General features: G+C 44.1%; 22 protein-coding genes across 25 annotated transcripts; 11 read left to right on the top strand and 11 right to left on the bottom strand.

The window, feature by feature from the left end:
• Positions 1–79,175: 79,175 nt before the first annotated feature.
• LOC122625375 (frizzled-4) lies at positions 79,176–83,188 on the top strand. The gene is made up of 3 exons (XM_043805526.1): positions 79,176–80,897; positions 80,960–81,198; positions 81,261–83,188. The coding sequence occupies exons 1-3, from the start codon at positions 79,882–79,884 to the stop codon at positions 82,136–82,138; spliced, it is 2,133 nt and encodes a 710-aa protein (XP_043661461.1). The 5' UTR covers positions 79,176–79,881; the 3' UTR covers positions 82,139–83,188.
• Positions 83,143–84,667, bottom strand: LOC122625376. The gene is made up of 2 exons (XM_043805528.1): positions 84,093–84,667; positions 83,143–83,661 (listed from the first exon to the last, which is right to left on the bottom strand). The coding sequence occupies exons 1-2, from the start codon at positions 84,345–84,347 to the stop codon at positions 83,335–83,337; spliced, it is 582 nt and encodes a 193-aa protein (XP_043661463.1). The 5' UTR covers positions 84,348–84,667; the 3' UTR covers positions 83,143–83,334.
• Positions 84,668–85,015: 348 nt separating this feature from the next.
• LOC122624081 (FACT complex subunit SSRP1) lies at positions 85,016–86,982 on the top strand. The gene is made up of 3 exons (XM_043803516.1): positions 85,016–85,153; positions 85,210–85,722; positions 85,829–86,982. Exons 1-3 carry the CDS (start codon positions 85,120–85,122, stop codon positions 86,533–86,535), a joined length of 1,254 nt encoding a protein of 417 aa, XP_043659451.1. The 5' UTR covers positions 85,016–85,119; the 3' UTR covers positions 86,536–86,982.
• Positions 86,983–87,183: 201 nt separating this feature from the next.
• On the top strand, positions 87,184–91,176 carry LOC122623618 (monocyte to macrophage differentiation factor). Its single transcript, XM_043802874.1, has 5 exons — positions 87,184–87,554; positions 89,075–89,357; positions 89,451–89,641; positions 89,719–89,938; positions 90,008–91,176. The coding sequence occupies exons 2-5, from the start codon at positions 89,085–89,087 to the stop codon at positions 90,287–90,289; spliced, it is 966 nt and encodes a 321-aa protein (XP_043658809.1). The 5' UTR covers positions 87,184–87,554; positions 89,075–89,084; the 3' UTR covers positions 90,290–91,176.
• A 523-nt stretch (positions 91,177–91,699) lies between these two features.
• On the top strand, positions 91,700–116,009 carry LOC122624743 (ras guanine nucleotide exchange factor L). The gene is given in 9 exon segments (XM_043804431.1): positions 91,700–91,752; positions 97,848–98,377; positions 102,519–102,564; positions 104,251–104,586; positions 104,677–104,784; positions 104,859–105,040; positions 105,333–105,556; positions 109,200–109,265; positions 110,939–116,009. Coding segments are annotated over 8 exon segments (2,283 nt in total). The 5' UTR covers positions 91,700–91,752; positions 97,848–98,300; the 3' UTR covers positions 112,183–116,009.
• Positions 116,010–117,926: 1,917 nt separating this feature from the next.
• LOC122623973 (facilitated trehalose transporter Tret1) lies at positions 117,927–121,067 on the bottom strand. The gene is made up of 3 exons (XM_043803384.1): positions 120,218–121,067; positions 119,566–120,069; positions 117,927–118,891 (listed from the first exon to the last, which is right to left on the bottom strand). The coding sequence occupies exons 1-3, from the start codon at positions 120,489–120,491 to the stop codon at positions 118,089–118,091; spliced, it is 1,581 nt and encodes a 526-aa protein (XP_043659319.1). The 5' UTR covers positions 120,492–121,067; the 3' UTR covers positions 117,927–118,088.
• A 3,780-nt stretch (positions 121,068–124,847) lies between these two features.
• Positions 124,848–164,170, top strand: LOC122623974. Of its 3 annotated transcripts, none has more exons than XR_006326431.1 (7): positions 124,848–125,389; positions 159,327–159,383; positions 159,452–159,655; positions 160,486–160,679; positions 160,821–160,917; positions 162,562–162,778; positions 163,653–164,170. XR_006326431.1 is itself a non-coding variant. In XM_043803385.1 (6 exons), exons 1-6 carry the CDS (start codon positions 125,302–125,304, stop codon positions 162,717–162,719), a joined length of 798 nt encoding a protein of 265 aa, XP_043659320.1. In that variant the 5' UTR covers positions 124,848–125,301; the 3' UTR covers positions 162,720–164,170. The 3 variants fall into 3 exon arrangements, 1 of the variants encoding a protein (XP_043659320.1); XR_006326430.1 differs by having other exon boundaries at positions 163,107–164,170; XM_043803385.1 differs by having other exon boundaries at positions 162,562–164,170.
• LOC122623976 (protein nullo) lies at positions 141,530–142,228 on the bottom strand. Its single transcript, XM_043803387.1, has one exon. It carries the CDS (start codon positions 142,226–142,228, stop codon positions 141,530–141,532), a length of 699 nt encoding a protein of 232 aa, XP_043659322.1.
• Positions 150,497–151,258, bottom strand: LOC122623975. The gene has a single exon (XM_043803386.1). The coding sequence runs from the start codon at positions 151,256–151,258 to the stop codon at positions 150,497–150,499; it is 762 nt and encodes a 253-aa protein (XP_043659321.1).
• A 4,266-nt stretch (positions 164,171–168,436) lies between the features above and the next one.
• Positions 168,437–169,433, bottom strand: LOC122624381 (coiled-coil domain-containing protein 25). The gene is made up of 2 exons (XM_043803891.1): positions 169,359–169,433; positions 168,437–169,283 (listed from the first exon to the last, which is right to left on the bottom strand). Exon 2 carries the CDS (start codon positions 169,258–169,260, stop codon positions 168,631–168,633), a length of 630 nt encoding a protein of 209 aa, XP_043659826.1. The 5' UTR covers positions 169,261–169,283; positions 169,359–169,433; the 3' UTR covers positions 168,437–168,630.
• A 249-nt stretch (positions 169,434–169,682) lies between these two features.
• LOC122624393 (gastrula zinc finger protein XlCGF26.1) lies at positions 169,683–171,063 on the top strand. Its single transcript, XM_043803912.1, has one exon. The coding sequence runs from the start codon at positions 169,740–169,742 to the stop codon at positions 171,033–171,035; it is 1,296 nt and encodes a 431-aa protein (XP_043659847.1). The 5' UTR covers positions 169,683–169,739; the 3' UTR covers positions 171,036–171,063.
• Positions 171,064–171,182: 119 nt separating this feature from the next.
• Positions 171,183–171,415, bottom strand: LOC122625319 (protein brawnin). The gene has a single exon (XM_043805416.1). The coding sequence runs from the start codon at positions 171,413–171,415 to the stop codon at positions 171,230–171,232; it is 186 nt and encodes a 61-aa protein (XP_043661351.1). The 3' UTR covers positions 171,183–171,229.
• LOC122625317 (small integral membrane protein 4) lies at positions 171,183–171,983 on the bottom strand. Its single transcript, XM_043805415.1, has 3 exons — positions 171,921–171,983; positions 171,575–171,836; positions 171,183–171,506 (listed from the first exon to the last, which is right to left on the bottom strand). Exons 2-3 carry the CDS (start codon positions 171,726–171,728, stop codon positions 171,421–171,423), a joined length of 240 nt encoding a protein of 79 aa, XP_043661350.1. The 5' UTR covers positions 171,729–171,836; positions 171,921–171,983; the 3' UTR covers positions 171,183–171,420.
• A 198-nt stretch (positions 171,984–172,181) lies between these two features.
• Positions 172,182–174,022, top strand: LOC122625316 (AP-3 complex subunit mu-2). Its single transcript, XM_043805414.1, has 6 exons — positions 172,182–172,292; positions 172,356–172,443; positions 172,506–172,831; positions 172,900–173,059; positions 173,120–173,572; positions 173,677–174,022. Exons 1-6 carry the CDS (start codon positions 172,258–172,260, stop codon positions 173,860–173,862), a joined length of 1,248 nt encoding a protein of 415 aa, XP_043661349.1. The 5' UTR covers positions 172,182–172,257; the 3' UTR covers positions 173,863–174,022.
• Positions 174,023–179,319: 5,297 nt separating this feature from the next.
• On the bottom strand, positions 179,320–184,799 carry LOC122625374 (innexin inx2). Of its 2 annotated transcripts, XR_006326553.1 has the most exons (3): positions 183,197–184,799; positions 180,412–180,577; positions 179,320–180,354 (listed from the first exon to the last, which is right to left on the bottom strand). XR_006326553.1 is itself a non-coding variant. In XM_043805525.1 (2 exons), exon 1 carries the CDS (start codon positions 184,329–184,331, stop codon positions 183,228–183,230), a length of 1,104 nt encoding a protein of 367 aa, XP_043661460.1. In that variant the 5' UTR covers positions 184,332–184,799; the 3' UTR covers positions 179,320–180,577; positions 183,197–183,227. The 2 variants fall into 2 exon arrangements, 1 of the variants encoding a protein (XP_043661460.1); XM_043805525.1 differs by having other exon boundaries at positions 179,320–180,577.
• A 5,458-nt stretch (positions 184,800–190,257) lies between these two features.
• On the top strand, positions 190,258–192,298 carry LOC122623915 (innexin inx7). Its single transcript, XM_043803293.1, has 3 exons — positions 190,258–190,779; positions 191,030–191,739; positions 191,790–192,298. Exons 1-3 carry the CDS (start codon positions 190,546–190,548, stop codon positions 192,178–192,180), a joined length of 1,335 nt encoding a protein of 444 aa, XP_043659228.1. The 5' UTR covers positions 190,258–190,545; the 3' UTR covers positions 192,181–192,298.
• A 4,495-nt stretch (positions 192,299–196,793) lies between these two features.
• Positions 196,794–197,500, bottom strand: LOC122624552 (U-scoloptoxin(05)-Er1a). Its single transcript, XM_043804188.1, has one exon. The coding sequence runs from the start codon at positions 197,401–197,403 to the stop codon at positions 196,954–196,956; it is 450 nt and encodes a 149-aa protein (XP_043660123.1). The 5' UTR covers positions 197,404–197,500; the 3' UTR covers positions 196,794–196,953.
• A 4,820-nt stretch (positions 197,501–202,320) lies between these two features.
• LOC122623159 (innexin inx1) lies at positions 202,321–210,416 on the top strand. Its single transcript, XM_043802137.1, has 6 exons — positions 202,321–202,844; positions 206,503–206,950; positions 207,947–208,054; positions 208,867–209,022; positions 209,096–209,448; positions 209,517–210,416. Exons 2-6 carry the CDS (start codon positions 206,702–206,704, stop codon positions 209,737–209,739), a joined length of 1,089 nt encoding a protein of 362 aa, XP_043658072.1. The 5' UTR covers positions 202,321–202,844; positions 206,503–206,701; the 3' UTR covers positions 209,740–210,416.
• A 383-nt stretch (positions 210,417–210,799) lies between these two features.
• On the top strand, positions 210,800–211,870 carry LOC122623697 (leucine-rich repeat-containing protein 57). Its single transcript, XM_043802989.1, has one exon. It carries the CDS (start codon positions 211,020–211,022, stop codon positions 211,734–211,736), a length of 717 nt encoding a protein of 238 aa, XP_043658924.1. The 5' UTR covers positions 210,800–211,019; the 3' UTR covers positions 211,737–211,870.
• Positions 211,871–211,922: 52 nt separating this feature from the next.
• Positions 211,923–214,516, bottom strand: LOC122623696 (probable peroxisomal acyl-coenzyme A oxidase 1). Its single transcript, XM_043802988.1, has 2 exons — positions 213,268–214,516; positions 211,923–213,108 (listed from the first exon to the last, which is right to left on the bottom strand). The coding sequence occupies exons 1-2, from the start codon at positions 214,224–214,226 to the stop codon at positions 212,034–212,036; spliced, it is 2,034 nt and encodes a 677-aa protein (XP_043658923.1). The 5' UTR covers positions 214,227–214,516; the 3' UTR covers positions 211,923–212,033.
• A 939-nt stretch (positions 214,517–215,455) lies between these two features.
• On the top strand, positions 215,456–226,183 carry LOC122624559 (actin-histidine N-methyltransferase). Its single transcript, XM_043804197.1, has 3 exons — positions 215,456–216,494; positions 224,999–225,256; positions 225,313–226,183. The coding sequence occupies exons 1-3, from the start codon at positions 215,620–215,622 to the stop codon at positions 225,818–225,820; spliced, it is 1,641 nt and encodes a 546-aa protein (XP_043660132.1). The 5' UTR covers positions 215,456–215,619; the 3' UTR covers positions 225,821–226,183.
• On the bottom strand, positions 219,814–222,073 carry LOC122624558 (actin cytoskeleton-regulatory complex protein PAN1). The gene has a single exon (XM_043804196.1). The coding sequence runs from the start codon at positions 221,902–221,904 to the stop codon at positions 219,814–219,816; it is 2,091 nt and encodes a 696-aa protein (XP_043660131.1). The 5' UTR covers positions 221,905–222,073.
• Positions 226,184–246,315: the final 20,132 nt, after the last annotated feature.

The raw sequence follows: 246,315 nt of genomic DNA, 5'->3' as shown, positions 1-246,315 counted from the left end.
AGCTTGGTTTTTGGGGGCTTTTCAAGGGCTGCCATTTTCCAAAAAAAAAAAAGTAACTATTATTCGTACACTTGTCACTTGGTTTATATTTCTTGTATGACTCTTGTGATCTGTGATTTGAATTGTAGTATAGGAACCTTAAGCACGGGGGACTCTTTTAATTGCTTCCTTAAAGGCTTTTTTGTTTGTTTGGCAGTTTTGTTGTTGGTGTTGTTGTCACAAACGCACGCGGTTTCATTTGTATGGAAAAGAAGGGAAAACCAATTGGGTTTTCGCAGGCTGTATGTTTAACCAATTGGATTTTGTATTTTTTTTTTTGTTTTGTTGATAACACACGCCGGAGACACTTGAAAAAAATTGCACAAAGTGTGTATAGGTATACGTTTGATTTTGTGTTAAGTATATACCAAAATATATATATTTTGGTTTTAATTTGTATTATGATTTGTTTTTGTTTCCAAGTTAGTTGTAGTATTATGGATGACCGCGACGGTTAACGGTAAATCGGCGAAAAAGCGGTGTTTTATTTTTGTTATTTTTATTTTTTTTGTTTTCAGTATGTTTTGGCGGCGTAATGTAGTATAGCGGTTAGCAGCTCCGTTTTGTGTGTGGTGCTAACGGTAACGGCGGAAGTACGCGACTACTTGGGACGTTTTAGCGGCGAGCGCGTCTTCGCTGCCTCTGCTCTCGGCGGCTTCGCTGCAGCAGCGCGGCAGCTTTTGTCCAGCGGGCAACAACAACAACCAGAGTGCGACAAAGCACACACAGACACAGTCAGGCACACGGCTCAAGCACGCCGCACAGCCCACACTGGCGAGCGCGAACGAACACGAGCAAACACGAGCGAACGCGTTGCAAGCGAGACGAAAGCTTGCGAGCGGCGGTCGAAGAGAGAGCGCCACAGCTCAGCAAGAGAGAGAGGTAGTGAGAGTGTGTGGAGTATGCGAGTGTGTGTGTGTGTATGAGTGTGTGTTGAGAAGAGAGTGCCAACTCCAGACGCGAGCTTCTTAGGCGAACATGTCCGAACGCGACGATGTCCTGCGAGCGACTGCAGATAATTCAATTTTATTTCAGGCTTTTGCACTTTAATGCCAATCTGGCAATTTGATTTTCGGTCGACGTCAACGCCGACGCAACGCCGACGCCAACGCAGCCCTTTCCTAACGGTGTTTTTGGGTGGTGCGGCGGTGGTGGGTTGTTGGTTGGGTGGCAACCGGGCGTTTGTTTATTTGCCGCCGGTCATGTGTGCGAGTGTACGGTCCTGTTTGCGTGAGTTGGTGTGTGTGTTTGTGTGTGTGTGTGTGTGTGTGCGTATGTGGGGGTGGACATCCGACACCCGTTAACGCGCGAGAGCGAGACAACATGTGCAAGAATAGCGAAGGGGTGGTGCCGTTCTGCCGTTCAAACTGGTCACTCTGGTCAATCGACGGACGAGGACTCAGATTTACATACACACATACATACAGATATTTGGCTTTCGCTGCGGAAGCCAGCATTTGCAACCCTCTCGCCGGCAGGACATAAACAAGGACAACGGCATATAACCACAAGTCCGCCAGCGTTTAAGGCGCGCGCGCACCTTTCGCGCTAAAAACCAAAACAATGAACGGAACTCGGCAGAGGATCACGTAGGTGACGAATCGCGCCGAGGACGCAACTGAAAAGTTGAACAGTAAACTTGAAGAAAACTTAAATCAAGCTAGAAACCCTGATGACACCCATTTGTATAAAAGTTAGATATAAACTGCCTTAATAAAAGAAAGCTCTGGTTTGAAATATAAATCAGAATTCGATATAAGTTTAAGCTGAAATATTATCATATCTTATCTTATATCTCATCCTATATTAAAGAATTTTTTCTATAATTTAAAGCCTAAGTTTGTCAGAGTAACTCCAGAAACTCATTCCATTAACTTGGAGCACAACCTGCTCGCTCGGCTGCCGAAAAGCGTCTGATGGAGCCCGTTAGCCGCTCCGCACTTATCGCATGAGCCAACCGATGGGCCGACGAGCTTGCAACTTGCAACATGTTGTAAGCTCTCGGAGATCCTCAAAGGTCACGGTGGGTGGGGGGGGGGGGTGTCGTGTGATGGGGGTATTTTCTAGTGACAACCATGGGCTTAGCTGCATCCCTGAATGAACGATCTTCCCCCCTTTTTTTGTGGCCCCATCCTCATACTCCTTCAACCGCAACATCAAACATGTTGCCCACTGGACCGCCGCCACTCCCCCCTCACCCATATGCGCAAAAAAGAATCAAAGAAAACAAAAAACTGGACGCTCTCTGCCGGCGTCGCTGGCGCTGCCGCAGCCGCTGCCGACGTCGCTGTTGCCATTAATGTCAGGCTCTTTGATATGAGAATCAGCGCACTCTCACATATGAGAGCTCCAATTGTGCGCCAGTGTGCGTGCGTGTTTGTGTGCGTATGTGTAGTTTTTGTATGCGTGTTTGTGTGCGAATTGTTGTTGTTTTTTTGTTGTTTGTGGGATGCGGGTGTAGGGGTTATGTGGGGCCTAAACAATAGGGGTTGGGGATGATGTTGAGTCCGAGTTTTCCTTCAAGCTTTATTCCCCCATTTTCTTTGAATACTTTATTTTTAAAAGTAAATAACCTGTTTAAAGATCATATGATTTCAAATTCAAGTTAGCAGTTGTCATTAATGATTTTTGCACTCGTTAATGGCTTAGGCTACGATGTAAAGATAACTTTTGATCCCTCATTAGGTTCATGATGATCTCCTAGTTTTTCTATCTGCTATATATGTAGCATACATATTGCCGCTCTGTCCTCACACACACACAAACACACCAGCATACACACTCGCACGCATTTTCGCACACATATGTGGCGTCGCACACGCGCGTTCGTCATCGATTGGCTCTCGCACATTTGTTTGACACTCCCCCGCCACCCCCCGGGCCATAACCCATCCTACCCCCATCCCCCCACCACCCACCTGCCGCGCTCTCTCCGGCTGCACACAGGTAGCTGAGAGCAAGCGAGAGAGGGATAGCGGGCAAGGGAGAGAGCGACTTAAGCAGAGAGATTTTTCGCTGGGTAAGAGAGAGCCACCCCAAGGTGGGCTACAAATGGGGTGAGGGGTGGATGGAGGCAGGGGGGGGGGGGGGGGTTCTAACAATGTGTGCCACGAAGTTCCAAGGTGAGGGCTAGTGGGTGGACCAGGGAGAGGGGGTCGGCGGAATAGGGGTCGCCGGGCATCACCATAACTCTTATCAGTCGAACGGTAACCGCTCGCATGGAATAGTCGGTCGGCGGAATGAAATGGCATGTAAGGGGAATTCCAAGTTTGTTAGCTGGAAGAAACTATAATTTGGAGATATATTGCAAAATATATTGATATATTTAGGGAACATTTCGTATTTAGCTTAACAATTTATCTCACTTGCTTACTCTGCTTGTTTACTTTTAAATATTAAGCTTTTCGTTTAGAATTTTAACAGATTTTAGTACATAGAAGTTTTAACCCGATAATATAATATCTCGACTGACCTCATTCGGCATCTAAAGCCGCCAAAGGTAAAACCTTGTGGGGGTGGCTACCTCTGCCCCTTGAAAGGCAGTTATGCGGATGGGATTCCGATTCCAATTCCAATTCCGATTCGGCGAGATCAAAGGGAATCGGATCGAGATGCTGGAGAGGAGTGGAGAGGAGAGGAGGGGAGAGGGTTGGAGAGTCGCGCAATTACCCGCGAATCCGAAAGGCGAGTGCGAATTTGTCAGACTTGCGATTCGCGACTTGAGAGGAACCTTCGCAATTGCATATGTACGCAATCATCGGGGTTACACATATGTACATAACATATGCATGCACTGGGCAAAATTATGGGTTTTTTACTTTAATTTTATGGTAGAGATCTCAATTTTTGGTATGCGAACTTTAATGGTTTTTATAATAACAATGTTGTGGAATATTATTGAAAATAACTAATACGCTTTAGATAGATATGTTGAATAAAGGATTCTTTCAGTGCATATTCTTAACTTTAATATATGCAGATGGAGGCCCGGCTCCGTCAGCTATCGATGGACGCCTGCTCTAAACGATCCGATCCGATCCGAACCAAAACCAAACCAAAACCAAACAGATCCATTGTCGGCGAGATGTGAGATTTTCGCTTCCATTTTTGTTGTTTCTGGGCAAAAGCAAAACCGAAATCTGAAAATGAAAACAAAAACAAAAACATAAACGAAAACTGAGAAAAAAACACAAAAACCGCCATTAACAATAACGAAAATTGCAGAATTGCCGACAATTACAAGGGGGCGGCGATTTCGGTAGACAGGGGGGGCGGGGGGATTTTTTTCTCTCTCAAATTGCATGTGACATATGCGAGGAGGGAAAGTAAGGCAAGCAAAAATAAAAAAAAAATGGAAAAAAAAACGTAAACGTAGAGGAAGCGAGGCTTGAGATTTAGAGTGCACTCCGAAAGTGCAGTTGCAACTGGAAGTTGCAGCAGAAGCCCGCCAGCAACAACTGCTGCATCATTATGTCAGCTGGAGGTCCTGCGGCAGCCATCCTCACCACCAAAAACAAGAAGACCAGCACATCCGAGGACCCGAAGAGCATCGGAGCATCGCAGCATTGCAACATTGCAACATCGCAACATCAGGGCACCAAAACACCAGAAGTGTCGACAAATTGCCCCAGAGAGCTCCACTCAATCGGCGATCCATCCATCATCAACGTGGCCAGCACACTTGGCCAACGGCCAATGGCCACTTCTGAGTTCTGCGCTCGAAGTTCTGAGTTCTGAGTTCTTGGCCAGCTCCATTAGCTGCGTGATTGCCGCTCGGCTAAGTGGCCATCTAGCCAAGTGGCTAGCTACACTGAGAAACATCAGCTTATAGTTAATATGAAAAAATACAATAAGCGAAGTTGGTTTAACATGAATGTTAAGGCTTTGCTTAAGCTACCAAACTACTTGAATGCATTGGCAATATAATAGTTAGTTTCTCTCAGTGCATCAGCGATCGTTTGATGGCCATAAATTGTTTTGGCCAACGGCTGACTATTATCACAGCTACCGGTTTCTGGATTCCCCGCTATCTGCTATAATCCCTATGCTCCCACTTTTAGTATCTTATTCTTCCTTCTTCCTTCTTATTTTTTTGGTTTTTTTTTCTTTTGTGTTTGGGGTGCCACTCTCTCGATTATTATGCAACGATATCTCTTTCCCAATTTTCTTTTGGACTATTAATTGTCGCGTGAACAGCTTTGTTAGATCGATTTGGGGGTCAGGCACACCAGTTGGCTACCGCTATGTCAACCACTGGAACCAACAACCGCCCACCCACTCAAGGCGCTCACCCGCACCCCACACCCTCTCACCCTCTCACCCACTCACCCCACTGAGCCACCCGATTCGGTGGCACCGATTTCCCATTCGATTCTCAATGCCAGCGGCCATCCGTTGATCGATTAAACGACCTGCTGAAAGGTGGGCGGTGGGCGGTGGGAGGACCCTTTTGGATCCTTTTGGGTCTGCAATGAGTTAATGTCACACCAAGAAGCAGAAGAAGTCGCGGTCCGCTCGCCAAGTTGACAAATTGTTGATTGACGCAATCCAGGCAACAAAAAAAGTGAATAACTAAAGTAAGTGAAATAACCAAAGGAAGGCCGCGTATCCAAGGAACTGATGGCATTTTCGGGTGAGAGTTGCATGGTCTACTATATGCACAGACAAAAAATATTAAATATTACTAAAGAATAGATAGCTTCCTTAAAGGTTTTATAAGCCTTATAGCTTTCAAGCAACGTAAGATTAGATTTAAAGATATCTGCATACACAGCTGATGTCTTGCCAAACAATCTATAGTTTATTCTTAAATTGTTGCCAGTGATTTATGTGATGTAGCTATTTTAAAGCGTTATTGTTGAAATGTTTTCGAATGTTTTGATAAGAAGGGGTTTTTTTGCGAGTGCTTGGCTGTTTGAGGAGGAGTCGGTCTCCTTCGGTGGATTGTGGTTTTGGGACGGGGTCGCAATCACAATCACAATCGCCCGCTTGGCCGCACTTTCGACCGCCTGGCTGGCTGGCTGGCTGGCTGGCTGACTACTTCTTGTTGTTGCCGCGCACTAAACAAAGTTTATCGATTTAACAAATTTAACATCGGCCAGAGAAAGAGAGCGAGTGCCACATTTCGAGTCCCACCGTCCGCGTCTCAGAGTTCCTCTGCCCCAAAGGCCTCAGTCGGCTTTGTTTAGATGACCCAACAAACTCGGCTCGGCCTGTGTCCTGGCCACCCAAGTGATCGATTATACATTCGATGGCCATGAAGGCTAACAACAGGGCTGCCCTCGTCCTCGCGTCCCCACATCCTTTCGTCCTTTTGGGCCGCAAAACCACCGACTGTCCTCATTGGCTGCGGTGGTTGCCCCGGCGGACCTTGTTGTCGGCCCAATGAAGAAATGGAAGTGGGATTGGGACTAGGAGTAGGCCAACTAGGTGAAGGAACACCCGTGGAAATGAGGTTGTCTTTTATTCGAAACTGGGGAGCCTCCCAAGACTCAGCTAAGAAGAAAACAATCCGCATATCCTTCGGAACATTAGTTCCATTTATGAAAATTGCTTACCATTCCCCGATCTGAAAAACCCACAGTGACCAAGTACTTAACATCTCCAAGTACTTTAAATCGCTTATATTGAAATGATTTATACCTTATTTTAGGAGATGACTTTACATGGAGTTCGCATCTGGGTTTTTTCGGGCCTGGGAACCTAACTCGACTTTACCCCCTTCGAAGCGTCGGCACTTCTTTGGGGAAAATAGTTAATTGAAATTCCAGGACAAGTGCAATGAGCACTTGAGCCTACTTGAAAGTGTCCTGACGGGCCGCGATGTCCTGGAGTCCTGTCTGTAATCGGAGCTGCCACTCGAGACCCGAGGCCCTTTCAATCTCTCCAGAGTTTGAAATCATTCGCTGCTCGGTCTACATTCAGTTTCGATTTTCAGTGCGGTTAACCAAATCAGCCACTTCAACATTGGTGCCATAGATTTAGGGAAATATATCTATTGCCTATATCCAAGATTTTTGCATGTGAACAAAACTGTGTAAGGTAAATAAATACGTATATAATTCCCTATGAATACTACTATTTTGACCACAAGTGTATGTGAATCAGGGGCTTACTCCTTCCCCCTCTCGTTTTTCTCGCTGCCATGATGCGATCACTGGCCAAGTGACAACTTTTTGTTTGGGGTTGGGATTGGAAACAGTAGCGCGCTTGGCCATAAATAAAACCCAGTGACAACAACAGCACTTGATATGTGATGTAGTTTGATTTGCCTGCCTGCGCCCGCCTTCTTGAAATTTCCGACAAAATGAAAATATTTGGGAATTAATGGAATCTCAAGTGTGTCCACAAATGGAACATTGACAAAGGCAAGCCAGCAGCCATCTTGGGCAGCAGAGTGGGGGAGATGTTGGTGGAGATTCGGGGAGATGCTCACATCCAGCATACAGCCAGCATATATCCATATAGCCATATAACCATATAGCGATATAACATATAGTACAGCCCCACGGCCAGTCTGGCCGTTTGTCCCACGGACCAACATATGGCAGACACATGTGAGCAGCCGAACTCAACTCAGGCCAAACAACGGACCCGGGTCTCCGGTCTCCGGTCTCCGATCTCCGATCTGCGATCTGAAGACCCCGCACATTGTTATTTTAAGCCACGCCGCCGTGTAGATCACAGATCTCGGGGTTGGGGACTTGGGGGTTGGGATGCTGCTACTTGTACTTGTACCATATATGTATGTACTATATACTGGATATGCTGGATGGAACACTGTCAGTTGGCTTGACACCGACACCGAGACCGAGATCGACATTGGAATGGCAATGGAAACTGAAATGGTTTTCGGTTTCGTCTCGGTTTGGTTCGTTTCAGTTCGGTTCAGTTTGAGAGACACTCGCGCTCCACATTTGACCAGCCCCTCCAGAACGCAAGAATCCAGAATCCAGAATCCAGGCGGGGAGAAATCGGACAGATAGACGCATCGGGAACATCAGACAACAGACATCAGAACATATTCATAGCAGGGGGTGAACTTGAAAATCTCGCCGTTATGCGCCAGAGATATTATTATACATTTTCACATTTATTATTTATAGGTACAGGCTTGTAGCTACGGGAATAAGAACTTCTTTATAATCTGGACCTTCATGGCTGTTTAGAAAGATATATGCGAGAGCTGCAGGAAGCTAAGAAGATGTATCGCAAGGGTGTATCTTGCTACTTTAGCTTTGTTTAATGTCACTTTGGGGCCTAATCAGATGTGTTCCAGTCTGGCTGGTCAGTTCCGGAAGCTGGCTGCTCGTTGCGTGAGTTGGGAATGAGGATGCAGCTGGGGGACACCAAACTGTAGACTGTAGACTGCAGACTGGGGGACTGAAGACGGAAGACCGAAGACTGGGGGACTGAAGACTGGAGACGGCAGACAAACGCAGACACAGACACAGTCACAGTCACGAACGAAGGGGGAGCGGCTCTTTCGGCTCTTTCGGCCTGGTCTGCATTGGTTTGCTTTGGCTTTTTGGGCTGCTCTAGCCAAAAGCCGGCTTATCTTAATTGCAATATCGCTGGGCATATCTCCCGATGGCAATCTGCGTGCACACAATGCGACTTCATCGGGCGGCCGGGGGGAGGTTATGGTATATATATCTGGTATCTATGGATCTGTCGTCGTCGTCGGGTCACTGCGATCCCAGTTGTGGGTGTGGGTGTGTGTGTGTGTAGCCGCCTCCCAAATGATGATGGACAGATATGACAAATGAGCTGCGATCCCGCCAGGAGAGCAGGTTAGGGTATGCACAGTTCACCTGAAGCTTATTAGCTCGAAAATCTTTTGTTTCGCCTTGCTCTTTAGCTTTTAAGCGACGACAACCCACGCAGTCTGCGCTATGAATTCGAATGACTTGCCCCGACCAGATCTTCCACATAATGAATGAATCGCTGCCTGCTCTATACACAGCAACAAAAGAAGGACAAGTGTGTAAATAAATCAATAATATAATGTAACGAGGACTAGCTGTAACTTAATCAAAGTGGAGTAGTTCTACACTCTAAATGGCTGACTGCTTTGAAGGCAAATTGATTAGGAATGCAATTACCAGCTCAACGGGGTAGAATATTCCATGTTTGATTTATTTTTAATGTTTTATGGCACCAAGAGATATACCTCTTTTTTCGGTGTTTAATCTTTGGGCCTGCTATTTTATTACTATTTTTTGTACTGGCGGCCTAGCCCGACTCCAATGACAAATGGCTGGCTGACTGGCTGGCAAATGCTGTTAAGGTGGCGCATGACACCGCCGCACAACTACTGGGCCAAGTCCAACTATTTAGCCGGAGATGATTAAATATATATCCAGGGGTGGTGGTTGTTGGCTCCCCCAGCCTTTGGGCCCACTTCCTGCTGGATTGGATCCTACACACAGATCTCTCTTGGCCGTGCCCCACATCGATGAATATGAAATGAGTTTGCGGGCCTACTCGAATCGGTCTCGGGAATCGGGATACCAGGTCTTATGTCTTATGTGCCTTATGCCTTTTGCCTTATGTCTTGCTCCCATTTGGCCAGATATCGCAGCTGCTGCATCTGCACGCACTAGAGCGAGATATCCATAGGGAGATTGGGAGATATAGCCAAACAGAGATGGGGCTATATGGGGTGCCCAAAAGCGTAGGCTGCGACAATTTTGTACTTGTAAGCGATCGCACTTTTTGGTTTTTGGTTTTACTTCTTTTTTCTCTCTCTCTCTCTCTCTTTTTTGTTTTTTGGGTGCGCCTGCCCCTCTGCACCTCAGCAAGGGAAAGGAAAAGAAGAGGAAAAAACCCTGCCCAAGTTGGGCAATTGACGGGGCATGCCGGCCACGCCCAGCTTTCCTGGTCATCAATGGCACAAGCCCAAGTAAAAAAAAAAAAACACCGACGACGACGACGACGACGCTGATGATGATGATGATGTTATTTCGCTTGGTGGCAGGCCTGGGCCAAGATTTAGTCGGAATCGAGGAATCGGATCTGGTGTGGGTACACACATAGCCCATCGCCATCTGATGGATTGTCATGCATCGGCGACGCTCCGCTAATCATATGGCACCAATATGCGTGGACTCATCGCCGGCGACCCAAGTGGAGCTTCACTCGGAGAAATATGTACATCTCTTATAAATGATCTTTATATTTCTTTTTGTTCATTCACTGCCTCTTGCAGAATTAGTTTAGAGCGGCTTATTGTAATCTATGCGCTCATAGTTTGCTTGCCTGCAATTGTTAATAGGTTTTTCCCCATTTCCCACAAAAGTCGCCGCTCAAACTTATGATTCTGAGCACCTTGGCGATTTCAGCTGCCTGACTTTTATACATTTTTGTGGCAATTTCGCGCTTGAACGGCGTTGACAAACGAAATGCCAGCGGCCAGCGCCAAATCGATAGAGAATCCAGGGCCAAAATCAGCTGGACATTGAGATTGCAACCTACGAACTGCCGAACTGCCGAACTGACGAACTGCTGAACTGCCGAACTTTGGATGACGCGGCAGTTTGCATTGTGACTAGTGGAGAATTCTGGATTAGTCATGGCACAGAGGCACAGATTGGGCAACGGACAACAGAAATTGCCCAATGTGACAGCTGATCTCGGAGGAGGACCCGCGGAGATGGATCGATGCAAGCCATTCCAAGCCAACCCAGACCAGACCAAGTCGATCCAATCCGATCCGAACCGTTTCGATCCAAAACGAACCATTGATGACTTGCCCTGACAGTTGCGGAGGTGTGGGCATGTGGCTAGAAATAGAGAGATGATGATGTTGCCGGTTGGTGGCCTCGACCCATGGGGCTCATTATTTAAACGACGCTGCTTTGGCTTTAGCTGCCTTGGCTGCTAAAAGTCATCAATAAAGGCTAGCTGACCACCGGTCTGGGCTTGGCAATTGCCGCACATGCAAATGCGAGTGGGTGGCACTGAGTTCTCCACATCCAAAGCCAATGTGGGACCGCACCCACAAAATGCAGGCCACAGGCGGATGGGAGCAGTCACAGCTAAAGAAACTCAAAAATGAAAAGCAAAATAAAATCGAAACGAAAAATTCAAAAACCAAAAACCTTAAAGGAAGAGCCACACACACAGACACATACATAGATTGTCGCCGAGATTTCACTGTAAGAGATTGGCCATCTGGCGCAGCTTCTGTGCGGACTCACATCTTCCAAGGGGCACTCCATTAGCTAATGGACTCGATGTCCACTTGTTGTGCAAACTCAATTTTTGGGTTTTGTGGCTGGGAGTCGCCTGGCGATTGGACACCAAATGCCGCAGATAACCCACAATCGCCATGCACTGCGAGCAATTCTATGCAATTTAATTTATATATAAATTTTAAAGTTTCAACCATTTTGATGAACAACTTGCGGTCAGTTACACATGTTTCCCAAACTTGGTTGCATGGTCAAGTAAAACTGATAAAAATGATATGGCCAGAGTTTCCCCAGAGTTTCTTCTCTCTGTTGGCCATTGAAGAGGCCAACTTTTGGGGGCTTAGGGGGAGGATTTTTCCTGCTGGCCATTTGTGCGGGTCGCTGTACCTGACGCCGGGTTTTCATGTGGTTCACACTCGAGTGCCCACAATTAAAATACAGCCTGTCCAACTGATAAGCCTTCCTGCATTCTTTTCCTTTGTCAAGGCAAAAGCACAACAGGAATAAATAAATACAAAACAAAATAAAAAACACACACACACGCGGGAAAAGAATTGAAAAGTTTTTCCATGAAGCGAAAGGAAATTTAAAAGGGAGGACACGCACCACACACATGACCAGAACCACCCAACCACCCGAACCACCCAACCACCCAGCGGGGCATTTTAGCCCACATTCAAAGAGTCTTTGAAAAGTTATGCGAACGCAAACAAAACTTTTAATTTGGCCAGTTTGAAAAGGTGAAAAGAAAGCAGCGAGCTGGGGGCCAGATAACGATGACCTGGTGGTGGCCAAGACGACCTGGCCCCGTATGAAATATTAATGCCGGACTCATCTTCGCCACGATGAGATACGTTTTCAAGCCGAGTGGGTAATAAGGTGGGTGGTTGTGGGTGCGGGTGATGAGTGGGTGGGTGGTTTCCTCACCTTTTTATTTTTTTTTTTTTGGGCGGCTGTGGGGAGAATTTTTAATCACTCGAATGGACCGCGATCGAGGCGGGATTCGATGGCATCGCGTTTGTCTAGCTGCGATTGTTGTGTGGGCAGCAGAACATTGCAACTGCCACTGGTGGCAGCAACAATCGTTACACCGCAAAAAAATATGTGATGCATTTGGCAAATAAATATGATAAATAACACACAAAACAAAGGGTATTCATTATATGATATTATATTTAATATAACATTCGCCCTTTTTTTACATGTATATTTTAGAGATCCTTAGAATTTATACAGATTTCCAAACAAAAATCCGTGATTGCTCATTTGTAATTGCTATAGTTTCGCTGTGCATGGAACTGCATCGCTCTACATGCCACATAATGGGGCATCATCGCCGGCTGTCTGGATGTGTGCCAAAGTGCAGAGCGGAAGTCATGACTAGCCAAACACGAAGCGATGACGATGGGGATGGAGATGTAGAAGGGGTTGGAGTAGTATTTTGGATCAGCTAGGGCCTAATCGGGGGCCAGGGAATTATTTATTTACTTTTTGTGTCTTTTCGTTTTGTGGAGGGGGAGGGGGAGGGGGATTAGGCAACTGAAATAAGAAAGTTCGTACATTATTTCGGGCAGACACCAAAAATTGCGCGACCGTATAATTTGTGCGCGTGAAAGTGAGAAAGGTCCCAATTACTTAGAGAGGGGAGCGGATGGTAGATGGTAGATCGTAGTACAGTGAAGCACCCGCTATCGTCGCCGTCCGACTGACAAACTGACAAACTGACAGACTGACTGACTCCGCGGAGTGGTGCATTGAAATTAGTCATAACCACGATAATAATTTTTTTCCTTTTATTTCCTTTAGATGCTTTTTGTTTTTTTTTCTAGAGACACATACTATACATACATGTTTGGCCACCAGACGAAACTATCGAAAAGTCGGTGGTGCGACACGAGCATGCTGCACCACCAGCCACCATCTAAAATCGGAGAGCCTGTGAGCTTGTGAGCTTGTGTCCTAATCGTGCCGCAGATAGATTCGTGAGTTTAGCATACATATGTCGGATGTAAATCATTTGACAATTCCGCAGAGACGTTATGTGCCACGTCTCCCAGACCCCCTTTTTTTTCCTTTTTTTTTTTGTTTGTACTTTTCCTCCAGGTGCTACTGTTTTCAGGGGAGGGGGAGGGGTTAACACCTCCACATTTCCCAGAGTGAAAATCGTTGGGGAGCTGCCAGTGGGCGGCGGACAATGGCTGGCTAACGAGACCACGGGTTAGCATTCAATTAATTATCACAAAAGCTTCATAGGAAACAAACACACAGTTTTTTTTAACAAGCCTATTTCATAAACAAAAGCCTACATTTACTGGAAAAACAATCATAGAAAGATACATATATATATTTCCTATTCAATTGCACTTGAACTTTGGTGAAAACTGAACCCAATCTGGCCAGGATCAGGCGGCAATTGGGCTGGCCATTATTAATATGACTGGGCATTTTATTGTCGTGGTTTGTTCTGGCGTTCCTCGTGATTTATTTTTTAAGCAAATTGTCGCCAGTAATCCAACAATCCAGCAATACAGCAATCCAACGATCCAGCAGTTCAGTAGCTAGTGGAGCTCAGTGGAGCCCAGTGGAGCTGTCTCCAAATGGGTTGCCATGTAACGGGGCCCACAGGGCGGGTGGTTGATGCTGTGCCCAAAGGAGGAGGCAGAACGGAGGGAGCTTCTCTCTTTTTGGGGGCCCCCGGGGAATCGTGCTCGCCCAGCGGAGCATCTGTATCTGTATCTGCGCAAGATTGCCGGCTGCTGTCTGCTGCCTGCTGCCTGCTCCTCTTCCTGAGCAAATGTCGCATGTGATTTCCCAAAACTGTTTCCACGCTCGCTGCCCACCGAAAAGCCAAAAGCAAATGTTTGTTCAGTGGTGTTGGTGGTGTGTTTGGTGGGGTGGTGCAGGGGGGGGGGGGCTCAACTGGTGGTTACTCCATGGTGGCTGGCAGTTGGGGGACCTGAGGACAGCCGCTGATTATCATCAAAAGATCGGAACTGAGCGGAGAGACAAAAGCGAAGACGCTTCTCGTGTGAGTGGCTGCCTAGCCAGCTTTGTTGTTGCCCCATCGCTTCGCTGACGCTGTCGCCTCTCCAAGCCCGCCCCAAGTCGCCACTGCCACCACCACCCCCACCCTCTGCCCCTGGAAAGCAGAGCGTTATGCCCTGTACCCACACTCCTTACAACAAGAAGAAAACGCGAAGCGCTCGTGCAGTGAAAACAATTAGAATGCTTTTCCACACACGTCTATATACACATGTGTATTGGGGCACAATGAAAATGTATCATTTAACAACTTGCAACTTGCTTACAATGAATTTTTCTATGTGTGCCGTTGGCTTCTGCGGCAAATTAAAGTCCAAGTGCGAGTCAAATTATTTTTTTACAAGTGAGTTACTGTTTTCATTGCGGCTCTTAATGTAACTAACTGTTTAGAAATACGTATTTATATTGTGACTCTGTGTGTTGTGCTGCAGGTGACGCTGCCTCGTTTAATCGCTTCCAAAGCCTTGATGATGATGATGATGATGCGACGACGACGACAACGACGACGACCAAAGACGACGACTACGACGATTATTAAAAATCACTTGTAGGCAGGCTAAGCGCATCTAAGCGCTGACTGGAAATGCCCAGATGCCCATGGCCCGATAAAGTGGGCTCCAGTTTCTGCCCAGATTAATGGGGAATACGGAAAGTAAGGGGGCCATATGAGCCATATGAGGAATACGAGCCATACGAGGAGTACGTGGAGTACGACGGCCATCGAGCGAAAAGCGAGAAGCTCAAAGGGAAAGCCCCAGCGAAATGTCAGGTTAATATCTAGGTGATCTCTGGCCAAAAACCCCAGCCACACCACACACACTTGCCCAGTGTTGGCTTAATTATGCTGATTTCACTGCCATAACTGCCATGGCTTAGTAAAAATGGCAATTGAGTTTATGGCTCTCACATTTAGTCTCTCGATTTATAGAAGCCCTTTTAATAAGCTCGTGTTCTTATTTCTGGGTCAGTTGGAAGCACAAATATAATTGTTTTAAAATCACACAGACCACCAGCATGTGTGTAATTAGGGAAAATCAGAGCCACCCTCACGACACATCTTCAAAGTCAGTCGAGTATTATTTGGCCCACTCATCGGACTCTCCAGATTCCAGAGCGCGATTACTCGAAGTTTCAGTCATTTGATGACTGCACCGTCTAATTTTTTATTGGGGAACCAACTTTTAGAGGCGGGGGTGTGGGTGGGTAAGCTAGTAAGGGCTAATTGCAAGTGCAATGACTTCCGCGACTCCACTTAAATGCGACTAGGCACTCGCACTCGCACTTGAGTTTTGTCATATATGTATAGGTACAGTGGTACCTGGACAGTTGCCGCCAAGTTGTTTCTGGCCGGGCCGAGAGCAAACACACATGTTTAGATACCGAGACAGAGATAACACTAAATTGAGTAGTGAAGGAGGAGGAAAGGGAGGGGTGTAGCTTCGGTCTTGGCCTGGTCGGTTTGGGCTGACTGCCCCTTGTCGCTTTCGCGGCTCAGTTAATGTTAATGTGCTCCAAAGTATTCTCGGCTATCTGTTTTGTGGCTGTGCGTGCAATTGTGACCAGTGGGTTAAACCAATTTCACGCCGGTAAAGCGCCAAGAGCGTTGCAACCCCGACATCCACATGGTGTCATCTACCTTGTGCCATCCAGGAGAATCGAGAATCTAGAGCCCAGTTTAGATGGAGCTGGTCTGAGCTGGGCCGAGCTGGGCAAGGTGGTGGCCCTTTGCCTAGGAAATGTCTAAATGTGCATGACGTACACTTTTTGGACTCGCCGAATGGCGAATGTCGCCAATGCGCCGTGATCTCTGGCGGAATGGAACTGAAACTGCCACTACACTCAGCATATACCAATAGTTATATCAACTACGTGGTCTTTGTGCTTTGTGCAAGCGAACATAGACTTCTTTGTGCTTTGTGCAAGCGACCATAGACTTCTCTCAGTGCATGGCATAGACTTTGGAAGTGACAGTTGGACTGCGACAAAAAGCGAGCTCTTCGACTTTCTGGGTTCCCCGATCTCCGGGTCTTAGTTTTTTTCCCCGTCAGTCAGTGGAGCGCGAAGGAGTGCGACTTTCGTATGGTGAGCCATGGACTGGGTACCGAGAACCTAGGGTTAGGGCCTGGCCATTATCAACTGGCGCTGGCCACGGCGGCTCCACAATTGTCAATGTGTGTGTTAGTGTGTGTGTGGAACTCATATTAGGCCATTAAATGCAGGGCGATAAGAAAGTTCAGCGGAACTGAAGCGAGCAATTTCAGGCTTAGTTTAGTCTGCCATATGGCATATTTGAAGGGGGAGGGGAAGGGGGAGGGGAGTTGTTGGGGTCTAAACTGCAAGCAACGTGTGTCCACTACGAAAAGCATCACGATTTGGCCCAACATGCAGACATGTGTCGATACACGCTGGAATATATGTAGGTACATATATGAATATATATGTATATATAGTTTTTGACTTGGCCATGGGCTATACAAACATAAAGCTCACTCACGCCGAGTGCTCAGCGCCAAAACATAATTTTCGCCAGGCAAACATGCCATACAGCCCGAGGCAGTTCCCCACATCCCCACATCCATGGATGCATCCCAAGTATCCCATCTGTGTATTGGGCTGCATGGACATGCCCAAAAACCAGATACAGATGATCCTAGCGAGCGGCTCAAACAATTTTATTGATTAATGAACCATAATTAGAGACATTTACAATGAGCCACAATAATTCTTCATTACCAAAACGGCGAGCGGGCTGCAACAACCAACGAACGCGCCACACGCTCTGCTGCCAGTGGACGGTGAGCACCCGCTAAGGCGTCCAGCGTCGCCGCCGGCTGTGTCTGTTGTTGGCGCCAATCGCGGAACTTGAATTACTACTGTGCTCGCTTTTTGGCGACCCCGCCACGCAATTTATAAGCAGGTTACAGTTGCACGAAGCACTGAGAGAAATATATGGCTAGAGTAACAAGTCTAACTAGCATATTTGAGATATTTTTAACTAGCATATTTGAGATATTTTTAACTAGCATATTTGAGATATTTTTAACTATCATATTTGAGATATTTTTAACTAGCGTATTTGAGCTATTTTGCAATAATAATGTACATTAACGGCAATTCAAGGTGTGCTTATTATTTTGTAAAAAGAAGAAAAGGAAACCCATGTGTGTTGGTTATTTCTTGGAGTGTAACTACTCCCAGCGCCCCACTCTTGACCCATCTGCATCCGTGGAGCGATCGTGGCTCACGCGCACAACTCATTCAATTTCAGCGCAGACACGACTCCAGCGGATCGCTCTGCCCCACTCCGTTGCCCTGCACCACCACCAGCACCACCAGCACCACTGGCCTGCACTCTGCACCACTGCATCTCGACGAGGATCAGAGATCCACTTCAATGAATGAATTCGGCGTCTGCGCATTGCCGACATTCGCATCGCATTCGCAGTTCCATTCTGCGTGGTGTGTTAGCTTTTGGTTGGCGAATCGGGGGGGAAAGTCGTTGGGGAAATCGGGGAAAATCGGAGAAAAATAGGAAAATAGGAGGTAAATCGGTCTTGGAACGTGTCAATCGAACACGAAACAAACAGGACGGACAAACCGCAAGTCGAACTCGGACACACACTCTGACATTTGTGGGGAAATGGGGGTGGAAAAGGGGGGAAACTCTAATCACTTCCGACTACGAGTTCATAAATCCTCGTCGCCGTTTTCTCCACCTGCACCAGCATTCACCTGGAAATGCATTTGCCGATTTTCCGATTTTCCCAAGGTAAACTCCGCAGGCGACTGGTCATCGGTGGAATTGGTAATTGAATGCATTGGCACTCGATTGATTAATCGCGGAATGTAGGCGATTTACAACGACAAATGTGGCAGACTAAATTGTTGCAAATGACCAGTGATTAGGTTGTTTAGTTACTGTTACTAATATATATTCTACTAGCACTATCAACTTTAATGTAATGTAGTTAGCCTGGGACCAGAAAACACATATGCCGCAGGAACTTGGAGTATACTTAATTACCCCATCTTATCGCTGACTTGAATGTGGAAAATCTGCAATGCACTGGGTCTCTGAACTCACGCCCATTGCTTTTCAATTATTTATATGCGATTTGGTTTTAGTGTAGGCCGGCGATCGATTAACGATAACTCAGCCGGGCAGCAGCATCATCATGAATCCAGACTGAAGAAACCGAAACTCCGCAAGGGGACGGTAGTTTTAGCCACCGCTTTTTTTTGTGTGTGTTTTGTCTTCTATCTTGTCTTCGAGATGGCCGCTCGATAACCGCTGCCAACAAAAGGAAAACTATTGGAAAAACTAGGCACAACAAAACAAAACGAAACAAAACAGTGGAGAGCCTCAAATGAGTTTTGTGCACAAAACGACGAGGAGGCCAATTTACTATGCATATTTATTTGGGAAAATAAGTAATCAATGGCGGGAACGGCAATGGGAATCGGTTATTCGCTATTCGCTACTCGGTATTTGGTATTTGGTACTTGAAGGTATTGGCAACTGGCAACTGGGAGCTGAGAATGGGAAATAGTAATAGAAATGGCAACGGCAGGAAGCCAAAAACACGACACCCATTCCCAACCGCGTCTCTAAATAAATAAAAGCTGATTTATGTAATTTCACAAATTGCCCCGGCTTCTGGATTGCCATTGCTTACTGCCCATTGCTCCCATGATCCACATCCACATCCGAATCCGAATCCAAATCAATGGCAATTATTAGCGGCCAGATCGGCTGACCAGCGAACCATTCGCAACAAAAAAAAAAGCTAAAAAAAAGCAGAAACAAAAGCCTGACCCACCAACCAAGTCATGGCCAAGAGCCGCACAGAAAACAAAGCCAAAGCCAAAATCAAAATCAAAAGCAGAAACCAAACCAAAACAAAGAGCCGCTCGGTGCGAAATTTAAATTTTTCGCTCGAAACGCTTCTGGGGACATTGTCGCCCCGCGAAGGCAGCAGCGAGTGAGATGGTCCACGATGAGGAGATCCAGGGATGAGGAGGGTCAGGAGATGAGGAGGGTCAGGAGATGGAGCGGGAGCAGCAGAAGCGGGAGCAGGAGGAGGAGCTCCACTTGCCATGGAGCGGAGACGTGGGAACTTACTTACTTGTAGTCCAGGCCAGTCCGAGCCAAACTGCCCCCTTCCGGCCGCCCAGTCCGCCCGCTGGGCAACGGCAACTGCTGCCGCTGCTGCACGCTGCTGGGAGCCGGCTGCACTGAGAGAAACTTTGAAAATGGCAGAAGAAATAACCCCAAAGGTTACTCAGCACAATACCAATTGTTCAGTTGGACACAAAGTGATTTCATTATGATTTATTCTTTGATTTATTTTGATTTATTTCTTTGAATGTAGATAGCATAGCTATGAAGTTTCTGCCAGTGCATCGCTGGCCGTGGGCTGCTAGGCTTGCCGCAGAATATCGCGCACGAATTGCGGGGCAATGCAACACAATGAAGGCGAACCACGCGGGCCGTCCAACTTGTGCTCCCACTTTTCTGCAGCTCCTACTATTTGCAGCTCCTCCAGCGCCAAAAAGCCAAGTGCCGAGTGCCTACTGCCTAGTGCCTAGTGCCTAGTGCCGAATGCCCACTCCCAGTCTTGGCCAGAAAACAGAGCCGCATAGCCACATGGCCAAAAGAAACTGAGGCAAGTCAGGTAACGCGGGTAACGCTGTTGGCCAGCCAACAATGGTGCTATGGCAGCTATGTGCCTGTGTGGATCGATTAAATTGGTCGCTAAAGGTCGAAATTAAATCACGAAATAATTGTTACACCAAATAAGTTCTTCTATGTCTTCTTCTTCGCTGCTGCTGCTGCTGCGGCTGCTGCTTCTTCTTTGCTTCTGCTTCTTAAGCCAGACTTAGAGCCATCGTGCTGGCTCTGAACTGGCCCCTTGATCTATCTTCGGCCCTGATGACCGTTTCTGGCCCACTCGTTGCCCCCCTTCCCCCTCTTTTTGGGGGCCATCCCACTGCTGCATGGGACAGTGATGCTCGAATTGCTCGGACGCGGTACAATGCCCTTATCGAGTTGCAAGTTGCCAGTTGCAAGTTGCAAGCTGCTAACAGCTAGGGGCAGAAGCAGCAGCAGCAGCAGCAGCAGCAGCATTAGCAATATCTGCCCCAGGCAATTACCTCATGTCACAATAAATTGTTTCGTTTTGGCCTTTTTTCGGAGACCCAATCGCACCCATCAGCCCACTAAGTCACACAAAAAGAAATGGCCATATTTATGCAATCAATACAAGTGTCAACATTATCCGTTATTACAAGTTTATGTTTACAGTGTTTCCTCTAAATAAATAACTCTAGATAACTCTTAAGGCAATTCCTTATATGCAAAGAAGTATTCCAAAGTTCATGTAACCTACCTACTTTACCCTTACTTAATTAACAAACTATAATAGCAGACTAATTAGTGGGCAATTTCTTCAAGTGCAGCCGATGGACCGAACGGTCGACCACAAATCTTTTGCTTGTTTGACTCACCGTGTAATATGTAAATTGAAAATGCTAAACGCCAGACACTCGACCTAAACGCTGCACAGTCATAGATACAGATACGCGATGTCGATACAGATACAGATACAGCCAAAGATACGGCTTCGGATTCGGATTCGGATTGGGATTGGGATTTGTATTTGTATTTGGCTTTTCGATTTGGATTTGGATACAGATGCAATAACAATATCGGACAGGGAAACAAACAGAGGATCAGGTCCGAGGATCGCCTGGGGCATCCGAAACATAAAAGGCCGTGCGAATATCGATGGAATTAGTTCAGCTGCGGGGTCAAATCGAAGGGGGACACTGGCCACAGTGAACCAAGTAAGAAATTGACGTAAGCTAGGCACCTGATGATCACAGAAAATAAGAAATTTACTTGTATAACTTTTAATTGAAATTGTATGAAATATATAACACCATTTAATCTATTAGCTAAATAACAATAGGCAAATGAATCAATTCTCTAACTTCGCTGTGCAGAACTCACATTCATCTGTGCTGATTGATCAATCGCTTGGCCTACAGTCGGACCCCATTAAGTCAGACCATTCTCTTTGCCTTTCTCTTTGCTCGGCGCAGCTCTGCTCTGCGGCTAATTGAAAACGAAAACAGAGGCCCCAAAAAAATATTGAAAAAAACTCCCCAGTGTCGTAGAGCATTTTCCAGCTCTCCCCTCAGTTCAGTTTAGTTCAGTTTGGGGATCCCCCGGGAAATCCACTTGAAGAGCAAAAGAGCGGGACAACAATTGACAAACGATTGCCTGGCCGTACAAATTGAGTTATTGTAATTGCCCAAAACGTTCAAATCCATCTTCGGTCCTCTCTGTTTCTCGCTGTTTTTCTCTCTTTCTCCGTGCTGGAGAATGTGGGGGGATATCGTGGGGATGCGGGGTGGCAAAGGGGGGGCATAAGGGGGCTTATCCAGAGCCACGACTTCTTGAGTGGCATGTGAACGAGCGAGAAACGTCTTGCGAAATGCGACCAGGATTTCTGTGGATGTGGAACTGCGCATAGAGATGGCTCCCAGTCGCGTTTAGTGGGTGACTGATGCCCAGAATCAAGGTGCACTGCAACCGAAAGTCGCAACTGTTGCAACTGTTGCAACTGCAACGGCAACAGCAACTGCAACTTGGCCCTGCCGAGTGAGTGATTGTATTGGAGTCGAGCGGAGGTCAGGTGATGGACGACGGCTACGACTCCAAAAACCCACAAATACAATCACAAATGATCACAAATGCAACCACAACTACCAATGCAAAGCCACCGCAGAGCGCAAGCTCGAATTGAAAATCCGATTTAGACGGTGGCAACGTGCATCGCCATCCCATCCCATTCCATTCCATCCCATCCCCACATGTTTGTAAATTACACACGATCATTAAAAGATTGTATTCATGTCGAGATATTTCGCGCACCGCTGAAGTATCCATTATCTTAAGTAAAGTCGACGGGTATACAAGGCGAAAGTTCGGAGGACGATTGATCTACTTTTGCAATATATTTAATGTTTTTAAATCACAAAATGCTGAAAAATACATTCAATATAAAAGTAAACATAAAAAACGTATAATTAACTATGGTATCATACACTAAAGCATATTTCAGTTTTGTTAGCTTGTTATTTCATCAACAAGTACAGGGTATCATTGCAGAGATAGCCCTTGATTGTTGGCACAATTCTCACTTGTTGCCGCTTGTCGGTTCGGTTGCATGTCTGTGGGGCAGGCAGGCTGCGCCAGCGGCTGTCATAAGCGACAGGCTTTTTGGCTTTTTGGCTTTGGGCCGCGACTCGAGCTTCAGAATCCAGCCTCCACTTCGATTTTCGGCTTTGGCTTTGCTTTCCGGCCTTAATGGAGCAGCACAAGCTATCCATCCGAGTACGATTTGCAAGTAAGACCACATTAGCGCCACGAGAACCCAATGATGACAGGGGGGCGCAGGAGTCCAACATGCGAAACACGTACTCCGTACCACATAGAGCATATATCCCAAACTCACCCTCCATACACATGCACTCCAGCCGAGAGGCAACAAGGTTGTTTGTCCGACATGATGATGAGTGTTTTAGGCGGCTGGAGTCGATCAGCTGCACTGAGCGAAAGTATCAGCACATACCAAGTTTATTGCACTCTCAGTTTAATTCAAATGAAAAGTATTCAACGTTTCTATATTATATTTATATATTTTATATTTATATAATTTACTTTATATATATATTTAGAGGTCTGTGGAGTTTTGTGGCAGTGCCACATGTTCATGACTGCCCAAGCTGTTGCCGAACTTTCGGCCAAGTGGCTTTGGGCCCGGCTCAAAGCCAGCGAGTGCATGTAAATGCATTGCGAGCCAAGCTTGCATCTGAATCCGAATCTGAAGTTGCAACTGTCGAATGTTTCGATGATGATCGCCGATGACGCTGATGACTATAATGATGATGATGATAATGATGATGGTGGTGGTGGTGATGATGGCGACGTTATTGTGCCAAGGTAAGAGATCGTTGCCAAATTGTTTTCGGCAAAAATTCTTAAAATAGAAGGTACCGATGGCAAGGATTTTTTTCTGCCAGTCACTGCCAAAAATTACAACAAAAAGCGGCCCAAAGACGAACCTCTCGCCAAAATCGGTTTCACAACCTCGCTGCAGATCCACTGATCTAAGAGCATAGGGTACCGATGCACCGAGAGAAAATACAACTAAAATATACGCAATGAAACTGTAAGCTACAGTGTATTGGCATAGCTGCAGAGATGGATTTATCTTTTGCAGTGCATTGCACGAGCGATCTCCCCCGCTTGGCGGCAAAAGGTGAAGAATCCTTTGGATTGTCAAAATATTGTATGCCAAATACGGCTCACGAGTTGGCCGAACCGTCTGCCTGTCTGCCTATCCGACTATCTGTTTGATTTTTCCAGCTTTCGGCTGGCAGTCGAGGAGTCGCATAAATACCAAATAAATGTCCGGCTGAAGCAATTGACACATTTGCATTTGGCCGGCTGGCGAATGGTGTATCTGTATCTGGTATCTGGTATCTTGTATCTGGTAACTTGTAGTTTTTGAGCCGCACTTGCAATTTGTCCGCTTGTGAAAATCTGTGAACTTGATGGTTGTATTCGCTTTTGCCTTCTTTTCTTTTTTTCTTTTTTTTGTGGGCAGTTCCCGGCGAGAGATTTCGCACCAGCTGGGGGCCACAAGGGGGTCTCTTCAGACGGCTATTTTTTTCTATTTGTATTTTTTTTTTTTTTTTCATTTTTCTTGGGGGGGCGCAGCTGGAGCCAAGCCCGCAAAATGTTCATAATTCTCCAGTTGTCAACGGGAGCGGCTTCTGCACTCATCGGCGTCGGAGATACGGATACACGGCCCTCACCATCGCCATCGCCAGCCAATAAAAGCAATTGTGCCATTTGGCGGCTAATGTCTGAGGTCCATGTCGCAGACGCTCCTCAGTCACTCAGTCAGTTAGTCAGTTAGTCAGTCAGTCAGTTAGTCAGTCAGCCAGGCAGTCAGTCAGTTAGTCACTTGGTGGGTTAGCCACTTGAAGCACTTTACCAAGTCGGTGGCTAGCAAATGCCATCATGGGCTGCGCCACCAGAGGCCCAAAGAGTCATCGTCAGCGGTTGGGTTCCTACTGCATCACGTTTTCGTTGGCCAGCCAGCCACCAAAAAGATTTTGACTTTTGATTGCCGGCAGAAGCAGCCAGGCAAATTTCAGTCAACCCCAAAAAGTCTGACCGAAACGAAGCTGCAGCGAAAATCGCAAGGAAATACACTGAAAACTTAAGTTTCCTATAAAGTTCTACGTAAGTTCAACACAATGTTTAACTTATAGTTCTATAGGTATTGTAAACTATTATAAACGAAAATCAATTTGTTTATGGCCTTTTAAACTTACAACCCAATGCATACATATTTTTAAAGGACAGCGTTTCTTTTTTGTTCTGTGCAGTGAAAAATAGTAAAGCGCAGCAAAAAAAGAAAAGTCGCTAAACAGAAAAGCAAAATAGCAAAACCGAAACCGAACTGGCCATAGAACGATTCCAATTTCAATTGCGATTCATGACCGCTGGTCATGCTTGCATGCTCCACAGCCACAGCCACTGCCCCCTTGCCCCATCTGCCCCCTTGCCCCATCTGCCCCCTTGCCCCATTTGCCTCCTGCTCCTCCAGCAGAGGAAGGAAACCCCTTGGAATCTCGGGGTTGCTGGCCAAAAAAGGGACAACCCGGCAGGTTGCCCCCGTCCCGATACCGCTACCGATACCGATACCAATACCAATGGCAATGCCAGCCAATACCGAATTGGCCAGGTCCAGTCCTCTGGTCTATTTGGAACACCATAAAGTTCAAGCAATTTGAACTCTTCCCGCTCTCTGGCGTTCCCAAGTCTCGGCGGTAACAGTAACAGGCAGCTAACTGGCGAGTCGTGAAATTCACAGCAGTCACATTATGTGTTCCGGGCCAAAAAGAACTAAAACCGGCGGAGGAGGAGGGGTGGGGGCTATTCTGTTGGCCAAGAACGTTGTGAGCTGAAAGTGTTGGGCCCACTCAAACAAACAGGGCACAATGGCCAGCCATTTCTCACCGCGACACTTGTAAATGTTCTCTGCGCATTTTAAATGTATTCCTAAAGTTACTGACCAAATCAAAAACGTATTTTAGGTGTAGGAAAGTGCCCAACAAGTGTACATAAGCCGAATAACAGTTCATAATCCTTGTAGTTGACAACAAAATGTATTGTTGCACAGTTCCACATTTGACAATATAATTAGAAATGGAAATTTCGGAACTAAGCCGATTTACGAAGACTTTGCTGTTTACACATGTAAGCGATCGTGTCCGAGCCAAGTTAGCATGTAAATGGCGAAACATGATCGGACCCAGGATCTCGGCACCGGACGACTGGAATCTGAATTAGGGACGAAGATGAAGGAGGAGATGGCACCACCTCGCATCCGCCTCCACCTCCTCCATCCATCTGCCAACGATGATGATGATCATAATCCCATCGAAACGATCTAACGATCTAACAATCTCACATATCCAATGGATTTAGCACACATTGCAAATGGATTTTGGCAACAGATGCCGAAGGAGAGCGGAATGGCAAAGATGTCCCCAGATCTTATCCAGCATGTGTATTTTTTGGCAAATGCTATTACGTACGATGGGCATACCGCCTACAAACGAACGACGAAAGGAACCCCAATTAAAATGAATCACATTTTCTCCGGGCAACGGACCGAGCGGCCTCATAAACAGATAAGCCATCCTCATCATCATCATCATCGGGATCGTGGCGAGTTTCCTTTCTCTTCGCCGGCCCAATCCCATCTTGTCGGTATTTGCTATTATTTTTTCGTTTTTTTTTTATCGGGGTCCTCACAAAGAAGTCCCTCCGTTTTGGCGTGCGAAAAAATGTATGGGGCCAGGACTTTCGGAAACCCTAGATCATTGTATAATATTTGTTAAAAAAAAAAGAAGAAAAAGAATGAGAAAAAGAAAGAAGGAAAAAGTAGGGGGAAGAATAGAAGAATGGAGAAACCGCTAGGCATTTGTGTCTCAAGTACGCGTCCTGCGTCCGGCGATCCTTCGATGTTGCATCAGGATCAGGATGTTGGTACCGCTATAAAAACGATCCGTGCGTCTTAAGTTTCGCTTTTTGTGTTGTGCGTTTCGCTATTGAATTTTGCGGCCAATGAAAGGTCGTCGTCGTAGGTGGATCCCTCGAAGGAGGCATTGTGATCTGTTTTTTAATAATCCAAGAACTAACTGTATTTGGCAGGGAATGTCGAGGGTTTAGCGGGGTCAGAGGTCGTTCCAATACACCTCGCTGGTCATGGGAGAACAGTGAATAGATCGCGAAACATGGGAAAGTTGAGAGGTCCTCAAGTTTCTGAAACTAAAAGCAAATAGCTGGCAAAGAAGGAAATAGTTCTAAAGTTCTATTGAAAGTGGTTGAAGAAGTGTATTGATACGGTTTAGAAAATAAGATAAAAGAGAAGAAATCTTTTACACTTTCTTCACTGCTACGCCATTGTACCGATTTTACTTTCCCCTCGAATCGAATGATTTGCATCCATGTATAATTGGCTTCCCCACATCCTTCACCTTTCCCTCACCAAAGGTGCTAATCGATCAATCTGGAAACCGTCGTAGCCCATCTGGAAATCTCATCTAATAAGCCAGTGCTTGACCCTCGCGTGGGAATTATTCTAATCGAGCACTTTCACTGCTCGGAAAACACATTGGAAAAACTACAACTACAGAAACACCTGATGCTGCTGATGTTCCTGATGAGGAAACACCAGACGACGAGTGAATGAATGGAACATGTGTGTTACAAATTCAGAAATTGCTACGCTGTACCACATACAGGTTGTCTATATGGATGGCATGGGGAATTATGGACCCGGCGGCACGGACAACGATGATGATTTCCGGTGGTTCCCACAGTCGATCGCCAGTTGATGATTGCCGTGCACATGTACGCACCCGCATCACAAGTGCCAGGATCCACAGGATACCGGGGTCCTAGCTGTTCCTTTCTCTCACTCTCTGTATGCTGATCGCGTTTCTATGCTGGCACTGAGAAAAAATGTTATCATTTATATCACATATCATATATCAACGGAGTAGAAATTCGCCGTTTCCAGATGTTAATAACTATGTTGTGTGCTTATTAAGTATTTATTAATGGACAGTTTTATTTAGTTATAGATTTCTTCCTCAACGAATATGTACAAAATAAATAGTTCACACATATTTTTTCAGTGTTGCTGTATCTGGCTGTGATCTATTATCCCATTTTCAGCGTGTTTACAAACACATCACAGCTACACACAGAACTCGAAACTCTGAAAACCGTAAGGACAGCGCCAGGATGCTATTCTACCTGAGTTCTGTGATGCCGATGCCGAGTTTTGTGTTTTCTGGGCACATCTGGTACCGTTACCAGCTCGCTGGCCAAGAACTGGACCCAGCAGGTCATCGCAGGTCCCACCATACACATTATACACATTATAGACATTATACACGTTGCACTTGGCAGGCGATTCATTTTCGTGTCGACTGCGGTCAGTGGCAGGACTTCCTGCCAGGACATTGGCCCTAATCTCTGCTTCACAGCGACTGCTGTTGATGAGCGAAAATTGCTTAGCTCACCGAGTTTCCCTCTTTAATTATTAGACGGCAAAATCAAAAAAAAAATGCAGGAAAATAGGAAAAATAGAAGCGGAAAAAAACAAGGGAAACCACAGCGACCAAGTGTCCAACAATTGATCCTTTTGCGGATCTACACCTTAATTGCCTTAGCCAACTGAATTGGGAAACAGAAAAGCGAGGGAAATGCAATTTACAGACAGATCCCAACAATAAAAAGAAAAAACACGAGGGGAATCGAGCATTAACTAATGAAATAGATGGTGAGTCAAATGCTTTGGTCATTCCAAATCAATTGACCGGACAAAGGGGAAAAGTCGGCAAAAATGCATTGAACGGCAAAGAGTTGGCGGCAGGAACAGGAACAGGAACAGGAATTATCCTGGGGAGTGAGAAATCGAGGAAGTAACGAAAGTGTTTAGAACTGAGTAAATGGGAAATGGCTACACACGAAGGGAATGCGTTCTTAATGTTCAACTCTGGCTAAGATGAAATGGTATAAACTGACGATACTAGAATGTAATTAAATCATTTTCAGTATAATAAAGAAAATGTACATTTCATTGGGCGGGGGGGTTACCTTTTATTTGATCAGTCATCCCATTAATGAATAAACATATTCTGGTCAACAGCCAGCCAGCATAAAATGGGCAAAACTGTGATATGGAAATCGGAAATTAGAAATCAGAAATCTGAAATCTGAAATCAGAGTCCGCGACCTTATCGCCTCGCTCTTGTTTTTTTATGAAGTGTGTGTGACTGTGACCTGTGAACCCTAACCGGAACCAGGAAAAAATGAGAATGAGAATGGGGTGCGAAATTGGTTTGCTATTGACAATGCAAATGCGGAAGAGGATGCAGATTCTGATGGGATGGCATCATCGTATCGCATCGCATCGCATCGTTTCGTATCGTTTCGTATCAAATAAAGTGGCGGGTCAACGGAGGTCTGCCGACGGAGTTACCCCGAAGATGCGGTGACCCTACAGCTACCCCTCTCGGGGTCACCCTTACCCACACCCTTATGGGTCTGTATGCAGAGGACGCATGTAAATTAATAAATTATAGTCAACTAATGCGCCTCTCGCCCTTTTCCCGTGGCCCATAAAAAACTGTCTGCATAGTTTTTTTTTCTATTAGTTCCGGTTTTTCCAAAGGGGTAAACTCTTTTTCGCAGCCCTTGATCATTTATTTATTTTTTGTTTTTTTGGCAGGACATTGCACCACTTGGGACGAGGATACATATTAAAAAAAAATTCAAATTGTAAAAGAAGGAGGCGCAGAGACTTTGGGATATTCAATATTCGCGGGTACAGGAAGCGGCACATGGATTTCACCAGGCATCTGCTGCATTGTGTCGTGGGAATTGAAAAGCGCCCGAATAAATCAAAGTGCAGTGGCTACAGATACAGATACATATACAGATACAGATACAGATACAGATACAGATACAGATAGAGAGATACATATACAGATACATAAGCGGATGCAGATACAGATACACCACAGATACGAGTGCATCATTAGCGAGCGGATGCAGGCATCGCTGCTCCACTCGAATCCCCGAATGTAAGCCAAGTAACCAAGTCAAGATCCAAGGCGCCCGCAATCCACGAATCCAAGAAATGCCGAAGGGGGAGCCCAGAGCCCCGAACCCAGAGCCCAAATGGACACACATGTGTCACATGGTCCGACTCCAAGAGATTGTCGCCCGAACAGACCTCCCCCGAACACTTACTTAACATTATACTTAATGCAGCGAGTGGCAATGCCATCCCCATCTGCCGCATATCCTGCACCACCAGCATCAACGCTCCTTTCAGACTTTCCCCCGTCACTATTATTAGTTATTAGAGCCTAGGTCAATGTGTTCTGCATTTCGGGGAATTGGAATGGTAAAAAATGGGGACATTTCTTTAAAATAAGAAAAGCAGAAGTACAGTTGAAGCTGCGAGTTTTAAGGTAGATCTCTTTCTAAAAACGATTTGCAGTTTGCTTTGTGCAATATTGTAACATATATTTAATCCATTTATTATGATGTTCTTTTTCAATTAAATGTGCTAAAATTCTGATATTTCATACGCAATTCTTATACCCACAAAAGGTAGCTTTTCGCATCTTTTTAGCTGTGCCAATAAATATGATTACATATGCGGTTACATCAAGCTAGATTCAGACATATCGCGCGTCTGTGTCTCTGCGTCTGTGGCGGAAACTCGGGAAAATCGGGAAAAGCGGGAAAGCCTGCTGTGTACAGTAACACAAATCGAAGCGGACACTATAAATAGCCACCCTCCGCGACGACGAAGACGAAGAAGAAGACGCCGGCTGTGGCGCATCAATATCCATCCATCGTTTCGGTTTGAATCAGAGGAAGGAGCGCACGGACGCCGTCGAGGATGTGGATGTGGATGTGGATGTGTATATGTGTCCATGGATATGGACGCTGCTACTGGTACCACAAGTACAGAGCACGGAGTTACTATCCGGCGGAGTGGGAGGGGGAAGGGGGGAGGGGGGGCTGCCGGACGGCTGGCTAAATGAAACACATTCGAAGCGACATTAAGTAAACAGACTAGCAACCATGTCAATGTCAAACGCACTCGCCCGACGTCGACGTCGCTGTTACCGCCGCTGCCGCCGCCGCTGCCCCCGCCTCTGTCGCTGCCTCTGCCTCTGCCGGCGGCGCAGTCGACGTCAGGCACATGTGCGTGGCCATGTAACGGGAAAAAGAGGCCGTGTGGACACCGCTGGCAGGACCCCCATCCCCCTTCCCCCTGCCACGCAGCCCCACCTCCGCTCTTTGTGCGCCTCAGTGGCACGTCCATCGAACGGACATTCTTGTTTTATAGGCATATACCACTATGTAATATATATTAATAAATATAAATATATATATATATATATTAATAAATTTATTGAATGGATGGATTCCTTTAGCATAGAGAAATTCCACGTTTTACCTTAAATGAAAAGTGATACCATTTAAAATCTTCCCTGGCCACAATCGGTACGTTTTAGCGTGGCGCTACTGTGGCTCTGGAGCTCAGCTGCAGGAGTTGTCGCCTCAGTGGCATCCTCACGGTCATCAGCGCAGATGAAGAAGAAGAGGAAGAAGCGGCCGCGTCCGCCCATCCGCATCCATGATGCGGAAAAGAGACAGACAGATGGAGATGGAGATGAGAACTCCAGCTCGGCCGACGGATGCGCATGTTTATTTTAGTCGCTCCATGTGCGCTGCACTGCGTCCCACACCAGTCATAAGAATTTATCTATTTCGGTACCAAAATGTTTCGAGGGTCCCCCCGCCACTCCCCGCAACTCCCCGCCACTCCCCCGACCCCCGCCCATCGTCCATCGTGCCCCCCAACACTACACATTTTTCAGCCGCCCCGCATTTTCCAGCAATGCCAAAGTCAAGTTCAACGGCGATCGCGCCGCTCTGACAGTTTCCCGTTATAGAATTTTCTGAAAATGAAAACGCATCACCACATCCTTGGGCAATAAACGGAGAGATCGTTTCTTGGACATGATATCATTGAATAACTTTTAAATGAGTGTGGAAACTTAAAATACACAACTAATGAAAATGATTGGAAACTTAAAAGACACAACTAATGAAAATTATTGGAAACTTAAAATACACAGCTAATCGTACTTTATTTCAATTGTATAATAAAACAGAAGATATTTCTCAAAAATACGCTATTAAAGATACGTCTGCAACACGGCAATGTTGCTTGTTTCAAAACCAAGGCAAAAAATTACAAAATCACATCGATGAGCCGCGGGATGCTGCCTCCCTCGGGAAAACACTCAACAAACAAGGGCCCAAAAGCCATTTGCAGCCCTTCGAGGTTGTTGGCTAATTTCTGCTACTTTGTTTGCCGCATTTTTGTACTTTTTTTTCGCCTGTGCGCCGCATTTCAATAACATTTCACGTAAATCTCAACCGCAAACAAAGTGTTCGATTGAATGGACAATGGACAATGGACAGCGGCCGGCTGTCCGGTAGGATTTTGTACAAAACAGAAGATGAATTTGAATATGGATTAGGCAAATCGTGCGTGCAGCATTGCATATTCCATACACCAAAATACCATATACCTCACGCCCCTGGATTTGCATTTCGTCGGCGGAGTTCAGGAACTCGAAATTCTGGCCAACAATTTGCAACTCGGACCCTCGGACCAAAAGGTGGAGGAAAAAGAAGGGAATTTAGCGGGCGGCAAATTAATTTTATCGCCGTGCCAAATGCGTCAGATGCCAATAAAACAATTTGACGGTTCGTTCCTCGACCATTGTTCTTCCCCTCCTTCCAGTAATTTTCCTGTGGGTAAAAACAATGAGCCAAAGCCAAAGCCAAAGTCAGTGAAAAAGTCAGCCAAGTGACCGGCAAAAAATATTACGAGTATATGAATAGCAAACGAAAATCTCGAATGCGGTGTGCGCAGCTTTGATGTGCAGGCTTAAAGTTGTTGGAAATATATATATCAATTTATAGAGTTCTCTAGGGGCTACCAAAATATTCCAAAAACCATTTAAAAATGCTGCTTATAGATGCGCAGTTTGTAAGGTGTTCTTAAGCTTAGAAAGGCTGAATAAACTTGGTGAAAAACTTGGTGAATCTTGCGCAATAGTTGTTTGCCCCTAAATTTCTCTAGCTCGCCAGCTTAATCTGAATGGAATTTTCCCACCGTCCCAGCGTCGGAAAAAGGGAGGAAGTGCGGGCAGGACACCATTGACAGGGGCGTCATCATCCGTAGCGAAACGCCTGACAAGTGGCTGTGCCAATTGTTTTTATGATTCCGAGCAATTTGCATACGGCTGCGAGACAATAGAACCTGATTGTGTGTGACTGGCGTGTCGATATCAACAAACCTTCATGTCACTTCAGTCAGTACTAGTATTATTGCTATTGCCAATACATGTAAATGCCGCACATATCCCGCTGATGTGGGAGGTTTTTTTGGTGATGGTGGTGGTGGGGAGATATTGCGTTAATTAGCAGCCTGGTGCGAGCAAAACGAATTCTGGACGATTTGGGACAAAGGATCCAAGCTGATTGATTCCGATTTGATGGACAGATGAGGGCCACAGCCGCCAGCCAGGGGAACGTGTTGCCGCTGTCGAAAAGCATGGAAAACAAGGAGCAGGAGCAGCAAGGATCCAGAGGCAGCAGGACCACCCGGATCATGGGCCATTGAAACCAATACGTCAAACGTGAGATTACATAAAAACCGCAAAAAATTTTCAAAACAATGGGCAACCAGAGAGCAGAGAAAAAAGACGAAAAAACAACAACACACTACGCTGACCTTTCGCTCGGCTTTGTCCTGACGCAAATACTCGTAAAAAATGGAGACGACGACGACGAGGACGAAGAGCCAGCATGTTAAATATTAAATCGCCATATAAGTGTATGTATATATGGGGATTTCTTTTTTTTCGGCTTTTTGCACGTACCGCTCGCCGATTTCCTGACAGCCTCCGAAAGCGCACAATGGACTTGGTCCAAGGATCTGGTCTTCGTCTTCTGATTCCGATTCCGATTCTGATTCTGGCCACCCGGCAACAAAGGACCTTTTCCAGCAGGGCAATCGGTTGGCACAACACTTTGGGGTCGATGGTGTGCGAAAAAGGCAGCTGTGACAGCCAGCGCATTTCGGTGCTAAAAAAGAGGCACTTAACCCATTGATCAGCATTAGCAAGTGAGCAGAATTCCAAAGATCTAGAGCCAAAATTTCACTTAATGGGAATAACACGAATGAGTGAAGAGTGAAGAGTGACTTTTACAACATATACAACGCTTTTTTCCCCTAAAGCAGCATTTCCATGACTTTTGTTTCGCATTTCAAACTGAAAATGGTTTCGACTTTAAACTATGTACATCTTGAGGGCATAAATTACGAGCCACGGCTCATCGGCAACCCTTTTTTCGGTCCACACGTGCACCAGAGTTGCCATAAACCCAAACGACTTGCAATGTTCGTCGCGCTGAAAGACACTTGAGATGTTATGTCGTATGTGGGCTGGAGAGATCCCAAAGATCTGAGATGCGCGACGACAGGCTGCAACTGCAGGATGTTATGTTTATCATTGTCAATTGGATCTCGAGTTCTGCGTTCGCGTTGGCGTTCACTGCGGATTCCCGTTTTTATCGAGGAGCACATGTGCCACTGGGTGCCCGTTCAATAAACACGCTCCATCGTCTAACCCAACTAAAACCATGAAAAACAAAACAGCAGCAGAGCTCGAGCCGCTTATTTATGACATTTTCAGGCGCGACAAAAAAGGGATCTCGAATTCCTTGCCGTCCAAGTTGGAGAAATGTAGCGAAGTCGAGAAGTAGATGTACAGTTATGCAGATCCACTCGAAATACAATAACTGAATTACAGAACAGAAGAAAGAATTTCTAAAGAAAATGTATATTTGTTTATAATAATATAAGCCTGAACTAGATTACCTACATTTCCTTTTCAAGTAAACAACTCGTTTTTCCCGTTTGCAAATGAAAATTGAGTCAAGAAACTGCGACTGACTCGCTTCACCCTTCATGTCATTTTTTCACTTTCGCAATCTTGGGTCATCTTATAATGGGCAATTAGGAAATGTTCAACAAGAGTTCTCACCTCTCACCTCTGACCTCTGCTGCGACAATTGACCCCCGCGGATCATATCAAATTTCCACTTTTCCAAACAACTTCCAAGGAAATCGGGTTCCTTGACCAATTCTCGACCCTTTTCTCTTCCTTGCATTTTCCACTCCCGTATATGGTGTGTATATCCTGATTTGCATATGTGTACATATGCCCCGTATGTGTGTGAGTGTGGCACACTCACATGTGTGCACTGGTGTGCGATTGTCCATAAAACCACCCCAATGGCAACCAATTCGAGGCTTCCAATTGGCATTTACGTTTGCGCGTGTCCAATAAGCATGCTGTCGCCATCTGTTGGCCAACGGCTGAAACTGGCCCGGCCAACAGGTGGCGTTTGGTGGTCATTTGCTAAGAACGAATTTAAAGTCTTCCAAATCTTGAATATATGCATTTTTTAATGGTTGAAAATTAGGCATATCAAATGAATTGATTTGATATGCTATCAAATCAAAATCAAAATACGTACAAAAAAACCAAACTAAATACAGAAGTGCAGCTTATTTGATTCAGCAAAAAAGCAGATCAGCGAAGCCGTGGGAAAATTGCTATAATTTTACCATAATAAGTGAAGCGTAAGTGATCGAGCACCTAAAAGTAGGCAACGCAAGATCGTTGCTATAAAGGCATCCGATGGCTTGGTCGCGAAAACGCAGAGTACAGTTGCAAACCAAATCAAAAGCCGATCGATTTCTGGTCCATCAGCAGAAGTGAGTGGGTGGTTGGGTGGCTGGGTGCTCAAGTGAGCGGGCAGGTGGTGGGGCCATCGGGTATTGTTGTTGCCGTCAGACTTGCCGACCATCCCCTAAACGGGCGTCCAAATCACATGTACATAAGCCCACATATATGATGGGCCATGCCATCTACATAACACACACACACACAAACACACACAAGAGGACGAAACGGTTACAATCGAAACAAACACACACACACACACAGACAGGCACACAGGCAGGCAAACAGACACCTACACAGATATAAGCGAAAGGACCAAAAGGAGCCACCCTCGCTCGCCATTTACATATGTCCTGGGTTGGTTTTTTGGCAATGCCAATGCCCGGTGGATTTCAAAATTTTCGCAAGTGTTGGTGGTGGCGGGTGCCGGGTGCCGGGTGCCGGGTGGGTGTCCTTTTTGGGTGGTGGCGGTCGACTGGTCACACGGGCCAGTGGTGGGTTTGTTATTCATTTCGCAAACCACCCTTTCCGCCCCCTGCTCGAAAATCGCCAGGATAACCCCTGGATACCTTACTTTCTTTCTATCCATTTTTTACAACTCCCCCACATCCCCCTTCAGCCGGCCAAACAACAATGTTCGCGAAAAAAGGACATTTTATGTGTGCACCATAAAGGCATTAGCATTATCGCTCGTTATGTCCTGAATACCCCCGGCATTTCCCCCCCCCCCCCCCAAATCCCCCTGGCGACCAACTCGCTGTGTGTTTGTCCACCCTCCGCATCCTGGGCGGCATATGCAAATGAGCCTGTGAGTCTTGTGAGCCTGTGAGGCTGTGCGGCAAAAGCCATCAATATCCTGCGCGTCTGGCAGCGCAAATTCAAATCCAATAATGCTAGGCAAGCGGATCTGGATCTGAATCTGAATCTGGATCTGGACTAACGAGAGTGGCTGCACGACATGCATATAAGGACGGCTAGCCAAGGGTTACTGCGTCCCAGGACTCTCGATACTCCCGATACTCTCGATGTATGTATAGCAGATGTAATGGCCGCGTAGAAGAGGTATCCTTATCATCTCCACAGAGACATAATGTCCATCTCCTAACTATAAACAGTTTGATATTTAAACAGAACCTAAAAGATTTACATTTGCAAAAGGTATAAGATTATATAGTACAGCTAAGGCACAAATAAATCAGCAATTTAGTATATCGTTACAGTACATTTAAGTTAACATTCAACTTAATGTAGAGCATCCACGTTTCGACTTCAAGCTCATGATTACCCTCGATGGCCGCTTATGCTGGCCAGAGTTGCGCCCCTTCCCTTGATTTTCCCCCCTTTTCACCCGTCCTCTTCTGTCCTTCCACCGATATCTCCGTCTCTATTTGGACCAGAGTTCCGCGGGGAGAAATGGAGAAATGGAGAAAAGGGGCAAAGCCGAGGAACGTGTGCTCCCAGTTTTCCACCAAGCGAATGGGATCCGAAGTCTCCAGCGTGTATGTGTGTGTCTGTGCGCGATGTATGGCGATAGGGATACATACGTGTGTATGTAAGGACACTCGCGCATACACACGTACTCGTATTTCGGTGCTCATACATAGATTTTATGTACTGGCAAGTTGCCAAAGCGCATTAATCTAACGACCACATCCGGGCACACACAAAAGCGGATGAAAGAGGGGAATTTCCGTTGGGGGGGGGGCTTGAAAAGGACGACAAGGACGATGGGAAAAATGGGAAAAGTGGGGAAAATGGGAAAATGTGGGCGGCGGAAGACTACTCCTTATTCGACTGCTTATCCTGGGACTGTGCGAGTGTCCCTATGCCATTGCTTATGCTTATGTCCTTCGCATATTTGTCATTCGCCTCTTGCAAATTTTCCGATTTTCGCTAACGGTCGCTCGTCGTGCGCAAATACATATATTTCTGTCTATATATATACGGGTATATATGTACATACATAGCGAGTGTTCGATGTGGTGGGCTGGCGATGTATTTGCGAGTGTTTTGCATATCAGAAATATAAATCACTTGGCATCAGACCAAAGCCAAAGCCAACGGGAAACCCGCCGTCCAGGAAGACCGAATCCTGGCCAAACTCCTTCCAGCTGATCTGCAACCATTTCTTTTTCAGAGCACACCAGAAATAATATATTTGCAAACCAACATTTCATTTAAAACGTTGCAAAAGAATTAGCTCTAGTTACATTTTGATTTTAACTTTTGACAGGACATTGCTTTTCGCACATAAAATGGTACTGAGATGTTTAATTATGGTTAAACTATTCGTAGTAAACACCATTTTCATGCAAATTTTGTATCAAGAATCTGCTGAATGTTGTAGTGCATTCATTTTTCGCTGTGTACCATCCACTTGTGTGCCCAGCAGCCACTTGACTCCCCAGGGAAAATCACATTTCTGTGGAGGGGGGGCCATCGAATGGGAATTTACCGTGAACTGCAAACTTTTTGCGAATGCTAAAAATTTACCCAGATTATTTTTGCCAGGCCACAGAAAGAGCGTTTGGAAAGACAGATAGAGAGGCGGCCCAGAGCCACCCAAAAGGGCGCCCGAAACCACCCACCACCCAACCCACCCACTCAAACACCCACCCACCCAGCGAAACACTTTTGCCGCGAATGTTTCGGTTAGCAATTCGAATTCCGAAGCAGTACAGTTGAGTATGGAAAATGGAATTTTCCTCGCTACCAAGTGTGTGTGTGTGTTTGGTTGTGTATAAGCGACGCCATTGTGTATTGTACATGCGCGCACACACACACACAAACTCCCACACACATGTGTGAATCAACCACCCACACATCGATATGTACGAAGGGAAAACCGGTTAAGCAAAATGAAGAAGGAAAATTCCAAGCTGAAGAGGTCAACAAATCGAAGTTATTTAGGGGATAAAACGCCGAGAATTTATAGGGCAAACAAACCATGCACAGATGACTACCATTTTGTTATAGGATTTTAGGCTAAAAAGTGAAATAAAATCGCACGATTTTCCACCCCGAAAATCGTGATGACGATGACCACACCCTCCCCGATTTTCTGACAGCGGACACGAGCCTAATCCCACACACAACCCATACATATAGTGTGTGTATGTATGTATATATGTATGTATGTATGTATGCGGGTATATTTTCCAATGTGGGTAGTTTGCCAGGCGGGCGTTTGACCAATGTGCTGGCTGCATTTGCGAGGTGAAGAGATGCGATTTGAGGATTTGGACAGAGCACAGGGATTTGCGAAAAAGGATGCAGCATTCAACATCCTGGAGGCAACATCCTGCGGCCTGTCTCGGCGATGGCGTCGCCACGGCGCATTTGCCAAAGGAAACTCGACGCTGCTCCGTGCTGATGGAAATCAGTTTATGCCAGGATATTGCATTTAAATCGCTCCCCGACTTAAACAAGTGGCGCACTTGTATGCATGCATTGATTTTCAACCATTTGTTTGGGTAATCCTTTAAGGATTTCAGTAATGCAATTGCAGGATTGTAAAAAAATGTTTATAAAGCACGCACCTTTACTTAATTTTAATGCAATGCAACTTAGCTCGGGTTTAACTATTTTAAAATCAATTTGGCTTTCTTCATCTAAATAAATATTAAATATTAAATATTCCTGATATGTTTAAATCAAAATCTACGCAATTGATTGTTTCCAAATATGTTAACCCACTGAGCCGTGCGACTTTTAATTTGGGCCACGCTTTGTTTCGGCTTTCATCTGCTATCTGCTACTTTGCACTGCCTGCCGCTTTTCGACCAATTAAGTCCATCAAACGCTTAACCTTTGACCCTGAAAAGCGCGAAAGAGAAGACAGAAACACTTGAGAGAGACAGACAACAACGATTCTGAGGAATTTTTGCGCCGGAAAAGCGAGCGAAGTCAGCTGATAAATTATGCAGTGACCGGCGGGTGGGAGGCGCTCCCCAAATGGGTGGCGCCTTGGGTGGCTGTGCAATTTGGCGAGTTCATTTGCAACCCCCCACCTCACGTCCCCCGCCTCGCCAGGCACTTCATCACTTTCACTTTGTCTTGCCAAAGAGAAGTTGCCAACTTGTTGCTGAGACATTTTTCCACCCATTCACTACGTTTTCAGCTTTCTCCTTCCACTTTTTTCCCCATTTCTCCCTATTTTTTTGTACTCTATTCCTCTCCTTTTCTTCTCGATTTGCTGCCGTTTGTTTTCCTCCTTCTCTCTCGCTTCTTATCTCATTTGGAATTATTTGCTTAAATAGCAAGGAGAACAAGAGTCAGAGCATAAAAGCCACCCAACAACGCCACCCACCTTTCACTTTCCGCGCAGCCAAATAAAAAAGTTTTTCATTACATTTCCCACTTCCGGGCGGGCGACAGAGCAAAAAAAGAATAAAAAAAATGGGAAAAGAAAAAATTAAACTCTCAAACGCGACGACCTTGAAAAATGCCAAACAAAACAGAAATAATAATCGTAATAATAATAAAAATGGTTGAAAAGAGCCAGCAAAATAAATCAGTCTGCCAGTCGACTTTCACCCACCCACCCACTTTCTACACCCCCCCCCCACCCCCTCTGGCCCCTCCTTTTGCCCTCCTCCTGCTTAGCGTAATTTCTAACAACAACAAGGCGAGGGAAAAAAACTTCCGCAGACGTTGGATGGGCGGAAAAAAAGAAAATATGGTAACTGGTGGGTGGGTGGTTGGGTGGTTGCCTTTGGTGGCTGGTGGCTCAATGTCGTCAATTAGAGACTCATTACGCTTACATTGCAGACGGCGGGCAGACTTAATTTTTTCCCCCCCCCTTCGTATTTTTCTCGTCCTGCATTCTTTTATTGTTTCCTTTTTTTTTGTGCGCCTCTACTGTCGCGCTTTTCTTTTGCTTTTGCTTTTTATATTTTTATTTTTAGAAAAAGTGAAAGAGCAAAGGGAACAAAATGTGTTTCATTCATGAAAAGAAAAGCTTCGGGAACTTGAACAACTTTTGGTGTTTCCCCAAGAGTGTTTCTTTTTTTATTTTCCGCTCGTTGTTTTGTATAGTTACGTAAGCGTCTAAATTGTAGGGACTTAGGGCGCAGAACCATGGGATCAAGTGCTTTATGGCCATAAATGAATTCCAACCCTAAATAAACTGAAGAAACAAACATCAAGTTAAATTGTCAATAAAGCTATATTTTTAGTTAAGCTGTAGTTTGGAAATCAGTTAAATAATCTTTGCTAATTTTCAGTGATATAATCGCAAGCGGTTTCACTATTAATTTGCTACTGAAAAGCGCATTTAATTCCACTGTGCACAGCCGTTGCCGCCGACGCTGCCGCAGACTGTAAATAGACGGAAAATTGTGGCATTTAAAATTAAAATTCAAATTGAGACTTGACTTGGCAAGGACGTGCCAGACACCCCGCCACGCCCCCCGCCTGCCAGCCACCCGCCCAGACTCTCGCCTCTCCAGCCATTTTCTATTTGCATTTCGCTTTTCTTTTACACCCGCGTTTTTTTTTCAGCGCGTTTTTGTGTCGCATTTTTTATTTTATTTGTTTCTTTTTTGTGTTCTTGTGTTTTTTTTTTGTTTTTGTGCCGAGGTGGCAACGAGGGGGAGCATTAAAATGAGGCAACTTGTTGCGGCAGCAACAGTTGGGCCAACTTTAAGTGACCTTCAAACGGCAGACAAGCAGACAGAGCAGTCCCAAAAGGCTCAAAAAACTAGGAGCTGCGAAAAATAGAAAGAAAAAAAATAGAAAAAAAGATTGCATAATTTATGCCAAGCACCGTGCACTTTGAGTACTCTTAAAAACGCGACGGGGTCGCCAAAAATGTTTAAATAGTTCACCGGGACGAGAAAGGAGCACAAAATCGTTGAAATGGCGTGAAGACCACTTGAATAATTTACATTTTCTTTGGACGCTGATTGGTGGTGGTGGTGCTGATGGTGATGGTGCTGGTGGTGGTGGTGCAGAAATAGTGGTTGCCTATCTCAGCGGGCAGCGGTGCCAGCTGCCCGGATTCAGGACGAAGCTACAGGATACACTATCGATGATCCTGGCAGGCGACAGTGTGTGAAGAAGTTCCAACTCGGACTCGAGTGGCTGCTCGACACGCTGCGATCTGGAATCTAGAATGCGGATTCATCAGCGTCGAAATCGCGATAAGCAGCCACTGAATACATTAGCCCACAATTGGTCATCCAACAAGGAGTCGGCACTCAAGTGGTGCAACTGCTTTGGAACTAGACTCATGCCACTGATGTTTGCCCCGAACTGTGATCTTCAAACCATATTTTAGCAGCCTAATCATAGAAGCCGCTATCTCTAATTCTCAGACTTCTCAGCACAGTGTTTGTACTAACTTTTGTGGATTCTGTGCGCTCTTTTCAAATGCAAAAACACAAAATCCCAGCGCACATGTGTGTGATGTGCCAGTCGCATTCGCTGCGCTCCAGTTGGGATGATCGAATCGCGGAAATTAGATAAGGATAAGGATGGGACGTGGCCCTGATATGGGATACTCGCACGCGAATAATATCCTTCGCCAAGGAGGCCAAGGGCCAAAGGGGACAGGAGCCATAATTTCAGCGCCGTTTATGCGGCGTGTGTGTCGAGTTACATACACTTACCCTTCCTTCCTGCCATCCATCTGGCATTTATGTATATCCTGCCTGGTGGAAAAAAAAAAAGAAGCGGAGTACATTGCCGCCAATTTGCATGGGTAATAATTTTTCGGTGGAAGTTGGGAACTGTCGCGAACGGTTACCGTTACATTCTGTGTCGGCCGCCTGTCAATCGCTCGCAAAGGGAAATTTATACCTCTTTTTCGAATTTTAATTAAATGGTCGACACATCGCGCTTCTTGCCTCCGCTTCCATCTCCGTTTGCATATTTTGCGATTTTTCCAGCGAGGGGAGTAAATGTAAATGGAAATGTGCCTTCCTTCTAATTGCGGCACACACACGAGAAGGGTTACACACACACACACAGACACACATCTTGGCCGTAATCCTTTGGGCGATGCATCCGAGATAATTGACGGTGAGAAATTTACATGCACTTCCCGATTGACAGGCAACCCCTTTGCCGCCTGTGCCTGTCCCCTTGATTTTTCCTTGATTTTTCCTTGCAAGACAACCCCTCGTGTGGTTTTCCTTCGGCATTTTCGGGCATGTAATTTGATTACGTAACGCAGGAGGGCAATGCAGGTGAGAGGTCCTTCGAGTTTCCCATGCATCGTAGGCCAGGCGAGACATGCAAAAATTACATTTGGCGCCAAGGGTGAAGGCAAATTTTGTTCTTTGCGCAGATTTATTCCTTTCGCACGATCGGCGATCCCTTAAGGATTTTTGCATCGGCGATCCCTTAAGGATTTTTGCATGCCAGCGCAAAAAAGAAAAAAGGATTGCGGATTATTGAATGTGATTGACAGGCTTTGTGCGCCTTCAAGGTATGTAAATCGATTGCTGAATTAGAAAACTGAACCATGGGAGAGTTTTTCATTCATTAACAATCCTTTATTATGTTATAAGCAAGAAAACATGAAACCGTAACTTCTGAATTTAAATTGCATCATCTTTAAAGTGCAGGAAATATGTGTTTCTTGAACTGCATTGCGAAATTGGTTTGCAAATAAACTCCACACAATCCAAACAACACACAGCAAATAATTCCCCAACTTTCCCATAAGTATCTCGACAGCAAACACTCGATGAACTGCTATCGATTGCGTCTGGATTCCGCATTTGTCCCACATTTTGTCTAAGAGAAAATGCCAAATTGATTCATGGTAATAATATTGATTATAATCAATCTGCAAATTGCCAAACGCAAAGTAAAGTTGCAAACTCTTTGCCTTGCCACTTGCAAAACGAGAGAAAAAAGCAACCAAGGAATGTCGATGCTTGTCAAAGGATCCTGAACTCAACAGTCGTAATTGAAAACTGTACCTTCTCACTCACACCAACACTCAAACACACACAAACACACACACACACGTGCAGAAACAAGCGGGAGGTAGAAAGGTATATATGTATGTATAGAGGTACGCACGTCAACGAAAAGTATTGACTTTTAACTCGAACACCCAGAACCACCCAGCAAACACCCCCTCCATCTCAATTCCCTTAGCTTTTTGTTCTTGTTATTAGAAGCAAGTGTGTGTGTCCGTGAGAATGTGTATATACACACACACGCACACACACACTGGCATACATCATTTGTCGAGCCAGCGAATTTCACTTCATTTGCTCAAAGTTTGCGCCATTAACATATTGAAATCGATTTGCATGTGGCAAACTGAGCGAGTGCGACAGAGAGGGGCACACGAGGAGAGAGAGAAAGAGCAGGAGAATATGGACTTAATTAGGAGCCAACTCTCACACAAGCATGTGTGCATGTACATAAGCTTACGTACGAATGTATGTACATACATATGAATGTATGTATGCAAGGGCCCTCTGGTCAGAACGCCCTTTTCTGTATGCTACGAAAACTTCACTCGCCCCGCAGTGTGTTTGTGTTTGTGTGGGTGTGGGTGTGGGTGTACGTGTGCATGCATGTACTGCCTGTCAATACATATGTGCTTGCATCTGTGTGTGTGTGAGCACACATATGCTCGCATATTGGCAAGATGGCCGTTCGTTCAGCTAGCTGAAATCCCACGAACTGAAGCAAAAGGCACGAGAAAAACCTTCTCTTCATTTGCCAGCATCAAAACTAATTTATGCGAATGTCGGGCAGGTTCTCGAGGGCTCAAGGGGGGGAGTAAAATGCCACCGAAAGTGGGAGGGGGGAGGGGGGATGGCTCCATAAAGCTGCGGGCTTAATCACCTAGTTGCTTAGTCTCCGCCCGTGGGATACACAGATACGCACTCAGAGAAAGAAAAAGCTTCGTTTAAAATAATTTCAGCAGTTAAAACTAAACAAATGTGGTATATTTAATATATATAAATATAGAAAGACTAGATCTAGAATTTGGATCTATAAAGCTATCGGTAATACAATAAGAACGAAAGTATACAAGCTATGTAGCTAATACCATGATTAATTATTAGATTTAAACAGTTTTTTTCAGTGCCTTCTTGGGACCACATGTGAGTATGTATATGAACTGGTCGCCATCAAGGCAACGCATCAATTTTCCCTAAACGAAAAGGGGGCCCTAATGGGTGGCAGTGGGTGGCTAATGGGTGGCAGTGGGTGCTTAACGGGTGGCAGTGGGTGCTTAATGGGTGGTGCCGGGTGACAGTGGGGCATTTATGGGCGACCAAGTGGCCAACGGCGACGTCGGCCGGAGCAGCGCGTCCGCGTCCGCGGCAGCGACGTCGGCGCACCCTTTTAACCGAAAAACCTGCGCAGCGTTTTTGGGGTTTGCAAAAGAGGGGGGGAGGGAGTGGGCGGTGGGCGGTGCAGTGGGTGGGGGGAGGTCATTGAGTGGTTGTGGACCCCAAACGCTTGTGTGTGTGGGCCGAGATTCTGGCCCGAAGTCGTCTATCGCCGGAGTGACAGCAATGGCAGACGCACACTACGCCATGCGCTGCTGCTGTCTGTGTGTGTGTGCGAGGGGGGTGGAGAAGGTTTCTGCTATATACACACACATGTGGCGCCCATGTGTGCGACAGAGAGGGCCGCTTTTGGGGGGGGGGCTGAGGCTGAGGCGGTTAGAGGGAGAGAGCAGCAGCGTCGGCTTCGTTTTTAAGGGAAGCAAAATGTATTGCTCATCGAAGGCTATCGAATGTGGTCGTCGTTTTCGTTCGCCATGCTCTGCTCTGCCACCGGCGTCGCGGCCTCTGTCGACGTCGCTGCCGGCGCAGAACAATGGAGCTGGACGAACATGTTGCGTCGCATGTGTGGGTGTGAGTATGTTTGTATGCCTGTACATATGTCCTGTCCATTCGTGTGCGTACGTACACACACACACACACACACACGTATGTGAGCCACCCACATGCGCATCGTTGTTGCTGTCTATCCGCTGGCTCCCCACTTGCACCCACTAGTCCATTGTGGCACCACCCCCCTATGCCACCCCCTGTGCCACACAACCCCCCAACCATCCAATCACCCCCCCCCTCTTGCATCGCCTGTCAGTCCGTCTCGGCCAGTCGCTTCGTGTTTTATTACTCGCGACCTGCGTACACGAAGATGGCGGCTGCTCCAAACGCACACACGCTCACACGAACACACGCTCACACGCACACACACTCACACATGAGCATTGAATATTGGTAGCGGCAGCCGAAACGAAACCATCACCCACATATGAGTGTATGGGTATATACAGTCCAGCTCCCATAACCAGAACCACTTGCGAGCGGGAAAATCCTCAGGATGGTCACTGTATGCTGAGTGTTCTACACTTTACGAAATGTGGGAGTACATGCGATATAATTTCACAAGAAAATATTATATACCCTAATATCTATGGTATAAAGAAGCATTCACAGATATATTTCAATCAAATTTCGTTTTGCGAACAGTGGGGCTTATAGAAGTTGGACTGTACATGCATACGCTTATATCGTAGCACGCATTTGGGCGCATGTGTGTGTGTGTGTGTGTGTGGAGTTGTGCTTTCAGCTTTCCGTGCTCGCTTTTTGCACATTCTGAACTTTCGCTTGCTTTCGCAGCTTCATCTCCATCTCCACTTCACCATCTCCACTTCACCATCTCCAGCCCATCTCCACATCGCCATCTCGCTCGCCATCGTATCTTTAATTGAAGGACTTTTGCGCAGCTCACACACACGCACACATGGACACACACACACTCGCACGCTCACACATGCGGCTCCATCCTTTTTGCCTCTCTTTCTCTGTCTCGCATCTGCCGACTCGCTCTGGCCAACGGAGGATGGCATGGTCCATGCCAGTGGCTATGTGAAGAATGAAGCAAATGAATATCTCATGCTTATAATGGTCGCCAGGGCGACAACGCCAAAAAAGTGGGGATGCCTTCAATGCGAGGGTGTGGAATGTGGGGCGTGTGGAGTGGAGAGTGGCAAGGGGCGTGGGGCAAGGGGCGTGGGGCAAGGGGCGTGGGGCGAGGGGCAAGGGCATTGCGAGGGTGGGTGGTGGACGTTAAAAGGTGGCAAGTTGAAAGATGAGAGGTATACTGGTGGCAGCATGTGTGTTGCTCCAAGCAGCGAGTAGCCCTTTGAGCCACCCCCACAAACGCCCGCTCCCCTTCATTGTCTTGTCCCTCTCTGTATGTGTTTGTGTGTCTGTGTATTAGTATGTGTTTGTGTGTGGATGTGTCTGTGTTTTTGCGCACATGTGTGCGAGAGTTGGAAATGGATGTGGAGAGCACTTTGAAGCATATGCACATTTCGTGCTATCGAAAGAGAGACACAAATGAAGGCAAAAGGGTGTGTGTGTGTGAGTGTGTGTGTGTGTGTGTGTGTGAGTCGGTCTTTTGGGTGGTTCAAGAAGTGGCAAGGGGGTGGACTAACGGCCGGGAGGTGGGGTTGGCCAGGGGGTGGACCGTGCTGGGCAGAAACTGAAGCTTATGTAAGCCAATACATACACAATGCGCAATATTTATGTGAGCACTTCGCCCGTACATGTGATTTGAGAATGTGCATGTGTGGGCGATTCATTTGCTGCATATACCAAACACACATATGCAGCAACACATACATACGTACATATATGGACTCTCATGGGAATCACTTTTCATATTCGATTGCTGGGGATAGTAAAGCAAGTGGTTGAATAAAACATTTACCATTAATTAAAAATGGAGATTTGAATGATTGAAGCGCGCGTAGCTGGCACTTTGATGGGATGCTTTGCAAGTGCCTCAAATTAGAGAGCTGAATGTTAATTTTATTTAACAGTATAATGCAGATATGTATAGAATCAAACTCAGATTTTCTATACTGTGTATATATTAGGAATAATAGTCTTAAGCATTTAAAAGACAGAGAAATAGGCTTAGCACAAAACCTAGAAAAATGCTAATACTAGAAGGCCTTTCAGCTTGAGTTTTGTGGTCTGCAAAGGACATTGTATCGATACAATTGGTATAAAAAATATCTCAGCTAAATGCTAATACCAGGAAGCCCTAAAGCTTGAGTTCCTTGGTCTGCAAAAGGACATCCCACCTAGTTGGTATCGATACCCATCTCAGCCGCGATAAATTAGCCGAAGGAGTCGTGTCTTATCGCCATCGCAGCCAAATTGGAAGGACTTCACACCTCGCATGACCCGGCATCTCATCTCGAATGACTTAAATTGCCAAAAAGTGTATGCGCACCTCAGGACCTTTTTGGGATCAGAAAGGGGCACGTAGGGCCCAGATACGAAACCAAATGGAAAATTGGATTGCCAGCATTGCCAGAATAAGGGACGCGATTGGGTTAGGGGTTATGCAAAGTAGGTAGCCGCGACCGGATGTGCAATTTCAATGACTGTAATTTGAATATTCAAATTTCGGAGCGCGAATGTAAAAAAAAAGAACTAAGTATGTCGAACACAAATCAATTATTTGCGAAAATGATGGGTATTAGAATGCAAGCAAATGCAATGCATCTGCACGCGAATGGAAATTGGAAATGGTAGAAAAAAGAAAGGGAAGGGTGGGCTTTCAGCGATCCCAAAATCGCATATATTGTATTGTGTGCAATGTTGCAAAAGGATAACAGCGAATGCGAATTTGCATATTTATTGATTTGAGTTATTCCATTTATTTCGGAGGTAGCGGGCCAAAGGGAAAGGGGGGATTTAATGACAAGGCATTTTGCCGCTGTGAGTGTGACAACTGCCCGGGTTTTTTTTTCGTCCTTATTGGTCCTGCAGAGAAATGCAAATGCAAATTATAATGCCCGATCTCCTTCTCATCGCGCAGCTCTGCCTCATCATTATAATCTTTTATTCTTACTCTTTTTTCCCGGGGTGGGACATGTACAATATACATAGTTCGTAGAAAAGGGGCACTATTTAATCCCGACAGAAAAGCGAAGTGAAAACACAAGCCAAATATGCAAATTTCCATAAGGTTATTTTATTTTTTGTAGTGTGTTTGTGTGTTTCATTCACAGTGCGCTCTATTGATATTGAAAAACGTAAATTCGCATAACAGATGTCCTTCCCGTGTGAAGGATGTGCGTGCCTAACTTGCAAATGGAACCGAATCGAAATAATTCGGAGGGAATCCAAGGAGCAAAATCAGTCGTCACTCGCAACCAAAGGATAACACATCGTTAGGCGGCTCCTCTTAGGCTACATTTATAAACAAATAAGGTACGCAATAAGACAAACAAATATATTATTATTGATATTATTATTATTATATGATAAAAAGCATCATTGGCCAATATAAATATGCTTACGCTTAAGCAACACTATCATAAGCAAATACTTTCACGAAACTCCAGTCTTGGTTTGCATTTGGGAAGCTTCTCTGACTTTTGCCCGACTCAAAAGTTCCCGCACAATGGCTGTCAGGTTTGTTGAGGACCTCATGGGGCAGTCGAGGGAACCAAGATCGAGCTCCACAATTTCGGGAATAAGGGAATAAGGGAACAAAGGGGTTAAAGGGGTTAAAGGGTGCCGGACAGAGGGAGAGAAATCAAGGACGACACAATCTGAATTAATGAAATGTGTGACGCCGAAAGGAAGCGAAGGCAGCGCTTGATTGACACGTTGACAGACGCAGGACACAGGACGCAGAACGCAGGACACAGGACACAGGACACAGGACGCAGGACTTTCGTGGCGGAACGGGAAAAAGCACAGCCGGTTAGGAGAGACCAATCCGAGAATCCGAATCCAAATCCGAATCCGGATCCCGTTGCGTTAGCGATCCCGAACTGAGATTGTTTTCCAACTTCCTTTCGCACGAACCACCCGCTGTGGAATTGTTTTAATATTCTATTTAAATCGGGAGAAAACGCAAATGAATGTCCTGCGGCGATCTGATCAGCGCACGTTTGTTTGACAAACTTCAAAGTCAGCCAACAACTGCATGAACTTTCCTCGATTTTACAATCAAATATAGCACAATAAAAAATGTAAAATACTTGTTGTACTTCTCGTTGCCATTTAATAGAGAAATCAATGAAATTTATGAGCGTCACAAAGCGATCGGTTTTTAGCGCGTTTGTAAAACGCATTTAACAAATGCCTACTTTTTACTTGGCGACTAAAGCCGCGTCGCCTGCTCTGGTCCGTCGTTGTTTTAATAAATTAAATTCCGGAAAATCCACAGGAAGTCTGTCTGTGCATTTTTGCCCTCAGTTCAGGGGCGGCGGGCAAATGGAGGCGTGGGCACGGGACGGGAAATCGGGGAGCAAATGCAGTGGCAGCCATTCATTCTATCACTTCCTGGCTGCAGCAGCAAACGGAACGACAGCAGCGCATGCCGACACGGACTTAATTTCATTTAAGGACTCTTCCCGTTCTCGGTTTATCACACAGAAAGAAATCTATACAAGGCACATGCATCATTTTATTAAATGTTCCTTCTTAATAGCTTGTTAACTTTTCTTACAAATTATTCACATGAAAACCATACAAGTTTTCCCATCTTGCATTGAGGTGCACTTTTCTCTCAGTGCGCCACCATCAATGGCGGGGCATAAAATAACCGCTGCTCAACAAGTGTCGTAACCAGTGAACCGCCGAGCAGCGCCAATAATCCAATCGAAGGAAGTCAAGTCAGAAGGCAGGACCTCCGCTGCCATGGAAATCCCTCCTGATGACCAAACACGTGCCCTTCGCCAAAAAGGTCCTGCTGGTCCCACAGGAGGTCCTGCGTGTGTGTGTGTGTGTGTGTGTGTGCCCAAGTGCCAAGTGGCGAGTGGCGAAGGTCACTGCCCAGCCAATTTCTGGGTTAATTTCGTGAAAAATGAAAAATTAATTGAGAAATAATGTTGACAGGCGCTGACCAACAGCACCACCACCACCACCACCGAAGTTAGGGGGATAGAAGTAGGACCGGATCCGCAGACCCCCTGCCTGCAGTGTCAATGGGCTGTCTAATCCCGATTGCACTTGGCCGCTCCGGGAAACAGGCAATCAAATCGTCTTGAGGACGGACACGTGCTCTTGTGCGCTGCCGACCAATGGTCAAAAGTTAAGTCGCCGCCAAGGCAAAGTCGGCCATTTTGACCAGCTGACAAGCGGGCAAAACAGCCCAGAGGTCAGCCATCATCATTATCACGCTTATAAGCCGGCTTCCCCCCCAAAACAACCCAAGAGTATATATACATGTATATGTGCGTGTGTGCATATAGTTTTCCCACCCTGACTGAGCAAATCAGGGCGAGCAATTGGTATGCAAATTGAAGTAAACTTCTTCCCCGATCGTTGTGCGTTTAATGAATTTCTACCGGTTTTGAAGTAGAACGTAGACGTAGAGGTTGAGGTTCAGGTTCAGGTTCAGGATTCGGTATTTGGCATTTGGTAGTCAATGCAGGGGGTTGGTCAACATGGGTCATAGGGGTACGAGTGCGACTGGCCAGTGGTCAACTTGATTAGTGACCGGGCCCCGAGGTCGTCGAGGCAAATCGCAACCCCCCGGATAATGAAGCGTGCTAGCAGCGGCACGGGGAGTGATCTCTTTGGTAAAAACATTGCATTTTTCACATTAAACAGAACATAAATCACGAATTTAATGGGGCGCTCGGCGTGGAACATCATCCCTGGGATACGAATACAAATTGTGTGCAAACAGGGGCAAAATATACATCAACTGGACACTGGGATGAAGCGAAGTGGGCTGGGCACACGATCACAACATGGTTGCTTGCCATAATATGCTGAAAATATTTGACTTACTGCTTACTGCTTACATCCTTGTGCGGCATGAATTATGATTATCGAATTGGTCATCATCATCATCATCAGTGGGGTGGCTTGTTGTCCTCTAAATATTGTGCCCCCGGTGGTCATCGTATATCATCGGATTAAACTCGAGACTGGCCAAGCACATCTCTCCTGGGGTCAAGTGATTGGCAGTTATATGATGGGAGTAGGAATATTCTTTGCATTTAACTGACTTTCTATATATGTATTTATAAATTAGATACCATCATTAGCTGAAAGTCCGCAAGACATACACATGCGGTGGGAAAATGGTCTTATCAGCCAGCCATTTCCACCGTTCTGCCTGACAAATGCTGTTGACATTTGAACTAAAACCGTTTTCGTATAATATGGCAAATAATAATCCCTAGCCAGATGCTTAAACAAGAAAAAAAAAAGAAAACTGGCAAAACAAGGAAACTATGCCACTGACAGAGCTTATAGTATATGTACGTACGTCCTTTCCGCCTCAGCTGCTTGAACTGCTTGCGCCGGCGGCCACGCCCCCCTGGCCGCACCTACCGCCCAGCGCCCACATCACCCACGTGGATGGAAGCTTGAGCTCTTTTCATTTACAAAAGCGAATGGCAAACAAGGAATGGCTGAGGGGAAACGAGTAGGAACACACACAAAATGTAATCCCAACGAAAAGTAAATTGTATTTCAGAGCAGACTTGTTGATGTGCGTGTGTGTGTAATACCCTACAGTAGGGGCATATCATTTCGAAGCATTTTATGTATTCTATATTATGTAAATCAATAGGATGATTTGCACTCTATATATGTAGTAGCACATCTTAAATATTTCATCACATTACACAAAGGAAAATGTACAACTATCGAATAGGGTAATCCACATTCGGAAATGTCCTTAGCTTTATATGAATCCACCAAGTCTAGGACATCGTTGCTCACCCAAAGCCACTGGAAATCTGCTGTGGTCGCAGGGAATGGGAAATACCTAAAACTAAGTCCTCATCACGGATATGAGCAAGACAATGACAAGGAACGACTGAATTAGATGGGAATTACTTCTAAGCGAACACAGCGAAGACAGCAACAACATCCGTAAGTGCTTTCTAAGCAATCTCTGGGTTTAGATTTTCCAGGGCAATAAACTGCAATCCAGTCGAATAGTACTGAACAGTATAAGCCACGTTCAAACTCCAATACGCCGAATATCTATATTATATAATATATGTAATATTTATATTTATTATTACATTAAAAAACTTAAATGCCAGTTAGTCAAAACGGTCAGATTTTTATCGTTGCCAAATTTACAGCAAAATAACTTGGAATATCATTCCTCATTTAAATTGCATTGTAAAATTAAATTAAATGTCAAATCGAGCAATTTAATTTTATTGCCATTTCTTACAAATTGTAACTATGTAAGAAAAAATCCGAAAAATAGTCCGACTCTTTGCTGCTCGCCTTATTTCAACCAAGTTGCAGCTGTAAACGTAAATTGAATGACAAGTTATATTCGCATTAAAATGCTAAAAAATTCTTTAAAAAATGCTAACTAATGCTGAAGAATGCTAAAATTTGAAAAAGCCTTTTGTGAATCAGTACTATATTTCAGAAAACGTATGTACATATGTATAGTATTGGCATCACAATCATTCCTTCCATCAAACTGTGGAGAACGGTCCTTGGAATGGGGACAGTTGTGAACAAGTGCCCGCCGAAAGATCCCCTCCTTCTTCCCCCCTTCCGCACTCCGCCAGCCGACGAGTGTGCCGTTGTCGCATTTCCATATCAGGACTAATGGAACATTCCCGATGCTCTGCCATCCGTCCGCCGACTATGTGTGTCCGACAGTTTTCGCTGCCACTCAAACTCTCAGCCTCCACCTCCCCTTCCCCCGCCCCCTGCGCCAACCCCTCCCCCTGTGCCTTTCCCTGCGCCTTCATCTCTATTTTCCGTTCACTTGATGTTTTCCCGAGCTCACAAAGTCGATAAATATGTATACACATGTACACACACACACACACACTTGTAGCCTTATATAGGTATGTATATATGTATAGAGATGGGTGGACTTGGGTCCTGCTTTCCTTCACTTTCCCCCGCCGCAAACTCGCTGCGAATTTGCTTTCCTGCTCCACAGCTGCACATGTCAGAGACTCGAACTTTTAGCAAAAGACTGTTTCGTCTGCTTCCGCTGTGGGTCCCTCCCCTCTCCCCTCTCCTCTCTCCGCCCTCCGCCCCCTCCTTCCTCGTCCTTTACCCCGCGAAATATTCAAGGGGTCCTCAGGTTTTCAGTCACTATCCGCTGTTTCGCCTAACGACCCATTCCCATACCCATTCCCATTGCCGTAGCAAACCATCTAGCTCCAACTCGCAGGTCCTTTAACAGTCGCCGATTTCTCTGCTACCAATAACAATGTGTTCCCGTTTCTCTGCCCGCCGGTTTCCTCTGCTGATTCCACCATCTACAACTCCTATGGTCGAGTTAACATCTATTCAGCACATCCAAAGGATACTAGAGCACACTAGGCAAAATTCGCAATTACATGTTTGGGTTTTAGCAGCGATTTCTGCAATATCACATTATTCACCAGCAAAAAGTAGCCAAATTATCCAATTTAACATTTTTAAAAAGCCTAATAAAGTGCATCTTATATTATTTAAAAAACCAAGTATGCTTAATATAATCAAAATACAAGTATACATAATATAATCAAAATACCAAAAACCTGGCTTGACACACATCCAAATGATATTCTCAAAACGAAAGTACAGTAAAACTAATAAGTAATTAACTAGAAAGCGGAATACCAAAGCCCTTTGAAATCATTCCCAATAAATTGGGACTGGGGCTTTCCATTTAAGCATCAGTTTGATGGATGGATGATAACCTATCTACTGAAACCAAATGGAAACGGCTGAAAGCGCTAAAAACAAAGGACACAAAACGCTTTGAGCCATACGATGCAATGGGAAAGTCATCAAAGAAGCACAAAAACAGAGAAACTCAAAGGCATAATAAGACATTTTGGAAATTGTGGAAATTTACAAGTTAGTTAGAAATCTCCTCCGACTTCCGTTTCTTCACTCAGCCAGCACACAATTTGAATGTGTATGCAAAGCAGTTACTACAACATACTATATGGTGGAAAAGTGGGAGGGAGTTGGAAGGGGAGTTGGAAGGGGAGTGGGAGTGATGAGGTGGGCTCGAAAAGGATTTTAGATCCTATTTTCCCATGGAGTGTAAGAACGTCAGTCAGTCGGTTTGCCACCGCACGAATTTCGAAACTTTTCCCAGACACACACGCAAAACACACACAATCGCAGAAATTTTCATTTGTGTGCGGCGCATGTGTGTGTCTTTGTGATTTGAATTAAACTTTGCAACTCACTCACTGACACACACACACATGCACGCGCAGAAACACATCCTGTGTGTACACACACGTATGGAGAATTTTCCTGCAGACAACAAAAGGTTCCAAAAAAGGGGGCGGCGGGGGGAAAGCGGCAGATGATGAGGAAGTGGGTGGGTGGCTGGCGGTGGTAAAGGACATAGACTTGGATGGACGGCGCAATGGAACTTTTCTGGTGGCTCCTTTATATATGCGGTCGTGGGTTTTTCAGCGGGCTGCGGGGTAACATTTTCCACTTATGTCCTATGTCCTTTGTGCCACTCCCCCTTCCCCCGTCGCCCTTCGCCCCCACCCCACTCCGCGTTCAACCCTTTTTTTTGGGAAGTTTTGCTTCAAAGCTTTGTTGTCTTCGAGAAAAGCAAAGTACATACAATCACACACATATGTATGTATGTATGTATGTTCATATGTAAGTACGAGTATGTGTTTGGGCTTGCAAGTAAAACTCGAAGATATCCTGGAAAGGAGCCCTGTGACAGCTCTTGTGGTCTGCCAGCGACATTTGAACATTCATTTTATTTATTTGGGCACATGCTTCACTGTACTGCAAGTCGAGCAAGCTAACGATGGCCCAACCCCCAGAACAGCCTTAAATACCAGTAGCAGCCCTCCATTTCAATGTTTTCCACTTTCCAGTTTCCCCAACGAAATTCAAAAAGGTTCCCAAAATAAATCCACCTATTTATCTACCTTGATAGCACTAAAATCTGTGGTCAACTGCAGTCACTACTTTGCAAACAGTTCACTACAATCAGAGAACAACATTTTTAAATAACTTGAAAAATCCTTTTAAACAACGGACTGGTTATTACTGTTATATTTAGAAAAGCTTTTTAAGCAGCCTTGAAAGCGACCGAATTATTGCTGAGACCCCAGCTGTTTGTACACATAGCATCCAGGAACGCCAAATGCCAAGTGCCATCGCCATCGCCATTGCCATCGCCCTTTTGATGAAATCAATAATCCAGACGCACCTGACTCCCGGCGGCCAACAAAGGCCCGGCGATGGTCATTTTGGCCATAACTGTACATTAACCCCCATCAGCAGAGGGTTCCATTTGGGGGTAGGACCAGGAAAGGAAGCGAACCAGGGACCAGCCCAGACGCATAAACCACTCCAGACTCCAGAGCAGGAAATCAGCGGACTATTTTTGAGGTTTTCGAAACAGCGAAAGGATACTTGCCGTCCACATTTCACCCTTACCGATTTCAATTGGGGAAGTGGGCAAGTGGGCAAGTGGGGAACATGGGGACATCGATGGACTGTCGACGGGAAAGTGGCGAGCGGGGAGATAAGTAATAAATATATTTCACGTCAGCCCGGTCTGAAGACCAGGACTTTGTGCCCCCAAGGACCCAAAGTCCTGGCGTCCATCCACCAGCTCTCCTGCTCCCGATAAACAAAGTTCGGCGTGTCCAAGTTTTCGTGTGACGCGACCGCGAAAAGCGGTAACAATAAATACACGCCCTGTCATCCTTTGCCATCCCCCCCCCTCCCTTTCCCCCTCTATCGAAACTCTTCCTGTTGTGTCCTTCAGTCCCTGGCCCTTGGCCCTTGGCCCTTGGTCCTTGGTCCTTGGTCGTTGGTCCTTTTTAGAGGCAATGTCCTGCGCATGGACAGCAGACACTGGCCGCGAGTTAGCCCATGGACTTGCCTCCAAAAATAGCAAGGGAGCTTCATGCAGATTACTGAATACACTGGGGGAAAACCAGAGCTCCAAAGGACTTAAAATCTTTGATTTCTTTTTATTACACAAGCATTATTTGTAATTCCAACCTTTAATGAAGGAATGATTGGAAATCTTATGGGTTTCTTTGGAAAACCCAGGCGGCTTTCGCAGGAAATTGCGCTCAGTGTTGGGCAGCCAAGATGACGAACCCCATCTCGCGACGCGAACTCGCCCTTGAATCATTTCAATTTGAAGTAAATTGACATTACATTGCCGTGGGTGGCACTGGGCCCCTGTCGCAGGAATTTCATACCGGGGTGCGTTGAAAAACTCAATAACTATCGGCGTCGGAAGGATGGAAACTGAAGGGAAGCTGAAGCGAAACTGAAGGGAAGCTGAAGGGAAACTGATGGGAAACTGGGAGGCAAATAGAAAGCGAATCGATGGCGATGACTCTGCTCCCTGGCCACGGGGCAGCCACGCGTTGACTGACAGCCCCCATGGTAACAGTTCGGGGATCTGGGATCTGGGTTCTGGGTTCTAGGATTTGGTCAGGGGAAAATCGTGGGTATGGGAAGGTGGAAAGTGAGGGGGGCAGGAGAGGCCAGACAGCGGCAAGCAGCAAACAAAACCAAACACAGACAGCAGCGCCATGCAACTTCAGTCCAGACTTTCGACCACCATTATACATACATATAAATATATATATATATTTATATACTTATATATGTAGATATATGTACATATAAATAGCGGGTGGGAAATCCAAAATGGCCGTCCCGACTAGACCTTTGTCCAGCAGGAAAATCAAATTGAGAGTGAAAACTTTCCACCGACCAAAGCCGGAAAAATGTCGGAAAATTCGCCAGGATTCAACCAAACGATATAGAGACAATAAAAGCGCAAGAAAAAGGTTGTACCCCAAGGTCTTATAAGTACTTATCTAGCGAGATATTCCCAAAACGGAATTAAATCAAATTTCACATTATTTGATTGGTGTTCAGAAACCATCTGGTTGTTGACCTTTGGGAAATGGAAGCCACAAAAAAAGGGAACTATAACTACAAATAATTGCATCGTCTCTATAATTAAGCTTAGCAAATTAGAGAGCAACAATGATTAGCAATGGGCTATTTATATTTTGAATAGCCAACAAATCCCCTTTTGGAATCGAAATCCATTCAGTTATTAATGTGGCACATACAAAGTAATTAATATATCTTATTTATAGTTGAGCCCATTCTAAGGTTCTCTTAACTTAATCACAATCCCCCAGTGGGCCAACAAAGTGGATACAGTAATACGAAATCCTTGTTCCGGGGTTAGTAAGGACATCCCCCGAACCCCCGAATCTCCGAATCTGCGAGCCCCCATGATATTTCCCTACTGTGAAAATTTCAAAAGGGTTGCCAGCACACAGCGGCAATCTTTGGTTTCTTGATTAAAAAAGTAATTAGAAAACTAAATGAAAGTTTTACGCAATGAGCGTGGGGGGGGGAGTGCGGGGGAGTGTGAAATGGGGGGAAACAAAGTTTTTCGGGTAAAATGGGTAAATAATGTAAACCGAAATGACTGTACATGCGAGCAGTAGTTATTCACACCCCCACACACGCATGCCTTTTGTTCTCTCGAGGATGTGGCAAAGGATGCGAGTGGGATGGCTGCTCACCCCTTTCGCCTTTCGTTTTGGGTGAGCAATGAGTCCTGTTGGGTTCACTACATAGCCAAATGAACACATACGAGCACATATGTATGCATGTGTGTACGTATGTATGCATGTGCTTGTGTCGCGGAGGAGGGGGTGGTGGTTGGTTGGTCACATGGTGGGTGGTTGGGCGGTTGGGTGGTTGAGTGTTTTTTGGGTAGTTGGGCGTTTTGGGTGGTTCTTGCCCCGGCACATACGCTCGCGCAATAAATGTTTTCGAATGTCATTTGCTGCAAAGATGGCGACCATTAATATGGAACGAAAGGATTTGTTTTAATTTTGTTGCCCGTAGCAAAGTTGCGATATATGTATGTATGTGTGGTGTTTTTCAGGGGGTAGGGGAGAGGGTGTGAGGTCGGTGTGCTCCCCACCGCCGCCACACATGCGAAAATTACGAAATTCACAACAATATACACACACATAGATCTCTATGTGTGTGTAGCTTACATATGTAAGTAGGTGGAGTCGCTGCGCCTTAGATTGAGTAATTAAATGGCAAAAATGTTGAATTGCATTCACTTCCTGGGGATTGGTAATGGTCCCTTCGCCTGCTGCGGAATTCTGGTACATTAGGCGTGGCTTATTTTAATCTAAGCCATTACCAAATTGAAGCCATAGAATTAATCATGAATTAAACAACACATAGCAAATGCTTTGCAGGATATTATGAAAATCGTATGCTTCTGCGCAAAACGCTCTTCACGGTTTTTCGATTATAATTTGCTTATTTTCCGCGAAGCAAGGACCAATGACCAATTAATTTCAGGATACTCCGCAGTGGATATCATGTGTACTATATACATATGTATGTATGAATGTATGTATGTATGAATCCACTCATTAATTCCCCCGTCAGCGGTGTTTGCTTTTCCGTCAAGGATAAGGACGCATTATGTATGGCTATGTGGACGTTACCCCGGCAACATTTAAGCCCCCCTCCACCCCCCGCCCCCTTCCGAGGATTCACCCGCCCGGCGCTATAAAGACGGTGCGTGCCTGTTGTTGTCCCATAACGGATATTTGCGTTGTCATATCAAAAGTCCCATATGGCCCGTAAACGGCGGCGCAAAGTGTCATCAAAGCCTAGAGGCGAATCGCATATATAGTATATATGTATGTAAGTATATATGTATGTATTGAAAGGCGAATGGACATATGGAGGCTGGGGTACAAGCGAGATGTGATAATAAAATACAAAACCAATAAAGGAAAAAGCTCTTTACACTTCACTTGCTCACCAAGAGTCGTTTGGGTTACCGACTTCCCGAGTTCCTGGGATCCTGAGATCCTGATGGCGAGGATGGAGGATGAGGGTGAGGGTGGCGTTTTCCCCCGGCCATATAATACCATTCTTTGGATGGGTGCCGCGACTTCCGCCGCACGTCAAAAAACGAGAAAGGCCTACGGTTATTCCAATGAATTCGCAGGCCTGGCCAAAAAGAAAAACCCCCTTCTCTTATAGCCAACGGTGCGTTACTTTCCTCTTTGCTGGGCGGCCACGGGAGCGGGGGGGGTTATTGCCAGGGGACGGGGGCGGCGAGGGGGGTTGACTCATCTGGATCATCATTTTTTATTTTCCGCCTGAGCCCCGGCAGGCGAATGTGGAAAAGTACCCAACTCGACCAAATGCCAATGATGGCTGGCCCTTGCCGCCAAACATCCTGCGAAAGTGTATGCGTGTATGTGCCACTTTTATATTCGCTATCAGCCATTTAGCCGCACTCACACTCGCGCACAGCAAATAAAATACACTGAGCAAAAGTAGCAATCCAAATTGAAGTCATTTTAAAAGTATAAAATCATACATTCTAACGTATTTAACAATAATAAAACAAATAAATTGGAATAATATGAAATAGATTATGGTGTATGTTTCAATACCAATATATTTCTCGCAGTGCACCAACCCCCCGTCGCTGACAGTACACATTCATATGTCACCTCCGAACGAAACTCCACCGCCTCCGTCCGTTTTTTACGGCCGTACTTTCGTCCTTTGCTTCGTCCGCCACACCACTCCGCCACGCCCCGCCCCCGCCCTGCCATCAACTGTCAAGTTTAGTGATGCCTGGCTGGCTGTCAAGGATATACACACACATACAAATACGCTCCAGGATAATGCACGGCATCTGTTTTGGAAAAGGGGGAATGGGTAATGGGGCAACCATGCCCAACACGCCCCCCGCCTTCCGCCCTTTTCGGATGGCCTGCCAACCGATAACAATGGAATATATCGAAAATCAATACCAACCAACAGCGATCAGTTTATCTCTTTTTCCCCAACAACAATGGCAGCCCACGAAATGCAAGTGGGCGATGGGAAAATGGAAGACAGCAAATAAGTTGTATTTCCTATAACTTACCAGTAAACAAATGCACACCGTTTATTAGTTTAACTTCACGCGCACAAACCGTTATTTAATTATTGGCACTAATGAAACGCGCACGTGCACCAACATATTTATGTTCTTAATCACATTAAGAAAGAAAAGGACACCGAATTTCACAACTACCGTTTACCGTTATTCGTTTTAGCGAAAATTTGTGTGTATACCTGTGTATTTAGCGTAGAAGCGATCACTTGCGATAATCACGGCGCACTAATTGCAGCCATTTATTGAGAACCTGCGGCAAGCTTAAGTCGTAACGCTCTCTCTTGAAGGCAGAGAGAAGACGAATGTGAAGAAGTAGGAGAAGGAGAGCGAACAAGTTGATAACGGTAAACTCGCGCTCTGCAAGAGATCAATTTTATGCGATTCTCTTTTCTTAATCTCGTTTGCTCTTAAAACAGCGAAAAGTTGTGCAAAAATATATTTATAGCGCAATTTATTTAAATATCGATGGATTAATATTAAACTTAACGATTATCCTCACTATTAAAGTCGTAATATTAAATTTAACGATTATCCTCACTATTAAAGTCGTAATATTCTTGCATATGCATATGATTTTCCTCTATTTTGTTATATGTACTTACATGTATGTACATATGTATGTTTGTATGTACACAGAAACTTGATTACCTGAAAAGTGCTTACCAACCTGCTTACCCCATTTTGCCACCCATCTAGCCAACCAGCCACCCCCCTGCCCCCCCTCGCAAAATAAACCCCGTAAGCGTTTGTCAGTTGCCATTTGACCTGCGTTTTTGCACCACCTCCCCACAACACCCCCACCGCCCACGAACCCAAAGGGAAACCACTCACCTCTGCAACCCCCTGTAAAATTTTATCTGAAAGGGTGTTTACCTTTAACGCGTGGTATGCGCGATATGGTCGCTTGTGGGTGGATTGGGTGAACGGCGGAGGGGGGGAGGGTCCTGGACAGCTACTGGGTGAATTTTTGAATATATTATATATGCAAAGTATTCGTGAATTGGTTTTTTCGCTTATCCAACTGCCAATTTTCTATATAGAATGTGAGAGTGAGCCGCCTGTCGCAGTTATCTTATGGCAATTTCGCAAAGAGGGCTCACGGCCCATTTTGCACACAGAGAACCAAACCAAAAAAAAAAAAGAAAAGCGAAAAGAAAAAAAAACAACAACAACACACAAAATAAAACACCCACCCAGCACACCACCCATCAACTTTTAACCCCCCCAAGGTCTCAGCTTTTGACGTCAATATCGCCTGTTATTTAAAATGGGTTTCGTTGCTGTTGCTGTTGTTGTTGCTGTTGTTGTTGCTGTTGTTTGGGCTGTTATTGTTACGCTTACGCTTTGCAAAAAAAAAAAAAAAATTTTAAACGACAAAGGGGAGGGGCTGTAAATCCCAAAAAAAAAAACTAACTGAACTGAACTGAAGAAGACTTGGTGCGGAAGCCAAAGATAACATTTTTGCACAATTCTCTGGTGTCATTTCCATGCACATGCCAATTGATGTGTTTTTACTTTCACCGTTTTCCACACCCCCCGCCCAACGACCTCCACCTCCCCCCCCACAAATTGTCACCCTTGGCAACTGCCAAACGGAAGAAGCTGAAATTCGGAAGCTTAAGCTATCGCTCAATGTATTTATGGAATAACAAATGCCCTGAGGTACAAGCAGATATTTTAAAAATACTTTCCTCTTCACAAGATGTCAAAATAATACTAAGGATTTTGGAACCAGAAAAAGGGTCAGTTCTTAGGGGAATCAAATGACTATTTTGGTATTTAATTAATTAACTATAGATATGTTAGATTATATCATATCTGGCACCCCAAAAAATGCAATAGCAAACTAGTTACTGCAATAAACTTTATCACGTCGAAATGCACGCGTAACTGAAACTCCCAATCGCAATCACAATTACCAATCCAATCACAATTACCAATCCAAATCACATTGGAGCGTCCATTGCGGATTGCTTGAGTTCGATAAGAAGCATAAGCCAAGCGCTTGATAGGCCATGGATGAGATGGGGTCAAAGGTTGCGGGAAATAACGCAGTTCCCAATCGTCCATGGGCGCCAAGTGGCACTCCACATGTCCCACGAACTCACCGCGTAAAGTAAATGAAAACTCAATTGATTTATGATACATTTTCCAACGCCAACCACTCACTTCGTCTTCTTTTTTCCCCCTTTTCTTTTATTTTCTTTTCTTTGGTTTTTTTCTTTTTTTGGTTTTATTTTTTTGGCCACTTGCGAGTCACGTTTAGATTTATTACCTTTAACGTTTCTCGGCGCTAACAAGTTTATCCCGCCGATGAGGGGTTAAGGAAAGGGGTGCGGGAGGGGGTTGGGGCTGGGGGCTTGGGGATTGGGGGTGGTGTGCATACAAAGCGAGTGCATAAATGCTAACGAACTAACTAACCCACGACGACTCTCCATGACTGACTATCCATGTATCCGTGTATCTGGGGGATTCATGTGTGTGCCGGTCCGCAAGGGTGGACCCAAGTTGCTCAAGGCAGCTACCAGGACAGCTAAGGTTACTTTAAAGGATGTACAAATAAGTGGATTTTAATATTAAACAAAATATAAAGATTATGTTTAGGCAAGTGATTAATGATAGAAAATATTGCCATTATTGCCGGTAATAAATGTTAATCGCACTCTATGTTTTTTATCTCATTCGAAATCAATTCTAGATAAGATTACACCTCAAAGAATTTTCAGATTGAAGAAATGTGAATGAAGGTCCACCCTAGCGTAGATTTGTGCGAGTGTGTGTGTGTGTATCCACTATAAACGTCGTCCTCAATCACATGTCAGGCAACACGCTTTGCGGTGTTTCATTTTTGTGCGAGAACCTCGACGGGCAGAGGCGTGCTGAGAGGGGAAGGGGGGTGGGGGCTTGGGCGACCTCAGGGGATACTGTCGTGGGGACAGTCGAATACATATGAGATAGAGATAGAGACAGAGACAGCGTGCAGAGTGAAGAGGGAGAGCGAGCACTGACGCGAGCGAGAGGGAGCGAGGAAAGGAGTAGTAGGTATATGTATGTATGTGATGGCAATCCTTATGTGCCGCGCCTGCTATGTATGCCCCATGTGTGTGCGCGTGTGTTCGTGTGTGTGTGTGTGTCTGTGTGTGTGTGTGTGAATAGTATTGCTCTTTTGTCCTAGTTGGGTCCTTGCTAACCGCAACCACCGCCCACCCGACCACCAGAGCTCCCGACCACCGCCCAGGTCCTTTCTAGCCAGGACTCGAACTGAGGACAGCGCTGAGCATTGCTGTCGCTTCCACTCATGTAAGCAAAATAAGTGAAGGAGCAGAAACAACAAAAAGGAAAAGCAAACGAAAAAGGAGCAAAAACAAAGCGAAAAAGAAAAGCTAAAGGTAAAGGTAAAAGAAAGAGAAAGAGAAAAAAACCAGCGAAAGAAAGGGAAACAGGCGAATGGAGACCGCTGGCAAGGACCAGACACAGATGCCAGGTACCTGGACGGACTAACTGCCATTTCTTGCAAATATCCGAAGGATCCCGGCTTCCACTTCGATGTGGCAGTGCGATGTTTGCACTGCAAGAAAGTGCAGGCATTTCAACTGATTAATTAAGCATCCTTCTTGAATAGGAATAGTTGTATATACTTTTACTTTTTTTTATTAATATTTATTAAGTGAAGTGTACATCATAATATTGTAACTTAACATCACAGGGTGGGGAAATATTCTCAACAATTACCAAACACTATATACGAATTAGTTGATAGTTGATTGCCAAACAGCTGACGCTGGAAAGTAGGCAATGATTTTTGAAAGCCGCCTTCTTTTCTTCGAGTGTGGCGAGTTTCGTGCCCTGGCCATCGAACACGAGCTCTGTCCTCTAACTGTCCTACCAGCGCACACCCCCCACCCCCTTTCCTTTATATATATACATATGTATATGTATATGTATATATGGGTATATATGCAGATGGAGTCGCCTGCATGTGGGGACAACTTTTGAGTGCCAGACAGCGACCGGCAGAGCAACAATAAATGGAGGAGGTCCTGGTGCGGATCGGGAGCGGGAGCGGGAGCGGGGGTTGGGGAGGGTGAGCAAATTGAGTGGGCGAGGAATTAAAATTTCAACATGACTGCCGCCATGATGCTTCGCTGGCCACACACACACGCACACACACACACACACATGGGCCGAGAGAAAGGGATGGAGAAAGCAGCACACACATGTGCGCCTGGATTTGGCTTATACTATACGTACGTATGTATGTATGTATGTGTATTTGTGGGGGTGGACAGGACATTTGCAGGAGGCGGAGGTTTGACAGTTGCTGGCGGGTGGGTTTTGGCATTTGCTGTCACACACACACACTAACGCACATAATCCCCACGTATGACGGTGGCTGTGTGTGTGGGTGAGCTTGAATGGGTCTACTTTCACAGTAAGTATCCAGTGAAGCGTTAGGACTCGGCAGCCATGATGTCTTTTGTGGCCATCCGGCAGCGACATCCGCAACGGGGATGTTTCATGCGGGTGTATGCCTGTGTGTGTGTGCTTGTGTGTGTTTGTGTGAGAGGGCTCCACATCACCCACACTCACACCCACTGGCTGCTGGCTGCTGGCCGTGCTCCTTTGGGGAAGCTGCTACCAATGATGCTCCCCACGTCAATAGGTGGCTGAATCTGGAGAACACGGCGAGAAATGCTTGAGATTTGTTTACATTTACATATATTTTTATTTGTATTTATTTGTATTTATTTATATTTATTTATTCAGTTTTATGCCTTACAAAATAAACACTATGTAACTATTAGTAAAGAATTTTGTATTATAATTATGTCTTTATATGTATTATATTTTCTCTCAGTGTTTGTATGTGTTGGCCTCCCCATCGTTGCCATTTTACTAACTCTCCCGTGGGTAAAGTGGTATGCGAGTGGGTGTGTGCGTGTGTGTGTGTGTGTACGCCTCGATATGCCAAAAATGTAACTTTAAATTGATTGCATTTCTTTGTAGCTACTGCTCTTCGCATCTGGCGAATCCAAAGATAATGCTGACGGTGATGATCATCATGATGATGATGATGTTGATGATGATGATGATGACGATGTTGATGATGATGATGCGTGGCCAAGTTCATTTTATTTATTACCGCCGGGCCTCAACTGAGCCAAACATTTTCCGAATGCCTCCCCCAAGGATACCAACATCCTTTTCACATTGCAACCTTGTATCCCTATGAAAACCAAACTATTCGCACGCTTTGTGTTGGATCAAACACATTCCACGGATCCGGCGAACTTATCCGTGCACAAATTCAAGAATTTCCTACTCCCCAGATGGGTTAACTATGGGCTTATTTTTGGGGTAGCAAGTAATGCCTTCTTTGGGCCAAGAAAAATCTATTTAAATCTATTTCAACTAGCTAAACTAGCTAAGCACTGTTTAAAGCTTACCGCTCACTGTTGAATCAAAAATGTGAACAGGTTTCTGGTAAATAAATACATTAGCCACTGGCAGCCAAATGTAATTCCAAGTTTACGCGATAGGCAAATTAAGCAGCGACACCTTTTTCGGCAGCTCTTCACATTGATAGCCATGCCATATTATATCTGAAATCTGTTTTGCCAGACAGGCAAATCAATCATTAGCAGGCAGAAAGCAAAAAAAAATACAAAAAAAGGAAGGGTTGGCCAATCCACCGCAAATGAAGAGGATCTCGCTCGTTAGGATGCACCGAATGGAATGGAAAGTGCAGCCTGTGACCCTCGACCCTCGAGCATCCTGCGTAACCCCGATCCCCGTTGCCCGAAATCCTCCCTCCAACCATCCCATCCAACCATCCAACCATCCAGATGAACCACAACCGAGTGATGAGACCCTCAGCGCGCCGTGTTTGTTGTTTGCATATTAATGTTGGCTTTTGTATCTGTTCCACGGCAACCGGCAGCTCTCGAATTTTGATTGCGAATCTGCGGATTAAGGTATTTGCGCACGTATAATTAATTGGATGGCACGGATGCCACGGAGAACGGATGGCTACCGGTGCACGTGTCGCAGCCATAGGCAGATACATCCGGCGACATGCAGATAGACGAGTGTGTACTATGCCAAACTATATAGATGTATAGATGTATGGATGTATAGATGTATAGTAGATAGTGGATGGGCGGGGTCCTTTGTCGCAGCGCAGCGGGATATGCAGCCGCAAATGCAAGCGGAATTTGCATTGCGACCGAATCCTTATCGGATTACTCGGCGGTCCTTTGGCAAGGATATCCCCGTTCCTTGCTGGCCCTCCAATAAATTAATGTCCTGTTTGCCACAGATTGTGTAGACATAAATGAATCTCCTGTTTGCCAGAGTTTGTGTAGGCATAAGTGAATGTCCTGTTTGAAGGAGATTGTTTAGGAATCAGTGAATGTCCTGTTTGCAAAATATTGTGTAGGAATAAATGAATCTCCTGTTTGCAGGAGATTGTTTAGGAATCAATGAATGTCCTGTTTGCAAAATATTGTGTAGGAATTAATGAATCTCCTGTTTGCCAGAGATTGTATAGGAATCAATGAATCTTTTGTTTAGAAAATCAACTGAGTGAAGTTGCCTATTTCTAGGCATCTTTCTACTCATATACATACAATTCCGAACTATATTATTATATTATTTTATATAACCCACGTTATCTACGCACCTCTGGCGAAAACTATTATATTTTCAATTCTGCACGCTTTTAGATTTTCAGAATGTAAATTGCGCGCAGAGACAGTGACATATTTGCAAATGCAGTAAGAGAAAGGGATTCCAGATATGCCCATATTCAGATACACAGATACACAGATACACATTTACACAGATATACAGATATACAGATATACAGATATACAGATATACAGATATAAAGATACACATTTATACAGATATACAGATACACAAACATACAGATACACAGACATACAGCTACATGTGCGGATAACAAAGTGTGCAGAGCCAATTTCGATACGCAATCAATAATTCTAATCAAGTGCGATTGGCAATAGAGGCGGCTGGCTGCTGCATAAAAATAGCCTGCCAGCTTCCTTTTGTTGCCGCTGCCGCTGCCGCTGACTTTTGTCTATGCTCCGTTTTTTAGGTGCCCATAAATATCTATCACCTAACTCGCGGCAATTTTTATCTCAGGCGAGGCGACATGACCGTAAAAACACGATAGCAGCTCGTTTGTCCATGGGGGTGCCCCCGTAAGTGCACTGAAAAAAACGGGAAAATATTGCAAAACTTCCAATGTATCTACAAATTGAAATAATGCTGCTCTGTTATATTTAGTCTCTGAATTCTGTTGCTGCTAAGAATCTAAGCCTCTTTATTGATCATGCTGCTCGCTGGTTGGTCACTTTTCTCGCAGTGCAGCGCTCACTATCTCTGCGTGTCACACGGCGGAAAAAAAAGGGTACGCACCACATCAACTGCCATCGTTTCGGTATGTAAATCAACTTTCATTGTTCGACAGCCAGCCGCGACAGAATCACATTTGAATGCTTACAAAATAATAAATTATCGAACACAAAAAAAAAAAACGAAAAAAGGAAAACAAAAAATTCGCAGCATAAGGGCAGCGAAATTGCACTGGCGAAAAAGGATATTGTATTACCCCCTCCCAACCCCGTAGGGTTATAGGGTTATAGCCCATGGGTGGTGCAGGCACCCCAGCCGACAGCAGAACCTTAACCCATTGCCATCCAAATTTTCTTCTTTCCAATTTTTTTTTATTTTGCATTCACCCGGTAGCAATCAGCATTTGCATGCAAGGAAAGGGGTGGTGAGGGGTGGGGAGGGGAGGAAAGGGGTGGCTAATGGAAATTTGACACACAAATCTCATATAAAACAAAAAAGATGCAAAATGCGCATTTGTATCTATTGTGCGCTATTGTATCTCCATGCATCCATCTATCTATCTATCTATCTATCTATGGGATTGCTGTGCGATCCGCCCGTTTGACGTTCTGCGCGAATTTCTCGGGGCGAGCATCGAGCATTGAGCATAAATCGCAGTGTTGCCAAAATGGGATAACAACCTCGGATAAACATGACACCCAACTGTCAATAGATATTTCGCGGTTGTTTCCATTATGTTGCACACACGACTCTTTCACTCTTTCACTCATTCATTCGCTTACTCTTTCACTCCTTCACTCTTTGGCAGGCTCACAGGATAAATTCAAATGTGAACGAATGGATGAGCATGCAGCTATTTGATTTATGTCAAAATTCAAACGACCCAACGCACTCCAACCCTTCTACGACTTTTATTTTTATCTCTATCTCTCGGTTTTTTTTTTTTTTGTTGGTTTCGATTGGATTCAGCTTCTTCGTCTTGCTAGCAAGATTCTTATCATTAATCAGGGGCCTCGTCAATAAATGTCAGCATTGTGAAATTTCAATTTCACACCGAAACAACCTCGACATTGCCAATTGTCAGTGTTATCGTTATCACTTGGCTGCCATCGCCGCATTGACATCTTTATTAGGCCAAAGGAGCAGTCGTCCTGCGGAAATCGCTTTGCATAAAAGCATAAAAGAGGCAAGTCAATTTCAAGGGGCTCTTAACTCTTTTTTTGTATGTACTACTACTAACTACCATCTCAACACTTTATAGTTAATTTTCCCATATCTTTTTTTCATTTCTATGCCATAAATCATAAGTAACTTATTATTTATCCCAATATTTAATCAAATATGGTTTTTTAACTCATTGACTTGTTTAGTTGTTGATATTCGGCCAAATCGCGTAGTAATTAATCATGGCAAAAAGGCTGCAAATTGACGAGAAACCAGTTGAAAACGGGCCACACCCTTTGGCCAATACCAATGCACTTGCACACATACTTATACATACATACATACATACATATACACATGCGGACTCACACATGAAGCTCACATTATTGAACACACGCGAGACAAGGCGAAGCCAACAATTGCCCACCCACCGCCCCCCCAAAAGCCACCCTCTCCACCCCCCCAAAAGCCACCTTCTCCACCCCCCCTTCTCTGGCCCACTTGGTAGCCACAATTGCGAAACTGGCGAAACTGGCGAAACGGGCTGAGGCTTTGCAATTAGGAGGAGCCACGAAGTCCTCGTCGAGCCATCGTCCTCGTCATCGGTCGTCGTCTAAACAGCGAAAAGAGAACAGCAGCCAGAATGCACTGGCAGAAATTGCCACTCAAAAGTGCTGACATATCTTGCAAAGTGTACTAACTAACTAACTAAGTGTACTACTAACAAAGTGGAGTTACAGATTTGTAACATTTGTGCATATTTCAAAATATGCACTAGTTCTGCACTAGTTTTTTGTTGCAGTGCAAGTGGGGCAGTGAGCCCGGGAGTTTGGGGAATCTGAAAAGTGGGAACATGGCCATCGCCGGCGCTATATACTCGTACTTAGCCATAAACTTTGGTTGCTTGCAGTTAAATTACCACACATGCCACGCCCACCACTCACACACACACACAGCCGCCCACCAATATACGTAAATATATACGTGCACGTGCTGGTATCTATGCATGTGTGTGTGTGTGTGTGTGTGTGGGGCCGCCAATTAAAAGCGGCATTAGAGCAGCGCCAGGCGTAGCAGGAAAATGCCCAAGAAGATGTGCCGAAAATTCGCATCAGAAGTGGGCTGGGCGCAGAAAGGGTTTGCAGCCTGCTGCTGTGGTGCATGTGCGAGATCTTCTAACCATAAATTGCCGAACCGAAAACTTGAACAACACAAAAGTTGGGAAAAGCCACAGGAGGCGGCAGGAGCAGGAGCACATGGATTGGGGGGCAATCCACATCCACATCCGGCACATCCACAAGATGCGACATGCGCTAATGAATCCCAGGACTCCCCCCACAACCAGCAGCAGGGGGAAAGGGGGTGGTGGAGCCAGGTGGTCTGCCTAAACTAGTATTTGAACTTATAACCCCACTCGGCAGCCATAACAATGCGTCCAATCGAAGGCGAGATGTGAGCACGCCCCCAAAAATTTCGTGGCATTTTCTTTTGGGAGGGCGAAGGATTAAGGATATAAAGCACAAGTTATGGCAGAATGTACACATATCTTGGCTAATTTCAAAAGGAAAGGAAAGTGTAATTTCATTTAATTTTACATATCTAAATGGGTGGATCTAATGTTTAGATATTTATAAATGTAATGGATTTCGATGTTTTTTGCCAAAAATAAATGCCATTAAATTAATTGGAAAAACCGCGGAGTGTAAATCTTGGGGGGCTATCCGTTACCGTTTGCAAATCCCCAGTGATTTTGGCTGTCAAAGGCAGCATTTACATTCAAGAATGAATTATTTATAAGCATGCGTGTGTGTGTGTGGTACACACATACATGCATATATGTATGATGTCGGGTTATATGTACAACGTGATTGATATGGCCAGTGTCCGATTCGCGGAGCAGCGAAACAGAAGCCAGTAGATAAATAACCTGCAGGAGCAGCAGGACCAACCCTAATCCAAGTGCACACACATACATTAGCCCACATACACACAAACACACATGTATATGGGGGGGTTTCACACACATGTGGCACTCCAACCCCAAAAAGCACGAAATTGAAAAGATAAACTTTTGCAGCCCAAAAACAACTGACAGAACCCCAAAAAGGGGAGCTCACCTGCCACCACCCCCTCACTTTCCTCACTTGTATATGTGTATCTATGTATGCATGCACACATACATAAGCGCATGTGTGTGTGTGTGTGTGTATTGGCAATCGGTTCGAGTTGCGCGTGTGTTCCACTTGGTTTTGCAATGCCACTGATAACAATTCCCACCCACGCACACAGCTACAGTCACGTATGCCAGCATGTATGTATGGATGTATGTATGTATGTACAGCGCATGATAAATGACAATGTGAGGGGGGCGAAGGGGGTGGCTTCGGAAGGACCAAGGATATGTCGGCCCCAACTACGAGTTAGCTAAAGCAACAGCAACAGCGATGCGAGAGCAACCCCAGCCAGCGGAGGCGAAGCATTAATAAAACTTTGGCTGCCAGCGTCCAAGTTTTGCTACTGCCACACGTACCACACCTTCCCCCGAAACCCATCTACACTGCGAGAAAAGTGAGCACAGCACGGAGTTAATCTGAGAAGCAGCAATTACCCAATGCTTGTCCACAAATAATAATGTTAAAAACAATACGGTTAAATATATATATATTTGTATATATAATAGTTGCCAACTTGCATCCAGTTTTGGCCAGTGTAGGGCAGACACTAAACTGATACTCAATTATCCACACCCACACATGCAAACAGAGCGAGCGAGCGAGATGGCGGCATATGTACTCACGTATGTATGTATTGTCTCCTCCCCTGCATGTGCTCAAGTGTATGTGTGTGTGTGTGCGAGGGTGAGGATGAGGATGAGGGTGTTTTGCGGGTGTGCGTGTGTGTATCCTGGCAGCCATTGCCATTGCCATCGGTTGTCCTTAGGCTTCGTTGCCCGCTCAGTGGCCAAAACCGCCGTGCTAAACAATCTGAGCCCCGTTCGGCGCTGATTTCTGAGCGTTGGCCCACTTAAGAGTCCACCCACCCACACACACACTCTCACACACACACTCTCACACACACACACACACACATGTGAGACTCCTTCGAAGCCACGTACATGTGTGTGGGTGGGGTGAATGCCTGCGCATGTTCGCCGCCTTTGACGACACGTGACCAATGGAGTTGTTCGCTCCCAGGACATCCGCCGAGTAGCCAAGTTTATTTGCGTCCTAGTGAAATTGATTAAGTGCTAGCTGCCTTTGAAGCGATTTTATCGCAAGGCTCGCTTGGCAAACTTGGCTTAAAAGGGGCAAAATGGCTAATGGAAACACCGCTTTGTGCAGCCTATAATCTCAGCTTCGCTTTTTGGTTTGATGTTTTGCCGAAATAATTTGTTTCGGTAGTTTTGCATATTTTTTGTAAGAAATTACATGATTTTTTTAAAGATTTTTTAGCTGTGAATGTCGCTTAATAGGAAATTAAGAGGAAGTTATGGCATTCAAACATTAATTCTATTCAAACATTAATTAGCAAAGTTATAGTTAAAATACTGTCATTTAATTTAGCAAAAATCAGTTTAAAATCTTCTAAAATGTTTCTATTGATTTTTGTAGGTTTTTAGTTGTGACTTAATAAAACTTAAGACGCGCAGTTAGAATTGTTACTGTTTTGGGCATTTAATCATTATTTAAACATCATCATTTAGGTGATTTTATTTCAATTTTATTTATTTCTGATTTTTTATGTCATAAATTAACAAATAACAAGCAGGAAATTAAGCTTTTCAAGTTGGAAAAATTCCTTGCGATTGGGAATCCAACTTTTTCAAGCAATGAATTCAACGAAGCAAGACAACTCATATTCAGACATATTCATTCTTATTTTGTAACAAAAATCTGAATGTTTATGAAGGAAGTTTCAAGGTAATCCTTGATTTGGAGCCTAGTATCGAAAATGCTTCCTTTGAAATGTATGTATGTTATCTAAGGATATGCGAATGCGTTGTATCTTGCTTATAATTCTTAACTCTTAACCCTTGCCTCGTTGTCAATTATGCAACGCAGACAAGCACACACACACACACACACACTGGCAGGCTGTCCGATTTGGCGCACAGGACCTCGGCATTAGATGTCCTGGGGTCTCCTAGACGCGAGGTCCTTCGGTCTGGGGGTTATGGGTTACGGGTTTGCCGCCTTTGCCGGGTTAACGCCGCTCGCGGCGTGAGCGAAAACATCTGCCCCGGTTTTTCCTGCTGCTGCTGTTTCTGTTGCTGTTGCTGTTTCTGTTTCGGTTGCCTGCCCGCTACAAGAAATGAAAAAAAAAATGAGAAAAAAAAGACGAACAGGAGCGTTTTATAGAGTGGGAAAATCGGTTCGCTCGTCGCTGGCTATATGCAAATGAGATGGGCGCGCTTATATTTATGAAAAGTAAAATATGATGCGTACAATCAGTTGTGTTGCGTACGTACACAAAATATATATGTATATGTGTGTGTATATGTATGTAGCCCTCGTAATTGCGGCCAAAAATTGTGTGTAGAGCGCAGCTAGAGCGACTTGAGCTTAAGGAGCTGCAGGATATGCCAAGGATATGCCAAGGATATGCCGGCACAAGGAGGCACATGAGCCGCTTTCGGATCAACTCACAAGCCGAGCGAAACGTTATTCCACGCAAACTGCAAACAATAACAATCATGCATAAAATATAAAATATGCAAAACAAAAATGTATAGCCATGGCAAAGGCAAGGACTCCAATTTTCGGGGGCTTGGGGGGTTAGGTGGGGGGCTAAAAGGACCCACAGAGAGACGAACAGATTGCCATCGCGCATACGCTGCGTTGCCTGGAAATTGAAAAGTGCTCGCCGATAGACTGAGGCACGCACCTGCTTACCAACGCATAGAAAGATAGCTCGACTGGATATATTTATTATTTTCTTATTTTTTTAGAGCGATGGGTGCGTGACACGTTCGGAAAAGTCTCAGAGTTGTTCAATAGTTATGGAGTAACTACAGAAGGACCTACCGCAGGACTAAATTTCTCTTCAAATGTAAACACTTTCATTCGGGTTTCTGTTCAAACTTTTTGATATACAACTAAAGCAGTTATGAGAATGCAGTTTTAAGCACTCACGATACTCAGATACTTTCCATCGCTAGATGCTTGAGTATATATGTATAAATATATATGTATGTATGTGTATTGCTTACGCATACCTTGGCACACAAACAAACACTATTATCTGGGGCCATTATGCCCAGATTGATGTGCCGTCGAAGGGAATGGCGGATTGGATGCCCGAAAACGGGGTTTTTCTGGTATCCTCGCTGGAAAATATGAAGTACACTGCACGCTTCGCTGACCCGATAAAGCAGACAAGTACAAAAATACAGAAATACAAAAAAAAGAAAGCCCTTTTTGCCATACCTCTGATTGGATTCACCATCCAGCTGGAACAACAACAGCAACAAATAACAAGCCGGTAATAAATGCAAATCATAATCAAGAAGCAATCCGCCAGAAGACGAGATGCCTCCGCAGGCCATGCAAATCCCGTTTGGCCAAATTAATTAACCAAAGTATTGACCTGACCTGTGTCTGCCGACTTCGGAAACGCCACAGTTCAACCCCATTCCCTCATTCCCTCATTCCTTCATTGCAGAAGGAACTTCAACCCAAACGCCTCAATGAAAAGTGCTGGGCGTGACAACAACGCTGTCCTGTCCTGTCCCATAACCCGATTTCGAAACGCTTCCAAACTTTATATCCACGCAGATCTGTGAATTTGTATATAAATCAAGTTGGAAATTGCGCAGCGCGAGCGGCGACCCTCTTCAAAATATTTAATACCGCAAGTGACCCCTGTCCGCCATTTCATCAAAGTCCAATTCTCTGATTATATTTCCTTTTCGGGGTGGAATGTCCATGCGAAAGGCCAGCACATGGGCGTAGATTTTAGGGGTTTCGGGGAATGTTATTACCAGATTTATACACACAAAGTGGCTTTCAAATATATGTACATTTCAGTTTTCCACACTTTCAAGATCGCTTTAAGACACCTGTATAATTTTAGCCTTAATATTTGTGATCTGAAACATAAATGCCTTAATATTTGTGATCTTAAACCTAATTGCCTTAATATTTGTGATCTTAAACATAAATGCCTTAATATTTGTGATCTTAAAGCTAAATGCTACTTTAGTTATAGTTTGCAATGAAGCACCCTACAAATTCTTTCTGCCGCCGCCACTGCTGCGAAATAAGCCGGAAAATCGGGTTGACAACGTTCCCGGATGTCGACAAACGAATTTACATACCCTATTTCGAGTTTCGCCTCTCTGTGTTTGCGTTTGCCCAGTGACCAGTCGCCAGTGACCAGTGACCAGTGGCCATTCGGAGACCTTTTGGGCGGGGTGCAAAGGTTACGCGTGCGCTGCGTTCGTGCCCATCCGAATACAAATCCACCTCATACATACACATACACACATTACCTCTACCAGGACACACTAACACACTCACACAGGCAGATCCTTGGTGAAACCACAGGATCGGAGTGGTGCAAACCACTCGCCGTGGCCCAAAGCTGTCGGCGCGCCCAAAATTTCACAATTTGCGCATGATTTATGAACTAATGGCCAGTGGTCAGCTGGAAATGATTAATCGGTGCCAACAAGTATTTATTTACGAGGGCTGGCCCGCAAAATCAACACATTTGCGGAATTCAGTGGGCTATTAAAATGGGGAAATATCAATTAAAAAAAGTAATCATTATAAAGTAAGTTAAGCCAATAAAATGGGGAATAACCAATGAAAATAGAACAAAAATAATCGTTATAAAGAAGTTAACTCAATAAAATGGGGAAATACCAATGAAAATAGAATCATTATAAAGTAAGTTAAATATAATAAAATGGGGAAATATCAATTTAAACAAAAAATCATTATAAAGTAAGTTAGCCTAATAAAATGGGAAAATATCAATTAAAAAATAAAATCATTATAAAGTAAGTTAACCCAATAAAATGGGAAATACCAATGAAAAAAAATAATCATAATAACGTAAGTTAACCCAATAAAATGGGATAATACCAATTGAAAATATAATCATTATAAAGTACGTTAACCCAATAAAATGGGGAAATACCAATGAAAAAATAATCATTATAAAGTAAGTTAAATACAATAAAATGGGGAAATATCAATTTAAACAAAAAATCATTAGAAAGTAAGTTAACCCAGCAAAATGGGATAATACCAATGAAAATAGAATCAATATGAAGTAAGTTAACCCAACAAATGGAATATCCTTGAATGCTTGAGATATGTAGCTATAAATTACCGACGGAACTTAGTAAAATGACTTAGTGCAGCAAATGTGCTTCGTTAAACGTGAAACATAGTAAAGAAAAAACATAAATAAATTTATAAATATATAATTTTCCAAATTAGGCACCACAAGTCTTTACCAAATGTGCGAAGTAAAGACGCAAAATCAGGAGTACCATCTTAAAGCGATTAAAAAGCACAGAAGGCCGTGAAATGCAGTAATGCAGTTGGGTTTTCTCGCTACTCTTGCTGTTGTTTTGCCCACACCTTGAATGAAAAGCCAGATGAAAAGCGCGAAAAAAGGGAAAACAGATGTGACAAGTGCAAGGCAAAAGTGTAAGCATGTACAGCGGGTATATATGCTATACATACACTTTGTACATACGTACATACGTGTATCTGCTGCGAATGCTTTTAATACATAATTGTGCATACATATGTACATATATGGCGACCTGGTAGCAACGACCTTTGCACAAAAACCCACACATGACTTTTTTGGTCGTGGTGTCCTTTGCATGGATATCTACACATCTACATGTAGATGTATGTATGTAGGTTTCTTTCATTGTTATATGATTCGATTGTAATGCGTATTCATATGTACGAGTTTATGAATGTACATTCCAATTGTTGTGACCGGTTTTTCGGGGCAATTTCATTAACGAGTTGATTGAAATTTCCATGCCCATTGCCCATTGTAAGCCAAGTGAACCCGTTTTCACATAATCCTTGGGAAAATGCTTCCCATCTTGGGCAAACAACATGCAACAGTTAGCGAAGGCTTTATGTAAAAATCCGGCTTTTATGTATGTATGTATATGTATCCTTGGCAGGTGCAAAATGCAGCGGCGGCAAGTGCAAATGAGGCAAATTTCAAAGTCAAGTTTACACGCAGCAAATGCTTTTGTGCATCAACGCGCTCCTAGTTTTTCCACCGACTTTTCCTCGCCTCGCCTCGCCTTCCCGCCAGCCACCGCTTTTCCGCTGACTTTTCCTCTGGCTGAGGTCCTCGGCCAGGGTTTTTCGCACACCTTTCCACGGTGTGCCCCTCCCCATTTTCCATTTCCCACCCATGCTACTGGCACCAGTTGCAAGTGCATAAGGAATGCCACACTTTTGCCACACCAAAAGGCAATTCTATATGTAAATGAAATGTATGCAAGTTCATTTAAGGCTAAAGTTACTTGCAGTTTTCTGTAGCTCTTAATTGCTTAAATACTTTTTACAATCCAGAGAACAACTTTTGCGCAGAGAAACCTTTTTTGTAGAGCAATCTTTTTCATAGAGAAACCTTTTTTGTAGAGCAACCTTTTTAATAGATAAACCTTTTTCAAAGATAAACGTTTTTCAATGATAAACCTTTTACAAAGATAAACCTTTTTTTTGTGGAGAAATCCTTTTCTTTGAGTTTTAGTTAGCTAGTTGAATAGTTTAGTTAGTTCTGTTAGTTTTTCTAGTTTTTCTTCTTGTTTTTTGCGCAGTTATTTCCCATTTTGTTAGCTGTTTCTCGAGTGCTTTATTATATTTTGCATCGCTGCTATTATGCTGGCCAGCACTGTGCTGGATGCGCCTTGATTCTTTTTTCGACTGCGACTTCTCTGGGGCCTTTTACTACACCTCCCGCTGCAGGCGTTGTATATGTATATGTAGCTTAATACATACATACATATATGTATATGTGTGTAAAGTATATGGGTGCTGGAGTAAGAAAATGCACTTTATTTAAGAACGAGCCGCAGTGAAAAGAAGCGTGAAATAAAAATGCACGAATTGTTCTAAATCCGCGAAGGAAAAGTGAAAGTGCCGCCCTGTTAAAAGGGGGGTAAAAAAAGTGGGAGATTGGTAGGAGAAAGGTAAGTGGGAATGCTTCAGCGCATCGGATTGCGAGTATTTTGTTTGAGGACTGGCATATGATACTTGAATGGCATTCCGTGATTCCGCATATCCTTTGATCATCCTTTGGGCTAGCTGCTAAATTGATGTAAAGTTGAAAACTTTCATTTGGCTTTCGTAATTAGTTGGCAGTGGCAAAAAAAAGTCAGCATGTACACACATACATACATACATATGTGCATACATACATACATACGTGCATATCCTTTCCACATATGTGTATGTGTTTCAACGTCTGCGCGTGTGCGTGAAGCAACAACAAATTCGCACTCACACACACACACAGTACAGAAGTCGTGCAAAACACATAAACGTGCAGCCGCTGTCTCTTTCTCGCCAGCTCGGTGCGTCTCTTTCGCACACATGTGCGTATTTGTCACGTCCCATACATAAAAGTGGCATGTTACGTGTGTTTGTCAAGGGGGTTGAAATACATGGGCGTGGCCTCCGCTCGCCATGTGTGTGCGAAAGAGAGGCCAAGCGGTAACTAAAGGGAGATGGCAAAACGGACGGAAGGCCCAAATGCAGAAATGGCAATCCGCTGTTCGTCTCACAATTGCTATTAATTTGGTTTTGAAATATTAAGCTGCAGCTACTTTTGGGTGTAAAATACAATTAACTTAGTTTATCGCGTTATTGTTTTATATTATTTATAATTGCTAGTAAATTGCTTTAGTGTTCTTCCGTCATATTTCGTTTTGTTTTTATATCTCAAAAAAAGTGTAGCATTTGAAAAAAGCTCACATACTTAGAAAGCGCGCCCCTTAAAGCTCTGTTCTTCAAAAGCACTTTTAGAACTTTTAAAATATGTTATTGTAACAATTGTAAGCAGAAATTCTAAATCTTAAACACAATATACCACAACTTTGCAATATTCCCTACTTGAAATACCTCTGCTAGCAAAACACACACTTCAATTACATTTCTAGCATTTCCTTACATTTTTGTTTAATAATGTTGCTATTATGCTTACCGTTTTTATTATTTAGACAAATTTATTTTTGAAAAGCGCGCCTTGCAAAACTGAAAAGGTGCTTACACATATTTCCGCCAGAGGGCGCCTCTTGATCTGAAAGCATTTAGTGACGGCCCAACTTGTTGATATCGATAGCAGATCCGCCGAGGAAATGCAATCGATACCAGGTGTCGTGAGTAAGAGCCATCTCTAGCTCAGAGTGACCAGTTGACGTTGAATTTTACCTAAAAAAACAAAATAAAATATATAAACGTTCCATGTTAATACCAATTAGATTAGAATATATTCGCTAAGTTGTCAAACTGACGTCGCCAATCGGTTAAGCACAAGCAACCAAGTACACTTTTGGTTCGGTGAGAAGTGTAAGAGTTTCGATGGTTTCCTAGATCGTTTTCGGGTTAATCCCTGAAGAAAAACCCGTTTATCGACATTGATCAGCGGGGGGGGCGGTGTGAGGTGGTGAAAGGGGAGTGGTTGGGGTAGGAGAACGAGGTGGGGAAAGAGGAGAAGCGATAACAAGAACGACGCCGAAAAAAAAAGGTAGTTAACGAGTTGACAAGCCAAAAGCAACAATAACAAGCTGCAAAGAAGGAGAGCTGGAAATTGCTGGAACGAGTGCGAGGGTGCAAAAGAGAGGCAGCGAGTGAGCGAAAGAGACAGGGCGAGCAGCTGGAACAGGTTACCCCTTCCAGCGTTCCACGGAAGAACGCAGAATCTGCATAAAGTTCGGATTCTTTGGGAAGAAAAGAGGGAACCCTGCGCCAAGCAAACCCCAAGATCGGATCGGATTTTTTCCACTTCTGGATGCTCTGGAGAAACTGGAATAGGAACCTCCAGTGAAGAAACGTATCAAGTTGGGATTCTTCGTAACGAGAGAACACGAAATCCCCAAGTTGAAGACAGTGACCCAGTCGAAATGAAGCCACCCAGCATATTATGTCTCCTGGTGGGGATCCTCCTGTATCCGCGCATCGCCGAATCCTCAACGAGTGGTAACCCCAGCGCCATCGCCAGTGCCAGCTCCAGTTCTCCGCCCGAGATCCCCGCCTTCCGGCAATGCGAAACGATACGCATCGAGATGTGCCGCAAGATCGGCTACAATGAGACCTCCATGCCGAACCTGGTGGGTCACGAGATGCAAGCGGATGTGGAGTACACCCTGCAGACCTTTGCGCCACTGATCGAGTACGATTGCAGTTCGCAGCTGAAACTCTTCCTGTGCGCCGCCTATGTGCCCATGTGCACGCCCAAAGCGCCCGTACATGCCATTGGTCCCTGCCGGAGTCTCTGCGAGTCCGTGCGGATACGCTGTCATCCGGTTTTGCAGGGATTCGGATTCCCATGGCCCACGGCTCTCGATTGCAATAAGTTTCCGCGGGAGAACAACCACGAGACCATGTGCATGGAGGGTCCGGGTGAAATGCATCAGCCGCAGCACGACCAGGATCTGTATGGGCTACCAGGGCAGGGCATGTCCGGTGGATTGGGCGATAAACTGCCTATGGATTGCTCCGGACTGGCCAAATCGCATCTATATGTGAGGCTACCGCGATCTGGACGCTGTGCTCCACTCTGCGAGGCGGACATACTATTCACGCCGGCGGAAAAGCATCTGGCGGAGATCTGGGTCTCCACTTGGGCCTATGCCGCTTTGGGTTTGGCCCTGGTGGCCACCGTCTGCCTGTTGGCCAGCGATGGCAGTCGCTTGGCCAGCGCCAAGTGGTCCAGATTGTTGTCACCGCTGATTTGGTGCCACAACATGGTCACCTTGGGATGGGCAGTGCGCTTTATGGTGGGCAGAACGGGCACTGCGTGCGGAACGGATCCCCAGGCGCCCAATGAATCCCTACTCACCGTGGACGGACTGTCCAATGCCTCCTGCGCCAGTGTCTTCCTTATGCGCTACTACTTCGGAATGGCCGCCTGCGCTTGGTATAAAATTATAACATTACTAAATATTATAGAAATTAATTCAATATCTATCCTGTTTGTAGGTGGGCTGTGCTCTGTTTGGGCTGGCACCGCGACATTCGTCGGCACAGTCCGGATTCCAAGGGCCATGTGGCCATTCCCTCGAACTTTGGCGGCAGTCCGGCGAAGAGGAGCAGTGCAAAGACGGCTCAGCAGGATCTCACCCAGAACAACTTTGTGTGCTTCGTCGCGTGGGGATTGCCGGCCTTCCAAACGGCAGCTGTGATCGTGGCCCGTTTCGTGGATGCTGACGAGTTGCTAGGTGAGATATGCTATAAAAACACCAAAGAACTTGACGAGTAACGCAATCATACGCGCTTCCAGGCGCCTGTTTTGTAGGCAATCAGTCGGATAAGGCGCTGCAGATATTGGTGGCCACACCGGTCTTTTGCTACTGGATCTTTGGCTCCATGAATCTGATATCCGGCTATCTGGTGCACTGTCGCACCAAGGAGATCCTGAGGAATAGCAATGCCCTCAGCTTGCAACAGCAACTGCAACAGCTAAGCGCTCACAGCAGTTCCGGCATAGGCATATTCCTATTCATCTATGGACTCGCATGTGCTCTGCTTCTGTTGGCTGTCATTTACGAGTTTGCCAACATCGATGTCTGGCTGGGATCGGGTGATACCAATACCCCGCTGTGGCCGTTTTTGCTGCGCGCCTTCATGGAACTGATGCTGGGCATTTGCTGCTTTGCCTGGGTGCTTGGACCCAGCATTTCCACGCTCTACAAGCGACAAGTGAGCAATGGCAAGATGGTGAAGCATACAGCCGCAGGAGCAGCAGCTGGACATCTGGACGGGCACAGTAGCTCGCGTGGATCGCATGCGGCCTGCAATAGCACGGTGGTCTCCTATCATTCGGTGCGCCCGTCCATGGCCAGTGCTCCATTGCCGCCGAGTCCGTACAAACTGAAGACTTCACCTGGTGCCATATCGCTCAATCAGATGTCCAACTATTCGCTGGGCAGAAGCGTGCATCACCAGCAGCGGCATTCGCCGCATCATCATCATCACCAGCAGCAGCAGCAGCATCAGCAGCACCACCACCACCAACACTCCCACCACAACCAGCATCATCACTCCACGTCCTCGCATCGCCTGTATTATCCGCCAGGTAGCTATGCCTCGCAAAAGTACAGCCAGCATGGCAGCTACTATCCCCATTTGCAGCACTACGGCGATGAGACGCTGCTCTAGTGATCCAGTGCTCTAGGCGGGATTAGGTCCAATTTTAAGGGCGAGATTGCCCTGCTTCCAGTCAATGTTCCTGCGGCAGCTGCTGTGCCAAAGTCAGTACTGTACTGTAACTTAATGCGGTGGAGTTTGCTTAGGTTTAGGTTTATCTTAAAGGCAAAGCAACTCGAACCATGTCGTAATTCCGATTTCAGTTGCTTTGCCTGCCCATAGAACACGATGAAAACCTATCTATGTACTGTGTATATAACCCAGGAAATGTGCTCTTATTTAGTTTAGGCCTTAATCGCGAGGTCATAGGTCATCTAGCCAACCCCCACAATGTATTGTAATTGCCCTACATGGGCTTCATATCCTATTTTCGTGTGTACTTAATGTTGCTCCTAATTAGTTGCCCCTTGCGTTGCCTTTTTGCCGTTTTGGTGTAACCGAATTCAATAATCGCTCTTGCCTTTTAGACATTAAGACATAATGTCGCCTTTGCGTACATATATATAGCATATATAGCATTTTTATATAACTTTTTTTTGAGATAGAAAGAGAGAAACGCGCAGCAACCAAATACTGTGATACGCATATTCATGTCTTCAAAAAAAAATGGCCCGAAAACCGAGGTGCCAACTATGCTGTCTTCTCCCGATGCCGAAACAAGTGTACTTAACAATCGAAAAACGCAATTGCAATCCTAGCCGTAATGCCTAATTGTATTCAGTGTGCCATTAGCTTTAGGAACTTGACCGAACAAGTCAGCCACACAAAATCGCCTTAAGCTCTTAAGCTCTCTTCTAAACCGAACTTTGTGCGGAATTGCTGAGCGATTTTCTTGAACGCCTGCAGAGTTTCCCAAAGATTTACTTGGTTTGGAAACAGGGCCCTTTCCTAAATGTCCAACTAACGAACTAACTTAACCTGTTTACATCTAGGGGCTATACGACGAGTCGTATGGATGCCAACTAACAGTATGTGTATTGTATTTTGTATTTTGTATGTGTATTTTTTTTATTATTATCATATATAACTTATTTGCTAGCGAATAAAGTGTCGAAAAGTTAAGATCTGCTTTGATTTGATTCGTTTCGTTTCGTAGGGGTTTTACCACGTAAAAGAGTCTCCAAGTGTCGCCAGTACTCCATGAGCATTTCGTTTCGTCTTCCGGCCAAGAAAACCGCCACCTCTCCAGTGGGTGGCCACCCGTTCGCCTATTGCCGAGTGGGTGGCAAGGTCGCCTCGCTGCGTGTTGGCCCGCAGAGAACGATGGTCTCGTTTCGGTTGTTGTTGCCACTGCTGTTGTTGTTGCTGTGGCCGTGGCTGTTGCTGCTCGACATGGCGCGCGGCTGCCAATTGTCAAGGTCCTCGTCGCCGTGTTCCTTGGCCCTCTGGTAGTTCTCCAATTCGCTGGCATACTTGCTGCTGGTGATTCCCAGCAGATGGGCCAGCCCACCGCCCACGTAGTCGATTCCGGCCAGGAATCGGTTGCCCATCCGGCTGGCCTTGTAACGCAGGCGTGGTCCCAGCGGCATTTCGCTCTAAAAGCGATAAGTGCAAAGTAGAAAGGGCAAAAAGTGGCAAAAAAATACAAAAAAAATGGGTTAAATGAGTCACGATGAGTAATGGTCAGTGGAGGAAGCTTCTTATCGCCTAATGCCCAGGGTCCTAGTTGCTTACATTGAAAGCTCAAAGCCATGCATTATTATTGAAAGATATGCATTATCATAATTCGCTTAAAAGCACTAGCTACGTTTACAGCTCAAAATGACTAGTTATTATCTGGAAAACTGGAGATTCGGGCTAATCTTAGGCAAATTGATGTATAGTGATTAAACAATAACTGCTCTTATCATGAAACTACTTCCACGAAAAGGCATCATGAATTTGTAACAAATGGAATGCCGGAAGTACATGACTGCACGACCACAGCTGTGAAGTAACCCTTTACGTTAGTCCATGTTGGATGTACCTCGTTCAAATGGACGTCGTAGCACTTGTCACCGACTTCCGCGTCCGCCTCGTCCTCGCTGCCGGAGGACAACTCCTCCATGACGCCGTCGCTGAAGTACAGCACGCGCTTGTTGGACTGCAGCTCCAGGGCGGTCACATTGTCCGTTTCGGATGCACTTGCTCCAGTGGCAGACGCCAGCTCCGATCCTCCAGCTGCGCCTTGTGTGCCGCCGCCGCTCTTGTTCCTCGCCACCGACATGGCAATGGGGGGCATCAACAGTCGATGGAGTGTACCGCCGCGATTGATTGACGCTGCGCGAATGTTTTTGCGGTTGAGCTTCGTTTGAGCGTTTGAATCGCAGCCGCCGTTTTGGTCATGAAAAAGCGGGCGCGGGTCAAGCGCCAAATACAAATACAAAGGCGGCCGGCGAGGGGGCTAAAATGTCCTTGGGTTGGGGGCCACCGGCGAATCGACTCACAATCGCCGCGAATCGCGTGCCATGGGGCGCTTTGCGCAGTCAGGTGCAAATCAAATCGATAAACGAAAAGCCGCCTTCAAACTGGAAAAAAAAACGAATCCAAACAAAACAAAGGTGCGGCAGTGTGACCAGCTGCTGCTGCGTTTCACAAGCTGGCCAGGCGATAGTATCGTTTGAAATTACTGCAGTTATTTTAAAATAAATACAAACTAAAAGGCAGTCGTTTATATCTAAAGATGTTTTGTTTTTAAATATAATGAATATATAATACAAATTAAACAAATTTGTGCATAATTTTTAAGTGCCATTGATATAAATTCACTTCTTTTATTTTAATATTATATTTAAGGTCCATGGTACAAATGTAAACAGGGATTAATAATTGACAAAACAATTTATTAAAAACGTTAATCATTATTTAATCACATAATCCCATAACTATCTATCGCTTGCAATGTATCGTCTGATTTGGCTCTGGTCACACCAAACAGCTGTTCCATTTGCGTCGTTTAAATTGTTTTTTTTACAACAAATTGCATCCGAATCTTCCAAACCGGGGTTCCAAAAATGGAGTCGCCCACCTCGCACCTGGTGGCCAAAGGTGAGTCGAAAACGCGGCAGCTTTTGGCGCCATCGGGGTCACCAATTCCCGATTAGATTTCCAGGTGACGGGCGTTTCGCGCAGTGGACGCGTACGCAAAAAGTCGTCGAAACTGTTGGATTTTGAATCGCCGGAGGAGATCGAGAAGCGCACAAGGCGCCAAAGTGGCGGTAGGCAGCCATCCAGATACTCGGGCCGCGGCAGGCCATCGAATGCACTGCGAGACTTGGATCTCGACCAGGAGATGCTCGTGGATGATCCAAATATCTCCGATAGCGAGGAATTCCATCCGGAAACACCGACAACGGCCGTGACCATTCTGAATTCCGACGATGAACTGGACAATCTGGTGCAGGATCTCGTCGATGGCGTGCAAGCGGAGGCCACCAGCCAGGAGTCACCCGTACGCCAGAGTCTCTACATGCGCGAGAAGGCCAACAAGCGTCAGGTGCTCAAGGACGGCAAGGTGGTGAATGCCAAGGTGCAGCGCAAGGACAAGGGCAAGCAGCGCTACACCGCCTACAGCCTGTGGGCCAGGGAGGCGCGCAAGAAGGATCTCCAGGATCTAGGTAGGTTTTCTTCTCAGGCATGTCTACTGGATACCATATTACCATATCCTTGTTATTAATATTCAATCGGAATCCTTCTCTTATTGACCATTCCGAACGCTTGCAGACTTCACAAGCGCCACCAGACGCCTCAGCGAGATGTGGGCAAACGTTTCCAATCGGGACAAGAACGCCTGGCGGCGCAAGGCCAAAATCCAGGCGTCCAGGGCCAGAACACGCGACAAAGCCGGTCCCAATGGTGCGCCCCAACTGGCGAGCAACGGCAGCACGGCACTGGCCGATCCTGCGCAGCACGAGACCATCTTTCAGAACCGAGCGACGACGAGTCGCACTCGCAAACTGGCCGCCGATCGGCAGCAATCCTCGATAGAAGCGGCGGCTGCGGCTGCAGCGGCGGGCAGCGCGACGCAGCGGCGCAGCATCAACACACGAAGTGCCAGGTCGCAGGCCTCAACGAGCGCGTCGAAACAGCACTCGCATTCGCACACGGATGCGGATGTGGGCGGCCGGACCAGCGGCGGTCAGCAGAAGCATGAGGAGCTGCACAAGACCAGCATCGAGGTGATCGATGCGGCGGCGCACCTGAAGCTGCTGGGCGAGAGCCTGACGGTGATTGGCGAGCGCCTCAAGAAGCACAATGGATACGTGGCGCTCTCGGGCAGCTTGTCCGTGCTCCTGGACAGCTTGCTCTGCGCCATGGGCCCGCTGCTGTGCATGACCACGCAGATACCCGGCATGGAGAACAAGGTGCAGCTGAGCAAAAACCTAGCCGACACGCTCGACAACATCGCGTACGTAATGCCCGGACTATGAGCGAGATTTCCGGATATCCCAATGACCACATACGCATATGCATATGCATATATGCACATACACATATATAGATATATAGTAAACCATACCAGGCAGCTGAGCTTCCAGCGGGGACTAAAGTCGCCATCGGAAATGTATCTGTATGCTAGTTAAGAGTTAGCCTGAGCCAACACCTGAACACAAATAACCACTTAGACATCCCTAGTTGATAAGCAGAAGCATCTCGATCTTCGTTAAGTAAAACTATCTAAAGGTCTCCCTCGAACTTTTGTGTTTGTTTCTTGGATTGCAAGCGAAGCACTATGGCTGAAATGGAACGGCTTAGTATTGCACTTATTTATTCCCTTTTTTTGTGCTAAATAAATTATAAGTAAGCGAAAACGTACTAGAATTATAAAACATGGAATATCCTATAATGCGTAAGTCCAATAAATGTGAAGCACACGATCAGTTAGTTTCTTATTTCCATTTATAATTAAATTGTATTAAGCAGCGCATTATAAATTCCTTTGTAAAACAAACTAAATAATAAATATAATCTAGTCTAGTTTATAAACTTCTCAAAAATCTTTATACAAATGAAAGAGCTTAAATAGTTTTGAAATAGCTCTCAAATAAGCCATAAACTCATACACTACAAGCAATGTTAACAATTTTAAATATTTACAAATACGTTAATTATTTGCTTACTTGCTAGAGATGGCACATCGGCGGTGCGCCATCGATGTCTTGGGCCCAGCATTACAACGGCAAGGTATCGATGTTACATCGCCGCTCTGCCACCACTAGCGAGTCCGCGGAAAGTAAATAAAAAAAACGGACGCCAAGTCGAATCTCCCCAGTTCCCCGGATGCAGTGCAGCGAGCTCTGGGTCCCTGAGAATCCGGCGTGGGCCTGGGATTCCGAATCCGCTTCCGCCCAGGATCCTGGGCACCTGACCTCCGCATCCGCAACCGCTTCCGCCTTCCACCGCGCACAGCATCCGCATCTGCATCCGCATCCGCGGCACCAAATAAACGGTGAGTTTCCCTTCGCGAGTTTTGGCTTTTCCGCCATTTCCGGGGTGGGGGGGGGGGGGGGGGGGTTGGTAGAAGATGTGATCGGGACAGGTGGACAGGTGGAAAGGGCGAATTGCGTGACGGCAGCGCTACAAATTGGATTAGTACGGCGATTGATTCTGAATGGCAGATGTAAACAATCTTCCTGTGCACTGAGCAAAATACCCTAGAGTTTGGGAAAATGGCAAATTTATAGTTAGAAATAATATGAATTAGGGCATTCTGAACTGAATAATTTGTTTAGGAAATATATTCGAATCAGAAAAGTGTGAATTTCAAAATTAAAAACTATGTGGAATGCCTTTCGCATTTTCTCGCAGTGCACTGGCTCCCCCGCCCGCTGCTATGTAATTGGCAATATAAGGAATGCCCGAGGCATCTATTTTTATAACGATTAGCATAGTCGTTATGGTGATAGATGCCGCAGGGTGAGGGAGGGGGGCCGAGTATTATGTGTTTGTTATGCTTTTCCACCCTCCGACCGCCCACTGCGCCCAATGGGGCATACTTTTGGGGGCGCCACGGGCACCACCCACCCAGCCACCCAACATCGTTGGTTCACCTGAAAAGTTGTCATAATTCAAAGAGAGCGCCACGGCAGACAAGCCACCAAAAGTTTCAAGTCCTCGCAGGTGCGCTTAAATATGGGCATATTCCCAAAAGTTATAATGTTTATAATTGAAGAGGGGGCACTTTTTACGGTTGGTTAGCTCCTATTACCGCGTCATTGAATCGAAAATCGTGATTTCTCAGTGGTAACCATCTGAATATAGGCAAGAATTAAAAGAAAACTCAAGGTTTGCATGTAAATTGAACGCGTGGTTTTTCTAGCAGCTCATACTATCAGTTTAATTTGACTTTGAGATGGGTTTAGAACTAGCCTTTCGCATTCATTTGCCAAATAATTGCTAGGCATTGGATTCATTTCCGTGTGTACTAGCAAAGTGCTTTGAAAATAATCATATTACTACTTTGGCACTTGACCACAATGAAGTCTACCGTTTTCGACTGCAAGTGCAATCGGATTGCGTGAGCCCCATAATCGTCGTAGGTCCGCGGATGGGCATGTTCATATCTCATCGGAAACGGACTTTGAGCCATGTTCTCGGCACGCGAGATAAGCGGCCGCCAATCGGAGAACTGGTTTCAATTGCAGATCGGGTCAAAATCGCCAACCTTGGCCCATTGTATGCAAGTTGTCTGTGCGCAACTAAATGAGCATAAATTAGCTCAATGCAGGCATGTCTCAAGTGGCCCGCCGATCGTCCATCGTTCCATTGTCCATCCATTGCCAGTGGATGGCCAGAGCTTATCAGTCGCGGCCCAAAAGGCGAAGATAAAGATAAAGACGGGTGATAATCAATTGGCCATAAAAAGGGGATGTGTGGGTGGCTGGGGTGGCTGGGTTAGCCGGGTGGCTAACTAACTGGCAATCAATCAATTTGGCGAGTCGGACAACCAATTCACAATCTAATCCACAGTCTATCCACGATGAGCACCAGCGAAGCAAGCGGCCACGGCAGTGGGATCCGGAATCTGAATCGCAATGGGAATGGAAACGCTACTGGGAATGGGAATGGCAATGGTAATGGGAATCTCAGCCTGATGCAGGACCTGCAGCAGAAGTACGCCTTCCTCGAGAATCTGTTCAGCAAGTTCTGGAAGTCCATCATCCAGACGAATTCCAATCTCAAGCTGCAGCTGCGCAATGTCAAGTGGAAGAATGCCAAGGCGAAGCCCGGTTGTGCCTACCAGCCAACGGAGGTGAGTTCTATATAGTATATACACATATGCACATATGCACACCTGTCCACTAAAACGCACACTAATTGGTTTGTTTTGCCCCCGAAAAAACAGATCGAGCAGGTGGCCAATGTGATTACCCACGGCATTTGGATACTGCCCGCCGTGTTTGCGGCCATCAAGCTGTTCGAGCGCTCCTCCAGCGCCAGCCAGTATCTGGTTTCCTGGGTCTACGGCGGCGCCCTCTGCATGCTCTTCACGGTGTCCACCTTCTTCCACTGCTCCTGCTACTGCGCCGAGCACAAGTGAGTAGTGCGCTCAAGTGCCACTTCGCAGGCTGATTTATCCACTGATTCGCTTTGCGCTTGTACCTATCCCCCAGACCACCGAGGAATGTCAAGGCGTGGCCCTGTCTCGGCTGGCAGACGTACCAGGGTCTGAAGAACGTGCTGCATCGCTGCGATAGGGCCATGATCTATGTGTTCATTGCCGGGTCCTATTTTCCCTGGCTCACGCTGGAGAACACCGACCACTCGGCCATACTCTTCTGCATGGAATGGGTCATCTGGCTGATGGCGGGCATAGGAATTGCCTACCAGCAGGTTGGTTCATACACAGCACGCTAGTGGCCCTTCTTTAAGGTGATTTTCATTTGATTTTTTTGAAAACAGGTCTTCCACGAGCGCTACAAGTGTCTGGAGACGTTCTTCTACCTGGTGATGGGCTTGGGACCCGCTCTAGTAGTTGTATTCACTGGCCACCACTTCCACGGAATGATGCAGCTGAAGTTCGGCGGCGGCTTCTACATACTGGGCATTGTGTTCTTCAAGGCGGACGGTACGATACCCATGGCCCATGCCATTTGGCATCTGTTTGTGGTGCTGGCCGCCGGATGCCACTACTACGCCATCCTGGTGAACCTCTATCCCAGCGAGTTAGCCACAGCACCGTGAGCGAATGCGACAAAGCAAATGTTGGGGAAACGCAGCGAATTTAGAGCTTAGAGTACTTAACGACAGGGATTCGATGTTGTCAGCCATGTGTAACGTATTCCTATGATGTACCCGATGTACCCGAGTCTCTGCTCCGCAAATAGCCAAATTTTATTCGAGCGAGGACGCCTAGTTGTAGCCATTAGCATTACGAACTAAAACTAAATCGAAACGATTCTTGTGATCAGTATCTGCGGTCTTGCCAAAGATTCAAATAGTGCGAGTGCTCATGTCTCCCCTCCCTCTCTCTCGCTCTCTCTCTCTCTCTTTCTCCCACCCCTCAATTTAACTTGATATTATTAGCTATATTCAAATATTTACTATCCATAACGACCATGTAACAGCTCCCGTTGTGGCCATGTGTTGCTCAAAAGACTTTGATACGTACTCAAAAGGCGAAGGGCACGAATAGTGAACTTGTACAAATATCCGATAGAGTTTTGCGATCTGAATTTCCTCGCGCCTTTTGAACACTAGAAGCCCGCCTAGCCCGCATTACATTATACATGTTTATACAGATTATACAGATTATACTATATACGATATATATACCATATACCATATACACATCTAGATAGAATTAAGAGGGCGTCCGATTCGCGAGCCCAGCCCCTTTGGCCAGTTTCATTGGCGAGCTCAGGGACAAATCGATGTGTTCGCAGATGCTGAAGGAGGTGATTTACAAATTTACACATACGCTTGATATTTTGGGGCCTGGCTCGCTCGATCGGCGGATATTGCTTGCGTGTACTACTCGTATTTATGGTGCAGATCGATTAGTTGTAATGCGTTAATTCTAGAGCTGATGGCTTCTAATAAATTGTTTATTTCCAAACGGTGGGAAAATACATCGATGTTTGTGTGGTGCTCAAAAATAATTCTTTACTTTCAAATGTTGTTCATGTACATCTTGTTTAGCTTTAAATATATATATATACATATTTTTTTTGGTTGCAAATACATATATAATTTTATTGACATTTTATTTTGTTTGTGTTGAATACGATTTTAATAATTTAAATAAAGGAAACCCAACGAGGCCCAAAGAACATATTATGTAAAAATCAGGCAAAGCACATTTCCGCTTTTTCTATTTTTACTTCCTTTTTAATGGTTTAACTTAAACTTTTAAGCTTGATTTGAATTCTCACATTTGAATTTTATTTGACCGTTACGACTGCAGCAAGGTGTGAAACTTCGCTAAAATGGTTTATGTACACACTAATCAGTTGGTGTCTTGGCTAAAGTGTAACGTGTGAATGGCCAGTGTGACCAGACGAGTGAGCAGTAAAATTACCGAAAACGCGTTACGCACACCCTAACGCCACCCAAAACCGATAGCATAAATGGGCCGACACACGCGAAACGTGCACACTGCTTTGTTGTTGCCCAAGGAGGAAAGTCGCGCAGTGAATTTTTTTCTGGTAATTTTTCTTTGCTCCTGTCACTCGCCACGTAAATCAGCCACACAAACCAAGTGAATAAGTTTAAACGTTTTAATAAACACGACAAAGACGATGATTTGTGTATGTGTATGTGCAATGTGCAAAGTGTAGCTACAGAATAAGTGTGAGAAGAAAAACGTTCAGCGAAAAAACAATACACACACAGAGACACTGCAGCATGTACTTATGTATATACATACATGCATACATACACTGGGTTTCTAGCGTGACGTGAAGTGTATATAACGAAGCGAAATGAAATGAACAAACGCAAAAAAGAGAAAAGTGGAGAGAAAATTATAGTGGAAAACACGCAGACATTGTGAAAATGCGCATAGATCATAACGCAATTGTAGTAGTACAATTACCAAAAAGCAAGCATTTTTGGAGTTTTTCTTTTCTTTTTTCAAGTTATACATGTTATTTTTTTTTGTTGGCCTCAAATGCATACATATGTACATCTGAGTAGAGCGAGTAAAGAGCAGTATACAGATACTCGCTGTTTTTGTTTCTTATTTTTTTGCTGTATATGGTTTTTTTTTTCGAAGTTATTGAGCTGAAAGTAGAGTGCAAAAACAATTAACGAGCCGAAAACATGTTGTAAAATTCCATTCAGCATTTCCCACCACTAGCAACAACAGCAAAAGCAAAAACAAAGCCGTTTTCGCTCGCTCTCTCTCCCATCCACTCGTTGCTGTTGTTGTTACTTCATGTACTATTTTTTTTCCTGTGTTTGCGGCTTCGTCATTCGCATGTATATATGTGCGTGTGTGCGTTGCGCCTACGTGAGAGAGCGTGCGTGTATATACCCGCAACGCACAAAAACACACACAGACGCAAGGCGATTCATGCGCTTGGCTTACACTTTGTTTTTTCTTTTTTTTCGGTTTCCGTTACAGTTGTGTAGTACATAGCAACATAGAAACATCGCCCAAAAATCATATACATACATTGTATAAACAGTAAGTGGCTGGGATATGTACACATGTTTGTGTACATAAAGCAGCGTGTGTGTGAGTGTTCAACTCTTTTGTTTCCCCTTCTAGTCTCTAACTAAATAATAATAACTAAGACTCTGGGTAAGTTTTTTGTTCGCATACAAACAGACTTTTGGCCAAAGAAACAAGAGAAACGCAAGGGCAGTTAAAGATATAACGAAAAGTGGGCGAAAAAAGACAACAATACACATGCATACAGTCGCGTCCAGCTGAAGAGGTCCGAAAATACAGGAATATATTTCGCTTTACCTGAGTTTTATTGCGTCTCCTTTTTCCACTTCCTTTAGTTCCGCTGCAACTCGGCTACCTACATTTATGCGTATCCTGTATACATATTACTTCCTGTTTCGCCAAATGTGCCATGTGTTTTCTGCTGCGCATTTAGTGGAGTTTCAATTGCCTTCGCTAAAATTAGGATTTTAACTAGAAATATTTGTAACGTCATTTATCGGAAAACCAATAAATGTATAACCAACTATATTTAACAGCGTCGAATTATCTGAATTCAATGTTATTTAAATATGTTTTCAGCTTGAATCGCTTCTTAGAAACAATTTAGAATGTCGCGTCTTATGATTTGCTAGAGAGCTTTGGAAATACTTTTGAAACTCGATAAAAAGATCTATTTTTTGGTGGTTGACTGTGGCGACTGGCCCTACGTCGACGGCATTGCCAGCTGTTACCGTTGAAGGCAACGTGTTCTTTGTTTTTCTCGTGTTTTGGCTTACAAGATAAGATATGGCATATGTTGGAGTTCCCCAGAGCATCTGCAATTAAAATAATTGTCGATAGTTCGTTCAGTGTTTATATAGCTTTAGTTAACGGCACATCATTTGAAAGATCCTCATTAGCGACACGCGCCTTATAGTTTTATGGCTCTCCTTGTTCCATTGAAGATCAGGGATCCAGGACATTTCCAGGCAGGTAGAGAGCGCAAGGGACAGACATTCGCTTTGCACACTGCTTTTGTCTCTCTCGCACGCTCAGCTGCCGTATTTTTTGTTTTCCAAGTTGCAGCTGGCTGGATGGAGAGGAGTGGTGAGGAGAGGAGAGGGCAGCTGCATTTATCATCTCTTCTCCTCATCTCCGCCTCTCCGTGGGTCATTCCCCTTCTTGCTGTTGGCAATGACGTCGCGTCGCAACGATCGTTCGATTAAAACGTATTGGAATACTGGAATGGTGGTAGCAAGTACCCCAACTTCCCCCAACACTCTTAATTCACCTCTCTGCATTCCACTGAGGTCATTCCCTTGCGCAAATTGCACGTTACACAATTTCCATGATCATTGCACCCCCGTTTTAAACCTTATTTGGTCTTGAATCAATAAAAGCTTCCCCACAGTGGTCTCTAGATAATGCAGCTGCTGAGCATCACACTAAAAAAGTGTATTTTCATATGTAAGTTGTCCGTTCATAAATCAAAATGGCAAATGTATAGCTTTGTACGTTCGTATTTCAATGTATTAAAGTAACATATTAAAATGAGCAAGAAAAACAAAAATTATGCTTTGCTTCCTCAATGTCAAGTGTCCACCGTACTGGTTAAGCTCGCTCGATGTTTTGATAAACACACACATACTTACGCTTTTGGATACACTTGAAATAGCAATAACAACAATATAGGTATATAACAACAATCCAAGCTGACGATCAGCTGGAATGTTCGATGGATCGTTGATTGTGGCTGGCAATGCCGTTGTGAATTTGTTTCCAGACCGAGATCCATTCATGCATGCGGGTACATGACTCACTTTCCCAGCTGAGCGACTGTTAGACGCCGAGATGTGTGATGTGTACATGCATATATCTATGGATATATGTGTGTATGTATAAATACAAGCTAATGTACCTAAATGGGCTTGTATCAGCTGTTTCGCACACACGCTCACGCGAGCAGTGCATAATAGTGCTGCTCTATTTACACAACTGTGCTCCAAATTAGCCTAGCCGACTACTGTTATCAAACTGTAAAGTTTTTCTGGCATTTTGTTATTGCTTTACAATTCGCTGGCGCTTTCCCCATCTCTTTCCCTCGTACACTGATGAAAAATGCCTGCTAAATGGTGTCAATGAAATCCAATGAAAGGCTACATTTTTTGTTTATTACTGTGAAGTACACGAGTGTTTGTTTAATTATTCACTGAACTTGTGTGTCATTGCGTTATTATTTGCTGTTTTGAATCACTTAACAGTTTCAAAAATAATATGTTTAAATATTTTGAAATCGTTTTGAAACTAGTTATTTTTTAGTTTTAATATGATAGCACCCTTGGATATAATATTACCAAAAAGTTGTGTGCGTTCGTGCTGGACTTTCTTTTATTTTGGTTTTCGATTTCAATGTGATTTAGCTTTCACCCATCTGCATATGGAAAGTCTATGGGACTGTGGTACTCCATTACTTCTGTTTGGATTTTCTTTCATTTCTGGGCTCTCCCATTTTTTTTTGGAGAGACCGACCTTCAGGTTACCCTGTTGTATTTTTCCCCAACCTTTTGCTTTTTCCGAATTCACAGCCTGTGACGCTTTTCGTTTCTCTATTTCCGCATTTTCCGTTTTCACGCTGGAAAGCGAGGTACACACTCTGTTTTATATATTTTCTGTACATATTTTCATTTTCCTTCCCTGGGCTTCTGTTTTTCTTTCCTCTTTTTTTTCGGCATTTGCTGCTGTATGTTGTACATGGAAAAAGAGCAGCCCTCAAATTTGGTGACCATACCACCCCATTCCACCCGGCTTTTATTCTGGTTTTTGTGTTTCTGAGCCACCCAATGTGATTTAGGCCGCCCCACCCACTTTTGCGCCTTCGTTTGGCTGCCCTCGTTTTCTCTGGCTCCTCTTCTCCCCCTTCTCTTCTCTCCGTTGCTCGTTCTCTCCGCAGCTTCGTATTTTCCATTTTCCTTTTCCTCTGTTTGCCCAAAGTTTTGGCTTCCATTCGCTTCCTTGAAATAAGAAAAGTCGCCCATTCTTTCTTTATTTTTATCTGGGGGATCCCAAAGTGTAGGAGAAATACTTATGTTTGTATATAGATATAGTATCCAATGGATTTGCTTTCTGCTAGAGCTTATTGGAAATTATACTTGATAAGATTGGATGTGAATTCAGAGCCATTCTGCCTAGATGTGATACAGATCTGGTACAGTGCAATTAATTCAAATTAATTATTTAGTGCACTCACTTGTATGACCTGATTATTAAATATAAATTTCTTAAAACTATAGTACAACTGAATGACCACATTTACTTACTTTACCTTCACCGAGTTAGCAATCAATTAAACATTGTTTTTCTTTGTAAAAAATGCACTATATTCCGAATTCCGCTCGATTAGAGTAAACCAAACGTTCGATTAGAGTGAACCAAACACCTTGACTGTCTTAAAGTTTCTGTCGAAAATCGGCAAAGATTTTTCCTGCTCTGCAATCTCTGTTCTTGGTATTTTGTTCTTTGGGCAGCACGATTTTTTCCACCCGGCATTTTTATAAGCGGGAGGTAAATCTGCATTTTCACCTGCCCCTGTCCCAAAATCCTAGCAAAAAGGCAGCTGCAATTGGCCTGCTGGAAAATAGGATCTATAATGGGTTATTTATGGTGGGGATTATGTTAATATGGACTTAAAGTTAATAGCAATATGACTCTTCTCACGATTTATATTTAATAAATCAAATGTTTAATTCAAATTTGAGTAGAGTACAATAACAGAATTTTAATTAGTGACATATTTAGGCAATAGACATTTAATAATGATTGATAAGATATGGAAATAGTATTGTGCTGGTAAGGGTTTAGAAACGGGAACGTTTTGATTGCCCAATTCAGATGAAATCTTAATGATTAATTTAATTTGATTTGCTGTCATGAAGGGAAAGTTTGATACGTTTTCGGAATCTTCGTACCTAAGAACTAGAAGATATTCAACGAATTTTTAAGTCGGGTAGCGATACAAAATGCAGCTTGCTTCCAAGTAATTAACTTGCAGCTTGCCGCTTGCAGCTTGCGGCACGTTCCACCTTTCGGCGTTTTCCACCCAGCGGCCCAAAAAATAGGGCTATCACCTTGCCGGCATCCAGCTTCCGAGAATGCGGAACATCTGCCTGCCTGCGAAGATCCGCGATCCGGGAATCGGGGATCCGCGAGATGCAGCCGGCCACCCAAGAAAGTACGCCTGGCACACTTCCTAGCGGGATCAATTCGCGGGATCTTAGGTAGCCCACGCGACTGGCACGCGCACCTTGCCTCCTTCGATCTTCGATCTTCTACCTGCCGCCCTTCCACCCAGCCACCGCCCACTGGCCCGGAACCCCTCCGTCGATCCTTAAATAGATCGATGGCCCGCAGGACCTCTTCAGTCGAGTTCCACTCGTGACAAGTCCAACTTGTGTCCTGAGATCTTGTGATTTCGTGTGTGTCTTACATTCAATTTGTTGAAAAACGTCAATTTGTGATTATCCCATTATGGATTTCAATTTCGATACTGTGACTCCCTGTTCGACCATGTCGTCCTACTATAACTTTAAGATGGCCAGGTATGTGGTGTTCTATTCAGTCACTTGATTGCTAGTCAAAATTTTGTATAAATGCGCAGCTTATTTACTAGTGACTTGTATTAAGAAATCGTTTGCTTTAACTTGTAAGATATGGCAACCCTGGATCAGCGACTGTATGCAAAGTGTTAAGGATTTAAGTCTTTATTAAGTGTATTTTTAAGTGTATTACAAAGTTATTGTGATAGTGTATATTCTTTGGGGATCTGCTTGTAAACAATAGCTACAAGAAGGGTATTCAAATGAATACTTTGATTTTTCTTAACGCTTGACAACTCTAGTTTTAAACACTCACACACACACATAAATTCAGCTCAATGCGTGATGCGATTAACGGAGATTCTCTCTACTTATTTATTAGTTTTTCATTGTATTTCGTTCATTAAATCGCGCAGCACACAACTCACGTCTTTGTCATGTTTTTATTGCCATCGTATAAATGTAGAACCACCCACCCATTCCACCCCCTCCCCACCCCAAGATAAGGGAAATTCAATTGAATCTAAACTAAATCGAATCAATCAACTCCTAGTACCAACAACAACAACAACTCTATCAACTCTTCAACTACTACAACAACTACAACAGCGCGCCTACAAGAACAGCAATAATAAGCACACACAAAGAGAAACCCCATAGGACTTAAGAGAGGAAAGCACAGTGTGCGTGCACACATGTAAAAAGAGAAAGAGAGCAACAGCAATATTAGTACAACACAAGAAAGTTGAACAGAGGCAGAAGAGAAGCAGCAGGAAAACAACAACAACGACAGCAGCAGGCCAGCTGAGAGCGCTGAGCGCCAAAACAATTGAAAGTCGAGGAAAGAGATCGATCGAATCGATCATCGTTCTTAGCCTCAACTCAACTCAATTCAACTGAAACTCCAATTCACCTCATCATCCTTTTCCCTTAAAACCGAAACTCACCTTCGATCGAGGGTGTAACTTTTGTTGATTCGAAAACACACACTCGCAACTCTCAGGATATGTACGGCAACAATAATCCGGGTAGTAACAATAATAACGGTGGTTATCCCCCATATGGCTACAACAACAAGTCGAGGTAAATTTTTAAACTTGAGTTCTTACGTTTCGTCGCCAGCCACATCCATAACTTTTGTGTTTGATCTTCCCATTCGATTCCCATTCGAATTTCAAACTCAAACATTCATTTGAACTTCTCTTGAAAGTTTTGAAACAACAATACCCCAATCCCTATCCCCATCCCCTCTTCCCTTCCGCCCATTCTTTCCCACACATAAAACACACAAAACTTAAAGATGATACAGTGTTTACCTAATTTTTTTGCTACCCAGATCTATTTGGCGAACGAACAAAAGACCAACCCAACCTTTTTTTGAATAGTTTGTACGAAGAAGAAAATTCCCTGTTGCTGGAAAATAGTTTACAGTCAACGTTAATATTTGGTTTAGATTTAGATTTATTGGTTATGAAAGTTCAATTTTTTTTACTTGTTCGAAAATCTCTTTTACTAGCAAAACTTGTCGGCATATGTGCATTGGTATTTGTGCAGGGAAGGATGTTGATTGCCAGTCGATAAGATCTTGAGATTGTTATCGATTTGCTGTCGATGTCGCTGGCAAAGACAACAAAAACCAGAAAAAAAAGGAAATCATATTGAGTGGTGTTATAACCCCCTATTCATTTCACATTCACACACCCACACATTGTTTGGTTTTTAGTTCACTTGATTCTTTGTTTTATTTTTGCGCTCTGATATTATCAGAGAAGGAAAGAAAAACAACGAGAACAGCCACAGGAATGGATAACAATAACCGCAGCAACAACAAGGAGGATTTATATAAGTATAATTAAATGTTACATGTGCTAGATGGTGCAATCAATGATAACCGAAAACCAATAATCGATTAAATGCAAAGGGCAATCAACACAAACGAACACACAAACACATTGATAGCAAAACAGAGCAGCAAAAAACAGTCAATCGTTTTAAGGGGGGGAAACCCCCTTATGTGTAACAGCCCGCCCCTGAAAAGCTCCGCTCCCAATTGCAAATTCATTGTTTGTTTCATTTCGTTCCAAGCAAACCCCTATGAAAAGATCTTACTTTTTTTTATTACATAGGAATCCCCTCATTAGCTGTAATCGTTCGATCTAGTTGTTACGTTTGCGTTGTGCCATTTTTCATAGCATACATTCATGCGCTCGCATTTATCCCACACTCGCACACACTTTCACTTTGAATCAGCTGATCGTCGTCTGCGTGTTTTCGTAATCGCGACATGCTTTATTTTTGTCCTATATTTACAGTTGAATGTGATAAAAGATAAGCAATATGCAAAAATGTTAACCGATCAACGTGAAACAACGTATAGTAACGCAATCTTCCATATTTATATATAAATTAATATATACACATGAACCATTTATGAGATCGAACTGCATTTACAAAGACCGAACGCGCGCCATGTTTGGGCCATCAGAAGCGTTTTGATTCCGCTGGGAATCGAAACTTGATATATCTCTTACATATACATATACACGCGTAGAACAAGGCAGATACATGTATCCGTATCTGGGCAATTCGTTTGTGGCAAGAGGATTATAGAAACGGCCTAAAAACGTTCTCATCGTGCGGATTGTGCAACCTAAACAGTCTCACAATGTACCGGTAAATGTTCTTAAAACTGTTCCTCTCTCTTTTATCTCTTGTTTTTTTTTTGTCTCTGTTTCACACTTATTGCTTGGCGTAACTGTACAAAAAAATAATTACTTTGTTGCCTTAAATGCCTTTTATTTCGTTTTTTTTGTGTGTTTTTTTCGGTCAGTTTTTCTTTACTCGCCTCGCATTATCCATATATCTTCCATCGCCAGATCTTCATTAGAACGTAAGCCTTAAGTTTTGACTAAGAAATGACAAATTGACTGTTTTTTGCTGCCAAAAAAGAAATATATAAATCAAAAGCGGGGTCAAGAAGTGGTCTGATTTCTATAATGATATTCCTAGGACATAAAATAAATGGAGAAAATGCAGAGCAGCGGCATTCGTGACATTTTTATGAGCTACTTCTTTGCCCTTTTTTTGGGGGGGGGGTCGTATAATTTATGGCACATTATTCAGCAGTCGATGAAATGTAAACAGAGCAGCCACAGAGGGAGGCGCCCTCTCCAAATTTAGTGCATCACGTGCTGTGCGAAAATTGTGTCAGGACCTTGACATGCAGTAGCCTTAAGTTATGTACGTATGGTTGTCCTTTTTCCACGCATGTGTTGGGAGATTTCTACAGTACTACAGTTTATAACTAGCCTTAAGCACCGGTTGTTGTTGTGGTTATTGCGTCGCCATCTGACTCTCACTCACACTTACACTCTCACCCCCCAAAGCCAAATCCAAACCCTAAGGCCCCCACCTATCCCAATGCATATAGCCGACAAATTGCCTTTGCCCCCAAAGTTCTCTCACTCTCTGAGTCCCTATGCTGACCATCTCACTTCCGCTTGCGAGAGTATCGGCAGCAAATGAATAAAAGCCAAAAGGCAAATGCAAATGCAACATTTGCTCAAGGTCATAAAATGCCGAGCACAACTACAAATACTAAAACATCAAACCGCAAGCAGAGCAGCAGCAGCAGCATCGCATCAATCAACAATGTCAACAATCAACACCAGCGCAGAGTGACCTTGCCAACGCATATTTCAGATTTTTTAGTGACACTTTTTTCCCCCCCCTTTTTTTTTACTGTGCAACGTATAAAAACGAAAGCTAAATGCCAAAAAAGGAAAAAACCAACAGCGTGACATTTCCAAGGAGTAATTGAGACTTATCTGTCTCACCTTTTTTTTTTGCATATTTTTTTATTGTGCAAAATGAAAACAAGCTCATGAATATAGTGTGACCTTGCCAGCGAGTATTTGAGATTTCTGAGTCTCACTTTTTTTTTTCGTACATATAGTGAAATTAAAAACTTCCTGCCCACACAAACACACACACACATACCCCAGAAAAAAACACCCAACTCATAAACAAGAACCAAAAAAAACCCTCTTCCAGCAAAAATTATGTAACGCCCATCATCGACGTTGTACCGCAGCTGAATTTAATCGTGTGTAGATATTTTTTTCCACAGCCCAGAAAGAAGCAGCCACCATTATCACCGAAAAGCGAAAGACACTCACTGACTCTTTAGATAGTATGTAGTTTTAATTTGCACGGGGGGGCAAACGCGCCAGCTCCGCCCCCCATGGTCTCCTCGCCAACGAAACGCAATGTTTTTGAATCGAGGACACCTCCAAAGCCGCCCTGTAAGTAACAAGACTCTAAGACTATACTAAAGCCAAAGGCAAAAACCAAAAATATATAATAATATTGTCGCGAAATATTGGGGAAACCGCTTGTAAACTACTGTAAACATAAACATCAATATAAGCCCTAACTTAGACGTAAATGTATGAACCCACACATCTGAACTGATCTGCAGCCAAAATTCGACGTGGGAGGAGACGACGATGTCCGAAACTAATCCTTTTTTGTTCGTGTGATTAAAAAGTGCCAAAAGTGATTATTTTTTTCAATTTTTTTTAAGTGAAAATGTGCTCCAACACAAAGTGTCCGATATTGGAAATAAACAATGGGTTACTAGCATAGTCCCATGATTATTTTTTTTCTTTTTTTTCGGTGATTCGAAAGTACAAAAAAAATACATCATGCTTTTCTTAAATGTCAACATTTAAAGTGAAAACTATTGGTTTTCATCTTATGGCAAAGGGGGTTTTGCAGTATTTACGGTTGAATATAACTAAGGGATCGTTTAAAGGGTCAGGCTGAGTTATATTCTCCAAGAAACTGCAAAATCTTCACATTAATATTTCTCCTTTTTTTTTTTAATGGTTTTCTCCTTAAAATTAAACCTAAGTCTTATGATAATTTGCAAACGAGACAGTTCACTGTACTCTGCAGCAAGTTCTCACAACACATTAGTCATAAGCCTAAGTTAGTGGTAAGAAAAGAATCGTCATCATCCAGCGCCAAAACATTTCTTAATCATTTTTAAGATATTTTCAAAATAGCTTAATAATCTATAGTAAATTGCGCTTTATACATATAATTTTGATAATTTTAAATGGTATTTTACCTGAACCAATAACCAACAACATCATCATTTCCCTGAGTGCTAATCGATATTTTCTCTTCCCCAACGAAATGGAAACGATTCATCCAACAGCGGAGGGCGTGGATTTGGCATGTCCCATTCTCTGCCATCCGGAATGGTTAGTATTCATCACATTTATATACACATTCTTACGCCTGAAATTTATAATTATTGTTAGCGATAAATTTCCATTTTCAATTGCATGAAAGCAATCAAGTAAAGTACGATGAGACAAAAGCTATTAATTTGAAACCAAATTCAAGGCAATGCATTTGATATTGACTGACTTTTGTATTTTGTTTTGTTCGGTTTCGTTTTCGTTTCTTGATAATCATAACAATAATAATAATAATATAAATTTTATGCCTTTTACTATTTAATAGTTGTATGTTATTGAGTTTGTCTCATGAACGCTCTGGGGACACACGCTTTTGAATAACAACAAATACTAAACAAAAAATAACTGAATTATTTTATGGATGCTGAACAATTTCATTTTGGTTTATTGATAATGATGCAAATCAACTTAACAACTTAAAGTTTGCAAACTAAACAACAAAACCTAAACAAACAGAAACAAAATAAACAAGCAACGACAACACAAACAACTTATAAATATGTATACAAAACCCTTAAATAGAATAATCTAAACAATGAACAACAACAATGAGCCATGAAAAGCTAAGACAGTTTTTAATAGAAAAACCTTTAGGTATCGCCCTGCCACATTGTCCGTTTCCCTTTCCGTGTTCATTTCCGTTTCCGCCTCGGCGTTGGCTTCCGTTTACCGTTCTGCGCAGTCTGTACCACACTGACTAGCAAAAATATTGGATACACCTTGATGCCATGGCATTAGATGGCACCAAAAGGTGCAAATTGATACGAAAAGAACCCATACCATTTCCATTACCATATATACATAAAAAATGCACTTCATGTTCATTTTAACCGCATTAAAAGCATAAATATCAAAAGAAAAGAAAACTAACTTGATCGACTTCTGGCTCATTGTCATTATATTTTTGCCTCGCACTGTATTTCGCCTACCTCAATGACACAGACCCTCAGAAAAAAAAACACACCTTCAAAGAAATACTTAAACAGACTTAACACAACACACTAAAGAAAAGCTCAAGAAAACTAAGAAAAGGGAAGAAACACTTTATGCATTTCTTGAAATTCCATGTTATTTTCTTTGGTTTTTGCAACCCTGTGAATGCCGTTTAGCTCACACTAAACAAATACTACACACACAGTACAGATACAGTACAGTGAAGCAAGAGAATGTTTCGATTTAATGCTTAAATCAAAAATCAAATACAATTCAAAATCGCTGCACTCGAGTTTCAAGCACGCCCTTAAATCTAACCAATGAAATTGAAAGAACTAACGATTTTTCGGGAGATTTGCATTTGGAATATTGTTACCGTTAGCGTTTTTGTCGTAGATTTCTACGTTTTAAGCTCCACTCCGAACCTTCGCCACCTCATCCACTAACCAAGTTGTGTGTTGTTGTTGCTGACCCGAAAGCAACGATCGATATATGTATGTATGCGTGTCCAATATATATCGATCTCGAGAACTTGAGAACTCGTCAAAATATAACAACCAAGCAGCAGCCAGTCAAACCAAACCGAACTCAACTCAACCAAACCCAACCGAAACGAACCACCATCCAATCCAATCAATCAATCTATCTACTAATAATCAACCCCAAGACAAGCGATATGAGGCCTTCTCACAACACTAGAATATCTTTGTATGGTTAATCTGATTACAGTCACGTTATGCGTTCTCGCCACAGGATACAGAATTTTCATTTCCAAGTTCCTCGTCGCGTCGCGGTTACAATGATTTCCCCGGCTGCGGCGGCAGCGGCGGAAATGGTGGGAGTGCCAACAATCTAGGGGGCGGCAACATGTGCCACCTGCCGCCGATGGCCAGCAACAATTCGCTGAATAACCTCTGCGGACTGTCGCTGGGCAGCGGCGGTAGCGATGATCTCATGAACGATCCCCGGGCAAGCAACACCAACCTGATTGTCAACTACTTGCCCCAGGACATGACCGATCGCGAGCTGTACGCCCTATTCAGAGCCATTGGACCCATCAACACGTGCAGAATCATGCGAGACTATAAGGTAAGCGTCCTCTACCAAATATATCAGTTAGCTGAGATATTCTCAATTAAATACAAACTCAATAACATTCCAATATCTACCATCCAACAGACTGGCTACAGTTTTGGTTATGCTTTCGTGGACTTCACATCGGAAATGGACTCGCAGCGTGCTATTAAAGTACTGAATGGCATCACAGTGCGCAACAAGCGGCTCAAGGTAAGATCTTTGAAGACATCCTGTCGGCCAAAAGAGTGTGATAACTAATCCATTTTTATGTTTTATTCGAACAGGTTTCCTACGCTCGTCCCGGCGGAGAATCGATCAAGGACACCAATCTGTATGTGACCAATCTGCCGCGTACCATAACCGACGATCAGCTGGACACGATCTTCGGCAAGTACGGTTCCATTGTGCAGAAGAACATCTTGCGTGACAAGCTCACAGGTCGTCCTCGTGGTGTGGCCTTTGTACGGTAAGTGCCCGATAAAGTTTAATATGCTTAAGATGTGCACTAAATCAGAAGACTTAAAGGGACTGATTGTGTATGCCCACAATCGAGGTTCTCTGAGTCCAAAGTGTTATCGACTCGAAGAACCTTTGAATGTAATGGATATACCTTTGGCCAATTGTATTAGGTTTTCCGCTTATTATTTCGACACCCGGCTCATTATGTATTTTCTTTCTTTTCTTTCATTTTTATAAACCATCGCTCATTTGCCATCATCCACGGTGTGTTATTTCGATCGATAAATCAAACTATACAGGTACAACAAGCGTGAGGAGGCCCAGGAGGCCATATCGGCGCTGAACAACGTAATACCCGAGGGCGGATCGCAGCCGCTGTCCGTCCGGTTGGCCGAGGAGCATGGCAAGGCGAAGGCGGCCCACTTTATGTCGCAGATGGGCGTGGCTGCGCCGAATGTCCCACCGCCGCCACCACCACCGCCACCACATATGGCCGCCGGATTCAACAACATGGTGCACAGAGGTAGATCAATAAAATCACAGCAACGCTTCCAAAACTCGCATCCCTATTTCGATGCCAAAAAGTTTATCTGAAATACAAAAGCCCAAGAACGAATACAAGATGAAACACACAAGCAAGCCACACACAGATACAATCAAGAGCTATCTGCTGGGTATATAGTGTATACATATATACCACTTAATCTTGAGAGTGTTTACATCTGAACCTCTTGATTCATTTCGTTTTTTTTTTGGTATTACAAACAACAACAACAAAACAGCAGGCTACGAAAAACAATCCAACCAACAACAAACAAAACACTAACCAACAACCAACAACAAAATGAATGCATAATTAGTTATATTATTTGCTCTTAACTCGGTAATTCGTAATTGATTCAATTTACTGTTGCAATTTCGCAGTGCATATATATTATACTAATATATATGTCGTATATTTGGATAAAAAAAAAAACAAAAATTGAATTGTATTTTAATTTATTAGTGTAATTGGAAAATAATACAAAACTCTAAAAAAAAAATTAAAAATAATTATTTGGAAATCCTAAAAAAAAAGTAATTTTTAGATACTAACCTACAACTAAATAGAAAAACGTAAACTCAACGTTTTCCGTTTAGGCTTAAATCTTAAGCTTTTCTTTCACAACTTTGATAACAGAACACACAAATACACACACACACACACACACACACACAACCAACCAGGCAAAACGGTAAACTAGCACTTGAAGAAAAGTTCGCGTAGGAGTGTTCGTCAAAAAACATTTTTTAAAACTTTTTTTTTATGTGTGTGTGTTCCGAAGTGGAAAAAAAAAATTTTTTTTCCCCAGATACAGCACAATAATAAAACATAAAGCTGCAATTTTTTTTATAACAATAATACACCGAAATGCACATAATGAAAAATATATATTAACAACAAAGAGATAAACCAACCAAGGACTGAATCGATACCTAACTTAAAAAGCAAGAGAAGCATAACCCACTAAAAAAAATGATATATATCCCCACTTAAACGAAGAGATGAGTGCAATTTTTTTTTTTGGATCCTGAAGTTTTTTTTTGGCAAATTTTTTTCCTGTTTACACAAAAGACTGGTGCGAGACAACAGATGATGAAACAAATATTGCAATCAAGCAATCAGAACTGAATTATAAAAGTAAAACAAATCACGATATAAAATACAAATCTAAAGGAGTAAAAATTACTAAAGCGTTGCCGAGCATTAACCTGTAACCCCTTTTAGATCCACTTACCTCTTCAGCATCTTCAGATCGCATCAATAATATTGAAATCGAATCACGCCTTTTTTTTTTTGGTTTTAATTTGCCCATCTCTACCAGCGACAACAACAACTACAATCTACTGCAAGATAAACAACATGAAAAAAAAAACAAGAAAACTCTAGTATTTCTGTTTTTCCAACTGCTATCTTCTATCATCAAGTTTATCCCATATATCGACAAAAACGTAAAACACAAATAATTAACAAGACAAACAAAAAAAGAAAGAAACCTATTTAGATATACTTATAATATACATATATATTTCACTATATGAAACCTATTCTATAAAATAGCGTTAAATTTTAATAATTATTTAGTTTGTAGTGCGTTAAAAGCATTTCAAAACAAAAATCAAGTATATAAAACAAGATCCCGAAAGTGTGACCAGAGAAACTGAATATAATAAAAGGCGAAAAGCAAAACAAACATAAAACCAAAAACCAAAATTGCAAATTTTTTTTATTTTTTTTCAAGTTCAAGCTAATTTGAAAAAACGCAGTGTTGGAAAATGCCAGTTGCATCTGGATGTCATATACTTTACAACGGGAAGTTTTTCTCCCAGACTCCTTTCACAATTTTTTTTTTTGTTTTTTGTTTTTCTTTTTTATTTTTGATCTTGCTTATCTGCCTTGTGTGAGTGCGTGTGTATGTGTGTGCGAGTGTGCGTGTGCTGTGGGAGCGAGAGAATGAGACGGCAAGTGAGTGTTGGCAGGATATCACCATTCCCCATCTACCACGCGTGCGTGCAAGAGGGTACGAACGAGAGCGCGAGTGCAGATTTCCCGTTACAGTTACAGTACCCAGGCACAAGAGACAGAGAGAGGCGGACGACTGTGTGACAGACAGAGACACAGAGAGAGACACTGTGAAAGTGATTAGAAAGAAGTGAAAGGCGCATGGTAAGTATGCGCGCACTCAACCGAAACGATAACGGGGTGCTGCCAAAAGTCACACAACCACCCCTCTCAAAGAGAACCTCTCAGAACCCCCCTCTCATGAACCCCCATCTTTTTTTTTCTATTTTTTTAATGTGATTTTTTTTTATGAATGGATCGAAATATCAACGATAAAATAGACACGAAACCATAACCATATTGTTGTCTCTCTCTATGAACCCATACACCCCTTTATCGGTTCCAGTGCAAAAAAAAAAACAAACACTTTTTTTTAAACTTTTTTTGCCAGTGTATATTCATAATAACATTTTCTTCAAGTGAAAACTGTGTGCTAAGCTATGTTTTTTTTGTTACTCATCTCTGCCTAGTGCTCTCAAAAAAAGAAAAACAAAATCCAAAAAAATCGCATAACCAAATTTATTTTGTATATTTTTTTCCGTGTCAGTGATTTCAGTGTGGATATTTAAGGAAACAATTTTATATATTTACATAATTGCATTTACAATAATTTCTACCAAAGCCAAGCAACAAATGTGCAAAACTATCCGAACTTATTTGTAGTTATTGCTTAACCCTCCATTTATTTTAGTTGGAACCTTAGCTTATATTTTTTAATGGCTTTTTGTTGTTGTTGTTTTCCATTTTATCAAAATATCATTTGCATTCTTTTACCTTGAGTGATTTATGAAATAGCTAAAAAACGATTTGATTTTATCTTGATCTTGAATTGAAGTTTTTGGGGAAAAAAAACACATTTAATTAAAACCAAAAAAAAGGGAAAAGGTTGAAAAAGATTTATAAGTTGTTCACAAAACCTATCATATGCCGAAATTATTTTATTTATTTATATCAGTCAGAACGCTACGTTTTGTGTTGAGCTTGTGAAAGTATAATACGATATCCTTGCAATAAAATGGTCATTGTGAGAAATATGTAAACGATTCCCCTGATCAATGGCAAGAATATCTTCGAACTTCGGAAATGTTCGCCGAAGACAGTTTGGATTAAAAGTACTCACTTTTAGTTTGGTTTAATTTTTTTCTTAGCTTGACTTTAGTTACTGGACTCCCGTTTTCTAGTTCAACCCGTAGTTTGTGTTTCTTATTGTATTTCGCATTTGTTGATTCCAAGCCGTAGATACTCTATTGTAATTTTATCTACTCACAGCACTAACCCAGTACCGATCGCTTTTCCTTTTCTCAGACGAAGGAAAATCGATCGACTCATCTCATTTTCATTGATTGTTGTTGACAAAAGATGTGTTAAAACAAAAAAAAAACAAAGAAAAGAAAAGACAAGATCTTAATAATTGAATAATCTCTATAAACCATAAAAAAAACAATCTTTTTATTCCCCCATTTCATCCAAAAACCAAGCAACCCCACAAAAAACTCAATATGCGCCGCAACTAATCCAAGTTGTACAATTTTTTTTTCGTTTTGTTCCTTTTTTTTCATTATAGACGGAGCTATGGAAAAATTACGCTCATTATTCGATGCTATATGCGATGCTATCTTTGGTCTCGATAGTAATTATTCCTTTTTTATATACTTATATTTCTAATTAAAACTACTCCTAGTCGTAAACTAGCATAGTTTCTTGCTTTCCTACCGCAGAAAAGCAAATAATTATAGAGCTTTTTTTTTATTTGTTGAGAGCCCTTAAGACAGATCTAGCCGAGAGATCAAAATCAAAAATCAAATAACCGAGTCTATAATTTATATAAGTAGAGTCTATCAAGAAGAGAGCACACCCACACAGACACACACGCACACAACACACGCACACTCATGCGCTCCCACATAATTGAGAAGACAGAAAATAAATGTTGAATTTCAGTTTTTAAATTTCTCATCAATCTATATAAAATATATATATTTATAACGAAAAAATACTTGAAAAAGAAGCCGAATTTTCTTTTTAAAGCGTGCCATGTTTTTCGTTATTACTTTCTCTCATGTCATCATCCAGCTACTAAAACCATCTCTCTCTCTAAAAAATGGATTTAGTTACAAGGCTAAACGTTTGGCTCCTTGGCATTTGCTCTAACGCTTTTTTCTTTTCGAGCAACTTCCCGGGACGTAGAGCGCTATTTGGAAAAGTTCCAATTGAAAAACTGCCAAAAAAAAATTGTACTTCTAGATAAAACCCAATTCGAACTCAAATTGAAACAAAAAAAAAGAAATAAACTAAAATTGTATTTAAAATTCTAATGCTGGCCTTCCCAAAAGAGTTAAATTGCTAACAAAACCTGTGTTTGCTTGTGCTTAATATTCTTCACCCCTTATGAAAACTAAAACCGAGATCTCTTAGAGCCCCTCGTTTTGAAAGTTTTGTTTAGTGTTTTTCATTAGATTATCGTTTAATCCAAAATCCCCTTAATGGTCTGCTTTGTCTGCTCTGCGAACTCCTTCACCTACTTCATCAAAGTTACCCAGTTCGTAAATGTTTCTCGCTAAAAAAAATTAAACTAAACTAAACTAAACCAAATACCTGTTTAAATCTCCAACTAGATATTAATTAACAACTATATAAGACATGTTTTGCTTGCTAATGTTCTTTGAACGCACTTGAATATTTGTATGTGAGTGTTTGAATTACGCCCACAGATCAGTCACAACATTATACACACATAAATAGACCCATCACCAGATCAGTCATCAATTTATTTTGATAACACCAATCCAATTCCCCTCCCATCCCAATAGTTCCACATAACTGAAATGGAAACAGTACAGAAAACATGGCACGTTTGATGAAAATTACGAAAACCCTTTAATCGTGTGTCTTATCGAGTGGGAAAACCTTTGTAATCACAAAAAAAAAACAAATAAATATAACGCAATTACAAAACTTCAGCTTGAATTAAAACTACAAGAAAATCCCTAAAGTAAATCAAAAGTAACAAAAATACAAGAAACCAAACAACAATAAACACTAACCAACCCAACACCATCTAAAACAAGAAGGCAAACAAAACTCTCTAAAAAGAAATACTAAACCTAATTAATCTCTCTCACCTAGGCTAGTTAAGTCAGGGCTCTACCAGAATGAAGGGATAAGTTATATATTAAGTTTTTTTTTTTAATGTACTTATTTATATAGAGCATGATACCTTAAAACACTATTGAAACATTATACTAATAATTTTTGTTTCTTTTTTTAACCACTTCTTCGCTTTCGCACCTTTTATCAATCTAGGCGATAACTTTGCCGATTTGCTTGACGGATTGTACCGCAGGAAGTACCATTATCCTTACTTATAATTGACACCGCAACAGCAGCAGCAACTACTTCAACATCAGCAGCAGGCGTTGGGCTTCACCAGTGGTTCCAATAATAGTATTGGCAATGGTAATGGCAACGAGAACAACATGCTACTTTACCACCAACAATACCATCAACAACAATCACAACAACCACAACAACAGCGCCTGGGCAATGTTGCTGCTCACAATATGAGTCCGAATGGAAGCAATAACAACATTAACACGTCGACCACCAATAACATTAACTTCAATACAATACGTCAGAATGGAGTTGCTGCTCTTCACTATCTGCAGGAGCAACTGCAATTGCAACAGCCGCAGGATCAACAATCACAGCAACAGCAGCCATTGACCATGCCATCTTCGCCGCCGTTTCCACAACAATCACGCCACTCACAGCACAATGGCAGCAGTAGCAGTCTTGGCAATCAGTTGCTTGCCATAAGCAACAACAGTAGCTTCAATAATAATTCCAATCACTCCAATAGTTTTACTGGCAATTACACCAACGGTAGCGCTTTCACCAGTAACGGTGCCATTAGCAGTAGCAACTTTACCAACAACCCAACAAGCAGTGGGAACTTCACCAACAATTCCACAAGCAGTGGGAACTTCGCCAACAACCATGCAAGCAGTGGAAACTTCAACAACAACCACACGAGCAGTGGGAACTTCACCAACACTCCCACAAGCAGTGGTCACTTTGCCAATAATTCGGCCGGCAGCAGCAACTTCACCAACCATCTTTCTGGCAGCAGCAATTACACCAACAGCAACGGAAACTTTACCAGTAATGCAGCTAGCAGCAGCAGCTTTGCCAACAATGCAGTCGGCAGCAGCAATTTCCCCAGCAATGCAGCTAGCAGCAGCAATTACAACAAGAACTGCAGCAGCAACGTCGTTGGAAACAGCAATACCGACAGCTGCAGCAAACACACCAACAACACTAATAATCACCACACTTCGCCGCAGCACGACTTCAGTTTTAATATGTCGACGACTGAACAAGAACTGCATCAGCAGACACTCAAGTTGCAACAGCTGCATCTGAGCAACAGCTTCAACAACACCACAGCAGCATCAACAACATCAGCGGCAGCATCAACTTCCACTTCAACAACGGCAACGGCATCATCCACAAACTCCGCAAATGTCGGATTCTTATGGCGTACATAACCAGAGAGTTGAGAAGCGTATGATGAAGGCAATCTTCAAATTATAAATAATATATAAAACAAATTTATATATACATAACTATGAATACCTTATATTGATCATCGTAGTATCAGCATCCATCGAAACCATATACAACAACCCAAATTTTTATGTTCTCAAACCACAAGAATTAATTTACTATTTTTTTTTTGTATGTTCCTCACCTTAACCCTTATGTTGTAGTTGGTTTTTTTTGTGCTTTTTTTTGGGAGGAATCTTTTTTTTCTTTTTGTAACTAGCTCTAAGGCAAGACACGTATATGTATACAAATCATAAATAATTATATATATATATATATATATACATAGAATGAGAAATCGACGAAGAAGGAGATCTTTTTTTGCTTAAACTTAGAGAAAAAAACCTATGAGAAATACATTTTTTTGTCACATATTTATAACGTATAATCATAACGAAAAACGTCAAAATATATTATACAAACACACACATATATATCTATACTATAAACATACTTATCGGCGTGATGACATAAGCCTCGATTGTTTTTTTTTCTGTCTGAAACTGATTTTTTTGGCGCGAACTATGCCGCAACAACGTACACGGCCATCGTGTATGTTTATAGCTGAAGTTAATCCAGATATATGAATACATATTATTTTTTTTCATAATTTATAAATCCAATTTTTTTGTCTATATTATACGTAACGAAATGGCTAAAGCGACTGGACATGCTCAAGTTTTCAGGCTGTTTATTCATACATACATATAAAACGAAAACAAACAACTTAGCTAGAAGTACGCTTGAGTAGGAAAAGGAGAAGGAGAAAGAGAATCAGACAAAATTACAATACAAACCCAATTTTTTTCATAGCTATAATGAATATGTTTTTTTTTAATAAGTATAAATACTTTTTTTGAAATCCATTTTTTTTATTAGTTTATTTTACGAAACAACTTGAGCATGTGACAGCAAGAAAAACAAAAAGTAACATTCAAAAAGCGACTAACAAAGAAACGTGATAAATAGCCCGTCAAAACGAAAATCAGAGGAATCCGAATGGGAAAGATGAAAGAAGGAATAGAGACACAATCGAAAGTAACGAAAAGAAAAACACGTAAAATCATAGGAGTGACTTGGTTTGATTGCTTAAACTTAACTTAATTCAAAAAAACGCATGGATAACGTTTTAACTTTGTATTTTATTTTACGTTTATGTTTTCTTATATTTGTTTGACACAGTTTTCGAAATTCTAAATTGGCCAGTCACTCCATTTGCAGGCAACAAATATTTTTTCGGTGTAGGCACATAAGTCAATGAAAGAGAAACAATTTTTAAACTACAAACTATGGGATGATCCTTTTTGCAAAATTCTATCAATACTTTTATTAATTACTTATAAACAAACAAAAAAATTGTGGAAAATTTTAATTTGTTAACAAAAAATACGGAAAAAAAACAGAATTTCAATTTTATTTTATTATTTTACTACCATGTCTCTGGCTTAAAACAAATCTTACAAGAAACTAAGAAAACCATTATTTAAGGCAACTTAATAAACATTTTCGACACAAACAACATTACCCCTGAGTTTTCTTTTTATTTATACCTATGCTTAAGCCTATAAAAACTCTGTTCCCGAGAATTTTGTATAACCCCGAGTTAGTGTGACCCATAAGTCAACGAATTAAGAGTAATAAACAAAGATTAGATTTAAGCGAAACATGCAGATGGAAAAGTTAAGAGGCAGACTCACAGTAAACACTTACAGCTTGGTTGTGCTGAATACTAAATGTAACGATTCAAAAACAAAGCAAAAATAAATAAAAATAAATCCGACAGCGCGTATTAGCGAATGCAAACAATTATACACAAAATCGATAGAGAATATTGAATCACTATGTAAGCGACATTCATTCTAAAGCCCCTCCAGTCGGGAAGGCGGCGTCGAACTCACTTAAATCGAATGCAAATAGTCTCAACCACAGTAGCCTTAGTGCGTAAGCGGATATATAGATAACGAATATCGGATGTATCGGATATATCGAATTAATCGGAAGCAGAACTCATACAAGCATATGCATGCACCTTAGCGTGCATCGATTAGCGTCGATTGTCTCGTGTAATTAGATTAAGCCACGGCAAACCAAAAGTAAATATTAATATTCATTTTTTTCTTGGATAGCGAAATGAGCGAATATTTTTTGTGACTATTTTTTGAGCATGTGACGAAAGGCAAATCATAACGAACTTGATTTTTTTTTTGATGAGATAAGTTTTTTTTCCTCGTAATTCTTTAGAAAATTTTTTTCTTTACTCATAAGAAGCCAAGCTAATTTTGTTGTAATACCGAGACCGAAATGTAGGCGCAGCAACTGAATAGAATCTTTTTTTTGGTAATTTTAATAACTAACGTTGTAGAACAAGGTAACCTCACTGAAAACCTAATCGCAAATACATTTAAAATGTTGTTCAATAATAACTTAAAGCATGAAACGTGTTAAGTAACGGAATATACATTATACATTTTTTTATATCAAAGTAAATGTGTCTAGAAGGTAATAATCTTTTTTATAAAGAAACAACCAAAATACCAGAAATATGCATACAATTTTTTTTCTAGCATAAGACAAAGCGTTTTTTATATAAACATATATTATACAAGAAAACCCAAAAAAAAAAACAAAACAAAACAAAACTAACAAACGACTTGAAAAGAACCTCAACCAAGCGGAGATTATGGAGACAGACCCCAGATATAGGTTCAGATTCAGATAGGTTTATTCTTTTTCTGCTTCCGTTGGAGAAGTGATCGAAGTTAGGCAGATATAGGCGCTTTATCCTATGAAACTTTTTGGTATTATTTCGTGGTTTCAATTTCGACCATCTATCTGCTCTATTTCCTCTTAGCCTTTACCCAAAAGTAGTGCCCCTTGTAGCGCTCATCTTTCATCTAAAAAATAAGAAAAAATATTAACAAAAACAAAAAAAAAATACAAAAAACGAGAAAATATATACAATTCAAAGAATACAAAAACGAGACATACATAGATCTAAAAAGGCAACTACCAGAAGGAGAAGATACGACCGCCCGCAGAGGTGAAGTCATTTTTTTTTGCATAGTGAGGTTAACACTAGATCGGATGGCGATGATTGTATTTGAAACGTGAACTGCCCTATGAAAGATTTTTTAAATACCGAACACCAACTTAAGCGACAGAAGAAACAAAACAAAAAAAAACAAAGTAAAGAAAACCAAATAAAATACAGATTAGGTGAAGAAGAAAATCGAAAAGAAAGAATACTATAAAATGCCTACAAATAAATGCATACCTAAAAGCAATATACATACATACATTCATACATAGAACAAAAGTTTAGTGGAACAAAACAACAACAGTTTAAATAGCAAGCAACAAACAAAGGGAATATATTCGACAAAACAATTATATTAACTATACCGTATACAAAACGTACATACATAAATATATATATATATATATTATAAATATTAAGCCCCGAGCGGAAATTTTTTTGAAATAACTAAATATTTAAAAGTAATAAACGTAATGTAACGTAATATACCGATTAAACGACACACACACAGACAGACAGCAGACGGCAGACAGACTCGTAAATGTTCGTAGTCCGTAAAACTACACGAGAAAATGGGAAAACCAATATGAAAAACTTGAATTTTAACTCGTTTATACAACAACACATATATACATATATTAAACTAGCAGCTAATTGTTGTACTTAAGAATGTCACATTACAAGAAGAGCAAATAAACGAAAGAACATTTAAAATTCAAACAGAACGCAAAAGTAACGGTTGTTTTCATAGAGATGGGATCTTTTTCGATGTAACAGTGCGCTTAACAGTATGTGACAGCTTAACAGTAGTGGCAGCTTAACAGCATGTGGCAACTTAACAGTACTTCTGATTCGATAACAGCGATCGGTTAAGTTTTTTAAATCTTGTTTTTAAATCATTGATTTTTGTGAAAAATATTGTTTCGTGATCAACAAGGTACGACTATTGCCTAGATCGCATATTTCTGAATGGCTTTCTCCCCATAATTTAATTTGAAATTAAATTACGAGCTTAACGAGGGCTTACTTTTAATTTGTTGATCATTTTATAGACAGATATGTCAAAACACGCAAATATTTTTGCTTTAAAAAATATGTGTTTCATCGTGCTCCAGCCAAAATACGCCACATTCTTGAGCAAATCGAATGACTAGTTCTACTCGGCACTATCTACGTTTTTGACAAAATGAAGGCCGACACTTGAGAAGTCAGAAGGCAACTTAACAACGAAGATATCTGATTAGTGTTTGACCCCTGCTATAACATTGAAATTGGCATTTAACGTAATGGCACAGAACTCCTTATCGGTCACACGTAATTGAATGCAACACACTTATCACTCTCGAGTGACTTGCTGTAACTAGTCACTCTTGTGCCAATGAGAATCTGCCCACCCAAGGAGTTATATCATCACCGATCTATATATCTCTAGTGGCGAGAATAAATAAATCAAAAATCCCGCCAAGTGCCAGAGTAATAAGTCCAATTTGCTGCGAATTACGAAGTGTACCGAACATGCCATAGTATACCAGGTGTATTTTGATATCATTCCAAGTGGTAAACAAACCGCTCGATGTGATTTCTTTTCCTTTTCCCGGATCGCTGGGTGCTGATAGCCACTACACGTTTGCGCAGCGCCTTCAATTAGTGTTCTGCAATTACGTCAGAGCCCACTATCTGCTCCATATAGAGTGTAGTGTATAGTGTATAGGTCTATACACTTTGGATCCTTCGCCTCGTGATCCGTCACGATCGTGTCATGATCGTGTCACGAGCGCACACCCACCGGAGGCAGATTCGCGACTGGCGATCGATCTATATACTTGCGTGCATATAGTGCTTCAATCAAGTGCCGATAAGCATTAGCATTAGCCGACTTGTGGGCCAGTCATTGTTTGGATTCCCATACCCATTCCCATTGCCATTGCCGCTTGGGCAACCCGAAGGCTGAATCTCTCGAGGGTTGGGCTCTGGATTGCATTGGTAATTGAGTTGCATGGTTCGCACCTGGAAAGTGGGCACGTGTCAACTGCTCTAAGGGGATTCCACAGTTTGTGTTGGATAAGGGGCAATGAAGTCACCTTGGAAGTGTGCCTTTTTCCAAGGTTATTTGTACATTTGTAGCCTTCATCTCATTGCTGAAGTTGAGTTTTGAGTTTGAGTCTTTAAAGTAAATACACTTTTCATTTACATGCGAGATTCGCTTGCAGTCAATGCATCTGAAATGCGTTATCTCTTTCAGACGCTTCAATTGCCAATTAATTTCGCTGATTTATTTCCCCGTAATCAACGTCACAGTTTCCGATCATTCGAGGCTTTCCCGAGCGAAAAACAATTACCGCTGTAGACCGGAATTAATAGGAAGTATTTCATTTAAATTGTGTTGGTATGCCTTTAGCATTTAGTAGTTACTCTTTTTTATTAATAATAATACAAGGCGTTGAGTTAAAAATCAATAAAAAAAAACAAAAAAATATGTGTATATAGTTGTCAGAATAGAATACGCACTGCACTAATTTCACCGCCACATGCACTTGAATTGAGTTTTGTTTACTTGGTAAATGGTTTTTATTGATTATCAAATTGCCGCATTCCATGGCTGCCAAGGCTAAGTACTTAACACATCACAGATTGAAAAACCCGACACGATTTCTAAATGGAAATGCGTGTTCCACATGCACATTTCTATTGTTTTATAACATATAACATTTCATTTGCATTGAATGTCATGTCAATGGAACTGATTACTTTACAATGGATTTTGTCCACTTTCTCGTATCTGTTAGCTTAACTAAATTCCTGATGTCTCTCTTATTTCTTTAGGAACACTTCGTGCAGCTCCACATCCTTCAGATTGACGATGGTGAGGCGGCGTGTGAACTTGCCAGTCTGCCAACGCTCCTCCAGCTCCTCGAGTGTCCTGCCCCTCGTCTCCGGGACAAAGGTGCCGATGAAGGCCGCCGCCAGGAAGGATATGCCCGCATAGAAGGCGAACAGATTGGCTGTGCCCAGAGCGGCCTCCATATTCGGGTATATCTTCAGCATTATGAAGGCCAGTATCATGCCGAAGAAGATGGCTATCCCGGACGCACTGCCTCTCGCCCGCTGCGGGAACACCTCGGAGATCATGAAGAAGGGCAGCGTCAGCATGCCCATCGTGGAGAACACAATGTGGGCGACAATGCAGGCCACCGGCAGCCAGTGCCAGGTGCCCAGTGTGTCTGGAAACCAATTGCCTCCGGCCAGGAGCAGCATGCACGCGCCCATTCCGGTGGCCGAGAAAATCCCCGACGGCTTGCGGCCCCACTTCTCAAAGATGCCGCCCATGAAGAGCGTGGTGATTATCCGGGCCACGCCCAGCATTACGGCCACCAGCACGGGATCGATGGTGACGCCCGCCTGCTGGGCAATCTGCACGGCATAGACGATGATCACCACCACGCCGCACGCCTGCTGGAAGCCAAAGAAGGTGGTCATCATCAGCACGGGCTTGTACACCTCCGGCCGATGGATCATCTGGCTGAGGGACTCGGCGGCGGCGGTGGTGTTGCTCAGCTCCGCCAGCTCCCGCATGTGCGCCAGCTCCGCCTCGAACTCCGGTACGTAGTCCACCTCTGAAATGGGATGGAAATGTATTCAAAATGTGAGTAAGAAGAGTACAAAAGGTCATGGCAATACTAAAGGTAGGCATATAGAACATAATATTGAATATAATTGATCGAATCTCAAATTAATCAGCATTTAGAAACATAAATGATCAAATCTAAAGTTATTCAGCATATAGAAACTTAACTGATCGAATCTAGAGTTAACCAGCTTATAGAATCTTAACTGATCAAATCTCAAATTAATCAGCATATAGAAACATAATTGATCGCATCTCGAATAAATTAGCAGTGGAAACTAAGGCTGTGATTGCATTAAGATAATTACGATGAAGCCAATTTCATTTTTTACTATAATTACTATCATTGCCTTGCCATTTTGCTGACTGAACCCAAAGGTCCCATTAAAACATTTCGCATGAAATGCTACCAACTCATTTTTCACTCGGCATGCCATAAAGGTCAATGTTGACATTAGCTCTATAAAGCCGGACTATTCAGCCACCCACTCACTTCATTTAATTCGCTAATAGTCGCAAATTGCTGTCCAGATTGTGTGATTACTTTGTATGCTATGAGTCAGCGATAACGATTAAGTGTATTCAATCAGATCTCCCACAGCAAACGATATTTCCTGGTTACTCGCAACGCTTATCTATGTGGCTTCTCAGTTAAGGACTCACCTTTCTTGGGCAGTCCACGGAAGTAGCGGAGGGACTTCCTGGCCCGCTCCTCCTTGCCGCGGGTGAGCAGCCAGCTGGGTGACTCCGGCATGGGGAAGACGAGCAGCGTGGCCGCCAGTTGGTAGCAGCAGCTGATGGCGAAGATCAGCTGGATGTTGTGGCGTATGAAGTAGCCGAGGCAGTACATCAGCAGAATGCCGCTGGCCAGGCCCAGCGAGGTGCCCAGGATGAGGCGACCGCGTATCTTGGGCAAACTGATCTCCGCCGAGTAGACGCCCACTGGCGACACGAACATGCCGATCATGATGCCGCCGAAGCAGCGACCCACCAGCATTTGATAGTAGATCATGTCGCGTTCGGAGTGCATGAAACTGGTCACCAGCAGGATCCAGCCAATCAGTCCTATCACATTGGTCAGCAGGATGGTGTGCTTGCGCCCAATCCTGTCCAGAAAGTAGCTGACCAGCAGGCCGCCCAAGGGACACGCCATGTTCTGGATGGAGGCTGCGCACGAGGAGATGAAAGATAAAAGGTTAGTGCATTGTCTTAGTAGTATCTAAGGATCCTAGGTTTTTTGATGGCTAACTAAGTTGATGGGCAACCTTTTATGTTGATAATTTCCTTATCTTAAGGATCTGTTAACCATGCTTACCAAACCAACTCGATTCGTCCTTGTTGAGCCAAAAGGGCTGCGTCTCGTCGTGCAGCTGGTTGAGCGTGACGGCCGGCATGCTGACCACCATGCCGGAGCCGAGGACGCCGCAGTTGCCCAGGAAGACCATCAGCTCCTGCCGCAGCACCGCCTTGCGTCCCTCGCCGAGGGGTTTCGCCTTCGCGTTGGAGTCCTTCGCTCCGTTGTCCTTGGCGACGACTGTGGGCCTGTAGGCTGGCGGCGGCACCAGCTGCTCCTCCTGCTGGCCCTTCATTTTGCGTGTGAGTGTGGCTGCTCTCTCTCTCTCTCTCTATATAGTTTTATTGTCCTTTTATTCAATTGGCTTGGTTGCAGGGGGATGTGGGGGATGGGATGCCTTTTTGGAGAGTAGACAACAAAAAAAAAAAAAGGGGGGCTTGTCTGGTCGGCGGTGGAGCCGATGGTGCCCGGTTCGCTGCCAATCAATTAATGGCTCACAATTAGCTGCGGTGGCGACGTCGTCGACTAGTGGGGCACCTGTGGGTTTGGCTGGGCCTGTGGCTCTGATAGCTCCGACTGCTCGACAAGTGGAAACTTCCGCGCATTTCAATCAAGGGCTCACGCTCCAGTATCAATTTCACAAGTTGCACTTATCAGTTTCGAATGGCCGAGAGTTTTGTGCTGCCCATGCTCGCCGAACTACGTTCACCAAATTCGCCAAAATCCATTCCTTAATATTCGCCTTTATATTCGTTTCGATTTTGCTTTTGTCTTTGTTTTGAGTGCTTTGTCGTTTTTTTGGTGGCAGCAGCAAGAGGACGGCAAATAAATAAAAAACACGTCCGCTGCGTTCGACGTTCGCTGGGCGACTGAAATGGATGCTATGCTGTTGGCCTGTGCTTTCTGTGCTTTCTGTGCCCCATAATTTGCAAATTAAAAATTGATTGTTTGCATTTAATACGCGAACACGCGGCGTATACGCGATTAGGCGAATTCGGCGATTACGTATACGCCACCACCGCAGGCACGCTGTGAGCGGCGTTTGAACGCAATTAGCTGTCTAATCGATCCGGCGACACCCTCGCTGACCCCTCCTCACACCACCGCACCACCTCACCCCCCACTGCCCCCTGATGCCCCCGCACACCGGCGGAATCCCCACTATCTGTATCTTTGTATCTCGCTCGCGTTTTGCTCTCCGAATCGAACGACATTGGCAACGAACTTGACATTGGCACAACGCAGGGAAAGGTTAAAGGGGGGCGGGGGAATATATATGGTGATATAAAAAAATCCGAAATGAAGAGCCAAAATCTGCCATTAGTTGGCCAGCGAAATACCCTGTTGCGGAATCCCCCGCAGCATGCGAGGCATTTAAAGCGTAAACAATTCCATTTGCTCATTTATGACTCCACTAATCCGACCAAAATAGCCAATCACGTTTCGCACTTTTGCGGAATCGGGGGACTTTTGATATCAACTCGTTATTCCCTCAGATAAGACTAAGTACGAGTAATACGTTACCAATCCAGCACTTTGCAGATGCTCGGCTATTGAATGTACTTTCAATTGATGTTCGGTTATTGAATGTACTTTCAATTTATGTTCAGTTATTGAATGTACATACTTTCAATTTATGTTCAGTTATTGAATGTACTTTCAGTTTATGTTCAGTTATTGAATGTACATACTTTCAATTTATGTTAAGTTATTGAATGTACTTTCAGTTTATGTTCAGTTAATGAATGTACATACTTTCAATTTATGTTCAGTTATTGCATGCTCTTAAAATTTTTGTTAGGTTACTGTATGCACTTTAAATTGTTGTTAGGTTACTGTATATACTTTAAATTGATGTTTGCTTACTGTGTGTACTTTAAATTTACGTAGGTTCTAAAACTATTGAAATGGTTTGATATTAAATTTGTTTTTCTCAACATTATCTATGCATCATGTTTATTTACGTAAACGTATTACATTACAAACTTTTTTCTGACTAAGGGCAGATTGTAAATTGTCATTATTGCATTAAAAATTTGTATTATATAATGCATATATTAAGAAAAACAAGTTTTATGCGCATTGAAGTGGACTCTTTGCTGCGGTAGGGTATGTTAATAAGGTAAACACAAATGTTTCGTTAATGAAATTTCTGTTTTCTTGTTTTGCTCCGTTTACGAAGCACATCGCACTCGTAATCATCGCAATCGCTGCGAATACTGCGGCTGCAGTTGGCCAAAAGCCAGAAGCCAGAAGCCAATGGCCAAAACGCCACACACAGAGAGAGAGAGAGAGAGGGAGAGAGAGAGAGAGAGAGAGAGAGACGAGCAGCTTATCAGCCCTCTCCATTCACCTGTACACCTGTCGCTGGCTTCCTTGCCACCTTTGCTGCGGAAGAGGTGCATAAATTATGCGATATCGAGCGGAATGTTAATACCCGGCGCTCTTTCTACCTTCTACCTTCTAGCTTCCAGCTTTTTGCGGTCGCTTTTTGGACCCCCGGACTTATCAATAGGGCGATGCACGCCGCTGCCACGCGGCCAGATCGTTTTGAATAATGAATAATGCTCGGCCACTCGGCTATTTGGCTACTCGGCTATTTTAATTAACAAAATCGCAGCCCCACAAAATGTGGCAACTGTTTTTACGACCACAACAAGCAGTGAAATCGCGATAATGTCGGCAAATATTTAAATGCTGATTGCGGGCCAATTGGACAAGTTCAAATATTTATGGCTTAATATTTAGGTAAATCGAGCAATTTAGGCAAGGGAACTGGGATCTGGGATCACAAACAAAAAAAAAACTGTTGCCTGTTGCCTGGCCAAGTGAAACGATTTGGTTATTTATGGCCGGCAAGCAGTGAGCAGATAATTTAAATTAAATCTGATTTATGATGGCCGTAGGCAAATTTCTGGTTTCCTGCTAAGTGCCACCTTTCACCGGGGGCTTTCCCCATTCTGCTTTTTGCTCCCTGCCCAACTCAATCAATCAGCTTCAGCTTGTAATTCTGTATCAATTACCCGCCGATGTCTTGGCAAAAGCCAAAATAAAAAAAGAAGAAACAAAAATAACGAAAACAACGAGAAAAAAAGACGCAGACACACTAAATCGTTCGATTGTATATATGTAAATGCCTTGCCAGACGGCTGATAAAACAGTAACAACGAAAACGTGAGATTGCCTGCCCCAAAAACACCTTTAAAGAAACATATACAGTGTACATCAGATAAGAGTCCCAGACCAGTTAATACATATATATATATATATATATTCCTAAATCGGATAATGGCGCTACGTAGAAGGGAAATACCCAGTTGACCGATAGCCTCCAGCAGCGAAATTCTCAAGGTAATTCTGCGTACTTTGTACTTCAGTTTTCGGGAATCTGATTTACTGTGTGCTTAGCATATATGTATTATTCTTTATTAAACTATATTTGTTTAAAACAATATTTGCTTACGCGTGTAAGTCCTTACATATAGCACACAAAACCAAATGACTAATGATTCTAGTCATATTTCCGCTGAGTTGTTCAGGAATCAATCAACGAAATACCACTGTATACTGATCAAAACTGGTTATCTGAGGACTGTTTCTACGTCAGCATAACTCTAAAGTCGCCCCGCCTGGCAACTAAAATGTACTTCAGCCAACGTCTTTATTCTTAGCTAAAGAACTTAATTTGATATTTATATGTGATCCAGCTAACATATTTTAAACATATAGCTTATATCAAAAATTCCTTTAAACTTTTAGTAATAAATTATATCTCAAATGAATAAAATATCTCTAAATACTTGAGAGAACCATATTGTAATGATTATTCACGCAACAAAAACAACATTCAAACGAAATTTTATCAATTGCATTTTGAATTTGATTTGTTAACAGCGAACGAGCGCGCCAAACTTTGAAGATATCGATTACTGCTATCGACTGGCACGTTTGTTGCTGCCAACAGACGATTAACAGCGCTGTTATCAGTTACAAAATCAGTGCTGCCACACTGCCAAAAATAGTTTTATAAAAATTGAAATACGTTACGCTTAAACTAATCTTTAATAGTTCAATCAGCAGCATGGAATCGGTGCCATTTGCATCAAAGCAGTAATAATAAGCAAAAAATACAAATGTAAGATCTTTTTATGGCTTAAGTAAAAGTTTTCATTTATTTATGTTAAAGAATATTATTTTATTATGTAATGTGAGATTTTGTTTTCCTTACGCATTTGAATCGAATTATGGCTTGTTGAATGAATTAGCAGGAAACAGAGGCATTAAAAGCTTAACATTATCCGCTCGCTGCAAATTTCTCTGTTACGTTGGGTTAACAGTCAAATGTTACCGTTCTGACCTTTTAATAAATCAAAACTAATAAGAATGAGAATATAAATTGCAGTTGCTTATAAAACTATATGCACGAAGTAATAACCTGGTCCCTATGCAAAGATATTTGATTTAATTATGGACATAATTATTAATGGCAGCATTAAAATATCTATTTCTTGTAATGCGTCACAAAGAGTTCGATTTAACGGTTAAAGCCATAATACGAAAGCTAACAGCCGCTGTTGCTGTTATCTGCTGTTGGCCAATCCAAACGGGACTTTTGCCAGCATTGCAAGTTCAGTTGGTTTCTGACGCTCGACGAAAGCGCACGTGCGACTGCCCCGCCCCCAATTAGCTGCTCCCCCCAAAAGCGCGAGCGAATTTTTGGCGCGCATTTTTGTCAACGTAAAATTGCATCAATTATTTGGCTTTTTTTTCAAGTGTCTGTTAGAAGGCTTCTTTGTACAGGGTACGAGTGTGTGTAAGCGTATGTGTGTGTGTGTGTGCTTACCGAAATAATTATAGTCGTCGATGTAACTTTGCCTGCGAGTGTGTGGCTAATTGTAGGGCGCACTTGCAATATTCATGGGACAAGTGCAGCGGCATCGGGCTGAATAATTCACCAGAAGTAGCAGTTCTTATTTTGCGACCAGGCCGGCAAAAAAAAAACAAGGAAACAAAGGAATCGAAGGGAAAACAAGGAAAAGCAAGGGAAAACAAAGAGGTGCAAAGTAAAAGCCGGCGATCCGACGAACATGTAAATCGAAGCTCAAATGGCAGCGAGCAACAAGCGCCAATACAGGCACAAATTCCACGGCGCCGCCCTGGAGTGCCTCCTGCACCTCATCCTGTTCAGCAGAGGTGAGTCCTTAGTCCCCAATGTCCTTAGTCCTTAGTCCTAATGCCCCAATGTCCCCTGTGCCACAATGCCTCACTCTACTGCCAAAAACAGGCATGTTTTCCAACCCAAATTACCGTCGGCAGAAAAACACGCTTACTGGCGAAACTATTATTTCATTGCTCGAAAATATCTCGCAGTGTGCGAGGCAATTATTTTGTGAAAATCCATCTGCGTTTCTGCATTTGATCTCTTACCTTGCACCTCTCCCACAACTGCATTTGTTTACACGATGCAAGTCCCATAAACCGCCGCAATGCAACTACACAAGTTCTCGGAAATAGAATACAAAATGCTGGAATGACTGGAATGACTGGAAAGCCCATTCAAAACTTATCACTATTCGCAGCCACAAAACGTGAATGTTATTGGTTAAACGCTTTGTAATTAACACAGCTAAAGTAGCCCATTAGCCAGGAGCCGCCACTTCTTGTTCGTGCAATTGCATTTCCCCTGAGGGGGCAACAAAAAAAAAAAAAGAAAAAAAACCCGCTGGCCAACGCGGCGTATGCGTAATTTATGGAGCTGCTCCCATTGCATTCCACTTGCGGCGCGGGCCATAACGGTACTTAATGAAATTAAAACGCGAGCTGCTCTCCATCTCAGGGGCGTACTTGCCACGCCCCCCTTTTGTCGCTCCACCCAGCGCACAGTGGCACAAAATGGCACACAAAACCATTATTATTTGGGGTGCCTATGAACATGAAAGGCACATTTTAATTGCATTTATGATGATTTTCCCATAGGTATTTTAACCAATGTTTTTTTTTTTTAATATTGTGTTGTTTCCATAAGTTTTCAACTCCATTTTCCAGCTAAATTTATATGCATTTTGCTCACTAATTTATTTCGACCTGTAATTATCTGCATTTTGCTCATTGTGCAGCGTTTGCGTTAATGTGCAAAGTGAACATCAAGCAGCAAAAGCAGCAGCAGCAGAAGCTAAAGGAAAACTTTATTATTATCACAGAATACTTGGAAAACTGTTGCCACAGCATTTTTCCCCATCTCACCATCTTGCCCCACAGATGCAGCCATGAAAAAGTGCAACACGAAAGGAATGTGGCCAACTAAACTAATCCCAGCGAATTGAAAAGAGCAGAAAATCCAGAACGCAACTTTGACTATCCTCGAAGGCAATTTCAATTATCCCATGTCTAAATTATAAGTTCACTTTTGACTGCCCAAAAGTCTGTGATTCCACTTTGGCCAAGAGGAATGCACATCGAAATATTAAGTATTAAAGACTGAAGTGCCTGAAAAGTTGCCCTTAATTGTTGGCCAACTAAAAGCATAAAACTGTTTAGGCCGATTACAACACTTGGTGCCCACAATGCTTGCCAAACAATCTAAACAACATTATGAGCCTTTTCGAACTTTCAATTAGGGAAGCACTTAATAATTGCTGCTTATTGCTTATTAATAGCTGAAATTGCCGAGCGCTACAGTTTTTCTCTATTGCGGGGAAAATTCTCGCATTGATTATCCACAAAATCGAATCATTTTGCCATATAATTCTCTTGAAGCCCAAGGCGTTCTGTCCGAAAGGTTTCCCATTTCACTGCCAGCTGACTTGGTATCTGGTATTCCCCCAGTCGCAACTTCGGTTGGGTCTATCCGGGATGGGATTTAACCCGGGGACAGGTTCACCCCATCCTCATCAGCAGCAGCATCCACATCAGCATCCCTTGTGCTGGCAGTCCAAAAATAGGCTAGAATCGCAGTTAAGAAATCTCATCACTCTGGCCTAAGCGTGCCACAATGAAAATGAAGGCATCTGAACCCAAAACCGATACTAGACAACAGGCAGACTTCGCTTCAGGCGATTTGGGGCAGCACTGTGAGAAAACTCGGGCTGCTACAGCGCGTCTATATAAATTGTTTCAGATATTGGGTAGCTATACATAGATTATGGGTTCTATTTTGTTTCCTTTAAGTTTGGCAGAGTTTTCAGCGTCGAATTAACCCTTTTTTCTTCGAGTGCATTGACGGATTGGTTACAGCCCACCTGGCGCGCTTGCTGCGGCTATGAACTGCCCCATGGGCTCGGGACCTGTCTTAACTGGCTTACGGACGTGCCACTGCCACAGGATACAGATACAGCTACAGACATAGACACGCCGCAGATCCAGTTCCACGCAATATGGCGACACTAATCTGAGATTGTCGCCGCCCCCTCACCCCTCGCCCCCGCCCTCGCCTCATGTTTGCCTTTGCAGCTGATTAGACGGCGGCGGTGACACTCCATTTAACTGTCAGTGGCAGTGGCAGCGCCTGAACCTGCAACAAAGAGGGCAACACGAAGGCCAGTAGGCACCAGTAACCAGTTACCAGCTGCAACAGTGAAAACAATGATTCATCAACATGACCTAGCACTCGAAAGGGGAATGCCAGCATGCTTGCAAAGTCAAAGGAACTCTGGAATACTATTTTATTTTAAGCAGCAGGCACTTGTCGCGAACAGATCAATATCTAAAAACTATAATGCAGTAATTGTTGCGCATACTTTCGCTTTCGAAATCACATTGCACTGTGTAGTAACGGTTGCATCGTGCAGCCAAAGTAAAAAGGGTTAAAAGGTCCTGCGTCCTTAGTGCGTCAGCGAAAGCTCTCAGCCTTGCAACAATTACTCAGACCGCGTCCAGCCATCCATGCCTCTCGTTTTTCCAACAATTATATAAGCTGCCACGGCTTTGTACATTAAAAGGAATATTTTTAGCCGCACTTGAGGACAGGGAAAAGTGGGCGGGAGCAAGTTTTCCGACTGGGCGTGGCCTAATGAAGGGTGTCAACGGCAAAGTGAGTAATTCGAAGACATTCATAAAGAACTGTCAGTGTTCTTTGCCGCAAATCATAAGCCCAGCGGCAAAGGTGGCAAATCTTCTGCGGTTTTCATGGCCAACAAGAAAAATGACATAAAACCGTTTTAACGCAGGTGGAACTGAGATAACGCCTGTCACGACTTAATGCCGAAAAAAAACTAAAGAAAAGTGGGCGTGGCAGGGGAGCTTAACTCGAAGAGATTCCGAATCATTAGAGTGTAATGAGTTGTGATGGGAATGTACTCAGTTTGGAAGTTTTCACAATGCAGATATCCTGGGGCATCTAAAAGTGCACCAACTTTGGATAACTCATTAAAACTCGATGCTTTTTTGGGTTTGTGTTTTTAAAACTTGTTTTAGTTTAAAACATCAACTAAAGATCATAAAAGAGCAATTCGTTTTGGCACAACTTGAAGTCGAAAACTAAATAATGTTCTCGTGCACTTTTAGCCTGTAGAAACTTTTCCGCTCGTATTGCTTAAAGTATTCGGAGTTAGCATTGGGCCAGAAAATGCCCTAACCGCAATTCGAATTAATTTTCAGCTGGCGAGGAAAAATGAAAAATTAGAAATGAAAATAATCTGTGAAGGAGGGGGGAAAGTGCGATTGATGGGAGAAAAGGCGGAAAATGTTTACAAACATTGGACGGCGCACAATAACTTTGTTGAGAGAATAAACAATGCGAAAAGAACGCGAATGTGAGGTGAATATTGAATACCCTTAAAAGGGGTTTATTCAGAAAGCTGACAACTGGGTTTGAAAAATTGTGCTGGATAACAAAAAGTGGTAGGGGAAAAGGGAGTATGTAAATTTCAGTTTCTTTTGTTTATATCTAGTTTATTTTTATAAACTATGACTGCGCTTTGAATTGCTTTATTTCTCCTTTTAAGTTTGCACAACTTTCCCTTTTTATATAGCATTTATATTTGAAAATTTTTCTCAGCCAAGGCAGCATTCAAAAGAGAATCGTGCGCGGTGGCATCTTCATCAGCAGCGTCAACAATTTGCCACATTATTACTTGCACATACATATATATATTTATGCACATACATATATATATTCAATTGTGTGGGCTCCGAAGTTGTTGTTTTCTTTTTTTGGGTATATATTTTTTTGTTTCGCCTTAAGGCAGCAGCATCTGGCTGCTGTCGCTGTTGCAATTTTTCCAAATTTGTCAACTGCTGTGGTCGACATGTCCCAACCACCCAACCACCCAAACCACCGAACCACCCAACCAACCAGTGAAACGCTGCCATTTTTGCTTTTAACCAGCCAAGGACGCGCATATGAAATGTGTCGTCTTTATTTTGTTATCGCTTAAAGGACCGCAGTTTCCCAGCCAGCAGAATGTCACAATAGATTTATATACGAGTTCTAACTGAAATTCTCACTTAAACACTTCTCATATGAAATTATGGCTAAAAGAGTGTTTGTGTTTGCAGTTAAAGTGACTTCTGGCTTAATAAATTATTTCAATTGATCATTTTGGCTATATTCTCCCTTTTATATGTGTAGACATGACATCTTGTATTTATTTGAATTTACCTAACAAATCTGCCGACATTTCCAAGACGGCTTAACTTCTCACAAAGAAATCCCACTTTGTTTGTCGTTTGGGGGCATTTCAAATGTAATGCCAGCTTATCCCCTTGCGAGTGACAGACTTGGGCGACTCGCTGATACCCTGTAGATAGCGGGTAGCTGATATTCGCGATATTCAAGTCCTTTGAGCTTTATTGAGATTTGGCCAAGTGCTGTTTCACTTTTAAATACACAAACAAGTTGAAAAGTTCCACCTTTTCTACCAGCACAAAATAATTGTATACTCTACGTACAATTGCCCCTTCATATCTTTTATATCTTTTGTGTGTTTTTTCCGATTATTTTTGTTGTTTTGCCGCGAGCAAGGAAATAACAATTTATGTGCTGCCACGCCCACGAACTGCGACTGAGTTTTTTATTTATTTTTTCTGTTGCCATTTGTGACAGTTTACAAGCAGTAAATGAAATAAAACGCGTATTAAAACAATTTCCGATGCGATCCTTTTGGTCCTTTGCCATTTGCGTGTGCAACCAGCGGGCGGCGTTGCTCCTTAACCCTTTGCATCCGCACCTCAAGCCGGGGGGGAGGCAACCTTAACCCCTAGGAAGCCAGCGCGTGGCCATCAATCGGGTTAAAGGCCACACATGAATAGAAGCACGCAATCGAGTTGGGAATTGCTGTTGCCGCGTTGTAATAACGACGATGATGATGGCGATGGTGATGATGCCCCAAAAGGTCTCGCCACTCAACGTGCAACATGCAATTACAGGTCGACTCGCCTAAGTGCAACGTGTGCTTATATTCTAGGTTTGGCTTGCAGTGCTTCAAAGTTCTAAATACGTACACATTTACTATTACTTGAGTTGGTTATAATACACATTTATTAACACTTGAGTTGGTTGTAATATCCATTTATTATCACTTGATTTGGTTACAATATTCATTTATTATCCCTTGAGTTGGTTGGAATGTCCATTGCCTGCCAGTAGCCACTGTAGCTCTTTGGGTTTCGCGTTCTCTACTTAGGCAAACATTAACACCCTTTGATTAAAATGAAACATATATGTACATATTTCACGGAACGTGTGTATTTTGGCAGTAATTTATACGTGGCAACGCGAGTTGATGGTTTCCAATTCGCAGCGTGGCATTTTCATCTTTTTCATCATCAAATATGGCCAGAAACTGGGCGAAATAATCGCCATGAAGCAGATGTTGCCAATGCTGCAGCGAATTTAAGTGAGTTTGTAATTAGGCTACTCAAATTTCGCATCTCAAATCGGTTTAAATTTAATTAAGCACTGAGAGATCTGCTTGCAGATTTGTGATAATTTAAGAATCCCCTTTGAGTGCTTAATTATTTAAAGTGTTGTCGCTGTGTTTTAGTGCTCGGCTCCTTTATGTTTTCATTTTTTCCTGCCACCAATCTCCTGTCGTGTCCTTTTGTAATTTCATTAGTGTTGACAACAATCTTGTTGTTGTTGTTGCTGTTGTTGTTGGCTTTGCTGTTTCTATTATCCTTTATCCTGGCGAAAAATTGAAAGTCAACTTGAGCACTCTCCACCTTGATGGGAATTGTATAGAATGCAAAATGACAGCCACGCCCCCGTCGACCCCACCAACCCACGCCCCCAAAAATCCCCATGGAGCCCGGCATATGTGATGGGTTCAGAAGGTGACGCAGAGGAGACGGCGGGCAATCAAATACACTGTGCCAAATTCATTATAATATTTATAAAATAATATTTGATTATGCAGCTTACTGATTCACAAGGTGTTGTATTAAAGTTAAATTATTACTTTAGATAGTACAAGGATTCACTTTACAAGGATGCTTAACTTATCGCTATTATCATTAAATTTAAAACCCATTTTCTAAATCGTAATCATATCTTTTATTATGAAAATGTTGTATACATAGTTGATTTGATTTTTGAAATATATGCTGAATGAAGTATACTTTATTTCTCCGTGTAGTTAAAGAAGAAGAACAGTAGAAGGCAGCACTTCTGGCAGTTGAGTTTTTGCTTTGAAAGTTAATTAAAAACCCATTGAGCGAAGATGCGCATGTTGGGAAAGTGTGAACTATAAAGTAGGGATTTGCCACGCCCCTCGGGACGCCCCCAGCCCAAACACATCACTCACTCACTCACTCACTTTCCATTTGCATTACCCTTTTCCCTTTCCCTTTTTCCCAATCCAACGCCTTTTTGCTCTGATTTTCCCGTTTTTGTAGAACGCCCACTGTGCCAAGGAAAAGTGCCAAAGGAAAATGCAAAGGTTTTGCACTGCATTTCGCTAATGACCAAAATGCGGTCATGTCCACGGGTCACGGGTCACAGGTTCTTCTGTTCGGTAGCAGATTGCCAGCCAGGTAGCCAACTGGCCACCGTAACTAATCACACTCAGTAGTGTACAGTAGTACATGTGCACAGGTAAAGAAGTTCCAGTCTAATTGAAAGTGTCCTCGTCGGGGGAGTTTCGCTTGTCGTCTTGGCGACTTGGCTTGTAAGCGGCTCACTGGGTAATTAGCCAAATGACCGTGCTCCAGCGATTGCCTCCCCACCACCCAGCACCCATCTCCTCCAATCCCTGCAAGCTCCCAATGGCAGCCAAGTTCTGGCCCCCCAAGTTGTGAATCCCCCAAGTTGTGACCCTCCAGTTATGGCCCCCAAGTTCTGCCCTCCAGCAGCTGGCATTGTTCTCCTGGAGATTCGTTTCCTGTCAGCTGGCGGCTGCAGTGCAATGGATATATTTGCATTCCAGCTTTATGACGAGTGTGTGTGCTGTCAGCAGAACCAAAAACATATACGACCATACGACTATACGTCAACGCCGACATCTGCCAGAGATGCCAGCATTTGTAGTGGCAGGAAAATTACAATGTTTAATTCAAGTCATCAACCTATTCGCTTTATACCAAGTTCTGTTTGCAGATCCTTATCCCAAATGGGATTTCTTAATGTTTAATAAAGCAATAACGGCGCGAGAGCTGCTGGAATGACATTGAATGCAGCAAATTGGCAAACACCATATGCAAAGCCCCCACCTGTAACTGCCTTCTGCCATCTGCCCAAATCCAATCCTTTCACCTCGCCTAAGCTCTGTGATTTGCAAAAAAGGCTTTCACATTTTCCATCGCTGTGGCTGCAACACCAAAAAACAACAAGGGGGAAGAACACACAGCAAACTTGTTCATAGATTTTCCCAAATGAAAAACGCACAATGCAACAGCAGACCAACAAACGTACATACATATGTATACAGCAGAAGGGGGGGAGTGATTTGGGGCAGTGTAGCAACTGAACCAACAAGAGATGCAGATGCAGCACACAGATACACCGCTGCAATGCTGCGGATCCAGATACATAGATACATAGATACATTTTGGCCATCAGCTCCTGTCGACTCTGTTTAAAGAGATAAATTCCAGGCGCATTTGCATTTGCATTCGTTTTCGTTATTCTGGCCTACAAATTTTGGTTCGCTGACTTCCCCCGTTGCGAAAAACCAAAAAACCAAAACAGCATTTGTTGTTGCTGCATCGGATTTGATTTATAATTAAAATCGCCCCTAGAATATTTTCATTTTGAGTTCGATTTTCTGCCAAAATGTTTATTTGCTCCAGTGCTCGACGAATCGAAATTGAAATGTTTGGAAAATTTCTGCTTTCCACCCGCCGCAAAAACAGTGTGCGCCAAATAAATGTGTCCAGGTTGATTAGCACTTCTATTCATATTCAAATTGAAATTCAAATTTTTAGAGACTGCACACTTCTATTTGTTTACCTGATTTATTTAAATCTCGTATTTTATGGCGTGAAAATGCCTTTTAATTAATCGGCAATCACTTGGCATGGAAAGTCGTGAAATATTGCTTTAAATAATAATAAAACACGGTGTGTTTAGTGCTTCGCAAAGTGTTTTATAAAGTTCGCGACAGCTTGTGTGTTCTGGATAAAGCAGTAATTAAGTCATAACGAGCAGCTTATTAATATTTTAAGTTGTTTATGAGAATCTCAATGGCTGCTCCAAGTTATGGCCGCATTAAATTCCTATGCCCGCGAAGATAAGTCGTTAAACACGCTCGCCGGCGTTTTGCACAAGGTAAACAAACAGTGGGCCAACATCATCAATCAGCTGGCAGCTAACTTCTGCCCCGCACTGTACTATCGGCCCCATCAATTGGCCTTTAGACAAATCCGAAGGTAGCAAACCAAAGCCAAAGGCAGAGATAGCAGATAGAGTGGGTGGTTGGTTGGTTGTTTATTTGAGTTATGCATATCAAGTTGAAAGGTAAACATGCGAAATATGCCGGCCTCCACCCCGCGGACATCTGCTAAACTTGGCCCCTAATTTGCATATTCAGGCCAATTACAAGGCGAAACGCACGAGTTCTCGGGCCATAATTATGAGGGGCTGGCTGGCTGTGTTTTATTTACATATTTACATGCTTCGAAATCAATTTGGCGGCGCAGATAAGCGGCCAAACAATAAACAATCGCACACGAGCACGCGGGCTAAAAGGCTTGGGGTCGGAGTTGAGATTGGGGTTGTGGTTGGGTCAAGGGGTCACTGGAGGGAAGAGGGAAGGGAAGGGAGACAGACAGTCGGAACCAAAACAAACAGGACCAAACAGGCCAACAAGCCAGACAAAGGAAACCGGGCCAAAGGATGGCCAACAAAGGTCAGAAAGCAAGCAAGGCCCACCGAACAATATCCAAAACCCAATTCCAACCCGAGTCCTTTGGCCCAAAATCCACTCTTCTGGCATTTCCCCCCATCACCACCACCACGCAGACTCTATTCAAGTTTTGAGGTTTGAATGCCTTTGTCTACGATTTAATTTACTACGATTTGAAGTGGGCCGACTATCTGGCCATCGCTGCTATTTACCACATTAATACTCAATTGATTCAATCAAGCAAATGGCAGTTAAGTAAATCGAAACAGTACCACTGAAACACCTTACTTCATAAGCCATACTTATGCCATCTACAGGGTAGCTGCAATTCGTTGCTTCAGCGGCTGAAAGCGGCTGACGAGCATAGCTGATGTCCTTGGAAGCTTATCCTAAATTTGGCTCTAATGCCTGTCATCGAAAGTTTGATGTGGTCCGCAAATCGTTTGACAAAGTTGCTGTGGCCAAAACTGGAAACTGCGGAGTGTGCGGCTTGTGGCACGGTTGTATCAATCATATGGGGCTCGGAATCTGTCACTCGGGCAATCAGGATAATTGGCAACATTCGAAGGACGCGGCGCAATCGCTGTTTAATAGTTGCTTTCCTCTCAAAAAACCTTTTTCGCCAGCCCTTTTTCCCCCATTTCTTTTCGGTGCCTCAAATCGTAAAATTAAATATGCATATTAGGCGGCGTTGAGGAAAATTCCTTTTTATTTTCTTTTTTTCCCCTTTTTGGGGGCAAAAGAAGCTCTGCAATTGACTTAATATCCTTTGGGCAAACAATCAAAACAAGGCAGGAACTGATGTTGGACGGAAAATGGATGCTGAGGGGGCGGAAAATGTGGGGAAAATGGAGGCGGATTTAAGCGCTGCAAAAAAAGAAAACGCGGAAAATCGCACCCAGACGCAGAATGGTCGATTTGCAACGCTTTGTTGCACGCAGCCATTGAAATTGTTTCCGCTTCTTTTCCACAATTGTTTTTTCTTACGATTTTATGCTCGTCCTTCGTTCTTGGTCCTTCGTCCTTGCTCCTTGGTACTTCGTCCTTGCTCCTTGGGCTTCCTCTTCTCTATTCGTCTTACTGCTTGATTTGATGTGTGCAATTATGGCGTCATTTACATTCTTGCCTTCCAAATGGCCAATCCATGACACCCAGCCCCCTCTTCTGGACCGAATCTCCTTCCCCAAATATCCCCCAGTAATATTGGCTGCACTGAGAATAAACAATGGCTTCATATCAAAAAAATAATACAATGTAATGTCTGAAGATTACCTCATTTCAAGTAATATGTACAATGTAATGTCTGAAGATGACTTCATTTCAAATAATAAAGTCTAAAGTCTTAAGATGGCTTTATTTCAAATAATACAATACTTTAGATATCTTCATTTCAAATAATACAATCTAAAGTCTTAAGCTAAAGGTAATAAATACATATATATACGAATGGTACTTAAATAACTATTTTTATGGTACTCAAATAACTATTTTTTCTCCACGTGTGGACTCTACTAACTATTGTTTCAATGCCACTACGCTCGCTAAGTATGCTACAGAATTTTCCTCAGCTCTCCTTGGACTTTTCCATTTGTTTTCCCGCACTCAACGCTTTTTTTGCCCTTTTGAGGATGTGCTACCATAAATGTGGAGGGTCTATATAGAGATGGATGATGCTAAATGATGAGAGGAGTGGGAGTGCCGGCATTGTTACGAGCGTTATGGTTGTGAATTTACTCGGAAGTAGTGGAGGGGTTACTAAAACAAAAGTTGCCAGCAAAAGTTACTCTGCCCAGCCAATTCTTACCAATATTTTTGCCCAAAAAACGCGCGTTTTGCACACATTTTTTTTGTTGGCTTCGCAGACGTTTTGCGAAGGTAAACAAGCCGCAAACTTGAAGCGAAGCAAGTGCAAAGTGAAAGTAAATATGAAAGACAAACAGAAGGCAGAAAGTAAATATACGTGCAGCGAAAAATCACGGTGAATATGTATGTGTTCCTTCCAAAGGCTCAATGCCGAAACTTGAGAACTTTACAACTTGAGCCACAAGATGTATCGAAATTGAGATGATTTCGAGCCGAAATGGGCGCTCAATTAAAATCAAAACGAAGCCAAATTGAAGTGAAGATGTCGAAGAAGTAAATTAACGATGTGAAGGAATCAAATTTCGCCAGAGGAAATGCTGTAACAAATTGAAAAGCGAGCGGAAATTGAATTAAATGTATTTGCAAAAAGTAATCGAGCTGAGAAACTAAAACCAAATGAGAATTTCAAATCAGGTTTGAACTTTTATAGTTTCAAATGTGAGCTCAAAATATGCAATGCAATCAATTTGCATGGAATAACATAAACATTGCAAATTTAATTGAAGCCGCAGTGAAGAGAGGAAAAATCAATTTAATATCAATTGCACAGGGCTACAAATAATACATGAATTACAATCACATTAGAGCTCATTACAAAATGCATTGAACAAATGCAAAACCAGCAAACATGCCTAAAAACAATAAGTGTATAAATGTATGTAATGCGTTTATTAAAACAATCAAAGCAAACACAATGTGCAGCAATTAAAAAAGGTTGCGAATATGAAATGCCACATAATTACAAAAAACAAACAGAATGATATTCATGCAAATTAGCATTAATATACATAAATATAATGCGTAATACAGCTAAGCCCAATTCCCAAAAAAAGCTGTGCAAATCAGTGTAGATGGAATATTCAAGCGGAAATTAGGGGGAAATTAAGTGAAAGTGAAAGTGAGGCGGGCATAAATCAAGGCGCAAAGTGAAGGGCGGAAAACGGAAAAACGGGAAAACGGGCGAGGGAAAAAAGCCCTCTCGAAACTTCATTTTTTCATTGACTTTTCCCCGCCGCTTTTTTGTTGCTTAATTTTCTCCATCGGCGGTATCTTTTGCTGGCTTTTTAATTGCCACTTACGCGTTCTGGCTTAGACCAAAAGCCCCGAACAAAAGCCCTTGATGCTGCCTCCTGAGTCCTGCGTCCGGCGTCCTGTTTTTCCGCCTAATTTATATATATATATATTTTCTTTTTTTTTTTGCCTCTTGCCAAACGCTTTTTATCCCTTTGTCGTTTCGGTGGCGCGCAGAGGCGGCAGGCGACATAAATTAAACTCAACTAATTGCGTATACGCCGCGTGTGCCTTAAGTGGGCTTTGCCAAGGACAGCGGCAAGGACATCGCTTTCGGCGCTTAGTACTCCACGTTGATCCTGCAGCAGCACTCGCTTTTTATTAGCCCGAAACTCGCGCGCATCCTTCGGGGGATTTGTGGCCGTGATTTACTAGTGTGCAGTGTCATTAAAATTTAATTAAACGCCACGAAAACGCACATGAGTAAAACCCTGGAGAACCAGGAAAAGCAGGAAAAACCAGGAGAACCAGGAAAAGCAGGAGAACTAGGAGAACCAGGAAAACCAGGAAAACCAGGAGAACCACGAGAACCAGGCGGACCAGGAACAGGACTCCGATGACGCCACATCGCCAGCAGCGGCGTCCTTATTATCAACATTCCTCGGCAGTCGCATTATTACTATCATTATCACCATTGCCAACATATCCGGCCGAGCGCAGCGACATCAAATGAAATTGGTTTTGTCTCCGAGCTTGTTATAATTTATAACACGATGAACTTGTCGTCCTGCACACTCACACTCACACACCTACACCTACACCCACTCACTCACACACACACACAGCGACAAACACTCGCAGACAGTCACGCATATATGCAAATGAACTGCGTGCTACCTTAAACATGTACAGTACTAGCCCATGTACAGCATGGCATACAGCGATAGGCTCCATGAAATTTGTAGTCCTTTTGTGTGTTTATAATGCTGGCGAGCCTGGAATTTATTAGCAGTTTTGGGGACTGAAAAATGCAAAATTATGTTGGCACAGCGAGCAAACTGCATGCCAAATGTGGTATTTTTAAATGAGGTTCGGAAAATTCTCATATAGTAAGTCTGCTTTGCAGCGGAAAAACTGAAATTGAAGTAACATCTCAATCTCCAGCTGAATCTGACTCGAATGTCTTGCTTTCAATTAGGCAACAAAGCGAGGCATGTTTATCCTCACAGTATACCCTAGATAAATTGCCCTGTGCCCAGTGGAGGAAAAAAAGTCGTCACATCCTCATCATCATGATTGTCATCGTCATCAGCGAAGCATGATAATGATAACAATAACAAACAAGCGCAGCGACAACTCTGGCCCGCAAAGTGGGGTTTCTTGGGAGGCAAGTGGGTGGCCCCAGTGGGTGGTTGGGTGGTGCGTGGTTGGGTGGATGGTGTGATATAAAGATTGTTGCCATATTGCTATCATTTGCACACAATCAGCGTCAACGTCAACGGGATGCGAAATGAGTGAAAAAAGGAAAGCGGGGCTGAGGTCAAAGGGCAGCGGGCTGGTGGGCTGTTGGGCTGGCGGCTGTGTGGGTGGGTAATGTATGCAAAAGGCTGAAAGAACCTCCCAAGAAGTACCCAACCTTAGAACCACCCAACCACCTAACCACCCAACCTGCCAGCAATCCGCCTCGAAAGGAAGTGAAGCCATGCGACAGGATGAGTCGAGGATGAGGCGGAGATTGCTCGTCGTTCGCCTGCGTTGCCTACGTCGTCGACCAAATGGCAGATAAAGTATAAATAAATTTAAATAAATAGCGTAAAATCAAATTTCCCAGAACCAAATACACGAGGGGCGCCTCCAAGTGGCGTTCGCATCTCCATGTGGCTGACAAGGGAGGCAAATGGAAGTGGTGGCCAAAAGGAATTGACTGGCAATATAATCATTAGTAGGCGAGTGAGCGGAATAGCAAATGAGTGAGCTGCAAATTTACACATAAGGTGTGGTTTCTAAACGGTTAGCTGAATGGCTATTTAAATTTATGGCTAAGATGGCTAACAATGTTTTTAATCTTTTTTAAACTAAGCTAACAATGTTTTAAGTTAGCTAACAATGTTTCCAGTTATTATACTTGCACTGTTCGAAGTGCCAGCAAAGTCAATTTCCAGTTCTGTTTGCTCCTTTGACACACATTTAACCACAAATTTTACGCGGTCTGTAACCGCGACCTTGACTGTCGGTCTAACAAAACCCCAGCACCCCACCACCAACCAACCAACCACCCACCCACCACTTTTGTCCAACATTTGCCTATAATTGCCTATTAGTTTTCATTTGTTGATTTGCTTTTGCCCGCACGTGAACTTCTAGGTTCCACTTCTGATTTTCGGTTTCGTTTCAGTTTGGTTCTCGGTTCTCGGTTTCTGGTATTGATTTGGTACCACATATGTATATACTATAAGCTAATGGTCGCAATGTTGCCATCCGATCAATGAGGGTAAATGGTCTGGCTTCCAAATGCTGGGGTCAGAGTTCACTGGGGAAATGGTTCGGATAACTGTGGCCACACAAATATGAATTACTTGAATATACTTATGTATATTCATTTTAAGTGTTTGCATTTAATTGGACACATTTTCAAGATTCTTTTGCGCATTCCCTGCTGCTCTCATTAGTTAATGCCAACTCTTTGGCTTGGGCTTTTGGCCTAAAGGCCACAGGGCAGTGGCCAAATTGAAGCATTTGCATTTGGCTGGTGCGGAATTTTGCTTTATGTCGTCTTTGCCCCATTTTTGCTTGCAAAAGCATCCATTTCGATTTCTTCATGTCGGCCATTCTGAATTATTTGCTTTTGTTGTTCGCCAGTTCGTTCAACTTGGCGACGACAGCGCCACAGATATTTCACATATTTTTTGGGGGGCATTGTTAAGGGTTCTTAACCCCCCCTTCCCCTTCCATCCATCTGCCACATTAATTTGCCGCGAAAATGCGAATGGTGAAAGTGCATGGCTAGGAAATGGCAATCATAGGAAAAAGTGCGGCATCATTATTCAAACGCCGCCAATCTGCAGCGTGGCAAATTGGCTGGCTGAAGATGAAAGTGAGCTGCCAAAAATCTCGAAAAATATTTATATATCTCGGCTGGCAAAAGTACAGAGATACCACGTACACCGAGAGAAACGAGAGTGGCTGCCAATATTTAATATTTTACTATGCAATTACTTACAATCAATTTGATCTAACGTAAATGGGGAATTAAGAATTGATTTTAATTTGCGGTTTTTGATGGACTCGCTTTATTTTCGCTCAGTGGAGCCGAGTGGCAAATAAGCGAGAAAATCGGACAAGGCCTCGAAGAGTTTCCCTTGGCACCAGCGCCTTTCCCGCCTCCCCTCCCCGCTCACAATTTTCCCGCCCCCTCCCCGCTCACAATTTTCCCACCCCCTCCCCGCTCACAATTTTCCCACCCCCTTCTGCTCATCAAGCACTTGCACATTTCTCTCATTTCTTTCAGCTTTTGTCTGTTTTTGCTGCACTTTTTTTCCTATTTTTGCTTATTTTGGTAGGAGGCTTTTGTTATGTGTTAGTTGGCAACTGATTAATTGACCACCCCTTGCCCCCTTCCCCCTTTGTGCCACACCCCTGCCGACCCTGCCCCCGATTTTGTTTCGGATCGAGAGTGCGTTATAAGCTATAACATTATGCGTTCAATATACTGGCCACCATTTAATTCGCTAAAAATAGTGGGAAAAGACGAGCGGCGTTGAAAACTATGCCGCCACTAATTGGCATGGGGAAAAGTGAAAACCCGAAAAACGGAAAATGGGAAAATATGCCTAGTGGCAAGTGGCAAAATGTTTGCGGTGGCAATCGAAGCACGTTTGCCATTAAAAATTCACGTTTTTTTTCAAATTTAACCTGTTGGTTTTTCTGGTTGGCAAATGAATAATTCGCACTAATTCCGGCACTTAATGGATGCTTTTCTTTTAAGTGTTGCGATTTATCACTGCTTGTGTGGCAACACAATAAACACTTGACTGATTAATATGAACAAAACAATCAATAATAAAGTAGACCACATGTTTTTCAGTTTGATTTTGATTTCGAATTTTATTCAGGACTTTGGGGCTTACGAGCTATCACAATATTTGCTATCAAAATGGGTTATTAATCATAGTTATGCATCCTAGACCTTGACCAGACGCTCGCGGCGCTGGGCAAAGTGGAAGCCGCCGTAGTAATCCTCCAGATCGCGGAGATCCCGCTGCAGCTGGGCATCCAACTGGGCCTGCACGGCCCTCTGCCGGGCGGATGGGCGGCGCACGGGGGCGTGGCTGCGCAGACTGAGGCGGCGGCGGACCTTCTGGCCACCGCCCACCAGATCGTAGAGCGGCGACTCCGGCGCACTGGCGTCCACCGCACTGGCGGCCATCAGGCAGCGCTTGGCGTCCGTGTGGGAGGGGAAGCCACGGGGCGTGGTCTGGCCGGTCATGGCCTCGCTGATGTCGTGGAGACACGCCTTCGGCGACTGCTTGCGGGCCAGGTGCTCGAAGCTGCACTTCCACTGGGCGTAGCGGCGGTCGGCCAGGCTGCAGGATGTGGCAGAGGTGGCAGCTGTGGCGGACTTCTTCTTGGTGGTGGGCGTCAGCAGGGTGCCGCTGGAGCCGAAGGACGAGCAGCGCGGCATGGGTCGCAGTAGTGGCTTGGAGCGCTTGCTCAGTCGCTTTTGTTTCCGCGCCGAGATGCTCAGCTTGCGGAGCACCAGTCGCTGGATGTTGCTGATGAAGCCGGGCAGGGAGGCCGCCGTGCAGAAGATGCCGGGATTGCCGGGACTGGTCGTGTCCTCCACACTCTGTGCCTGCTCAGCGGAATGTGTGCTGCCCATCTTCAGTTCTTGTGGGAATATATAGTATATATAGTATGGGAGTATAGTAACACTTGGCAAGTTTGTAGGCTTGGTGAACGTTGTTAGCGTTGTAACTGTTGTTGGACAACTGATGCTGATTGCCACCGAGCGGCGGGCATATATACCCTACTACTTGGCGCCAGGTACATCTACATACCTGCAGGTAAACACCCTAATAGGGATCAGGTCTTATTCGCTAACCGGGAACTAACCTGCGACCTATCCTGCAAGCTAACCTGCGAGCTAAACTGCGACCTATCTTGTGACCTAACTTGCGACCTAACTTGCGAGCTAACCTGCGACCTCCATAAAGTCCTAACCCCTAACCCTGACCATAATCCCCTTGTTGTGCATCGTTTTATGAGGCAACATTTGGCCACGATTTCGCGGGGTTTTGCAAGAGTCGCGATTCCGTTTTATTGCCCCTGCAATCCTTGCACGTGCAAGGGAGCTGGGCTTGCGGTACTTGGGTTAACTTCATCCTCATCCTGGTCGAGCAGGCAACGGGCATTTAATGGCCTGTCATTTGCTGTCGCCTGCTGCTCGCTGGCCAGGATATCCAACAACCTCATCCTCATCCTCGAGACATAATTGCCCGCTGTAAGGAGCTGCACTTTCTGGACGAGAAGTGGCCATGGAGCAATGGAGGTGGAGCTGGAACAGCCACTTAAGACTTGGCTGTCAGCGCAGGAGGAAATTCTTAATGAATTGCAGCAAAGCAACAAAGGGAGCACAGTGCACTGAGAAAAAGAACAGGCAGTTAATTACACAACTTGTGAGTGACTCGTGTGAGTGACTCCTTTTAGAGTATAAAGCTTTTAGTTACATTATATTAAAGCCAATTTCAAAGGAACAAAAACTGCTGCAAATTTGGTTACTACATAGAGCTTTCCTATGAATTCTCCCTGTGCATTCGAGGGGGGCGTGGCAGATGGGCGGCAGCGTAGGTGATGGCGAAGGGTCGAGGTTCGAGGTCCCTGGTTAAGCATCCCAGCAGAATGCTCGCTTTGTGTGTCAATCAGCCTTTGCATGTCGACACAGTGCCTTCATCAATTCTCCCCCCCTCTTTGTCTATGTGTATGAATGTGTGTGTGTAAGTGAGTGTGTCTGTGTAGGTGAGTGTGTGTGCCTGCGAGTGTATAAGTAATTGCGTGGGCGAGGACATAAGCGGCTTTGCCTTCATTATAAGTGGACATATGTACCGCTGGCTCTGCAGAAAACCAGCCGGAGAAAATAATTAAGCCCAATTATAATGCACAGCTACACTGCGAGAAAACCATGGCAACTAATCAATTTCGTGATTGATATTATTACGGGGCTAAACAAGGGATTGCACTTAATATTTTCTTGCTGTGCACAAAATCGCCTTTGTAATCGCCCCGCACCCTTGTATTTCCCATTAATTAGGTTTATTGGGGAAACCCCCAAGTTGGCCCTGAATTCCCACTGAGCTGCCGCTCGATGCAGCCTCTAATTGTATTCAAATTTAAACGGAAAATACCTTCTCTTGTGCGCTGTTTTCCTCTGGAAAATACGAGGCCAAAGGTGGAAGGTCACTGTTGGGGGAATGGATAATCGAGAATGGCGAATGGAAAATGGAGAATGCGGCTTGTGGCCAGTAGTGTCTATTTTCCGCTTTTCGGAGGAACAAAGAGCGATGCAAACGAAACACTGCAAATTCATTTGAAACTTCCCGCTAGTAGTTTAAATAGAATTGTCTTTTTTGCAGTCAAAATAAACGAATTTGGCTATGCTCTACCTTCATTTTCACAACTCTTACTAGACTTCTATGTATTTTTTAACGTGAACTAAACTGCTTATGGCGAAGTTGCTTTTAGTTAAATAATATTTGATAGCATTTAAGATTTTAGAGTAAAGCAGAGCATATCCCAGTTGTTATAAACCCAATATCCCAAAGAGCCTTTCATTGTCAACTGCAGTCGGAATGGAAATCCACGGGGGGCAGGTGGACTGAAGTTTGCGGCTTGTGGGACAGGATTCAGTTTTCCAGAGGAGCATTCCAGAGGAGCAATCGATGCCTCTGGCGCTACAGAAAATGAAATTTATTCGCAGTCATTTGTTAAGTGTCGAATAAAAATGGGAAACGAATTAAACACATTACATTTGTTTATTTGCCGGCAAAAGGATGCCATATATATTTTTGAGTAACTGCCACCACAGCTCGTTTAATTGCACATTTTGCGGCGGGCAATTAATTAATGTCCTTCGCGCAAATTACATCTTTTTAAATATATTATTGATTCGGCATTTTCGGTGTCAATGTCAAAGGCCAGCGACAAATTCAATTTGCATTTTTCAATAAAACGCGCCATCGGAGTAATCCCCTTTTTCCATAGATTTCCATGGCTCACGCAATTCAATTCACTTCAATTCAATTCCTACCTGGCTGCACTTGGAAATCGCTTTTACGACCGCTGACCAACACGTTGCATGCCACCAAAAAAACAAAAAATAAAAAGAAATGGCAGCAAGCAATATGAGTAAATGGAAAAAATGGCATAAAACAAACGCTTTTCCATTTAACCCCTTCGAGGGCATAAAAATGCATCTGGGAATATTTCCCTAACCCTTTTATTTTTCTATGTTCCCCGCATGCAAATCAGCCGTTTTTCCCTTTGCACTGCGCATTCCAAAGGACAATGGCGTCGTGTCCTGCAAAACATTTTGCTGTGTGTCACGCACTGAGGTGTCATCGAATTCCCGCCGGGATAGCAAGGAATATAACAGAGGGTTGGGCCAAATGGAAAATAATGGAAAATGGCAATAAAGGTGGGTTCCCAAGCTGACACAGCGAATTTGGCCAAAGTTTGGCACTCGAGATTGAGATAAAGCGGCGCAAATCAAAGTTCAACTTGCCGCAGGTGGAGGTGTGCAACTTTTTGGCTCTTTATCTATCACAAAAGGGGAGCCTTGGTATTGATATATTCAGAAATTAAACTAGTAATACATCCTTGGAATTAGTTGTCTGTAACCGTTTAGTGATGCATTTCCCCATTTAAATGGGTGTCCACTCATTTAAGCTGCTCATCTGCCACAAAATCAATCTTATTCGATCACTGGGTGGATTACAAAGTTTACACAAGGCAAGTGTAGGCCAAAGTTAATAACACTTATACACTCAATAACCCACACACACAAACACACTTACACCCACACATACGAGGGACACCATCAACCAGTTAACTTGGGCGGCTGTAATTTAGTGGGCCACAGAAAAACCATTTGGGATGACCACAAATCTCAGTCGAGCGCAGCGCGGAAGAGCAAAACAAAAAGCGAGTATAGAGTCAAAAGGATATGGATAAGGATAAGGATAAGGATATGGGCAAGGACATGCTGCGTGAGGGTTAAGGACAAATCAGGCATCAATAGCAATCAATCAATTTGCGGGCCAACAAACAAATTGACCAAAATCGAGAGAAAAAAAAGATGGCGAGCCAAACAAACACAGTCACTGGCAAAAGTTAACAGCATCTAATGTGATTTTGACACACTCCCCACACGAAAACGCTGGTGGACACTGTTTTGACATTCTTTTGTTTACAATTTTTGCGTTGGCCCTCCCACTTTCCACCCGATCTCATCAGTTATTACAACACTAGATACCCTGTAGTTAAGCGAATAGGTTTTAGTTTAAATGCATGTACTGTGAGGTCATAGTTTTTTAGTTCGACTCTGTGAAATGGGTTTTCATTTGTTTGCACTGTAGCATCGTTTTACAATGCTGATAAGTGGCATGCCATCAATCTTTTAAGGGGTAACTTGGTGGTCACCCAAATTGCAAACATAATTGAGTTTGTTTAAGCGCCAGAATATAAGGGAAACGAGAAATGGATTTGTTGTTTGTTTTACTTGGCTTTCAATTTCGATGGTGGCAACTCGGCTGCCAGCTCCAATCAAGGCAACTATCCATCAGCGAACGATGGCCATGTCCATGCCCCCAATGCCCCAATCCCCAAATTCCTCACTCGGAGTTTTGATGCTGGCAGTGGCACGCATCAAATTCCCTGCTCCAGTTCCCGAACCTTCGCTGATTTTCTTTTACACAACATACACACACACACACATGGGGAAAATCAATAAAAAAAAATAAAGGAAAACTTGGTTTCGTAGGTCGCATTTGAACTTACTCTTCTGGTGCCCTTAAAATTATTTGTTTATTAAAATTTAATTATATTTAAATATTAAATTTTATTAAAGCGACTAATCCGTACCTGCAGCACTAGTTAATATTCTATTAAGTATTAAAATGAATGTCCTGCATTTCGGTTGCCTCTTAAAAGTAGGCAATGAAATTGCGCACGTCCTTTACTTGAAACTTAACGCGTTCATTTTTATGCTGCATACTTTCGGGCGGTTGCTTTATGAAGAATCCTAAATCTTGAGATACTGAAGACATTCCTACTGCACTAATTTGTATATAGTGTGCGGTAATCCTTAAGAATATCTCTCCTCTGCGATCTTAAGATACAATATTATGATGTACGGATTCTTCACTTAATAAATATTAATAAAATAAAAAACTGAAGACATCGTTTTGTTATAAGATAAATGTGCTTCAACCACTTACTTACTACAACTTATCATATCATCAGCATCACCTAACTACCAAAGTTTTTAACACTTTGCGCCTATTCTGGGTGCTTTTAATATGTCGCTGGCATCGAAATGATAATACCCCGTGATAAAGTGTATGCCTAAAAACCGGAGCCCAAAAACCGGAGCTCCGAATGTGACATACTCACCGAGTTGGACGGTCCATAAATTCATCAGCGTCGCTAAATGGCTTAAATGTGGCTTAGATGGTCACAGCTGTTTGGTGGCTAGCTGGCTGGCATTAAAACCGCAAGATGTCCTAATCCCGCCGATGGATTTACAAGGACTTAACCACGCCCACCGCCCTCTGCCCTCTGCCCACTCTCCATCTCCCCCTCCTGCGCGGCAGCTCTAATCTGGCCACTTGATCCCTACGCACACATGCATATGCATAGTATATGTAAGTACAGACCAAAGACCAACGATTTCTAGGGCTATCTATGTATGTACGAGTATGTATGTATCATATCCGCGCAGATCCGCGGTAATCTTCGGCCAGATTTCACACCGCAGAGCACGCGACTTGCCGGGGGGAGGGGTCAAGGGGCCGCCGATTAGGCAAATCTTCGGAGGATTTCAATTCCATGGATTCAGTGCATTCAATGCATTCAATGGACTACAGCGGACTAGTAACACGCAACGCGAGCAATCCTCAATTGTGGCCAGTTTGTAATTAGGGCGGCTTCGGATGGCCGCTTCTGAGTGGCTTACCTATGTAAGAGGGCCTTAAGATCACAAATCTGGGCCAGCGGATCGGGCAGCATTGTGCCTACTGTATGGGCACTGCATAGGTCCTTCCGCAGGACCAAAACCACTTCAGTTTGCGCCTGTTCAGCATCGCGCCTTTTGTTTTTTTCCCCGCACCCGGGCCACTTTGCTTTGTCCGCCACTCGAGGCTCAAGTGCCGCGTTGGAGTCAGCCAAACACTTGCGGCTGTCAAACGGCAGCAAAGTCCCTTGGCTTCCCCGGCACCTCCTTCGCATCCTTCACATCCTTGCCCGTTTCCTTGTCCCAGGAAAAATGCTTGAAATCCCACCATTTTCACTGATAAGATTCACAATGCATGAGGAGCTTGCAGAGATTCAATTTGAGATCTAGCTTTAATAACCTGGACCTCTGGTTAAGGTAATAGTTTTTAACAAATTGCCAGTTTATGTATTTAAAGGAAAACTCCCATCTGGCTCATAGAAGTAGCAGCCTAAAGTTTTAGAGGCAAAACTTTGTGTACCAATATTGACGTGTTTTCCTGCTGCGCCAGTCCGTAGTGGCTCTTCAATTATGCATACGCCTGGTCCGGCCCTGAATAGTTTGAATTAACCCGGATACCCGGTTACACGGTTACACGGTTACTCGGATACCCGGATATTTTGCTCGTCCTTTGCCTTTGCCCACGTGCTGGCATGCTAACAGTTTGACACTTTAAAGTTTTTGCCCCCCCGGAGTTGGAGAAGTTCAGTGAGGGGGGAGGGGGGGAATCGTCAGGAATTGTGCCAGGTTGCCAGGGTCAATGTCAGCTTGAATATTTCATGGACTTGGGCAGCACAAAGGTTAAGTCACAATGGGTACGATTTAATGGGTGGAAAAAGGTGTGTGATATTTAGCCATTTCATATTTTAATTTAACACACTTATTACCATTTCTTTAGGCATTTACTTATGATAGTCTTGCTTCAGAATATAATACTTTATTTCAATTTGCCACACTAAAGAACGGCGCGCTCATCTTTATGTGATTTCTTTGCAGTTTCCCGGCGCATAAATTCCCTATAAAATATCGCCATTTACTATTTATTATTCCGCCAGAATTTCTGGGCGGAGCGCCAGAAATGGGAAAGGGAACAGCCTCTGGGGCAAGGTTATATTTCCCTTTTTTTGGCTTCACTTGTTCTTTATGGCAGCCGAAGGCAGACGAAGAGAGGAAAAACTTAATAATTCTACATCATTTTTATGTGCAGCTCATGAAAGTCATGAAGGGCGGCGCAGAAGTTGCTGCATTAAATCAAGAAAATGCCGACACTTCAACGCGACTTTAATTTCCATCCCGTACTCGCACGAATTCTCGCCACCTGCAGAGCTTTTCCCCATTTCCCCATTTTCCCACTCATGTGTACATAGAGTGAGTGATTGAAGCAGTGTTGCAATAATCAACGTGGCACTTTTATTGGCCCACCCCTTGCACCCTGCAATTAGGTGCAACACCATGGTGCATACCCCTTCCTCCTTTTCCCTGCCCCATGTGCCCCTCTCTCTTTCGACGCGTAAAATTATTTAGTGCACAGTGGTCGAAGCCATTGATTGATTGAATGATTGACTGACTGACTGATTGACTGATTGACTGATTGCTGCTACAATTGAGAGTCCGCAGTAATTATGGCAACTCACCGATGGCGAACCCAACTACTTGGGTAACTTGGGCAGCCAGCAGTGCGTCTCTCTCCCACCCGCCACTTTGCACATTGCTGCCGTCTCTTTCCATTGTCAGGGGGCCAAAGGAGGGGGGCAAAGGTGCGGCGAAGGGAGAGGAGAGGAGAGGCACTTAAGTGGGCAGCCAGACACTTGACAAGCCACTAAAATCGATACTGCCCACCAATACCCTGTAAACCAAGCAGGGTAGTCGGATTCGCAGCATGTGTTTGTTTGGGTACAGAAATTGGCCCAGAAATGTCAGTTTAGCGCTATAATTACGGGAACATTCAATTGAAATGCATTTCGCAATAGTTGGCATTTATAATTGAAGCAAATTTATAATTGAACCTGCTGCGCTGAATGAAATATGCAAAGAATATGCAAACAGTCAAATAATCCATATTCGCCTACCAGTGGCTTCGTTTCTATAATTTTGCATTTCAATTTAGATTGGCTTTCGCATGGGGCTGTGCTAATTAATGCACATTTAGCCGCGTAATTACGCGCAGCATGCCGCTAATTCTTTCCATCGATTTGAATATGAAATGAGCCCCGAAACTCCGGCTTTTCGCCATTCTGCGGCTTGTGGCGGCTCTTAAATTGCGAATCATGAAAGCCCAATTAAAACATTTAAAACATTTTGTGGCCGGCAATCAGTTAATGGGATGAATCAGTCTTGGGATGAAACACAAGTCTTGGGCTAAGAAATATAACTTTTATCATCATAATCTTATAAATGAAAATGAAACTGTGTGCGCTGATTTGTGGTATAAAAATATATGTATTCTACCCTTTTGCTCTTTGGGAAAAATAGTTTCAAAAGTTTCCAAAATGCCGTGCAGCCAGCAGTTTAAGTGCCCCATGACCTTTGACCCGCATCTAATTAGTTTGATTGAAAAGTCAATAGCTTGGAGATTGTAAAATATATTTGCGAGTATAATTTGATTATCCAACAATGTACACATCGTTGATTGTCCTGTCCTTACTTCTACGTCGTATATGATATACAGTCAAAAAAAAAGGTGCATTTTTGTAAAATCGTATCAGCCGAATTGCCATTGCTGGGCAATGCAATCGTGGCGTATCATTTTGCCCAACTGTTTGACAGCTGGCACACCTGTTGCCAGTCCTCGCCGGGATTAGGATTACGTCCAATCCTCGCCAGTCGCCGAGCCACTCCGAACCAGGCGGAGATGGTGCGACTGGATGGGTCGTCGTTCTACGCTCACAGATCCGTGGATATGGTGTGCGTGTGCCCGGCCAGCAGTTGGTAGGTGGTGTACAGCGGCTCCTCCAGTGGCTCCCTCTCGAGATCCACCTTGAACCGCTTGGCCGCGCTCTCCATCTCCTCCAGGTCGCTGTAGCCCGGGAAGCTGGTGGGACAGAAGTGGCCGGCAATCGCCTCCGGTATGTGGGTGACATTGTGCAGCATGTGCGCCGGTGTGGATTGCAGATAGTTCCGCCACTTCTGATACGACGAGGCAGGCATCTGGCCATTGTCCCTGCGCTGGCATATCGGCGATGAGGTCTTGGGCATGATGCGCTGCGCCTGCTGCATCATGTACATCTCCCACTCCAGGTTGCCCGCCATTTGGGCGGATTGCGTGGACTGTGTGGTGGAGTCTCGCGATGACGCACTCATGTCCTGCGTGCGCATCAGCACTCCCTCCTCCTCCTCCTCCTCGTGCTCGTCCTGGTGGTGGCCCTTTCGCGGCGACGAGTTGGCACTGCTGCAGGTGTAGTAGCCGCAGGATCTGTCCAGTTGCGGCTGCTCGGCGAAGTCATCGCAAATCGGCTGGCTGGAGCGGCTCCAGATGCTGCGACTGGATGAGGATGAGGAGCTGCTACTGCTGCCCACTCCGCTGCTGTTGCGACTGCTGTACAAACGCTTCTGGGAGCGACGCGTCGCTCCTCCGGCTGCCAGGTAGATGCTGCTGTTCAGGCTGCTCAGCTCCTTGAGCTTCAGATTGCTCGCACAACAACCCATTTGAATTCGAGTGCAAATTTCAAATTGAAAATAAGTGACTAAGAGATGAAGATGTTGCTCGCTTGACAATTCCTTGACGACTGCTCTGCATGGCCATAAACCGGCGGGCTTTTATACGTCCGGCAGGTAGAGTTGCGGACCGCAGCGCGGAGTTCCTGGAATCGCCCGTACTGCCTGCGGCTACCTGATTAGTTTGTCAGATATTCTCTGGCCTAATCCGCGAACGGGATTTCATGAAAATACGCGATCGTTTATGGCCCGGCAATTTGGCCAAAAACACGGCGATTGGGAGAGAGTGTGAGTACCTGAAACCTGCGTTGAAACGTCCTTGATTCGCGCACTTTCGATCTGGCCAACGAGTTAAGGTTGAGCTGTCGTAATGCTTACTCTTACTACTCCTTATCCGTGCGTACCTTCTTAGTTAAGATACTTTTCTTGGCCATAACCCTTTTCGGTTTTATCAGCCTTTTTATTGGTGGCTAACTGTGAGTTATGAGTTATGGCTGCAGATATGCGGCCGATGATGTAGCGATATGCGACCATGATGTCAGTCATTTTGGTCGGTGTCCTTGGGCCATTGTCTTCGCCGGATCCTTGGTCCTTGCCATGGACCTTGCAATTGTTGTGTAAACGCCGTGGCGCAGTCCTCGGAACGCCGTTGACGCCGGCCACAAGTCTCGAATCAGCGGGACAGGACAGCACAGTCCAGGACAGCACAGGACCTTTTCCCAACCGAATCAAAAACCAGAAACCAATAACCAGAAACGTCGTAACCTCGACGTACCACGCAGCTGCACCGACTGCGATCTATTTCGGCAGAAAACTCCTCAATGGAACGGCTCTCCCATTCTTGGACTACATACGAGTATAACAAACGTACATTTAACTCAAGGCCAAGAGAAATGAAAAATCAACATTGGCAAAATGGAGAATGAAAGTATTTCGCACTTCAATGAAGCGTTGGTAAAGCAATGATGAATGATGATTGTCATTCGAAGTGGAGCTTAACTAAGCTTAACTAATTTTAAAACATTTCATTTATACAGAGGTCTCCCAAAAGGTTTTCAATTAAACAAGCTAAAGTAAAGAAGCGTGTTGAAAGTTCTTAGCCTTTCTTTACTATTTCATACTATTCATAAACATTCATAAACTGGAATAAATACCAAGAAATGCACTCAAGGAATCAAGTGATTGTATTTGTGGTAACTACAGCGATTTATTCTTAATATAATTTACAATTAAAGACATTTAATGCAGCTTTCTTATGTTTGTGATATTTTTGAATTCGAAATGCCCGTTTGTCCTTAAGACGCTGCACACGTGGTCTCCCAAAACTGAGATACCCTATCTGATAGCTCGTGCCCCTATGTTCTATCCCTATATCCTTATATCCTTATGTCCTTGCAACGGAATGCAACTGCAGTGGCACGTGATAATCGCTGCCGCCTTTGGGGTCCGCATACCATACCCATGGTACTTTCAGCAACCTCCGGGTTCTCCTGTCGGTTTTTAAGGGGAAACAAACTTGGCTTTTGTTTCTGACCAACTGACCAACTGACCAAGTGAGCAACTGAACAACTGGCAAACTGAACAACTGGCCAACCTCAGGCCTCATTTGACTATCGCACATTTGGTGTTTGCTGTTTGCTGTTTTGGTTTCTTGTTGCATTTTCACACGCAATCGCTGAAATTCCCGCATTCTTCGGCTGGGAAAACGCTCAGCGGAATTTCCACGCCTTTCCCTTATTTTCCTTAACGGAGTTTCCCGCTCTCCATGTCTGTCCATGGCTTCCACTCGCACCGCTTGTTTAGCGAATGTGATCCGTATTCCTATTCCTGCATTGAAATGTGCATTTGCATCCACCACCATATCCACATTCGCAGTCGCATCCGCACTGGCATCCGCACTCGCATCCGCACTTGGCAGTCACGTAATTCGGGCATTTGCTCGCTGCACGTGACGGTTCTCCATTTTGGGAGCTCTCCATGTTCGATGCGAGAGCGGAAACGGAAGTCGAAGAGCTGCAAGTGACCCCCAGAATACAGTGATCGAAAAAATTCTATAAAATGAGGAAAAATATACATATTTCATACATATTTCATACTATTTTATACTATTTCATAAATATTTCACACTATTTCATACATTTTTCATACTATTTCCTACATATTTCATACTATTTCATACATATTTCATACTATTTCCTACATATTACATACATATTTCATACTATTTCATAACATTTCCTACGTATTTCCTATTTATTTCATACTATTTCATACATATTTCATACATATTTCATACATATTTCATACATATTTCATACATATTTCATACTATTTCATACTATTTCATACATATTTCATACAAATTTCATACTATTTCATACTATTACATACATATTTCACACATATTTCATACATATTTCATACATATTTCATACATATTTCATACTATTTCATACATATTTCATACTATTTCCTTCTGCTTGACTTCTGCTTGAAGTCACTTTTATTCACCAACTATATGCACCAAATAAGGCTACCCTTTTGTCTCAGTGTGTGGCATGTGACTTGCCCCTAGCTTCGACTCAGTGGAGCTTGTGCAAGTGGCATCTGTGGAGTTGCTAGTGGCGCCAGGAAGCAGCTGGAGGAGCAAGGAGTAGCTGAAGGATACGTACTCCTCGATTGATACAGAGAAACTCGAAATGGGCCAAAGGCACGTAAGGGAAATGACCCTTGGCAACTTAGCTAAGTAAGATGCAAAACTAACTTACGACTTCCTCATTGCGTTTGCATGTGTAGTTTACTCAAGTGCCAACTCGCATTTCTCGTGATGTATTTTCCTTGGACAAAGTATGTGCACTTGTGCCTTTAAATGAAATTACAGACTGGGTTGAAACAGACTTTCTTTTAGCACCTCCTCGAGGCAATCGCATGTAAAACTTTAGATCTTCTTCTCCAAATCTTTGCCAGCTGCTTTGGTATTGCAATCAAGTCCCGAGGACTTAACCCATCCAATGAAGTGCATCAATCGTGCATGCAGAGTGCGCAGTTTATTTGCTCCAAAGGGGCAATCGTATCGAGGATGGGATTCCAAGCATTTGGACAAAATCGCAAGTTTGTTGCTAATATCAAAAGCAAAAGGGCCAAGGCAATCCATGTCCTGTCGTCCGCAGTCCCCAGACCCCAAGCTACAGCTCCATTGAAATCGAGTTCGACCGAATCCAGTTGACTTGCCAACTGAATGCCAACTGACTGGCTGCACAGGATTCCGCACGAAGCCCCAAGGAAATGTCCACGAAATTGAAATGCCATTGGCACACAGATTTCGGAGGGGTGAAAATGGCTGCAACTGTAACAACAACCAAAAAAAAGAAGGAAAATAACATGGAACAAAGTTAAAGTTTAATCAAGTGCCTTTCCATTTGCTGCCTTATCCACTGCGACAGCAGTTTTCCATTCAAATCATACCGATGCTCATCTATTTGTTAGGTTCTTGGTCCATTTAATTTGAAAGTGAAAGTGCCTCAAGGATCCACTTCATTGTTCGTCAGTTCAGCGACGTACCTGTAGCTATAAAAGGCAATGTGGCCCCGATTTTTTCCGGCGTACTCGCCGCTGTTGAATGCAACGCTTTTGGCACAAGTGCAAGCCAAGCAATTGTCTTGGAAACCGACGCGGATATTTTTTATTGAGCCAGCTGGGCAGGGAGCAAAAAGATGAAAAAAATACAAGAAAAACATACAAGGATGAGCACCAGGACAATGGCAAGGACATGCCCGTTTTCAGGACGCTCGCGGTCGCAGGACATCTGTGATCAGGAGCATCAATGCAATTTCCGTTTGTTTTTTTTCAAGCAAACAGCTAAAAAGCAGAAAAACACAACAAATCATGAACGGTTGGTTGGTGGGAGGGAGGCAGGGAAATTGGGAGGGATGTGATGGAATGTGAAAGTGGAAATGCGTATGCGAATGCGAATGGAGGCCGCATTTTGTTTACGAAACGCATTTTCCGTGTATCGCCGGCAACTCCTTGGCCATGGCCATAAAACCATAAACCATACCGCGTGCTGAGGTCCAGATCGGCCAGGTAGATGGCACTTAGTTATAGATGCAGATACAGATGCAGCTACATATGCAGATACATATACAGATGCAGATACATGTACAGATGCAGATACAGCTACAGCTACAGATGCAGATACATACACAGATACATATACAGACCTCGATGATGATGATGATTCGAGCAGCGCACTTGTTGATGCCGCCCGACAGGGTCAAGTTAGGTCGCGTACCAGAAATTAGCTGGGCGCTCGGAAAGGCCCACCGATGTGGCATCGATGTGTCCTGGGTGGTATTTCCGCATCCTGTTTGGGAATTTCGCGACGCACTGAGCCGGGGGAAATACGGTGAACAACACATCGCGCACTGGATCCACATGTGTGCCGCAAATGGGCGAGGCTACTTAGGCTCTAATTTCGACAATCACCGATCTCACCTGATGCCCACCCAGCTGGGTCCTGGATTTGCCCAGGATCATTTAGCCCAAGGACCAGGTGCGCGCTCGCTCGCGAGTCCTTGACCACGCGAAAGTCGACAAGTTCAAGTCGGCAGTGCAGGTGAATTGTACGAGGGAAAATGTACAGTACCACAACTCACTTACTTGTAGTTACAAGCTGAAATCTTTACCATTTCAAAGGTAACTACATTGCTGTAGTTAATCATGAACTGGAATCTCATTTTCTTAATAATATATGTACTATATATTCATGTTCAATTTGAAGAGCGTACTTTCCACATTCTTATTCCCAACTCACAAAGTTCAAAGCCACTGCAAAACTCTTCGGCTGTAGCTGTTTATATGTAACTACACTCAGCAAAATGATATAGTGCGCTTGATGGCTGAAAGACCCTCCGCTAAAGCATCACTTAAGTACAGTTGTGCTCGAATGGCCGAATGCTTCTGTGGCCAAGAGTGCCCCCAACAATTAGGCGTTCCCCATTTATCTGCCACGCCCCCTCCTTTTAGCCCCTCGTTTTACGATGGCCACTTTACGTGCCCATCGCAGTTTGGCTTTCTTTCTTGGTTTTTGGCCAGCTTTAAAGTGATTTTGGTGGCAGGCAAGGAAGAAGGACACGCTAAGTACTCCATTACACCACGAAATCCTGGCCAGTTTGCTTCTAAAAAAACTACTACATTGTTTCCTCCTCGAAGTTCCCTTCTGTGGTATGCAACATATTTGCCTTAACTATAAATGGCAATGAAAAACGCATTATTATGGCTAAAAATGTTATGCAAAGCTATTGCCTTATTGTGAACTAATAGGCAGGAAAGGATTCACTGAATATTCACATTCACAGAAGCGAGTCCTGCAAGTTGCAACCCCATTGCTGGCAAATTATTTCACTGTGAGCTTGGAAAGTGTCCCTGCATGCGTCACATGGAATTGAGTTTCTGGCATATTGGTAAGCGGCTTTGGCCACTACACCTGTGCCACTCCCCCGCCGCCCTGTGACGCCCCTTTGATTTGCCGGGAACTCGGAAAATCGGTAAAACGGAAAATCGTTGAATGGGAAAATCGGAAACACGGTAACTTTCGGCGGCGTTGGGTCGACATCTTGTGCCGCCCGTAATCGTAGAAAATCAATAGCAATCCCCCATTTGTAATTGTGTTTGTGTGCTTCTCAACTGTCGTCCTGCGTCATCATATACCCCCCCGTTTCTCGCCGTGCATCCCAGCCATTGTGTCTCTGTCTCTGTCTGTGTGTTTTCTTATGAATTATTGAATGGCTTACGGAGTTTTTCTCCCCATCATGTTTATTTACATTTGTAATCCCGGCTTCGCTTCCGCTTTTCTTGTGGGCCAAACTTTGGCTGTCCTGGTTGCGTTTTGCATGTGGAAAAGTCTATGAACTGCTGATGCGACCCATGTAGCAATACGTAATGATGGTAATACTAGTACCTACCAAGTACAGACGAGTTTTATTTAATTTTCCCCGAAATATTTACGTTTTACACAGCATACAGATCGAATGCGCCTTCAAGGGCTGTCTTATATAATTAAACCCATTTTTCTGTCTGCCTTAAGTACATTTGTATATGCAAATGGTGTTTTCTTTGTCTCCGTGGGTTTCACATTCAATTTGGCTGCAGACACATTGCTCATCTCAATGCAACTAAAACCCCACTGAGTTGTGAATGGTGAGTCACAAATTGCGCAAAAAATGCTCTTGTTAATTGCCGGCTGAGTGCTTGTGTTCGTCCTTTTTCTCATCCTTGATCCTGGTCCCTTGGCTACTGATTATTAAAATTGCATTGCTCCGTTGCTGTTGTTGTTGTTCCTGTGGGTTGTTTGTTTACTCTAATGAGCATTTAATGGCCAATTCCAAACTGGCAACACACACAGTGGAAAAGCGAAAGAAAATCGAGAGAGAGAGAGAGTGAGAGTGAGGAGCATCGGGGAAACTCAGAGGAAGGAAAATTCAGATTGGGCTTACCTGCAGCGATTTTCCCTTCCGGTATTGCACTTCACCCTTTTCCCTAATTTGATTTTTATTACACTTTTCCCAGTTCATCACAATGTCCGTTGTTTTTTTTTTTTTTGCTTTCCTCCCTTTTGCGTCGCTTTTCATTCATAAATTACGGGGAAATTCGGCAGATAGCAAGGTGGCTTTCCCTCACCATCTCCGCAGGAAAATCCCCTCCTTTTATGGCACATCCTTGGTACCTATTCCTGTGGGAATTGCGCATAGTTTGCGCATGTTAATTAGCTCATTTCGGGCATAGATTCGGGCCCATCGGCGAGCACATGTAATTAAGCAAATTAGGCAAATGGAGCAACTAAATAAATAGTTCATGGGTGGACCAGCTCTCTAACCGGCTGCCAGGAGGGGATTGGCAGCTGGGCACTAAACCCTCTCAAGGTCATCTGCCATTGCCCATTGCCCTGAAATCTTGGCTACACTGGCAAATAATGTGTATAACTGCTTGGAATTAATGACACTCTTAATGAATTTCATGCAGCTTGCAAAAAGATATTGTATCTTCTGGTAGAAAACTGCCTTGTACTAGTAACTTTACTTGTAAGTAATTGTAAGAAATTGTATCTTCTTGTAGCAAACTTCCTTGTACTAAATATCTCATGTAGTTATCATCTTTGAAAGCCAAACTATGGAGCATATTTTCCTACGTGTCATTAGCACTTTGACGAGGATTTCGAGTGGTGTTTGCGAATCCCACCTGTTCGCCATTCAGGTGATGGTCTCTGCGGTTGTTGTGGTCCATGGTGGTGTAGTGGTGTGTGGTTTTGGGGCTGCTTCTGGCTTTCATTTCGAGCCCAGGCTCCACTTGAAACATTTATCATTGGCAAAGCCGAGAACAAGGTCTTTCGCATCCAGCCCACTGTTCTCACTGTTCCCACTGTTGTACGCCAACTTGTAAGGCAGCAAATAACTACAGAAAGTTGCCTCGTCTTGGCTGCCAGTGGGATGTGGATGCGAGACCAGGGACCATAGACCATAGACCATAGACCATAGAACCAGCTCCTGATCCCACCCACATTTGCATATGCAGTCGCAGCACTTTGGGCAAACTTTCACCGACGTCAGCGTCTGGGCAAACTTTCCATCCTTGACAGCACACCACCCACCCATCGCCCCCAAGCGAACCACGCCCCCTGCAGCCCCTTTGGGACGCCATCAACTGGGGATAAGCATGGCCATATGGGATCCTTTAAGTGCTCCACAATTGCATTATGGCGGGAATGCTGAAGTGCACGACTTGGCATAATGCTCTGGCCATCAAATCAGTTTGCACAGTGTTTATTGCATTTTCCTGCAGACGCTGGTTGTGTGTCCGCTTTTCCGAGCGTGGCATAATATTTTCCAAGTTGCCACTTGCCACAAGCTCGAGTTATCAAGTTTCTTCGTTTGCGAAGCTTTGCTTTAAAGTTGGCGAGTGGCGTAAGCTGTCCAAATGGGAATACTTTTATGGCCATTAACGATAATTGAATTAGATCCAAAAAGTTCCGTCATTTACGGCACCATTTGCTTTCCAATTGCAGTTGTGCGTCTGGAGGTTTTCGCCGAAGAGTTAACCACAGCAGCGGCTCTTTCAGAAGGTGAGTACCCCTCCCATTGACCAGTTTCGATGCGGATTCAATGAATCCTGAATATTGAATACCCACAGAATGGGGCTCCGGCTGGCGGGGCACCAATTTCCTCGTGGAGGTCGAGCAGACGGCGCCCATTTCGCCGCCTTCCTCGTCCTCGGCGTCCTCGAATGGCAGCGAGGATTATTTGGGCGAGCTGGGCAGTCAGGAGGTGGACGATGGGTTCACAACAGGTGCCACAACAGGAGCCGCCAATGCCACCAGCAACACAGCGGAAACAGGTGCGTCTCACTCATTCAGCTTGCCACCTTGCCACTTTCAGCATTTAAAGCACTTGATTGGAAATTTAAAGCCTGCTCCACATGCGCTCATATGTATATTCAACGCAATAGAAAGTTTTATTGAAGTGGTTTTTTGAACTGCATCATCAAAGTTTCAGCAGTTAAAAAACCAATGCCAAACTTTAATTGGCCAAACTTTGATTGAACAAATAGTTATATAGTTATAATAGATATTAAACATTTTGGAATATTGTAGCCTGGCTTCACAGTCATGTGTTATTAGCTCATATGTTATTCCCTGATTGCCCGAGGAGAATCCCAATTTGGTCGTAACCAATTTCAAATGAGCATAGATTAGGAGCGACTTAGAGGTGTTTCCAGTTGCGGCATAATCATTTTCGCCGGCTATGCGACACATGCCACGGATTTATTTTCCCCTCGCCTGAATATTGCGTTTTTCATGGCACTCGCGCAACTTCAAACACCTGGAAATAAATCCCGTTTGCTGGATTTAGCGCGACTAAAAACGCCGATTTGGTTGCTTAATAAATCCCAATGCCAAATCCTGATTGCTCTGCCAGTCGCAGTCGCAATCCATTTGTTTATCGCGCAGATTTCACGTCGCCGATAATTGAATTCGAGCCTGACTCTTGAGTTATTTACGTGCAACGTGTGCGGTACGTGCGACCAGTTGGCAATCCGCTCAAATCCATAATGTTTATGGCCAACGGCGGAAGCTGTCTGCTTACATTGAATATATACAATTGAATATACAATGGAATATACAACAGTTATACAAATAAACAATAAACGCATGTGCTCTCTCGCAGGACCCAAGATCATCGTGCGCACCGAGGAGGTGCTGATTGTGGGCCTCGTCCTGGTGCTCTGGGTGGGCGCCATCATGCTCTTCTTCAACCGATGGGGCAAGATCCGCATGCTGGAGCCGTACCAGCCGAAGTTCCAGCAGCAGCACCGCAGCTCCTGTCCGCTGGTCGACTTGGATGCCGTCACCACGCACCAGGTGAGTTTGCATGACTTTGCAAGGAGTCTGCAAGTATTGATTTATTTGGGCCAAAGTAGCGCCTCACTTTAAATGTATCTGAAAGGCCATAACTTTAACATATAATATTAAATGCATTTCATTTGGGCACTTCTCTTGCAGCGCTCCTCCGTGTCGCGCATGTCGATGGGCATGGTGCACAATCTCAATATGCCGACGTGTCAATTTGCGGCCTATAATCCCAACATTTATGCCAAGGGTATGTACGTCATTTGCTCGCCTTTCATTTAACCCACCAACCACCCACAAACCACCAACCCATCCAACCACCAACCAAGCCCCGTTCAGACCAAGTCGAATGCAATTAAAATCGAACATCCATCCTTCCATTGAGTATCCGAGTATCCGCCACTTGTGCTGCATACTTTCATGCCGCACAGTGGTTCGAAATGTGTGCAACTGGTAGAGATTTTAGATAGAAATGTGATAGAAATTCGGTGGTAAATTACAGAGAATTTTAAACCACTATTATACAACTATTTATATATGCAAGCAATAGGCAGCGATTTAAAGCCATTCCACTTCCACTTAAGTCACGACATTAGTCACTAATTTGTACTGCTTAGTCGCAGTTTAGTGAAATGAACTGGTTAACAAATGCAGACATCTATATGCAGACGCACTGCCAATCCCCGCCAGCTTCCCCAGGTTGTCATCCATCCAGCGAAGTCGCTGCGAATCGAAATACTTGTGCGTAATGTGTTCGTTAATGGCAGCGCCCCTCGAGGGCCACGCCCCCACTAGCTGGTAACTACAGCATTTAGTTGTAGTCACTTTCCCGCCCTCGTATCTTGATCCTGGCACTTCTTTTTCCTTTTACTTCTCTTTTTTTAATGAGTTGCCAGACAATTAAGTTGCGCGTCGAGCGAAGGCAGCGGAGCGCATGTGAAGGCAAATAACAATACAATTTTAATGCCGCTGCTGGTGGGGGCTTTTTTCGAGCTCCACATTCGAGATCCACAGCCGCAATTGCTCCACATCCACATCCACACTCACATCCACATCCCCTGCAGAGCTGCGCAATTAAATCTCGTGGAAATGCAGGAAGGACACGGACAGGAGCACCAGCGGCCCATGATAAGGATACGCACATAAAACATGCCAGATAAAAGTGGAAAATAAGCACACAAAGAAAGTTCATCACTCACGTTGATTACCGAACGTTGATTAATGAAAAATGCCTTGGAAATATTGCATAGTGCTGCCATCGAGTATAAAGCAGTTTTGCGATCTAAAGAAGTTTGAATTTATTTAACTTCTATTTTATTATTTAATGTTCTTGTAAATTGTTTGCGGTGCATGAAAATGGCTGATAATGTGGGCAAATGTGCGGGGGGCGGGGCGGTAGAAACGCTGAGTTGAGACTTCAATGCCGCGGCGGAAAGTCTATTAAGTTGAGGCGGCACAAGTTGGGTGGGCATAGGAGAATCCCCCATCGCAGGGCAAAAAGTAAAGGGCATTGGGGACAAAATATGACGAATAAAACACTTGTTTTCTGGCATTTTCGTATTTATTATGTCTGGATACTATGTCCCATTACTCGTGGGTAGACTCGTAAAGGGTAGACTAGATTCGTTATAAATTATGTAACATACCATATAAAGTATATATATTCTAGATCACGATCAACTGTTTGTCCGTTTGTCGTTTCGTTTGTCTGTCCGTATGAACGTCGAGATCTCAGGAACTATAAAAGCTAGAAAATTCAGATTAATATACTTTAAAGTAGGACTCAACGTAGGCCATTCGCTTCGATAAATCTGAGAGTTGACATGGTCGCCGCACCAGGAGCAAGTGTGTGACCTCCAGACACTAATTGATGCATTATTCCGTGTCCTTGCAGGTTACGCCTCGCATGTGTCGGCGTCGCGTCCCCGCCAGAATTCGGTGTTCGTTGGGGCCAGTACCAGTCACTATCTGATGCCGAGGCCGCCGAGGAAGACCAGATCGGCGATGGACCTGCACTCGATGGTGCTGGACGAGAGTGCCGAACAGGTGTAGGACGACCACGGACGAGTCCTGTGGCCAAGGATCCTGGCGAGCGTGTGCTAAGTCAGTCTGTGAGTCTGGAAGTCGGTGAGGTGTGAGTGCGGTCCATTTTCTTCGAGTGTTTCTAGTACTAGTACTGACTCAGTAGTGCGGAAACCACTTGTAAAGGTGTCTGAAAGTAGGCCACACGGCGACTTTAAGGCAACTTCTTGCGTGGTACTTCTGAGGCACTTCGGTATACATTTCAGATAAAACTTCATTACTAAGAACAGTGTATTCTATATATTCTACTTGACTTGCTAACAAAACTTCCCATAGTAATAGTGCAAAATGCCAGAAGAGAATGGACTGCATGGTAGGTCGTGGAATGAGGTTTTCTTTTACATACTTGTACATTAGGGTGCCTACAATCGAGAGAGAGAGAGAGTTCGGTGTGATTAGTTCGCTGGAATAGCACTGTCCAATACTTGCAACTATATAGTCATAGTCAACTAACTACTTGCCACTCACAACTAAACTAGACTCTATTCCATTTCCCAACAATCTCTGTCGCACACACCTTCATTTCTGTGCTGGCACAGAGTCAATTTGAGTCAATTTTTTTTGCGGACCACCTAACACACACAATTATCGAAATAAAAAAACAAAAAAAAACTTATTGAAAATATGTAGATGTATCTATCTTAGCGTGTTCTATTAGCCCTATCCCGTGTTACTCTACTCAACGTAGTCTGTCAGCTAGCTTTTCTCCAACTTGAATTCAAACTATTGGATACCAGAGCAAATTGTTAAAGTAAACATAAACCCAAGCATATGTATACACATACACGTTAAGTAATAAATGTATATCTGCGAATCTGTTTAGTTCGTAAGCCCAAAGCTCAAAATGGATCAGCATACAACTGCGAACTTGACCAAAGTACCCGTGTTAATATCTTTTCCCAGCACCTCTGTATTGCACCTTAAAATGTATCGTAACTTAAGACAATTTCGACCAAGAAAACCCGGAAAATGAGGCAAGGAAATAATATGATGAGAGGTGGAAAAGGAACAACTAACTAACGAAAGCTTTAAATTCCTTGGGTCTCCTGGGGACCTGCTAAACCAAGAACCCATCCAGATCGAAGTAAACTAAAGAGAAAACCAAAGCTGCGAATTATATTTAAGGCCTAAGCTAAACTACTACAGATGTGTGTAAGTCTCTACCCAAAAGTCTAGTGGAAAATATGCGGATCAATGTATTTACCAATTTACCGAAAACTAAAGCATTACTTACCATTTACCATTATCAGTTAAAAAAGATTACTCAACTCAACTCACACAGTTTTTCCTCACGAATCTGAAAGTAGACGAATACATTGTTGAATATTAATGTTTAATTAACTTGTTTACAATACGAGTATTTACAAGGGCCTGAGCAAAACCAATTATATATACACTCGTGTAATATATCAAAAACTAAACTATGTATACATTAAATATATAGACACATGTATGTGTTGAACAAAAGAACAATTATATACATTTTGATGAATTCGATTAAAGATTATATTTGAAACGAAGTAGAAGGTCTTTTGCATCATCATTGCGCTAAATAAACCACTAGTTTCAATTCGATTAATTTCCATGAAAGTGGAGCCGAATGGAGTGAGGACGAAACGCGACGGGCAGATGTCCTTGTTAAGTGTTTATGGCATGGAGTATATGGGCGTGCAATAAAGTATAAAGCTATTTGCCTTCGACTCCCAATAATCCATAAACGGGCCACATTTCACAGATGTCGTCCGACTTGGCGGTTCGACTGGCTTGGCTGGCCATTCCGTGTGATTCGGGGCGATTCTGTGCGATTCCAGCCAGGGCTCTTGGCCATAAACACATTCGACAAGGCGGCCAGAACCAAATGGCAAAGGGGGCGTGGCGATGGGGCCAATAAACGGAAGCCATTCAATGTCTGGCCAGCGCGGCCATCTCGGCCATCGGGTTCAAGTACAGCTATTTATGATGGCCCAGAGCTGTGCTTTTAGCCATTTGACGGCCACTCTTGGCCAAAGTGCGAGCGTTATTTAACGGAAAGCAAGGCAAGTGCACTGAATCGCTTCAATCTGCATGGCGCAGCAAAGGAGCACTTTATTTTAATTCAAGTCAAGCAAATCATTGGCTTGGCCATGTTTTATGTGCACCATTTTTGGCAACACTGGCTGGCAGTTTGAGTGCAGCCGCATAGAGGGGGTAAGAGGGGAAAGAGGGTAAAGAGGGGAAAGAGGGGGCAGAGTGGGAAAAGGGGGAAAAGGGGGAAAAGTGGGAAAAGAGGGAAGAAGGGGAAGAGGAGGAGCAGAACGACCTTGTCGCCGCCGCGGGCCACAAATCAAACAACCACCCCGCTTTTCCTCCTTCCAAAGTTCGCAGCTTGCGAGAGAAAAGCAAGTGACGCACTTTGCGAGGGGTTTTCCAGATGGGTGGCTGTGGTGGCCTGGTTCATGCCACTGTAACATGGGCATCTTCAGCCAGCTGCCTAGACGCCAAAAAAAAAGGAGAGGAACAGCAAACGGCTTCATTGAGCTGCAACAATGGGAAATTGGACGAGTTATTGCCTTTGAGAATGAACTGGAAGCTGGAGGCTGCATACTGGATACTTCATACTAACGAGATTATCTCATATCAATTCAAAGTTATTATAATATAAAATGATAGTAGCAAATAATAGTAGTGAACCTGGCCAGCTGTACATATTGCTTACTTAACGAGGAATTCAGCACAGTCAGCTGAAACAGTAAAATGACTAAAAGAAGAAAATATGAACACATAAAAGTGCCATGGACATTGTTAGCACACTCAAAATTTGGCCAAGAGCATAAATACACAAGGCTAGATGTATTTTAATGTGCAAAACGTTTAACGATGACAAAGACGCAGGGCGAATCTGCATAACAATGTGAATTAATTTCAGGCACACGACCATCTATATTTGGGGGATACATTTGGGGGATCCACTTGGGGGATCCAATGCGTTGGGGGTCAGCAAACAGGCCGACATGCAAATCTCGGCCAATTGTGTGTCAAAGATTGATTGACATGGCCGCTTTAGTGAAGGGAGGTGGATTATTACGAGGCCTACAAATTCAGCACAAGTGGCTAATCAAAAACGCTTGGCATAATGGTAATTTTTACGACGGAAGGGGGGGGTTCACTTTAGATTTATGGACTTGTGGGTCCAGGGACAGCACGTAATTGCCTTTGGTATTTCGAAAGTTTCAGTTTGTAAGATTTTATTTTGGGTTACTTTGCAGCATAACTTACAGCTGCAGGATAATAATTTAATTCCATGGCTGGCATTCAATTTTGTGTCCATTCAGCGGAAAGTTAATAATGTTTCGTGGAAAACAGTCTTCCCAGATTTTCTCTGCACTTTTCAATTTGCGCTCGTTGGCGCTTTTTCTTCGTTATCTTTGATTTGTCCACTGAGGGACATTTAAATGGAATTCCACTCCCAGCAGCCACACACGTCAGCAATTGTTGTTGTTGTTGTTGTTATTGTTGTGTGCCCACAGACGCCGGAAGCCATCAACGCCCCCAACTCTTGGCAGCATCTTCGTTTTTGTTGCAAGGACACGCACACACACACACACACACACACACACAAAAACAGGACGCACAGCTATTGCGCACTTGCAATTCCTTTCTCCGTTTCCATTGCCACTGCCATTTCCTCACTTTTCCTTTTTCCCTCGGCAGACGCATCAAATTTTCAGTGCAGCACTCGCTTTTCCGACTTTTCCCGCTGCCCCCCCCTTTCCCGCTCCTCCAGCTACTCCCACATGAGCGATCACTTTAATTGCTGCTGCTTTATTCAGCTGCCGGTGGTCATAAACGTAAATAGGAATTTTAGATGCTCCGAAAAAGTGACGGATGTCGGCAGACGCCCCGGAATACTTGGACTCTGTTGCAGAAAGATATTGTATCTTTCCCTGCCAAACATTTCAGTAATTTCATTAAAAAGCTAAATCGAAACTATTCAGAGTGCCATGGGTATTCAGAGTGCCTTGGCTTGTTCTTTTTGGAGACTGCAGCTTAGCTAATCGCTGTCATCAAGATGGCGAATGTAGTTTAGATTTATGCACAGTGGCTAATAGTGGACCAAGTGAAGTGATGGATGGCCACCTTCCTCCTTCCACCTTCCATCATGAGTGATGGCCCAGCAGGAGGCCAACTAGCTGCCCTCCAAGTGCGAGTAAATAGGAAACTTGATTGCCAAAACACGAGCGTTCGCTTTTAGCCAGCCAATTTCCTGTGTGGCATCCATTCTGCTGCCCCATTTGATTAATCGCCGCTGCACAGCTGCATATGCAGCTGCAGTTGCCTCGAAAGCCACTAGTTAATCACGTTCGTGCCTTTGCGTAGATCCTTCCGTAGATCCTGACGGCGGCTTCTAATTATGTAGGTTGTGACTGCCAATGGACATTCCCCACTGTGCTTTCTCACCACTCCGAGTTTGTTTGTTTGCACAGCGAGAAAACATGAGCCCTAAGTTATGTGTATTGCTGAAACCATACCCTTTTTTCGCGCTGTGCATCCGTGCTGTGGTGACAAATGCAATAAAGAGCAAAAGCGAGAAGCTTTCCTTGACGAGGGTTGGGAAGTGTGGGGGCCTACTGTAGCCAGTTTGATTAATGACGACGATTGCCGCCACTGATGGCCGAGAGGGGGGATATCCGAGGGATAGAAGAGGGGATTCCTTTGACAGTGACCCCCGTGCGGACACTTTCATGGTCATGCCACTTTATTATGGCCAGGGAAACTGAGCTGGCTGCCCAGGCGGCCATAAAGCATCTTCGCAGAGTCATTTTAAATCGGAGAAAACAATGCCACAGGCGCCGGGAATCAATCAGGAAAGGGGGCGGATAGGGGGGCGTAACCCGAGTGCAGCCAGCCCCACTGTCATCAATGTTTACGACTGGCCATAATGACGGAGCACAGCGAAAAGGAGGAGATTGGCATGGCATAATCAAAGGGACACGCAGCCTCATCAAGTTCTTCTTCGCATGTCGCATTTTCGGGGGCTTCCCTTTGTTCCCTTGCGAGCGCCATTGTTGTTGCGAACAATGCGTGAAAATAAAATGCCCGATAATGAGTGCGTTACCGAGCCGAAAGCGAGTGGCGCTCGCTGACCCAAGATCTGCCAGCCGTGCCGTGCAGCCATTCATTTCCATGTGCTGACAGCAAATTGTCCAGAAACTCAGAAAGGCAACAAGCCGTTGAAGCCATAAAACGGTCAGCAAACAGCAGAACCCCAAAACCCCCTCTATAAACACCCATAAAGATTTTTGCCCATCTAATGTCAACTGAGAGCCCAAGAAAAGAAAGGCTTATGCTGCAGATGCTGGCCGGGCCCATCAAATTGTGGGAAATGTGCCAGATGACAGCGCGAATTGTTTTCAGCACAATCAAATGGATCTCAGCCAATTTGGAATATTTACATTCTTTGGCGGGCTATTTTCAAATATACTGCTGGAGCTGCCAGACCGTGCGTTACTCCTAATGCTAGCTAGCCTCTGATGTTAAGTTTACAGACAAATATGCAGTTTTACAGTTTCCTATCGATAACTCAATTCCAGGCTTGTGCTTAACACGCCACCTGTGATAATGTAAACGTACTTCACACTGGCAAGCAGTTCATTTGATCACAAAACATATATGTAAATTTGTTAAATTTAAAATTAAAATTGAGATGATTGATGTTTAAAATCTATATTTTTTTTCTCACACTCCAAGTCTTTGGCAATGCCTTCCGCACACTTTCAAAAGAACCAAAAATGTGACATTTACAAAACGATTTGCGGTTGTTAGAGTATGAAACGTATAGGATGGCGATAGATGTTTTGGGTAAATGCGTGGGTGCACATGGACTTGGTCCTGCCCCCGGGGACTACATGAAGTCATCCGACTCGTTGCCGGCATCGTAGTTGGTGCGCATGTTCTCCGACTTCTGGAGCGACGCATAGCTGCGAAGCTCCGCCTCCAGCTCCCGCTGCTTGGCGGCCTCCTTCTCCTGATCGCGGCGCTCGCGCTGCAGCTTCTTCTGATCCTGACGCTCGGCGGCATCCCGCGCCTCGCGCAGTCCCCGAAAATCGGGGTGCTCCTCCTCCGTCTTGGTTCTGTTCAGTCGATTGACAATCTCATTGATGCGCTTCTCCAGGCGGATGCGACGCACCGCCTTCTCGTTGTGGTACGCCACCTGGCCGGGCTCCATGTCCGGGGTCTTCTTCAGGTTCTCCCACATGGTGTACACCACCTCCAGGTTGTTCACCTTGTTTCCCTGAATGCTGTTCGCCTTGCACAGCTGAGCGGCGTCCACCAGCACATCGGTGGGTATGTCGTCGATTGTCTGGCCCTTCCGGAGCCGCAGGTACACGTGGGCCGAGGACAGATCGTGGACATGGAACCACACGTCCTCCGGCCATCCCCATCTGATCAACTCTTCATTTTCGTGCTTGTCGCGACCCATGTAGAGCATCGCCGGCGGCTGGATCACATTGCTCTTGAAGTAGAACACCATTGCGCCAGATTCCAGAGCACGAACTGCAAATAGAAGGGTTCAACTGGCTGCCACCTTCACCTTCTCCTCTTAATTTCAGCAAGAGCTGTTTGTTTTACCTGATTACTGGGAACAAAATATGATTTGTTAAAAAGCTTGATTCAAGTCCATCTCTAGTTCAGTGTGACCAGACCACGCCATGCCCGAAATTGCAAATGCAAATAAACACAGTGGAATTCGCTTAGTAGCTATTACTGTTTGACTTAATATTTATTGTACATTCTCCGTATTTAATTTGGCTTTATTAACTATATTTTCTTCAAGAATCAGTTATTAATATTGATTATTTTTTTTACTAAATCATAATCAAATTAAGACATACCAGTCTGCCTTAAACAGAGAGCACTGTAGTTGATGTTCTTCTTCTTCCACAAAGCCACAAGCTGTTGGTACGCCTCACAAGAAACGTTTTGAATTGCGTTTTGTTAACGAGCCGCAAAATGCCTCTCACTCTTACCCGGGAATCCGCTCGAGAACTCTGTCGCACTTGCTTGGTCCAATTGGACAAGGAACCTATCAAGACGGAGCTCCAATCAGAGGAGATTCCAATCAGCCAGGAGCTGCAGCAGCTGCTCAACCTAAATCTATCGAAGGATGTGGAGAACCAGGACCTGGACCAGCAGTGGCTGCCCAATGAACTGTGCGTGGAATGCCGGAGCGCGGTACAGAATTTCGAGAGGTTTCGCCGAAAAGCCGAGGAGTGCAGGAAGCAGCTGCTGGAAATGCTGAAGAAAGAGCCACAGGAACCCACATTTGAAGTGGTCTACGACGCCAGGGAGGATGACCAAGAGTCGCTGCATAGTCTGGAACCACCTGAACCCGCACCCGACCCGGATCCCATCGATGAGCCGGCTATAAAGAGGGATAAATCCACCCGCAAGTCTTTCAGGGGATCAAGGAACACCCTGAAGTGTTCCCTGTGCCGGCACAGCTTTGCCCACCAGATCACCCTAGCAGCGCACATCCGCAAGGTCCACGAGGGCAGCAAACGGCCCTTCCAATGCGATCAGTGCGAGAAGGCCTACAGTTTCATGGGCGGTCTGTATACCCACATTCGAGAGGTGCACGCGCCCAAGGAGCGGCGGCATCCGTGCGACCAACCAGGATGCGAGAGGATCTACACCAGCCGCATAGCCATGCAGAAGCACAAAAGGCTGAAGCACTGTCCGCGTGAACGCGATGCCTTGAAGAAATTCATCTGCGAGCAGTGCGGCGCCAGCTTTAACCAGTCGGCCAATCTTAAGTACCACCTCAAGACGAAGCATCCCACGGAGGACGAGGTGGCCGCCAAGGAGTGCGGCGCTGGCGAGCGCCATTTCTGCGACATTTGTCAAAAGGAGTTCCATTCACGATACACCCTCAAGTACCACACTCTGCAGCAGCACGAGGTGCAGGAGGAGCTGCCCCACGAGTGCCAGGTTTGTGGCCGCCGGATGGCCAAGAAGTTCATGCTGCTGCAGCACATGCTGATGCACTCGAGCGACAAGTTGCCTTGCGAGCACTGCGGCAGAAGATTTGCCCGGCGATTCGAACTCGAAGCCCACGTGAGAGCGGTCCATTTGAAGCTGAAACCCTTTCCCTGTCGCCACTGTCCGGAGAGCTTTGCTTCGAGGAAAACCCTGCGGCACCACGAGTACATACACACGGGAGAGAAGCCCTACGTTTGCAACACCTGCGGGCAGGCCTTCCGGCAACAGACGTGTCTTAAAAACCACCGAAAGGTGCACGAGAAATAGTCTTAGGTAGCCTTAGTTGAAACGTTTCTTAAATAGACTGATAAAGTGGAAACGTGGTGTCTTTTAAAGTTTCTGGAACAGATGGCGGTCATCATAGGACATGAATGTGCTATAACCAACAACCCCTTACTCAACAAACAGCAGACATTGACTTAAATAGCTTTAGTGGCCAGTAACTTGTCAAGTACACGGTTTTAGACAGATTCCGGTGGCTTTGCGCTGGGATCCACCTGTGTGCTGTGCTGCTCCCGTTCGATGTAGGTGGGCAAGTCCTCCAGAGGCTTATAGTAGAGGTGTACAGCCTGCGATCCGGCCATCATGGATGCCAGGGCGCAGCCCAGGAACTTCATGTACTGGCCCCAGGAAACTCCGGCGGGCATTTTGTTCAGTCAGTGCTGTGCGCGGCTTGCGTCTGCAGATGCTGCTGCTCTTCCACGTAGTTCTTCGCCTGGCGGCGCTTAAAAGTGCGGTCTGCAAGGAAAAGATTCCGTATTAGTAAGTAAAAGTGAAGTAAGCTATTTTACGCGTTGCATTCTCACAGAAATTGGTCTCGCCCACTGTCCAATTGATCATGGAGAACTCCAGGCCGGCGCCCAGGAAGAAGAAGAGCGGCAGGAAGCGGTAGACACCGAAGCGCTTCTTTCCTGGCCAACTGTCCAGCAGACGACGCACAGATCCGCTGTACGGACTCATGTGTTTTCAGCCGGCGATTATATAACTCCGTGTTTGTTTCGCCAAATTGAAGGCGAAATTCAAAGGTGTCGTGTTTGCGTATTGCTTCGTCACATGTGTGCGTTAGTTCTGTAAATAGTTTGATTCAAAATGTTTATCTTTGTTACTTTGTTTATGTATTATTTGTCAAAAATAAAGGGAAACTCCACTTGCCACACGTTCAATTTCCATTCGTTCCGTTTCGCAGCAATCAGCTGTTCAATTAGAGATGTGCGAGTGAGCTAGTGATGATAGTAATTACTACAATACAGCACCAGTGAAGTAATTCCTAATTTACTGTGTGATGTGATTTTTAAGCTTATAAGTTAACTGTATATATATCATTATTCATTTATTTTAGTCTGTCTTAATTTCAATTTAATTAAATGATTTAACAGCTCAACAGGCAGCGCATCGTGAGCGTCGTTGTTGAAAACCTTCACGCTGCCATCGCTAATGATTCATCCCTGAAAAAAACAGAGCTTAAATAGTAAACAATTTAGGCCGAATTATGATACACAGTCTGTTTATAGTGAACAGCGGCGGGTAAGCCATACGCATAAATACCACGTAAAGACGATGTAATACCCATATGTATCCGCACTTTAGCGAGGTCTTCCTGGAAAAGCATTGGCGCTCGGTTGTCTCGAGATCTGTGTGCGAATACTTCCTTGACGCCCAGCGCGCCGCTCCATATGTAAGTCGCCCCTGCCACGTATGAGCTGTAGACTGTATGCTGACCATATCTTTCCGTTGCAGGATGTGCCGCCGGTGATAGCCACGCCCCACTACTACCTGATCACGGTGCAAAGGGACACGGTGTCCTTGGTGGCCGCCTGCAAGCAGGAGGTGCCGCCGCTCTTCGTCATCGAGTTCCTGCACCGCGTGGTGGACACCTTCCAGGACTACTTCGGCGACTGCTCCGAGTCCGTGATCAAAGACAACTATGTGGTCGTTTACGAGCTGCTGGACGAGATGCTCGACAATGGCTTCCCGCTGGCCACCGAGAGCAACATCCTCAAGGAGCTGATCAAGCCGCCCAATATCCTGCGCACCATTGCCAACACGGTCACAGGCAAGAGCAAGTATGTGTGCTGATGCTTTGTCTTTGCCTTTCATTTATCTCAATACTCCCATTGTGTCTTTTCAACAGTGTAAGCACCACCTTGCCGTCGGGTCAGCTGTCGGCTGTTCGCTGGCGCAGAGCCGGCGTGAGGTACACCAACAACGAGGCGTACTTCGATGTCATCGAGGAGGTGGACGCCATCATTGATAAATCGGGATCCACGGTCTTTGCTGAGATCCAGGGACACGTAAGTCTAACTTAGGTCCACAAAAAAGCACTTGACTGCATCTTCTATATTCTGTATCAGATCGACTGCTGCATCAAGTTATCCGGCATGCCAGATCTGACGTTATCTTTCATGAATCCTCGCCTCTTCGACGACGTTTCCTTCCATCCTTGCGTGCGCTACAAGCGCTGGGAGGCGGAGCGCCTGCTCTCCTTCATCCCGCCCGACGGCAACTTCCGTCTGATGTCGTATCACATTAGCTCCCAGTCCGTGGTGGCCATACCCATCTACATTCGGCACAACTTCTCGATCAAAACGGGCGAGCAGGGACGCCTGGACCTGACGATTGGCCCAAGGAACACCCTGGGTCGCACCGTGGATAAGGTGAAGCTGGAGCTGACCATGCCGCGGTGTGTGCTCAATTGCCTATTGACGCCGAATCAGGGAAAGTACACCTTCGATTCGGTGACCAAGACGCTGTCCTGGGATGTGGGACGCATCGATGTATCCAAGCTGCCAAATATTAGGGGATCGGTAAGAATGCATATTGAGACCTATCCTTTGACAAGAGTCATGTATCTTATATCATACATTTATATTTGTATCCCAATAATTATATACTGTCCTTGCACCCCTAGGTTTCCATTACGCCCGGGACGACCAACATCGATGCCAATCCATCCGTGAATGTCCAGTTCCAGATCTCGCAGCTGGCCGTCTCTGGGCTAAAGGTAAATCGCCTGGACATGTACGGCGAGAAGTACAAGCCATTCAAGGGCGTCAAATACCTGACCAAGGCGGGCAAGTTCCAGGTGCGGATGTAGACGAAATCATAATCCAGATTCCAATTCCAGCTTTAATTAAGTGCTAACGTTAAGTGTATTCCGCTGTATTTTGTCATTCGATGTTTTAGCCCTCGCCTCTCTCCCACTCTATCTCAATTATGTATCTATATCTACCCATAAAAGTTTTACTTCAAGTGTAGTCGCCGTGTCGTTGTTCTTGGACGGCGTCGCCATGTTCGAAGAGTAAGAATGCGAGAATCGATTGGGAATGGAGTCGCAAGTCTTCGAGTGGCGTGGCATGGCAAGCCGATCGACTCCACTGCACTCCAAGTCACTCCACTCGAGCGCAGTGCGCCTGGCAACAGCCAACATGCAGCGAGGAAACCAATAAATTCAAATGAAAATGCAAAACTTGATTTTGCAGCCAGGCCAACGCATTTAGCATACGAATTGTATGTATACATCTTGTTTATAGATGTGTGTAAACAGTAGAGACGCGCTAACGTGCATTTCTAGGCAGGAGTGAAAAAAAATAAGCATTCATCAAATTAAAAAGCTATAACATTACGCTTTACCCAAAAAACTTAATGAGTTTCAATACTTGAAATCCCCATTAAAATCATCATTTAATGCATTCAACAAGCACACGAGGCTTCACTGTGCTGGCTCGTTATCTCCTTATACAAGCTTAGCTGCATTTTCGCCTCTGGCCGAGACCGGTAACCGGTTTGCCCTGCCACGCCCCCAATGCCTTGGACCACCCCCCTTAACCCCACCCAGCCACAAGCAGCAACAGCTTCTAGGCTTTTGGGCGCGGCGTGCAACGGTAGCCAACAAGCGCCACCGAAAGGCGACGTCGACCATGGCTAGACATGTTATACACACACACACTGGGAGCCAGCTCTTGAACGGGCCCAAAATGTTTGGGGCTTGGACCCCAAAAACGGGTCGAGAAAATAACTCAGATTTCCAGAGTCCAGTTCGCGGCGAGTCATTTTTCAAGCGTGGGAAACAATCGCTAAAAGTCAAGCCAGTTCCTTAAGAACGCAATGAAAGGAGGAAAGGGGGAAAGGGGAAAAGGAGCAGCACCCAGCATGGCGGCAGGCACCAAAATCCATGGGGGCCAGCAGCTCTATCCCTTATTTACAGCGGGCGACGCGAGTTCGTTGCCTCAGTCTTTCGTTCGGCCCTCCTAGGGCTTCCCTATCGCCATCTCTGTCTTCCTCGCCTCAGAATGAAAATCCGCTGGCATTTAGCCGCCGTAATTGATAGCGCATTTCATACGGCTCGATTGTAAATGTTTCCCATCCCATTTGCATTTTCCAACGCCGGCGGAGAACAATTTAAAATCAAGAATTTAAGGGCAGCGTCAGGGAGTCGAACACATAAATACCCAGTTATATACAAAATGCAATAGAATGTCTGCTAAAAATAATCAAATCTCATACTTTAGTAACGAATGTATGTTTGTTTAAGGCTTATGCTAAAATAAGTTTACTCCGTTTAAAAAAAAAAGGCATCTATTTTTAGTTTATAAATGCACACTATTTAAATGATCAATTGAAACTTAAGTAGAACAAATCAGCGAGGGTATCATAAGTAGCACTTAAGATTCCGTGTTGAAAATGTTAATTGCGCTCGCAATTGTTGCAGTTCATGAACAGATTTAAGGCATCTGAATGTGATTTCTAATGGGTCGCTTGAGGTGTCGATGAAGCCTCATAAGTTTCCCATTTAATCGGGAATGCACGTGATTTCGTGCCCCCACATTCCAGTTTAATTCGATACGAAGTCCTGTGCATTAGACGTTTTTTAGCTTCTGTTTGGGTGACGTGTTTGCTCCAGTGATGTTTTACTATTAGCGTCTTGCTAAGTGGTTTCTAAATGGCTGCAAGTGCAGAACTGCATTTGATCTACTTTCAAATGGAGGTTTAATTTTTAAGTAAATTTGACAATGCTCTTTCGTGCTTTACCTTTTAAGTGGTGTGTTTGTATATCGTGAGTTTGCAATAAAATGATGTTTACCCGCAATTGCATTTACATAAATCGCAGTCCGATTTCTCTTTTGGACAACTATTTATTGAGATTTTCATGGAATATACTTAAGTTTAGGAATATTTATTTCATAAATGTTCTATGCATAATGTAAGCTATACTTTCTATGTGCACTACGAAACCTCGAAGAGTTCACTAAGGCTAATGGGGCCTTTGGCCCCAAACAAATTCGAGTGAAAGACAAACAACAAGCATTTGTCATTAGCGCAACAAGGTTGCACCCCAAGTTACCTTGCTTAAGGGAAAGGGGAGAAGGGGGAAAGGGTGTTACTGTAGCAGTTCGTGCAATTGCATTCGCCGTTCGATAATAATTTATGCAACTTGTCGCCGGTGCACTAAGCAAATGTTTAAACTCTGCTTGTTCGCAGTGTTTGCCTTGCTTTGTGCTTTGCGCTTTTCGCCTTTGTTTGTTTGTTTGTCTGCTTTGATTGCTGTTTGCCCAACTTTGCGAAAGGTGTTCAATGTGCCGGCCGTGCCAATTGGATCGTCCCACATGGTTTCGAAACTATGGGTAATATCTATAAACCGGAGCACAAACCGCCCCCCACAGATTGTCTAATGAGCATTCGCCCGTCTGGCCGGCTAATTAGAAACGCTGATTGTCTCCGCAAGAAAATGCGGGGCGAGTGGGTGGAAAATGGGTGGAAAGTGGAGAGTAAAAGGGGGGTAAATGGTAAACAGATCCAGCGGATGAAGCTCCAATGGGCATTACAACATGGGTGTACCTATCAGTACTTTATTTGAAACCAAATTAACTCATAAATGGCATAAATGGCATGTCTTGTCCTTTACTCATATTTTAAATTTATACTGTTTAATTTCGGTTAAGGAAATGGGGTTTATGTGAAAAGCCAGCATAGCCGATGTATCCGAGGGCATTCGCGACATGAAGACGCCTCCACAAACTAGACTTTCTGTGTCAGTGCGATGAGGCTCATTAAAAACGATTGAAACTTCCGCCATTCGATGGCCCTAGTAGCACTGAATCTAGAAACTGAACAGAAACAGAAACAGCACCAGAACCAGAACCATTATCCATATCACAATCACAATCAGCACATGAATCGGAATCACATATGCCACAAAGTGTGTTTATGGAACGCAGTGTGAGTAGTTTTGAGTTGACTGCAGTTTTAATCACTTCTCCGGCTTTGCAGATAAACAAAAGAACAAATGACTAACATTTCGATCCCCTGTCCACCACACACAGTCCCCAATTTGCGATAAACAAAATATACGAAGTACGAATATAAACTGCTTACGCATACTGAAGCAGGGGTATTTTCTTATTCCATCGATATCTGTGATATGCTAATGCCAAAAGTCTTGGCACTCGCATTCATTTCATTCGTCGTGAATTTCTCGTGTGCGGCGACTAATTAGCCAGTGTCACAAATTGTTTTTAATTAATCGATTTATAAGAGGTTAGAGGTCGCTTAGATAATGGAAGACAACACTTTTTACTTGTATGCTTAGTTAATATGCATCTTGGTATTGAAGTATTCGTATGAGTCCGCCGCATTCAATACAATTCCTATAAATAACAGCTTTAGAATGGAGAAAATATGGAAACAGGCCAAACTGGAAGTCTGTTTTCGCCCTGTTCAAGTTAATTTATCGCATTGAGTAAGAAGCACAAAGAATTAAAACAAAAACCAGACACAATTGCCACAAAATAAAGGCAAATAAACAAAACAACAACACAAAAAAGAAACCAGTCATTACAATAAATCAGAGACGACAAAACCGTCAACGATTCACAGACTCGCAGCGAAAAGCGGTCTTTTTATAAATAAATAAATTGTGTCTAAAGCGAAATTTAGGGGTTTGCGTGAAATGGGGCTTACGTAAGCAGTTGTCGCCACCGCCGCCAGAGGCCGCCACTCCGCCACTAAAATTGATAGCATGGGGTGCATGCACATAGGTGTACTTGGTGCCGTAAATCTACGAGTATTGTGCGAAAAACAGCGCGAAATTAATTTGACAATTGCAAGTGCAAGGTCATCAAAAAGGTGTGTGTGTGGCACACCACGGAAATGAACTTAGATACCTGGGGGATGTGCAGCACGAGCTTTGACCAGGAAATACTGGATTATCTCTGAATCGCTTGTGTGTCGCTGAATTTGGCGTTTTGAGCGCTGTATTCTTACTTATTCAACTAAATATGAATTAATATCAAAATGTATTGCAAGTAGACTCAATTCACAGCGAAGAACTTTGACATCTGCGAAAGTGGGAGTTCCTTGAACCCAGTTTACATTTTTATTAGCATTTGCATTCGCATTCCCATAACGATTTCGCTTTCCGCGGCTCCATGCCGTAATATTTATTTACGTATTTATTGAGGCCAATTGCAGCGTTTAACTCAATTTGATATGCTAATTTGCTCAACATCTCCCCAGCCTTCTATTGCCACACTTTCCACGTAAATTGCTCAAGAGACATGTAGACACTAGTGAGTTACTTGATTACAGAATTCCCTGATTCCCCGATTCCCCGCGATTGCATCACTATAGAGTTAGTGACCCACTAAGTGTGACCCGCGGAAAACAGCGAGTTGAGCAGCTATAACCACAACTTATTAAAAATGTTAATAATAGATATACAATAGATTACAAAGTGTCTAAAATATAATGTTTAAGCCTCAACAGGAACTGCACTTGAGATCTTTTATTGCCTTAGGACCTTTGAACAAGCGGAAAAGTACGTGAGTTCAAAAGCATAGAGAGCCAGTGAATTTGCGGTGATTCTAGTCAAATGCCCTGTGTAAAGTCGATTTGGCACGTGCGTAAGTGCGATAGGTGGAATTCCATACAAACAGGATGGTGAGACACCTGAGCGACAGTCTGGAAAAACTTTGAGTCAGCTTTATTTATTATTTTGTAGAAAAAGTAGTTATAGAGCTCTGTCTGATATCGTTATCTCAGCAGTTATTTATCTCTCCTAAAATAATTCAAATTTACGAGTGGGCAGAGTGAGTAAATGTTATGCAATCACTTGTCTTCAAAAACTGCACTCCGGCCCAAAGTTGATCTTATCCGAAAGGGAAAATCCTGTGTTAAGCTGCATTTCTGGGGAAAAAACATTCGGAAAAGCGGCTGGGGGTCAAAGAGCAACAGAACTCAAGCGGCAAGGTTTGCTCCAAAGTTTGCGCCGCGTAAACACGATTTGGAAAAACTCGTCATAAAAAGACAAATTTACAAGGCGGGTAAACGTAGACACACACCCAGAACCTTTCAAGTGTCCACAGCATTTTCCTTGTAATTGTTCTGGACAAACACACACACACGCAAACATACACATACACATAGAGAAACTCCACCGCACCCCCCGATAAGATAGATTTTCCATGTTTGCTTCGATTTTCCTTGTTTTATTTTCTTGTTTATTTTCGCATGAAATGAAGTTGTTGTTCGGCTCGAGTACAAACAATAAATCATATTAAAGATCATCATGTTTTGGGTGTTTTTATTCTCGTTTAATGTAAGTATTTATAAGTATATGGAATTGAAATTGAAACTTATTTTAGGCTTGGCTCGTTTATCGCTTCGAGGATAAACACACACACAGTTTACAAACACTTTTATTTGATTTTCGATTGCTTTTTTTAAATATTGCTTTTGAGTCTTTCATTTTTGTTTGTCTTTTCCATTTTTACGCTTAAAAGCTAAATGTATACTTCTTGCAGTTTCATTTACAAAAATATATACGTCTAGAAATATATATTTATATATATATATACATGTATATATATATATAAATTTAATTGCTCTTCTTTTATGATGAGTTCGGGTGTGTGTAAAAAAAAATTGCGCTAAACTAAATAAATGCTACCAAAGATATGCAAAAAAAAAAGGGAATTACATAATTATAATTATTATTTGCTGGCGAAAATTGCTAAATTAGAAGAGTAAAAATTGAAATAAAATGTGTATTATTATGCTGGCGTTTTTTCTTTACTAAGTGTAAATTATTGTTTTGTTTATTTTGTCTTCCTTTTTTTTGTATTTTCGCATTTTTTTTAGATGTCTTAATCAATGATCACAACTCTTAGCATAAATGTTACTCGCATGTGGCATTCATAAATATATATATTTATTTTTTCGGTCCGTCTGTATATTTATGTATAAATATATATGTAATTGCTTATTAAAAATATATATGGATGTATATAGATCTATCATATCTCAATTTGTTTGCTGCTCCACAAAAAATGTATATATGTAGTTCGAAAATGTCTTTTCTCCTGTCTTTCAAAGGTTTCCAGAATGCTTTTCAGAATGAATTGGCTGCGGGATTTTCGGTCCAGTCGTTAAATTCTTGGTTTGTGGCAAATGGTAAATTTGATTGTCTTGGAATCCGAAACCAATCCACTCGGTTAGCTTACGTTTCTGGCAGCGGCTAGTATCTGTTATTTGTTATATTATTGTTGTTTGTTGCTTTATTGTAATTGTACGTGAATTGCTGTTGTTGTTGCTGTTGATGCAAAACAGTAAACACAAATCGGCTATTGCTTGCGATCTTGTCTTTTACCATGGAATTCGTTGATATGTGTTCATTAGCTCGTCATTAGCTCGAAAGGCCTCATCTACATTGTCGGCTTCCTCTATCCTCCCTCCGTTTTTCGTTTCCGATTAGTGATTTCCCCATTTTCCGACATCGTCTTATCATCGTCTTAACCCAATTCGGCTGCGTGAAACTGCAAAGAAATAATGAAATCATTTTATCTAATTATACTTTTGTGTTTAATAATACTGGAATGACTGATGTAGGCTTTATATTGCTTAAGATTAAGGTGAGTTTTAGTCGCGATAAGATTTCGGGGAAATTTGTGACTTTAAATAATTTATTACAGCTTATGAATCACAAATTTGTATTTTGTGCCAAAATGATCATTTAATAACTTAGAATTCATTGGTTTAACAATTTTTTAATAATTCCAAGTGTCTGTGCTGAATTAATTTCCTGTCGCTACACTAGTTTTTGACCACAAAAACCCATGCCAGCACCTGTCGGAACTTCAAGACTAATCACCTGAGAATTTCCAATCGCTGAGGAAACAATAAATCATCCCTTCATCGCCATTGTCTAACTTCAAACGATGCATTTCCATTTCAATTTCGGAAATGAGTGCGCTCTCCTATTGTGAGTTTTACTTTTGGCCCGATTCGAGTTTGACACTCTCGCTCGCTCTGCGCTAATTGAAAGCAATTAATGCAATTAAAAGCCTGGGAAATGAGTTGCCGACTTAACAAATTAAGTGCGTGTATAGGAAAAAAAAAACAAAACAAACAAAATACAAAACCATCATACAGAAAGGCACATTCAATAGAGAGCAACAGTTTTCGCGTGTCTGTTTCGCGTTTCATTCAACTTGGCGGCCAAGTGGGCTGGTGGGCTGGGTTGATGGGTGGGTGGTTTTGGGTGTGACAGAGCGGTCCATTCATTAATTCATTGATACCTCAAATTGGCGGTCAGACGAAAACCGCATACAAGCAAAAATACACATGGATATAGAACAGAGAATAGAGAACAGCGTACAGCGAACTGTGAACTACGAGCAGCAGGAGCATTTCCAGCGCTTATTTGTTGATTATGATCATCATCAAAAGCTGTGGAGGCCGCTTAAATTGTGTGCCAGCCATTAATTGAAACTACGGATCTACAGGGGCCTGGATCTTGTGATCTCTGATCTTGAGGTGGGGCAGAAAAATGGAAATGAAAACGTGTGCTAATTGCAACACTTTGTCACCAATCAGCGGCAACAGCATCTGTATCTGTATCTGTATCTGTATCTATATCGTATCTGTATCTCGCACCACTTCTTATCAAATGGTTCTTTCTGTTCCCCGAGTTTCCCGCCTTCGATTAGATAAGTGCCCATGCCCGAAACTCTTACCGTCACGTACATACATACTATGAGGTTGCCCAACTTCTAATTGGCATTGCATGTCCCAAGTGAAGTCGCGTCCCCCACAAGAAATGGAAATGTCTGCACATTGAGCAACGCAGCCCCAAGTAAAACTCGGCCCAAGTAAAACTCAACTCCGCGCTGATTACGAGTCGAGTCCGACGAGCGGAGACCCGAATGTCGAGAGCTCTTCTCTTATCGCCGCCACCCGAGGTCTCTGTCCCCAAAAAATGTCCACACCGCGAAAAATTATTGGATGAAAAACAAATACCAACTGTCTATATGAATGAGTGGAAAGGAATCGGCCAGTTCAGTACCATAACTAAAGTGAAAGATTGCCAAGACATTATTATTATTTGATATCAGTATTATTTTGTTTCGGTGTGGAGATGGCAACTTGGGTCGCCAGAGAGTCAAAATCTTGAGACCCTGGCAATCTAAGAAAATCTGAAGCCATGGAAACGACTTATAAATAATGGGCTTGTTAGCTCGACTGTTCGACCATCAGTAGTGATTGAGCTTAAACTATGCGATACCCTATACACAGGCAATACATATGACTCAACATTTTAAGAAAACAAATATTTGTATGGAGCATGTTAGATATAGTTGTATCAGGAATCTGATGTGATATTTTCTGGGACTACCTGGTAAGTCATTATACTACACTCGCAAGATTTATACTTCATAATATTGAATTGATTTGTCAAATATTTAGCTCTAAATCGTAACGAAACCAGTGTTGCAAAGGTCAAAAGCCGTGTGTTCAAAATGAGGAAAAAATCCGTCTCTTAATAAAAACTGGAAAGTCTATGCAAAGTGGTTATGAATGTGAAACTACCCTATCTTCTGGAATTTCAGAGGGCATCGGGTAGAGAAATGCCAAGCCATAAGAAGACAGAAAGAATCTTTTGCCCTGCTGGCAACAATCTTCAACTAACTGGTGGTCAAACTGGTTTGCCCCCTACTCTCTTCCTCTCCCGTTCTCTTCCCTCTCCAGTTGACCCTGTCTGTGTGTGTGTGTGTGAGGGGGATCGAACTATGGGTGGCTGTTGCGCATGCGCAGCTATCCTGCTTGTACCGAAGCCGCTTACGCTTAAATGAGCGTAAGACCAGAAGAACTCTCTTCTCTCTCGCTCTGTGAAAAGTGTTTCTTTGTTGTGTTGGAAAAAAACATCATTTTTATTGTCATTAGTTAGGTCTTCTCTAATAAAGTAGCGTCGAAAAAAAAGTAAGTTAACTACCAAAACAAAAATGGTATATCGTATGTATAATCTTAAGATCTAATCGAGGTTTACATCGAGTGGAAGTGTGGCTTGGGCTAGAAGCTAACTAAAACTAGTGTCTGAATGATAATGGGGAATAGTGTGTTTGGGATAGTGTGGGATGGTGATATACGAGACTTACTGGCACTCTGGCACACGGCCACGCCCACTGATTAGGCGTCGAAGGGCCGCTTGTGGGCGCTATGCTCATCGCCGCCCATTTCGCGGGACAAGTCCGAGATCACCTCCTTGTAGATGAGCGGATCGATGTTCTTGCCCAGCTGGTAGAGCAGGAACCAATCGCCGATGTTGCACTTGTTGGCCACCAGTTCGACCTCCTCGCTTTCGGCCAGACGGGAACGGGCTCGGAGCAGGAGATGGCGCAGCTTGGGACCCGCAACCACGGCGATTCTGTAGATCAGCGATATTCCCGACATGATGCTCAGGATGATGAACCAGAACCACAGGAACACGTAGATCTTCTCGTTGACAATATTCAGGGGCAGCACGCACAGACCATCGTGGGTCTGCACACTGCCGGATGGACCGTATTTGTGGAACGTGCATTTGGTCACCTTCGGGAAGACCCGCGCCATGGGATCAACGCGCTCATCGGGCTCCAGCTCGGTGAACTTGAGCACATCGCTGCCGTAGGTGCTGAACTCGCCGTCGAGGAAGAAGTCCACGAAGTAGATCTGTCCAATCACATTCACAAAGTTCAGGGCCTCGCACACGAAGAAGCGGAAGGCGTAGAAATTGTGGCGGTTCAGGTTGCCAATGAAGTAGTCGACCAGGATTTTCTTGCGATCGTTCTTGCACTCATCGTTCACAATGGGGCTGTTGAGGTCCATGACCAGCATCTTGAGGCGTCCGCCCTCCCAGGACTTCCACAGATAGCGCGGCACGTAGAACAGGATGGCCTGGAAGAAGAGGACGAAGCACACCCACTGGTAGTACTTGTGGTACTTCACAGGGTCCTCGCCCTCCACATGGGAGCCCACGCCGGGCTGCACCACATCGCGTCCGGTGACGCCCGTCAGCCTATCCGGAACGGTGAACGTCGAGTAGATCCAGCAGTAGGTGTCCATCACGCCCAGTGGGATCTCGTCCACAATGCAATCGATGGGGTCACCGATGTATTGGCGCGAGGTCACCAGCAGTGAGAAGGCGATCAGTATGATCACCGTGGCCTTGTAGTGCATGCGAAAGACATTGTTGTCGATGCACACCTGGTCGATCTTCAGCAGGCCCTTGACGGACCCAAAGACATCAAACATCTTGTCGGTCTGCTACTCTATAATATGCGATTTGCGAGGATTCTTTGATCCGGAGGATACTTCTACTCCTTGACACTAACGCTGACTGTGGCGGTTCGTATCGGTTGTCTGGTGACTTTTGCTATGGGGCTTTCGGGTTCCTCACACGTTGGCCACCATTACTCTTCAGTTTCTGTTTCAAGAATGCACACGAAAAAAAAAGATAGTAGTAACTATCGGGGAGAGCAGCGTTACGTGGGATTTGGTTTGGCACTGGATCTTCGGCTTGGATCCCCCAGAGAGCTTCGTTTCTGTTCGGTTCGAGTTCGTTTCGAGTTCGTTTCGCGCTCTCAACACCAACGCGACAACAAAAACAAAACAACTTGAGTTTCGGGGGGGGCGGCGGGGGCGACGGTTACCCAGGTGGAAGTCTAAACGCCGTCGCAGCAGCGGCACTAAGCGCACTCTTCGGATAGAAAATTCAAACTGTTCGGCTTTCCGCTGGGCCAAGTCGCTTGGCTGTGCTAAACGCCGTCGCCGGAGCGGTGAGATTCAGAGAGCGAGAGAGCGTTCTCTTTTTGGGGTGGATCTTGTTAAACAATGGAGTGCTGCTTGCCTTACTTTTATTTTTGTTTCGTTTTTCAATCCTCTCCCGTGCTCTCGCGACTTGGACTTGGAATGGCTGAATCTGGACTGGACTGGCATGGACCAAAAGGGTAACATTTCCCAAACCCGGAGTGAGGGAGAGGGGGCGAGAGTGACTCAGTGATGCTGCTCGAAACTGAATTGAAACACAAAGACCGCCTTAATAATTTACCTTAATTTTAAATATGCTTAAAACACGCATAGCATCCCGTTGCACTTTGCGCCTGGGCTGAGCAAAGTGCGGTTTCATCGAACATCTGGCAGCCTTATCCGCTATTAACCCTAGATTAGTTTTATTTCGGCCCTGCACGACTTTTAAAGATAAGACAGAAATGTCTACTTTAAAGTTTCATATCAGTAGAATTGCTTAGCACCTCTACCCCGTGATAAAATTATTTTTTAATAAAATTTAAACTCCCAAAATATTACAATACAAAAGCAATTATCTAGCTTAATTTATTTTATGTACCATTTATTGGCTTCCCGTAACCTATTTTACTTCAAATTTATTTATGTCAATTTTAAATATATTCGAATTTTTGAACATTCTATAAAGTGTGGCATACCTTCTGGGGTTAAGCCTGTGGTTTTTTCAGCAGCATAACCGAGATTTATGTTTAAATTTTAATGTCATCTGGCAACGCCGACGCTCACGAGTCTGCCGATGCATTTAACCCCCCGTTGGGGCACCAACCCCCTCCTACCGCGCACTCTCCGCCAACTTTCAACTCTGACTCTGCCATATTGGAGCTGCATCTGCGTTGGTGTTTGTGTGTGTGTGTGTGTGTGTAGGCGACAAGTTCTTGGAACCCGTTGTGTTGTTGCTTGTGTACATCACGAAGCTGGAGTGGATTTCATTTTCGAGATGGGAGCTGCTGCACCACCGACAAAAGAACAAGCAAAGCCAAAGGCACAGAGCGGTGAGTGAAAGAGAGAACACAAATGGAGATGGAGATGTGGGAAAACACACTGGAAGTCTCTGCTTTCACTGCATTGCTATACCTGCAGAACTCCTCGTATACCTGCCGATTTCCAACAATTACCGGCGTATGTACAAGAATTTACCTGTGTCTCAGGTATAGCCGAGGAATATTTAGCGGGATTTTTCATGCCCTTTTTCGTGGAGAGAACAGAGAGCCATGGAAATGGAAACAAAACGAAAACGCGACTACCTGTTACACCACTCTTCTTCTTGAAGGCGCTCTCCCTCTCCGTCTTTCTTCTTCGTTTTTTTGGGCCCATTCTTCAGGTTGGACATTCTTCTTCTACCTGTTCTCCTTCCTTCTCGTCAATTCGGAGCTATAGCTATACATAAATATGTAGCTCTCGAGTCCCTCGAAACTATCTCAATTGTAAATTAAACGTTTCAATCCGGACACACGCTGGCTTATCTGGGCTATATATGTACATATGTACATACATAGGTATATAAAGCAATACATAACAGCGAGCCTATGTAACATACCACCTTGTACGGCTCTCAAGTGCGTGTACTCGATTGTACAAAATAATTAAAGCGGTCTAGATGTGGCAATACACGGTTAGTTCCAGTAGCCCGATAAGAGCTAGAGCATTTGTCATGGGAACCGAACTGCCTGCCGTGGGTGTTATAACACCAGATCGTAGATCTGGATGATATGGTCGGACATTGGGGACCTTCAGACGTCCCACTTGGCAGACTTCACACTTCGAGGCTAAATAGGGGCTCCCATAACATATAAGACTACTGTATTTGGAGAATTATGAAGTATAAAGTTATAAACTAGAAAGATATAACTATTGGGAACGACAAGTTAACTTATTCATGAAATACACCTCCCAAGTTGATCGATTATGTGAGTGGAACACTGAAAATACAGCCCCAGGAGGGATGTAAATTATTTTCGCAAAAACTCGTAAAAATTGCACCAATGGCATGTCTCAATCAGTAATGATTTGCTACTGACTGAGAAGCAACCTGAGAAGCGGGTGAACGGCAATAAAAATCAGTTATAAAACCATTAAGCCCATATGTCCGAATGTCCGTATACCGATCTAAACGAATGTATGTGCATCTGTATACTGTATATATCCCTAAATGAGACGACTACTGTCTGGGTTATAAATAGCCGCAGAAAACCGCAGAGAACCACGCCGAGTCCAATAAATCAGATAGGATCAGTTCGGATCGATAGCCATTCCCCCCGGACATACATATGTATGTACATGTATCTCAAATTTCACAAGCTGGCCAGTTTTGATCGAAATGAAATCTGCGGACACGATAAGACTCCTTGGAGAATAAACATTTGGGAAATGTTTGTTGATCGCTGATTGTTTACAGCTTGTGTTCCTTTCTCACAACTTTCATATTTCTGCCACACTAAGAACAATATTACTATATGTTTCTGCACTTTGTATAGTTCAAGGAGTCTATATCAGTGATAAAAACAATTATACCACTGATTGTTCTCTGTGCATTCAGGCCGTGGCACACGCTTAATTGTTTCGCCTTAGTCATCGTCTTCATGCGAAATCGTACATCAACATATCTGAAAATTCCACGAAAATCGTCTGCGTCACGTAAAACCATCTGGCGAAAGGCAGATACATCTCTCGAATTGGTACTCGTCTTACTCATGATTAAATCATCTGGCTTTGTCCAGTATCCTGTGGCTACCAGTGCCAATTGGATCCCTAGTACATCATAGATGTGATGACCAAAAGGTCAGAGATTGCACCTGGGTGGACTCTAATGTCCAACGAACAAGTCTCCTAAATCACGTGCGCTAAGCGCGATGTTTTCGGAATTATAATTAACGTAGACAACAACTTTTCACTGTCAACAGACAGACAGCATTTACATAAATATCGCATTGCAATCGGGTTAATTAAAGAAACTCAGAAACTTCTGTAGATTTCAAAACACTTGTCAGACAGTAATTAAGATTTGAATTTGGCGAGACTTGACCCAAAAAGATATATTTCCATTTTTGGAGGAAAACAACTTTTCACCAATTGAACATTGAACGGACATTAAGCTCGGGTATTTAATGATTAGGAGATCAGCGGGTTCGGCTTAGTTACTAACTGGTTTTGGCAATATATACAAAGTATTTGTACTTTGCAAGTAAATATGGGAATATAGGAGCGAGAGATACCTAAAATTGCATCATTCACCGTATGGAATATCACTTTTTAAGACCGCCCATCCATCAACGATTTCATTTACATTGCGCAACCAAATTTGTACCGAAAACACTTTCACTTTTCAGCAGAATTTTGTTGCAACGAATGCGAATATATATCAATATATCGATGTCTGCATTGCACATACGAGTATAGTATGAACAGATATGTATACTGGTATATCGGTATACTGGTATTGCTTATGGCTGGTAATTGAATCTGTGGCCGAGGGTAAAACGTGTGGAGCGCCTTGCTTGAATGGTTCGAATTTCGTTTTCATTGCGGTTTGCTTTATTTAAATTTCAATGCAAAATGGCTTAAAGACCAAAGAACGTGTATGGCCTATCAGTTTGTATCGAAATCTGGGCTATGCCAATAAAGCAATGCGACTGATATTCGAATATGAATCAATGAACTTTCGTCAGCTAAAAGCCAAAAGAAAAAGTTGCAAATAAATACAAAAAAAATATCTGTAATCAAAGCAATTTCCAGGGAAACCCAAGTAGAGGTAATTTCGAGCAGTCAACCGGCTAAAAATGTTGCAATTACTAATATAGTCAACTGGTCTCCGGTTACGCACGACTTCTACGTGGTTATACTCGCATGTACATTGTATGTACAATATACTATGCAAAGGGGCCTTTGTCTATCTTATCCGGCAAAGTTTTGGAGCGGCCACTTGGGCGCTTAAGTAATAAGCACCGAATAGCAAATGCCCAGGCGAGCTATTTAGATAAGCAAGAGATATAGATACTTAGGGGCTGATAGTGCGGATCTCTGATGGCATTCCGTGGACAAAAGGTAAATGAAAACAAGCCAGTCAGGCAGTCAGGCAGTCAGTGACTAAAAAATAAATAACTCCTCGTTGTCTTTTCAGGGGATTGAGTGGAAGATAAGATTGTCGGGGCCAAAGAATGAAATACAATGCTGCAGGTTGAATATCCAACTGATTGCCCTGCGTGGAACCTTGCACCGATATCGCCAAAAGGCAAACAGCCGCGCACTAATCCATCCAAAGACGAGTCTATCTATATACATACATATGTACATAGCTCCCCGTCTGGCACTGATCTGGGTCAATAAGATACCGCCCCACGTCCAACCAAGCGCCCCCCCCCCATGCCAAGCTGTCCCAAGTCGGGCCCATCCATCGGAATAGGCAGTATTCAATCACTATTGGGGTGATAGCGGCACGCTTTAAGACCCGCAGAGCTGCAGATTACGGCGGAATTTCCAATTCCCCATTCGCCATTCGCCATTCAAGCATTTCAATGCAAGTCCATGTTTATTCTTAGAACGAAGTGACGCCGTATTTTGCATCACTAAGGGCTATTTGCTATCTGAAAGTATAACTACTGTTTGCTGATATCCTGAATCTCTTGAGTCATGTATATTTTTCCCCACTGATTCATATTTCTTGTGATTGTTTGCCCGCGTATCTTGGTCTCTATGCTCTGGGATCTTTTATTTCGATTGGTCGCTAGTTACTCACCCACCCACCAACCTACGCACCACTGCGAGATTTGGCCAGCTTATCGATGAGGTAAGCCCTGAGAAAATGGCTTTCGATTTCTACAATTCTTTCGCCGCCCTCTCTGCGACTTTCGCTCTTGCGAGCACCCTGGAGAACCTTAGGGGTTCGACCCATTCGGGTTCTTATGAAGCCACGAGCCGAATTCATGCCGAAGCTCTCAAGTTGGGGCGAAAACTGAAAAATTACCGAAAACCTGGGAGTTTTCCTCGCTTTCAAGAGAGCCCGTGCACTGGAAGAATTCTATTGCTAACTTGTTACACTTAAACCCAACTGCCAAGAAGGGCACTTCTTCAACGAATCAAAACCTAAACATATATATCTATGTATGTAAATGGAGCTAAAAGGTAAGCTGGCAATTGGTTTTTTTCCCCTATAGTGCAAAAGTTCACCCAAATTTTGCCAGTGTAGCGCACTCTGGTAGGTTCTCATATTGCCCTTACTCTTTTCTTGGACAACTGTGAACTAAACTCAATTCAATTGCTGATTCGGCATTTCCGTGCACTTCTGCCCGACGAAGTTATCTTATCGGGCCCGGACGGCTCTCCTGGCCAAAAGTGAGCGGTCGATAAGGCGCCAGAAAGCCCTCTCCGACCGAACGCAGAATGGTGATGAAGATCGGAGAACGGAGACCGCAGACCGGAGACCGAAGGTTCTGAGACCCGGAGACCAGGTGCAGAGTCGCGAGCCTTGCAGTTACGAGGAGCTAGCCGCGGCAAGCGGAGCGCACAAATCCATCCGACTCCAGAAGCCAGCCCGTTTGTAAACGCCACCCAGCCACAAGAATATCGTAATCTTCGTAAGAAAGCCGACGAAGTAGTTGTGGGATCGGAACGGATCGGATCGGAGGCCAGAACCTAAACCAAAACCGAAGATAAGGAAGGCGTTACAATGCTGAACACCTTCAGTTCGGTGAGGCAGTACCTCAAGTTCGATCTCACGCGGGTGATCATCGACAATATAGTGTTCAAGCTGCACTATCGATGGACCTTCGTAATACTCCTGGTGGCCACGCTCCTGATCACGTCCCGCCAGTACATCGGGGAGCACATCCAGTGCCTGTCCGACGGCGTCGTGTCTCCGGTCATCAACACCTTCTGCTTCTTCACGCCCACCTTCACAGTGGTAAGTGTGCGGGGTCACCAGGGAAAACCCGGTGGAGGTCACCAGGCCATAATAATAGCTATGTTCGGGCAACTGTTATCAAGACTTCATTTGATTGTTGGTACCACTTAAGCAAAGGTAATCGATGTAGATTCGATGACAGTTGCCACATTTCCATTTGTGGCATGTAGTTGTTCATGAACAGATTTCTTTTAAGTACCTTGCTGGAAGATATTAGATAGCTCATTGACATACCTTGCACCCCACATAGGTGCGTGACCAGAACCAGACAGCCTACAAGCCGGGCAGTGAGCCACCGGGAATAGGGGCGTTTGATCCGGAAACGGACAAGATCAAGCGGCATGCATACTACCAGTGGGTGCCCTTCGTCCTGTTCTTCCAGGCGCTCTGCTTCTACATTCCCCACTTCCTGTGGAAGAGCTGGGAGGGCGGCCGGATCAAGGCCCTGGTCTTTGGCCTTCGAATGGTGGGTCTGACCAGGTACCTGAAGAACGACAGTCTGCGCATCGGCAAGCTGAACATACCCTCGATGGCGGAGGCGGAGGAGCGCGTCAAGGACATACGTCGCACTATGATCGACAGGATGCGGCTGAACCAATCGTGGGGCGCGCACTTGGTCTTCGCGGAGGTGCTCAATCTGGTGAATCTTCTCGTGCAGATTACATGGACCAACCGCTTTTTGGGCGGCCAATTCCTTACACTGGGACCACATGCCCTGAAGAACCGGTGGTCCAATGAGATGAGCGTGCTGGACCTAGTCTTCCCGAAGGTCACCAAGTGCAAGTTCCACAAATTTGGTGACTCTGGCTCCATTCAGGTGCACGATGCCCTCTGTGTGATGGCGCTGAACATCATGAACGAGAAGATCTACACCATTTTGTGGTTCTGGTACGCCTTCCTCCTGGTCGTCACAGTTCTGGGACTGCTGTGGCGAGTCTTCACCCTGTGCTTCTACAGAAAGTAAGTGGATATATATATGGGTGGAACCCGATTTAACCCTCTTTATCCAGTGTCACCTTTACCCGCTGGTCTCTCTATTGGGCAAAGCCCGGCCAACTGGACGAGAAGGAAATATCGGCGGTGATTGACAAGTGCAACTTCTCCAACTGGATGTTCCTGTTCTTCCTGCGCACCAACCTCTCGGAGTTCCTGTTCAAGAAGGTCATCTATCACCTGGCCAGCGAGTTCCCCAATCCCGATCACGATAACGATATCAACGCCTATCGCGAGGCACCGCCCACGCCGCCCAAGAACCGTTATCCGGACATCAGTAGCCTGGACACGGTGGACTCGCCCCTCTTGCACCTTCGACACAATGCCACGCCCTCTGCCGGCGGTACAGCGCCGCCCACTGGAGCGCAAGGGCCAACGACTTCGGATATGGCCAAGCTGCCTGTATAATTTATGCATTTCAATTAACGCTAGGCAATTAATTATTGGAGCTTTGTCTTGTTTACACCTGTTTTTTTTTTTGTTTATATATGATCATTTCATTTTAAATATATTTATTATTAAGAGACTCGGCTTTCGGCTCAAAGCAACAGGTTTTTTTCGGGGCACACATAAAGCAAAGCCGCTCAAAATGGCCGACAGCAAAACAGTTATTTTGTGTGTGGTATTTTGAAAAAAAAAAAAACTGGGTAAAAAGCAAAAAAAAAGCTTAAAAAAAACACAAACCCGACCAGACACCTTTTGTGGGGCGCGGGCGTGGGCGTGGCCGACAGTTTGTGCCGAGTGGCGACTGCGGTTGGGTGACCCAGTTCGAGTGATCCGTTGTGGTTTCGAAAGTGTTTGTTTCTGAGCTGCCACGCCGAACCCAGTACATCCATCTGGCTGCCACCGTTCTGGATGGGTCACAGTTGGTGCCCTCTGACTGGGAAGTTTCTATAGATGTGCATGATCCCGAGTGCCGAATGCCGAACTCCATAAGGTGAGTGATAGCTACTTAAAGTTTACTATATTTACTATGTGGTTTTGGGAAGTTTCCCTAATCTTCAGTTGAAGATCCTGAGATAGAAGCAACATAACTTCTGATGACAGAGCTCACAGAGTTACAGAAGTTACAGAGGACATTTACACATGCCGCTCTGTCATAACCAAGTCCATATTTGGGCCCATTTTCGATTTTCCATTTGACAGATTCGCCATTTGACGGCTGCGACTGTCTTTAGCAATCAATTAGTACGAGAAGTTTTTGCACCTATTTTTGGCAAGCGTTGCCAAATCGGAGCCGCAATCTTGCGCCACTTCGCGGCGAGGTGTAATGGCAAGCTAGTTATGACACCTGTGTGCCACCAAAAGCGGTAGCCGCCATTCGAATGGGGGGAATCCAAAACCAAATCCGACTCCGTGTCCGAATCCGAATCCAAATCAGAATCCCCATTGATTAGCTGACAAGATTTCGCTTTGATAGTTTGCGGTCAATGCCAACCGGCTTGGATCGATCGCACGAATAGCAAAAGCTGACAAAAGTTCAACTTTCGAAGCACTTCGGGTAGATATATGTATTTGCCGGCAGAAGAAGAATCAGGTTTTCTTTTTTTTGTATTCTAGTTTTTTGTGAGACAAACTCGATTTGGGATTGTTCTGTTTTATTATCTTTGGCTGTGTTCTTTTCGATTCGATCGCCGCCTGCATATCAAGTGATTTCTTTCGTTTGGCTGGCGTAAAAGCGTAAAAGCCCCAACAAAGCAGAAAAAGCCAACTCTCGAATATACCAAATAATAAATAATGTGCTAAACTCGCTCCGTCAATGCTCTACACTTTTAAAGTCGTTGGCTTGTCTGATACTGTTTGATATACACATATATTATATGTATCACATGAACTTTACGGGCAACAGTCGAGTATTTGGTTGCTATAGAAACGTTGGCATGTTTAAGCACCATTCTTACCCTCGAAATGAGTATACTCAACCATTCGACTTGATCAGCAAGACATATCTCCCCCATTTTGGGGCTTTGTTTTCATTTTCCAGTGATTGTTGCTGTTGCCATTGTTGTTTTGAACTCCCCGCCTTGGTGAATGACCGTTAACATTTATGAGATCGAAGTGGACTTTTGGTCATGCCTGTTTCTCGTTTGGTCTTGTCAAGTATTCGTATTCTTCGTTTTTCTTCTGACTTACTTGCCCTATTGAGTTGTCCATGCTCCAGAGATTCGGAGATCAGTTCCTTTGGATACAATGGAAAAGGTGTGTGAGATTTGGTATGGGGCGATAAATAATCTCCATTTCCATTCAGGTAACTCTCTAACCTATGGTAAACTAGATGGGATTTAGTAAGTGATATGGCAGTTACACACCAAATTCTACCCAGTTTGAATTGCAGTCTAGACTGCCTGGCGAATACCTTCAATTAGCCAAATTGATGCGACAATTAACACGTTTGAACTTTTGCAGCTGCCTTTGGATGCTTTGTGCTGCCCATTGGCTTGCCTGGAATTTGTTGCCAATAAATTATATGCAATTGGGACACTTGTTGCATGCATTTATTTGCCCATCTCTTGGCATGCAAATTTATTTCAATTGCATTTAATTTGTGTGGATTAGCAGACACCGCCGTAAGCTCTTAGCCGTACAGGAAGGGGGTCCCATTTTTGGGGAGATGCTGCATCCCACAATTATATCAGACAAGCCACAATTTATAGCGATTTATTGGCAATTTAGAGAAGTTAAGCCGTGCCTCATTAGCTATTCGAATTTCATAATACGCATTGAATTATACTATTTATCCCCATGGCATCTAAAACAAAAGTCAAACTCCTTTAAATAGCACGCAAAACCTCAAAACGATGTCCTGTTTGGCTAAAGGAATCCACCCCCGAAAATGAAGTTCACAAGTGAACGACCTTCGTCGTTGGAAAATTCGCTTTCCGCAAAAAGGAAAACTTCCGCCCTTTGTGTTCTTTGTGTCGTCATCTTGTGGAATCCTCTGGCTTCCGCGAATGACGCAAAAAACTTCAAACGTAGGTCAGTTCGAGTTGAGTTGCGATTTTGAGTGCGGAATCTGAGTCAAAGTTCCTTTGTTGGGAATCAGGAACAGGAACCAGGAAGCAGGAACAAAGGACCTCGCTCACTCAGACTCTCTCCTTACACTGCACTCTCTCGCTCGGCTCTCTCTCTCATTATCTCTCTCTCTCTGGGTGGGAGAGATCCACCCCCAAAGGATAATGACGCAGCAGCCTGGCAAGAGCGGATTTCCCAGGAAGCAGTTTAAAATTTCAGGGTTGACCAGATTGTTTTTGTTTCGGGGGTTGTTCCACATTATCCACATTATTCTCTCATTCTTCGTCCCTTCTTTTCTGTCTGTTCCTCTGTCATTCCTGCTTCCTCCTTCCCTTCCGCTTTTGGGTGCAGCATGTGGCACACGTTTCGAAATTGTTGGGAATTTGCGAGAATTTTCCAAGTGCGTCTGCCTCGTTCACCACTCATTTCGGATTTCGGTTTTCGGTCTTGCCAAATGACCTTGTACATCTAGAATGCAAAGCCATGTAAGATTTTAATCTATATAATTTCAATTCAAATCCCAAAAGAAATCCCATTAAATTGCTTTACAAATAGTTTACAGCAATTAAAATTTCGACCTCAGGGCTAAATAGAAATACGTTTCAATAAGAAATACACAAAACACATTTTACATTTTATATTGCGCAATCGTGATCGAAAGATAATAGTTTTTTTTAAGACTTACTTTCAAAGGAAGGAAAACATAAGGTCCAGGTTGATGACTTAAATCAGCCATCACTTTGAATACGCTTTTAATGTCACTCACGTTGCTCTATACCCTTTAACACCATAACACCTCTCAATCAACCTTCGTTCCTATCTATGTTAAAGAAAAAATAGAAAAAAATTACAATTTCTGTGTTCTTTTTTCAATCTTTAAATAAAGACGGCATCGACGTAATGAGAGGGGCAAACAAGTGATAGGGACAGGCCAAATGTGACAGTTGAAATGCTGATAAAGAATCGACACGATGCGATTAAGTGCTCTGGATTCAGGCACTAGACACTCTCTCTTTGTAAATTAGAAAATTATTTAAAGTAGAGAGTGCTGTGATCACTTCTTGCTTCTGATAATAATACGAGTAAAGTGACCGAGGGGATCTCACCTCACATATTATAACTATTTTCGGCCTCTTTTAAGGGCGTGGCTGTCACCGAGATCGTGGTGGCCAGCTTGAATTTGTGTCGCATGCCCAATGATAGCGCCTCAAGGCGCTTTCAATTTAAGCAATTACGCAACTGTCCGCCCGTCTGTCCGTTTGTCCGTTGAGCTGTCCGTCCGTCTTTTAGCGGGAGTAGTAGAGGTTGTTTCTGCCTCAGGTTGCGCTCTCTTTGAGCTTAATCAATCAGCCGCAAATTGAGCTGGCTTAAATGATCTCGTTCAATTGCCAAATGGAGGAATGTCAAATCCAATTCCGATTGATTGCGTTCGCCGTTCGATCGGAGGTCACCAGATCATCGTCGGCTTTCAAAAAGGCGATCTCCACATCGCCCTGGGAATTCTGCTTGAACCAAACTGTGTCACCGATCGGACTACTCAAGGTGTTCTTTGTGGGCCTGGTGGAAGAGCACAGGGGGCAGTACCATTTTAGGCGTGTGACCAATTAAAATTTTACGGAGATTCTTCGTTTATGGGGTTTAGTTTAGTGGCTTCCAAATACTTTGATGACGCTTTATTTTTTATAGCTATTTCCAGAAATTACAATCTAAAATATTATAAAATAAAGAGTCTTATCAATTGCCCTTAAAGTGTAACCTTTTTATTAAGTACTATTCAAATGGGATTAAATCAAGCTTTTTTGTAGGGTATGCATGGATTATTTCTATAAAATAAAAATCATTTGGGTTCACTCTCTCAAGTTGCGCAAGCGTGGCTCAAAGAGAGAAATCGAGAGAGCGAATTTCATCGGTATTCGATTTACCTGCTGTTCCACTGCCAACTGTTCCCCGCTCAGTTGCCGATCCGTATTCAGCAAATAGAAAAACAAAATATTGGTGATTTTCTCGGTTTTTGTTGATATATTTTTGGTTTTGGTTTTGTGTTTGTGTTTTTACCTATACTACAGTGTCTGTTTTGTGTGTCAGTTACTTTGTTACAACTTATAATTAACGACAAAAAAATATTAAAGTAGTGATGCAGCTCTCTCTATCCGCACGATGCCGATGCTGTCAGTGCTGTAAGAGCCAAGTGAGAGTGAGGAGTGCCGCTGCCACGCCCCATTCCAGTTCCAGCCGTCCAGCCGCATTGCAACCGTCCGTATCACAAGTGTAAATGCAGCTGCGATAGTCCATGCGATCGCCCTTGTTTCGCACGTAGTCACAATAGTTGCCCATGTCCTTCGAGCTGCAGAACCTCTTCGCCCCAATTCCACCCTCAAAGCGACCCACGTGCTTCACACAGAACTGGGCGCCATGGACACTGGAGCAATTTTGGGGCTGGATGTCTGGTATGTCGTACCGCTCGAACCACTCTCCGCACTGGAACGGATGCTCCGTATCGCTCGTGTCGCACACATAGCACTCGATCCCCGATACCGTTACCATTTGCAGGCTCATCAGGAGAACGACGAGAGCCAGGCTTAAAAGCCAGCCAAAGTGGGCGTGGATGGGTGGCCACATGATTACGTCACAGCAGTAAGTTTTGAGATTCTCTACTCTAGGTAAATCAAACAGTCAGCGTCGTCAGCAAATGCCAAGTTTATACTGGAACTGAAACGCCGCAGCGACTCCGTTCCCGTTCGTTTCGCTGGCCAACAAGAAAAAGAGCGAGGGAGAGCGAGAGAGGAGGCTTGAGCGGCGAAATATTTTCGGCTATTTTCAAGCCAAGTTTAGCTTCACCAAGATCTAGCCAGTTGCAGAGGTCAGCATAGGTCAGCCAATCAATTTTTGTTATTTTGGTTATTTTTAAACGTAGGGCTGACCCAAGCAATCAAGCTTAACTATGAAATACTATCAGTCTATCAAACATAAAATCATTAACACAAATTACAATTCAACTAGATTTCGGTATTTCTAGAGGTTAATATAGGTCACGCAAATTCAAATGCGGTGTGTTAGATGATCGTTAATTATTTGTAAGTTATTGTGAGACTATTTTTGTTAGGTCTTAATTTTCGAATTCCAAATATGTTAGGCTCTAAAATAATGTAAGGCTAGTAAATCCCAAAGGTCTGGACTCAACAGGTGGGCGCCAAGTAATGCTAAGTATATTATTGGGCTTTTCACAAAACAGCTGATAAAGAAAGAACCTATTCAGATATGAGCTAATATGATAAGCACATGGCTTACAGTTTTGTCTGCTTAAAACCTCATTAAAATACTTTTGCCATCACTGACGCTGACTCCGCTCTCTCACCTCGATTGTTTGTTGTTGGCGAAACCGGTTGCCAGGTAACAGGGCTAGAGCCTCTAGGGCTAGATATGTACGTATATATGTATCATATATCCTTTTCTGGCGCCCTGGCAATCGCTAATCGGCAATCGCTATCGCCGGGCCCATCGGTTATCGGCATTGACCCCACCTGAAACTTGTTGTGCAGCGAGCAACAGGTAAAAGGCACGTAGTACGTGACGCGCAGAGCATAAAAAACAAACAAACGGGCTCACACAGAGCCGCAGTGCTCAGATACAGATACAAAGATACTTTGCCTTTGTTCCTCTGCTCTGTCTCCCAAGTTGATGGCTTGTGTTGGCATTTTTGGTATGCTTTCTTAGGTGGTTTTACCATACCCTCACCCAAACGGATACTGCGTATTTTGTATTGAGCTCGCAGTATATATTATTTACTTATAATTACTGAACCATTAGTTTGACTGATTTAAAGTGAACCCTGGGGATTGTACCACTAAAAATGTGTTTGCTGAAACCAAATTTTTTTTTTATCAAATCCCCTAGGGTGTTGTAAGCTTCGAGTTCCCCAAGTTCCTCTGCATACTTGTTTCTCTTTCGTGGAGTGGGCAACTCCAAACTAAAACGAGGGCATTCAACTTCTTTCTGCGTTTCTTCCCCTGGTTCTTTGGCTCGAGAATCTTCGGGAAGAAAGAGAGTGCGGGGAGCACTGTCAACCGATCAAGTATACCAGTACCGCCAACCAATTGGCCAGCACAAAAAGCCCAAGACTTGGTAATTGAAAGCCAAGCGGGTTTTCTCGTTTTGGACTGATATATTGCTACACCCGTAACTTCATCGAAGAAGCCAAGATTGGAATGTTGCCAGAAGGGAGGCTATTTCACAATATGACCGACCATTCGACATTGAGTCATTCCGATCCGCACTTGTACCCATGTTTCCACCTCATTATAAGTACTCCCTAGTCGAGACTCCGAACATGATCTTCATTGGGCATTAACCACCAGAAAAGTACTCGTTCTTACAAATATTTTTACAGAGACACGGAGGTGGGGGAAAAGTCAAGTGCTAGATGAATATTCTGAAAGATCGCTTAAACACTTGAATGTTTCCCTAGATCGTTTTTTGGTCGTTACAATAGCTTTATCTTCAGTTTTTTGTTTAGAATGCGATGAAAGGTCACTTGAAAATAAGTCAATGCTCTTTTTATGTTCGTCAAATTGATCATTTAATGATCATTTTGAATGCAATATAAGGAATACAAAAGTGAAGTGGTCGAAAGAAGTATAAAGTATGTATAATGTATTCGCTGATTGTGAAATAACTAAAAACGGGATATTAAGTTAATTACACAATCTTCAAGTTATGTTCACAAAGCTTGGGTATAGTTCACTTCCCAGAATGGTGGTTTATGGCTGTCTTTGAAGGCCTTGTTCTCCGTGCTAATTTTCCACCGAAAGGAGCTCTATTTTTAGCAACTCTATATGATTGTTCTCCAGTCTGCCTGATGGATTCCAGTACCACAGTACCACGGACATTGACGATCTTCGCTTACTTGAAAACATATGCGCGGTCTCACTCTATATATAGAACCCTTGGGATGTTCCACGGACTCTGGTATTTTCCATACGATTCCTTTTGATCGTCGAGCGTTCTGCAAATTGTTTTTTACTTGCTCGAAAATGCACACGAACATATTGCATAAACGACTGCAAAATAAGTATTCAATTTTAGTTATAGAACTGTTCTTATAAAAAAGTAACTATATTTATTGAAAAAGGCGAATATGTTGCTTAAGAACACATTTTTAATTTGGAGGAAGTCACAATTATATTACATTTTTACGACATGATCATATTTTTCACTGTGTAGTAAAAGCCAGACATAAAAGGAAGCTGCAACCCCCCCGTGTCAACCCCCTCTTTCTCTCTTTTCTTTCTTTCTCTCTCACTCTTTGCCATCCCCTTTTAAGGAAGCAGACCAAAAAGGAAGTTGCAAAAACAGGAGCAGCTGCTGCAACAAATGAGATTTGCACATTTGAGTGAGCGAATTTCTCTGAGAGGAGCGCTTTTACCAAGAAGCACAAGAACACACTGAGATAAATATAAATACGATTCCATGTTCGTGCTCCTGCTCACGTACATGAGTCTCCCGATATCGATACCACCGATACCTGGTTCGAGTACTTTTGCGGCTTATGCGGCTGGGAGAGGGAGTGGCGGGGAGTGTGTGGTTAATGGACCGATTGCGACAGACGTGACACTTGGCCAAGTGAAAGGTACCACCAGTGATACCTTTGTCCGCATGTTTTCGGCATTTCGTGTGGGTACAGTATGTGTAAAGAGAATATATCTGTTTGCTGGCATTTGATTGCACATGTGCGAGTCGATTTTAACGTAAATATCAAATTGAAGTAATCGAGACATTTAAATAAATGGTTAAGTTATGTGACATCTCTCTTGAGCGGACAACGGGTTTTATCGAGTATTTATGTTGTTGGTTTACTGTTAGTCGTGTTACAAATATCGCCGGCTTTGGTCGACCCAAAACTTCAAACTTCAATTCGAGTTCAATTTACTCGCTTCTCATGTCCGTGGCAATGACAGCGCACTTAACATTTTTTCCTACCTCTACAGTTTTTGTTTCTTTTTTTGGGAAGGGGGTTTTAAGGTTTGATTTCGTTTTTGTATGCCCGAAAGTGCGCAGTTTATTGTGGCCCCATAAAAAGGCCATGTCAAGACGAGCGAGCCCGAAAAAAACCTTAATTTTAAATTAAAAGCAACACGAACTCGCCGCATGATACCATGGAGATGGGAATCGGGGGAGATGGGAACACGACCGATTTCTTTAGGGCCGGAACGTAAGACAAAACCATTAAAAGGGCGGGGGAATCCAGGCCGAAATGCGGTTGCAATGCCAAAAGCCCTCCCCACTCCCCACCACACAAGCACATACACATACACACCCACAGCTGCATATGTACATATATCGCATATAGACATAACTGTAACTTGAGATCGGGCCATATATCGAGGGGCACAATGGTAGGGGCAGGGTTTGGCCAATTGACTAACTGACTCAATGACTGACTGACAGACAGACAGACCGAAAGTGTGCGCACACGCCGAAAGATTTAGCAGACAATCGGATCCGATATCACTCGCTTTTCGACGCGAAACACGTTCTTATCGGGATCCATCCATCGGCGTCCCGAGAAACCCATGCTGAGACAGGGAAAATGCCAACTGTATCCTAGGATTATGTAAACAAAACAATTAAATGGGAGATCGGCGAATATGAATAAAATAGAGCACATGGCATGTTGAGGCAGTGACATGTTTCATGCAGTGCCCCTTACATTGTTGACAATAAAAAAAATGCAGGTTTATAAAGTGCTTTCGAAATCATTACCAAATGGATGTAATATTGTTTATGAATGCCTATCCATCAATCAGTTATAATTTTTTAATGATAACTCATCGGTTATAATCTCTGACGTTTTCGAACGTTTTTACACCCGTTGTTCACAAAGATTTCTCTTTGATTCTCAAATGCTTTGTTTATGCATACTTTGTATTCAAAATCAGGTAACCATAATTTGTATTCAAAATCAGGTTTATTGGGAATAGTGCATCTATAATTTTTGGGTGAGCTTATCTCTTTAAAACCAGAAATGCTCAATCATTTTCTGGCGCAGGCTAAAAGTTCTCGCAGTGCAGATATTAAGAATTTCAAGTTTTTCCATGCCTTTTCGTAAGCCAAAACAAAAGAAACCCGAAAATAAGTGAACAAAAACGAAATTGGAGTTAGCCAAGCAGGAAAAGAAGCCTAGCAATCAGATAAAAAAAGCTACGGGGGCTCAAAGACTTATCGAGGGGGGGGTGGGGTTGAAAAAAATATATATCTCCTGGACAATTGCTGCTCCAATTTTAGTTCATTGCAAGCGATCAGTTTAATTTAAGGCTTAATTCGTTTAAATAAACAAATGTGGAGAGCGGGAGAGCGCAAGAGAGAGTTGAACAAAGAGCGAATTAAAACCAGAAACTCTCTCGGCTCGGCTCTCTCCGTTCGCCAGCTGTTTCGCTGCGAGCGTAGCGAGAGAGAGAACGGCTTGGAAACGGAGAGCGGAATGGCGCGGAATGGGAAATGGAATGAGAATGGAATGGGTTTTGAGTTTTGCTGTGAAATTTGAAAACCAAGCGGCAGTCGACGGCGACGGCGACAGCGTGCTACAAAAGCCATTGCGAGCGTCTACGCGGCGCTCGAAAACACAGGAAAATTACAAGAAAAATTCGAAACACAGCGAAAATCGAGGAAATCCCTCTTTACACGACACACCAAATACGACCGGATTGTTAACAGAAACTAAAGAACACATATATATATAATTTTTTTTGGAAAATTTCCATTTGGCGTTCGTATTTTTTGCAGTGAGTGTGTGTGCGCGGTTTTTTTCTTTGGACAGTCATATTTCAAAAATATATTGTTTGAGGCACTGTTTGGCTGCATTCGAGAACCTGTTTCATGCAAATTCTACGGCCACCTGGCAGCTGATTCAAAATAAAAAGACACAAAAAAAAATTAACAGAAAAGGAAGCAGTGCCAAAACAAACACACACACGCGCCATGCTGTGACAAAAACTCGAAAATATAAAGAAGAGCAGCAAAACAAAAAGCCAGAAGAAGAGCCTGACAAGACAACGGAATTCTGCGTAAGTCTATCACACAAACGTAATCAAAAATATCCAAACAGAAATGTGGGGAAAAGAAATGAAATGCGGGGGAATGCATTCTTCATCTCGCCAACGAAAGCTGCCAGCCAAATCGAGAGAATAAGCTTTTGAGCCGAGCTTTCGAATAACACCGATGACTTCTGAAGAACGAGAAAGCCCACCTGGGCGACAGGGACAGAGATAGAGACGTTGGGATTAGTTGTATAACTATTTATAAGACGATCCCCCGAGATTAGACGAGATGAGATGTCAGCCGCGAGGCATCATTTTGATTAAAGCTTATTGGAGCCAATTGGAATTGATCGACAGTCGTCGACAGTTGTCGCGTGATATCAAGGACTTTTGGGGGCTCTACAGAGCACTTTCATTCAGGTTTCTCGATGATATTGTCAGTTCTACCAAAACCACAACTATAATATGTGGTTTTTCGTAATATTAGCAGGCATATAAAGTATATTATCAGCATTGTTTATGATAGCCTTACTTAAAGCTGAAACTACTCTTCACGAGAAGATAGATGGGCAAACAATCGTGGGCATTGTTTTGGGAAACTATGTATGTACGTCAGTAATAGTTAGCAATAATTCATCTTGCTATGATACAAAGTTTGTAATTTTGAAACTGGAAGTTCGCCAGAGTTTGTTGTGATATTTCAAATATGAGTTTCTATTGTCATGATTTACGATTGCGCTTACAATGTTTTATCACTTCAACAATGGTCTTGACTCGAAGTTTTCCCTAAATCTCATGAATCTTTTCTTTTCCCCCATGCCTCTCATTTCCTCTTATGAGGTTTCTCCTATTAGCGTTCCCCTTTTCCACCTTCCCCTCACCTGTATCGCCAGACTTCTTTCCTTTTCTTAGTTTCCCATGAATCTTACCGACTTTAGAAGTCCACTTTAGAAGTTCGCCGTCTGACGGGTTCGGCGACATCTATGGCATCTCTGCCATCCAAAAGATGCTCCCTACCGACGTTGTCCCTCTCCCCCCTCCCCGCCAACAAATTCCTGCCCCCTCTGAACGGAAATGGTCAATTTAAGTGACGCAGAACAGTGGCGACTCATTGTTTCCCGGCATGTGTCTCCAATCAGGGAATCGAATAGGGGGAGGAGCACGTAGTGGGCACTTGTACACCGAAGCCACCTACCTTCGCTCTTTCCCATTCTTGGTATCCCTATTATGAGCACGCTACGTTGCGGTTTCTGCCTTCTAACGATCCGAAACCATACCATATCATACTATACTATACTATCCCATCCCATCCCATCCAAACTCATGCGATCCGATACGATCCTAACCGAGCTGCATGCAAGTTACTAGCCGCAGAAGTGGATGGCCGAAAAGGTTGGTTCTGGACCAGCTGCCGCGTAAATAGATCGCTAGCGATGGCAGCGTGAGCCGATAGCTATTTGTTAGATACATATTTCGAAAAACCATCCATCTATCATCAAATTCCATGTACGCAAGTGGAATAACTGGTTACCCTTAAATCCATATTAATTGCACAACAAATATAGAGTTTTGTGAAACAGGTTTTTTAGTGTTTGCCACTTTCTACAAAGTATTGAAATTTGTAATACTTTACTTATTTCAGCTATGTGGCTGCAGTTAGGCACCTAACTTTAGAAATATCATAAGGTTAAGCTACGAGTAGATATGTGCGTGAGTAGAGTATGTGTGTTTTGATGCCACCCCTAGTGTTTCTCACACACGCACACCCGAAGGGCAACTTCCGCTCTTTAGACCAGCTGCTAACCACGACCCAACAAAAACAACCGAAGCCAGTAAAACAGCAACCAAACCCTAATGAAAATGATTCAACTCCGCTCGACTCAAAACAAACCACTCGCTGTACAGTCGAATGCATTTGAGTTGACGTCACAACTTCAAGAGACAGACTCCCGCAAAAAACAAAAAAAAATACAAACACAACACAAAAAGCGCAGATTCCAAATGCAATTGCCATTGCAGTTCTCGTGTTTGTATTCATGTTAAGGTTAAGCATGTTAAAGCTTTCAAAAGACCCGACAACAAAGTGTGCGGACACTAGAAAAATTAACAATGACAATCGCTAAATAAATTTGCAAAGTGAAATAGTCACTAAAAATGTGAAAAGTGAAACAACGTATTACGAAAAGGCAAAGATCTGTAGGTACATGTTTTCCCTTTTTTAATTTTAATTCAAGGTGTTTATATATTAGAAGGTATATATATATATAGAAGGTATACATTCCCCTCTTTTTAATGGGTATTTTGGGGTATCTCAAAACAGATGATTGCCCAGCGACAGCACGTAAAAAACATTATTGCAGTTGCGACGACCTTTTCGCAAAACAATTGGAGGGGCTGACACCTGAAACTAGCGCCCAGTTTTCGTTATTTCCCCCCTTTTTAGAGACCGAAACAAATTGCAATTTGCACTGCGAAAATTCCACAATATCCGCGACTATCCGCGATTCTGGCTGGCAACACACTTGCAGTCCATGGGCCCCACGGCCTTGGCAATGAAAATGCCGCCTAGGAAAACCAAAGAAAATCAACAACAAGTGGCAGTTGCATGTGTGTGTGCGAATGGGGAAACGGGAGGTGGTGGGTGGTTGGTGGGAGGATGTTGGCCATTGTTTATGTGGCTGCAACTTTAAAAGCTAAATGGCAAAGTCAGCGAAGCGTGGCGGGCAAAGAGGGGCAAAAAGGGGGCGGGCTTTTGGGGCTGAAAGAAGGCAATTTATGTGGGAAATGGCTTAGCACATTTGGTTTTTTGGAAGCCTACACACCATGGAGTTCCTTTTGTGGTCACCATGTGGCGATAAAGTGATAAAGAACTAAGGATTTACCGAAATGCAGTCAAGGGAGCTGTACTAACAAGTAATACATACTACTTAAATAATGTAGAAATAGCAGAAAGCAAGTGCCGCACCGCATGACAAAGAAACCGAAACGATTTAACATAATTGAGACGGGGTCTTCCAGTGGCGCTTGGGTCAAATGCGTTGCGCAAAGATCGCGAGAGGAGCCACAGCCACTGGAGGTGCATTGCCCCCAGTGGGATGCCAGCCCGGGCGGAGAGACACCAAGAGTAGTCACCCAGAGTAACCAAGAGTAACCCAGAGTAACCAAGAGTAGCCAAGAGCAAGCAAAGCCGATCCGTCTCAGATGGCAGCGGATAGGCCACACAGGCAAGTGGAGCAAATGGCAATTGGTTACTTAAATGGCGCATCAATTTTCCCAGCTGACAAGGGATCTCTGGCTGCTCGCCGTTGTGGCTGCAAAATGTATCTTTAATTGAAATTGAAACCGTCTCAAGATTCTATTAGTTGATGTTGATTTATGCCAAAATACTCACGCTCTGCGCATTTATCAATCAGAAGCTCACAGTTCACCACGAAATTGTACACATTTCGGTGAACTTCAATTGCTTGGTGGAGAGCTTGTAGTCTTCCAATCAGCGATATGTACTTCACAGATAGCGAGATAGCAGCATACTATTTGCTAAGTACACCTACACAGAAATTAAATTAAGTCTAATGGCATCAATTTGGTTTCATTCAATGTGATGAAGGTATAACCTATACTGCACACTTCTAGGCGCCTTTTCAAGACTTTTTCTTATAGATTTGTATGCATTATTTCCTTACAGTTGATATGCATCGCAAGCTGAAGGCCAAGAGAATTCGAAACAAGACAAGAACCGGCAAAAGAAAGTTAAAGTCGCGTCTAGCCTAACACCGTTTTCGTTCGGCAAGACCAGCCACACTGCCCGGAGAAGGAGAAGGAAAAGGAGAAGCCACCACCGAGAGAGATCCTGACTCACCCACTGAGACCGAAACTGTGCCAAGATGTACAAGTTGCTGGGTAGCCTGAAGAGCTACCTCAAGTGGCAGGACATCCAGACGGACAACGCCGTCTTCCGGCTGCACAACTCCTTCACCACGGTGCTCCTGCTCACCTGCAGCCTGATCATCACCGCCACCCAGTACGTGGGCCAGCCCATCAGCTGCATCGTCAATGGCGTTCCGCCGCACGTGGTCAACACGTTCTGCTGGATCCACAGCACCTTCACCATGCCGGACGCCTTTCGCAGACAGGTGAGTGCGGATGAGGGGATTTAAATGGGTCTCTTGCTATCTTAGCATACTTTTGGACAGCTCTTTTAGTGGCTGTTACCCACTGCATCCGTTCGTTCTGGAGCCTTAGTGCTCCATTTCCGCTTCATCCGAGATCCATGTGTTCCCATCTCCTGCAGATCGCTTTCAATGCCATTCGCTTGTCTCTCTTGGTTTTATTTTTCCTGTTTGCCCTCCTGTCAAGTTTTCAGTACGCCGGACACGTACGACCCTTTGGACTTCATCCAAGGTATTCATATATACATATGTGATATGTGTAGTACAACGCTCATAATTCATGCCCGGCCTATAAAGCAATTATAAACTGGGCGTTGTCCGCGCTGCCTCCTTTCTGCTGCGGGCATACGATATGTACAATCGCTGGTAGTCGAAAAAAAGAGCTAAATCAAGAAGACCAAAAAAAAAACCGAAATTGAATTCCCCACGATTGGAACTCCAATGTCCCCTAGCACTGGGAAAAATGGAATGCGTTAAAGATCAATTCAATTTATACTCTTGGTCTTGGTATAGATGCTAGTAATCTTGTAGTAATATCCCCAGAAAAGAAGGAATGAACAATAGAGAAATGAAATCCCGAAGTAATTCCAATAATTTTCTTGCTGTGCACAGCTTCCCTGGGGGATGGGCTCATATTTCATGCAAGGCCAGGCAGGAAGCAGTTTTATAACTCCCTAAGCCACGATTTCGTGGAAATATGTTTTGTTTTTGGCAGTTTAGCCGATCGAATTACCAGCCAAGTCGCACTAACTAGTTGAGCAGAGCATGCTTTGGAGTATGTGGGCGGATTAAGTCAGGGAAACCACGCGGAGAACTCAAGTGTCCGTTTTGTGTGTTTAATTGAGGCTCTGATCTGATGGAGGTGACAGATTGAGTGTAGATTACAAGCTTCACGTTGGTACCTTATATTCTCTTTTACCACTTATTTATAGAACATTTTTCGATCTTTTCCCCTTTCAGGTTGGTCGAGAGGTGGCGCATCCCGGTGTGGCCAATGATTTTGGCGATGAGGATGCCAAGAAGTACTACACCTACTACCAGTGGGTGTGCTTCGTGCTTTTCTTCCAGGTGAGTTTCCTATCCTAAGGTACTTCTACTTACGTCTACGATTCTGAATCATATACCAATTGCATATACAATTATCATATCTCCATGGTGTGAGTACTCACAAATTTGCACCTATCGTTTATCTTCCAAGATTAAGATCTCATGCTATGTCATAGGAAGATTCTAAGTAAGCAGCTGGTTTTTTTCTGTGCACTATTGTGTTCTCGTGGTCTCGATTCTTCGACGCAGAGGCAATCGCTCCAATTAAGTTCAATTGAGTGCGTGGCATGTGTGGATATATGTATATGGAGATATAGGGGAGTGCTATAAGCACTGATAGAAATGTTTGTAGCTGCTTGCAATGCAGGGGTTTTACTAAGGTTCGAAACACTTTCGATTGACGATTTGCATTGGCAGCCAACTAACTTCTATTGCACTTGTTCTGCTGTTAAAGAAACCTTTGGTGGATGCACATTTTTTTGCCGTGCACTTGGGATGGGGTTGGGTTTGGAATGGGCGGCTGTGGGTCAATGTATTGCTCAAGCGATATAAACAAATGAGGAAAGCGCAACAAATGTGCTCCGAACTTGTGAAATACCAAATATAATTAATGACTTGCTAAATAGTTTGGGAAACATGAACAGCAGCAACATCAGCTGGAACGTGTCAATTGCTTGCACAGAGTTCCATAAAAATGTTTGTCTTGAACAATATTGCTATATGATTTCCCAGTTAAACAAAAGGAAATATGTATGTAAATAAGGTTAAAAAAGTAAAACAGCAAACCATTAGTATAGGCAATTTTTCTAATACTATTTCCTTACGCATTTTAGGCCATGGCCTGCTATACGCCCAAATTCCTGTGGAATAAATTCGAGGGCGGCCTGATGCGCATGATTGTGATGGGTCTGAACATCACGATCTGCACTCGCGAGGAGAAGGAGGCCAAACGCGACGCCCTGCTGGACTATCTGATCAAGCACGTGAAGGTGGGTGATGACCAGAGCTAACACTTTCGATCCGCATACTGATCGTAGTTCTATGATCTATATTGTATATTAGCGCCACAAGCTGTACGCCATTCGGTATTGGGCCTGCGAAGTGCTCTGCTGCATCAACATTATCGTGCAGATGTATCTGATGAATCGCTTCTTCGACGGCGAGTTCCTCTCGTACGGCACCAACATCATGAGGCTGTCGGATGTGCCGCAGGAGCAGAGGGTGGATCCCATGGTCTATGTGTTCCCCCGGGTGACCAAGTGCACCTTCCACAAGTATGGTCCCTCTGGTTCGCTACAAAAGCACGACTCCCTCTGCATCCTGCCGCTGAACATTGTGAACGAGAAGACCTACGTGTTCATCTGGTTCTGGTTCTGGATTTTGCTCGTCCTGCTCATCGGACTGATAGTGTTCCGGTAAGTTTTCAAATATTTCCAAATTTCGTATACCTAATTTTAATGATTTTACATTGATTTCGTTGCAGTGGCTGCATTATCTTTATGCCGAAATTCCGGCCCCGCCTGCTGAACGCCCGCAATCGCATGATTCCGATGGAGATCTGTGGCAGGCTGTCCCGCAGACTGGACATTGGGGACTGGTGGCTCATCTATATGCTGGGTCGCAATCTCGATCCGGTCATCTACAAGGACGTGATGACCGAGTTTGCCAAGCAGGTGGAGCCCTCCAAGAACGATCGTGCCAAGTAGACCACATATATAGATCGTATATGAGATGATGCCCCGATATGCCGTTCGATATATCAATCACCCTGCCTATTAGTCCCCATCATTTTGTTCGAAACCCGAAATTCCGAATTCTGTTTTGGATTTTTACTTTTATTTTTATTTAGCACAAATCACTACAAATACTACTTAGTTGAAACTCAAGACCAGGACAGGGCCACGCCCCCAACGCCCAACGTTGGTAGTTCTGTGATTAAGCCCTGACCTTTGAACCCCTCCCCCAATGAACCCACTTCCCGTCCCCTGCCCCAAAAGCTATCATAAGCATGGATTAATCAATGATCACAACTCGAATCGCTTGGCAGAAAAGACAATTCTTTTATTTTAATTTTTCTTTAATTTTTTGATTTTCCATCAATTATAACAAGACAAACAAAAACAAAAAAAAAAAAACAAAAAATGATGAGATTTTCCTTGTTTTTTTCTGCAAACAAAATCTTTTTTTTTCCTAATTGTAAAATCTAATTTAATACTTAGTTCTTATCTATAAATAGGAGACATCGCTAAAAAAGAAAGCGAACCCCCTGAAAAAATATGAAGAGATACTATTTTTGCATGATATGGAGTAATGTTTAAACGATTCGGAACCAACCGAAAATATAATAACAAATAAATATTGCTTTGAGTCTTTCATAATATAATACTGCTTGCATTACACATTCAGTTTTTTTTGGGGATAAAACTGAGAATTAAATGCGCTATGTTAAGTTTATTGTGTAGTTTTAGGCGAGAATTGCTAAGGTTTTATATGAAACTAAAATATAATATGAAATAAAAAAACTTTTTACAACTGGCAAAAATTTGACATGTTTATGCTCGATTTTTCAATATGTTTTGTTTTGCGCATAAAAAGCTGACCCATGCATCTTAACTATCTAAGCAAAGAGTACGAAAATATTTTCAGTGTTTGAAATAGTTGTCTCCGCTAAATCTGTAGGCTTGTGGCAACACTAAGTATCTAGTAGAGTTCCAATCCATTTCGCTGTTGAAGTTGCGGCCTTTTTTAGGCACATTTTCTGTACTTTGGTATGCATCTGGTATATTTCTCAGGAGAGAAATAAATAAATAAAAACTTAATTGGCTAGTTAAAGTGTTTTGTTTGCCGCAAAACGCAAGCCCAACGAGGATAGCAGAACACAGTTACCGAAAAGAAAGAGTGTGGACTCTAAATTAGTCATCAGTGGAACCACCCACCTATTAATCAGCCGAAAAACCTTGAATTCCCTGGAGAAACGCCTGGCACAATGGGCAATAAACAGATAAAACAACATTTGGAGACGGCCCAGAAGACGGGAATCCTGAAGATATCCTTGCAGCGGTTGCAGGAGTTCCCACCGCAGCTCAAGGCCTACCCGAATGTCCTGAAAACGCTGGATCTCTCCGAGAATCGTTTCGAACGTGTGCCCGACGAACTGGGCAAGTTGACGCTACTCAAGCACCTAAATCTGAGCGGGAATCGACTGGTGGAACTGAACGAGGTGGTGGGCGAACTGGCCAAGCTGGAGGTGCTGCTGCTGATGGACAATATGCTGACAAGGCTGCCCAAGACCCTGGCCAACTGCACTCACCTGAAGACCGTGAACCTGAGCAACAACCAGCTGAAGGAGTTCCCCTCCATGCTGTGCGGCCTGAAGCAGCTGGATGTCCTGGATCTGTCCAGGAACAAGATCACCACTGTGCCCGCCGATGTGGGCGGACTGTATGTGACCGAACTGAACCTCAATCAGAACCAAATCTCCTCGCTGGCGGAGGACGTGGCCGATTGTCCCAAGCTGAAGACGCTGCGGCTCGAGGAGAACTGCCTACAGGCAGCGGCCTTCACACCCAAGATCCTCAAGGAGTCGAAGATCTGCAACTTGGCTGTCGACGGCAATCTGTTCAACTCGAAACAGTTCACCGATCTCGATGGCTACGACGTCTACATGGAGCGCTATACGGCGGTCAGGAAGAAGATGTTCTAGATTTGATTCCGATCGATTCCCCTTTTTTTGTGTGTATCCCAGCCTTTATTTATCAGCGTAAACTAATTTAATAGCTTAATTCAATATGCGTAAAGTGTAAAACGTTACGAATAAAACGATAAAAGACAACTTAAGCAAGAGCAAGCTAGTTAGTTTGAAAATGGTAAGTGGAAAACGATGCAACAATTTCGAAATCTTATATTTTTATTAAAAAAATGTTACGATAATGTAAGTGTCAGTGAATAACATCTAGGTAAATAGAAAACAAACTGCCAGCAATGAGATTCCAGCCCCCCATCACAGCTTTCCCCGCATCATGGGCAACAAGTGGTTGTGGAAGGACGAGTTGACGGGCTCCTGGTTGACCGGATTCCTGCGTGCCTCCTCCATTAGACGCTCGTACACCCGGCCATCGTGACAGCCCAGCGTGGAGCCCAAGACACGATCGTGGAAGTCGAACCCGTCCACCAGAGCCACCGCATTGGGTCGCAGCTTGGCCATTAGCTCCTCAAAGCGACGCTCCACGAAGCGCAGTTGGGTGCCAGTGATGCCGTTGTTCCACCGAAGCACATATCCCAACTGGCGCAGGAACGTATCGATGACGAATAGCTCCACCAGTTGGCCCAAGACGAGGGAAACATTCGGGCTAAGATCGCCCTTCTTTCGAAGTGCTTTCAGCTGCTCCAGCGCATTGCGTGTGAAGAATGCGTGAGCATGGGCTATGGCAGCCGAGGTGAGCTGCCTGCCAGCCAGATTGCTGGCCATCTGGGCACTCACCTTGCTGGATTGATGCGTCTTCTGGGTCTGCCATGCCTGACGCACCTGCTCCGAGGCGGAAATTTCCAGGGCTCGCGCACAATTCACAACCAGATTCTTGCCCCAAACCAGGCGGGCTGTATCCCTCAAGTAGGAGACACTGGAGGGCAGCACCTTCCGTTTCAGGCTATCCACATACTGGCCGACCAGGAAACGAGCTGTCTGCAGCAGGAGTACCGTGTACTCCCCCTCGTAGGTGTATGCGGCAGTGGCCAGACCATAGATGCTATCGAAATTCGCCGAGGAGAGGAACCCGTGGCCACCGCAACTCTTTCGCAGCAGATCAACGCCCCCGCTGGCCTCGTCGGTGGCCACCGCCTTGAGGCAGCAGCTCAGGGCGTGCAGCTCCGGCAGGGAGTTGCGTCCTGCCATGCTTTCATCCTCCAGTTGGCGGAGAACCTCCGCGTAGAAGCGCCACAGCCAATCGGCCACCAGACGATAGGACACACCTCGCGCAATTTGCGGCAGAATCTTTGCCTGCTGTGTGATGTGATCCAAAACGGAGACCTCCGGCTCGTCGTTGTTAATCCGGCTCTGGCGACGCACCACGGAATACCTGTGGGGATGATAAAGGTATGGATCATTATAGCACGCATATGTGTGTCAACGTAAAGATAATGATAAACCAATTGTTATCTAAAGAACCCTGGATGTACTGAATGTGTTTATGGGGTTAAAAACAGCTATGATTAGTCCCAAGAATCCATATAATCACCTGGTGGCAATGGAGGCAGCCTGGAGCAGTCCAAAGAGTACATCCTTCAGGCAAATGACCCGCACATAGACCATGGTGCCGTAGAGCAGCAGCGGCGGTCTGCCCTGGACGAAAGTGCCGTCGGCCAGGACTTGGGCGTTCTTCATCAGCATTTGATTGCGCGGTATCCGCACGTCGTGAAGTCCCAGGAAGCCGTTGTTAACGCCATTGCCCCCCAAACGAGGTCCTATGTCGCCCACGTCGACTCCAGTCAACGGTTCGTGTGTTCTCTCGTCCCTGATCCTCACCACAAATGATTGCAAGCCATAGTGCTTGCCCCTGACATATAGCTGGGCCAGCACAATGGCCATATTGGCGGTATTGCCGAGTCCGCCCGGCCACCACTTATATGAGCTTTGCGTGGGTGTGTTCAGGATGAATTCCTGCGTGAGGGCATCGTAGTCGGCTCGGGTTTCCAGGCCCCGGAGAAAGGTGCCGTGGCCCAGCTCCGTTTGGGCATAGGTGCCCAGGACGCCGTCCATGTGCCAGGCTCGATTGAGCCACTGGGCCTGCTGCTCCTCGGTGCCCTGGCTCAAGATGGTGGTCATGAACATGGTGAAGTGCACCCGAAGCGGGAAGCTCTGCTGGAAGAGGCCCGTGCCCAGGTTCCCGGAGAGTAGCAGCCGAAAGTCCCTCAGCATATTCACACTAAGCTGCAGTTGTGGCTGCTTCTCCCGCTGCCATTGGCGCAGTTTGGCCAGGAAACGGGTGCTTCGGGCCACGGTCTGCTCGTAGCGCTCCTTGTACGACAGACAGCTCGGATGCACTGCCTCCGCGAGGTCGGGATCCTCAAAGAAACGCCTCTCCAGCGAGCGACGCTCCTCCAACTGCCAAGCACCACCCGCCCACCAGCGGGCAAAGTCCTCGCTGTCCAAGGTGGCCACCGCCCGCTCCCTCTGCAGATCCGCATTCACAGACATGTTCGCTATATCTCTCGATCTCTATCGCTCTTCCCCAGAAAGAACTCGCAACTTCTCGGGTCGAGCGACTCGATTGCACTGCGCACTTGTGGTGGCTGCAAGAAACATTTCTGCAGCGCGAAACATGGCAGCCAGGTTACCAAAGGCGGGGATACGAGGGGCATGCCACTATCAGTAATCCGAAATGCCAGAGGAATGGCAAATTATAAAGTGATGCAGGATTCAGCAGATAAGCTAATTACTTATCAATTAGTATTGTGTACCTGGGGAGACGGGCATGTACATATGTATTCTTTGGCAGCTGGGGTTCCCCCTTTGGATGCTCCATCCTGTCTACGCCTTTGGAGTGATCCCCCCACCCCCATTGCCTCTCTTTCGCAATCTGCCCGACTGCTGTTTTTGCTGCTGCATTGGAGTCACTGAACTGACAACTGAGCCACTCTCAAAGTGTGTGCGTCTTAGGGTGAACCATATTCCGTTTGCAAAAGCAGTGCTGTGTTAAAAGTTGCTTAAACTGCTTACTTTCTACGAGTGGCACTAATTATATTTCGCTTGCGGATCTTAAGTTGTGTTCTTAGGCAGAATTTTTGGCATTAATATAAGCGTAAGTAGTTATCTGTGTTGGTCCACCCCAAGCCAAGATGGGACAAAGTGCGTACAGGTCTAATAAGAGGTACTAGTTTGTCAGATCAAGTTTTATTTTTAGCACTGATAAGCAAATTATAAATATTTCTTGTTTTTGCTTTCCAAAAACGGATTTCCTTTTATCAGCATAATGTTTCTCACTTGAATGACTGTCTGTCTATAAGATAACCCTATGGGCCATTGTCAAATTGTTTTAAAATAGAAACAAAAATCATCCCTGTTTGGAAATAGATTTTGCTAAATTAAAGGTATATACCTATTATATTTATATATTTAAATATATTATTATTATACATATGTATATAAACAGAGCTTATGAAACCAGGACTGTACGACTATTTCTCAACTTAAATTTCGCGCTCTTCAGAGATGCCACATCAATTTGAATAATGTAATTATTTATTACCATAAAATAATTTTTTTTTACTATTAAACAATTCTTTATACAACAATATTGATGTGCTAGTTTTTAAAAAATCGTTACATTTATAATAAAATAAAAGCTGAGGAGTACCCCTATTAAATACGGTTAAGCACAAAAGCTCGTCGGCTGTGTGACCAGCTGGCTGGGTATTTCCGTGGCGCCCGACGAATGGTCACACCGCCGGCCAGCTGATCGCCCGCGTGCAGATTTCTTGGACTTTATTTTCCTTATTTGGCTGTTGTTGTATTGGGCCGCCGGTACCGCTTAGCTTTCTGTCTCCCTCTCTTTCTGTCTTTCTCTCTCGCTCCCACCAACGGCACCGCCATGGGCAAAAACACCAAGCGCAACAAAAAGACAAAACAGCAGCAGCAGCAGCCGCCGTCACAACAAAACGGAGTAACTGCATCCGCATCCGGCACAGCCAGCGAAGATTTGAAGGACCAGCAGGCGGCCAGTTCCCTGCCCAGTTTGAACGCCAAAAAGAGGAGCCAACTGAACAAGCTACTCGAGGAACTGCTTGAATTAGTGGAAAAGCAGCCGGCGAATCCCAACGAGGAATGGAAGCAGTACGAGCAGCTGCAGCAGCTGCTGAAACAAATCATGATTGTGGAAGAGCCACTCAGCCAGGCTGTATGTCCCCAGATCACCGATTCCCCCGACGATCAGTCCCGTCTGGCCAAAGTGGAGGCGTTCAGTGCGTGGGCCAAAGATGGCGGCGTCCACAGCGAGGGTCTGGAGATAGCCATCTTTCCGGGCTACCAGCTGGGTCTGCGGGCCAACCGGCCGCTGGCCAAGGAAGAACTGGTGCTGAGCGTGCCCCGCAAGCTCATCTTCTCCGAGGAAAACAACTCCGATTGCCGTCTATTTGGCAAAATGCCGCAGGCCACCCACTTGAACCTGGCCTACGATCTGCTCATCGAGAAGATCCGCGGCGAGTTCAGCGAATGGCGGCCGTACATTGATGTTCTGCCCGCCAAATACAGCACCGTGCTCTACTTCACCACCAAGCAGATGGAGCGACTCCGCGGCACCGCCGCCTGCTCCCTGGCGCTGCGTCAGTGCCGCGTGATCGCCAAGCAGTACGCCTTCCTCTACAGGTACGCCCACACCCTGACCGAGCCGAGCGCCGGGAACAGGAGCCATCCGGGCGAGAGAGGCCTCTTCTTCACGCAGCGCGGACTCTGCTACAAGCTCTACAGGTGAGTTTCGAGGATGGGATGGGAATAGCTTAAGATACCTAGTGGAATACCGAAGTAAGGGCATATGCTATAAATTGGTTTCCATAACCGAAAGAAATATGATTCTGCGCTGTAAATATGGCTTATGGCCAAGTTTCTTCAGGTGGCCTAGAAATAGATTTTACACCTTTCCGGAATTCCATTTTTAAATCCGGTCCCGTGTGTTGTTCTTTCCTTAAGTGTGTTTTTTTGGTTTAGATTGCGGCTTGTTTCTGCTGCAGAGAGGAGGACTCCGAATCTGCCATTGGCCATAAATTACGTGTACCCTTACAGCTGGTGCTGTTTGTTTTCAGGCGAGAGTGGATGCATATGGCCAGATTGCCCGACCATTGTTGACCTTCCCGTCTGGCATTGGGATCGCCGAGCATTGTGATTTGCCGCAGATCTATTTGCGGATCCGCTTCCACTTGGGACGGGCGGGTCATGGTGCACTGGGATGGGTCTGCTTCTGGTTCGGGTTCTGGTTCTCCACTCGCTTCTGTATTTATAGTGCCGCGATGTCGACACCAATCTTTGATTGTGGTTAAAAAGCGCAACGAGTGCTTTCGAAATGCTTGAAATCTTTGCCACAATTTGTTCTACATTTTATTTCTCAAAAAAATCAAATTGAAACTTATTTACATACATATATTTGAGCGTGCTTAAATATATAATTATATTTATATATATAAATATATATATATATATATTTGTATATACTGTCGCCAGATGTTCTACTGCCTAGTGAGAGGGGCGGGGGTGGTAACAGAAATCAAATCAAAAACAAAGTGCCTGCACTACGAACAAATACAGGTGTTTCTTCTATTTTTCCTTATTGATTCTTGCAGTACGTTGTTAGCGTTTAAACTATTAGTGTTGTTGTTGTGCTAAAGACCACACCCACTTAGCGCCCATTTATGTCTTGCCTCGATTTACTTTCAATTTAATTTTGGTTTTGGTTTTGCTTTTGTGCCAGAAAGAAGTTTGCTTCGGTTAAATCGTATCGAACACAGTTTTCCTCGTAATTTTCTTTTATTTCTTTTTTTCTCGTAATTTCCTCGTTAATATTTATTGTCCTCATAAATGGTTTTATTTCGCTCTCTCGAATTTCAATATTCATTCGATTTGGGCTTTTTTTTTGGGAAAGTGGAAAAGTGCCTGAACACAACTGTACTTTATTTGGCTAGATCCTGTTCTGCTCACCGTATTTAGGTTAGTTTTCGTTTTCGTCTTCATCTTGTGCTTAAGAAACCCATTTGAATGCCGTGTCCTATGGTTTAGTTGATAGAGTCGCTTTAGTTGATGGATCATACTCGTACACTAGGTCTAGATAGTTGGAAACGGTAGTTTGCCGGGCTTAGAGACTAGCAACAGTGCGCGCCATAAACGTAGGGCGGATTGAGTTAGGTTTTGCGGCCTACAACTAAAACAAATCAAGCAGAAAATAAATAAAGTAAAAATAGCTCATACAAAAAATGGAGTATACAGTTCAGTTTCCAATCTGGTATGCAAATCACGTAGACAAATGTCGAAAATATTAAAATATTTGAAAATGAACGCAATTTTTTCAAATCGTTTTCAACCTTTCCTTACAAAGCGCCTTATGGCCATGCCACGCACTGTCTAAATGTGTTTTCTAGGTTGGTTTTTGTTAGTTTTACTTTCTCTCACAGAATGTTCCTCTAATCGAGTTCAAAAAAATTCCACCTCCTACCTGCTTAAACTAATTAATCGACTAACTTTTGCTCCTTCGCGTTAAGTGTGTGTGTGTATGTATGTGTGGGTGTGTGTTAAGTGTACATTTATATAAAACTTGGCCTAAACAACGGTCTATTGTTACTAGAGGAGCCTACTGCCTAATGCCTAATTGTCGAAGGATTTGCGCAGCGTGTCGAATAGATATTCCTGCACCTCCGGCGAACTGGGATCCATGGTGTTCAGCTTCTGCTGGGCGCTTCTCAGCGAGATGGCCAGGCCACGCCCACTCATCGCCTCCGGCGGAGCAGCAGGTGGCTGCGCCCCCGTTGTAATGGTGCTGTTCGTGGTGCTATTCGTGGTCAGCGACGTGGCGGTGCTCAGCGTGGCGGATCCATCGCGGGCAAAGAGCAGCGAACTCTGGCGCTGCAGCTGATGGACGGGCGTGCAGCAGGCCACCGACGTGGAGATGCTGGTTATGCCCGTCTTCGAGCCCGAACCCGATCCACTCCCTGATCCTGAAACGCAACCGGAACCGGAGCCGGATCCAATGACCAGCTCCTCCATGTGCTGGCGCATCGAGGGACGACGCGATGGCTGCACCATCTGCGGCAGCTTGCTCTTCATCGCATTGTAGGTGCGCAGGTAGCTGCTCTTCCTCCGGCGCTGCTGTTTCCATCGGCACACGACGAAGATGACCAGGAAGGTGGCCAGGGCGGTGACCACTATCGCCGTGCTGGCCACAATCGCGGACTTGATGCCGGATGGCATGCTGGCGTACAAGCTGCTCAAATGCTGCTGCGATACGGCGGATGTGGCCGCCGCTGCAGCCGGACTGCGATGGAATCCCGGTCCGGATAGCTCCAGATCCAGCAGATCGTGCGCCCGCGCCACCTCGTTCTCGATCTCATCGATCACATCGTTGTTCGGCGGCAGGCGGCTGTTGTCCGGCAGCGAGGAGAAGTTGCCGCCATACGGACTCACGCCCAGATCGATGTCAATGCTAGTGGGTTCCGCGTCTGCGTTGGAGTCCGCCTCCTGGGAACCACCGTCGAGCAGCAGCCGGGGCGGGGGCAGAAAGTAGGGATTCCTCTCCTCGGTGGCCGTGGCCAAGGAGGCGAGTGCCAGGGTCTTCCACGACGGGAAGAAGCCCAGCGACTTCTCGCCCCGCGAATTGATCGAAATGGTGCCCGTGCCCGCTCCAATGGTCGCCGACGAGGAGGCTGTCTGTGCGTAGGCGGGACCTGAAAGGAAAGCATTTGAGCGACAGGAAGCTGAACGAGATTAAGGCAGTGCTCTGGCACACGCGGCGAGAAGCGGAGCAAGTTAATCAGTTCGCTCGTAGGCTGGGTTTGAAAGGGTAAAGCGGTAGAATCACAGGGCAGCTGGCAGGCGGGGATCTTACGGGCTATTTAAATCCATTTAACCAACAATTATTTATGCAATACAATATAATTATATTTTTAAAATTGAACTTACGGAAACTGATTGATTATATTTGACTGCATTGAGGGGTGTAAGCCAACTACTGGCAATATTCGAGGGGTTTTAAGATTCTATTAGCTGCTGTTTCTCTATGTGGAAGCCCGCGAAGGAGCAAAAGACCTCATCCCGACCTCTCACCCCTCCTGCCACTGCCCCCTTTCCCGTCCCCGCCCCCTCTTCCCGCCCCGCCCCTGGCCTCCGCCATTCGCTGACGCTGCTGGCGCAACCTGGAAGCCGTAATACCTCGACTGCCCATCGGCTTGACCTCGTCATTCGGCTCGATGTCGATGATGGAGGTGAAGTAGCTGGAGCCCTGCGAGTCCGTCTTGATCTCATCGGGCTTCACGCTCTTCAGATCCATTAGATTGAAGTGCGGAAAGTTCTCGAAGGCCGTCACAATGTCCATGTTGTCCTGCAGCAGGACCTTCTGGCCGGGATAAAGGCGGGAGTGCTCGTCGCCGCCGTTCACAATGGTGGCCAGATGCAGTTGGCTGGAGCCGCGCTTCCGGTGCTCGATCAGCTCCTCCAGGGTCATGTTGCGCTGCTCCAGTACCTTAAACAGTCGGTTGCCCGACCGCCGATCCTCGATGAGCTCCAGCAGATCGGTGCGATCGTCCACATCGTCTATGACATTCAATTGCGCTGGCTTGGCCGCCGATAAAGAGGGTGGTGGTGCATAGGACGGTGGTGCTGGTGGTTCATAGGAGGGAGAGGGAGGTGGTGGTGGAGGTGGTGCTGCTGCTGCTGCAGGAGTGGGTGGCCTTGCTGGTGGTGCAGGTGCAAGTGCTGGTGGTGCTGGCACGCGAGTGTGGTGCGTGTGACTCTCCACTTCGTCGAAGAAGTTCTCCAGCTCGTCCTCGCCGTAAGTTAGTTCTTCGCTGTTCCTATTGGAGGGTGTGGCGGATGTGGTGGAACTGGGTGCAGCCTCAGCCAGATCCACCTCCTCACTGCTCTCTCCGTTGGCGCCGCCTATAAAGTTGTCCTTCAATCGCTTCTGGTTCTCCTTGATGCTCGAGTTGCGCAGACGATAGCGGGGATTTCCGGGTGCCACGGAGGGAGCTGCTGGTGGTTCTGGTGTCTCGGTGGGCGCAAAGCCTTCTGCAGACTCTGCCTCACTGGAATCGGGTTCCACTACCTCCTGGTTCTCCTGGTTCTCCTGATTCTCCTGGTTCTCCTGGCTCTCTTGATTCTCCTGGTTCTCCTGACTCTGCTCCTGATCCTGCTCATCTTGCCGTTCCCTTTCCTCCGAGTTCTCCCTCTCCTCGTCCCGACTGTCCTCCACGTTGTTCACCACCCCGGTGGTGCTGGTGGAGTAAGCGCTAGTGCTAGTCTCCATTTCCTGAGTGGTGGTCACTGCCGTGGCTGCTGCTGTGGTGCTGCTGCTGCTGGCGATCGTCTTGAAGAGTCCCGGTGGCTTTAGGGTGGACCGCAGATGCTGCCGCTTCTTGTAGAGTGGCAGCCGGGTGGTGGTGCTCGGCGTGCTTGCACTTGCAGTGGTGCTGGTGGCCATGGTGGTGCTACTGTGGCCATTGATGCCACCCAAGATGCGTCTTGTGGTGCTGCTCTCCCGCGAAGAGCTGCCAAAGAGCTTTAGGCGCTGCAGGGCGCTGGGGAACTTGGCCTTGTTTTTGGCTACCACGGACTCATCCTCATCGTTGCCAGTGCTGCTAGTGGTGGTATACGCAGCCGGCAGTCGCCTCACACCCTGTTTATTCTGTTGGTTCGACGACTTTTTCGGCTGATCCGCTCGGGAGCCGGCAGAGGAATACGTGGGTGGGGCTGGTGGGGCAACGGCTGTGGTTTGCAGCGCCAACAGCGCATTCTGTTTACCCTTGAGCAGATCATCCAACGACAGATTCTTCTGCTGCAGGATTTCACTGAGACTCAGGCCACCGGAGTTCTTCAGGATGTTCTTCAAATCCACGGCTGTCTTGCTGGGTGCCACAGCGCCACCATCGACCATGGGCTCCTTTTTGGCCTGGCCATAGGGGCGACGATAGGCCTTGCTGGGATTACTGCCCTGCGGACTGGCATCCGTGGGCTCCACCCGCTTGCGCTGCTTCTCCCGTTCGCGATCCCTTTCGAGCGCAGCCATGGGCTCCCTCACCAGCGGTTGGTTCCTCCTGCGCAGCGCATCTGCATCGTCCTCCACATGACCGCGCCAGTACGCAGATGTCGGCTCTGGGCCAGAGTCCTCGTCCGTGGCGCCCATCGTGGCCAGCGGCAGTTGGGGGCGTCGCTTCCGCTTGCGAGTGGCCAACTGAGCGGTACGTCGACGACTGGAGGAGGCACCAATTCCAATTCCACTCCCACTTCCACTTCCATCGCTTGAGCCCTTTGCATCCTCCACAATCAGGGAAACGCCTGTCTGCAGCAGCTGTAAGTGAAGGGAATTTATTTATCAAACAATTTTTCTTCGAAATGTTTGTGAAAGTATAAGTATTAAGTATATGCTATCTGCAAGTGCCCGAGTCAGTTCTCTAAGTGCACAGCAACACATGCCCAAGTTATCCCACAAAAATGGCGGTGTGATGGATGAGCCCGTGTCGTCTGATTGATGGAACGTATAAATATTGGGACCGCTCTTCATTGACTTCCCACCATAATCAGTTTCCCGAGCAGGCTCGTGAAAAGCTACGCTCATTTCGGATTATTGACATTTAATCAAATGTCTGTTGTTTATGGGGGAAAGCCATCTGCTGCGCTCCACTGCCAGCTCCATTAGCAAATAAGATACATTTCGCAAAAGGAAGTTATCTAAATAAAGGCCATAGCTTGATGTTATACTATAGCTAATTCCTAATACCTTTTGAAGTCCCAAAGTTTATGTGTGCCACTTAACAAATTCGATTACCCAAATTGTATTCAGTAAATTTGTCGACGAGACATTGTGGCATGTAATTGAATATCATATAGTTGGATTCAAAAACCTTTGCCCATAATTGTGCGAGCGCCTTGAGCAACAGAAGCCTCCCGCCCCTGGGAGATGGGCCAGAAGGGGGCGTGTCTCTGCTGGCCATCTGCCTATGTAATTAATTTTCAATTTTCCACTGGCCAGAGGAGCGGAAGGAAGGCCGTATAAAGATGCATAGCGGATACTGGATTGATTATGAATGCCTGCATACGAGTATGTGTGCGTATGCTGAGCCATGAATAATATATGTATGTATTTGTGTGCTTGGTATGTTTGCCTTTGATTAACTGCCGGCAAAGTCGATGGACATGCTTGTCATTTAATCAGCCTAATGTATTATGGCAGCCCCTCCCATGCGGTTTCACCTCTTCGACCCCCTCGATTGGCCAGACAGATGCCGAAATAATTGACCCAAATGCCAGGAGGCAAACTATTTATGGAAAACTTGTGCGGAAACAACTCATTACAATGCCCAATGCCCCAATGCCAAAGAAAATACAAGAAATCCTGCTGGCAAAGACATGCAAAAAATGCACAAATAGTGGAGAACAGGGCGCAATTCGTTGCATAAGACCCGGAAAATCGAATCGAATCGAATCGATGGTATGGCCATGGCATCCTGACTGCAGCCTGCAGCCCCCGACCATTACACGCATTTCTCCCACGTCATTTGCTGTGACATCTCTTTCGAGTCAGCTTTCTTTGCCTGCTATTTTTTGCCATCCTTGCTGCTCCGTTTTCAATTTGCTCTAAGTTCCTGGCATTGCCCGTGAAAGAGGAACTGCCGAAAAGGAGTATGCATGCATAATGAAGACTGGGGAAAAAGTGGCTGGGAAATGAGGAGACCTCACGTCGCCAATCGGTTGGCATCGCCAGAGTCTCAACTTGTCCGGCGAGCCAATGCGGAAAAACCCTTTTCCAGAAACATAAATCAACATTTTTTTGTGGCTGCCAGCAGATGGAGGGATTATGCAGGAAATTAGGTATTGGAATCCAGGGAATTAAGAGATGAGTTTCACACGAATCCCAATTACTGGTTAAGAATTTGCATCCTGTCTGCGGCACACATTCAGCATTTAACATTTACGATTGGAAAGCGGCATTCAAAGGCTTGTTTTTGACACATATTATTTTGAGACGCAATGGCAGGCCAAAGTTCGCAGGGCAACAGAGACGCAGAAAGCCACAAAAGACGTCGACAATTCGAGTAACTTGAAGATGTCACTGAAAATGCTCGCCGAGTTTATTAAATCCGCATGGCAGGATGCCTGACTGGATGGCTGACTCACTACCCCTTTGCAAATGACAGGTGAGAAGCGCACCTGACATCCTTCATCCTTGGTTGTTACCTCCAGACTACTCTGTCGATGAGCGGAGAAAAAAACGATGCCGTTTTTGTGAGTCGATTTCCATCGATAAATGTCAGGATGCGTTAACAAAACGCAACGTTTCCCTACAAAGCATATACTTACGACTCTATCGAACAAGTCAGTCATAACTAGCTCGCAACATAAATTATACTTGCCCCGTCGTTAGTTGGACGCAAATAAGTGTTTCGTTCCCACTCCAAGTCGTAATCCTCTTTCCGATACAACATAGCAAACTGTTCAATTGCCTTTCCTGAAAATGTATGTATGTATGTATGTCGCCAAAAGAGGAATAGCTTGCTATGTTAAATAAAATAACTTAATGGCGCATTCAAGTTCAGTTATCCGCTTAACTGCAGTGCGGAAGTGGGAAAGTGGCAAGGCAGCAGACTCTTGAATGCTGATTAACTTTTTCCCAGGTACAGTCGCCACAAAGGGCGCACTCGCTGGGACCTTTCCAACACTGGCCGCACTGCCAGCACTGCCACCTGATAACTTATTACTTTTAATAAAAATACTCGGCCGCTTCTGTGAAAACTGGATGACTGGCTGGCTGGCTGGCTGGCAAGACATAACAGCCAATACAAAGGCTTCGGGAAAAAGTTTACAACTTCTCCGCTTCTTCTGCTCACTGCCGCCCAGAAATAAATATGGCCAAGAGCGGGGGAAAAAAAGGTGGAAAACTTACTGCAATGGCTTTTCTAGCTCTTGTCCATGGTGATTTCTAACAAAGTGAGTGGCGACTCCCACCCCAAAACCACTTCAAACAAGTTGCTGCTTTTCATAATTAAATTGAAAAATTTATGCACAATTAAATGAAAAACTTTTCTTTGTGGCCGAGCCAGCAGAAACCGCAGCAAAGCGCAAAAAAACGAAGCTAAAAATAGCCGAAAAACGGGGAAAAAGCAGTGCTTGAAACCAAGTCTGCTCTTTAGTTTGATGGATAAACAAATTACAGAACCTTTATTATAATATTTAAGCGCATATTCCGGGTTTTTCATAACATCTGGAATTGTATCTTGCAGATGGGCCGTTTCCACGGTGATGACGCGTCAGAATTTGGTGCCCAGCGAAAGGCAAGAAACGCCGGACAGTCCGAAATTCATCTCGGCCCTGATTCCCTACTGGGATATGGCGAACCATAGGCCGGGCAAGATCACCTCCTTCTATGCCGCCGTGTCCAGGCAACTGGAGTGCACCGCCCAGGAAGCCGTCGCTTCCGGAGAGCAGTTTTTCATCTACTACGGCGATCGGTCGAATACCGATCTCCTAGTGCACAATGGGTAAGCCCTCGATCAGCTGACAAGATATTATGTTTATTTTCCATATTCACTTATAGTTTCGTGGACGTAAACAACCTCAAGGACTATGTGAATATTCGCGTGGGCCTGAGTCCCACGGACGCCCTGGCTGCGAAGAGGGCCAGCATTCTGGAGAAGCTGAACATCCGGCACACCGCAGAGCTGCGCGTGCTGCCCGCGCCGGACTTCGTCTCCAAGGAGCTGCTGGCCTTCGTCCGGGTGTTCAAGATGAGTGCCGAGCAGCTGGACCACTGGTGCAGCGACTTGGAGCGGGCCGGCGACCTGCTGCACATCGACTGCGCCCTGGAGACGGATCACGAGACGCGAACCTGGCAGTTCCTGGAGGACAGGTTGAAGCTGCTGCTGGCCGTCTTCGATAAGGAAATGCGGGAGGCCGACGAGGTGAAGGAACTGTCCGAGCTGGAGCTCAAGGATGGCGCCAGGTCGGGGCAGGAGATCGAGCTCATGCTGCTCCTGTATCGCCGCTTGGAGCGCAGCATTCTCGCCGGAGCTCTGCAGTACGCCCAGGAGCATCGCAAGGTCTAGGAATTTCGGCAAAGCAACCACAACCACAACCACAAATTCGAGTGGCCATCGAAAGCGACATCAATAACTCAGTCTAGCATTAGCAAGTAGCTATCTACTGTTTTTTTTTTTTGTACCATTACTTAACTTATTTGAACTGAAAGTTTTAGTCGACTGTTTTTGAAGTTACCAAACTAATTTGTAATTCTACAACGATCGATATTCTGCACAACAGAATATTGTGCTCGATTTTAAACTCGTGTTCGTCTCGTGTTGTCCGCGCATTCTAGTTTATAGCGTTTTATTGTTTTATGTTTGTTTATTTTATTAATTATACACCTAACAGTGTTAGTATTTTGGAATTAAAAATGAAGTCAAACAGCACAGTGCGCACTTTTATAATATTTTCAGGGATTTTCTTATGATTAAATATATGTAAGTAAAGTCGAAAAAAGCATTTCAAGTTGCGGTTGCATCTCTTCCGGGCCACCGAAGGTTGGGTAAAATTCCACTTCAATTCATTTAATTGCCCATAACTAATTGACTGCCAGACGTCCATCTGTGACAGCCTCAAAAACCAATCAATTTGCAAAACGAGTCCCCCGCGCACCTCCCAACCTCCCAACCATCACGCCCCATCCACACCGGCTACCCTGGACATGTACATGTGTGCTGGATACGGGATGCTGTATCCTGGATACTGAATGCTGGATGCCTTCTGGCGTTGTCTGTAGGAGCAAAGTATTTGATTGCGCCCAGTGTGCCAACGTATGTCTTTTCGGGGGTCAGAGGTCAGTGGTCAGTGGCCAGTGCTCAGTGGTCAGCGGCCAGTTTCAGAACGCGCGGGGCTACGGAAATTAAATTGTACATTTAAATTTGACAACGTCAAAATGATTAAACGAAATTCCTTTTCATCTTCCCATGAATACAACTGTGCAAACTATTTCGATGGTCCAAAAAACTGAATTTTAAAAGTAAAGAAGTTATTTTATCTGTAAAGAAGTCCAGTATTTAATGCACAATTTCTTGTATAAAATTCTTGTACAAAAAACGGAAAGTCTCGCTGATAAAGATTTATTTCGGAACTTGAGTTCCAACCGATTGCCATTCCAATCTGAATCATGCTTTAAATATTTGCCTGATACTCATTATAATCGCCTGGCACCAAAATTTCATTATAAATGCCCATTTTGTAAGGCGAATCCCATGATTTTTCGAACAGCCGAACAGAAATTCCAAAACCTGCTACTGCTACTTATGATCGCCTGGTACCAAAAATCCAAAATTTCGCCATAAGAACGCGCATTTTGTAAGCACGTTTCATACATTTTCAGTGTAGTATGCGGTGAGAAATTCGCAGATTAATTTCGAACTGATCACGCAGTCATCCCAGAATAGAATTGAGCCGTGTTTTGGGGATTGGGGATTGGGAATTGACGTGCTCACCGAAACTCGGCGAACGACAACAATGCACTGCAAATTGCAATTCCTAGTGGTGTTAATTATGGACCCAATGAGGATGAAGCTCCGATTCCGGCTGCCGATGGCGATGGCGATGATTACGTGAATGGAGGCAGTGACGTTGTTGTGCCACAGGCACATATTCGATGTGGAAATTGGTGGGGGGAGGGGAAACTATGGGCTTTGGGCCAAATTGCACTGGCAAACACTTTGAAAGATGTCATTAAAATGGCTCGACTACCCACAAAAGCCTCGATATTCTTCCGTAACGCGCCCACTCCGCCGCCCACTTACCATTGACATTTGATTTGACACTCGAATAGCTGTTTTCCGTACTCACATTTTGCGACACGCCCCCACGCCCACCACACCACACCACAGCACAGCACCACCGCCCTTTTGCGCCACCCAAATTTCCCACAGTGTTGGCACTCAATTTTCACGCTCGCTGGCAAAGTGATTGCCGAGGGGGGGTGAGGGGGGGAGCAAACGATGTTTGGCCAGTTGATTGAAATATTTGAAATATTTGAAATATTCGAATGAGACGACACCGGAAACTGGGTCGCATCGATGCCATTTATCGTTATCGATTCGCGCCGCTTTTCTGAGCCATTTACCTCTGTCTCTCTCCCTCTCTCTCTTTTTGTTTTCCGTGCGATGCACTTGCTAATTGCTTTGCAACAATTTGGTTTTGTCAGCCAAGCAATTAGCAAATGACAAATGCCACATGCCCCAGCCTCCAAAATCCAAATTCCAAAATCCCAATTATGGCCCCCACTTTCGGTCGCCTGCGATTCAAACTTAAGCTGCTTAAAACGTATGCGCAACATGGGTCATAAAAATAATGACCGTCCAACCGACCGACCGAAAAAAGCGAACCGAATTGTTTACCTTGCCTCTGCCACACACATAAAATACAGGATAACTTCCAAAAAAGAAAAAAAAACGGGGTATTTTAGAACTATTTGCAGCCCTTGCAAATAAAGCTTTACTAATTTTATATGACATCGATACGAACAATCGATAAAAACGCTCAGCTAACAAGAATATTTCGTTAATCTAATCTAATGGCATTTTTTATTTAAATTTCGTTTTAGCGAGAACACCCTGTTGCTGCATAAACAAATGCCAGAGTGTGGCTTTGTCTGCCATGTGTCCGCTTTATTTGCCCGGAAACGGTTGTGGGAAATGCTTTTCTTTTTGTTGTTGCCTTTGTTGCATTTTGTAGCCATTTTTTGTTGGCCCATAGTCCTGAAATAAATCTACGCATGTTGTCACACACACACACACACACCAGACGATTGTGCAGACACAGACACGCACACAGACACAGACAGGGGAAAACAAGGATACGCGCCACACGGACACGTGGTTAGAGCTATGTTTGTTTTAATCCATGCTTTGTTTCAAGCCCCCATTACCCCCCACCCCACCACCCCCACCCCCCACACTTTGTGCGTATGTGTGGGTGTTTAAATGCCCCCTTGTGTGAGTGTGTGTGTGTGTGCATGACGCTTAAGCACTTAACCACATTTCCATAGATTTTAAGGCGATTTCATTTTCAACGCCCATTTGCATGGCGACCAATTGGCATCGCATCATTTTATCATTTCATCATTGTATTGTATATACAAGTTGTTGGTGCTGCTCAGTCTGTTGGTTGTTGCCCATTCAAACACGCATAAATACATGGTGGTGTTATTAAGTTGTGCTCTCTGTTGCCGCTTGTCAATTGATTGCGTTTTGTTTGCTCAACTTAAGCGTTCCGCAATTGGCTTAGTTAGCATTTTGGCATTTGCGTAAGTCACAACGCCAACCGGAAATGCCAGCTACTGTGAGTTGATTTCATTCTAATGACTTGCGTTTCTTACTTACTCCATATTTACTTTATTAATATCACATCACTCCTCGTATTCAAAGGTAGTATTCATACCTAAATATATTACTTATAGTTCTATATTCTTTTTGCACAACTCCATGCTGTGCTCTTGAAATGGCATGCTTCGCAGTGTTCGAAAGGACCCTACGCCTTCTCGTTGGAAAAGGGGGCGTGGCTGTAGCGCCCTGCAATATGATTAACTGTCGGCAATGGAGCGAAAATTGTTCCGCAGCTGCTGCTTCGTCTGAGTTGTTGCATGTGTTGCATATGCTGCTGTTCCAGTTGTTGCATACTATTGCCCTGCGGGGGAGGCTAAGGCATGTAGTGGGCGTGGCCATAAAAACAGATGGTAATCTGCGTAAGTGGAAGTGCAAGCAGGTGCTGCACGCGGAAATCAGAACGAGGAAATGGAAAATCTTAAATAGTTGCCCAGATATTTGCGCAAGTGTTTCTGCAATTTCGCTAAATAATTTCCGGCCTAAAAAATCATAAATTCTTAAAAATATTCTCTGTCCCTTAAAAGCAATTTAAGTATTTGGTAGCTAGCAGAGCTTTAACTTAACTTTCCTAAGAGTGGCTTATAGTATTAGCAACAGTGTTGCAATTCAGAGCTATTCACTTGCCTCATGCATATTCTCGGCGTGGAGAGAGTGGGATCCTGGTGGCCTGTCAGTCGCTCCTAACAAGGTTAAGTTGAATGGAAACTAATTTGCATGGCGCGTGACTGTACCCCAGAGCCGCCGCCAGAGTTGCCAGCGTTGTCAGAGTTGCCAGCGTCGTGTTTGTTTGCAATTAACTCGGCCATTGTTGTCAACATTGTTGCAATTGTTGCAATGGTTGCAATGCCCACGCAGCGAGCGCTACTTATTTTATTTGCTAATTGCAACACTCAGGACGACAAGACGAAAGTGCTTGACAAGTTTAAGTTTGTTGCAACAGACAACGGCAGCCATTCACAAATATATACATATAGTATATATATATATATACCTGTTACTATTTATATACACACAGATGTACATGGGGCAAAATGGAAGGCCGAGCTGCCAGCAGAACGGCAAACAAATTAAAAGTGACGCATTTTGCCCACTTCCACTTCACTCAAGTGCTTTCTTCGTCGTATTTTCTCCGCTGCCCAGTAATTCTGCGACTAATCAAGACGGATTCCTTTGCTGCACCTGAATTTCCCAGCAGCAGTGGCAAAATTCACATCAGCTAATCGCCATCATTGAGGGGGAATACCAAATACAAGAAAGATATTTAAATGTTTATTTTACTTAACAATAGCTATTGTGTAAAGTGCAACTCTCAATGTGTCTTTTAAAAATATATTCAAAATCTCTAATATATACATGTTGCTTGGCAGGAAACCAGTTAATACATTTTGTTTAGAGCTCGGCCAGAAACTTAAGAACAATCCCAACTTTGTAGTCGTAAAGGGTAGTTCGTTTGCCACACTTCCCAGCGCACTTGCCTCACTTACTCACTTACTTTGTGCCTCTCAGCGCTTTTTACACTTTGCACTTGCTGCAATGCATACTACCATTGCAGTGGCATCCACATCGGCGTGGCATCATTGGGGATCCAGCTGCATAAGCTGAAAACAAGAGGTCGCCGCCGTGGGCGTGGCATTAACCCAAAAAGCCAGCAAAGCTGACGACGTTTGTTTTCCCACGACCCACGACTCACGACCCTCGAGTTGAGTTGAGTTGAGTTGTGAAAATTGCGAGGCAAGAAAAAGCAGGGAAAAGCGAGGAAAAGCCGCGCGGCTTAAGTGCAGCCAAGAAAGGCGAAGGAAAACTCATTGCTGTGCTTATTATTTTTGTATTTTCGCCGGGAAGTCGAAAAAATGAAGTTTACTGCTCGGGAATATTGTAAGCATTGGCTTACAGATCAAACTTGGGCTTTCGCAGATCGCCAGACAATGTGAACTACTGGCATTCGAGTGTTTAATATGCAATATAAATATCTTATTTAATTACGAATTTATTGCAATTGCCCAGCAGCTAGTGTGTCAGAGTTCAAGCCAAAGTCGAGACTGATTTATTGCCATCAACTTGGAGTTTTCCAATCCGCTCCGCAGGCCAATTATGCTTGCCAGCAGCCTGTCAAAACTTTCATATTTATCAACACTCTGCGACGTCACTCAGTCGATTTAGTTTGCCATCGTTGTTAACCAGGACTGCCAGGACTATCAGGACTGCCAGGACTACCAGCACTGCGAGGACTTTAAAGGAGCAAAGCATATCCTGCGGCTTGGCATTACGCATTCATGCGCCGTTCGACATATCGATAACAGGCATTTAAGTGCAGGACTTAACGTCATGCATAATAAACTTTTGGCATGGGCGGCGAAAGAATGCGTATACGCATAGGCCACATACTACTATATACACACATACATATGTATATTGTATTTGCCCTCATTTGGGCCTCAATTAATAATGTCTTAAAGGCCAGATGGCCGTGTGCATAAACACGTCCATAAATTGTTCAGCGCAATTACGTTGCTGGGCTTTTCTGGGCGGCCCCCGAGGAGAATTGTGTTTCATTTGCTGTTAAATCTATAATGGGCACATTACGCAATCAAGCGGCAAAGCGGCAAAGCGGCTACATCCTTTGGGATCCTTACGGATCCACTGTAACCACTGCAGCCAAGGAGGCAGAAAATTGACAGATCTATGGCCCAGCCTTTGGGGAACTTGGCTGGCAACTCAACCTCATCTGTCCGCCCTCACAGTGCCACTGAGGCTGATAAATGAACGAGATTGCCACACGCTTTTTACGCCATGCGACAGGGTCATAAATATGAAATTTTCATTAATTGAATGCCATTACGGAGTTAGCTTTTCGCTGGCGCATGAATCACGCACGAGATTCACTCACTAAGCTCACTTGATTTGAGAGCGCATCAAAGCGTTTGAAAGTTCCGTTTGTGGATTTAATTAGCCCGTAATTATGTGACTAATTGATTAGTTGCTCACTCGACAAATTGTGTGCTTGGTAAATATGCATACATATATTATTCCATTTCCTGCTCACGCTTTCAACTCTGTCGCAATGGATGACCGACAATTGGCCATTGCAAATGATCGCAAATAATCGCAAATAATCGCAAATAATCGTAAATAATCGTAAATAATCGTAAATAATCGCAAATAATCGTAAATAATCGTAAATAATCGTAAATAATTGTAAATTATTGTAAATAATCGCGAGTAATCGCGAATAACTGTTGCAGCAAAATGGCGTCAACTGTCATTTCCGCTTGTCAAAGCAGAAAAACCAATATGGCGCCACTCTCGCTCGCTGCGATGGCAAAAAGGACCTTTGATTAACTGCTGCCAGCCGAAACCCAGCATGCAAAAAGCCACCACAGCCACAGCTACACACACAGATACACTTGCACTTACACGCACTTGCACCCACACTCACATGTGTGTTTGCGGCATTTTAATTCGCTTGCCGCACATTAAATCAATTAATTTATGCGCATAACTTGATAGATTCTATTAACTACGATTAAATGCTTAAACAAAATGCATAATTGATTAATTGCATTTGCCGCCAACGAATGAAATATCTTTCAGTTTTCCCAATATTTCCGCACTGCGACAATTTATGGTCACTATTAAAATGAGCGAGTGTCGATGAGCACTTGCGATGCATTGAAATTGATACGCTGATACGGGCTCACTGTGTCCCAGTGTCTCCAGGGAATCCTTTTTTTCCCCTAACACCCCCTCCCCCCTCGTTTTTTTTTCACCACACAAAAGTTGCGGAGCTTAAAGTTTCCTCGGAAATTAAAATAAATGAAACGTTGGCCTACTTTTCGGCGCTTCGCATTTGAATTGCATATGAGTGTGAGTGTGACTGTGAGTGTGACTGTGAATGTGACTGTGAATGTGACTGTAAATGTGGCGGGGAGGTCAAGCTACATAATTCATATTCATAAGCAGGTCCAAGGATCTCTACTTTTCGTTCGGCGGTGACATAATTTAAAGGCTTTTCAGGGAAAGGAAAGTCCTTTTCCCAATTTCTTTAAGGTCTAAGAGCACTTTCAATGAAATGTAAAGCTCTTTGCTTCTTGTATACAACTTTGCTGAAGTATAAATTCACATTAGGCACGGCGATTGTCAAGTGGCACAGAAAAAAGTGTTTGGCACGTACATAAATTATAATTTAGAACTGCATTTTCGCCTGTCTGAATTTTGAGAGTCGCATTTGCCTGACCCCAGGTAAATGTCACATTATAAATATTTAATATTTCAATTATGCAGCCGCAAATGATAAATTTCAAATATATTCCGCCCCCGTTTCCGTTTCCGCTGCAGCAACCCCAACATCCGCTCACACACACACACAAACACACGCACACGCACACTAAGGGCGAGGGAGGTGCGTACAATGTGGGTCACACGAATATGTCTCAAGCTGCTCGAGCTGTTGACGTTCTCAGCTGGCCCTGAATAATTTAAGCTCAATGGGGCAACATAAAAACTCCAAATTGACCGCACTTAAAACGGGCGGCACACTAACACTACTGCCACTCAAAAACGCGCACACACACACACACCTACGTACTGGGGTATATAAAATACAATTTAAATATTTAATTGCGTGCACAATTTAAAATCGTGTTAAAGCAAGAGGCGAAGTAAAAGCCATAAAAAACGTGCCATAGAGCAAATTGTTACCACAACCATGTTATTATGCTGCCCTACAATGTGCGGGGTATATGCGACTGCTTGAGCATTATAGCATATTATAATCAGTGACTAAAGTAAGCACAAATCAATGTTATAAGCAAGTGCCACACTGCGTATGCGTAATAGTGATTAGGTTCATATTGCTAATATATTGAGCTTAAAAGTTTAATACTTGCTTGAGATACATATGCACTTACTGCTGATAAATTTGTAAATTAAATATTAAATTAAAAAAAAAAATAATCAACTGAATATAATGAGAATACGTTGTAATTAAAGAAGTAAATATATAAACTATCTAATAGTCAATATGTAATTGAAATAAATTGCAAGTTTTAGGCGCAATTACTCTTCCAGTCAACCACACAACGTACGAGTATTAATCTCACTTTCGAGCTGCCCTTACTTTTTGTTTCCCCTTTTTTTTCTCTGTGTGTTTTCTGTGTTTTGCTTTGTGAGCTGCTGCATGGCCTGCGGGCAAAAAAGAAATTGCATAACAACTGGGGCCGAGTTAATGAGCATTTTTAATGCAAATCATTTGCCCGCGGGCCACACACTTTACGCGTATGCGGGGTGACCAGGGGGGGGGGGGGGGGTGGATGAGAGGGGTAGGGGGTGTTAATTGTCTCCTTTGGGGCGACACAACATAGAACCAGGGAACATGCAGCCAAGCCAAGCAAAGCCAAGCCACGCACACAAAACACAAAACACATAATCAAATGATTGCCAGCTGTTGCTGTTAAAGCGTTCTCACGACAGAAAAAAAATGGAAATGAAAATAAAATATGAAATATGAAAGCCCATGAGCTGCGCTGCTTTGCGTTCCCCTTTTGCCAGCGCATATTCATTTAAATTTCAATTTATACTTGACTCGCGTTATGGGGCTAAGTGTTGGCAGGAGTCGCCGCCACTCCACATCCTTTCCACTTTCAGGACTTGCCACCACACTCGGCAGCCGGGCGAATGTCTGTAATAAGATATGATAATGCCGCTGCATCTCTTGCCAGTTAATGTTGTGTGCATTTCAGTTGGTTAAGCTAAGTACCGCTCACTATGCATCCCCAACTCTGCCGCATGTAGATACTACATACTATATATGTATGTGCATAGTATGCTGCCAAGTGAAATGAGATAACTGCACTCGTTACTGGAGCAGGAGAACACGTTTGCTGGCATTTAAACACAGCAGTTGTACGTAGAACCAATTAGGGAGTCCATAAGATACTTACGGCTATCAAGTGCAGAAAAAGCTACCTATTAAAATGGGATAATCGCTGGCAAACAAATTTCAATTGGTTTCGAAAACAGCACAAGCCCTTCGAATGCCAGCTGAAGTTGAGCATCAAGCAATCTGGGAAATTGTCAGCCAATCTCGGCCAACGAGCACTACAAGTATGAGTTGCACCAGTATAAAACCCTTTTCACGTTTTCATGGCCGGCAGGTACTCGATTATGATTCCCACAGCTCCCAGGCAATTATCGTTTGTCGTTCGTCGTTTATCGATAGCCATTTGCCATTTAACAGGATTACGATTTGAAACATTTGTAATGGACAATAAAAACTAATTTCGTTTGACTGGCACACACACATCCATAGAATGGGAATTGAACCACTTCTGATGACCAAACAATATGAAGTCAACAGAATTACCTATCTGTATCTATATATACATAACTATCATGTATATACATATGCCCATGTATGTGCTATGCATTTTTCACAGCACAAAGAAAAATCAGTTGGATTTCACCCAGTTTTTTGCGCAGTTTGCATGCCCAAGTCGAAATCCAATTAGTAGACAAAACAAAGTAAACAAATGCAAAAACAGGAACAAGGACAAGAACAAGGACAAGGAGCAGGACAAGGAGCAGGACAAGTAGACAAGGAGTGCAAACAGAAACGGATGGACACTTATGGGCCATGATAATAATATTAATTCTCCGGTTCGGGGCACCACAGTGCGTATGGGCAACGTTGCACGTGGGCTGGGCCACAGTGCGTATGAGCAACGCACACAGTGCGTATGAGCAATCCAAAGGAAGTGCTGGAAAACGGAGAGCAGGTGGAAAGTAGAAGCGACAGAGACAAATTTCAATTAAAGTGTTGCAATAACAACAGTTTTGTGGCAAAGGAAATTAAAGGACAAACACGTGTGCCCGACACATACCCATGTTGCCACCCCCCCACCCCTTTCCCATTCCGTCATGTGTGAGTGTATGAATGAGTGTGAGTGAGTGTGAGTGAGTGTGTGAGTGAGTGTGTGAGTGAGTGTGAGTGAGTGAGGGCAACAACAATTGACAGCAACACACATAAAAGCTTTTAAATCTTAATAAATCTTGCATACAATTTAAAAAACACCAAATAAAAACGAAAGCCAAAGGAAATAAAGCAACAGTCGAGCTGGAACTTTTCATGGGGGACTCCTTGTGTCTGCATCTGTAGCTGTATCTGTATCAGTGTATCTGTGTAGCTGTATCTGTATCTGTATCGGTGTAGCTGTATCGGTGTAGCTGTATCTGTATCTGTGTACCTGTATCTGCATCTGTGTGTGCCGCTGTGTGTGCGTTTCCGCTTTGCAGGCATTCTTTTTGGCAACTGCCATGGCAGCTGAAGTTGACACGACACCGTGAGGATGGAGATGGAGGTGGGGGATGGGGATGGGGATTGGGAATGGGGGATGAGGATCCTTGCGAAGCTCCTCCGTGCCGTGGCCCGAAAATAGCAGGCAGCTCAAAGACATCGCGGTTGCATTCTCGTTCTGTCACAGCTCGGATTGGGATTGTTTGCCGGCACACTGAGCGAAAAACCTCCATGCGCTAACTACAATTTCTACTCTAAGCTTAAGCCAGCCATCTGCATTGCAAATATACCAAGTGGAATACTAAATATATTAAGTAAATATATTGAAAACTACTTCCTCTGGCACACACACACATTTTCGCACAGTGCACGTGTATACAGGCCCCCGGTCATGTGTGTTTGCGTATCGCTCACCTTGGCAACATCTCGTAAATGTTGAACTGTATCTTGGGTATTTTCAGTCGTGACTTTTACCCCCCCTCCCCCCTTCCCCTTGCTCCCCCCCTCATCCATCCAGCGAATATTCTGCGCTTGGACTCATCACCGCGAACATAAATATTTGAAATTTTATGCAATATTTTAAGGTTGAAATCTCAATGAAGAATATTTGCGGGTAATCCCTCGTCATGGGTAAGCAACAACTCTTCTTATTTTTGGGGCGCTGGATTGGGGGGCATGGCTGGTGTGATTGTGTGCGTCTCAGTTGGTGTATAAATTTTCCGAACTAACTGCGTCACATTTTGCATAAGTGATGAGATCGATTTCCGTTGATGTGCGTGCTGGAGAAGAAGCAGAGCTGCACAAGGAAGTAAGCCCCATGAAAAAGGGGGGCTTCCCCATGGAAGCAGCCAAAAGCAGCCCCCAAAACTTTCGAAGAGAAGAATCTGAGGCTAACGAAAGTTGCCAGAGATTGTCAACAGTTATTGCTAGTTGGGGCACACAAAAAGCGGGGTATTGGGGGTTAATATAGGGGGGGTGGGGGAGGGGTAAGGGGTAAGGGCTCCCAGAAAAGCGGGGTCCTACAACATTGTCGTCGTGTGTGCAGCAGAAAATAAGCCAAAAGTGCCATAAAATGTTTGCACAGACTTTTCGGGAGTGGAGTTGGTTTTTCTTTCCTCCTTTCCCCTTTCCCCTTTCCTCCTTCCTCCCGTCCTCTTTCAGTTTTCCGACGCTTTTCCGCTTTTCCTCTGGCCCGTTTTCCGAACGCCCTGCTTATTTACGTTTTCCCCGTTTTTATACACGTCTTTTATTTGGTTCTTGGCGGGTCCAAAAACCAAACTAAACCGTAATTTTTCTTCATCTTTTCGTCGTCCTGTTGACTTTTCCCCGACATTGTTTTCCTTGCCCAAAGAGAGAGAGAGGGAGAGGGGGAGAATGCAATTCGAGTGTCTAAAGGGTGCCACAAATATTGGGTAAAAGCCACAAAAAGAAAACTCAATACGCTTCGCAGTGAACATATAACTTTGACAAGATTTGTGGCGCTGATTCGGAAAATAGTCAGTGAAATAGTCAGCCATTACAATGCGCATTCAAAATGAAGCTTTAAATTAAATTGGGAATATTATATTGAGAGCACGCACACCAAAAACATGACAGCAAAACTCATTAAAAATATAAACAACCTCAAATTGCGGGGAGAGTTGGGGGAAAACACAAAAAAACACGGAAAATCAACGTACAACATCAGAAGGTTAACTATTTAAATTGGATTTAAATCATAGCAATATAGACACAAATCGCAGCTTAAAACGAAATTAAATGTTAATTGAATGCGGAATGCGATGTTAATAACGAGCATTTTGCATTCACCTTAACTGCATTACAATGCCGAACATGAATGTTTTAATGTTTTTAATGCTTTAAAACATAACTTACTTCAGTGCAAAAGGAATGTTGGAAACTTGAGTAATTGGAAACCATATATCAGCGCTGATTTAAAGTCAACTAACTCAAAGCCTCAGTGCTGCTCCGCTGCGAAAATGCTTAAAGTGTTAAGTGTAATTGAAACCGACACGGCGATAATTCATCGCACGAGGGGGAGGGGGGTGGGGAAAGGGGCAAGGGGGCAAGTCCCTTTGGGGCAAACTGTTGCTCTTGTTTGTTCGGTTTATTGTTTAATTTCAAGTGCGACACTAACAGCAGCTTCCACTTGCCACGCATTCGCCATGCGCGTACAGCCGGACCCACTGAATCTTGTATGATTAGAGCACTAAACTGCAGCCACAGTGGGGTTAAGGGCGATGCAGGGGGGCTGCGGCGGGTTAAGGGTGGCTGGAGCAGCACACATGACACATAAAAAGCAGCATGGAACTGCCCTTAACGAGCGCATAAATCTTTAACTGCCCCACCCACCATTATCCACCCACAAACACAATCACACACAAACTCACACACACACAGACTCACTCTCACACACAGACTCACACAGAGACTCACAGAGACACAAGTGCATGTGCGCTGTTTGTTTGTCTTGTGCAGTTTACCGCTGTTGTTGGGCGGTGCGGTGGCCCAGTGTTTCGGTGGGCGGTGGGTGGTTTTAAGGTGGTTTTTAGTGGGTGGTGCCCCTGGAATTCCCCACTCAACTAGCTCAACTAGAACTTTGCTTTATTTGTATTCTAGTGCCAGCGAAACTAGGATTTGATGGAGCCAGCAGAGGGCTGCGCTTGAACAAGGCAGTTCAGGTAAATTATTTAAAATCATATTCTAAAATATATACCTTTTTAGCAAATACAAACGACATAAACTTTTGCACAAAGAAGCGCAACTAATCCGTAAGCACGACCAAGATGGTTTCACAGGCGTCTTAAAGGGAAAATCCAAAAGGGCGGAATAAATAAAATACGATTCCTTTTTGGAGTCGACTACTTGTCTTGTGCATTCAAAGTGAAATTATAAACCTATAAGTAAGATAGCTGAAAGTATTACGTTACATTAAAAGGAAATAATAAGTAATACTAAATACTAAGTAATACTAAGTACTAAATACTAAATAATACTAAGTACTAATTACCAAATAATACTAAATAATACTAAATACTTAATACTAAATAATACTAAATACTAAATAATACTAAATACTTAATACTAAATAGTACCAAAATATATGTGCCCTTCTCTGCGCTTCTCAAAAGTCCTACGTAAGCAAACAACTTTTTCGATGTTTCTTTTTAAATACCAATTGTGAGTGAGTGGTGCTGATATGTGATATGTGACAGCAGAGGATATCAATAATGTGACTTCGACCTACTGGAGGAAGTGGAAGTGCCTGAGCTACATATTTTCCAGGAGCTACAACCAGCTGTCAGCTGTGACGTGGCAAGAGCTTGAGGAAAGGGGTGAGTACCAAAAAATGGCACTCTTGCAGTTCTCTGGTGCACAGCTTATTTACTTTTTGCCGTAGCCCACTTTTTGGCACACCATTAATTTAATATGCAGCGCAGTAATGCATGGCACGCCTACCCACGCATACACACATGTGTGTGTGTGTAATTGCGAGTGTGGGAGTGTGTGAGTGTGGGCATGCAACTTTAAATGCTTATTTAATTGTGTTAAGTGTCATTTACACTCGTTTTTGCTCCCCTTCGGCAAAGTTTCGCTCCTTTGCTGCGCCATTTTAGCGGCAAAAACTTTCAGCTAACATTTTAATTTATGTTCTACTTGCCACGCCCCCCATTCGCACAAAAGAGGGGCGGACGCTGCCTCGGTGTTCAGTTCTCAGAAATTAGTTTTAGTGCCGAAAGTTGGGGAATGTCTTCATTACGCGAAGATAAACGCCGTCATTCATACGAACACATACACAGATATATCCCTGTGAATACACATACATATGGAATTGTGTGCCTGTGTGTGTGTGTGTGTGGTTGAGTGCTTGTATTGGTGCTTTTCTTTTTGCGATTTCCTTGGGTTTTCAGCTTTGGCTTTTAGCTGGCTCATATTTCCCTATGCCATCTTTTTTTTCTTGCTCATCTTGAATGCTGTTTCTGCACAGAAAGAAACAATTATCCAGAAACAATTAGTTTATATTCCGAAATGAAAGATATGTATGTATTGGAATACCAAATGTTATCCACTGAAATTACTTTATAAAGTATGTGTTATTAACTATTTCCTAAGATATTTCCTATCGAGCTTCGATTTTTTCTTCGGCATGCCAGTTGCATATTTATTTCTTTTTGCGGTTATAAAGCAGGCAAATTGCTCATCTTTAATGGGAATTTGTTGGCCATGTTGTGTTGCCATTGGCAGTGGAAAGTTGATAAGTGACTTATTGAAAAAGTTCCCATCGCCAGCAAGTCAGCCAAGTTCACTTCATGGCATAACTTCATAACTTCTACGTTTTTTAGCCAGTTTCTAATATTGATTTCCTTCGCTTCTCAATGGCTGTGTCGTTTATCTCGTTAGCCTTTCACACCCAGCTAATGAACTGCCACAGGAAGCATATAGATTTCCAAAGTAACTGCCTAGTTTTCATATTTATCGCATTTCAAACAATGGAAACTTTTCGTATTTAAATCCCCTTCTCTTGCCACCAACTTTTGTTTGCATTTTCACCATTTTCGCCTTTTTGCGATTATCTTGGCAAATGTTTCTGCAGATTTGCTGCGAAGTGAAAATAACAAATAACAAACAGCATTAGGCCAGAACTCTTGGCACATAAATTAAAGGGGCTAGGTAATAAATAGGGGCTCATTATACACACACACCCACACACCCACATACACACACATACATACATAGGCAAACTTAAACAAACCGGAAGTGACAGCGGCAGAGAGATGGCCATAAAATGAACTTCCGCTGGCGGAACTTTTTCGCCGCCACGCCCCCTTGCGGCCACGCCCACTGGCCAATCGCTTATTTGCCTATGCAAATTGTTGTGCATAAAGCACACACAAACACACTCGCACACACACACACACACATAGACAAAGCTGCCTAATTCACAAACGCTAATTACAAATCCAGCCTTGTTTTCTACTTTTCTCTTTCGCACTTGCACGTTTCTTTTGTCGGTTTTGCATTAATTAGCTATTAAAATGCATAAATTACTAATGCAATTAATTAGAAATGCAGCAATAATATATTTTAAACTTGCTATTCAATGCTCACTTTACTGGAACTTTCAAACGTAACCCAGGAAACTGAGTTGAGCAGGGAAGGGATTTCATACTCAAGTTAATCGAGGGTATTATTTACTTTAGAAGTTAGTAAAAAGCTTAACTTATTATACCAATTAGGAGCTACTTGTAACGCCACTTTTTCTGCATTTGTTCGACTTTCTGAAAAAATATTTATGCATGTTTATTGTTTATTATATATTTATTATAAACTTAACATTCTTGAAGACATTTTCGACGACACTTTATGAGCACACATTGTGTGCGGAGCAAACTTCAATTTGTACTTCTTAGTTCGCCCAACAATTTGTTGACTGGGTTAAGCCGAAACAATTGTTGACATATGCTGATGACTGTGTCCATGTGTGGTCTTTGCACCTGTGTGTGTGTGCGCTCTATGTGTGTGTGTGTTGGTTGAGGCAAACACCGACTAATGTACACATCACCTGTCAGTGTGTGTGCGCACACAACACACAACAATCCATAGATGCTAGCACACACACACAAACAAACAAATATGCGTTTATATAAATTACAATTAATTGAGTACATTTCAGTGAGCAGAAGCAGCAGCAGAAGCAGCAGCAGCAGCAGCAGCAAGTCAAACAAGTGAAATGGTGCGAACTAATTTGCTGCAACCCGATACCCGATGCCAAGGAGCTCCAGCACCAGCAGCAGGCTGGATATCCGCAAGTTGATGATAAGCAAAAACTAATTAAATGTTGTTTATGCAAAATTAAATGCGAAAGCGAATATTGCGCATACGCCCGGTGGGACCGAGTCAAGTCGAGGCGAAGCGAGGAGTGGAGCGGGGATCGTCGTCTGCCAGGCGAATGGCAGAATGCCAGAGGCAGAATGGAAATATACTTTTGTCACGTTCATAATTACATAATGTATTATGCAGATTTTGCATAACAATTTGGCCAGGAGCAACAGCAGCAGGAGCAAGAGCCATTCCAAGGAATTCCCGGAGGTCCTTTCCCCTTCCCCTTCCCCTTCCCCTTGCCAATGTCCTTTTGCTCCTTTCCCACCATCGCACCAGATGCAGAGCAAGGGGCAACTGTCGACAGCAACACAGTGCAAAAAAGTGCAAAAGTACGGTGCTAATGGCTGAAGCACTTCCTTCTCCACTTTCCTCCTGCTTTTCGCCTTATCTGTGGGCGGAGTTGACTTCACTGAGGCCAGGAGTGTGCACGGCCACAAAAAGCGGCAACTTAATTAGGGGAAATGCGAATTAATATGCCATCTATACGCATACTTATCATATCCAGTTGTATTTAGGGTTGACTCACTTTAAACATGAAACTGCAGCGCCTCAGCGCGTAGTGCCCCAAAATGTATGCTACAGTTTTTTAGTCTTTGTGTGATAGTATATAACTTGGATGTGCGTATGGATAACTCCACTTTGATGTACTGCTGCTGTGAGTTCTGGCCCAAACCCAAGCTCGCAGTGTAATGGCAGGTCAAGTGGGTTTGGGCCAGAGGGCTGAAAGTCTAAACGAAGTTGCAGCCATCGTCATAAGGCACAACTTAAGGCGGGCTTACGTCACGTAAGGCGATACTCCTGCTGCTCCGTCTTTTAATGGGACTGCAAGTTATGAGTAGTTGCGAGTACTGAGTAGTGAGTGCTGCGTACTGAGTAGTGAGTAGTGAGTACTGAGTAGTGAGTGCTGCGTACTGAGTGCTGAGTGGAGACACCAGAGTTCCAGGGGAGTTAATAAAGAAGCAAAGTACCTTAGTCTGCAATTGCCAACGCGACGCTGAGCGCGTAAAGTGCGTGGCATTAAGTTGCAGATGGAGTCAAACGAACCATATTAAATGGACTATTTCCACTTGATTGGAAATGTACAGCATTGAAATGGACAGCTACTACATAGTTGAAATAGTTGCATATGCATAGCGGCGCTACAATTACATTTTAATACATTTTTAAGGCGTATTTCGCATTTCAGAAAGATGGAAAGTTGTGGCATGAATAAAAGAGGCGGGGAAACGTGCAGAGCCGAAGGTGTTGCAATTTTAATGCCGGGTAAATGCACAGCTTAAAAATTTCGCATGCTCATTTTCGGAACCCATTTCGTTAACGGCATGCCCTCACGTAAGGGATCATGGCCAGCGTGACGTAAAGCGAAAACGTGGGAGAGAGAGAGAAAGGCAGAGCTAAAGAGAAAGAGAAAGAGAGAGGGGAGAGTGGTGGAAAAAAACGGCAGATTTTCATGCAATTTGCATATTTTTGCAGCCAGCAACTGCAACTGAAACTGAAACTGAAACTGCGGCGAAAAAAACACGGGGCAAATCGAGGCTGCGGCAAGTGCAACGAAAGCAAAGCAACTCACGACAATTTTGTCGCGTTGGCCAACACTGGCCCAAAAAATGTGCATAAGATATGAGGGGGCGTGCCAGCAAAAAGTGGGCGTTGCATGCATATGCAAAAAGTGCAGCAACAGCAACAGCAACTGGAATAGCTAGCAAAAAATACAGAAAAAAAAAGGGGAGAAATAAGTGGAACTACAACTACAAGGATGATGATGACGACGCCGCCCACGTCGTGTCTTTGTTTTATTAAGTAGTTCTATTATTTCTCCCTTTTCGCCAACGTTGCCAAGAAGCAAACTTTGTGTTTCGCTGAAATATTTTAGGCGGCAGCAATTTCTTGTCTCTCGTACCCAGCAATCGTTGCATTTAGCGGGTATATCAATGCTCTTTCAAGCAGCTATTTCTAGATAGATCTATAATAGATGGATATATATACATAGATATATAGACAGTTTGCCAAGTTATGGAACATGAGTTGAGATACTTTAGCTATAGGTTGAGGTACTTTAAAATCGGCACACCTACTATATCCCGCTTTCTTGCTGTTTGTTTTGCTGTTGTTAACACAAAAGACAAAGTAGCACAAATTTCCAGCCAGGGGATTGGGTGGTTAGTGGTGTCAGGGGAGCGTCCTTTTCGGGGGAGGGGGTGGTGCTCGGTGGGTGGTGCTGGGCTGCATCTTAGACATGCATGCCACTAGGCTGCAAAGTGGAATGGCGCCAAATGAAAGGGTTTCGGGGGCGAAGACACAGAGTCAAGAACAAAAGAATCAACGCTTAACACAATTTTTGCCCACCCATTCCCACGCTTTTGGGTCTCCGAGTCTCTGAGTTTCCGAGCTTTCCATTTTTCCATTTTCTTCGCTGTGTGTGTGTGTGTGTGTGTCGGTGTTTTTTTGTTCCTCCTTTTGGTGTCACCGCCAGAAATAGTGTTTGTCCCACTTGGGAGGCCTGTTCCACATGTTGGCTAAGGACGAAAAAGGAGGCGACACGAGGATGTCGCTGCCTCCTCTGCTGCCGCTGCTGCTGCTGCTGTTGATAGAATTTATTTAGTTATGCACACCTTCATTTTAAGTCCTTTTACGTGTTACACGAATACACTTTTAAGTGCATGTGTGCATGCAGCCCATACCACCCCCCCCCCTTCCCCTGCCGCGAAGTTTTGCCGCAACTGCTTTTGGTTTCACTGAAATCAGAGCTGAAAACAAGGCGAACAAAACCTTTCGAGGAAACCCCCAAAGTTTATTGACATCTTGGCTGGCAGACGAGACGCAGAAGCAGCTGCATGCAAGTTGAATCCCAGATATGTTACTCCATTTCAGGGAGCTACTTTAAAGGAGTTTGTCCCACTACTTAAAACTACAAAAGCATACAAAGTGATTCCCTGCGCCTCGCTAGCGTTAATAAATAATAATAAATAATAAATTCGAACAGCAGAGCAATCCTATATACATATATATATATATATTACTATACTTGTACTGGCGAAAATACGTGAACGAGGAGCCCAGAGGAGCGCTCATAATGTGTGCTTAATTATGGCACAGATATAAACATATACCACCCACCAACACACACTCACACACACACACACATGCATACCACTGACCATGCGGGGGCATGGGGGTCAAATGGGGGGCGTGGCTGCAACCTGTGCTCAACTTTGTTTAATGTAAGCAAGTGTTGCATGCAAATATTTGCTCCAGGGGCGACTCTCCACTCCCCCTGCCCCTCCCCCTCCCGCTGCCTGCCACAGCAAATGTTTAATAATTTAGTAGGCCATCTAGCAGCCCGCATGAGATTCGCATTTTCAGTTTTCTTAATTGCTAAAAATCACATATGTGGCATTGCGGTTGAGGTGACATTGCTGTGGCACGTTGTTGCCTGCTCTTTTCCCCCCTTTTACGAAGGGGGGAAGAAAGGGGGCGCTTGACTTTGATTTTTGCCGGTCACTTTCGGGGCAACCGCACACACACACACTCCATACACACACACACACCGTTTGAAAGTTTTCAAAGAAGTTTGCTCAGCTAATATTTGGGAATTAGTTCAAGTGGTGTTCGGGAATTTAAGAAATTGCGGTGGAGACGGCTGCTTTGCAGGTGGGTGGTGGTGCTTTGTAGGTGGGTGGTGCTGGATCTTATGAATAATTTATGCCAGAAATGCTTCAATCTGCTTATTGTTTACGGGATCGAGGGACGGGGCAGGAGGCACGAGGCAGAAGGCACTGTTTCCTCTTCGGTTCAATGTTTGGCTCAAATATTTGCTCATTAAACATTCAGTGGCCTGTCGGGCCAAAGTTTTTGCCTCCCGACTGCTGCAAAATCAGGGAAAGGGGTCAAATGGGGCGGCCCAGCAATAAGGAAATTGCATTCAAGATTTATGGCTTTAAAATCTCCTCCAACTAATGCCACCAACAACTAATGCACATTCATCGGTGATTTTTCTTAAAAC

Source organism: Drosophila teissieri, chromosome X (genome assembly GCF_016746235.2).
Source record: "Drosophila teissieri strain GT53w chromosome X, Prin_Dtei_1.1, whole genome shotgun sequence".
Taxonomy (NCBI): domain Eukaryota; kingdom Metazoa; phylum Arthropoda; class Insecta; order Diptera; family Drosophilidae; genus Drosophila; species Drosophila teissieri.
This window is presented reverse-complemented; position numbering and strand designations above follow the sequence as displayed.

Bases quoted from the DNA above. Each gene is read 5' to 3' on its own strand.
- LOC122625375 (XM_043805526.1), top strand. From the start codon at position 79,882: ATGAAGCCACCCAGCATATTATGTCTCCTGGTGGGGATCCTCCTGTAT. The intron at 80,898-80,959 runs GTATAAAATTAT...TCCTGTTTGTAG, and splicing joins GGAATGGCCGCCTGCGCTTG to GTGGGCTGTGCTCTGTTTGG. The intron at 81,199-81,260 runs GTGAGATATGCT...ACGCGCTTCCAG, and splicing joins GGATGCTGACGAGTTGCTAG to GCGCCTGTTTTGTAGGCAAT.
- LOC122625376 (XM_043805528.1), bottom strand. From the start codon at position 84,347: ATGCCCCCCATTGCCATGTCGGTGGCGAGGAACAAGAGCGGCGGCGGC. The intron at 83,662-84,092 runs GTACATCCAACA...TATCGCTTTTAG, and splicing joins ACGACGTCCATTTGAACGAG to AGCGAAATGCCGCTGGGACC.
- LOC122624081 (XM_043803516.1), top strand. From the start codon at position 85,120: ATGGAGTCGCCCACCTCGCACCTGGTGGCCAAAG. The intron at 85,154-85,209 runs GTGAGTCGAAAA...ATTCCCGATTAG, and splicing joins CTCGCACCTGGTGGCCAAAG to ATTTCCAGGTGACGGGCGTT. The intron at 85,723-85,828 runs GTAGGTTTTCTT...GAACGCTTGCAG, and splicing joins GAAGGATCTCCAGGATCTAG to ACTTCACAAGCGCCACCAGA.
- LOC122623618 (XM_043802874.1), top strand. From the start codon at position 89,085: ATGAGCACCAGCGAAGCAAGCGGCCACGGCAGTGGGATCCGGAATCTG. The intron at 89,358-89,450 runs GTGAGTTCTATA...CCGAAAAAACAG, and splicing joins GTGCCTACCAGCCAACGGAG to ATCGAGCAGGTGGCCAATGT. The intron at 89,939-90,007 runs GTTGGTTCATAC...TTTTGAAAACAG, and splicing joins TAGGAATTGCCTACCAGCAG to GTCTTCCACGAGCGCTACAA.
- LOC122623973 (XM_043803384.1), bottom strand. From the start codon at position 120,491: ATGAAGGGCCAGCAGGAGGAGCAGCTGGTGCCGCCGCCAGCCTACAGG. The intron at 120,070-120,217 runs GTAAGCATGGTT...CCTCGTGCGCAG, and splicing joins GGACGAATCGAGTTGGTTTG to CCTCCATCCAGAACATGGCG. The intron at 118,892-119,565 runs GTGAGTCCTTAA...ATCCCATTTCAG, and splicing joins CCGTGGACTGCCCAAGAAAG to AGGTGGACTACGTACCGGAG.
- LOC122623974 (XM_043803385.1), top strand. From the start codon at position 125,302: ATGGCAGCGAGCAACAAGCGCCAATACAGGCACAAATTCCACGGCGCC. The intron at 125,390-159,326 runs GTGAGTCCTTAG...TTCCAATTGCAG, and splicing joins CCTCATCCTGTTCAGCAGAG to TTGTGCGTCTGGAGGTTTTC. The intron at 160,680-160,820 runs GTGAGTTTGCAT...CTTCTCTTGCAG, and splicing joins ATGCCGTCACCACGCACCAG to CGCTCCTCCGTGTCGCGCAT.
- LOC122623976 (XM_043803387.1), bottom strand. From the start codon at position 142,228: ATGGGCAGCACACATTCCGCTGAGCAGGCACAGAGTGTGGAGGACACG.
- LOC122623975 (XM_043803386.1), bottom strand. From the start codon at position 151,258: ATGGGTTGTTGTGCGAGCAATCTGAAGCTCAAGGAGCTGAGCAGCCTG.
- LOC122624381 (XM_043803891.1), bottom strand. From the start codon at position 169,260: ATGGTGTTCTACTTCAAGAGCAATGTGATCCAGCCGCCGGCGATGCTC.
- LOC122624393 (XM_043803912.1), top strand. From the start codon at position 169,740: ATGCCTCTCACTCTTACCCGGGAATCCGCTCGAGAACTCTGTCGCACT.
- LOC122625319 (XM_043805416.1), bottom strand. From the start codon at position 171,415: ATGCCCGCCGGAGTTTCCTGGGGCCAGTACATGAAGTTCCTGGGCTGC.
- LOC122625317 (XM_043805415.1), bottom strand. From the start codon at position 171,728: ATGAGTCCGTACAGCGGATCTGTGCGTCGTCTGCTGGACAGTTGGCCA. The intron at 171,507-171,574 runs GTGAGAATGCAA...TTTTCCTTGCAG, and splicing joins AGTGGGCGAGACCAATTTCT to ACCGCACTTTTAAGCGCCGC.
- LOC122625316 (XM_043805414.1), top strand. From the start codon at position 172,258: ATGATACACAGTCTGTTTATAGTGAACAGCGGCGG. The intron at 172,832-172,899 runs GTATGTGTGCTG...TCTTTTCAACAG, and splicing joins ACGGTCACAGGCAAGAGCAA to TGTAAGCACCACCTTGCCGT. The intron at 173,573-173,676 runs GTAAGAATGCAT...TTGCACCCCTAG, and splicing joins TGCCAAATATTAGGGGATCG to GTTTCCATTACGCCCGGGAC.
- LOC122625374 (XM_043805525.1), bottom strand. From the start codon at position 184,331: ATGTTTGATGTCTTTGGGTCCGTCAAGGGCCTGCTGAAGATCGACCAG.
- LOC122623915 (XM_043803293.1), top strand. From the start codon at position 190,546: ATGCTGAACACCTTCAGTTCGGTGAGGCAGTACCTCAAGTTCGATCTC. The intron at 190,780-191,029 runs GTAAGTGTGCGG...CACCCCACATAG, and splicing joins TCACGCCCACCTTCACAGTG to GTGCGTGACCAGAACCAGAC. The intron at 191,740-191,789 runs GTAAGTGGATAT...CTCTTTATCCAG, and splicing joins ACCCTGTGCTTCTACAGAAA to TGTCACCTTTACCCGCTGGT.
- LOC122624552 (XM_043804188.1), bottom strand. From the start codon at position 197,403: ATGTGGCCACCCATCCACGCCCACTTTGGCTGGCTTTTAAGCCTGGCT.
- LOC122623159 (XM_043802137.1), top strand. From the start codon at position 206,702: ATGTACAAGTTGCTGGGTAGCCTGAAGAGCTACCTCAAGTGGCAGGAC. The intron at 206,951-207,946 runs GTGAGTGCGGAT...TTCCCCTTTCAG, and splicing joins CGGACGCCTTTCGCAGACAG to GTTGGTCGAGAGGTGGCGCA. The intron at 209,449-209,516 runs GTAAGTTTTCAA...ATTTCGTTGCAG, and splicing joins ATCGGACTGATAGTGTTCCG to TGGCTGCATTATCTTTATGC.
- LOC122623697 (XM_043802989.1), top strand. From the start codon at position 211,020: ATGGGCAATAAACAGATAAAACAACATTTGGAGACGGCCCAGAAGACG.
- LOC122623696 (XM_043802988.1), bottom strand. From the start codon at position 214,226: ATGTCTGTGAATGCGGATCTGCAGAGGGAGCGGGCGGTGGCCACCTTG. The intron at 213,109-213,267 runs GTGATTATATGG...TCATCCCCACAG, and splicing joins GCTGCCTCCATTGCCACCAG to GTATTCCGTGGTGCGTCGCC.
- LOC122624559 (XM_043804197.1), top strand. From the start codon at position 215,620: ATGGGCAAAAACACCAAGCGCAACAAAAAGACAAAACAGCAGCAGCAG. The intron at 216,495-224,998 runs GTGAGTTTCGAG...TGTATCTTGCAG, and splicing joins CTCTGCTACAAGCTCTACAG to ATGGGCCGTTTCCACGGTGA. The intron at 225,257-225,312 runs GTAAGCCCTCGA...ATTCACTTATAG, and splicing joins GATCTCCTAGTGCACAATGG to TTTCGTGGACGTAAACAACC.
- LOC122624558 (XM_043804196.1), bottom strand. From the start codon at position 221,904: ATGGGCGCCACGGACGAGGACTCTGGCCCAGAGCCGACATCTGCGTAC.